This window comes from Lycorma delicatula, chromosome 2 (assembly GCF_047948215.1).
Source record: "Lycorma delicatula isolate Av1 chromosome 2, ASM4794821v1, whole genome shotgun sequence".
Lineage (NCBI taxonomy): Eukaryota > Metazoa > Arthropoda > Insecta > Hemiptera > Fulgoridae > Lycorma > Lycorma delicatula.
In genome coordinates, this window is record NC_134456.1 from 3191745 (window position 1) to 3443277 (window position 251533).

The 251533-nt window shown below is 30.3% G+C and overlaps 4 protein-coding genes across 6 annotated transcripts; 2 read left to right on the plus strand and 2 right to left on the minus strand.

Moving 5' to 3' along the window:
- The first annotated feature begins 11076 nt into the window (after positions 1-11076).
- On the plus strand, positions 11077-66018 carry Nup50 (nuclear pore complex protein Nup50). 2 transcript variants are annotated; one of them, XM_075358168.1, is made up of 7 exons: positions 11077-11237; positions 22429-22489; positions 31123-31286; positions 34447-34814; positions 39400-39846; positions 45597-45770; positions 50440-66018. In XM_075358168.1, exons 3-7 carry the CDS (start codon positions 31128-31130, stop codon positions 50762-50764), a joined length of 1473 nt encoding a protein of 490 aa, XP_075214283.1. In that variant the 5' UTR covers positions 11077-11237; positions 22429-22489; positions 31123-31127; the 3' UTR covers positions 50765-66018. The 2 variants fall into 2 exon arrangements, with proteins under 2 accessions (XP_075214283.1, XP_075214282.1); XM_075358167.1 differs by lacking the exon at positions 22429-22489.
- A 6366-nt stretch (positions 66019-72384) lies between these two features.
- SAK (polo like kinase SAK) lies at positions 72385-124324 on the minus strand. Its single transcript, XM_075357497.1, has 14 exons — positions 124170-124324; positions 122695-122790; positions 119292-119502; positions 117576-117688; positions 111519-111611; positions 109215-109358; positions 108295-108438; positions 105198-105322; positions 100701-101700; positions 95611-95869; positions 82633-82823; positions 76279-76458; positions 74795-74923; positions 72385-72621 (listed from the first exon to the last, which is right to left on the minus strand). Exons 1-14 carry the CDS (start codon positions 124212-124214, stop codon positions 72385-72387), a joined length of 2967 nt encoding a protein of 988 aa, XP_075213612.1. The 5' UTR covers positions 124215-124324.
- Positions 124325-134889: 10565 nt separating this feature from the next.
- LOC142320425 (tetratricopeptide repeat protein 17) lies at positions 134890-190455 on the minus strand. Of its 2 annotated transcripts, XM_075358169.1 has the most exons (17): positions 190245-190455; positions 189721-189992; positions 185606-185720; positions 182539-182753; positions 182273-182440; positions 176711-176830; positions 175977-176134; positions 171322-171467; positions 164398-164775; positions 163295-163343; positions 159648-159688; positions 156651-156717; positions 152952-153015; positions 146244-146442; positions 142644-142801; positions 136467-136572; positions 134890-135149 (listed from the first exon to the last, which is right to left on the minus strand). In XM_075358169.1, the coding sequence occupies exons 1-17, from the start codon at positions 190344-190346 to the stop codon at positions 135072-135074; spliced, it is 2436 nt and encodes an 811-aa protein (XP_075214284.1). In that variant the 5' UTR covers positions 190347-190455; the 3' UTR covers positions 134890-135071. The 2 variants fall into 2 exon arrangements, with proteins under 2 accessions (XP_075214284.1, XP_075214285.1); XM_075358170.1 differs by lacking the exon at positions 163295-163343 and having other exon boundaries at positions 164394-164775.
- A 277-nt stretch (positions 190456-190732) lies between these two features.
- Positions 190733-212165, plus strand: LOC142320426 (soma ferritin-like). The gene is made up of 3 exons (XM_075358171.1): positions 190733-190975; positions 192863-193087; positions 211665-212165. The coding sequence occupies exons 1-3, from the start codon at positions 190871-190873 to the stop codon at positions 211848-211850; spliced, it is 516 nt and encodes a 171-aa protein (XP_075214286.1). The 5' UTR covers positions 190733-190870; the 3' UTR covers positions 211851-212165.
- Positions 212166-251533: the final 39368 nt, after the last annotated feature.

Below are 251533 nucleotides of genomic sequence, written 5' to 3' on the forward strand. Positions count from 1 at the left end.
TAATTCCATAAATGAAGATGACTGGAATCCCTATTGTGAAAAAGTAAAAAATATTGAAAAAGAGTATGAAAAACTGAAACTACTAATGGATGAAATGACAGAATGTTATATTATACGTGTAGACTCTGATAGTGAAAGTGACAGTGACAATGATTCGTTTAGCAAGGACGGTGAAGTTGCTAGAAGTATGAATTAGATGCATGAACAAAATTCAAGTAAGCTTTTGTTTATTATTAAAAATTGAAAATTTAGTACAAATAAAGGTTCTAAAAGAATTGATTACGTATTGTTTATAATTAGTAAATTTAAATATGATAGTTATTACTGCATACAATATGATAATACAATACAATATGATAAGTAATACTTCGATTTGATTCATGTTTTCAGGCCGAGTAGTAATACGCAATCTGCTCATGACGTCACAAGCTCGTACATTGGCTGGAACTAGTATAGGTAAAGAAATTTTATATCTAAACTTATTACTACTTTGTTCTTTGTTGGCATTGTTCTGACTTTGAGAGAGAAGTACTGCATTTAATCCAAATGTTTTCCAACTCCGTAGTAATATGAGGTAGAATATCCAAAAACAGTTGAGAGAAATTTCCAGCAGGTTAAGGTGAGACAAACATTTCCTAAAGTGAAAAGTATTACTTGTCAAAGTTTAATTTACTTTGAGACACTTAATATGTCTCAGCTATCATGTAGTGTGAGGGTGGACTGCTGAACTGGCTTCTTGCTGCATCAACTTCTGTTCATGGTACGCTATCCATCCACTGTACTATTAGCAGTGCTAACACTACTACAGGTAGAACTTTTGTGAATCTATGTGTTTACACTTTCTAAATTTTGACAAGTAACACAAAAATTCAAGGACAAATAAGAATGTTTTATAATCATTTGACCACAAATAATTGTTCAACCAGTGTCAGAAGAGACTGACAATTAAAAACAATGTTAAGTGCACTTTCTTAGAATTGAAAACAATCCCTCTTAGTGGTTTCAGTATTATAAATACTGTACAACATGCTACAAAGGTTTGCACACATAGTTGTAAATAATACTTGTACTTGCATACTGGTCGATATGATACTGTCTATATATAAAATTATGTATCCAATTTCAGCAGATGATTTCCAGTTTTAACTATGGAAATTATGTTACAATATAATTACTTGAATCTTGCTGTTTCAAACAAACCAAAGATAGTTAGAGAATCAGAAGTGGAGTTTGATACCAAAAAGAACCACTCAGTGGGACTTAATGCTCTACAAACTTATTAAGCCAAACTTGTTTTCTAAACATACCATTAAAAGTACTGTATATCTAGATATGCAACTATTATTTATGAAGTATCATTTGAAAATTATCAGGAAAGAATAATTTTTAAACATGATTGTACTACTCTACTTGTAATCAGCTATCAGATAGGTTAGCCCAACTTTAGTTCAACACCATAACTGCCACACTCATCTGAACAACTGAATCTCTTTGACTGGATTTCATCAAAGATACTGTGCACATATCCTTAATGATAGCTATTGAGACATTAAATGTATAGATTACTGTTAGTATTCCAACTATTCATGCTACAAGAAGTGCCCACATGGACATTTATTAACATTTTCATAGAAACTTTGTAGTTTAGTTATAAAATACTACACCGCTTTGCTTTATTTACAATGTTCATTACATCTAATAAATATATTTTATATTCCCTATTATTTTTTATTTATTTTTGCAATCAGAAAATCTTAAAAATTCTGTATATTTATAATCATTATTTGGTTTGTAATCAGTTATCTCAAAAAATAGAAAAAAACATTTATCCAGATTTGCTATCATTGTTTGATTCTCTTACTGCCAATTTTTTTTGCAAACTTTGATTAGCATATTTATCTTCTACCTGCTTTGAGAATGGTTAAATGAATATATAAATAATTTACTTTCACAACCATTGTGATTTTTTTTTAAGAATGATGTCTGTTCTAGATAGATGTTTATGTTTATCATGTTACAAACTTATTTTATGACAGATAACAAATTATATAAAAAGTGCAAAGCTAAAGAAAAGAGAGTTTGTCATGCTAATGATTTTCAGAATATTAAAAATAATTATGCTCTTAGATTTGCAAGAAGATTACTGGTAGAGTCCATTATTTTATTTTTTTAGGGTAAAAATCTAACAACCAACTAGTTCCCTGAAGCAATAGATAGGTCATATGTTACTAAATGTATTAAAATACATATACACTATTAAGATTGATTTTTATTTACTACTTCTTATGTTATTTTGTTAATACTGTCCCAATTTTTCTCTTTTTTTGTAATCTTTATCCATCCTGAACTAAATCAGTTGTTTGATTGCCAGTGGTTTGCCATCCATTATATGTTTGTCATTGTAATAATACTAAATTGCCATCTTTTTATTATTTTTTTTTACCATGTCACTCAAATTTGTTTTTAACTCTAGATAATAGTAAATGAAAAAAAAAAATAGTAACAACCTTCATAGTTTTTATTGAATGCGTGATTGTTATTATTTTATCATTTTTATTTACTTCAGAGGTTGGGTTCATTTTCGTATATTTTGTTTAAATGTGAATGTACATTAATTATGAAATAATATTTAAAACTTAAATGTGTAATTAAAATTAGTCTTAGCTTACTGTAGAGATGTAAAAAATTGAAGGACAATTTAATTTAGTTGGCTTTTATATCATTGATACTTTTTAAAATGTGAATACATGAACGAAACATATATTGTTCATAAAAATACATCAAATCTATTTTTTCCATCTTTCATGTTCATGGAGGATCATTTTAGCCAGCCCATTATCAAAGTCTCTTTGAAGGGATTCTTTAAGCTTTGCAATCCTCCCAGTACTTTTTCTTATGTTCCAATCTCTGTGCCTGTTCTAGTGTTGAAAATGTTCATGTTGTGAATATTAAGAAGTATATGTACTTTAAATTTTCAAATATAAAAAGTATGTAAATTTTAAATAGAAAAAAATATATAGTTAATCCACCAAACTATTTATTCATACAATGCATGACATGCGAATATTATGACATTATTTTCAAACAACATTATGATATAAAGTAGCATATTATAATTCCAATTGGATCATGGACTGCAGCCAATGTGAATTTGTATTTGTGGTGAAATTCTTTTAAAAAAGTGGCAAAAGTTTTGTAATTGTTCAGCCGTTGTATTCATGACGATAGTTTTTTGCATCAGTTCTTGTAATAAAACCTTAGATTCATAATTTTGCAACTATTTGCTACAAATTAAAAAAGAAAGGTTGTAGCATAAAAACAGTATGTATGAGAGATGGCTGACATGTAATGCACTGCTGCTCATAACTTACAAATAAAAAGAGGTAGTCAAATGAAACAAGTTATGGCATAGATGTACATATTATTTGTTACAAAAACATATTTATTTTTTCATGTAATCACCATTTATAGCTAAAAATTTCTCCCAACAATTTTCTCATTCCGTTTATAAAGAATGCTGGTGGTCCTTCCTTGGACATATATTCACACATTACTGCGTCCTTCATTTCATCATCCATGGTGAAATGACCCTTAACATCCCTTTTTTAATTGAGGAAAAGTAAAAATCACAGGGCTAATGAGTACAGAAGGTGTAAATTAGGTTCAAATTACAACTTCATAAGAGTGTCAATGGTCACACATGATGTGTGTGGCCAAGCATTATCATATTTTAAAATTATCAGCTCCCTGATCATGATTATTGTGGGTTGTTAAATACAATGTACACATCTCCTATGGTGTTTTAGTAGCTCCAAAATGTAGTGAAAACTTCACCAAAAAAACTTCAAAAACTGGTCGACCATTTCAAGTTTCATCATTAATATTCACTTTACCAGCTTCTGATGAACAAGAAAATGATATTGCTCAACTATTAATAGTACTTCGATCAACATTTGATTATTATAAATGGCTTTTAGATGAAAATGTATGTCACTGGCATTCATTTTTTCTGCTGTTAAAAATTCAATCACTACACATTGTTTTAGGTACTCTGACGTATTAGACCATTGATTCCCAAAGTGGTCCAGGTGGACCCCAGGGGTCCACGGGAGACTCGACGGGGGTCTACGTTGGCGTGACAAAAAAATGGGGGTTCACAATTCGTAAGCGGGGGTCCACGAAAATTCATCTGGTTTCGATAGTGAAGAACTAAAATGTTGGCTTGACTTTGCGTAAACCCACCGGTTGGTCTAGTGGTGAGCGCGTCTTCCCAAATCAGCTGATTTGGAAGTCGAGAGTTCCAGCGTTCAAATCCTAGTAAAGCCAGTTATTTTTACACGGATTTGAATACTAGATCGTGGATACCGGTGTTCTTTGGTGGTTGGGTTTCAATTAACTGCACATTTCAGGAATGGTCGAACTGAGAATGTACAAGACTACACTTAATTTACACTCATACATGTCATCCTCGTTAATCCTCTGAAGTATTATCTGAACGGTAGTTACCGGAGGCTAAACAGGTAAGAAAAAAGGTTTGACTTTGCGTATCAATCTAGGCAGATAATGTTTTGAGAAGCTTAGCGACTGTTACTTGTAAAAACTTGCATATGCCATATTCACTACAACGAACGTGTCGAGACTAGCAAACCGCCGCCGTCCGCAACGCTTGTTCAGACGTGCAAAGGGACGAAATACGACTTGTGGTGTGTGTGCTAGCAACCTTGCATGAACTTGTTTGATTCTTCACTAATATAAATACGATTGCCAAGGATAAACGTTACTCATTTGTTTCTGGAATTTCAAAAAGAAAAGTAAAGTGAATAGATGTTAGCGTTTACCAGTGTCGGAAAAAGTAGTAAGTACTTACCTGCTTTTTTGTTATACTTACTTTTATTTTATTTATTTGACAATTTACTGTACACGTCAGTAAACAAAAAATGCACAAATTACAAAAAATACGTAGGTACAAAAGGCGAGGCCTATTCCTAAAAGAAATCTCTTCCGTTTAAGGATTTATTAATTTTTGGTCTAAATTTTTTTTCAGATATATAAAAAACTATTGGAATCGACTTAAAAACTGATCCTGAACATACCATTTTTCCCGGTTGTAACCCTTATTCTGTAACACGTTGTATATTTTCATAAATTGTACCTGTCTTTACATACTCGTAACGTGCATCAAAGTAATCATCAAAATCAAGTGCATCAAAATCGCAGAGTGGCGATACAAAATATTGGTTATTTAAAAGTATTTTCTATAGAATTTACAGAAATATATCAAAATATAATTAATGAAAAAATGTTTTACATCACTTAAAATCGGTTCAGCCATTTTCATAAAACTTTATTATGGATCTTACCGATTTATTGCTTTTAATAATTAGAATCAGTTTGCCGCTGGTACTTTATTTCATTGCAATAATTAATTAATCCTATTCTGTTAAAATAGTCATATCCTGTTAAGTAAGACCGCCTTGAGATTACTAAAACAAAGTTTTTTTTTATTTACCGGTAGGTAACCGATACGAAACATGTTTGAATCTAAGAAGAAATGTCGACTGTACAGTGTTGATTATTTAAAATTTGGATTTCTTCCATCAAAGGCAGACAAGCGATTGCCTATATGCCTTTTGTGCAGCCAAATTTTAGCAATGACTCTATGTATCCATCGAAGCTCGAAGATCATCTAAGAAGGTGTCATCCTGATAAAATAGGTAAAGATTTGAAATATTTTCAAACATTGAAAGAAAAATATGAAAAGAGACCTACCGTTCACAGTATGTTCGCTTCAACGTCTGAAAGTAACGATGATGGCTTGCGGGCATCGTACAATATTTCATTACTTATAGCGAAATCTGGAAAACCGCACTCCATTGGAGAACAGTTAATTTTACCCGCTGTTGAAGAGGTTTTAAAACCTGTTCTGCACAAATCTCCATTTGACATACTCAAAAGAATTCCTTTGAGTAACAACACTGTACAAAGACGTATTGATGAAATGAGCTCTGATATTGAAAGTTTCTTGTGTAATTATCTGCAAACAACTGATTTTCTATTCAACTGGACGAGTCAACTTTACCTGGTAATGAAGCATTATTATTGGCATATGTTCGATTTGTTATGGACGAAGAAATTCATGAAGAGCTATTATTCGCGAAAACTTTGGAGACGGACACTAAAGGTGAATCAGTATTTAATGTCCTGAGTGATTTTTTTAACGAAAAATCGATTCCATTCACAAACGTCATTTCAGTGGCAACAGATGGAGCTCCTGCCATGGTCGGGCGATATCGTGGGTTTATAAGCCATCTTAAAAGAATTATACCAGAGGTAACTGCAATTCACTGTATCATCCACCGACAACACCTAGTAGCGAAAAATCTGAGTGATAGATTGCACCAATCGCTTCAACTTGTAATTAATGCTGTAACAAGATAAGAATGCATTGAATACGCGTTTATTTGCCCAATTGTGCGATGAAAATGATGAAGACTTCTAACGATTGCTCTTACATACTTTAGTACGCTGGTTGTCGAAAGGTGCATGTTTAACAAGATTTTACTCACTTTTTGAATCAGTTTTAGAGTTTCTGGAAGGTAAAGATTCAGATTTAAAAGAAAACCTGATCACTTTGAAAGCTGACATCGCGTATTTGACAGATTTGTTCAAAAAATTTAATGACATTAACTTACAATTACAAGGGGAAAGTCTCAATTTAATAAAAACAAAGGGTGTAGTTTCAGCTTTTCTTGGAAAATTGAAATTTATGAAGCAAAATATTAGTCGGCGCGTATTTTCCCAGTTTTCAAACTTGTCACAGGTAGAATGCCTTGATGAGGATATTCAGACATACGTTCAACATTTAATTGCCCTGCATGATGACTTCAAAATCAGATTTGAAGATATTCTGACGATGGAAATACCACCACGGATCATAAATCCATTTGGTGAAACGGAAGTGGAGAATGTGATATTACAAGAGGAGCTACTCGAGCTTAGCACTAATGAGGAGCTGAAGGTGAAATTTAAAAGAGGGAATCAAACATTTTGGCTGCAGGCAGAAATACCAGACAAATATCCTGGACCGTGGGGAATTGCGAGAAAGCTTTTGATAGCGTTTCCCTCGTCATATCTTGTCGAAAAAAGTTTTAGTATCGTTACAAACCTTTTATCAAAAAAAAGGAGCAGATTCAATATCACAGAACGGGGAGATGTGCGCTTATTCCAAACAAAACTGAAGCCAAATATTGATAATTTGCTGTCAATTGATCAAGTACATTCCTCCCATTAAAATTGTAACTATTTTGTGATTGTCATTGTGGAAGTTACATTACGTTATTAATGTTTAATTTTAATTATATTACAACAATTTTATTATATTACATTGCAATATGATAACAATAATAATTAATAGTGTAATGATTACATATTTGAATAAATGCAACACAAAAAAATATACTATTTTTCTTTTGCTTTTTACCACTCTGAATGGGAAGTTTTCTAAATAAAATAAGTGAGAATCGTTTACTTTCTTGTGCTGTGAGTAGATGTCAAAAATGTAAAGTTGGATGGAAGCATTTTTTTTGATTGGCTAATTTTACTTTTTTGACATCCACTCACAGCACAGTCAATCATAAATTAACCGATCGATTCTCACTTTTTTTTCAGAAGCTGTTAGTTCGTGGAACTCAGCCGTAATGCAAATTTTCATAGCTAGATCTAATCTTCACATTTTCCGTCGACTGGAAATATGGTAGAAGTGTAGTTGCAGGGGGTCCACCAGAACCAGCAAAATTTTGAAAGTGGTGTATGAGAAAAATAAGTTTGGAAACCTCTGTATTAGACACACTCAACTCCATAATAATGACAACTGATAGAAAATGAGATGTTATGGGTCAATGTGTTTTGAAATGTTCATAGTAGGGGAATGAAAGTACAAAATGACAGCACCTGTTGCTTTCTGCAATATTTTGTACTCTGTTAAGTTTTAGTGTTCATTACATTTCAGCCACCCTTTATACATCCAAAATGTAATATCAATGAGAAAGGCCACTAAATACAGTCAAAACCAATCTATGCATGGTTTTGTCATATAAGCTATCTGAAGCTAGAATTAAGATTTTAGATAAAGATCTACAAAATTCAAGTTACTAATGTAACTTCAACTATGCGGACAACTACAAAAAAATTTACTGAATGTTTTTACAGTTGATTTGTGGAAACCATGAATTGATAAATATTACATTTATATGTTAAGATACCTTTTAATTCTTAAGCTTGCTTTTAAATAAAGACATTTTTTCAACCAACAGAGCTGCATGTCATATCACATGACTTTTAATGGCAATTTTTCATAATTTCTTTCCCTACCACATTATCTCCTGGTAAGGAAGATTTTGTCTGAAGTTCTGAGAACATCAAATAGGAATTAGGTCACCTAACCTTTCCATTTTATATTTAGTATTGCAGTTTTTCTTTTTATATAAATTTAAAAAATATATATATTTTTATTATTTCTTCTTGATTTTTGTTTACAATTTAAGTTTGTTTTCTTGTTTCTTTTCATTTAAAATAATCTGTGATAATAATTTCTTTTAAGTAATTTTCTTTGAGATATAATTTTTCATAAATTCTTTTTTCTTTTTAAACAATTATCTTTATTTACTTTTACAACACTAGTTTAACAAAGGCAAACTTGCTTATAACAAATTTATCTAATTTTAACTTTGGCTGTTTATTTATTTTTTTGATAGCTTAAATATTTACTTTTTTATTATGTAATAGTATTGTAGAAATGTCAGTTCTATTGTTTTTAACAGTGCTTTTTGAGAATTAAAATTTTTTGTGAATTTGTTACTATCAGTGTTTGTTTACTGCATTGAATTGAAATAATAAATAGACTATGAATAGTTTTTAGAAGTATCATTTGCAATAAATTTTGCAGTAAGTTTTTTGTAATAATATATGAACCAAACGTGTTGTTAAAATGTAATTGTTTCAAATTAGTTAGAATATTAATGGAGAACAACTTGGACAACCATAACGTAGATGATAATGGCTACATTGTAAAAGTACATGCTGTTGTTACAGAAAATATTTTGTCAGTTGTACATGAATATCAGAAAAAGTGGTAATTGTAAAACTTTATGTCATTTGATTTTGAGAAAAAATTAAAATGAACCACATTATGGACAAGTTTGTGCCACAGCTGTTAACAAAGAAACAAAAATATGTTATTACCTACTGAGAATTTTTGGAGTAGTGTAATGACAATAAAATGTTTTTAAAAATGTTATAGCAGATAAACAGATATGGCTGTACTTTTATGATATATAAACCAACACACAATTATCACACAGATCAAAGAAATGTATCTTAATGAAAAAAAAACAAAAAAAAAACAATGCAACATAGTCACTCAAATCTAAAGTTCATGATGTTGACTATCTTCATATTATTAGGCGTTTCTCTTGCAAGATCAACAAAAAAATAAGAAAGAATCTTATTTGAGTCATACAGATTATGAGAGTGGCAGTAAGAAACAAGCACCCACAGTCACAAAACAGTAATTCATGGGTGTTCTACCTGCTCACACCATTCTTTATAAATGAATTATTTGTAAAACATGCCTCATTGGCTATTCTTTAACCCTCTTATTTTCCAAAATGTTCTCCTGCAAACTTCTTCTATTGCAAAAAACTAAAACCAGCCTTGAAAGTGTGCAGTTTTAAAAGCAAGTGAAAAGATTAAAGAAGATTTGTTGTATGATCAATCCTTATTGCATAAACAGAATTCCAAGAATCTTACCATCAGTGAAAAGAATTCTGGGAGCAGGACATTCAAAATTAAGTAAAGTAGTTAGAAGGAGATGAGCCAAAAATATATGTAAATTACCAACTAAATAATTAAAAAAAAAAGTATGGTTTCTTTATAGAAAGCCACTGTTGTAGAGGATAAAAATCATAAAAGTGGATTAAAACTTTATTATGTTTAAAATAGTTAACTGAGGACCATTTTAGTACATATAAACATTAAAATATTAAATTTTGTTAAATGATAGATGATGTAAAAAAAAGTAAAAAATAATAATGAAGGTTAGAAAGTTCTCATAGGATGGATAATGAAACAAAAACAAAATTAGATATACTTAACTATTATTATAGCAGACGACAGCATATCTTAAGCTACAATAGATAACAAACGGTTCAAATGAATGCAAGTGTAAAAAGTCTGGCAAGATAAATATATGGCAATATCAAAATGCTACAAGTGGACACTTGTATAATGTTTTGATTAGCTTAATGTTTAAGCATAAGTAAAAACAGTAACTTCCTAATAGTCTTCCTTTATAGAGAGAGTGCTGTTCTACCGTTTTGTCGAGATAATGTTACAGAATACCAATCTTTTTTTGCCTTTGGTTATACTTTTCAGTATCCAGTTTTGGAATTTTTGAGACTGGTGTTTTTTTTGTTTAATACTTTTTTTGGTGTTAATATTTAATGTGTTTTGTTCTAATGTGGCATAAATTTTATAAACGTTTGGTGGTATACTAATGTTGCAATTATTAATATATAATTTAATATTGTATTATTTATTACTATATGTCTACATCTCAACTTACTGAATAATTTAAAAAAAATTATTTTGAGCTCTTTTCGCGCTTACAGCTTTATAGATCACAAAAGTCAAAGTCCGTATACTGATATCTGTACCGAAAACAACTTACGTAACGATTTTCTATTTTTAACAGATATTACAATTTAATTTATGTATCTTGAGTTGAATAATTTATTTATATTATTTTTTTTATTTTTGCGAACATTATGTATAACAAATGTTAAACATAATGTTACTTTGTAAATTTTGCACATACATGTTTGTTATTAACCCAGTTTCAAACGTATTATTTGTGTTTATAATCTTCACTCTGTAATTATTTGTAGTAAAATAACTATTTTATTTTCGGAAAGAAGCGAGTTGGAAACAACTTTGAAGAAGTTTATATGAAACTTAAAATTTAAAGTAACTGGTGGTTTAATATTCCGGACGTCGTTTTCATCACTTTCCGGTGCAGATGTTGGTTGCGGTAACTGTGAGAAATCCAGTTTTGTGATTAAAAGCGTTGTTTAGTTCCTGAATGGAAAATAGATTTTTTTCAGAGTGGTCTGATAGCTTACAAATTAAATTTACAGTTGTTAAAATTCTTATTGAGTAGTGGTGTAAAAATCATTATTTAGGTAAGCATCCTTAACTGTTCAATGTTTTGCTGTGTTTTTGGTTAAGTTCATTATTACCAATAGTTAAGTTAAGTAATCTTTTATTTTTTACTTAATTGTAAAACCTTAGTAGATTCTTATGTGCATTTGAACCAAATTTGCTTTGTTATTATTATTTTATCATGCCAGATTTTTCTTAGCTTAGCTTGAATGTTGGTTAACCTAATAACTTTACAAACCCAACATTTTAATGAAAACTAAAGTGTAATGCCAAATTGCTATTATGTTGATGGAGACAATTTACACAATTGTTGATTTACTTTGTATTTGACTGTTAAGTTAATAGTATGTAAAGTATGCTAAAAAGGGTCTAGTAAAATTGATATTGTAATACCCTGAATATTTATAGAGCTTGTGTTAAACGATACGAAATTTAAGTATTATAAAATTTGTATTCATTTTTTTTTTGTTCATGAAAGTTTATTAAAGTTGGTAAAAATTACACTTAATGGTGTTGATTAATTAATATGTTTAATGAAAATAATTAATAAATTCTGTTATTTTGAAACACCATGATTTTAAAATAACGTTGACATAAACACAGTGGGTAGTTTTAGTAGTTCAATTCTTAATCAGACCATTCCCACATTTATGTTGACATTATACCTTTCTTTTTAACTTGGGTGAATTAACATTAGGGTGTCTGGACTTAAGAAATGTACTGTTAAATAGAAGCTGTACTGTACTACAAATTAATTTTAAATCAAGAGTTCCTTTGATGTAACATATCACTCTTTTTACATTGTTAACACAACTTCGGTATCTGCAGAGACTATTAATACTTGCACACAAATTGATCTGCTGCCTAACATTGCATACCTAATACAACCTATTGATCTTTTACATTTATTTTCTATCTCAGTATTTTCTGTTTTTTTCTCGTAGCAAATAATTATAATCAAAATTATTATTCATTCTTAAAAACATTAATGTCTTGGTTATTTGACTCCTTGATAATTATGTCATCAATATAAATTTTGCATAAATTTTTAAAACTTTAGAAAATTTTTAGATATTAATTCATGAAACTTATCGTACCAGCATTTGGAAGAATTTTTTAAACTATAAATTGCTTTCTTAAGTTTACACACTTTATCATTTGTAAAATTGCAATCTCAGGTAAACACATGAATACATTTTCTTTCAGTTTGCCATGCAAAAAGGCGCTACAGAGATCCATTTGCATAACAGGCCAGTCAAAATTTACATTAACAGCTAACAAAATCTAAATGAATTTAATCTGGTGACAAGAGAATAAACATCATATATTGACCCTTTCTGCATGAACGCGTTGGCATGTCAGTCACACTAACAAAAAATGTCTCATCATCTTTATATTTAACTGGAGGCTGCAGCTGATCCCCAGGATGAAGCTGCCTTCTATCAGTTGGACCATGTTTGTTTTTGTTCGGGGAACTTTTTTCTAAACTTTTATCCGCACTCAGATCCTTAGTTATGTTTTCAGCATGGTTCAACTTCAGGTGTAGGTTCGTCTTAATTCATGTTGACATCATAATAAAAAAAAGAGAAATTATTAGGTTTAGATGGAACAAAAGTAATATCTCTTTCTAACACTACTAAGTAAGTAGTCTGCCTGCGGATGTAAATTTTTGAAGGAGACCAGAACTTACCTCAAAGCCTTCGTGTACCCATTTTAAAGATCAACCTGCAGTCCCGCTGGAAGGTGGCTTCATCCAAATCAGTTTCTGCTCCGTAATGAGGGACAAGACATCTTCATCGTTCAAGTTACAGTCAATATCATAGACTATAATACAGGGCCTATGCGTTCTTGTTGGGTCTGTTTTTTTCACATTCAATTGCTTAACTGCTGTGGAATCTCTAATTGCCTGAATGGTCTCTGTGTCATCCGCTACCACAACTAATCCTTTGCTGGTCTCTTTAATGTTCCTGATTTTGAGGCCTTTCCTGTCATCCCGAAGGGCAACCTGGAAGTCTTTTTTCAGCTGACTGCTGGGCACAGTCGAGCCCTCCGCTCTATTAACAAATGCAACCTCAGGTTTCTTAGAGGACTGGCTGGTTTCATGTCTGCCACTGACCACCTCAACATACCTACATGGTTGCATCGGGGCTGGGACTGGTTTCTGAGCTATGGTTATTTCTTTAGGCTTCGAGGCAAGATTTTTGAAAACCTCAACAAGAGCTGTGAAAGCCACTCGAAAGAATTCGAGCCAAAGCAATAATTTCTTCTTGGTAGCTGCAATAATACATTTAGGGTTAGCTAAATAGGAAGACAAGCCACCCAGTTTCACCAAATCATCATGGGCCAATAGAGCAGAACTGCCAGGCCTGCCCCTGACTTGCAAAAACTCTTCAGTAAGTGGGTTCATGCCCTTCTGGATGGTCATCCCTATATCTACTTTTGAACTGTCATCACAACCGGTGTTCGAGGAGGTCGAAGGAAAAAGCTCCAGCCCCTTCTCTGGCTAGGCTTCTTAACTACCTAACTAACATCTTTCATGGTTGGAGATGACTTGACCTAACAGTATATGAACAAAATGCTCGCTGTATTCCTTCTATTACAGATATTGGGCACAAGCCCACAAGCGTGACGACTACCTGCAGTGAGCCACGGATAACTGGAGACTTTTTGTTTTCTCCTGTCACTATTTGCACCTCTTGGCCGCTACTGGATCAAATGTGTGAAATCAAAGATCAGCACACAGTTACAGATTATGGTCCTCGCTCTAAAAAAGCGTGAGCAGGATTGTAAAGGCCCCTTTGCTCGTAACAGGAACTTGCAACTAGGAGTCATTGCCTCTCTTTTTACTGTGATGAGGTGGGTGCTCGAACAAATCCTGGACCAAAATCTCAGAATCCCTGTGAAAAGGTGTATGAATCGTCTAACAATAAGAACTTAACAGTTCTCAGACAGCAAATCGTGAAACTTGAGAAGGTTCATTCCCAATTCGACCAGCAGCTCAAAAATAGCACTGAAAAATACTTTATACAACGCAATCTCTGCTCATGAAAAGAGACCAGAGATATCTGGAAAATAAACTCTGTCTTTTTGTGCTTTTACCATAACTTACAAAGACTTCCTTTCTACTTTTAAGATGAAGTTCCTTTCTCTTCTATTTTGGTAAATGCATCCACACTTTTGTATTAAATGGTGGCTTTATTTTTTCAAAATTAAAATTTTGCTTATTCCATAATTTATAAAGTATTTTACCTTTCATTGTACTTGTCCCAGATCTATTCAACCATACACACAGCTGAATTTTCTGCTTCACTCCAAAATGACTTGCTTAGAAGTTTTGCTGCTATCATTTTCTAACTGCTTCAATGATCGTACACATTTCTCATTTAGCATGAACAGTTTGTTTTAGATTATAAGAAATAGTAGTTTGATATTCTATGCCTTGCTGATTCAGATGTTTTCTCAGATTGTGATTAACAAACTCCTTTTCATTATGTGTTTTTAAGATTGTAATATTGTGACCCATTTGATTTTTCACAGAGTTTTACAAAAGGTTCAAGCTTACCATAAACTTAAAGCTTAAGTTTTAAAAAATACCCCTGTCTATAATGCGAACAGCCATCTTTCAATAAAAACATGTGTCGAGCCACCTTTTGAGTCAATTTCTGCAGGACCACAGACATCAGCACGGATTATGTTTCCAATGTCAGTTGACTGTGAATTTTTTCCTTTGAATGAATCTCAGTGTTGTTTTCCCTGCACACAGACTTCATAGAACAAGGTTTCATTTTTACCTATACTCACTACCATTTAGGTTCAAAAAACATTTTGTATGATTAATTTTGATGTACCAAACTTTCATGCCATCAGATTAAAGATTTTTTATTTGAGTTCGCTATGACATCATTAGCCATACAACAATCATATTGGTCTACAAAATTTTGGTTATCCAAGCAAAACATAATGCAAAAAAGTTTATTTGATTTCCTACCCTTAACTGTACAGGAATATAAATGTGCTATATCTATCCTTAAATCGGGTAGATATAGCACATTTTTCATGTTGTTTTTATTAAATTGTAGGATGGATGATTTATTAAAATGTCCATCATACAATTTAATAAAAACAGTACTAATACAGTGGTTACTGAACCATTACCTGTTTCTTACTTGTTTCGGTTCATTAAAATGTACATAATTTCCAAAGATCTTTAGATCATGACACATATGCTCAGATGCTCCACTATCAAGATACCATTCTGTATCCAAATTCACCGCAGAAATTCCAATTAAGGCCAATCTTTCATTTGAATCATTTAAATTTTGTTTGTTTCTGACAATTTCTTCTGATGAAACCAACAATCTTTTAATAGATGGCCTTTCATGTGACACAATATCATTATTTTCCATAGAACTTGAATAATTCTTATACTGATTCTTTTTATGTCCAACTTTTCCACAAGAAAAAGTTTGAGACTAAACTTATTTACATGTTTAGCAGTTAACAGCACAGTATCTTCACTAGATTTCAAACTCTTCTTCAGTCAGTAATCTAGCTGTTAAATTGCTTAGAATTTGTTGATTTCAGCTTCCACTTCCAAATAGACATAAAATGTTTATACTGATCTGGCAAAGACGTAATTATTTTCGTAATAACATTTTTTCAAGGTATTTTTTACTTCTGCTGCTTAATAGTAGCAGTTAAACTTTGAATTTTTGATTAAAAGTCCATAGCACTATTTTCAAACTTCAAATTAAAAAAATTACTGCTGTAATAGATGAATACTCACACTTGATTGATGCTGATATATTGTTTTCAAGTTAGTCTACATTTCATTTGCAGTCATGTACATTAAAACATGTGACAAAGGCCCAGATTCCATGTGTGTTACTAACACTTTCAGTATACGTGCTTCATAAATTTCAAACTTTTACAATTCCACAGCTTTTGAAGCACCTGGTTTCTGTATATTTCCATTGGTAATGTCAAAGAGATCTTTAGCTATGAATACTATTCTCATCTGGAATTTTCAAGTGTTCCAGTTATTTTCGTTTAACTTCCCAAACTGCTGTTATCCACATGTTCACAACTCAAAAATTTTCATGGCCACCATTTGCAATTATATGTGTGGGCCCATAACCCTTCAGAGTGCTTTTAATAAATACAATTGACAACCATCAGTTTATTTATATGTTATTTAATAAATTAAATAAGAACTCTCATATGCAGCATGTATTCTCTGTCTTCATTGTCTTTCCTATATAATTATTCCTATCGTTACTCGCTTGCTATTGATTGATATAAACCAAAACAATATAAGTTTAGTAACCAACACCTCAGTTGTATCATAACAGAATTTCAGAAAAATTAATGATAAATTTATTAAACTGTGAAATTTCATCTGATATGTGGCCAGATTAAAATGGTATTTCAGTGAAAGTTAACCAGAAAAGAGTATTCACCTGTTACAACAGAGAATTTCTGAATTATAAATATGAAGGTGAAGATATAGCTTATGTTACATTGTTTAGTAAAGGTGAAGAAATGGTTAATCAATTTAACCAATTTGGTGAAACAGTTATCAGATGTCATAGTTATCTTGATGTCATTGCCTGAGAATTTTAAACGTTTTATATCCGAATGGAAATCAGTTGCAGTTGAAAAACAGAAGCTTTTGTTGAGATTAGTAATTAAAGAAGAACATTTGAATAATAGAGTCGGTGCAGAACAATCAGTCACTTTGGCAGGTAATGTAGTAAGTAAAAGGAAAGGTTTTAATTGCAAAAAAATATGGACATCTTAAAAAAGGATTATAGAATGATAAGATTTTATATAAACAAGATCAGTGGACATGCTATTTGTGTAAGAAAACAAGGACTTTTGATTAATAAATGTCATTTTAGATTAGAAAAGGAAAAGAAAAATAAGAGTACTGCATTTATTGTAACTACAATGTTTGTTGACTTGTCTGGAGAATAGTGGAGTGTCAATAGCCGTGCGAGCGTGTACATTTTGTTGTACATGAGAACTGTTGGAAGATTATACAGAGATTGAAACTGAAATATTTAATAATAGAGATGGGTCAAAGATAAAAGCCACAGTATGGGAAAAATAAATTTAGACAGTGGTTGTGAATGGGTTTCAACATCATTAAATAATGTTCTGTTTCACTAGATTTAAAAGTAAATTTATTTAAGTGAGTTGTGTTTTATTTAAATTTATTTTCATGAGTCAAGTGTGGGGTACAGTATGATTTTAGATAAACAGACAGAAATTTACAAAGAATAATAATGTTAGTGCTATGACCAAACATCAAAATAAAATGTTTGTCATGTATTTTTATTATATCTCTTCTGAATATTTGATAGCTAATATTACTGCAAAACCAAATTTTGAACAAAGCTTGGGGGATTTGGCATGAATGTTTAGGACATCAAAACTTTAAACACATAAAAATATTTTGAAAAGATGCTTATATTGTTTGTATAAAGGGCAAACGACATAGGTCTTCATTTAGTCCAAGCAACATGATCACCAGTTGTATGTGTAAGCGCATACATGTTCATTTATTTGGCCCTATAGAGGTTAAATACCTCAGAGGTTCTAGATATTTCATCTTGATCAAAGTTGATTATTCTCATTATAGAGTATTGTATTAACTAAAAGAAAAGAATAAAGTATATGAAAATTAAACTATATTTAAAAATATCAAAGAGAACTACGGAAAATGAGATTAAAGTTTTAGATCAGACAACGGTAAAGAATTTGTAAATGAATATTAATGAAAGAAGAAATAGTTCATCAAAAGAGTATAACATATACTCCTGAACAAAATGGTAAAGTAAAGATGGAGATGAGAACCATACTAGAGGCAGCTAAAACTATGCTACAAGCAAAATCAACAGAAGCAGTAAATGTTGTTGTTTATATTTTAAATAGAACCAGTACCAATACAGTAGAAGGAAGAACACTGTTTGAATTGTGGTCTAACAAAAGTGTTGATATAAACTAGCTACGCATACTTGGTTTAGTAGGAGTGTGTGTTTATGTTTTACCTAAGCAAAAGAGATTGAAATGATTGGATGCTAAAGCTAAATGTGAGTATTTATGAGGTATGATGAAGAAAGAAAGGGATGCAAAATTTATGTACATAAAACCAAGAACATAGAAATAGGAAAAGATGTGTTTGTTTACATAAAAACTAAAAATGAAGGAAACAAATTTGAAAATGTAGTTGAAATGCCAGAAGTAATCAATGAAATTCAGTATGACAAGAATGAGGGAAACATAGATGGAGTTGAAGAGATAACAGAACAAGAAAGACAAGATATTGTAATTGAGGAATGAGATAGCAACCCAAAGGAAAATGAAGAAGGTTTGCGCCCTTGAAAGAATTGTTTGGGGGGGAGAACGATTTGAAAGCAATGAAGACATCAAGGAACACGTATGCAACGACTGAGTCGTCAACAACAACATAGTTGATGACTCGTCCTCAGACTTTTTATAAACAAGGGATATTGTAGCTTCCAAATCGATGGCAAAAGTGTGTAGATTGTGCAGAGAATATATAGAGAAATGATGAAGGTATAAAATGTGTATATTATTAATCAATAAATTTATAAAAAAATTACCATTTATGTTTGATTCATCCTTGTAGATGAAAAATACACTTGCTGCACAAAAGGGAATTTGAGGGGAGAGTAGGATGTCTCACTGTAAGTACTCTTACAGGACATGCAGTCGGTACCTCAGCCAATATGTTAAGTGCTTGGTGAGCTCAAAGATGGATAACTTTATGATAGCAGTCAGACAAATAATGATTGTCTAGGTCTGCTAGACCTTATGTAACATTTCTCTCTGAACTTTCGTACTAGTAAACATTGGGAAATCAAATGTAGAAGGAAAGATGCTGTATGAAACTTGCTTAAATTAGTATTCATTTTGCGAATAAAAAAGTAGCAGTATTTTTTGAGACATGCATTTTATGATTTAGCTACAGGGTCAATTCATTTGAGGTGATCCAAGGGTGGTTGCTTGACAAATTCAAAAAAATTGAAACTTGCCCACTTGTTTCCTACATTCCTCAGGACCTTAAACTGTTTTTTTTAAGCAGTTTACCTGTGGTGGCCATTTTTTTTACAGTGCGCACATCTAATTTCACGTTTGGTAATTTTTTTCAACAGGCAGGGATGGCATATACAGTTTGAATTATTTTTTTATATGTAGGTGTATGTTAGTAGTTTTACCATAAATAATATTAATGGTGATACTTACCCCTAAATTTTTATGAACTTTTGAAAACTAATTTTTTAAAAAACATCAAATTTTGGCTTCAAATAACTAGACTAATGTCAGACTGATCAGTCTGTAACTGCAAAGCTATATGATTCATAAATGAGCATATTGCAGCATGAATTTTCCTGATTCCTAAAAATAACTTCAAGCGCCTGCTATAACATGAACACTGCAGTTGAATGGTTCAAACACGTCTATTTCAACTATAATAATAAGTATAAAAATATTAAAGTGCAAAGAAGACAAGAAACCCCCTTGGAGCACTTATTTAATATTTAGTATGGTATCGCTTTTAACAGGTTTTTCATGATTTTTCAGAAATTTAACTTTTTTATTAGTACAGTACACTAGAAACCTTTTTATTTGCTATAAAAATCTACAAAAACACTAAGTTGTGCAAATTTGAGATTTTTATCACTAGCCCAATTAGAGTTATTTGAAGCCAAAATTTGAATTTTTAAAAATTCATAAAAATTTAGGGGTAAGTATATAACCATTAATATTATTTATAGTAAAACTAATAACATATACCTAGATATAAAAAAGTAATTCAAACTGTGTATGCCATCCCTGTCTCTTGAAAAAACGACCAAAAGTGAAATTTCACTGTTTTTCATGTTCAGCATTATTGATAATTTTGTCATAGAAAAAAATAGGCAAATAAACCACTGGACCAGTCTTTTACCTTGAGAAAATATGATTAAATTGCTTTATTTCATCCTTCCAGTACCAATAGTTTTTTAGTTATGATTTTTTACATAAATCTTTAGTCACAAAAGTAGGTGTGCACACCGTAACAAAAATTGCCATCACAGGTAAACTGCTTAAATAAAAATTAAAAAAAAATAGTTTTAAGCTCCTGAAACATACAGGAAACAAGTGGGTAAGTTTCAATTTTTTTGAATTTGTCAAGCAACCAGCTTATGTTTTTTGGAACACTTCAAATGGATTGACCCTATAGCCTTCATTTTTCAACATTAGTCAGTTGAAGATTACTTTTACAGATTTGTAAAATAGTACAGAAATAAAAAAAAAAAATTAACTAGTAATTGAACCACTTAAAGTAGAACTGAACTAATTGGTGTGTGTAGAAGTGGTTGCAAAACTGTACATCATGGTTACAACTGTACTATCATGGAGTACTGTATCTGTGAAATTAATAATTAGCAGAAAATATTAACTAAGGAGACATTTGTGTTGATTTATTGTAAACATTCAAAATCATAATAATTTAAATAATTTTAATAAACAAAATAATGTAACCGGCATTCTTAAAGATTAATTTTACATTTATTTTAAATTATATTTACAATTTTATCTCACTTTTAGTATTATTTTTACAAAATTAATTTCTTTTCTGAATTTCATCTTAGTGTTGCTTATTTCCAATTTGTTCTTGAGGTCCCTAGTGATCTATTGATCAAACAGAAATAATTTAACCAGAGTACTTCATTTTACTAATGATCACTTGTGCAGTAATGCTACATTTTAAAGTTTTAGGCTAATCATTTTTTAGGACCTTATGGGCCTGTGCATGTATCATTTACTGATTGATGAATGCAATCTCCTGGACTTCCATCTTTCATCAGATATGGTAGAGACAAATCATATACAATGCTTAGTTAGTAGCAGTGTTTTGGCATTCGTATTTTCAGTGACCAGTAAAAAAAAATGTCTACTTTTTCTACAATAATCTTAAATCCCATTTGCTGTAGCAGTGGATGTACAAAGTTTCTATTGTCAAGTCACTGGGAGTTTAGTAGTTTCAGTGGTAAAACCTCTTTACAGATATTTTTTTTTAGAATATTGTTAGTACTAAAGCATGTAATTTCCCGAGTTAATGCTTATTTTTTCTGAATTTATGATCTGAACACATTTTTGTAGAGACAACTTTGGACTAGTAAAAGCACTTTTTCCAGTGCTTTTCGAAAACATACTTTTTGCAGTTTTGATTTGACTAAAACTTAGGTCAGTTCACTTTTTTACTCAGAGAAGGGGGTGAGGATGGTCATTTCTTTGCTATTTGACTAAATAAAATTATTTTAAATAAGATTGTACAATCTTTTCCTTTTTTGAAAATAAAGTATGTTAAATTTTATTGTTTAATCAATTAATGTTAATGATTTACAATGTTACATTTATTTTGAACTTTAAACAATACTAACAGCTGTTAAGTGATCTTTAAGGTTATTGTTAGTGATTCTCATTTTGATAAAATCAGTAGTTATATAAATGAGTTAGTGCTACTATTGTGATTTGTTTTTTTTTCTCTATAATACGATTAATCATTATTGAATGAAGTTTCAGTGCATTATTTGTTGAACAGAATCAGTGTTTTGAGGTCTTTTCTATGTAATTGTCAATTATAGCTTAAAATTAGTTTATTCATTTAAATGTACATTACTTAATATTTCTTAACCCCCTTTAGGCTGAATGTAACATTTTTTTTTTAATTTAAAAAAAAAAAATAATTTCCAGTCTATGGTAATGTGTTAAAAAAAAACAACTATATTTCTCTATATTTTGTTTATGGCTTTTATCATAATGAAACAGACTTTGTTCAATATTGTTTTTTGGTCTCTTGTTATTTTACTTGGGACTCTTTAAGATTTCAAAAATATCACTTGCTGAATCAGTTCAATAAAATTCAGAGAAAGAGCTTATTGCTATTTAGATGTAGAGTGTGTTAATATTACTCTTTTAGTTTAATTTTTTTATTTATTTTCAGTTTTTGTTGGCTATATAAAATATTAAGATTGTCAAAATTTAGTTGAAAGAAAATGTATACTTTATTGATATCTGAATTATGTTAATATGACATATTAAGATATTTATATAAAATATCATTTTATAAATATAATTATTACACACTTAATATACTTTAATATGTATGTAATAACACATTATTTGATTATACAGAGTGATATTAAAGTATGGGAACCGCTTCGTTTTCAAAACTAAGGAATACTAGGAGATAAAGGTGTGAATATCTACATTATTAAAAAATTATTACTTTATGGTGTTTGAAATTTTTTCTGCCATCTTGGATTCACCACATTGAATCAAACTTTTTTTTAAAATAGGAAGGTAGACATGTCATAATGATTTTAATGTAAAGTTTTATGAGAAAAACTGTGATTAAAACCATTTCTTGATAAATGACTGTTTTCGAGTTATAAGCAATCAAAATTGTAAAAATGGAAAAATTTCAATGATGATAATAAAAAGAGGTAAAACACCCCATAGTAACCATTTTGTTTTTTATTACCTTTAGAATTTAATCTAATAACAAACTTTCAACAGTTAATGTTTGAATTAATGGTCCAAACACTAACAGCTTTCACAACAAAAAATAAAGCTAATAATTACAACAAAACAACTAATAATTTGCAACACTGCAAACTAAATTGTTAGGTCAGTTGATATAATTTACTATAGCATATTCAACTTTAAAATTTAGTGAAATGTTTTTTGTTCTAAATTACTTAATACAATAAATTTTGAAACAAATTTACGGTCATAAATCTGCTGTTACTTTATAGCAATGGAATCTGTATTTAAGTTACAACTGTGCTAGTTAAATTCTCATTTTGGTTTCTTACTTCAACATACAAGTACAGTATTTGATTTTCTTTACATTAATTACATACTGGAGAATTAAGTTGCAGGGGTTGAAATATTTGTTCTGCTGTCACAGATTTTATTATAATTATCTTCATTTATTCATTTAGCTTTATCATATGACAAAATACATCCTTTTAACTGAAACTGAAATAACTCTGTTGATGATGTACCGGTACAGTGATAGAATATGGCTTTACAAAATATATGTGATTTATTTAATAATAAAATTTCAAAACAGAACCAAAAAATAAATCAGCTGCGGCCAGGTCAGTACGACGATTTGCAGAAACCAGTACTGTAAGAAATTGTCCTTGCACCAGGAAATCAAAAAACTGCCACTAATGATGCAAAATCAGATGTGTAGATGTTTGTTGCAAATAACATTTTTTTTTGTAATGAGTCTTTTGACTTAAAGCAGATCTCTCGGGTGTGGTTCCTTGTAAATAAAACGTAGAAGTTAACTTTCCGAGGTTCTCTTTCTTTGTTGTTATTGGTCTGCAGATTGGTTTGCAATAAGTTTTCCAGAGCCTTTTCTCTTGAGCCATTTTCTGTAATTCTTTCCAGCTTGAGCAATTTTTATCATCCATGATATATTTTATCTTCTTCAGCCTACCCGTATCTGATTTTTTCTTCAGTTTTTCCTTCAATAATTGTTTTCAATAAAAAATTGAATGATATAATGCAAGAGTTGTAAACTCATGGTTCGCAGACTGAAAAAAATTATAAAAATTTATTTTATTTTATTTTATTCTTGTATATTTAAAAATTCAGAATAATTAAATTATACGAATAGTTGGATAACAATCATATTTAATTTTATTCAATGTTTGTTGAATTTGTATTAAATGAACTACAGTAGTAAATGTCATAGAACTGAATTTAATGAGTACATTAACAGTGGAAGAATTTCTTTAACCAAATTGATCTTAGTTTCTTCTCATACAAAACTTTTAACCACCTAACTTTTAGCGATAAATAGTGTAAATTCTTTCTTGTGCAATAATTTATTAATTAACAGTTACACAAGAAAGAATTGAGATACAATTATAACTGTTGAAAAGAATTCAGAAAATTTACTGTAATGTATTTAAAAGTAGTATGTTTTATTAAGGTTCAACTTTTTCATAATGCCATCCAAACGAAAAAACAAATATTTTTATGCACTATTAAAATATTGTTTGCACTGAATTGCTTCCCTCAATCCAGTACAGGTTAAAATTATTGGCCCAAAATTGAAAAAAGATTAAAGACCACCCCCTATGTAATAACTTGTAATAATATAATAACAATGTAAGCTAGGTTTCAACATTTTTGTAATTTGTTTATACATCAGTGGGTAAAATTAACACAAAAAATAAATAAATAAATTTTGTGACTATTCAATCTAAATATCTTTATAATACATTTGTTTGTATGTTACAAAAATCTCAAGAACCGTTATACTAATTTCTGCCCAAGTTTAATAGTAGCTTCGTTTTGTAATCCAGAATGTCATAGGCTATATTAAGATGAAAAATATGAAGAGGAAACTTTTGTTTATATGTTAGAAAAAATGTCAAGAACCATTAAACTAATTGCTAGTAGCTTCATTATGTAATCTGGAATATCATAGGCAATAAAAAATTATTTATTAAAATGTGTAAAAGTAATTTACGGTGCTGCTACACTTCTCATTCAGGCTGCTAGGTGGGAAATGCTAAATTCTCATGTTCTTTCTTATGGTGAGCCATTCCCAAGATATTTTTCAATAGAGATATTTTCAATAACAGGTCTTATTGAAATTGAAAAAAAAAGTTAAGTCTGTGAAAAGTATTTGTGATTCTGGTTTACAAACACCCAATTCATGATGAACAAGGTAATGAAAATCACTTTGATACAATGTTCTGAAATTCTTTTAATATCAATGAACTTCAAGAATACGTAAATATTAACCTTTTTAAATTAGTACCAGATCATTGTCAAGGATATTGATTCCATTACTCACAATATCTATAGTGACAGAAAAAAGTATTTTTTTTAGATGCTCCTGGAGGTACTGGGTAAACTTTTTTGATTCAATCTACTTCTAGCATTTGTTCGATCAACAAGTAGCATTGTCAGGGATTGCTGCAATGCTCCTCACTGTTAGGACTGCTCATTCAACTTTTAAATTGAATGTTTCAATTAAATGTATCATGTAGATAAGGGTCAGTTTGGTTTTAATTGATAATCTCCTCCTTTTTGTTATTTATTAAAATGATAGAAATTTTGCATATTACATGTTGAATGTATAATATTGCTGCAATTGGTGTATCTTGAGAAGCTGCCACATACGTGAAAAACCACCAAATGATGTCAACAATTGTGATTGTCTTTTACACACAGTAAAGATAGCTAAGGGGTCATGAGTAATGTGCCATAAGATATGCCAATGAGGGTCTTTTAAATGGACCTATAGGTACAGTCAAGAAATTTAAATGGTCAACTCTTAGCAGAGATCAGTTAGAAAATGGAGGGTGCAGTTTTAGTGTGTTTTAATTCAATTTGATGGCAAAACCGTGGGTAATCATGTGAAAAATACAGATAGCTACAATTGTGCCTTTCAGTATAACTTTTCAGAAAATAGAATTTGTGTGATTAAAGTTCTAAATAAACCACATAACAAATCATTAGCTGAGATGTAGAGATGCAGAAATTACAAGCCTGCCTATTGCTGAATTCCTAAAGTTCTAAACTTATTTTGATCAAATGTGCATGGAAGAAATATCTTTCCTTGGTATACCAGGGAAAGGTTCCCCTTCAGACAAAAAAAAAACACTGTTCAAGTATATTTAGTCATTATAAAATTATATGTGATAATCGCTGAAAAATATTAACACAGATATGGGTTGAATTGAGAGGCTCTTCCTTTTTTGATGAATAGACAGTGTGTATTTGTTCTTTAATAATGTGTTTTTTCCCCAAAATACAGGTATATTATTTTGTTAACTTATATTTTCCACCTTAACCTTTCTTAATGTTCTTTATAATACATCAAAGGCGACAAACTCGCTTTCTTTTAAGAGTAGTGGTTCTCAAACATTTTTTACATTCACTCATGTGAATTTCAAGATAACTAGAGTACCACTGAACTATTAAATGTATAATATTTCATTAGGATAGCGATAGCTAGATCGCAAATTATAAAGTGATAAAAAATTATAATTTAAAAAAAAAAGAATTTTTGCAAATTTGGAAAAGAATGCAGGTTTTTATTTGAAACACTTATTATTCATCATTTGATATTATTTTATTGTCTTCATTTTGTCTCTGCTCATATCGGTTTGTTTCACCTTGCAAAATTTAAGTCATTGAGGCGATTGCAAATATCTGATAAGTAGGCTAGTGATGTTGTTCCATATCTCTTGTAACACTCTATTGCACAGTTCAAAATCTGTATGGATTAGGCACATATGCATCTCTAAATATAGGGCAAGTAACCTGTTTAACATTTTTCCTTTCGAACCCCATTGTGTGTAGCAGTAACTAAATCCTGGCCACTACTCATTTCAGTACAATTTCAAAAATAAGTGAGAGTTTTAAAGCTCAAGGTTTAAAAAATTGACCACCTTTATGGCTTCCTTGAGAACATGATTAAATTGTTCTGGCATCCTTTTTACTATTAAAGCTTCTCTGTGGTGGCTACAGTGAATGAGGGTATGTAACGATTTTTCTTTGGTGGCAACATCTCCATATTTTCCTGTTGTAGTTTGAACACAATCAAATAAGAAACCAATGCTTTGCTTTCAGTTAAGTCCATTTTCTGCAAAGAAGTTATCAAGCTTTTTGAATACTTCATCGGGGTTTAATTCATATTGATAGCTCATCAAAGTAAATACTCTTTAATTGTACTTTGAAATACATACTGGATGTAAACGATAAGTCTTAGCATCAGAACTTGTTGCTATAGAATAAATGATTAAGAAACAGAGATTATTACAGCTTTTGGAGAAGGAGAATCAGAGAATTTGATGTATTTATGGAGCTAGGGATGAAGCATAGGATAAGATTGTCCGCCAGGGTGTTGAAGGGGAAAATAGACAATCCAGATTTTTTTATAATGATGAATGGTATCTTCCTTTGTTTTAAAAGTCATGTCAAAGTGGTAGATTTAAAAAGAGAATTTCACAATTTTGGTACTCTAGCAGCCAGCCCTAAGAATGTCTAGATTTTGTAGATAAGGGGAGAAATTGTGTCAGGTACACGGGGTATAAAAAAAAGTGTTAGGAGGACAAATTTGATAAAAATAATCTTATTATAATTAGTATTTCTTACTTTCAATATATTTTAAAGGGGTAGAATGATGAATTATGGATTTTGAAAATATGTTTTGAAAGGATGTAGCGACTTAAAACGTGTTATTTTAGTCAGGGATGTAAGTGGAAGAACCATGAATCTTGATGCATTGCATGAAGAGCTTGCACTTGACAGTTCTGTGAATGTGGAGGTTCGTTTTAAGGACGCACTATCTAATAGGAAAGGTCATAAAATAATAAATTTATAAGAAACTAATTTAATTTTAAATGGGTGAGAGATTGGGAACAAGGAGGAGCTAACTATGCATTACCTCTCCTGCTGAAGTTAAAATGGACGTCTAATGAGTATAGCATTTTTAAACATTTAGGTGAGTGTACAGTTCATTGGGGGTCGGGGTATGAAGAACAGTCCTTAATTATTTTAAGCACATATTAATTGAGACGTCTCTGAAAATGTTAAATAAAATAAACTGGAAAAGTATGAGAAAGCGACCATGATTGTCAGAAATGGTAGAAAAACTAGAATTTAAGTTTTCTAAACTTTTAAATATTCTTAGCAGGTATTGCTTTAACCGAGGTGGAGTCCTTTCAGCGCAGATTATTTGGCGCAGGTGGAAGAGGACGCCCCACTAGAAATAGATCAAGTCACTGAAGCTGAGGTTTCCGCAGCAATCAAAGCCACAAGCCCCAACAAGTCTCCGGGTGTTGACGGGATCGGTGCACGCGCATTTTGGAATGTTCCACTCGCTCTTATAGCCACCATAACCACAATATTCACGTTAATTTTGTACGTTGGATATTCTCCGAATTGCTGGTACACTGCAAAGGTGGTATGCCTACCCAAACCTGGGAAAAGTCTGCTCTTTCCCCAGAATTACAGCCCGATCTTATTATCAGGGTTGTCAAAGCTATTTGAAAGGATTTTCCTGGAGAGACTTAGGCGATATTTGTGAAAAGAAGTACGGCCTGAGCAATTTGAGTTCAGGGAGGGCCAATCGATGACTCTCCCAACTGGTTAAAATAATCTATAGTCTTGTCGGAGGCCTAAATAAAAAGCGGTAGCTGCAACCGTTTTTCTAGATGTGGCCAAAGCGTTTGACAAAGTTTGGCATACCGGCTTGCTATATAAACTCGTGCATACGATGATTCCCTGTCGCTATGTCAAATTGATACGGTCTTATTTACTAGACCGACAATTTGTTGGACGGGTAGGGGGAACAATCTCCTCCACCAGAGACATTGCCGCTGGAGTTCCCCTAAGGAGCAGTGCTTTCGCTGTTCTTGTACACGGCCTACGTCAACTATATGTCGCTGTTGGAAGGAGTCATAAGCTCTATACGCAGATGAAACTGCATATTGTGAATCCAGAAGTGTAGATTACGCGATCAAGACATTCCAAAGGATCTCAAATTGGATCTAGTAGAGCCGTGGCTCGATATGTGGAGAATCAAGGTTAACTGTGAAAAATCTGTGGCAATGATGTTCACATACAAGACATGTGCTCCAGCCAGGCAGCTGGAAATCTCAGGAGAGAAAATTCACTTTGGGGAAACAGTCAAGTACCTGGGAGTAGTCCTGGATAAACGGCTTACCTTAGGAGAACATGTTAAATATGTGACCCAAAGGGCAAAGGCCGTCAGGGCCTCACTATACCCAGTACTGAACAGTGCCAGCCCATATCCACTGGCGATGAAACTACTCATTTTTCGGCTATACGTCTTGCCGATTCTAATATGCTTACCCGGCATGGGAAGCTTTGTTGAACTCCACGCTTCAAAAGAAATTAGAAGCCGTCCAAAACATATTCAAACAAGACTCCAAGACAATATTTGGAGCACCGTGGTTTGTCAAAAATGCCACGATGCGGAATGACACACTGTATCCGAGGTGGGGGTGGCGCAGGCACGCAGACTTTTTGGGAGAGTGGCAGTGTCTGAACACGGCCATCTCCGGGATATCTGCAGAGAGGACCCTACTCCACAGGGTATAAGAAAACGGCCTCATGCTGTATTAGACGAACTGCCATGAAGAGACGGTACGGGAGTCAAAAAATGACAAACCTAGGCACAAAAGCTTAGTCTCCCATGGTCAGATCCAGTAAATAAATTTCACGCTGGTCCATACGTACAGGAACGCAAATGACCAAATCTGTCAATAAATAAAAACTTAAAATTTATAACCGCCACTAAATAACCCATGACACCCGCCCGATAATAGAAAGATACAGCAGCAAAGGATATTATCCAGGCTCTGCGATCTGTAGGGAGAAATATTGAAACTCTCTCCATTCTGTTCCATTAGAGGGAGAAAAATAAAATTTATATAAAATTTTTCAGCAGAAATTTGAGATATTTTTTGGTTTAATGAAAGTTTAAAAATTGCCAAATTTGTTTGGGAATTAGATAGTTTAAAGATTGTTTATTTAAATATGTTAGTCGATATAGTCCATACTTCCTCATTTTCTAAATTATTGAACGATGTGCTTATGCAAAGATTGGAAAAGCTGGCTTTAAAATGTAATATACTGAATAGTATATTACATTAATATACCAATATATATATATAATATTAATATGATATAATGTATATATAATGTATATATATGATGTATATATAATGTATGTATGATGTATATATAATGTATATATGATATATGATATGTCATATTTATATGTAATATATCATATTACAGGACCAGCTTTTGTAGCAAATACTACTCTGCTATTGATAATGTTTTAATTTGTATAATTTGTCTTAAATTAATGAATTTAAGATAAGTGAAAAAATTTTTTTCCTTCTTATTGACTTGAGAACTATTTTGGATTATATGGTCAGAAGTATCTTATTTTATAAGTTCTGTATTGTATATTTAAGGTAAAATGTATTAAAAGAATAATGGTTAGAACAGTTACAGTTCTGATGCTACGGGAGGATGGCCTCCATGTTGAGTTAAAACCCAAGGATGGCAATTGTTAAGTTCAACATTGAATAGGATATAGAGAAATTCTATGAAAAAGTATGGGATTCCATTCTCTGCTAAACAGAAGTTTTTAACATGGTGTGTAAAAACATTGTATTGTATGATGTGGAATTCTGTGGATTTAGAACTGCAGAAGATTTAAACAAATTTCCAAAGTTTAATTTAAAGCAATTTTGGCACCGCCTATAAACACCAAACTATATTCTCTACTTGGAAATATGTTGGAATTCATATTTGTGTAGTCTTTAAGAAAATTTTAATGACTGGTACATTTTATTGCCTGGCCGGCCATAGGTTACTTAATCAAGTTAAATAAAAAAGTAATGAATGGGCAGATAGGCTGGGTAAAGGACTGGAAGGAACTATTTGAAAGTTTAACATCAATTTTGATTGCACTTATGAAAATCAGAGAAGGTGGGTTTAAGAAGTAATGGATGAAGTAAGGTAATTATAAAAATCAAAGAAGAGACAAAACAAAATAATTCACAGAACTCTCACTTTATTATTAAATTTTATATATTTATTACTTACATAACAAATTATATATATAACTATATATGTAATGTATTTATTACTTATATATGCATTAACTCATGAGAATCGTTAATCTGCTGTGTAAACACGTTTTTTCCTGTACATTTACAATAGTTACTGTTAAGATAGTATGCAAATGGTTTTTTTTTTTTGTTCATTTGTCACAGTATTTTATTTTTTGTTTTATTTTTTTACTTGTAGTTTTAATGGCCAAACGTGGAGCTACCAGTGAGTTAAATCATGAAAACTGGGATAGAGAAGATGAACCTGAAGTAGCAGGAACATTTCAAAAAGCTTCAAATGATACAATGCAGAAAAGAATCTTTAAAGTTGCTAAAAGGAGATCGACAGGACAAGTAGACCAGGTAATGATTTTTTTATGGTTTGAAATTTATTTGTTTTTTGAATAACCATTTATTTGATTTTTAACATATGTTATAATGTAATGTCATAAAAAAAACATCAGTATGATAGTTGAGGTTGTCAAGCATTAAAAAATATTTCTTTACACATAAAACATACATTAATAAAAAGATCTGACAACTGAATTACTTGGCGTACTGGTTTGTTATTCTCATGCAGTGGAAAAATAATTATACATAGAAGTTACTTAAGATTTCTTTTGCGGGGGAGTTAGTTTATGAAGTTTTATTGTAAAATTATCATTGTATGTTTAAATGAATCAAAAAAAGTTTTTAAAATTCAAAAAAATGCTCTCCCACCTTCAAAAACACCTTCCAAGAAATTGTTTGATTTTTCTATATTTACTGTGTTAATTAGAAGAAACTACAAAAAATTCCACAAAAAAATGTACAGCCAATAAAAAGTTGCCCAAAATTTCTTTTTTGGGGGTGGGGATGAATTATGATGAAGTTTTGTTGTAATAAAGGGTCTGGTAGAATGATCTGACTATTTTCTAGTCATAACATTGTTATGTTTGCATAATTATCAGTGAGACCACTCTCTCGCTGATAGTTATGCCAATATGCCATTGTCTCACTGGTAGTCACTAGGTGGGACATTGGTCTCTCGTAGCTGTAGTCATACCATTTTAGTTGCCGCTATGAGTTGGTCAGGTGAACACTGTGCGTTTGTGATTGAAGCCTATTTTAAAAATAACAATTCCCTTACCATTACATATCCTTTCTTTTGCATACTTTTAATTTAAATCAAAACCCAACCACAATAAAACACCGGTATCTACTATGTAGTATCCAAATCCATATAAAAGTCTTTGTTATGATATAATAAGGATGATTTAAACCTTAGAACTTTTGACTTTGACAGCTGATTTGTGACAAGTTTACCACTAGATCAACCTGGTGGGTTATAGCTCTAGATCTATGTTTTCAGGAAAGTAAAATTAGATAGTACAATATATTTTATGTAAAATCTGCAGATTATTTTAAATTTCTATGGAATTAAATTCCATGACATGTAGGCTAATGAAAAATGAACCTAAAGTCTTTATTGTTTGGTTGTCAAGAACATCTGTAAACAGTTGTAATGTTTGCTGCTAAGCAGTTATTGACATCTGATTCAGATTACCTTATAAATATTTTATTTTTATAAATATTTTATTGTGATGAAGAATACATGCCTGCAGCTAGCTAGCTGGTTTGGTGACACATAATGCATATAATGGTAAGTTCATGTATTTTGTGCAGTAACTGCTTGTCACACATGTTCTTTTGTATTATTTTGTAAATATACACAGTGTATGTAGTGTATGTAATAAAAATATTACAGGTGACCTAACTTGAGAATGGTATATTCCATCTGAAATTGGTGTAGCCACTTTTAGAATGGTGTAGCCATTCCAGGTTTATGGATTTCCCATTCCTTTTTTTCACAGAGCCAAACTAACTGTTTGGTATTGTTATGCCAATCATTATTTCATGCATTACAGTAATTAAGTTTCTAAAACTAAATATTTTATACATAAATGTTTCTGCTGCTTCAATGAGTGTATTTTTTGGTTTGTGAAGTGCATATTATATTAATGAACTAATTTTTAGTAAATATTGTTTTTATTTGAATAATTAAGTTTTTATTTCTATTTTTTAGAATATTTTGTAAATAAATAACTGTATGAAATATTTTCCCTTTCTATTCTAAATATTAGACACACATGTGAATGCTATGTTGTAACAATAAAACTTACAAACATTCATAACTTACTTCCAATCTCCAGATGACATGACAAGAGATTTCCAGCACTACATTTGCAGACATAGGAATAAACATGTTGATAGAAAATTAAATTAAATTTAAATGTTAATTAGAATTTTATTTAATTATTTTTAAATAATTATTTAATATTTGTTAATATATTTTTAATTTAATTTCTATAAATTTGAAATTGTTTGTGTATCTGGGTGAGAACTTCAGACCAAATTTGTATTAAAAAAAGATTACAAACTTGTTTATTTTTATGAATAATATTTTTGTGGCAGTTATATTATGCATTGCATAATAGCGTTGTTTCATTGAGAAAATTAAAGAATTCAGGATTATATGATATTCTGTTTGTGTAATGGTAATTGTAATTTACTGGTAATTAAAATAATCATTTTAATATAGTAGAAGAGAGTGCAAATATATTGCAAGAAACAGGCCTAAAGTATTAGTTACATATATTGTCAAAATTTCAGCTAGAAAAAATTAAAGAGAAATCTGTGGCATAGTTTTTTTATTTCATTCTTTCCAGTTTTTTCTGTGTAAACAAAATTAATCTTTATCCAGATGGTCATATGTACTCTTGTGGTATTTTAATTCAGTTGAGCAGCTTAAGTAAACGAACTATAAGCATATATGTGTAAACTAATTTTATTGATATAGCTACTGCTCTACACCTGGAGGAAATTACTTAGCTTTGGTCTAGGTTCTTGTGAACCTTCCACATAATAATAATAATAATAATAATAATAATAATAGTCTTCCACAGACATTTTATAGCTAATGCCAGCATGAATCAGGTCTCTTGTAACATGAATGAATTTCATCAAATAACTGTTTTCAGGAGGCAGCTCAAATTCACCTGTCTCTGTCTAGTTTCTATGTAATTTATATTCAAAACTGTCTCTACCTATATTTTGGTAATCACATTATTTGTTGTTACCAATTTTATTGTTTCTCACCATTAACCGCTAACTGGGGAGGTGCTCTGAAGTCTGCAGGTGGGCTGTCAGTTTTAGGGTAGAGAAATGTGTATTGTTTGTAAACACATTTTGGAAGAGGCATCTACTCTTTTTCAGCATCCAGGTCCACAGCCCAGATTAGAAGAGCCATAGAAGAGAATAAAAAATTCATGGTAAATTTTGTGAATTTTAAACTGTAAGATAAGATTTGATGTTACAAAAAATTCCCACATGCTTATGGTTCTCAGATTCTTTAAATCGATGTACATAAATAATGTTTTTGTATTATAAGTAATTCACATAGATGGATACAAAGAATGCTTAATATATATGATTAATCAATTTTTATAAGAACGAAAAAATTGTTACATACATTTTATTTCAGGGATCATCAAAAAACGTCTTTTCTTCATTTTATGGATTTAACACTGATAAACCACCGATGACGTCCAGTGCTGATGTAAAGTCAACATTTAGTTTTCTTAATAATAGTGCGACATCACCTACCTCTAATGGTATTCAGGATCAGCCTCAATCTTCATTAAGTGCTTCAGTGTCATCAAGTAATGCTTTTATAAATACAACTACAGCTACTCAGATTTCCAGTGTAAATGATTCTGATGATTGTGCTAATAGTAAAAAGTATCCTGCTAAATTAATAAGACTGAATCAGTGTGTTGCTGACTGGATTAAGACACATGTTGATAAAGACCCTTCGTGTATACTGACACCGGTGTTCAGAGATTATGAAAGGTAGGACATTATATTGATGTTAAAAAGTTTAAATTCCTTAGATAACAACCTTCGTAGTTGAATGCATTAAATAGTAATTGTTCAAACCTGTTCATAAGGTCTGTTGAAAAATAAAATTGAACTTTTTCTAAAAAAAAAAAAATTGAATATTTACATAATTATATAATTTCCTTCAAACTACTATTATGCCTGTTGTACACAATTTTCCTTCATCCTTTCCACTTTAAGAAGACCCTGAAATTTTTTTTTGTCCAATCATTTGACTGGTTTGATGTAGCTCTCCAAGATTCTCTACTTAGTGCTAGTCATTTAATTTCATTATACCTCCTACATCCTACATCTCTTAACAATTTGTTTTACATATTCCAAACGTTGCCTGTCTGCACAATTTTTCCCTCTACCTGTCCCTCCAATATTAAAGCGACCATTCCAGGATGCCTTAATATGTGACCTATAAGTCTGTCTCTTCTTTTAACTATATTTTTCCAAATGCTTCTTTCTTCAACAGTTTTCCGCAACACCTCTTCATTTGTCACTATATCCACCCATCTAATTTTTAACATACTCCTGTAGCATCACATTTCAAAAGCTTTTTTTCTCATCATCGGTATTCCGATCGTCCAAGTTTCACTTCCATACAAAGCTACGCTCCAAACATATACTTTCAAAAATCATTTCCTGCCGTTTAAATTAATTTTTGATGTAAACAAATTACATTTCTGACTGAATGCTCGTTTTGCCTGTGCTGTTTGGCATTTTATATCGCTTCTGTTTCGTTCATCTTTAGTAATTCTACTTCCCAAATAAAATTCTACTACCTCCATAACCTTTTCTTTTCCTATCTTTATATTCAGTGGTCCATCTTCATTATTTCTACTGCATTTCATTACTTTTGTTTTTTTCTTGGTCATTTTCGTGTGGTAGTTCTTGCATAGGACTTATCCATGCCATTCATTGTTTCTTCTAAACCTTTTTTACTCTCTGTTACTATATCATCAGCAAATCATAGCATCTTTATCTTTTCACCTTGTACTATTACTCCGGATTTAAATTGTTCTTTAACATCATTAACTGCTAGTTCAATGTAATGATTAAAAAGGTGGGGATAGGGAACATCCTTGTCAAACTCCCTTTTTATTATGGCTTCTTTCTTATGTTACTGATGCTGTTTGGTTCCTGTAAATGTTAGCGAACATTCTTCTATCTCTGTATTTGAACCCTAATTTTTTTAACATGCTGAACATTTTATTCCAGTCTATGTTATCGAATGCCTTTTCTAGGTCTATAAATGCCAAGTATGTCGTTTTGTTTTTCTTTAATCTTCCTTCTACTATTAATGTGAGCGCTAAAATTGCTTCCCTTGTCACTATACTTTTCCTAAAACCAAATTGGTCTTCTCCTAACACTTCCTCCACAATTCACAGTTCTGTACAGAATTCTAGTTATGATTTTTTATGCATGACTAGTTAAGCTAATTGCTCTGTATTCTTCACCTTTATCTGCTCCTGCTTTCTTTGGTATCATGACTATACAATCTTTTTGAAGTCTGACAGAACTGATCCTTTTTCATACCAGTTTGTATAATCTATATTGCTTCCTCACCTGCACTGCGCAGTAATTCTGCTGGTATTCTGTCTATTTCAGGATCCTTTTTGCCATTCAAATCTTTTAATACTCTCTTAAATCCAGATCTCAGTATTGTTTCTCCTCTTTCATCCTCTTCACCTCTTCTTCTTTTATAACATCATTTTCTAATTTATTTCCTCGATATAACTCATCAATATATTCCACCCACCTATTGACTTTTCCTTTCGTACTATATATCAGTGTACCATCTTTGTTTAACTTTCCTGTATGCTCAGTCTATTTTGTCAGTGTTCATTTCTCTTTCCACTTCAGAAACTTTTCTTAATTCACTCTTCTTTCGCTAGTTTGCACTTCCTGTTTACAGTATTTCTTAATTGTCTTTAGTTCCTTTTACTTTCTTCATCACTAGCATTCTTATATTTTCTGTGTTCATCCATCAGCTGTAATATATCCTCTGAAATCCAAGGTTTTCTACCAGTTCCCTTTGTTCTGCTGAAGTTTGGTTCTGCTGATTTAAGAATTTCCTTTTTAACATTCTCCCATTCTTCTTCTACATTTTCTACCTTATCTTTTTTACTCGGATCTCGTGCGATGTCCTCCTCAAAAATCTTCTTTACCTCCTCTTCTTCAAGCTTCTCTATCTTCTTTCATCTGACACCTTTCTTCAGGATTTTATACCCCAATCTATATTTCATTATCACTAAATTGTGGTCGCTATCAATGTTTACTCCAGGGTAAGCTTTGCAGTTGACTAGTTGGTTTCTAAATCTTTGCTTAACCATGATATAATCTATCTGATACCTTGCAGTAACACCTAATTTTTTCCATGTGTATATTTTTCTATTATGATATTGAAACTGGGTGTTGGCAACTAAATTATACTTTGTGAAAAACTCAATAAGTCGGTCCCCTCTTTCATTCCTTTTGCCCAACCCATATTCAAGCACAATATTTTCTTCCTTGCCTTTTCCAACGCTTGCATTCCAATCTCCAACTATTATTAAATTTTCATCCCGTTTTATATTTTTAATTGCTTTGTCAATTTCTTCCTATACACACTCTACCTCATCATCATCATCATCATGGGTGCTTGTAGGCATATACATGTTGAGAATCGTTGTTGGTTTTGGTTTAGAATTTATCCTTATTACAATAATTCTGTCGCTATGCCTTTTGAAGTACTCTTTCCCATTATTTGAAGCTGAATTAATTATTCTAAATTCACCTGACCAAAAGTCATTTTCCTCTTCCCATGAACCTCGCCAATTCCTACTACATCTACATTTATCCTATCTATTTCCCTCTTTAAATTTAACCTACCAACGTTTTTTAGACTTCTAACATTCCACGCTCCGACTCGTAGAATGCTATTTTTTACTTTTCTGGTGACCCCTTCCTTAGTAGTAGATACCTCTCTGATATGGTTGCACCTTCGGTCCAGCTACTCTGTATCACTGAGCACTTAAGCCCCCTCATCATCGGCAAGGTCTCATGATTCATAGAGACAAATTGAGTAGAAAAAAAACTGTATTTTTACAAAATGAGATTTTTACTACTTTTCAAAATAATCCCCACCAATATTAATACACTTGTCCCAACAATGAACTAATTTTTTTTTATACCTGATGCAAAGAAGTCTTTGTCTTGTTGTTTGAGGCACTTTCCACATAATGCATGCCTCCTTGAGTTGACCAAACAAACAAAATTCCGAGGGAGCCAAATCTGGATTGTAGGGAGGGTGTGGTAGTAATCTCCTAACCCATTTTTCCAATGGTTTTTTGGATCAGCCGGGCAGTTTGAGGGTGAGCATTGTCATGTAATAATATCACGCCTTTTCTTTGAGATCCGCAGTGTTCTCTCATTGCTAGCCTTACTTTTTGTCTGAGTAGTAGACTGTTTATTGTACACTGATTTTCCAAATACTCACAAAAGACGACACCTTGGGCATGACTTTTCCCACTGATGCTTATGTTCTGAATTTCTGTCAGACAGTTGAGCCGTGTGCTTCCATTCTATGCTTTGTCTTTTGGACTCTGATTCAAAATGGTGAACCCAAGTTTCATCACATATATCTTGTTTAGAAAGTGTCACCTTCCCTTTCACATCATTCTTTCAAGTCTGTAGGCATTTTAGAGTCTTGTTTCCTTGTGTTGTGTTAACTCTTTCGGGACCCACCTTGCACTTGTTTTGCTGTCCTTGAGCTTGTTACTGATAATGTTTTGAACTGTTCCAACACTTACTGCAACTGTTTTTGCATGTATTCAAGTGTAATATGTCTGTTTTCACGAATAATGTCGTCAATGTGGGTTTCAAGCGAAGGAGTTGACACTTCAACTGGCGGGCCAGGACGTTGCTCGTCAGTCACTGAGGTTTGACCATTTTTGAACTATTCTACCCACTTACAAAAATTTCTGTGGTTTATAAAACTCTTAAAACATTCAAGAAAAGATTTTAGCTAGTTTTTCACCTTCAGAAAGCAAAATACGGTTCACTGAACATTGTTCAACTAATGTGGAAACTTCAAGCTGACACGCCATCATTAAATGCAATATTGAGGTTATAAACAAAACAATTTTTATCAGTCAGCTGTTCTCAGGTCATTCCAATGATGCCAACCTAAAGTCATGAAAGTACAAAACTCCTCTTACAAACTGTTTCATTTCTACATCAATTTGTCTTTTTAATTATTGAATCTCCCCCATATTAACATGTAGGAAGTTATTTTTTTATGTTTTTTAAAAATAATTGTAAACAAATTATAACCAAAAAATAAATTTAATAGGTATTAACAGCTTCTTGTATTGGATTTATATTACATACTTACTGGGGAAAAAAGTTCAGTTAACTTTCTCTAACCAGACTAAATTTTAAATAAATTTTTTTTTTGTACACTATTGGTGTACAGCTTAGTTTTATTGAGAATTTATTACTTAGTAAACTTAGGTATTGTTAAAATGTATTTTTTTGTGCGTTTTAATGTAATGTTTTATATTATTAGGTATTTAATGGAGATAGAAGAAGAAAGGAAAAACAGTACGACTAAAGACGAGAATTTAAAAGACAGTAATATTAATAGTGGTAGTAGTACAAAAAATAATCTAGTGTCAGCAATTAATGTAGCTGCTAGTAATTTTAAATTTAAAAGACCTAGTGGTAATAATTCTGGTAGTACCAGTAATTTGGATAACATCATTAAATCATCAGAATCAGGGTCAAATAATTCTTCTGCACATTCCTTGTTTAGTTCATTTAAAAATGATGCTGTTAATAAAGCAGGTGGAATATCATCATTGTTAGCCAAACCTGATCCGGCTTCTTTAATGATTAATCCGTTTGTTACAAAATTGAATCAAGATTCTACAGCAAAAAGTGAATCGGATAATACTGCAGGATCAGATAAATCACAGCAAGCAGTGCCTACCACTTCTGGATTTTCACTTGGAAGGTAATGCTATTTTTTGTGGTTAGTAATTTTATAAATTTGTTGGTTTGATAATCAAACTTTATAGTTTTATCAATAATTATAAATATAATCCCAATCTAATCCTATTTTATTCTGTTTTTTGACTAGTGTGAATGAAACATATGTTTCTCATTCTGTTTATATAATGGAATTCTAAACAAATTGTTGGGGATGTAGGATGTAGAGGGTATACTGAAATGAAACGACTAGCACTAGATAGGGAATCTTGGAGAGCTGCATCAAACCAGTCAAATGACTGAAGACAAAAAAAAAAAAATGGAATTCTACTATTACATAATTTCTTTTAATTAGATATACAGAAGCAGTAGGGGGCTGAGTTTTACCTGTTATCTTCACCCACTAGCTGAGCCAGTTTGGTAGCTGTTTCAGTTCACCCATGAGGTTTACCCACTGAAAAGTAATGTGGAATGAGTAGGTGAAGGGAGATGTGCAGAGGGATTATGCATTTCTTGGAATATTGGGATAGTTTACCCATTTTAAGTCATTGATTGATTGTCAATTAATTTATATATATATATATAAACTTAATTTATTATTTCTGAAATTTCTATATTTTTCAAGAAATCTAGTTTTAAAGGATCTACTTGTTTTTCTTATATATATACCACCACAATTATATATTTATTTTTATAAATTCCACACAAATTATTTTATTATTTAGTTCTGTATTTTTAAAAATATTATGTGGTTATTAGGTTTGTATATTTAAGTATTTCTTTATTGTAAATTTTAGTAATGTTTTCAATGATATATATATATATATATATATATAAAAATGAATGTTTGTTTGTCCTGTATGCATTCCTATACCAATTCATCTGATATATATATATATATAAACTTAATTTATTATTTCTGAAATTTCTATATTTTTCAAGAAATCTAGTTTTAAAGGATCTACTTGTTTTTCTTATATATATACCACCACAATTATATATTTATTTTTATAAATTCCACACAAATTATTTTATTATTTAGTTCTGTATTTTTAAAAATATTATGTGGTTATTAGGTTTGTATATTTAAGTATTTCTTTATTGTAAATTTTAGTAATGTTTTCAATGATATATATATATATATATATAAAAATGAATGTTTGTTTGTCCTGTATGCATTCCTATACCAATTCATCTGATTGCGATGAAACTTTTTTGAGTTGTGTGCATGCCTGTGAAGGTTTCTGAATTAGTTTGGACCCGCTAGGTGGCGTTGGGGTCAAGATAGTTTGGAAAATTGTGTTTATGATTTGATTTGGCTCATATGCTGTGTGTATGTGCATGTGTGTGTGTGTGTGTGTGTGTGCGTGCACGCATGTGTAATTATATGAAAATAAATATTTTTGAAAAATATGAACCCGGTATGAACCCCGGTGCTGGGGTCAAGATATTTTGAAAAATTTATTTATGGTCCGATGTGGCTCATATTCAGGATATATATTATGTGAAAAGTAATATTTTTTGAAAAATGGATATGGGGAAATAGGGAGAAAGGAAAAAAGAGAAGATGGGAAAAAGGGGAAGGTTGAATTTTTTGAAGTTCTGTAATGTTCAGTTTTTTAATGTTTATCCAACTTTTATTTGTATTCATTTAATCTATATGCATATATACTCAAATCTAGCAATGGCGAAGCATTGCTGGGTCAGCTAGTTATTATATATATATATATAGAGTGGATTTTTCCACTCTTGTGTTTTATTATGTATTGGCTGTGAGATAATTATTTTGTGTTATTATGTTTTGATAGTTGTTTTTTTATAAATATTATTAATTAGTAGTATCATAATATCCATTTTCAATGATGTTTATTTCATTATTTAACTTTTTTAATTTTGTATGGATTGTTATATTATTGATGTAGCTTTTCTATATACTGATGTATCAATTTGGTGGTTGTCCTTGTTTATTTTGGTATTGGCATCTAAATAATTTAACTTTATATATTATCTATTTCAAATGTGAATTTTTAATTTTCTTTTAAGAATTTAATTTGTTTAATATTATTAGATGTTCATTGTTTATTATGGGGTTATATATAATGAGAATATCATGACCATATTAAAACTTTATATATGAGTAATGGCACATAGTAATTTAATCTAAAAATCTTGTAAAATATTTCTGATATAATGCTGATAGTGGAAATCCCATAGGTAACATATTTTTTTATGTATAATATTTGTTATTAAATTCAAAGTAGTTTTGTTGACATTTATTTCTTATAATAGTGATGATACTTTTAATAAATTTTGTATCTTTTTGGTTATTTTTTAATTCATTTTTTATTATATTTATGGTATGGTCTATAGGTATGCTAGGAAACATATTAGTTATGTCATTCTAGTGTCTTTATTTACATTTTAATTATTTAATTTAATTACTAATTCATAACCATTTTTTATATTCAATATATTAGGTAAACTCATTTTATTCCTGAGAATTTTATCTATTATTTTGGAAATGATATTACAGGGGGCAGATTTAAAATTGATTGAAGTTCTCATTGCGATATTTAATTTATGAATTTTTACTAGTCCAGTTAATTTAGGGTCAATCAGTTCAAAATATATAATCTAGAATGGTATTTTAAATTATTACTATAATAAAAATTTGATCTGAATTTTTTTTATTCAAATTTTTCTTACAAGGAATTCGTTTGTTGGGTCATTAAGTTCCTCAAATTTATTATCAACAATGTATTAAGTTATATTTTTTAACTGTCATGATAACCAGCAAATTTGTTTTATCTAATTTTACTATTAAGAGATTGTTAATATTTAATTCTTTTCATAATTTGTAAATAATTTGTAAATAATTTGTTTACTGATAGATTGATGGTTTATTATTAAATTTTGTATTTTTAATTTTTTGAATATTGTAGCTGATAATATGCAATTTTTCCTTATATGTAGAATTCTTTCTGTTTGAATTTATTTCAGAATCTACAATCATGTTCTTAATGTTAATATTATTATCAATTAGTACGTAAATGCATTAGTGATGATTAATTTTTCATTATCGTTAAAATATTATTATTAAGTTTAAAAATTTATTACTTATGTTATCTGAATTTTCTGAGAATGTATAAAATTGTTTAAATTTATTTGAATTATTAACCTACTGTTTCTGATTAAATAATTCTACTTTTATTTTCATAAGTAATTCATAACTACATATATATATATTTTTTTGATTATTTTTGGTTATATTTATGTCTTTCTATATTAATTTCAATTAAATTTATTATACAGTGCGTGTGGAAAGTTTCTATATGCTAGAATTATGGAAGTGTAATGATGAAACTTTAATTATTACTTGGTATTTTTATTTCCTTATTTTATAGAAACAGATATTACAATAACTGGAACGGTTAAAAGGTGTTGCAAATGACCTCAAACATCAATACAAAAACGTTTCATACATATGCCATTATTACGGTGTGCGGTCTGTTGCAATATATTGTTTTGGTGTTCTTCATAGAAAGTAATCTGGTGGAGTCTGATGACTGTATAATCAAACAGTCATCAGATCATGAGAGAATATTCGAAATTGCAGAGTAGGTCGGAATAAGTTATGCGAGCTGTCAAGCGATCATCACAAACTGTGCTTACAGTTGGGTGTGTGCCAGATGGGTCCCTCACCTTTTGACCTCGGATCAGAAGTTGAGACGTTTGGAGGTCTGTCAGAGGCTTACAGCAAGGTTTACAAAAGAAGGTGTTGCATTTTTGAGTTGGATTGTCACCTACGACGAAACATGGGTCCGCCAATACACTCCCCACTTGGAACAAGCTAATATGGAGTGGCGGCGGGGAGGGGAGGCAACCCCAGTGAAAACCAAGACTCGACTGTCAGCTGGCAAGGTTCTTTTAACTGTTTTTTTTTTTTTACCAGTGAGGCATTTTGCTTATAGATTTTTTGACGCAAAGTCAGTGCTGTTTACTGTTGTGTTTTGTTGAATGAGGTGAGGGCTGCATATTGCCGCAAAAGACGAGACCAACTGATTTGAGAGGACATTCCAATGCTCTTAAGTCATGCTTGATAAGAATTACTTAGGATCATTACTATTTATTATTCCTTTATCTTCTTTCGTTAAGACTCAGTATACTCACCTTTGCATTTCTCATGAACAGCATTTTTTTATGTCCATATTTTAAGTAAAAATAAAATAATATTCTTTCATGATTTGAAGTTTTTGTCAAATAAGGAATAGTAAGTTGTTTGTTTTTAATTTAGGTTGTGATTTCACAACATCAAAATTACATTTTAGTTTTATTTCTTTTGGTATCTGCACCAGGTATGTCATTAATTGGAATTATATATTAATCCTTTCACTGGTTTATTTGACTCTTTCAAGTTGGTGATTTTAGTCCATGATCATTTGCTTCTTAGGTGCTTTATTTTACTATGGTTTTTAATTAATAAAATTAATACCATTCTTGGCACATGCTATAAATCTCTTGACATGTAGCTGCCATCTTTTGGCATTCAAGGTTTTCATTCAAATGAATTTGAATATAAAATTTAAATTGTAAAGTATTTTCTCATTCTAAAGAGAAACAGTGATTCTTGTAGAGGAAAAAACATAAATAATGGATTTTCTTTTGTCATGGATAAGATGATAAATGAAATTCCTTGCAGTCCGATCTGCTGGAATATCGTTAAGAATACAATTATAAAGTTGAAAGACATAAAGTAGGATATAATGCCAAAATACCAGTGGCTTAAGCTATGTTTTTAATAAATTGGTCCCTGTAGATCACAAAAGTTTAACTTTTGTTAATCTACTAACTTTTTGGTGGCAGTTTTACTACATTTTGTTGACATTTATTTGTAGCTAATTATCTTAGGTTGCTTATTTTCACTAAAGAAAAAAGTAAGAGCTAAATAGTTCATGCAGCAGATAATTAAAAACTCTTGAGATTGCTAATTTGGCATAATAATTTTCAAGATTTGTCCACTATTTACAAAAAGAGGTTAAGTTAGATATTAACTTTCGATTCTTACTTCATTTATCTATACTATCATATTCCTCTCAAGGTAATTTTCTCAGGAAGAATAGTTTGAAAAACTTTTTGATCCTTAATCTCAGACAGTGATAACAAAAGAAGTGAGAGAGAATGAGAAGGGTGGGGGGGGGGTCAGAAATTCTATGTGCAATTTGTGTTTAATGATACATTTCTTTTAAATTGGTTATAACATTGTGATAGTAAACAGGAGTTTTAAAATTATTTCAAGATATAATGCTAAGTGATACAGTATTTTTTCTTTATTTGTGACTGATGTTTCTGCGGGTTTTTTCTTTAATATAATATGTGTTTACTGATCTTTACTAGTATAAGAAGGTGCATATATTTTAGAGTAGTTATTCATATGTAACTTTCATTTAGCCGGTGTTGTTATAAAATATACTATATATTTATGTAGAGACAAAAAAAATATTTAGTTGATATACGATTGATGTAATTGAATTTTGATTGATAGTGTACTGCCTACAGCTGTGAATTTATATGTGGCAAAAGTATTATCTAGTTTATGCATTCATTTATTGTTAAATTTTACCCCCTCTTTTATTTCTCAGTGATCCTTATTTAAGGTTCTTTTTTATAGAACAGTAATTTTCCCTTATAACAATTATAATTAATTATTTATTAATTGGTTATGTTAGAATATGATTAAATTCTTTTTAACCTCTTTATTTTCTCTATTATTTATAGCGGCAGTGTAGTACCATTTAATAAAACTGATTCTCCTGGATCCTCAATGAATGATAAAAGTAAAGAAGGGGCAAATAATAATAATACTACTGATGGAGAGCCTAATGACTATGAAGAACCACCAAAAGCAGATTTTACACCTATTCAAGAAAAAGATTCTGTCTATAACAAAAGGTATAGTTTCTTTTTTTATTTATTAGTAATTTTTTGAAAACCTTTTTAATAAATGAAAGAGGGGGAGATGTTTATTTTGATAAAATTATACATATTTCTGATAAATTATACATTTATAATCAATTTTTTATACTTTTTCTTTAAATTTTTGTACTAATGAACATTTTTGAATGGTGTGTAGTGATTGTAGATTTATCAAATAAATGATTTTATGCCAGTCAAAAAATAATTATTTTGCGTTATAACTAATTAATATAATATAATTAATTGCGTTATAATTGGTTTTTAATTGATTTCTAAAAATACAATTCATATTTCTATTTCTTTTTCTTTTTTTAATTTTCATGGCTGAATTTTGGTAAATAACTTAAAAAAATAATTCATAAAAAATGTATTAAGCAGCAACATTTGCTACTAAGATATACATATATTTTCATTATTTCATTATTCATTAATTATATTCAGAATTAGTTTTAAATTTCTAACTGTAATATTTTTGTCCTAACTTTTCCCTTTTAAGTTTTATGTAATAGTTTTAATTTTTCATCTTGCTAAACGTACAATAATATTCCTTACCCTATGTTCTTGATACTGTGTTACTTCTCAGAATGTGGCATACCAATCACTACTTTCTCTCTATTGTTTGTAAGTTTTATCTTATCTAAGCTTGCATATAAAGTTTTGAGTTATCCTGATAATAATTAGTAGCTATTTGACAGAACTTGAAAGTTGATATGTCAAGACATGGAAAAACAAATTCAGCTTACTCACAAAACACTACTATTTTTTGTTCTGTTTCTGGAAAGAGAACAAAAGCTTCAAAAGTATTATGGAGATTGTGCTCTTTTGCATGGAATGGTTCAAAAGTGATTTAATGAATTTTTCTGTGGTCATGCAAGTGATTGTGAGTGTTCAGAATGTCCAAAAGAGGTGACTTACTTGAGAAATGATCAATAAAATCCATGACATTGTACAGTAAGATAGCCAAATGAAGGTACTACTTGAGATTATTGAGATCATAAACATTTCAATTGAATGTGTAAGGTGAATTTTACATAAGTAGATGGGTATGTGGAAGCTATCGGCAGGATGGGTACCATGATTGCTGACACCTTGCAATTGCTGATTAAAAGTGATGCCATGTGATGACTTCAAAGCTATATTTGACCATTTACCAGCACAATCCAAATGAATTTTACGGGGTTATATTACTGTCAATGAAATGTGGATTTATTATTATATGTTTGAAACAAAACTGCAGTAAAAAATGTGGATTGGCTGAAATGAACCTCTGAAAAAGGCAAAGATCCATCAGCTTTTAAGGTCATGGTGGTGATTTTCTGGGACACACATGTGTAATATTGATCGATTACCTCAGGAAAAACGATCATGGCAGAGTATTATGCCTCAATATTTGATGTGGTATTGAAGAAAAAGTGACCTCATTTAACAAGAAAAAAAAATTCCGCTTGTTACATTAGTCAAATTGCATTAAGAATTACTTCCTCATTCATCCTATTCTCCAGATTTAGCACCTTCTGACTTCTTTTTGTTTGCAAACCTAAAGAAGTGACGTGGTGGAAAGAAATTTTCATCAAATGAGCAAGTTATTACAGAAACTAATGAGTATTTTGGAGAGTTCTACAAATCATTCTTAATAGAAGGCATAAAAACTGTAGGAAATTGCTGTAATAAGTGTACCAAACTAAAAGGGCATTATGTTGAAAATAAATTGAATTTTTGTAAAAAAAAAAAAAAAGTTGATTTCACAAAAAGTTACATTTTAATACCAAATGAGAAAAAAATAATGAATGCATAACGCTTGACGAATTAAAATCTAGCAAAATAGAATGATGCAAATTCAGTAATCAATAACATCTTTTGAAGCCAACTTATTAATAACAAGAAGAAATGTTGGTACTCATGATGTATAAAAGAAATCATCTAGTTACAGCCATGCTGGCAGCTATATTGCAGTAGTGTTCTCATTATCTGGTCATATGAAATAGTACTCAGGTTTTGTATATTTAAATAATTATAAATTATTTTCAGAAAACCACTGTTGAAATCAGCCAATTTTGAATTTATTTGTTTAATGAAATTAATATTACTATTCCAAAAGTAATCTGGTAACAAAGAATGTAGTTTCAGGTCAATAAAATTAAACCTTTGATAGTGATAGTGATGTGAAAGGGGTCATTGAAATTAGCCTACAACTTTACATGTAAACTAGTAATGAAATCATTTCATGAGAAAAAAAAATTTATTATAAACATCTTACATTTATAAGTACATATGTAAAGAAAATAAATTAATGAGATGGTTGCATTTGTTTTTCATTTAAAAGTTTCTCCATATGTGGATCTATGTTAGAAACGCACAAAAGCAAATTGTTTTCAAGTAATAAGACGAAAATATTTTTTCACAAGGTAAGACATGACAAAAGGGGTTAATATTTTCAATGCTTCTGTGTCTAAATTTCCATATTCACTTCAACGAGCAAGCCAAAATGTACCTAAATCTTCAGATGTGAATTGTAGTCGTAATGTTTTATCAGCAGACATTTTGATGAGCTGGTTGTGAATCACAACTAGTAAATTAGCGCCTCAAACAAAGTTTTCACTAAATGGAATCGGTTCCAATCTCTTTAAGAAAATATTTTTATCTTCCAGAAAATACTCCACCCGCTGAATTTTTAGTTCACGCAAGTGCATCTTCACGCTATCCAACTTGTGGTGAATAATGTAGTGTCTTCATCCAGATTTTCCTCAATATAATTGGGAGGGAATGGAAACATATCAGAATTTTTGCTTTGAAGGGAATAGTTCAGATAACAAGTATTTTAATGAAAGCGTGAACTTTATCTGTCATTAATAAATTGTTTATCGTATCCTTGTAAATTCACATTGAAGTCGTGAAAATACATCAGCTAAGTAAGCAAACAGCAAAATATTTTCATTATACTATAAAAAGATTGAGATGTTGTTTGCTTATCACGGAAAAATATTAATTTATCTCATAATTCCAGTAACTGGTTGATGGATAACCATCTGACTTCTGTATGGAAAAGAAGAAACTTTTTCCTTTTTGCCTATTTCATCATGTAGTTTAACAAACAGCCTATTCTGTAATGGTTAACTTTTACAAAGTTAACCAGTTTTACACAGAATTTTAGTCTTTTCGGCATATTTTTTGTGGCAAGAGCATGTTTGTGAATGAAGCAGTTCATCCATTCCACCCTTAATATAAGACAATCTTAAAATTTTTTCAGCAATTCACTGTTTTATCACAGTTATCACTGTTGCATACTGAAATTTATTTTGTCCAGTCTATGACATAGTTTTAAGTAGCTTCATAAAAAACATCAAAAAGACATTGTCCTATTTGACCAAGGATTGATTTGCAAAATAACATTCATATCTCACAAAACAAAAACTGAGAAATGTTTGTCACATCTGTTGATTCATCTTATTGAATACTAAAAAATTCACTTGAACTCACTTGCTGAATTATCTGATCATGAATATCAATAGCCATGCTTTGATACTGTGTCGTTAAAACGGGGAATCTTTTTCATTTTTTTTGCTTCTTCCTCGCCTATTAAAACATTGACCATATCAGTTGCAGCAAGCAATGTGAGTTTGTTTGCAATTGTATGGCATTAGGCAAATTAGCTACATCTTAATGAGATAAGGTGCTTCAAGTGTACTTTTATCAGTATGGCTTTATTTACAAATAGAAGCTTGTTGATTTTTCAAATTATGCGATTTTCTTTTGAAAAGTTCCAAGGGTTTGCTTTTATAATGTAGTAGATGTTTAGTCCAAATATCATGCTTTCACCAGAGAGCACTTGAAAGCAAGCGATGCACTGTGGCTTTTCATCCAGTGAGCTAAAACTGTAATTTCAGTAACTGTCATTGTATACAATCTTCTTTTTACCGATCAACTCACTGGATGTTAGATTGTTCACATAATTTTTTCAAAAAAAATTTGTATTTTGCATAAGAATATAATTGAAAAAAAGAACTGTTTGACCATACACTAAAAAACCGAAACGTCAATTATTATTATTTTCAATGAAATTATGCTTTTACAAACTTAAATAAAGGCACTAGATGCACACTTCGCATTTGAAACTAAACTGATGTTCTGGAATTCCTTACATCTCTCTTATACAGGTGCATGCATGTGCACGTGCGTGCACAGATGCATACTAAACACCAACACATTTGCTCCTAGACTGAATTTATTTTGTTCTGCTATATAACAAAACCAGTAACAACCGATAATAACAAAAATGTCAATTTTTAAATTATTCTATTCAGTATATTTAGTATACATTTTATTTAAAAAAGTTATGCTGTAACTGTAATTAACCTAAAAAACCTTATCAAAACTATGATGTCTATTTTCTTCTTGTTAAAGCAAATACACCACTACAGTAATTTTGAGTACATAATAATGTTCATGAATTTTGAATTATTTTATAGCTCATGCATAAATTTCATCTAAAAAGAACTGTATGAAGAATTTCATGTAATTTTAAAGTGTGTTTTTATAATATTTAAACAAATTTTTTAGTTACTTTTTGACATATAAATATTTTTTTCTTAATTCAGCTTTATCAACTGTACAATATGTCATGTAATATTTTGATTTATTTTTACAGATGTAAAGTTTTCATAAAAAAGGAAGCAAATTATGCTGATTTAGGAGTTGGTACTTTATTTATAAAACCAGTAACAGGTGAAAGGCATCAATTAATCGTCAGAGCAGATACATCACTAGGTAATATTTTGGTAAATGTTATATTAAATAAAGCCATTCCGATGCAGAGGATGGGCAAAAATAATGTTATGGTGATTTGTGTCCCGACTCCACCTGCTGCTGGTTCAAAGTCACCTCAGACTCCATCTACTGTTCTTCTGAGAGTTAAAACGTCTGAAGAAGCAGATGAACTGCTGAAAATTCTTAAAAAATATAAGAAACTTTAAGTTAAATTCTTATATATAAGTAATTTCTGAATAACACAGACATTTGTTGGTTGGTTTATGTATGACACTTATTAAAATAGTTTGTTAATTTTAAATTCAACTGAATGAAACTATGAGTGAGTGTATGTATTAAACTGTATGAGTGTATGTATTGTGAACCGATTCTACTAGTAAATATTTTGTATGGTGGAATACAAAAAATATCATTAAACTGGAAAATAAAAATAATATAGTAACCTCATCTGTAAGGTCATCTTAATGAACCCATTTTGTCATACATGCTTAGAGCTTTTTTAAACATGTATTTTCTGTTGGGATATCTGTAAATTATCAATTAAAATCTGCAAATTTAGGTGGAGTTGAAACAATGTTAATGGCCGGTCCTCAGGGCACTATTCGGTCTGGTAGCACAGTGTTCCATGATATCGCAGAAATGTATAAGTAAACATTTAATCTAATAAACATATTAGTTAATAAACAATAAATAAATATTAGCTAATAAACAATTAATAAAAATATTCCTGATTGGTTTAATTTAATGCCTGAAGGGGTTTTCAAACTATGAATGTATTGATTGGATTGCAAGTTGTAATGTGTTTTTTACAGGAAATATTCTATTAGCAGGAGTGAAAAGGTCGGGTTTATTATATTGTTTTGTATTTGTATTGCTTATGAAAGCATTATTTCCATCAGCAGTTAATAAATTGTAACCTGTAAAAAAAATTCTGTCTTAAGACTGAAATCAAACCCAGAACCTTCAGTGTATGTCAGATGGGTTACTGAATTATAATATAAAAAGATGATGTAAAAATTGAAATAAAGAAGTGTTATACATAAAATAATTATATTTTCAATAGAAATGGAAATTCTTAGAAAAAAGTCAATTTAAACACAGTATGTACTTGTAATTTAAAACATTGATGTTTTTTGAGAGAATGCTTTGTAAACTTGAAATTTTAAGAAAGTGAGATTTTAATATGAGTGAATCCATTGTCACGGGTGTGACATTTTCACAAGGATCTGCTGCTCTCTTTAAAATTAAATAACACTACTTAACAATATTCATAGGATTGAAGAACATGAGATGTCAATAGTATAAATATATACTGCTATAAATTCATTTAATTTTTTTAAAGTTATTCCTTTTAAATTGTCCTACGTCCAAAATACAGTTTTGTCATCATGGGTGTGAAAAAATGGACAGCTCACTCAACTTGCATTCTTACTGTTGTAAAAATCTGTGAATTTAGTGGACTTTAATCTGTTAACTGGTAATAATGTGAAAAATCATTCTACAGTGATCATGTTCCACGGCAAGAATACTAACTGTCCCTTTTTGTAAATAAGAGACGTTCTTTTATGTTACGGATGTGACATTTTCTGATTTTTAACAACAGTGTGTGTTATTTTTGCTGAGAGTTAATTTATTATGTTTCATTAAATTAATAAAAACCACTAATTAGGTGTAATTATATTTATTTTTGTGAATTATAACATAGATCTAGTATAAACACTACAGAAACATCAATCTACATTATAATATGACAAATCCATACAGAATGTTACAGTGGAAGCAGCCATAATGTGCCACTTGCTAATGATGGCTCAGGTAGCTTTGACAATATCACTTGCAGACACAAGACTGCTGTCTTTCTGTTGTGGAAAGAAGAAAATCCAAGAATCTTTTTTCTTAAGTAAGAAATTTATTTAATAATCATCAGTTTCTTTTCCCTCAATACGGCCAACAAAGTATTTCTTTGACCTCTTACCTCGTAATTCAACCAGAACAAAGTCACTGAGTTCTAATTTGCATGTGTCAAATAGATTAGGCTCTCCATGATCTGAGCTTTCATTACAATTCAGTTCTGTTCCAGATTCAATATCTGAATCTTCAGGTCTAGTAACTGAATCTGTGTAGATGTCCACTTTGCTTTTGAAAACTTGGCATCTCTCAGGTTTTGAGCTACCAGTTCGCCCAGCAAGTAAATTGCCAGCATGCATTTTTCATTCAAATATCACAACACACAGCTCTTATTAATTCTCCACTGTTTGGAGGAAAGGTTGCAACAACTTTGTTTAGGGCTTCAATATGAAACTGAAATTAGAATGATGCTTACAAATGCATATATTGTGAGGCATCTGTGAACACAAAAGAATATATTTTGGATGAAGTTCATGAAACTTTGATAGTTTTATTTTGATTCCTGGAAACTCCATTTGAAACAAGCCGAATTCTTCTTTGGCTGTCATTATCATATGTCTCTTCTGGAAGGAAGAACATTCGCCTGGGTTAGGATCCTTTATTGATATGACACCTTTCATGCCAGGAGTCTGGTGGCTCAAATCATCATGACAATAAAACTATTACTGTTTGTTAAGTGGTTTCATTCAGGGAAATCCAGCTTTGTTGAGCACTTTTCTCCTCAAAGTTCTTTTTTCACCTCAGGTGTAACACATACCAGCTTTATTATTACTGTTAATGTTTTCCCAGGGCTGTGTGGTAATGATTGTATCACCTTTTTTTTACAGCCCTGCCTAGTGACTATGGACATCAATATAAACCTAATTTTGGTGCTTCATTTCTAGCCTTTTCATTTTTTCTTCTTCTTGCATACATCTTTGTCTTTCTGCATCCTTTAAACACTTTAGTTTTAACTTCATGGTACTACTAGAATTAATTTCCTTTATCTTCTCTCTTCTTTTCTTGTCCCTTTTCTAAATGCACATTTCTTCTTCTTCTTCCTTAAGCTTTTGCCTTAACTTCTTCATTCGAACTGCAGAACTCATTTTTCTTAAAAGTACATAAAAAGTTAATAACCTTTCAGAAGAGGCTGAAATGATTTACTTTGATATAAATCTTATATGGTAAGGTATATTGTGTCACCAAAAATTATGTACCTGGATTCAGATTTTTTTTCTATTAAAAGTCCTTATTAAATAAAGAAAAATCTTTAGTAAAATCAGGTTTAGGCTAGTGTAAAAATATTCTGTAAATGTATCAAATTGCTGGTATTAATTATTTTATTTTAATTGGGGTGATAAGAAATTTTTATGCAATGATAACATAGAAGCGTCATAGGTGTGACATAAACAATTTTCTTGTAAATATTGATTTTGTAACAATTAACTGATATTTGATATAATGCCCATTCGCATAACCTCATTTTCATAAAGGCATTTTTAACATTTATCCTACTTAAAGGATATATAATTTACTTATTGCCTTTTGCTGTCATAGGTGTGACACTGATACCTGCAATTCTATACATTATTTATTTTATTAAATACATACTCCAACTAGATGTTACTTCCAAATATCCAATATTACTAAAATATTAACTATATATTATTACTATAATATTTATATCCGATATAAGTTTCCAATATTATTAAACTTTCTGTTTCAACTAAGTAAAAAATCAGCTGTCTGAATTAAGCTGATAAAAAATGAAAAGTTGTTGCCAACTTAAAGTATCTGATACTACTCCTAAAATGATTCATACATTTGAACACCACAAAATAATATTTAAATTTAAAAAATATTACTTGTCATGACAATTAAATATAGCTCATAACAAGAATAAGGAGTGAGTACTCTTTTATCTTAGAACATTTTTATTTTTTGGTGGTCAAGCTCTCATTTACATGGATTCACCCATACATTTTAAAGTCGAATAAGCAGCATTTGGTTAGTAGCAACAGTTAATAATGGAAACTTCGGTTTTAGTAAAATCAACTTTGTACAATAAAAATGTGAAATTTACATTTACATAGACTAAAAACATTTCATTTTTCAGAATTGTTTCTTAGAATATTCAAAACTCTCAACATAATCTATTTGAATAAAAATATTAATGAAAATAATAAAGCGTTACATTACATAGTTTCTAAATTACAAAGATACTGTATTTCAGTTGCCTTTTTTTGAATTGTTTTGCATTAAACTACTCTATGCTTAAAAATGGTTCTTAAATAAAATATAAACTACATTCTATACTTAATAGATAGAATATTTAATAATAGAATATACTTAATGCCAACAGCATGTTTGCTTATATAAGCTCTGAGGAAAGAAAAATTAATGTAATGTGTACAGTTAATTTATATACAAAGTAGGGTTGGACATTTCATGTTAATATTATCAGAATATATTATAGATGTATTTTGGACATCTTGATTGAACAAAGATGATTGCATTATTTTTTCCTGTTAATATAGTGGTTTTACTACTATATTTTTTAAATATTTTACTTAACATGTGATACATGGAAAGTTGCTGAAATTTTGTTTTTTATGTCTTATATTAAATATGTTTATATTTTGGAAGGCGAGGTTAGGATATTTCTTAGAAATTAAGTAATCAACTTCCTGTAATTGTTAATCATTGTGCAATATGTGATCAAATTATCTAATTTGTAAGCTTATACTTCTTTTTGTGGGAAGTTTTTTTTACACTTTCATTTTCTGAACATGGTTTTATGTTTTACAACTATGTTATTACAGTAATCCCTCATATTCATAAAGGGGATTACATTTCACTAATTAGCCATGAGTAGTTACACAAAGAACAACAAGGCCTAAATATGTGATGGAAGGAAAGGATATTGCATTTTTGATAGTTGTAAGATAAAAATTGTTTATATTTGATCTAAGTATAATTGCTCGATTGATTTTGTGATTATGATGTAAATTAAGTGAATGAGATGTTTATTTCTTGCAAGAAGTATTGGATACTGCCTGATTTCTGGAACACTTTTATTCTCATTTGCACTAAATAATTCAATATATTTTAAAACAACCTGTGATATTTAAGAATGTATTGTGTGTACTTTTACAATAAATCAAATCTGTTTGTTCCTTTATTAGCAGATGTATGTACAATAGAGTAGAAGCGGAGCTACTAATAGCAGTCTTCTATACTCACAGTGTATATCTAAAATTTTACTGATTTTTTTTTTTCAGTAGACCATCTAAAGTTTTTGTCTTTATATTGAGCCACATGTTACCTCATTATTTGTTATCCTGTTGAATTTTTAGATTATTATAAAATACTGGTTGAAGTTTTATCTACAGTACTTTAAAACTAGAAAACCCTCAATTATTCATGACCGACATCCCTCAATCCTGGTGGCTGTAATTGTAAACAAATCCATATTCGTAGCTGCCATTGTTTTTATCTTATAAATTAATTCTAGTTATGCCTAAATAAAATACCAGTTTACTATTAATAAACATTTTGTTTTTTTCACTATAATTTTGAGCCGATAGAAAACATATAACTGTACTCAAAAGAAGAGCTAATGATAATAAAAGTTTTATTACTGAGACAAAAAAGGAGACCTTAAATGAAAAGAAATCCAAATATGAAGTTCACGTTAACATAAATAAAAAAATGTGTATATTACATAAAAAAAGATAAATATATAAAATATTTATAAATTATTTCACAAACATTTTCATCGGTATAATTAAAAAAAAAAATTAATACGTAGCCTCAAGATAAAAGTCTGCTGATAATAACTAATATTAAATGAAAAAAATTACTAGTATTAAATCGATAGTAACTTTATTTTAATTTTATTAGTCAAAGAAAATCATAATAAAAAAACATTTGATAAAAAAATATTAAATTATAACAAAAAGTAAAAAAAAAGACAAACTTTCAGAAAAAACTAAACAGAAAAAATCTAAACTTAGTTCATTTTATAATGATGTAATGGAAAAACTCTCATTAAGACTACCTAATCCCCCCCCCCCAAAAAAAAAATATTGTATATCATGAATGAAACAGAAATTAAATTAATAAAAATAGCCCTGACATAATATTGAAACATTTTGAGGTAAAATTTTGATAAAAAGCACCATCAGAATTTTATATTTTTTAATAGTAATCTGGTATTTTGGCCATTTAATTGCTGTATGTGATTTTATTGGAAGTGTTGTATTGCTTTTCTGTAGTTTAATAAGATGGCTTATATAATAAATATATATTTATTATATACTAATTTAAAAAAATGTTTACAATTAAGTGAATAAACAATGTACAGATTTTTTCCTCAAATAACTTCGACTAAAGCGATGCCAATTGTTGAGTGGGCTGAATAACCTTCATGTTGTTGTTGATGTCGTGGTTAAAAAATCTAATGTGATTACTCTTGAGTCTAATGTATTTAAAATTTATTAGACTGTACAAACAAAAGTATGGCAGCAACAATTGAATTTTTTTGATCAGAACACCTATCGGAAAAGAAATGTACTTGTTTGTCCAACTACTCTAACATATAATTTAAATAAACAAGTTACATTTTTTCATGACCTCTTTTACTAAGAATCTTCTTTTACTAATGACCTCTTTTTCTTAGACCCTCAAGCTATGTATAACAGTGACATTCTTTTGTTCATATGATATAAAGTGTAAAATTATATATTGACAGCCTTGACTTAGAAATTATTGCTGACATTGCTTTTCAGCAATATGTATTTGCCGCAGCTGTTTTACAATCATCATCAGGCATGTTCTTAATTTACTCTAAACTTTAAAAGCATGGATGGCTTTTTTTCATCCACATGTTTTTTTTTGTCTCGTGAAGTTCTGTTTTCTTATTCTCATTACTGTTGTAATAAAGTAAAGAACACAACACAAATTTTTTATTGGTCGATGAAAAGATAGAATCATATCATTAAATATTCTTATGTATGTCATAAGTTGGTTTAAGAAATGGATATATTTTTATTTTCATTCACAAATATCTGATATATTTTTTGTGTTGTCGGTTGTGAATGACATTTATGAGATGAATATTATCAATAGTACTGTGCAAGATCTATAATGCAAGTGATGACTTTTCAATTAATTTATCCCTTTAAGTTTGTTTTTTCTTTTACCTCATCTTTCTGTTTAAATGACACCAGTTGGTTGTCTTATTTGATGCTGTTCTTATCAAGTTTTCAGATAAGGATAATGTGTTCAAAAACATTTCCTTACAATTAATAAAAAGTAAGAAAAGGCCTTTGATAGTCTTGCGTTTTTCAGAGTTATTGCTTTTACATTACTTATTGTAAAAAACCTATTAATAAAACTAATAAAAAACGTATAAAACTAAAACCTGTAAAAAACTAATACCAATAGTTGACTTTTGCAGGATCCTGCAGCATCAGTTGGTGGTACATAATTCTACAATTATATCAGTAAAAACAAAAAGAAATAAAAACTTAAAAATTTAGAAAAGAAAGGTTTTTTAGGGTTTCCTCATACTGTGTTTGGTGGTTAAGTTGTTTTTTGAGTTTAATTGGTACAGTGGTAGGTTTGTTGATGAATTCTTTGAATTTTCTGAAATTTAAACGTGTTAATATATTGTCATTGTAATTGTAAGTTACCAATTGCATAAGGGTGTGTCAAAATTTGTTGCTGCTGCTCATATATAATTTCAGAACAGTGCCTATTCATTTATAGCTATCTTAATTGCAGTGAGGTTTTAGAAATGTTGAACAGTTTTCTTAGCATTCAAAAAACATATGAAAACCAAAATTTTGTTTCTTTAATGCTTAATGCTTAATTTTGCTTAATTTTCTTGCCTCTCCTGTACATCTCTTGGGATGATATTCCTCTTTTGTTTTACTACCTCAAAATTTTCCATTTGGAAAGTTACTTTTGTATTTCTTTAGGTCTTTGTTGTTTTCCTTCAGTCGGTCATTCTCGACAATGTTCTACGATTTGGTGTCTTGAAGTGGGACTAGTATGCCATTATTATTGTTATTAGTGTTTTCTAATCTTGAAACAGTTTTAATTTGAACAATGTTTTGCTCAGCCTCTATTTTGGTGTTAATATACCATTATCAATTATTTAGACACATCTTTTTGTTCTTTGATTAACTCTGCTGTTCTGTAAACCTTAACCTAGTGTTTGCTTTCTGCTTCGGGACTTTTAGTATCATAATCAGTCAATCAATTATTGATCATTTGATTGTAAAAATGGAGCAGTACTGCAATCTGAAAAACAGTTTCATTAAATTTGGATCATTATTTTTACAGTGAAAAATAATTTGTACATCATGAAAAACAATTATCTTTAATTTCTTTATATTATCAAGAGTATAAAGAAAAGAAAATGAATTTGTCTAAACAAACTTTTACTGTATCAGATGCTGTCAACTTTCACCATTACTTGTTCATAATCACAAAAGAAAAGTGTTGTAAGGAATTTTGGTTCAAAACTCAATTTAAGCTAGATTTTTGGAATACAAATGGGCTATGCAGTGTTATAATATAGAAAAATAATGGGGAATTAAACGGCAAGACCTAAAGGATATCAACCCGATCTGTAATCACGAAGATAGTGCCAGCATAGCTAAAAATTGGCAACCGCATAACGATTTTCTTTATGAAGCTGGCATTATGACCATATAAGTTACCTTTGGCAGAGAGATTTCAGAACTGGTTCAAAGATACGTTGTTCCAGATATTGAAACAAGATGCCCAAAGCAATCAATGATGAATTACATTTATTTTGTTGGCTGTCAGAGAACAACAATTAGAACAGAAAGATGAACTGATCAACAAAAAAATTGAAATGAATATATCTAAAGACTGTATAATTACAGAAGGCTAATGTGAAAGTCACATTTTAAGACTGTTGTAAAGAAAATCTCAGTGAATACAAAATATGTGTTGAATGAAATTTAGAACTAGCTATAAAAAGAATTAAAAGGAAATATTACATTACGACAAGATATAATATGTCAAATGCAATAATATATTAACCAAAGTTAAAGAGGAGCTGAAAAAATGAAATTCCATTTCAAAGTAGATACAATAAACTTTCATATTTAAAAAAATAAAAATTGATTTACATGAGAAATGGTATATAATAAAATGTATTGTACTGTGGTGCAGGTAAACACAAAACTTGTAATTTAATAATTTTTTTACTAACCAAAATACTTTTTTACTAATTTGTAGTTACACCCATTGCAATATTTATTATTAACTACGCATGTTGTGTACTGCTAGAGCAGCTACAATTATCGCCATAAAATGATTTAAAGAAATTTACGAATGTGATAAGATCACTGACAAGAAGTGACTAAAATAATCATCACTACTTATTTAGCATTTAAAAATACATGTGCTTTGTAATCATAATCTCAATTCCATTTTACTTGGTTTACAAGATGTATGGGGGTGGGCTAAGTTTCCAGTCGTGATGAAGAAAACATTTTTTTTGCTTTATTTTTCAATGACTTCCCATTTACATTATCAATGACTTCCTTGTTGCTCTTAAATCATTGTCCACCAAGCCATTTTTTTAAGATTAGGAAATAGGTGGTAGTTGCTGGGTGCTAAATCTGGCAAGTAATGCAGGTGGGTAAGCAATTTGAACTTTGAATGTTCATTGATTTTAGCCATTGTGATGAATGTCAAATATTATGGTGTAACAATTTTTTTTTTTGCTAGATGTGGTTTTTTTAAACTACACGTACTTTTGATATTTTTAGAGTCTGGACTATCTCACACACTTTCAATCTACAGTCTTCCAGCACAATTTTATGGATCTTTTCTATCGTTTTGGGAGTTGTCACCTCATTGAATATGGTGGAGAAGAGTCTTATAGTGTTGTCTGTTTCTTGTTTGATTTGAAACTGTGTTAAACCTTTCAAATGGAAGTATTTTATAATGCGCGTTTTTCCATTTTGTGAGAATAACAAAGGCAACTTGCTCCAAACGCTACCAAATGTATACTAACCAACCTATTGACCTGAAATTATATATAAGTTATTGGACGGTATTACAGACCTGCTGGTGCTGTCTTTGCCAGGCTGAAGACTTATCAGCCCACCCTCATGAACCCGTAAATGACATACAATGTTCACAAAAATAAAATTGAAACTGGCATACGTGAAAGTAAGCATTATAGTTTTTTTTTTTAACTTCAGCCTATTAAAAACACAAACTACTGTTCATACTGTTTCTGTATAATTCCTAATCACACTGATTTACTGTTTTAAAAATGTACGTAAATAAGATAGGCTAATGCAACAATACTTAGTGAATTAATTGTTTAGTAGTTGTGAAATTTATGAAAACAATTACTATTTTTGTTGAAGCACAATATTACTTTACACACAATATGTAGTAAAATCCTTTACAGTAAGGCATTTTACATTTACCTCGTTTTTCCATCCAACTGAGCCATTGTCCCAATTGAGCCACTTTTTCTACATAGGGGCAATCCACTTCTTGAGTATTTTCGAACATAAAGATTCACTTTATAAACTGGCAACATCCCCTGTTAATGTTGAATGAAAATGTATCAGTTTATTTATCATCTTTGGCTACATCAAATGTAGCACAATATTCATCCATAGTACTTCTTGATGTTTTCTTAAGTTCATTTTCTGAAAGCAGTTTTAATCCAGGAACTCTATTCCAACGTAAAGTTCCAAGAGCAATGATCCCACGTTCTTTCAAAGTTACAATTAAAGGAAGGCAGGGTTATATAGTAATTATCAAAATACAGTTTGAAATTACAATCATTTGATATAAAATGCAATAAATATGTGACCACATCAGCTGAAGCACCAAGATTTACTTAATTTAAAATGTCATTGTTTACTTACCCTGAATATATTTTGAAGTCGCAAGCAAATCCTGCTGTGCCACAAAGAAAAAATAGCTTGCAGCTCTATTTATAAGGTTTAATGGCACGTATTGCTTCATGTAGTGGCATAATTTGTTCATCTGCGGAATGCTTCCTCAAGAGGAATAATTTTAAACCTGGCTCTCAAAGAATCAATTACAGGGTGTAAACGGAATAATCTATCATGTCGGACTTGCCCATTTGGTACAAACATGTTTAGATCATTAAAATGGAGAAATTGTCTAATTTTTTCCAAAATATTCACTGGCATTGCTTCTTTAATGACTTGCTTAAAATACTTCAAGTATTTTTTTAATTTTATTCCTAGAAATCCTAAACGGCTTACTTGCATCTTTGCTGATACTGTTTCAGTATTTCCTCACAAATACAATCTGCTAGTTTGGTAAAAAAATAAGAAAAAATTATACTGGAGTCTCGCTCGAGCTCCATGTTATCCTCTGGTAGGGAAGTATTTATTACCAGTGAACATTTTTTCATCTGGGTTATGTTTAGGTGTTTCTTTCTCCAGATAATATTATATTTTAATGGTATTTTATGTTTGTTACTATTAGCCTTAGACGTAGAAAAGGCCATCTGTTTATGGTAACTGACATGTAGGTAGAGGATTACAAACCTCTGGACTAATTTCAACTTATCCAGGCTCCTCGGAGTTACTAACGGTCATTGTACAATCTATACTCTCAATTTCCTGTTCATCCACCAATTGAGGAGTAAAATTCATCTCTCATATCAGTAAGTATCAGATACTAACTCGTCTTCAATATATGAATAAATGGTTAAGTAGAAAAAATATCATTTTTAAGTGACTGCTGAGCTTCATATACTCTTCTGTTTACTTTTTCTTGAAGTCTACCTTTTTCCATTTTTAAAAATATAATTTACATTCAAATCAGAAGAAAAATAATTCTAACCCCAATTCAACACAACATAGTGTTACTGCATACTATAGCAGATATGCAACATGGTGAAATTTACAAATTATTTTAGCAAAATAATATAAAATCAGGAATTGCACAACTGTTAAAAAAATACAGCCACTTAGAAATCACTAACTTCAAACCATGAGACAATCTCATGTAAAATGAGTGAACAATAATGCTGGAGTTTAATGTACTAAAACAACAAAAATTATGTACATATGTGCTACACTGTGCAGTTAAGGGTATATTATAATCGCATAATATACCCAAAAGGAATGGAATAGTATATCAAATCGCTCAAGTGATTGAAGTAATTAAATTCAAAATGATTCTCAAATTCAGTTTGAACATTCTGAAATGAGAAATTGTTAGTTTTTCCTTTCATTAGGGAGTATAGGTTATTTGAAGGTGTTTGAGAACTTTAGATTTCAACATGTTAGAAGGTAGGAGGCATGTACCTTGGAGGGCTTCAGGTACAATTTTTATTTTGATGGGTTTTTTGTGGAGCCTTGGGTTAGGAATAATGAATCACATGAAAGGATTTGGCATACCATTAAGCCTCAATATTGAAAGCTGGGGGATGTGAAACATGAAGATATTTTGAAATTTTCTGGAAGTTGAATCATGGTACCTGTTACAATAGGTAGCTGTTTTATGAAATCTACCCAATATGTAAATGTAAAAATATATCGGGTTAAGGAATTTCAAAATTAACATTTCCCAACCTTTCAAGTTGGGAAATAAATAAATTTATTGTTCAGTTAAGAGTCATTGTATAAATTCTATTAGCCACTGCTTAAAGTGATTTATGTATTGATAAGTAAATTAACTGGTTCACAATTTACTGCAAAGTATAAAACTGTTATTACTTAGAAAGTTTAACATTGTACTTATAAAACAATTCTGATAAATAAAAGTTGCATAACAAACAAATATATATGTTAAGAATCAGTAACAGACTGTAAATAAAATTGAAAAAGAAAAATTAGTCATGAAAAAATACACATGATTTTTTTCTGTATTAAACATTTAGTAGTTAATAAATTTCAGAAAAATATAATGTACTTAACTTTTTACAGGTAAAAATCAAAATTTAAAATTACTACTCTGATATTAATTCCTAATTAATTAGTTCTGTTTTCATAGTGTAAAAATTGGTATACCTTTTTTCATTTGTTTTATGATTGACGAAACTTTATATAGTAGAAAGAAAAAAAAATCATGTTTTGAACTAGTGTTATAGTTTATCTGCCACACCCAAATTAGGTAATGGAATTTGGTATGGTGTAGAGTAGCATTTAAAAAATACTTTGATTTGAATCTAGAACTTTTTAAATACATGCAAATATTCCACTTCACACTGGAAGTCAGCAAAATTAGTCACTGTAAAAAATAAAACACATTTAGAATTATTTTTTTAATTATGCTAATTTAAGGTTAAATGTAATTATTGATTGATAAACTGTGTGTGTTTTTAACCTACATTGTTTTCAAGTGTTGGGAAAATGGAAAAAACATTTTAGCTAAAATGTTATTCAAAGTATTTAAGTTTAAAAATTATATAAAATGATTGAACGTAAGAAGTGATTTTCTTGAATTTATTCAGATTTTTACCATCTTTTCATATTGCCTTACATCTCAGTTGTGCAACTAATTCTTTTTATAAAATTTTGACCACCAAGATCAAAATTCTGTTATTTCATTTGTTTGTACCTTCCGAACAAGAATTTTCCAGGTTTCTTTGTAGATTGGGTAATCAATAAAGTCTATTTCATTCATGCCATAAAATCATTGTTTTATAAGGGCAAAATCCCGTATGCAAACAAGATAGGGGTAAGACTATATTCTGGAACCTTCCAGTGTCTGTAAGAGCTAATAAAAATTTGATCTTCTTATGGAACCTGAACAATTATTGCTAAAAAGGTATAGCTCTCTTAGCACCGTGTAATAATGTATCATTGATATATTACAGAAAAGAAGAAATCTCATCCCCTTTTTCTGCTGTTTCCTCATAGTACAAAAACAATCTGTTATTTTTTTAATTATGTACAGAAAAAAAATTGCAAAAAGTAGTAAATTTCCTGCACAGGAATAGTGGGCAAGGATATGTTTGCCATGTAATCAAAACTTAACATTGCAACATACTTGTATTCATTACCTTTGCAGTATTCCTTTTTTTATTTTTTATGCCGTATAAAACCGCTTGTTCAGTCTTTTATACACAGTCAATTTAGCAACAGCTACTCTTCTGGCAATAGGATTCAGTCATGGGTTTTATATTCATATGTTACAATGTTCGCAGGTGTATCCATTTGCGATCTCCAAAATCTGAAATTGAAATGTTGCTTAAAAACTTACTAATAGTATGGATAATTTATTTCAGTACCTAGATATTTAGCAACAAACAATTTATGCATTTGCTTTATGTTTAGAGTAGCACTCAAATATTGAACTTCTTTAGAAGAGTAATGACTTTTTATGAGGAAAAAGGATGTAATATGGTTCTTCACTTGTTTTACGGTTTTGTTGATGGCCTCTTAAATCTTTAGGCGACTTTCCCAACAATAAAAGATTTTATAACAGTCTTACCTGTTTTTCAAAAATTTACGAGAAGAAAGAAAAGCCTTTCTGCATACCTGCAATTTTCTGTCACGAATCTTAACAAAAAATTTGTGAAAGCTTGCATGACCTGCAGCTGGTTCATTAGTTTGAAATGCGTCATCAGCATCAATTTGTTTTCTTGATCTACACCGTTTTATTGGAAAGGCCTCAATTAAATTTTGAATAAAGATGTCTCTTGTATTATTATTATTAAAATCATTTTCGTAAGCAAGAATTTCACTAATTTCTTCTACAGATAAGTGAATTAAAAGACTTCATTGAGCAACTGAAACAAAGGAACAGGAACTGGTGGAAAAAGGGTAACAACAAAACCTTTGAACCTTTCCTTATTGAATGGAACATGTAGTCATGGAAGTTGCATGTTACTTTTAGGTTATCAATTATAGATTTAGAATTAGTTTTGTAATTATTGAATGGAACATTTTGTTTTAAATTATATATTCATTTATTAATGTAAATAGCTGTTCTAGTATATTTTTAAAATAAGATGATGGAAGAAAGTACTTGATTGTTTTACGTACAGTCTGCATGCACATGATTTTTTTAAAAAATACTGTCAGTGTGAATATATTGTTATTAGGATGTAATGTCAATACTTTAGAACTGTGAATAGATTAAGTGGTTGTATAAGAGGAAATTACATTTATGTGATATTTTAATCTGAAAATAATTTAGTTCAGTAGAATGTAAGTAAGTATCTAATCTACTTTGAAATATCCTAAATAAATGTTTTGTTTTTTATGTGATCATAGACATCAATGTGGTATTACATAAGTACACATGCATGCCAGTGTTACATCATTGAAAACAGATAATTGTAATCCTTTATCATCATTCTGTGTTAGTTGAAGTGTATTTAATACTTGCAGGAATATTTTTGACTTTTTATAAATTGATGTAATATAATTACATAATGTAGTTACATACGAGAAAAACAAATTAATAAAATTAAATGTGATGTTTTAGTTTTACATTATGAATACGTTCATTTGAAATATTTTCTTTATGTTTTAGTAATGTTTTTAATCTGTAATAAAATATGTTATTAAAAGTAGTCATTTTTTTTTATACTGGACCTATTATAAAATTAGCAATTGAGGGGCACATTTTATGCAGGTGCACCAAATGCATTTGCGAACTAAATTGTGAAGTTGCAAGTGACAAAATTGTGATACAATGTATCACCATATGCATCGATGCAAATGTACATCATTTTGCATGCACAAATGGATTTATGCATCAATGAGATTGAATGTGTATGTTAGGTGTTATAAGACTGTAGAGATGCAGATGAATTCTGAAAAACAGTTGTATTCTACAGATCAATAAACAGAATATTTTTGAAAGCATTATGTTAAGGTAAGTGTTCTTACTGTGTATGGTAGTTTATCAAGTGAATGAAAGTAGATTGTCTTAACATTAAAAAAAAAATAACCAATTAAACATTTTTTATATTCTTTTCTCAAGACATAGCATTGGCAAAAAAGTATTAGTGTATATAAATAAAAAAAACAGCAAGCAGTTAAAAATAAATATATAATATGCACAAATTTATTGCAACAGCATAACAATGGGAAAATTATTGAGATCTTGATATACATCAATTTAGATATAAGTAACAGACTCATTAAATGAAAATAATATTTTTAATAACTTTGAAAATTACTATTATAAAAGATCAATGAATAAAATGTTAAACTTTTTATTACAATCTATCACTACAGACTTATATTAAATAAAACTAATCAGAATATTAATAATAAAAAAAAAATTAAGGATACTTTTTTATTACAGTACAGTATCAGTAAGCTAAAATAAATAAAAAAGGCAAAAAATAAATAATAAATAAACAAAAGTTTTAATTTCTATTTTTTCTACAAAACACACATTCTTTCATCAGTAATACAATTATTAAAAAAATAATGAATTAAATATAATAATTAGTTCTCTTGAAAGTAATGAGTTTATTAAACTTTCTGATTGTAAACACTCCTGTGGGAATTTTTCAGTTTATTGGCATTGCTGTAGTCTATTCAGCTTGTGGTCTACATTCATGTTGTAAACTTAAAAAAAAAAACAATACAGATGGTAATAGCAATTGTTGCTGCCGAATGTGAAATTCAAGCAGCGACTTTTTTTGGCTTTGAAAACACAAACTGGCTGAAATTTAAAGGCAACCAATGTAGTAATGTGAAAAAAAAGAAATGTATGAAATGTTATGTTACTATAGAATGGTAGAATAAAAAGGTGGGTGACCCTTGTCATGACCATTAGAGTACTGAGTGTGTTGAAAATATTTAAAAGAATATTATCTTATTAAAATTGTGTATAGAATTTTGGGGATTTAAGTCATCCACTCTTAATAGTACCTGCTTAGTTCCAAGCAATTTATATTTATTAAAAAAAAAGGAACTTTGATGGTAAATTATTCATAAGTGATAACAAGCAGCTTGTTAAGCAGTGGTTAAATGGTTGGTGACAAAGCCGCATGATCGTGGTATTTTGAAAATTTAATTATTACACAAATTCCTTATGTTTGTGGCAAAAATGATGTAGAAATAGGCTAAGGTATCAAATTACACAGTATCAAATTAAAAATAACATTGCATTGCATTCTAATGCAACTGTTACATGTAAGGGATCTGAATGATTAGCTAAATTAAATAGCTAGTTCATATATCATGATTTAAGTAAAAATATAGAAACGTTTTTAAAGAAATGAAGACTAATAATTATGAATAAATTATTTAAGAATACTTAACAGTTAAAAATCATTACACTTATTGCTGCAGTCTCTATTCAGGTTAGTCATTTACATTTATGTTTAAACTTATACAGAATGTAATGGTAATTGTTGTTGCCTTAATCTTCAACATTGAGGATTTAATGTCATAATCGTAAAGTGTCTGTACATTATGCCTATCATGGCAAAGTCATAGTTCAGTCTTTCATCCATAGGTTCTGGGTTTGTGTACATCAGAAACGACATGTTTCACACACCACATCACTTTTGTAAATGCTTCACACAACAGTAATTAAGTTATTGTTTTTAGATGTGTCCACAGTAAACAGGTAACAAAGTGTTCTACAACATAACTGAATGTTTTTTTCTTTTTTAATAACCAAATTAAATTTGTTATGAGGCTAATTGTATAAAAAATCATAGAGTTCAGTAGTAGATCAAAATTCAGTGTAAAAATAACAAGGAAAAGTATTACTGTGCTATTGTGGTATAGCATGTGATGTCACAGTATAAGCGTTTAGGCTCATGGATCTTCGCTATAGACAGTATTCATCATCCATTTCTGATAAACACTCACTGTACAAGCCAGTAGGGAGGTATTGGACCGAGAATAATTATGGAAAAAAGTTAATATAGGTATAATAACACTCATATTACTAGAAGACAACTTAGTAAGTGTAGGATATCTTAAGGGCTAATCTGTTTGATGAGCAGATTTGTGAACTGATGAAAAAAGGGGGACTTATTGGATTTTATATAAATATATACATATTTTATATTTAGTAGTTTTATATTATTTTTCAAATGTTTTAATAGAAATCAATTTTCTAAGAACAAATACAATACTTTAATTAAATCGTTATTAGGTTGAAAAAGTGAAAAATCTGTCAATAGTGCCTGAGTTAAGCTGGAAGCCTAATCTTGCAAGAGGTGAGGAAAGGTGGAGAAGGAAGAGGTAACAGCTTCATAAAAAAACTGGGTCAATCTGGTTATGTGCAGTTAAAAGATTCTTTAACTTTGGGCCCTGTAATGATATTGATAAACTGTCTCATAAAAGGTAGAGTAAGAAATTCCTGACAGTAGAGCACAGAGCATAAAATAGACAATCCCAAAAGAAAACCTGTAAGTTTCAAGGCAGTATGATAGCAGCTCCACAATCAGGCTTAGACTACACAGTCATTGAAGATGACCAGGTGAATTCATAAATTACTGGGGCACTTCAAGAAAACAGCTGGATTGGGTAAATAAATGACAATAAACATTAATAGAAACAATTTTGAATAAAATTAACTGCTTTTTGTTTCAACTGGATTGTTACAAGAATATCCAACAAACAATAGAAATCCATCAAGGAGTTAAAAGAAAAAAGAACTGATATCATTATGATTTCAGAGACAAAGAAAAAGCTCAAAGAAGGTAAAGTAGGAAAGCATGTGATGATTTATGATGTGGTATCATTAAAAAAAAAAAAATGATTGCTGATGTAGTACTTACATAGTTTATATAAATGGAAACGGGGAATGTACAATTATACTTGGCATAGTGAAAGAATTTTGGAAGTAGAGTTAAGATATGTTGACAATGTATGACATTGATTTTTTTTTAACCAAGTATTTGTATATGCTTCAGAAGAGAGATGAGCAGAAGACAATGAGTTAGTTAATTTACAAGGGTTTGATGTTTTCACCGATTCCCTAAATTGACTACATTCTGGTAGAGCTTTTAATGCAAGAACTGGAAAAATTTCTGTTTCAATATTTATTTGATAATAATAAAAAAGGAAAATTTTAATGAGAATAGCAAACTTGTAAAAGGCTTTGTGTTAAATTTTATGGATTCAAATTACATGTTTTCAGGAACAAAAGTTTACTTTTATTAATTACTTTATTGCAAATTTGAAGTTAGCGGGCTAGAAGATGTATATATGTACATTCTTAAACCATGTTTAGGATGAAGATGTGTGTTCAGATCACTTTCTCCTCAAAGAAGTAGAAACTGGCGAGCACTGGGATTAATGGTAGATGATACAAAAAGAAAAGCACAAGTATGACATGTCAGAATTGTAGAAAACAAGATGAACCTGTCAGAGAATTATACCATTCAATCAAGGCTACAGCAATATATGGACTGTCATCCCATGTGTAATGTTATTAAGAAAAAAGGTTATCACTAAAAACCAAGAAGGCGGCAGATACTGAATCAATAGGGATAAGAAGGAAAACTAATAGAAAAAAGTTATATAAGTAGAACAACTTGAACAAAGCTATGGAGAAAAATAGGGAACACTGCCTTAAGTGGCTGGGAACAATAAATTTGTAATTTGTCTGTCATTTGTAAAAATGACTGCTGTCTAGGAAAACTAAGTCTGGAAAAAGAAGGTTGGGACAGATACAGCTCACATCTGAAGAATAACGTTCATGGTAGACTCACTGTAGCGTACAAAATTATGAAGCAACAAAGACAAGAGTACATCACGGAAATGCACAAATTGGATATGAGAGAATGGCCGCAATCTTTTAAAGCACAGCGATATACAAATGAAGCAGAGTTCTGCACTGCAAGGTAGTAATTTTGAGAGTGAATGGGAATAATCTACAGAAAATATTAGATGTAAGAGGTATCTCAAAACGTATAATAGATTATTAAAACCCATTTATGATGGGACAGAAAATTTTTGCTGAGACTGCAGAAATTTTACTAATGACAAATTTGGCAAGGATAAGTTTATCTCTTATACTATGAGTATAGACAATGCCGTATGAAGTAGATACATTAAATCATGGTAAAAAAAAAAAAGAAGATAAATTGGAGGAACAAAATTTTATTGTAATATCGATATATTGTAATGACCAAGTCTTTGTAGTAGACAATGAATACACTTTGCAATGGACATTATATGAACTAAAGACGTTTATATTAGAATAATTTTTAAATATAAATGTCCACAACCAACTTAATGTGATCTGATAGCCCATATACTTACCTCTAAATTAGTGCTGAATGATGTGCAGACATATAAATAGATTGATGTTTTTGAGTTGCGTGATATACAATTCAGAATTGGATATAAATGCTAATATTTAATAGGATGTGCAGAACCATACAATGAAGAACACACAAATAAAATTTTACAAAGCATTCCTGTTCGATAGTATAAAAGCAAAACATGGACACTAACCTTAACAGGACAGAAGCCATGATAAGGTGGTAGAAATAAGGTTACTAAGATCATTGGTAAGAATTTTTAGAAGATGTAAGTCAACATTAAATAAAAGCTAAGTAAAAGATTGTTGAGAATAGAAGCAATTTTTTTTTTACATATTTTGCAATGAATGCAGGTCAACAGGGAAAAAAGTATTGGCCAACCGAAGAGACTATGAATAGATCAATAATCAAAGGATTGTGCAGCAGATAGAAAGGACATACTTAAAGACTAAAAATTAAAAGTGGTTAAACAACAAAATCAATGTTCAAACAAGTAATACAGAATGATTCCCCCAAAAAAGTTATTTTCCTAATTTAAGACATTTTTGGAGTCTGTAAAAGATCTGCTTTGATTAGCTAATGGAATTAATGATATACCATTATTTCCAAACATTGTTGGATTTATTGTACTGGATGTCTACCCAAATATTTCAATATCCGGGTAATATTACGCAGTATATAAATTGAATGATATCCAGAAGCTAATTTTGGAAAAGTTAGCTTATTTTCTTCCTGAAAAATGAAAATGGTAGCCGACACAACAGGAAGAAAATAACTTTAAAACAAAAAAAAGATTTTAAGTCTTAGAAATTATGGATTTTTAATACACAAAAATGTAGTTCTGATGTTAGTTAGCCATTCTCAGTTTTATGTAGTGGTAATGGAATTTGATTAAAAATAGGTGTAAAGGGTGAGAGAGAATATAAAAATATATACATCTTTATAGAGATTATGTAAAAATAGAATATTTTATTTAAATTGTTACTAATAAAAAAATAATAGCTGAAAATGATTAAGGAGTGAAGAAATTGATAAACAATTCACATTATATTAACAAAAATATTTTGTTTAATTTATCATTTGTAGATACCAAAACCACAAAGGGTGTAGGCAACCTGACAAGAATATTCACATCTGAAAATACATACAAGACATTCTCAAGAACATCAAACATGGTGAAAAGTGAGCTGCCTTACTCTTGAATTTTTCTTTTACTACCTGTAGTTTAAAATTTAATTAAACCATGAATTTGAACATTACAAAATTTAGTAAATTCTAAGAGTGTACCTCTAAAATATTATATTAAATTATTATCACTAAAAATCTGAACTACGTTTAGTATCATTGGTTTAGATTACTGATGTACAATACACAAATCTTAATTAAAACTGATAAGTTATAAATAAATTAATGATAATATGATTATAAGAAATGAAATTTTAAATGTTTGGCCAGTTCATCTTTTTCTATTAATGTAATAAAAGAAAGAAGATAGTGAACATTTTAAATATATTAAATAATATAAAAATAACAAGTATATAAAAATATTACAAATATCACTTTAAAGGCAATATGCAGTGTAATACAAAATATCTAACAAATTATTTTACAAAATAATTTTTTAATCTTAAAACCAATTGTAAAAAAAAAAATTATAATTTAACTTTTCTCTAAACTATAATAAACGTAATGTTATCTCAATGGTTTATTTCTATGTTCATGTTCAGACGTTTTATGATCAACAAAGTAACGCAATACAACAGGTATTTGAGTTAATCGTTCGCGTACTTTTTCTGGAAGTTTATCAGCATCAGATTGTTTATATCTAACAACTTTTCCACCTTCAGTAAACGTTATGTTGCCAGTAGAACTGTCGAAAGATAACTGTGAACCATCAGGATACAGAACTGTTACTTCACCAGATGAGAACTATAAAAATTAAAATGCAAGCATATAATTTTTGTTTAAAATATTAATGACAGATTAAGTTAGATGTTACATCTTAGTCATTTAAGATCGATACTATTGATTAGTTTTTTGAGAAGAAAACAAACGCAGAAGTAATTGTTTTAGGAAAAACACCATAAAAAATAAAGTAATCTTAAATGTTAACAATAAAAATTCCTTTCATGTGGTAATTTTTAATAATAAATTATCGTGATAAATAATTATATTTTTTTTCAGGAAAAATTGAGAATTAAAAAAAAAGGTTTACGATAAGTACTTTATTTTTTATTGCTTGATAAATGTTATTTGTTAGGTTAAATGAATCATTGAAATTGAAAAATTATTAAAAATATCTTTACAATAGAGTTTTCTTAAAAATAAGCATCCAAATTACGAGCAATAAGAGTATATTTGTTTTAAATTGTTAATTGTAAATTCACCAGTAAAAAGGGTAAATAACATGCCAAAGATAACCTTTTGGTGGCAAAGGTGATTAATATATATTTTTTGTTTTGTGATTTATATATAGCCCTTCAAAAATAGAAGAAAAACTAACTGCTTCTAATTTTTAAATTAAAGCCTTCTTTTATTATAATTCAAATGAAGTATTAAGTTAAAAAATATATTATTTCTTAAATATATTTTTTAAGTTGTTAAAATATAAAGGTTACAGATATACCCTACATAGTAACAGGTGTTTCAAAAAGAATTAAGAAGGCAGAAATAGTCGTTTCATGAACAACCATTACACGCATGTAAAATTGGTGTTTGGTGTGCAATCTCCTCGCGTTGTGTAAAGGGCCTTTATTTTTTGACAAGTCTGTAAGTGATGCAACTTACTCATTGCCATGTTAGATTTACACGAATGAGAATGTTGGTTCCAGCAGGATAACACAATGTATCATACTGCTAATGAAACCCTGGATATATTACAGGAATTTTTTGGCCATCGTTTGAAATCAAAAGGATTATGGCTTTCAAGATCCCCAGATCTTACATCAGCAGAATTTTTCTTTTGGAGGTATTTAAAAAGTGTAGTTTTTAAAAACAAAACCTCATGCACTTGATTAATTGAAGGCTAACATTGAAAGTGAGATTTCAAACATTACTGAACAAACGTTATGAAACGTGTATGAACCTGCATCGGGGTCACGCAAAATAATTTTGAACATTTACTGTAAAGTTATTGAAGGTAATTTGAATATTGATTTATAAGTATTTTATTAACATTAATATTTTTGTAATAAATTCACACTGTCAAACAAAGGGGTTGTGTCCTTTTTGAAACACCCGTTTGTTAAAACAAAATTATGTCAACACTTCTATTAAAAGAGTTAATACAGTTTTAATAGCAACACTGTACATTGTTCTTACGAAAATAATAAACAAACACAACACTTTATTTATTAGTTTACCACAATTAATCTAATCTATCAGCCACTATAAGCACAATTGTCTTTTACTCAAGTGTATGATGCTGTAAAAAACTGTTGCCAACAGTTTTTCACTAGATTTTGGGCTATTTCTCTGGGTTTTTGTTTTTTTAAAGGTAAGAAATTTTTGTATTATCTTCATTTTCATTCTTATTTTTGTAGAAGTGACTCAATGATTGTACTATTACATCAGTTTATATGTAGAAGTTATTTTATAATGTTGATTTTCTATATGGTTTTCAGATTTTTTCAGCACATGGGTGCTGAGTATTTTGAAAGAATTGGATAGGGAGATAAACAAATAGATTTTCTGCATAATTAAGTTACTGTGGTGCACAATTATTGAAACATGTAATAAATACATAATTATGACAAACAACGTGTAAAAAATATTATACAAAATATATATGCATTAAATAATAAAATTATTATTATTAGCTATCTACTAAACCTGTCAAATTAAAAATCAAAAAGTAAATCTTTTAATTTACTTAATGTTGAAGATAAGGTAAGTTTTGAGATGGAATTTAAATGAAATATTTTACAGAATTTTAATATAAAGGCAAATTGATAGCAAAAATCAATAATTTGAAAAGAATGAAAAATTAAAGAAATTATTATTCAATGATCTTGTTTACCATTTATATCAGTGTACATAAAAAAATTTCTGATATGTATTTGTTCCAATTAAAATGAAATTAAATAGATATGTATTCACTTACCTGAGTAGCGATACCAAGATCAGGTATATGAAGAGTTTGTGATTTACCACTACTAAGTAATTTTCTTCTACCATTTTGATTACTTTGATGAGGTTCAAGTGTTGCAATACTTGAAATCAAAGAACGTGGCTGAAATATTAAAAGAAAATTATCAATACAACTTCACTTTTTAGCAGAAGTGAACAAAGTTCTTCATTTTTTAAAAACTATTTGCATAATGAAACAACCCAGATGAAGGCCAAAGTTAATAATGAATAGAAGTATAAAAACACTTTATAGTAAACAAACCAAAATGTGAAAAATAATGCTTTTCAATCCTTTTTTAACTTTTTATTTTTATCTTGACAGAAGAGATAAATCGTCCTTTTTCACCACCCATCTGCTTTCTCATCCTTGATCCCTTTTCCCTATTTTGAGGCTGCAGCTCTCATGTAGCTGGGTTTTCTATGCTGCTGACTAGTAGGATGTTAAGAACCAGTGGATATTTGGTATGCACTGCCTCAGGGACTCCTTTTTGTATTCTAGTCTGGTGGGATGGTCAGTAGGTCTAAATTACAGTGCCTATTGGAAAAGCTATGGCTCCCTTAAAAATAATGCTTGAAGATACAGAAAAATTCTGCCACAATAAGTGCTTGAGAAGAGGGGATTTCTGGTTTTAATTTAAAAAAAAGAAATACTGATGTAATGATTTTTGAAAATAATATTGCTTTCAGTGTTTTTTGTCCATGTTATGTTACAATCATGTGATTGATTTTTTGGATAGCAACCCCTTTCATTCGTACCAGATCACATTTTGGAATATTGCAAAACTAAAATACTACAGTGAAACTAGCTTTTTTTAAGTAATTGTGGTATTTTTTTTACCAACTTTTCGAAGAAATGTTTGATTACTTTCAGTCAGATGGTGATAGTGGTGAATAAAAATGATTTTTTTTTTTACGTTTCAAGGTATGAATAGTATGAAAATATCTTAGGTGTTTCCTTATGCTTATATATACATATATATAAAATTTTCTCGCTAAAAAAAACTCCAAAACTACAAGATCAATTTCATTGAAATTTATGTATACTGTAGTAGTGTATCTGAAGTTGTGAATGTGAAAATTTGATGAAGATTGGTCAAGTCATTCTTGAGGTAAGCTCAATTTAAGTTTGAAAAGTGGATTTTCTTCATTATCTACCATTGAATTAAATTATGCACTTAAACTAATGCTTTCATAAAATTACAGCTCCATTTAAACATAAATCCATACAGGTCAAATTATGAATCTCTTCAATTGTATGTGCAATTAAAGAAACATAAATTAAAATTATTTTTAGTTAATAGAGAGATATTATATTGAAAGATAGCATTCTGTCTCTCTCTCAAAAATCCAGAACTTTATCCACTGAAAATTGAACCCAGAATCTCAGTTTAGCAGAGTTTTATCTGTTTTATTAATACACAAAATATTTAACTTAAGAAAAAGTTATATAATACTAACAATATTAGATGTAGTAGGTGATAAATCATCATTCAAATTTTCTTTTCCTGACAATGGTAGAAGAGTAGAATTTGGTCGGCGACCAACTATAACAGGAAAACAACTGGTAGGGCAATTCAATGGTGAATCACTATATAATTTCTCTAATACAGATTCCAACTGCCTGCAATGTTCATAGCACTGTAAAATAAAATAAAATAAAAAATTTCACTTACAATTATTTTCTCCCACAATACAGTTTTGATAATCCAATAACACTGCATGATAACCCTCTTGAATTACCAAAAACATGAGTAAGCAAAATCACCAGTAACAGTATGGAAAAATAAAGAATATTTAGTGCCATATTTAATAAACGTGTCACATGTTTTAAGAACCAGTGCCTTAAACTTTGTTAAACATTATTCAAATTTATTGAGAAATGTTTAAATTCAAAAGAAAAAATTACGTTAGACAACTGCTTTTTTAATTTTTTGTACTTTATTTATTTATAGTAGATAAATGCAGTAACAGTGAAACAAACCAACACAATAAAGGCAATTAAGTAGTAAACATAATATTTTGCTAAAAACTCATCTTCATCAACCAAAACACTTACTTCTATGTTAGACAGCAGTAAAATTAATTACTGCTTCTGCAGATGAGAAAAGACCTTATTATCGTTTCAATTTTTTTTTTTAATAAATTATTGAAATACCTATTCTGACCAGTTTACTAACATTAAATAAGCTATTTTTACTTACTTGTACAAAGTAAAGGAAGTATTGTGATCATGAAAAATTTTGATTATCACATTTCAACAGAAATATCCATTTTGACTAGTTTTGGCATGACATCTGTATGTATCTCGTGTAACTCAAAAACGACTACCCATAGGATGTTGAAATTTTGGATTTTGGATGGTAGTAACATCTAGTTGTGCACCTCCCCTTTTGATTGTAATCGACTGAACCAAAAGTGTACATAAAAGCCCAAAATCCCACAAAATTTGGATTTTGGACTTCAGTAATAAGCCCTCACTTAGAGATTTTCAAAGATATAATATCATAAGTGCTACTTATTTTCATTGGTTTCAGAGTTATAGTCAAATGAAATTTTAATTAATGAAATATTTGGATCACACAAGGGGAAGGCACATTGGTTCAAATCAGACTTCATCTCCTTTTCTTTTTTTTAACTTAAATATATTGATTTATTAATAATTATTAACCTGTGATTATAAAAAAAAATTTACAATAATTAATATTCAATAAAAACAATAAATATGAAATATTCAGAAGTTATTAGTGAAATAAAATTTTATGTACTTTTAAAAATGTGTATATGTAATTTAATAGGCATTATTATTACATACGTGTATATGTAATAGAGTTTGTGAAACTTCTGTTTAATCTTCATTAAAGTTAACTATAGAGTGACTGAAAAATAGACCCTCACATGAACATATACACTAAGGCATAAATGCCCGATCTTTAATAAATTGCAAAAAATTTTTATCTTTTAGTTCTTTATGCCTCTTAAATTGTCAAGACAATATTCTCCCTAGGTCAGAGTTTATCATCATTTCGTTTATTTGTTTTTTGTTGCCAATCATTTACTTGCTCTTTGGTTTGAAATAATTCTTCTGATCTAAATTTGTGTACACGTTCTCTAGTTTTCAAATTTTCTTTCTTTGTATTCATCATCCTCTCTTAATATTTTTATTCTTTCCTTGGTCTTAATCTTTTCTTCATTTTTATATTTATCATCTTCTTATATTTTTATATTTATCATCTTCTTATATTTTTATATTTATCATCTTTTTATTCTTTCTTTGTTTGCAACATATTCTTCCTGTTTATTTTTTTGTTTTGTTTGTAACAATTTCTTCGTTTTTATTCTTTCTTTGGTTTTAACATTTTCTTCCTCTTTTTGAGATATATTTCTTCATGTTATTTTTCTTTTTCCAGTATGATTGTTTCTTTTTCATTTATTTGATATGACATATGATTATTCACCAAATAATCCAATAATAAAAACTGAATATTTTACACTGTAAGGTCGGAATTAACATTTGTAACCGGTATACAGGAGTTAAATAAACGGAATAGTTAATATTATTAACTTTTATTTATATGACACACCAGAAATCTGAAACTTTTTTTAGTCAGAAACTCACATAGATAAGAATAATACTGATCTAGTAATATGAGTAATAAACGGACTTTTACTCTATCCTAATATGTCATGTAAAATTGTTGAATTAATAATTATTTAAATATTTGATGTTAAGAACTAATATTTCAGCAATTGTGTAACTGTCCACTTTATTAAAGAATTGGAGGATCATATCTCACTTTCAACTGTTACAGTCATTAGCCCTTTTCACAGAAAAAAAAGAAGTTTTTCCTCCTTGATAAAATAACTAGCAACCTAGTCATATGACTGGTCTTATCAGATCATTAAAGAAAAAACAAACATGTCATCATACATTAAAAACCCAAAATAGCACAAGATGGCAAGGCTGTATAGGGGCCTTACCACTTAAAACTCACATCCATTTTTTAAAGAAATGTCAAATCATCAAATCCGGTTCAAGGAACATAATTATTAAAACAATTACTTAAGTATTTAAAAATTACAGAATGTACAAAAGCATAAAAAAGTGTTGTCTTTGTAATAAACTTCAATCATTTTTTCTTTCTTTTCCCCGTTTTCTTGATGACCTCCACCTCTATTTCTAGGATGTATGAGGCCACAGAGATGGAATCTTCCAATCCTCAACAGTATTACATGGAGGATGGATATCTAGCTGCTGGCATCAGATGATACCGCCGTAGATGGTACGGTGAGATTGCATCAGAGTCTAAGCTTGAGGCATACACTAATAAAATGTTTGGGCAGGTAAAGAACTCTCCCTCTTACTTAAAGCCCTCCATGCTTTCAGGGACTCCATTCTTATTTGTAAAATATCCTCTTCTGCTAACATCTTTATCTATTGTTCCTCAGTTCCCTGAATTGGAATTTTTTCTTTCCCCAGGCTTCAGACTTCCTCTGTATTTTGGTTTCACTTTCCTTCTCCTTGGAACTGGTTAAAGATTTATTCCTCAATACGGAAGAACTCTTTTGTTTAATGATATTTGCTCTTTTCTTTATCAGTTTTGGGCTGTCTTCTCTAATTAGACGATTACTAAATTTCTTATTAACAATATGTTCAACCATACTCGCTAACACCAATGCTAACTCTGCATTACATCTTTCGGTTTGAAAGAAGTTGCAGGAGCTGCAGTAACCTGTGCATACAACATTAGCTTCAGCAATCTACTTTGGACAATCTTCCTTACTTCAAAGTGGCTCACATTTTGAATGCTCTTCATCTTTTGAATTGCTACTTCTTCCTTGTACATTGGGCAGAATGTTCTCAAGTCGAATGAAACGTTCCCAATCTTGTAAAATGATTCACATGAAAGTTGACAGACAGTTAGATCTTTGTACAAGTCATCAGGATGCAATGGCTCACCACAAACACGGATCTGTTTCCTTGTACTACATACTGCCATTGCCAAAATCTTTGACATCGAAAGTACTGCAATGCAATGGAATTCAGGTTGAATGGATGAACATCTAATCTGTGGAAGCTGGCCATTATTTTTTCTGGACACTTTGGATCATTGGACATGCCATGTGGATGTTACAACTTCACTGTTGTCATGTGTTCAATCGGTGACATGCTACAACTCCCCGTTCATTCAATTACTCAACGATTTTCTCTGTGCAGTTCAACAAGTCCTTGCACATGATCATCCCCTTTGAAGTATTTAGAGTACCATGCAGTGTAACCTCAATGTCTAACAGTCCTCAATTTTCTTCACCTTCAGTAACCGTGACAATTGTAAATCGTAGACAGTTTCAATAAACAATCCTACAGCAGTCATTGTAACCTCCTTTACCAGCCCTCCTGCAGTTTGTGGTGTCACGATCTACCACAAAAGGATATTCTGCCCAAAATAACCTTCTTTACAAGTAAATATTTCAGTATCACTACACTGTTTTTAGGTTGAAAGTTGGTTTGAGCCATCTTTTCCGTATTTGTAGACGCAACACTTTACCTTTGTTTTGCTTATGAAGACAAATGCTCTCCAAGACAATGGTTTTTATGTGTTTCCACTGCCGCAGAAACTGTGGAAGTACAGGGTGATTCAAAGAAATGGAAAATTTAAAAAATTAAATAACTTAATGAAAAATGTTTTTTTAGAAAATGAATTTTATTTCATGTAATTGTACAAATGTTGCCATTTTAGGATACATACATTTTAGTTTATTTTTTAAAGATGACATGTTGCAGGTGACCTCCTCTTCTACGTAAACACTCACGAAGTCTCTTCGATAATTGTTCACGGTTTGACGTAACATCTCAACTGGAATTTCCGCAATTGCTTCTCGGATCTTTGCCTTCAGTTCTTCTGTTGTAGCAGGTCTACTATGGAACACTTTGCTTTTAAGGTGACCCCACAAAAAGTAATCGCAAGCTGAGAGATCAGGCGATCTGGGAGGCCATCTAATGTCACCATTTTGTGAAATGACATGTTGTCCAAACAATCGGCGTACAGTTGCCATCGATATTCGTGCAGTACGTGACGTTGCTCCGTCTTGTTGAAACCAGGCTGTGTTAAGAATTGGTGGAAATCTCTTTTGTTGTTCCACAACAAAGTTTCCAGCATGACTACGTAATGAGCCGACATCACTGTAATCGCAAGACCGTTGTCATCCTCAAAAAAATAAGGGCCTATAACACCGTAAGATGACATAGCACACCACACGGGTCACTTTCTGGCTGTGCAACGGATACTGGTGTAGCTGCATAGGATTTTCTTGTGCCCAGTATCTGAAATTTTGCTCGTTAACAAATCCACTGAGGTGGAAATGCGCTTCGTCTGACAACCACAGTTCGTGAACAAACTCTTCGTTATTATTTATCTTCTGAAGCATTACATTACATAATTGTGCTCGCACAACTGCATCATTCGGTTTCAGTTCCTGGACGATCTGCAACTTGTACGGATGGAATTAATATTCACTAATATTTTTCGAACACTTGAACTATGCAATTGTAAAGATGCTGAGGGACGACGGATTGACCGATGTGGACTTCATGTGACAGCATCTTGTAAAGCTTGCACATTCTGAGGTGTATGGATGGTTCGCTCATGGCCTGGAGGTTTCTTTTTCATTGCCGAACCAGTTTCCTCAAAATTAGATATCCATGTTTTAATGGAACACGATCGTGCCGTCCCAGATTAAAATGATGCCGAAATTCTCTACGTGCTCCCTCCACACTGTCATTGTTTTTGTAAAACGCTTTGATAGCAAATGCACGTTGCACACCACTCCAAGGATCCATAACAACTAAATGGCAGGTTAGGTTAGAGAGGCTGTTGCCACATCAAGTGGTACCAATCGCCCACAGCTACCAATACAACTTTCAAATTTTCCTGTTTCTTTGAATCATCCTGTAGATATCTCCATAAAAAAGTTTGCCAGTCAATTTGTCACAAGGTGTGGCTGGAGAGATTGGCATATCTCAAATCACTGATCACAACTGGGAGGAGGGATAAGCACTTCCCATCTGAACCCTTCCACACGTTTGGTAAAAACAAATCACATGCATGCCTCCTGACCCCGCTGCAAATAGCAAAACTGAGATGCAACCGTGACCAGCTCAGGACTACTAATCCTGTACTCAGGGGAGCTCCTGAGCAATGCCATTGCCCCACTGGCCAACATAATTGAAAGTACAGAAGTTCCATATTGTTCCCCATCCCGGTGCGTAGATATTACTGCATGAACATAGGGTTAAATTTTGTCCAGGGCCATAAAAATATTAACTAACATAATTATGTGTAATTTATCCCGCAGTTTACAGTAAAATAAACCTTTTTAAAAAAGTTAAAGCATACAGTATTTCAATATAGCTGTATTTCATGAGGTACTTTCATTTGTATTATAAAAATAATGAAGTAAAATTGTAGCTATGATAAAGCTAAATGATGTTCACATATATCTGTTATGAAATGAATAATTTTTTTTACCTCGCACCATACCAAAATCTGAATTATCAGAGCTTTATTTAGGTTAAACTTCTATACAATTACTCCAATTTTCATATACACTAGAATTTATTTATTCATTATTAGCTCTGATTAAAGTAACTTTTTGTTTCTACAGTTATGATGAAAACTTTGCTTGACTTCTGAACCATGGACCAGGTTGAAGTGAAGCCAATGTTCTAACCTCTGAATATACAATAGCCTAATCATGATCTTGGTGAAAAAACATCAATAAGTTATGAGATAAAGTGTCATATTAATTTCTTACCTGATGAAAATGTTCCCACAAATGTTCTACATGTGTTGGTAACTCATTTGATAATAAAACAGGAAGTTTAAAATCACTTTCTTGCTGATGAACAGTGTCACTGAATGTTTTAGGTGTTAACTGAACAGAAATGGGTTTTCCATCAGTATCAATTAATTTAACTTCATTGCCACTCCATGTTATTTTACCACCTATAATATTTTGAATTAATCAATTAATTACATTAATTAAGTAGCACAATAAATCATAAAAACATTAACTAAATAGTCATAGATAATTAATAAGGTAAGAGGTAATGAAAGGATATTACTGAAAAGTTTTTGCTTAGCAAATAAAGCTTGAGATACCCAAGGGCTTTGTTATTAATAACTGAAAGTTAATATTACATGGCAAGTGAAATCATGCTTGGGAAAACTGGTGACTGCATAGAAGCTGAGTAGAAAAAGTAAGAAGCACAATATTCTTTCTTCTTAATTATATGTTTAGGCACTCCTATCTGTTTCAGAAATTATCTTTATTGCGAACAACCAAAATCTCTGTAAAACTCTATTCATTATCTTCTCCAAGTGTAGGATCAATTTTTTTAATTTTATTCTTTTCTCTAAAAAAATATTCAAACCTTTCAGATATCATAATTTCTTAACTGACTTTCTAATGTGCAACCACTAACATCTTGCAGAAAACTTACTTCTACTACATTCTCTTTTAGAAAGAATCCAAGGCTTATTGTCGTATATTAACACAGGCACGAGGATCATTTTATAAAATTTTAATCTTGTTTTATTTTTTAGGAGTCTACAGATTGTTCAGCAAATGTGTAAGAATTTGCTTAGTTCAACTGTAATATCATTATCAGAATTTAAAAGATATATCACAGTCCAGATATATAAAATGTGATGCTTCCTCTACGATTTTTCTGTCAAATTCTACATTTGATCTTTTTGGAATACTTGCCTTTCAAAGCCTTTAATTTTTTACGAATACTTTGGAGCTTGTATATTTCCTACTGTACCTGGTCTTAATTTTCTTGGATGTGCATTATCTGCCCATAAAATAATATTAAGATTCTTGGCAGAAATAAACTGCATTCCCGAGTCAAAATTTAATCTCCATCTATATACTTTGTTGTAAAAATATGAGAACAGTTCAGAAAATAACTGAACATTTTTAATTATGCGCCAATGGATATATTTAGTGACATGTGGTTGGCAGCATTTTGTTCCGCATAATTTCCTCTGTAACCGCATGTTCTTGGATTGTTAATATCTTGATTATTTTTCGTGTTATTGTTATTTGAGTGCAATGTGTTAGTAACAATTTTTGTTATGTGCGATTTTCAGGAGCAACAATATAACGTAAAATTTTGCGTTATAGCAAAATATAAATTGTACAATTTTTTGAACAACCTCATATATGTTTAAACAGATTAATGACATGCAGCAAGCCTGCCTTAATTTTTCAAGTTGTGTCAACCTATTGCTTAAGTCCAATTCTATTGTCTATTCTTAAGTCTATTGCTTAAGTGTTTTGATACAAGCTTTCAATTTTTGTTCTATCTTCAATCATTTGACTGGTTTGATGCAGCTCTCCAAGATTCCGTACCTAGAGCCAGTCATTTCATTTCGGTACACCCCCTACATCCTACATCCCTAATAATTTGTTTTACATATTCCAAACATTGCCTGCCTGCACAATTTTTCCTTTCTACTTGACCCTCCAATACTAAAGCGACTATTCCAAGATGCCTTAATATGTGCCATATAAGGCTGTCTATTTTTTTAACTATATTTTTCCAAATGCTTCTTTCTTCATTGATTGGCCGCAACACCTCTTCATTTCATTTTATCCACCCATCTGATTTTTAACATAATTCCATAGCACCACGTTTCAAAATCTTCTAATCTTTTCTTCTCAGGGACTCCGATCGTCCAAGTTTCAATTCCATATAATGCTACCTCCAAACATATACTTTCAAAAGTATTTTCATGACGTTTAAATTAATTTTTGATGTAAAGAAATTATATTTCTGACTGAAGCCTCGTTTTGCCTGTGCTTTCGTCAGTTTATATCGCTTCTGTTTCGTCCATCTTTAGTAATTCTACTTCCCAAATAACAAAATTCTTCTACCGCCATATTCTTTTCTCTTTATTTTTATATTCAGTGGTCCATCTACATTATTTCTACTACATTTCATTACTTTCATTTTGTTCTTTATTTTCATGCGTCAGTTCTTGCATAGGATTCCATCCATGCCGTTCATTGTTTCTTCTAATTCTTTTTTACTCTTAGCTAGGATTACTATATCATCAGCAAATCGTAGCATTTTTATCTTTTCACCTTGTACTGTTACTCTGGATCTAAATTGTTCTTTAATATCATTAACTGCTTATTCTATGTAAAGATTAAAACGGGGATAGGAAACATGCTTGTCAGACTCCCTTTTTTATTATGGCTTGTTTCTAATGTTCTTCAATTATTATTTCTGTTGCTGTTTGGTGCCTGTGAATGTTATGTTAGCATTAGTTCTTCTATCTCTGTACTTGAACCTTAATTTTTTTAAAATGCTGAACATCAGATTCCAGCCTACGTTATGAAATGCCTTTACTAGGTCTATAAATGCCAAGTATGTTGGTTTGGTTTTCTTTAATCTTACTTCTACTATTAATCTGAGCACGAAAATTACTTCCCTTGACCCTATCCTTTTCCTGAAACCAAATTGGTTTTCTCCTAACAATTCTTCCACTTTCCTCTCAATTCTTCTATACAGAATTCTAGTTAATATTATTAATGTATGACTAGTTAAACTAATTTTTCTCTGTATTCTTCACATTTATCTTCCTGCTTTCTTTGGTATCATGACTATAACACTCTTTTTGAAGTCTGATGGAACTTCCCCTTTTTTTGTAAATATTACACACCAGTTTGTGTAATCTATCTATCACTTTCTCACCTGCATTGCACAGTAATTCTGCAGGTATTCCATCTATTCCAGGAGCCTTTCTGCCATTAAAATCTTTTAATGCTCTCTTAAATTCATATTTCAGTGTTGTTTCTCCCCTTTCATTCCCTGTAACACCATTTTCTAATTCATTTCCTCTGTATAACTCTTCAATATATTCCACCCACCTATCGACCTTTCCTTTCGAAATATAAATCGGTGTACCATCTTTGTTTAACAGATTGTTAGATTTTTATTTATGTACCACAAAATTTTCCTTAACTTTCCTGTATGCTCCGTCTATTTTACCAAAGATCATTTCTCTTTTCACTGCTGAACACTTTTCTTTAATCCACTCTTGTTTCACTAGTTTGCAGTTCCTATTTATAGTATTTCTTAATTGTCAATAGTTCCTTTTACTTTCTTCATCACTAGCATTCTTATATTTTCTACGTTCATACATCAGCAACAATATATCCACTGATATCCAAGAATTTCTACCAGTTCTCTTTGTTCCACCTAAGTTCGCTTCTGCAGATTTAAGAATTTCCTTTTTAACATTCTCTGATTCTTCTTCTACATTTTCTACCTTATCTTTTTTACTCAGACCTCTTGCGATGTCCTCCTCAAAAAACTTCTTTACCTCCTCTTCCTCAAGCTTCTTTAAATTCCACTGATTCATTTGATACCTTTTCTTTTAAACCCAAATCTACAATTCATTATCACTAAATTACGGTAACTATCAATGTCTGCTCCAGGGTAAGCTTTGCAGTCGACAAGTTGATTTCTAAGTCTTTACTTAACCATGATATAATCTATCTGATATCTTGCAGTATCACCTGGCTGTATATTCTTCTATTATGATTTTAGTAGAAGAATTATATTTTTTCTTTCAATCTTTTTCCCCAGCCCGTATTCACCCACTATATTACCTTCCTTGCCTTTTCCAATGCTTGCAGTCCAATCTCCAACTACTATTAAATTTTCATCACGTTTTATGTGTTCAATTGCTTTGTCAAGTTCTTCGTATACACACTCTACCTCATCCTCATCATCATGTGCACTTACAGGCATATAGACATTAACAATCATTATTGACTAAGGTTTTGATTTTATCATTATTACAATTATTTATACTCTACTCTCTTCACTCTCTTCTTGTTCACTATGAAACCCACTCCTGCCTGCCCTTTATTTGAAGCTGAGTTAATTATTCTAAAATCACCTGACCAAAAATCGTTTAACTCTTCCCACCGAACCTCGCTAATTACTACTACATTTACATTTAATCTATCCATTTTCCTCTTTAAATATTTATAACCTACTAACCATTTTTAGACTTCTAACATTCCACGCTCTGACTCGTAGAATGTTATTTTTTACTTTTCTGGTGACCCCTTCCTTAGTAGTCCCCCACCTGTAGATCCGAACAGTGGACTAGTTTACCTCCAGAATATTTTACCAAGGTAGGCATCTTCATCTTTGTTATATAAAAATTCAGAGAACTATTGAGTGATGTTGATATGGCCATTTAAGTCGTCCTGACCTATGCCCTTAACAACTACTGAAAGAGCTTCTGTCCTCTCTAGGAATCATTCCTTAGTTTGGCTCATAACAGATACCTCTCTGATATGGTTGCACCTTCGATCCAGCTACTCTGTATCACTGAGCTCTCAAGCTCCCTCACCGTCAGCAAGGTCTCATGATTCATAGAGGGAGAAGATTTTAATAGGCTTTACTAAAGACAAAGAAAAGCATCTATTTATTATAAACAACTAGTTTTTGTCTATCCATACTCTTGAAAGCTTTTTCCAAAATCAATGAACTTTTTAGTATGTTCCAAATTAAATTGTCTTCATTTTTTAATAACTTTTTTTATTGTGAAAATAACATCCACTACTAAGCAATCATTTCTAAATACTGTCTGTTCATTTCTTCTTAAACTTTTAGTAATATTTTGTTATCTACTATTATTAGTACGGGAATAAATATTATAAAATTTATCCAATAAATTAACACCTCTGAAAGTTTTATAATTTTCTTTTTTGAAAAAATTCCACTTTAGCCGTAAGCCAGTTTCTTGGAACACTATTTTGTTACAAGAATCATAATAGCTATGGAGAAAAAAGCTTTTGAAAAGTTTAAAGGACTGCTGACAGCTAAAAAGATCCCAATTAAACCAAGGAAGAGGTTTGCTAATTGCCTTATACACACAGTGGTATTATATGAAACTGAATTTAGGATAGAAGAGAAAGACTTTGAATATTTCTATACGTGATTGTAGATAAAAATAGCAAAAGTGAAATAAATGGAGAAAAAAGAAAAGAGGAAAACATCTTGGAAAATATCTGTAAGATATTTTCCTTACAGCCAAGAATCAAAGAGATAAAAGGGGACACAGTCAATGAACAGATTTACAAAAAAACACTGCACTGTGTGAATAGAAACCACCTAACTAGGCTGTTTTGTGGTCTCACAATGGTTGCAAAAAATTACATCAAATTTTGCATGAAGCCCAGTTATACAGAATATTTGATGAAGACCAACTTTTAGGCCTAGCAATGTTTTAGCGGTTAAATTGCTGATATAATGAGCCCTCATGATTACTATAACACTTAAGAAAAATTCATATTATTTACTAATTGTTTGTTACAACTCTCATTTTCAATAAACTCATCAGTTATAGCACTTATGATTAGACTGTTCGCTAAAATTAGAGCGGACTAGCTTAATATTTCACAATAAAAAATATTAATTATTAACTTTTTCTTTAGAATTATCACATTTCAAACTTTTTCTGTAAACAATGGAAACCACACAAATGAAATCGGAATGAAGAAAAAAGGAATGTAGTAACATGATAGGTTGAATTTTACCTTTGAAAAAATGATCACACTCCTGTTAACCTGATATATGAGCTCTGATATGAACTATTACGTTAGATTGTTTGATATATCTATTGATCATTTGATTTGACTGACTAACATATAATACAGTGGTAAAAACATTGCATGCTTGTTAGCAAATTGTTATTTACAGAAACTAATATCAAAACACATGGTTTCTTCTATATTCATTTTACACTGTGATTAATTAAACAGTTTTTAGATTCAATTTTTGAAAAGCAGCATAGTGTTAAATTATAAAAACAAAAAACTAAAACAAAAATTAAAAAAATAAATTAAAATCTTTTCAAGTTTTGATTTTTTCTTTAAGTTTTTAATTTATAAAACAGAAGCAAGTTTTGTTATATCAGTTGCTACATGCGGATATATGTGCAAGGATGTATTTTCAGTCAATTTAAGTAAATATTTAATTAATAACAACACTATGAAAAAAATGAATAAAAATGCAAGATATATAATAAAAAAATATGAATACTAACCACTTGTTATCCAGAATAAATGCTAGCATTAAAAATAAATGTTTTTATTATATATTTTGTTTAATAAAATATATCAAAAGTATATTTTTAATAAACTTAAAATAACCTGCTGTATATAATAAAAAATCAAATATATAAGAATTAAATATCTATTAAAAAAAGGTTTATATTAGCTACTCAGATCCCGTGAGTTTAATATCAAAAATTATTGATGTGCTAGTTAAAAGAATAAAAACTTCTATAACTAAATCTTATAATATTCTCAAATGTCTGACTTCTTTTTTCTTTGTTGTCAACATACATACATCACTCTACCAATACTGTATTATCATTGAGTACCTTTATTTTCACATTCTTAACTTCAGCACTAATTTAAAATAAGAATTAATACACAACTATACTGCGATTCGCACAATGAGAATCACAATTTTTTTTTATGCATCCTTACTATTAATAGCAGCTGTTTCATCACCATACTCTTTTACTATCACAACTTATCTTATCACTTTGTTTCTTATCGGTTTTTTATTAAAATTATTTTTCATTACTACTTGGAAGGCACTTATTTTTGCTGGTCATTTACCATCATAAAATCTAATGATTAATATATTAAACAAAGACTATTCTTAATTTTAATTTTTTTTTCAGAGCAACTCTTTTTTTACTAGAGTAAAAATCAATTCAATTGCTGCAATTCTTGCAGTCGCTGCGACTGCATCAGCACCGATACAGGTAGAATGAACTGCCTCATGCCATGTAATATATTAAGATATTTTTGAATCGAGTGGTAATTGGTGTTTATGACAACTGAGAGCTTTTCCAATAAATTTAGACACTGATGATTTTTAAACTAATCTATAAAAAGGACTATTCATTTTTGATTGGTATTCAACTGTGACACATTGCTTAAAAATGATGCACTGATGACAGTGACTGTAAAAACCCATGTTTTTGAAACCTGAATGTAGCATTACCACCTTTTTTAAAATAATTTTATACATCTAGAGCCAAATATATTTTGTTAAATTGTTATTAGACATTCAAACAAAAAATCAATTACTGTAATTTTATGTTTTAAATAGATTCATTTTTCTGAAAGGTGATATTTGAGCAAGCACAATGTTTTATTGTTCAGGTATAAATTTTAGACTGTCATTCATTTACTAAAAATAAAAACCTGTATTTGCCAAACTGACCTATTACTACTATCAGTAAATAAAATATATCTTTTCATTTCTAACTGAATTTTATTCACAGTTGGAAATACTCCTGTATCTTAATGCCTGTGTAAACATCAAATTTAGGCAAAGGCATAGGTATAGACCAAGGGTGAACTACATACAACTGAAGAAAAAAGAAAAATGCAGGCAACCACTACAATCAATCATAACAGGATTACTGTTGAAGAATTTTGAGAACAATGATATAGACATTTTTCCAATATGTTCATACTTAATATAAAATGTCAGTGAAATGAAGTTTTGGATTACTTTTTTCCTAAAGATATAACAAACTAAACTATGATCAGTCATTGACATCATGGATAGAAATTTTTTCCTAGATGCTTATACTGCCATCAAGAAGTATGCAAAACTTGTATTGATTAGTATAGTGCAATGGCCGGTAAACTGTGGCCACATGCAGCTGTTTACCCACTTGAGTGTGGCTCTGCCATGAATTGATTTAGATTACATGTGGACGACTGGGGGTGTCAGTCAGGTTGATGTAGCACACGTAGCTACAGAGGAGGCACAAGCGACTAATGCAGGAACTAAGCGAGAGCAAGTTAGTCACAATTTGTGTGTACAGTGGCCAGTGCCGGGTGTGCCGTAGTCTCACATGAGCAACAAGAGTACCTACTTAGCACTTTAAGCTACTTGAATCTTTCAACCAGCCGCAGGTCTCATAGTTATTTTTGGCATCAATTTAATAAGTTATTATAAATTTGCGTTGCTGTTTTTATTGTTATAAAACAAAACATGTTTTTAGGTTCCATCTATTTGACATGGTTACAAAGAAGAAGCAAAGAAAAACGGAAGATGAAAACTGTGAATTTAAAGTTGAATGGACTGAATCATTACTATTATACAAAACTCAAATGGCCTTCCAACCTGGCTTATTTATCAAGAAAAATTGGCACACAACAAGAAATCAAATTTGGAGAGACTTCTAAATAATCTTACATTGTAAACTAAAGGGGTAAGGAAACACAATCTTTTCGATGTTGGAAGAAGTCATTTCATTCGAAAATAAGATATCCCTTCATTTTTGCTCAAGACTTTGAAAGAGAAATATTAATTCAGTTTTCAAGCCTGCTGAAGCATTGCCAAGAAAATAACTCGGTAATTGACATTTACTATTTCAAAACAACAATTTTAAATATGAGGAAAGTTTTTCTAGAGGTTTAAGGAATTCAGAAATAGCATAGCGATGTTAAAAACCTCTTGATGCTGACGTAACAGAAATGAATTCTTTAATATTGACATTGGCACTCTTGAAATGCAATTACTGGAATTAAAAACCAAAGAATTATGGAGTCCCAAATCTGAATACCTTACCTTAATGCTGATATAGAAAAATTGGAGAAAAATTTATGCGATATAGTTCACAGCAAATGAGATCGGCTTTGAAGGACCTGGAGAAGGAAGACATGAACATTTTCAACACCTAGAATAGTATTCCTGACTCATATGATAAGTTAAAAAACTAGCATTTGCTGTTTTTTCACTCTTTAGCTCTACATATTCATGGGAACAATCTTTTTCTAAGTATAAACCTTATCAGAAGTAAATTGAGAAATCATCTTACCGATGAGAATCTAGAATCCTGCCTAAATTAAAAACAATGACATACAAATCTGACTTATCCAAACTTTCCAAGGAAATGCAAGGTCATTGTTCATAATAAATGTGTTGTAATATTTTTATTTTAATGTAAAAATCTTTTTTTATCTATAAATAAGATTATTATTACTATATCTGGTTTTATTTAATGTTAGTAGCGAGTTTAAACCAGCTCCTAAAAACATGGTTCTTAAAAAGAAATTTGGCTCTCAAAATATATCTTAATTGTTATATTGCTGATCTTTGGCTCTTTTGACTAATGAGTTTCCCGACCACTGGTAGAGTGTGATTGTGATTACAATTATATATATTAAATTTATTTATAGTCAAGTAAGTCAAAATGCTATGAACTAAAAACAAAATATATATTATTTTTTTTTTACATATAAATTGTAAGTAACTTTGTTACTTGAAACAAGGAATAAATTACCTCATTTACAGAAATTCAATTGTATGCCTCTCTTGCACTATACTGCTTTTGTCTTTTCTCTATGACACATGGTATTCAGAAAATTTCCAGAAGTCAGTAAAGAGCAACTGTTCAGTGTAGAAAATGTTGTAAAAGTAAATAAAATTCTAATCAACCTTACTAGTGAAGTTACAGGAATCAATTTTCAAAATCAAAAAGAGTTGAGAATGTGTGCACACAATTCATTTTGACCATGCAAAATAGTTGCAGTGTTCTATATTTAACTTCTGGTTCACTTTTCACCAATTGCAGATCTGAACCTGGTTCTTATGACTTAATAATTCATGTTTACTTGGGCAGTAGCTAGAGAACATACACAATTCTGAATGAATCTTATACTATTGTTTATAATATAAAATATTTTACTTATATAATTATTATTTGTAAACATGTTTGAAGGGGCTTTCCTTTGAACATGGGTAATTAATTTAAATGAAGATTCTATCAATTTCGTTATGAATTTGTTTATCTGTTCTGAATGTTATTTATTAATTTTTTTATTTATTTCATTAACATCAATGTACGTGCTTTTTTCTAATCAGCTACCATTGCACTGATTTTTATGATGAAGTAGTAGTGACTCTCCCTTTCATCCACAGGTTTTGGATTGAAGTCTTAGTCAGCATGGTATTTTTCATGCATCATTCCATTATCATTATTGAACATAATTCTGTTTTTGCTGTGATTGTGATTACAATTATATATATTAAATTTATTTATAGTCAAGTAAGTCAAAATGCTATGAACTAAAAACAAAATATATATTATTTTTTTTTTACATATAAATTGTAAGTAACTTTGTTACTTGAAACAAGGAATAAATTACCTCATTTACAGAAATTCAATTGTATGCCTCTCTTGCACTATACTGCTTTTGTCTTTTCTCTATGACAATAAATTTTTATTTTTGAATAATTAAGTTTAAAAGCCTCTAAGAATCTGAAATTCAGTTTAGTTGCTATAAATGTTATACATATCTTGTACTTTGGTTTTGTTTTTTTTAAACACTAGGAATACGCGATGCAGAAAATAGAAAATTAGGATGTAAGAAGAACCACTTCACATAACTGTCAACTAGTAATTTATGTACTCGTAATTAAAAATTTTGTATGAATTATTTTTATCACATTAAAAATTAGTTTAAACTAAACAAATGTAAATTTAGAGAATTTACTAGAACATTTCTCTTGCACTTAATTATTTTTTGGTAATTAACTTAAAATAAAGAAAGCATAAAGTTCACACAGAATACCATTAAAAAGTTTTAATTTTTTCCTACAACTCATTAAATATATATACAATTTTTTTTTTTTACTTCAATCAAATACATTTTATTTTTAAAAAGAAGTTTATCATAAACATTTCTCATCTGCCTTTTTGTTTTCTTACTTTTATTAATTGAAATGATACATGTAACAATACCGATTTACATATCATGCATGAAAATCAAATAACACTAAAAAAAGGTAACTAACATAAATATACCAGCTATCAGGAAAAAAATAATGTATTACAATACAAACATCAAATAACTGTAAATGTACACTGATGTAAATATAAGACTAAAAAGGAACATAGAAGTATGTCGTGAATGAAATCTATAAGGCATAATAGATTATTCAATTAAAAAGGAATGCTAATTACATTTGGGAGAATTGTTAAAACAGAAAAACTAGATCTAAGGTGAACATAATTTGTTTGATAGAATTTGTTTTTATAGAACATTAATAAACTGTTCATATAAAAAAAAATGCCAGAATAATATCTAGCAATTATAATTTGGCAAAATTAATAATGACATAAAAATAATACATTAGCCCTATTATATAAATCTTTTGGAAATCATATCTTTTGGAATATGAAAGATAAAAACATTTTTTTTATTTTTCCCTTAAGTGAGGTACAGTTCAAACTTAAGGGCCAATCAGTAACAAAATGAGAACAGTTGAAAAGTGAAAAATTTATAGATGGTTTCAAATACTTATATATTTACTTATTTTTCTACATAATCACAATTTTGTTCCAAACACTTTTGATATTGTGAAACAAGCTTCTTCAAACCCACTGCATAAAATTCCGCTGCCTGCGATGTAGCCACTTTTGCACCAAGATTTTCAACTCTTCACTTTTCTCAAATCATTGAGATGCAAGCCAGTTTTTGAGGTGCAGGAAGAGATGGTAGTCACTGGGTGTTACATCAAGATATAAGGGGATGATCAAAAAATCCTATCTGAATTTTTGAATTGTTTCTGTTATCCCATGCAGCCATGTGTGGATATGAGTTATCGTGAAGAAGAGCAATTCCGGATCCCAGCATTCCACGTTGTTGGTTTTGAATGGCATGGCACAATTTAGAAAGTTTTTCACAATAGACTTGTGATGCGATGGTGTTCGAGGTACCATGAATGAAATCAATTAAAAGCACACCCTTTTGGTCCAAAACAGTTGCCATGATTTTTTTTCAAAACCGGATCAGTTTGAATTTTTTTGATTTGGGAACTGGAATGACACCACCGCACGAATTGTTGTTTTGTCTCAGCAATGACATACAAAATCCATGTTTTTTATAACTAACGATATGGGAAAAAAATTGTCTCTCTCCTGGTTGAAGTGATCAAGGAAAGCAGTGCAAATATCATCCTGTGATCTTTGTAAGCACTTGTCAACATTTTCGGCATCCATCATTCACACAATTTACGATAGTCTAGAGTCAATTACGATTCTCAAAAATGTTGTCTTTGAAGTTTGTGGAAATACTAGAGAAATATTGCTAACGGTAAAGCAACAATTTTCTCTCACTTTGCATTCACACATTCAAAGAGATTGTCAGACCAGATACTAGGCTTGCCACTTCTCTGTTCATTAACATTTGAATAGCCTTCCTTAAAATCAAGACACTACTGCCTCATTTTTCCTTTACTTACAGAGGTACGTCTGTATGTTTCACACAATTTATGGTGAATTTCAGCAGCTTTATATCCTATTGCGTTTAGAAATCTAATCACTAATCAAACTTCACAACTAGCAGCATTTGTCATTACCACACTCATTTTAACACAAAAAAGATACAAAAATACAAAATACAATGAACTGTCAGTAATTTGGTGGTTACATCCCCAACAGACCACTTAAAGCTACTGTGCATGCACGAACCAATCAGTGTTACCAATTGCTATTTACTTTTGAACCACACCTTCTAATTAAAATAAAAAAGCAAACATGACATTGAAAAAATAAAAAATGAGCAGTTCTTATTTTCATATCATCGATTACAAAACTGAACCAAAACAAGTTTATATAATATGGTGATTGAATAATTTTTTTTATAAATTTCATTTCTTACCTTGATAAAATATGACTTCAAAATCAGGATTGGGTTTATTTTCCATTAAAAGACATTTAGCTTGTTGGCTATAATATGTAATTTTAGGAGTTTTAGCTTTTACTAAATTAACAAATCTTGCAGCATAAATATATTTCTTCCAGTGATTTTCTGGTAAAGATTCATAGCTATGTATTGCATCAGCCCCTCGTAATGGAACAGACGGTGGTTCATCACCCAACAAAACACCTTTACCAGCATTTGGCTGATATAACACTACCTAGAACGCATTGTTTTCAAATAACACAATATTAGATTTAGATGTAATCACAAAAAACATTCAGATTGAAAAATATTTAATCCTGAGGAAATACAACAATTTGTTTAATCTAAAAGTTAGTTTTCAACACAAAATATACATGATTTGCATTACTATTCTAAATCGTCATTATCTCACAGTTTCTGAATTAAGCTATAGATATGGCTTTTCACTTAATTATGTAATTTTACCATTCTTTCATGAAAACTTTCTCAACTTCTGTTCACTTTTTCATTCCTTTAGTCTTCCTTTACACAATATAACCATATTTTCTTGCTTTTTCTTTAAGTGTTATTATTAGAATTAAACATTTCTTTTACTACTTTTATACTTTCCATTCTCCGTAAGTTACCGACCAAACCATCTTTGCTTATTCAATTCTCTTCCGTATTACTCTATTTCTTACGTCTACTTTTTGTAGCACTTTTACCAGATTCCACAGCATCTTTCCTACCACATTTCTTAAAAATTTTATTTTAATCACTTGTATTTTGCTATATTTAATATTTGCAACCCTAAACAACTTATTAGAGCAGTATCACACATGCTCTTCAAAACTTATAGCATTACAATAATATAAGTCATGAAAATTATGACTACTACATTACAAAATATGAGGGAAGGTTAGAAATATATACATATACTTAAGAATAAGAGATAATGAAAAAAAGATAAACTTTCATTATAAATCCAAACACCTATTTTTCAACATAGTTAAAAATAGTACTACACTTATTTATGAAGTGACAGTTTTAACATACTATTAATGAAATGAAAAACTCAGGTGATCTATTCATGATTCATCATTGCACTGCATGTGTCACTTCATTATCTGTTGTGATGTAACTACTGATTACAGGAATTTACTGTAAACTAAGTCAGGGCTTTATAGCAGATGTGGAAGGAGGTTTAATATCAGCTTCAAATAACTAGCATTGCTTGTGTGGTAATAGTCTAGTAGAATTATTGTGATGTAATATATCTCAAATTTACCTACTGTTATGTTGTGCTATTGAATTCCACACTTGATAAAACACTTATGTAATTCCTACAAGGTTTTGTATATCAAGAAATATTCACAGTATGCTCTACCTGTAGATAAATAATTGGTCAAGTAGGCATGTTTTAATTTGAAAAACATTCAAATGTATTTTTTTAGCCGATACTACATTTTGAATTTTTTTCAGCTGAGAGGATCATGTAAAATTTAAATACAAAAAAAAACAAAGGGTTCAAAATAGATGAAAATCAACTTAAAACCATTTCCTGATATAGAATATTCATGCTCTGCCTTTTTCCTCAGGGTCATAATGTTGAACCAAATTCTCACCACTGATTTCTATTTGAAAAGGAATATATCTCCCCTACAATACTGATCAATTCAAGTGTTATTAACATTAAATCTATTCTTTCTGTTTTCCTTCGACACCATTTATAGTGCACACTGAGCACAAATTTTTTAGTAACTTCATTACTTTGATTTTCTAGCCCTATTTTGCAAAGCATTTTTAAATACTTGATAATGTTTAATCAGCCTACGTATTTGAATTTGTTCACTAAATGTAACAGAGATTGGTCTTCCAAATCAATCCAATACTAATCTATTACTAGAACAAATTTAGTTCTATTTACCAACAGTAAGATAAATAGAACAAAAGATTTTCACCAAATAAAAATCAATCACTGTATATTGTCTTAATATACAGTTGAAATTGCTGAAAGCAATGGAAAACTACAGCTGTTTTTTTACCAAGAAAATGTAGCTCTGCATTTTCATATAGCAATGATGGAGGCGCCTTCATTGGTAAAATATTCCGGAGGTAACCTAGTCCGGAACTCCAGGTGAGGACTACTAGGAAGGGGTCACCAGAAAATTAAAAAATAACAGTCTACGAGGTGGAGCGTGAAATGTTCGAAGTCTAAAAAAAGTTGGTAGGTTAGAAAATTTAAAGAGGGAAATGGATACAATAAACGTAGATGTAGTAGGAATTAGCGAGGTTTGGTAGGAAGAGGAAAATGACTTTTGGTCAGATGATTTTAGAATAATTAACTCAGCTTCAAATAATGGGGAAGCAGGAGTAGGTTTTGTAATGAACAAGAAGATAGGGAAGAGAGTAGAATATTTCCAAATGCATAGCGATAGAATCATTGTAATAAGGATAAAATCGAAACATAAACTGATAACAATTGTTAACATCTATATGCCTACAAGCGCCCATGATGATAAGGTAGACTGTGTATACGAAAAAATTAAAAATATAAAAGAAGATGAAAATTTAATAATAGTTGGAGATTGGACTGCAAGCATTGGAAAAGGCAAGGTAGGAAATATAGTGGGTGAATACGGGCTGGGCAAAAGGATTGAAAGAAGGGACTGACTTATATGCCAACACCCAGTTTAAAAATCATAATAGAAGAATATACAGCCAGGTGATACTGCAAGATATCAGATAGACTATATCATGGTTAAGCAAAGACTTAGAAATCAACTTGTCGACTGCAAAGCTTACCCTGGAGAAGACATTGATAGTGAGCATAATTTAGTGATAATGAATTGTAGATTTGGGTTTAAAAGAAAAGGTATCAAATGAATCAGTGGAATTTAAAGAAACTTGAGAAAGAGGAGGTAAAAAAGTTTTTTGAAGAGGACATCGCAAGAGGTCTGAATAAAAAAGATAAGGTAGAAAATGTAGAAGAAGAATGGGAGAATGTTAAAAAGGAAATTCTTAAATCAGCAGAAGCGAACTTAGGTGGAACAAAGAGAACTGGTAGAAAATCTTGGATATCAGAGGATATATTGCAGCAGATGTACGAACGTAGAAAATATAAGAATGCTAGTGATGAAGAAAGTAAAAGGAACTATCGACAATTAAGAAATACTATAAACAGGAAGTACAAAATAGCAAAAGAAGAGTGGATTAAAGAAACGTGTTCAGAAGTGGAAAGAGAAATGAACATTGGTAAAATAGACGGAGTATACAGGAAAGTTAAGGAAAATTTTATGGTACATAAATTAAAAACTAATAATCTGCTAAACAAAGACGGTACACCGATTTATAATACGAAAGGCAAAGTCGACAGGTAGGTGGAACATATTGAAGAGATATACGGAGGAAATGAATTAGAAAATGGGTGTTATTGAGGATAAAGAGGAAATCGAAGAGGATGAAAGGGGAGAAACAATACTTAGATTTGAATTTGAGAGAGCATTAAAAGATTTGAATGGCAGAAAGGCTCCTGGAATAGACAGTGTTCCTGCAGAATTACAGCGCAGTGCAGGTAAGGAGGCGATTGATTGATTATACAATCTGGTGTGTAATATTTATGAAAAAGGGGAAGTTCCATCAGACTTCAAAATGAGTGTTATAGTTATGACACCAAAGGAAGCAGGAGCAGATAAATGTGAAGAATACAGAACAATTAGCTTAACTAGTCGTTCATCAAAAATCTTAACTGGAATTCTGTACAGAAGAATTGAGAGGAAGAAGTGTTAGGAGAAGACCAATTTGGTTTCAGAAAAAGTATAGAGAGAAGGGAAGCAATTTTAGGCCTCAGATTAATAGTAGAAGGAAGATTAAAGAAAACCAAACCAACATACTTGGCATTTATAGACCTAGAAAAGGCATTCAATAACGTAGACTGGAATAAAATGTTCAGAATTTAAAAAAAAATAGGGTTCAAATACAGAGATAGAAGAACGATTGTTAACATTTACAGGAACCAAACAGCAACAGTAAGAACTGAAGAACATAAGAAAGAAGCTGTAATAAGGGAGTCTGACAAGGATGTTCCCGATCCCTGTTAATTTTTAATCTTTACATAGAACTAGCAGTTAATGATATTAAAGAACAATTTAGATCCGGAGTAACAGTACAAGGTGAAAAGATAAAGATGCTACGATTTGCTGATGATATAGTAATTCTAGCTGAGAGTAAAAAGGATTTAGAAGAAACAATGAACAGCATGGATTAAGTCCTACACAAGAACTACTGCATGAAAATAAACAAGAACAAAATGAAAGTAATGAAATGTAGTAGAAATAATGAAGATAGACCAATGAATGTGAAAACATTATGGAGATAGAAGAATTTTGTTATTTGGAAAGTAGAATTACTAAAGATGGACGAAGCAGGAGTGATATAAAATGCTGAATAGCACAGGCGAAACGAGCTTTCAGTCAGAAATATATTTGTTTACATCAAAAATTAATTTAAATGTCAGGAAAAGATTTTTGAGAAGATAGGACAGAATTGGTTGTTTTTATCGACTCTTGTTCTATGAGAAAATACAAAATTTAGTATTTTGATAAGATAAATGTCTTGGTAATCAAGAAAGCTGTGAAGAAAAGTAGTTTAAAGTATAGCTGATAATAAAAATTGTTTTTAAAAACTAATGTGTTTTTCTTTAAATAGCCCAATGGTATTTACTATCAGAATTTATCTTGCACATAGTATTTCTACCACAAATTTTTAATTTCATTTATAATAAATTGGTAATTTAACTTAAAATCAGTTACAAACTTAGGAAAAAAAATCAATATCACCAAATCTGCATGAATTTACAGCAAGTGAAGTATGATTATTTAAGTGTTTTAACATAAAAATTCTGGGTAGAAAAGTAAATAATGGTGAATTCCATGAATTGAATCAAGTGAACGAATATTCCTAGTAGAATGTAATGAATTTTATGCAGTTGATTATTAAAAAAATTTCATTTTGATTAATTAATAACCACTCTTAATTTTTAAATATAAACATACAAATTATTGTTAGTATACTAAAAAAATACTTACTCTAAGTCCATCATTTGATATTCGGCAAACATCAACTATACGCTCTTCCTTTAATGATCCTTTTTTTTTTATTAATTCAATACAGACTTCACCAGATTCAAGGATGCTCAACACTGCATTTTTAGTTCTATGTCTTGTCGGTTGAAGACGCAATGAACTTAATGGGGGTACACTAAGTTTTGTTTGTTTTTCAGAATTATCATTTTTTACAATATTATCAACACCGTTACAATTGTAACTGCTGTCAATTTTATTTGCTGAATTTATTTTTCGACACCAACTTAAACATTTTTCTTCTGTTCTTCTAGTAACCTCTCTTAGAGATGATTTACTTTTATTGCTATTTTCTCTATCAGAATTACAATGTTCTGAACTATGCGATGAACTACAGTGCCTACTTCTACAACTGTTATTAGATTCAACTGCTGTATTTGGTTTACTAAAAGGATGACTTAAAGTTTCACCAGAGTTCCCAAACATTCTTTTGTCATAATTATCATCACAAAAACATTTTGATCTTGACACGCAATTACTCACAGGACAACACCAATCGTTTGGTAGTCTTTCTGATTCCAATGCTTCAATTCTACGGCACTGCCAACATTGAGAATGATTTTCCTCATCGTTACATCGCATGTCACAAGTTCGACAATGAATTGATATCGGTTTATCATTGCTGCAACAAGATAACTGGTTTACATTATTGCAATTTCTGTTTGACACAACAACCTGATTATCGGAATTATTACAACATGAAATTTGATTGATTGAATGATTTGATTCATTATTGCTATGTCGAGAACACACTTTATTTTCTGATTTGCATCCAGCAGTAAAAACACCTGCTCCATCAGTTGAAGTATATTCAGTTGAACATGGAATATTCTGTCGGTTAGGTAAAAATGAGCCACTGATATCTGTATCATGAAAGCTAGATCCTTGAGTAAATTTTGATCGAAGTGTGTGTCTACTGTCAGACTTATGATGTCTTTCTTCAGATCTGAAAAAAAGCCAAAAAAAAATGAAATAAATTTATTAAAAAGTAAAATTACAATAGTGATAATTTTTAAATCACTATTTTAAGCATCAAAGTAATCACAAAATTTACATCTTTAAAAAACTAATAATAATTTTTTATGAAAACTTAGGGAAGATATAAACAATGTACGACTAAACTGTTTGTTCTTTATTTTTCTATCCTTTAAAATGATGTACTCTTGTTTCCAAAAGTCTTTTACTTTGTTTAATAAAGTAAAATACATCTTAGCAGGTCCTCTACTTTTTACACAGAATATCCATGAAAGAAAAGTAACAATTGATTTTGAACAAAACTGCAATTCTTCCAAGGATAGGTCTTCTAAAAAGTCTGTTTCAGTGCCCATTTCTAAAACACCCTTACTCAGCCTAAAAGCTTCTAGAAGTAAATGTCGATTATTCACCGCAATAAATGTTTATATCAGCTGTATATGTAAGCTCTATATGTAATAAACTTATCACTGACACAAAAAAATAACAAGATCTCATGGACTGTTAATATTTCTTAAAAGTACAATTTTCTGTTTAAAGAAAGCACCATTTTCAAGGATGGTATATTTATTTATTTCTTATCTCCACCAAAACTAGTCCAACTGATATCAAGCAGGTGCGACTAGTAAATGCGTAGCAACACTCTTAATTGTAGATTTATCTATTTACAAATCCTGGTTTTGTACAAGAAAGGAAAAACAGAATGAAAAAACAGCACCTTCAAAACTCAACTTTCTTAGCTAAAGTATGGGTAAAACTAACATAAAAGCTCAGATTGCTCAAGACAAAAAGTTGTGGGTAGGTTAACCCCTTACCAGTTTCTTTTTTTTTTTTTACAGAAATGAACATTATCTTGTTCTATTTTTTTGTTTAATGTATATATTTTGACTAATAATGACCTAATATTTAATTTAAAAACAATATTTTTGCATGCAATAGATATTTTATTACACACACACACAGATGCATGCACGCCTGCACCCACACACACACACACAGATATGCAATATTCGCAGAATTTCCATCACACCACACATATATACAAAATATTTATGCAATTAGCTTTATACAACTGCACACAAAATATTTACATAATTATACATTTATATACTGATATAGTCATAGAATTTCATGATATAAGAAATATGGTGCTCAGAGTTTGACTTCACAGAAAACCATAAATAAACAACTTCCTATTACAGCAGGTCAGCTGAATTTAAATCAAATAGACATGAAGATCCCTCACTTTATACTGTATTAAAACTAACAACTAGTGTTATATATAATTGCAGAATACTTCTAAAAAAAACTATGCAAAATGATGGAATATTGTGATACAAAATGAATTAAAACACGACAAAAGGTTGACAGAATATTCCAACAAAGGCCCTAATCATGCACATCACCATATTCTGTCAAAGACCGGTAAAGGAATAAACAATCTGAATATTTACCTTAAAAACAACTACAGCTGATATTTTTAAAATAATAATTTACATTAATCATTTATTATCTTTATATAGTTTCAGAGTGTATCTAAAGATATATCCATTTTACAAAACATAATACGACATTTCAAATATGTATGCTACACTTCCAAGCAATTCCTTTTCACAACTATACAATTTCCAATGTTTTTGAAAATATTCTTAGGATCCATTCTAGGAATAACAAAAAGGAAAAATTGTTTTGTTAATATTTGAAATAAGTATTTATTTTCTTTATACTTTTAACTTTTTATTAATTTAAAATATAGTAATTCAAGGGATAGGATTTTCATGTAATTAACTGAAAGAAATGTTTAATGATGCAATACCTTTAAAGACAATCCATAAGAAACATTAATAAAAAGAGGGCTGAAAAAGCTAGTTATTATAAAGAGAAACCCAAGGCTGAAAAGAATGACTATTGCTAAACATTTTAATAATTGCACTGGTAGTGCAACATAAAATTCTTAAGCTTTGACCCATAAAATCTAAAATTTGATTTAATACGAATATACACAATCATGGGATTTAATAGAAAATGTATTATTTTAAATTTTTTTGTACGTAGTTGATGATAATCTTTTTTAATGAAACAAAATGTAGAGCAACCCACTTAAACATTAGAAAAAGCATTTCTAACATGTAACTTATTATGAATGTATGAACTTATTATTTATAACATGAAAGTATTACGTTACATAAAAACTGTTTTCAGAATATTCTGAGAAAAAATTAGTTATTTAAGAAATTCTAAATAGATTTCATAATTTCTGTATATAAATTTATTTTCTGTAAAATAAACTTTTCTGTAAACTTTACAACCACAAAGTAGTATCTGCTTTATATTTTCATGACATCTTTGATTTTGTACAATATCACTCAATTTTGTGTCTTTTTCTATCCATGTTTAATCTCATGATGAACAAAATATGCTGATGTAGCAATTCACTTAAGTCAAATCTAGACTGTCTGATAAGTTTGTAACTTGAAATATTTATCAAAGGATGATCTTGACAAACAATAGATTTTTGGTATATGCCTACTTAAGTGCAACCAACTACAAAAAGAAACAGTAATAATTTAATAAATAATCTGTTTACTTTTTTCTTTCTTTTTTTTACAAATATATTAAACTACTTTCACTTCAAATTGAAATTTTAAATGGTGACCCCTTTCCCCACCTTTTAGAACAGGTTTTTGTGATTTATTTACTGGGAATGTATTTCAGTCTATAATAATTAAAATACAATAAAAAAATTGGGGAATTTCAACTTAGGGTTCCCTTTCAGGTAATTGACAAGATCTGATCCCCAATGAACACCAACTTCAACTAATTCAACTTGTCAATGCATATTTCCTTGTTCACCATTTCAAATTCTTTTCATTCATTCTTGAAGAAACAGAATTTCTGTATCTAAGGAAATTATATCAATTTGCATTACAAAAACTGAAACTTTATTTGAGATTTTACAAGCATAAAAGTACAATTGTTACCTGAGATTACAATTGTCAGAATAGGTTTTTCTTGATCGTTCATAGTGTATGTGATTTATCCTCAGTCAAGGTCATTTATTTCTATCTAGATCACCAAAAAGATTTACAGTGAAGCTTCAACTAACATAACGGATATGCTGTCATCAAGACAAAAAAAAAAAGTTTTGAAACGCATTTGATATTAAATAAATGCTTTAGTTTTTAAAAAATATAAATTACTCATAATTACCATATTAATAAACATAAAAATTAGTATGAACAAGTAATTTAAAATAAAATTAAATTACTGGAAATTCTTTAAAAAAGGAAATTTAAATATGGAGATTTTGTACAGTCTAGTTTTAAAATACTAATTGATAAAACAACTAATAAATCAATCTTTTAATAACATAATAATAATAATAATAATAATAATAAATCATATTTGTATTGCCAAATCAATTGTATAAACCAAAATATACTTAACAATTAGCAAATATGCTAACAATACCTTGATCGTATCTTAGCATGTGAATGCAAGTGATTATCAGCATAATTAGCACGGTTTGAAGATGTAGTGTTACCAGTAGTAGTCATTGTAAGTGACCCTAATGCACTATCATCTTCTCTTCTATTCTGAAACATCAAAGTGCACATTAGTATATGCTGACCTCTGCTCATCTGAAAACTGTTAGCAATAAACCTCAAAATATTCAAAAAATTATATAGGTATTATTTTTTATGAAAAAAAAGGTTTTGTCATCACACACATGAAATATAAATTCTTTATGCCACCTTATTTTTCACTGCTATTTAATCTAAAAATTATTCTAATATGGTAATTAAATTAGGGAGTTTCATCTGATATTATCATGTTTTTGATCTTTAACTTTTATTTTTCACTTGCTGTTATGTAGCTTATGCAATACGAAAATAGAGAATACTATTAAAGTGATGAAATTGTCTGAAAAAATGATCAAAAGAGGGAGATTAAATGGAATGGTCATGATACAAGAAGAGATGATATCAATTATCAAACTAATAGAATAATGGAAATGAAGATTGAGGAACTAGAAGAAATAAATGAAAACGTAGGCAGAAAGATTATTTGGAGTTTGGCTAATGTGCAAACTAAATGACTAGTGAAGAAATGAAGGATAGCAAGAATTGAAGACAACCAGAGAAGAATAGCAACTCCATATGAACACGGAAAAAAATTAGACAAAGAAGATTTAAAATTAAGGCAGAAGACATAAAGAAATATGATTTACAATAAAGAGTCCAAACACATATCATTATTAATGTTTGTTTATTCAATCGATCATATGCCAGTTAAAGACTGGTTTCATGTGCAATACAAATTAAAACATTCTGCAGTCATATAAAATTATTTCATAAAGTTTTCTCAAAGGAAAAGTAATTTCTAGTGTAACAAAAAGTAACTTAAGTTTATTTTTTTACTTTCAATTTTCTTTAATACCATATTGAACATGTATAATGAAATTTTTATTGTTATGTTTATATAATTTTTATTTTGTTATAGTGAAATAACTATTGCCAGAATAATAAATATGTATACATGTGTAGCCGACCAACATAACTGCGGAATTGAAAAACTTTTAGAAACATAAAGAGTAAAGGAAAAGAGGTAACCAATGGATTTCTGCTAACACTGGGCAGCAGGCTGCCCTATCCACACCTCTGACTAATACATATGCACTAGCCTACTTGTAAAACTTGTAGTACACGTAAGTCAGATAGACCAAAGTCTATCCTGTTACTTCATTTCTTATCAATGAAGAAACTAAGACAGAACTTCACATGTAACATAATGGAGTGGTGCAAAGAGGTAAGATCATTTTTTACAACAGTATAATAATAATTTGACATTCATATTCTAGTTATTGCATGGGTGCACCTACACAACTTTTATACAAAGTGTTCTATTATCATTTTAAAGTAATATGGGTTGAGGTAACATTCATAAGGAACAGCGACTCCATATGAAAATATATATAATTTCATTACATTACTTCTTTCATCATGAAAAATTAAAAACTAATAGAATTATAATTTCATGCTCTGCTGATCTCCATGGCAGAGTGGCAGTGTCTCGGCCTTTCATCCAGAGATTATGGGTTCGAATCCTGGTCAGGCATGGCATTTTTCATATACCACAAAATTTCCATTTCATATTCCTATGCACAAGCTCTGAGCTTATATGGTGAATTAATCATAAAAAATTAAAATTAAAAACTTATTAAAATAATTTCAACTAAATTAAAAAAAAAAAAAAAATATATATATATATAAGATGTTATATATATATCTTATATAAGACTTTATATGGACATATGGAAAATCTATGCTCTTCCCTTTATCCAGTCTATTACTTCGTACTTACTGCATTGAGTTCATTCATTATTAATATTACACAATTAAAACACAAGATAGTTTACCCAGACAACAGCAGAAATTGTTGTCAAACATCAAGTATTATAATAAAGAAAGTATTTATTTACAAAGTTTAGATTACATATGAGTAAACCCAATGGGTTTTGAATCCTTTTTTACCAAATGCCAATTATTATTTTAACATTAATTTCAAGCTCATTTTAGTGGTCAACATTGCAAGTAGATAGTGATGATTAGTGATCTGTGAACTTGGTCATGGTTAGTGAACTTGAAGTAGGAGGAAAATAAATCAATTTTTAAAAAAATGGATTATTCAATAAACATAAATAGAAGATAATTTTGTTTTCAACAACATAATATGCATAAATCTGTTTTCACAAGACCACAATGAAAAACAGGGGGCATGACCACAGTTCTATTTTCCACCGTAACTGTAGTTCATCCCAAGTGATTTACTAGATAATCTATATTGGAGCTATCATTTCCATTTTGCATCAAAACCTTTGTCATAGTAAAGAATTTATGTAGATACTGAATATGAAAGCACGCCCCATGCTTTTCATTGTGGTTGTGCGAAAATATACAACTTTATACATATTATTTTTTTGAAAATAAAATTATCTTCTATTTATTTTTACTGGGTAATCCATTTTTTAGATCTTTTAAAAGCATGTCTTTAAATTTTATTTTATACTTTTTATTAGTACGATGTTTAAATATTTATGGGAGAGTTTATGATATCTCGTTCAAGGGTATTCGAAGTGTTATGCTGGTTGATTGATTACATCAATGTTCATCCCAAAAATCTACTGCGCATGTGTACTACTCTCCACCTTCTTATGTGTACTATCCATTAACCGTGGAATGAAAGTGAGCTAAAGAAATCATGTAAAAAGCACTTGTTTTATTGTTGGCAATGTTTATTTGTGATAGGACAATATTAATCTTTCTTATTGTTATCCATAAGAAAAAGGAAAATTAATTTTAGTACATCACTATTCTAGATTTAAACACATTATGATATTGTTTCTGCAAAAGTTCTTTTCATATTTGTCATAGTTCAATAATATTTTTATAGTTTACTTTTTCACAGAACGTATGATGATACAAAATAAGATATCTGAAACTAGCATGCAATAGATTACAAAAAAAGATACGATAAATATAAGAATCATAATTAATTAAACACTTACCAAAAATTTATGAGGTTCATTTAGTTTAGATTGGGTAATAAAAGGATGAGTTAAGATAGCAGATAGTAGGATGCGTTCTCTTGGATTTTTTTTCAAAAGTTTTTCAATAAGATCTTTTGCTTCAGGTGAAAAATGTTTAGGCATCTATCAACAAATTACAAACATAACATGACATATTATAAATGAACATAAATATTAACATTAAAAATAGCAATCGCGCTCTTCTTCATTAACCAATTGAAAAAAATAATATCAAGAATTAAATTAAGTATTAAGTATTAGTGAAGTTTAAACATGAAGAAACTGTACCCGTATTTGTGTGAGATAAATAATACTATAAAAATGTTAATAGAGAATAAGTAACATGTCAAATGTGTTTCTGTCCTATCTCATTCAATCACTGAATACTAATCGATAGAATAGTGAGATGACAGTTTTGTGTATTTCTACTCCCACTACATTCTATTCTGAATTGTAAAAATAATATGTCTTCAATGTTATTTAAATAAAATAAATTCAATTTAGACTCTTACAGGGCAGAGTACAAAAATATGCATTCATCATTTTTGTTTCAGGAATCTCAATAACATTTTTACAAATTTAAACATTCTGATTATTTTCAAACATAGATAACACAGTTTATAAAAGTGTTTATGTTAAAATAAAAAATATTGAAAATGTTAGCAATTTTTATTTTAGCACCATCTCAATAAAACTTCATGCATGATTTAGAACGATAATTTGCCTACTGTATTTAGGTGTTTACTTTCTTCAACTCCAACTAATTCAGTAAAAAAAAAATATACTGAAAAACCACAATTTGAAAATTATCAGCATATAAAGAAGTAGTTAACATATGATAAAGATATGTTCCACATTTGTTTATTGCAGCTGAAAAAAAATATAATTATTTAGATTACCTGATAATCTGCCATGACCACTCTTGTCAATGTACTACGAACAGCTTCAGATTCAAATGGTGGTTTACCGGTTAGTAAAGTATATAGCATACATCCAAGGCCCCAAACATCAGCTTCCAGACCATGAGAACTGCGAGTAGCAACCTGTTAACCCAACAACTAATTACAAAAAAATTTATTAAGGACACAATAATAATAATACAATTTAAAAGTGTAGCTTATTAAAATATAATTTGTTAAGTTTAAATTTTACTTTGCACTGCGCCAAAGAAATAACCACATTTGTTTGCGTACTACCCCTGCATAAAAAACAAATCCAAAAATATTTGTTAAAACTGTAATAAATCTGAAGGATATATTAGCTGCTTTTAATATTTATCACTGCTTGAATCAGAAGGTGTTTGATTGTTTTCGTCGTTTCATGCAGCATAATCTTTATTTTCATCAAGGAAATTAGAAATGCAGCATTTCTTGAAGTTCTTCACAACCAGATCATTTGGAATAAAGTCCCATGTAACCACACATATAGAATACTCACATACATGTAATACTCACATATAGAAACTTAGCTTTGAAACAAGACTAAAGAAGTTCATGGAACCACTCCTATAGGGTGGTTCCATGGACTGTAGTCACTCTCAACTTTCAACAAAAATGTTTTTAAATAAGTTTTAATCTGGAATCAGGTTGATATTCCCATAAACATTATATTTATTCTAATATTAATACATTGTTCATCCACCCTTTTCTTGGGAACTAACAATTATCCCAACCGGTAATTCTCACCCTTTAGAATGGTTTTCCTTTTAAATAGACTGCATAAGTTTTTTGCAATGTATAAATAGTGTCAGCATGACTGTACATCGTTGTTTACACTGAAAGTGTATAACGAACAATTTTATCTACAACTGTGATAACTGTTGATGTTGTTGCTGGCATGTCAAAGTAAACATGGGTTTGATTGGTCTATCTGCCATATTAAAAAATTATTTTCTTCTTGTAACTGAGTTACCGTTCTGAAGGCCAATAAATTTTCCTCATCTGGCAAATAAATGTATATTTTGTAATGGATTACCATCCATAGACTATCGTCTATGCCTGTTTATTAAATGATATGGCCATCCTCGATCTGCTTTAAAATCTTCATTCATGTTATTTTAAATTCCTTCAACATTTCTATGGCCTTAATTATGCCATCTCTATTGATATAGCAATTCCTTGCAGCAAACTATATTGAATGTAAGAGAACAGCTACTCTTCCATTTGTATAAACTTCTGTATTCTGCAGTAAAATGCTCTTCTATCTTTATTACTACTCTTAAGCACCCCTCTTTTCTTTTCCATAGACATTTATAGCCTGCTGGCTCTAAATATAACATTCTGGCTGATTACCAATATACTCAGTTTGTTAAATAACTATTTTTCACTTGTAGTAAAGTAACACAAACATTTTACAGAGCTCACTTTTACTAACTTGTTAAAAGTGTAAACTGAACACTATATTCAAGCTTTACTCAACTAACAAAAATGATAAAATGAATACCGAGATAACAAAGGATTAATCATCAATAAAGGTTAACTACAGTTTTTCACAGGATGGCACAGTGAACAGACATTTACAGTATCACTAACAGATGCCCAATCATAAAAATACAGGCACAATTAAACAAGAGAAGATATACAATAATTATGTTATGGTCACTTCCATTTAGCTACTGTATCTCATTACTCACTTCATGTCTATGTTATAAGACTAAAAAGTAATTTAATCCAACACTACTAAACAAAGCTGAGGGACATACTAAGCCAAGAATTATGAAATAGCAAAATTATTTGTTTCTCCTTTGAAGTGAGCAAAAATCATTACTCAATTTTGTTCACTTCAAAGACAAAAAAAATAATTATATTATTTTATAATTCTTGGTTTAATACTTCACTTTTTTATTTAATAGTATTGGATTAAATCACCCTTTAGTCTGATACACATGAAGTGAAAATACAGTTTGTGTATATATATTTTTTATAATGAAAACACAAAAGAAAAATGTAGCACAGATGTATCTACAGAATGTTACTGTTATTTTTTTTTAAAGAATCTTCTATTTGCTATATAAAGGAGAGGCTTATTCAGCCTGTTCCAGAACCCACATTTTAATCAGTCTTCCTCAATCTCTCCTTCCACGAGAATTATATTCAAAAGCTTTGACTGGTAAATAAAAAGAATCAAAAAAATAAATTCAGTGGAAATCATACCAAAGAAAAATTCATTAACTGAAATGCTGATGAGTAATTTATAAGTACTACCTCAGGTGATATGTAATTCGGAGTACCACACATAGTTAGATGTTTCTCATCAGGCCTGGATAGCTGTGTAGCAAGACCAAAGTCAGCAATTTTCTGAAATGATGAAATAAAATAAAGATAATGGAGAAAAAATTATTAAGATAATACATAATTATGACTGAGAGTTTAATTCTACCTTAAATTTTTATTTTCTAAATAAATGTTACTTTTATAAAATATCAACTACAATTGAAATAATATTAAAATAGTGATTAATTACCTTACATCTAATCAACGATAAGAGGGATACTTAAAAGTGCTTTTCATAATAACTGATTTTAAATCTTAAGTTACAAAATAACAATTTTCATATTAAAATAAGTTTGTCATTAAACATTGTCAATTCTTTAAAAAATCATCTTTACAATGAAGATAAGGTGATTGGTTACAAAAATTATTATTTAAGAGTTGATTGTTAAACATAATAAATAAAATGTTCCTGTCTATATTTGATGGTTCAAAAGTACGCATCTTTATTATATTTATAAATATATTTTTCTATTTTTTCTAATTAAATATATATATATATATATATAATATATATATATAAAATATATTATGTCATTTTTATTATTAGCAAACTATTCTGTAATACTGGATGACTTTATAGTTTTACTTTTAAATATTCTGTAATGTTTTTTTTCAAATGTTTTACTTGACCATAACTTCAAGTAGTTCTGACATAACCTCATTACAATTATCTCTTACAATTATGTGATGTATGTACCATGTAGATTGTACTTAACATTCTCTTTATCCTCTTAGTGCTTTTATTTAAGTATAAATGCAAAGAGATAGAGCTGTTAGTGAAAAAGGAGCCAATTTCTGTATAAGCTATTTCTAATTATTTTTTATAGTAATATTTTATAATTTTTTATGTAAGTATTTGTATTGAAAAAACCATACACATACAATAATGAATGTAATAGCAGTTTACAAAATTATAACTTTTTGCACTTATAACTTTTGTTTTTTCTTTGATGTTCGGCACTTTTTCAGATATTGATGCTTCATCAGAATGCTTTTTTTAATGTGATTTAATTAAAAAACATAATTTATATCAGTGACTGAGATGACTTAATTAAAAATATAGTTTATATGTGACTGAAATAGTAAGCATACAGTACTTTCTATGATTTAATATTTTACATTACATTTTTAATTAAATCATACCAAAAAATATTGTGTTGAAGCAAAGAACTCTACAAAAAAAGGACAAAACATAAAATAAAAGAAACAAAAGCACCAAGTACAAAACAACAAATTCTATAAATAATTATATTATGCTGTTTGGATATTATTTACCAATTATTTAAGTAATAGTATATTTTTCATATATTGTAACTTTACTATTATTTTTTTTTATTGCAATAAATATCAGGATAAAGGTAGGAGAATTGAAATTATTGCATCATGAACTGTTAATTTCAAAGCAGCATAAATCCATTGTCATGAGTGACATTTTCACAAGGATTTGTTATCTTTAGAATTAAATAACACTACTAAACAATACTCAGAACCTTGATGATTTTTAACAACAATGTTTGTTATTTTCAAAGGTTGCTGAGAGTTATTTATTAATGTTTCATTAAATGAATAAAAACCACTAATTAGGTGTAATTATATTTATTTTTGTGAATTATAACATAGATCTAGTATAAAAACTACAGAAACATCAATCTACATTATCATATGACAAATCCATACAGAATGTTACAATGGAAGCAGCCATAATGTGCCACTTGCTAATGATGGCTCAGGTAAATATCACTTGCAGACACAAGACTGCTGTCTTTCTGTTGTGGAAAGAAGAAAATCCAAGAATCTATTTTCTTAAGTAAGAAATTTATTTAATAATCATCAGTTTCTTTTCCCTCAATACGGCCAACAAAGTATTTCTTTGACCTCTTACCTCGTAATTCAACCAGAACAAAGTCACTGAGTTCTAATTTGCATGTGTCAAATAGATTAGGCTCTCCATGATCTGAGCTTTCATTACAATTCAGGTCTAGTAACTGAATCTGTGTAGATGTCCAACTTGCTTTTGAAAACTTGGCATCTCTCAGGTTTTGAGCTACCAGTTCGCCCAGCAAGTAAACTGTCGGTTCATTCAAATATCACAACACACAGCTCTTATTAATTCTCCACTGTTTGGAGGAAAGGTTGCAACAACTTTGTTTAGGGCTTCAATATGAAACTGAAATTAGAATGATGCTTACAAATGCATATATTGTGAGGCATCTGTGAACACAAAAGAATATATTTTGGATGAAGTTCATGAAACTTTGATAGTTTTATTTTGATTCCTGGAAACTCCATTTGAAACAAGCTGAATTCTTCTTTGGCTGTCATTATCATATGTCTCTTCTGGAAGGAAGAACATTCGCCTGGGTTAGGATCCTTTATTGATATGACACCTTTGATGCCAGGAGTCTGGTGGCTCAAATCATCATGACAATAAAACTATTACTGTTTGTTAAGTGGTTTCATTCAGGGAAATCCAGCTTTGTTGAGCACTTTTCTCCTCAAAGTTCTTTTTTCACCTCAGGTGTATCACATACCAGCTTTCTTATTACTGTTAATGTTTTCCCAGGACTGTGTGGTAATGATTGTATCACCTTTTTTTACAGCCCTGCCTAGTGACTATGGACATCAATATAAACCTAATTTTGGTGCTTCATTTCTAGCCTTTTCATTTTTTCTTCTTCTTGCATACATCTTTGTCTTTCTGCATCCTTTAAACACTTTAGTTTTAACTTCATGGTACTACTAGAATTAATTTCCTTTATCTTCTCTCTTCTTTTCTTGTCCCTTTTCTAAATGCACATTTCTTCTTCTTCTTCCTTAAGCTTTTGCCTTAACTTTTTCATTCGAACTGTAGAACTCATTTTTCTTAAAAGTACATAAAAAGTTAATAACCTTTCAGAAGAGGCTGAAATGATTTACTTTGATATAATTCTTATATGGTAAGGTATATTGTGTCACCAAAAATTATGTACCTGGATTCAGATTTTTTTTTCTATTAAAATTCCTCATTAAATAAAGAAAAATCTTTACTAAAATCAGGTTTAGGCTAGTGTAAAAATATTCTGTAAATGTATCAAATTGCTGGTATTAATTATTTTATTTTAATTGGGGTGATAAGAAATTGTTATGCAATGATAACATAGAAGCGTCATAGGTGTGTGACGTAAACAATTTTCTTGTAAATATTGATTTTGTAACAATTAACTGATATTTGATATAATGCCCATTCGCATAAACTCATTTTCATAAAGGCATTTTTAACATTTATCCTACTTAAAGGATATATAATTTACTTATTCCCTTTTGCTGTCATAGGTGTGACACTGATACCTGCAATTCTATACATTATTTATTTTATTAAATACATACTCCAACTAGATGTTACTTCCAAATATCCAATATTACTAAAATATTAACTATATATTATTACTATAATATTAATATCCGATATAAGTTTCCAATATTATTAAACTTGCTGTTTCAACTAAGTAAAAAATCAGCTGTCTGAAGTAAGCTGATAAAAAATGAAAAGTTGTTGCCAACTTAAAGTATCTGATACTACTCCTAAAATGATTCATACATTTGAACACCACAAAATAATATTTAAATTTAAAAAATATTACTTGTCATGACAATTAAATATAGCTCATAAACAAGAATAAAGAGTACTCTTTTATCTTAGAACATTTTTATTTTTTGGTGGTCAAGCTCTCATTTACATGGATTCACCCATACATTTTAAAGTCGAATAAGCAGCATTTGGTTAGTAGCAACAGTTAATAAAGGAAACTTCGGTTTTAGTAAAATCAACTTTGTACAATAAAAATGTGAAATTTACATTTACATAGACTAAAAACACTTCATTTTTCAGAATTGTTTCTTAGAATATTCAAAACTCTCAACATAATCTTATTTGAATAAAAATATTAATGAAAATAATAAAGCGTTACATTACATAGTTTCTAAATTACAAAGATACTGTATTTCAGTTGACTTTTTATGAAATGTTTTGCATTAAACTACTCTATGCATAAAAATTGTTCTTAAATAAAATATAAACTACATTCTATACTTAATAGATAAAATATTTAATAATAGAATATACTTAATGCCAACAGCATGTTTGCTTATATAAGCTCTGAGGAAAGAAAAATTAATGTAATGTATACAGTTAATTTATATACAAAGTAGGGTTGGACATTTCATGTTAATATTATCAGAATATATTATAGATGTATTTTGGACATCTTGATTGAACAAAGATGATTGCATTATTTTTTCCTGTTAATATAGTGGTTTTACTACTACATTTTTAAAATTTTTTACTTAACATGTGATACATGGAAAGTTGCTGAAATTTTGTTTTTTATGTCTTAAAATATGTTTATATTTTGGAATGTGAGGTTAGTATATTTCTTAGAAATTAAGTAATCAACTTCCTGTAATCGTTAATCATAATAATAATCATAATTGTGCAATATGTGATTTGATTATCTAATTTATACTTCTTTTTGTGGGAAGTCTTTTTTACAATTATCATTTTCTGAACATGGTTTAATTTTTTTACAACTATGTTATTACAGTAATCCTTCATATTCATAAAGGGGATTAAATTTCACTAATTAACCATGAATAGTAAAACAAAGAACAACAAGGCCTAAATAGGTGATGCAAGGAAAGGATATTGCATTTTTGATAGTTGTAAGATAAAAATTGTTTATAGTTGTTAAAATATGATGCTGCCTGAATATGTTTAACAAAAAAAATGTTTATTATATATTTCTTTACTTTTAAATTTTGTTCTAAGTATAATTGCTTGATTTTGTGATTATGATGTAAATTAAGCGAATGAGATGTTTATTTCTTGCAAGAAGTATTGCATACTGCCTCAGATTTCTGGAATACCTTAATTCTCATTTGCACTAAATAATTCAATATATTTTAAAACAACCTGTGATATTTAAGAATGTATTGTGTGTAATTTTACAATAAATCAAATCTGTTTGTTCCTTTATTAGCTGTATGTACAACAGAGTAGAAGCGGTGCTATTAATAGTAGTCTTCTATACTCACAAAGTGTATATCTAAAATTTTACTGATTTTTTTCAGTAGAACATCTTAAGTTTTTGTCTTTATATTGAGCCACATATTCCCTCATTATTTGTTATCCTGTTGAAATTTTTAAATTATTATAAAATGCCGGTTTAAGTTTTATCTGCAGTACATTAAAATTTGATAGACTATTAGAAAACCCTCTTTTATTTTAATAAATAATTATTCATACCTGCAATTCTATATATTATTTATTTTATTAAATATTTACCCCAACTGGATGTTACTGAAGTTTCCAATATTACTAAACTTGCTGTTTCAACTAAGCAAAAAATCAGTTCTGAAGCTGATAAAAAATGAAAAGTTGTTGCCAACTTAACTATAAAATATGTAACACTACTCCTAAAATGATTCATACATTTGACCATCAGGAAAGAATATTAACATTTTTAAAATAATACTTGTCAGGACAATTAAATATAGTTCATAAACAAGAAAAAAGCGTACTCTAACATAGAACTTTTTTATTTTCTTGTGGTCAGGCTCACTTTTACATGGATTCCCCAGCAATGCAACTACACTTAAAAAAAAAAATACAAAAAAACAAATAAAAGACTGCACATGGAGAAATTTGGCAGATTAGTTTGAATAATGCTTTTGAGTTACTTATGCGCTGAGTTCAACTGAATAACTCCTCGAATAAGTAATTAAAACTTAGCCGTAGAACTATTATCCAGTTAAACATTATTGTAGTGAATTAATTTACAAAACATAGAAAATAATTATGTAACTTTAATTTCTTAACTAAATGGTAGATCACACAAACCTGAAACACACGTGAAAAAGTGAGAACTAACCTATACTGATATACCGATTATCAATGGCTGAAATATAAAAGGAGTTTTTAAACTAAATGAACTGATAAAATAATTGTCTTACCACTCTCATATTTCTTGTTAACAATAAATTAGCAAGACTCATATCTCTATGTAATATATTATGTGAATGAAGATATAATAATCCCTCTACAACCTGTCGTAATACATAACTTGCTGCAACAAAAATACAATTCAAATTTTTTTAAAACATTAAGCATTTTCTGTAAGACTGTTTTTTTATTTTTAACTAATAGCTATCTAGTGGGTATATTATGATTAAGAATAAAATAAAATTTTTATTTACTAGACCTACTTTTCCAAAATAATTAGAACCATTCCACAAAATACGGAATGGTTTCATTATGATTCCATATGGTTTATTAATAGTTACTAATGATTACGGTTTCTATATGAAACATGGAATCATTCAAATCATTAAATGACTTAATATTAGATCCATAAACATGAAAAATCATAATAAAACAACATAATCATAAAGATTACTAAAAAGTAAATTACACCTTTGCAAGAAGAATAATTAAAAAATTTAATAAAAGACTACACCGAATGATTTGATTTTTCTGAAAAGTTGAGCAATATTGAAACATATAAAAAGAGACTAATGTTATTGCTATAAACAATCTTTATAACTGAATTAATAAAGGTTTTCATATCGAGTGACATTCTTTTACATGCGCCTATAAAGACTTTTTCATTAATCATTAATTTTTCATAATCATTTTTCATAAATCATTAATACTTATTATAAATTAAAAAATTCATATATATTTTCAAATATATGATTGTTATATCCATAAAGTTTTAAATAAAATTTTAATTATTGCACTCTAGAGGCTGATGTCTACGAATTCTATTTTATAATAAATTCTAAACAACGAATAAAATTGTGCATATTTTTACATTAAGTATCATTTTGGCACTACAAAATGGAATGGCAATTCTATGGCCAGGCTTTTTAGAAATACTTTTCATATACTGTTGTATACATCAATGAATTGACCTAAGAAGTAACAATTTATGAGAGATACTCTTTCTTATCTTTGTGATACATTCTTATTTAGCATAGAATAATGTGGCTGGAGATTACCACTTGTCAGTTATAATATGTAATACTTCATAATATTTATTACCTCTTTAGAAATTAAACCAGTCAACATAATAAATAAATAAATTCTATTCACCTTGCTTAACTTTTTGAAAAATAATTCTTTTCAATTATTAAAACAAACAAATGCAGTATAAAAATTTATGTAGTGAAAAAATAATGTAAATACTTAAGTTATATTTCCAAAAGTTTACATGTAATTCATAACTTTTTTATTTTAATATGTTTTTCGAAAAAATTTATGAAGGTAAACCTCTGAAAAATATGTATGAACAATGTTACCATTAAAGTAAGAATATCTTCATAAAAATAAAATGTTTATTTTTTAGGGTGAATTCACTTTATATAATACTCGATTAAATATATAGTATCTAATATTTTATGTTTGTATAATAGCTTTCCTATTTTTGATACCAGAATAACTTATAAATATAAGTAACTTACTATAATAACTGACTTTTGATTACATTTAATTAAATACCCAGTATGAGTCAATATAACTACATTAGCAAAGATGACACTAGCTGATTTAAGTAGATACAATATTCAATAGTTGGCACAGACTAATTTAAATCACTTAGGTTAAGGTAAGGCTTGAATGCAAGGATATACTTCTAAAAAAAAAAACACGCTTAATTAAACAGAATTTACCTTCTTTTTCAGTTAATACAACTGAGTTATTTTTTATATATCGTTGCAATTCCCCATTGTGGGCTAACTCTAATACCAAGTAAACATAGTTTGAGTCTTCAAAAAATGTAAATAATTCAAGAATTGATGGATGTTTTAAACGAGAATGAATAGCAACTTCCTGACGTACCCTGTTTACCATGCCATTAGCAGTCATTTGTTTCTTGTCAATCTAAAAGTTATAGAAAAAATTATTATAAAATTATTCAACATGAAAATTAATAATTTTTAAGTTACATTAACCAAATTCATTAACCATTCTAATGGACGTCTGAAAATACATATGATTTATATGTAACATATAATACATATGTATATTTATGTACACATATTTATCAAAACATTTCCTCCACACTGCCCAACCGACTTTCCCTGGGTCTGCTTCTAGTTTTCTTATATGCTTCTGCCTCGATTATTATCCTAGCAATTTTTTCTTCTTCCATTTGGCACATGCAACTACACCACTGTAACTATCTCATTTCAATTGTTCTATTACAAAGTCCTGTTTTAAATCTTCTCCTAAATTCTTCTAAACTATTCTTTTCAAATATTTAGAACTCCTTTCCTTAATTCAACACATTTTATTTGTTTCTCTCAAAAAAATAATTTACTTTTGCAGCCATTACTTGGCATGCTATTTTAATTATTAGTGGCCATCTTTCTGACCCATACAGAAGCAAATACAGATTTCCAGTTTTAAATAAAATAATTAATCAAATAATAGCCTATTCAGGAATGTTGAATGATGAATATTATAATTGAAATAGCACATCTATTATAAGGGTACACACTTACACCTCATACTAAGTCATATTTACTTTTCTCATCAAATAAACTGACTTCAATCTAGTAGATGGAAATTGAAATTCAAGACTGAAACTGAAAAAGTCGTATTTGACACCTGCTTGTTAATTTTTGAATTTAACATAAAACATTTATTATATTTTCTTTAACATAATAAAATTACAGTTTAATAAAACAAAACTTGCGGGTTTAAATCCTGGAAAGGCAAAGTTTAAAATATTAAGTACAAAACCTCAAAAACAGAGGACTAAACTGGTTATTTAAAAATATGGTACTTACGTATTAACGCCACCGCAGCTACAGCTTTATTTAAAAACAAAGTAGTCAGTCGGATTTCGGTGGAAAATGAACAGTCTCTTTATTAATTTTAATAAATGGTTATTTATTTTATAAATATAATTTAACTAAACTTAACCTACGCTCGCTAACTTTGACTAATTAACACCGTAATTTTTTGAGTATTTATTTAATGAATTCAGTAATTATTACAATTATTTATTATTTAAATAATCAAAACACTCCTGTTAATTAGTCAAGGTTAGCGAGCAAAGCGAGCGTAGGTTAAGTTTGGTTATATATTTATAAAATAAATAAATATAAATAACCATTTATTAAAATTAATAAAGAGACTGTTTTGAATCTATGTTAAACTCTATATCGGTCCATTTTCCACCGGAAACCGATTGACTACTTTGTAAATAAAGCTGAAGCTGCGGTGGCATTAATACGTAAGTACCAAAAATATTCTTCGTTGATTTACCAATCAGATTTAAATTATATACATAAAACTATCCCTGGCTTTTTTATACACATAATTTAATTTACATGTGTACAAAAAAAAAAACACAGTTGATGCAGTACATCTGTAGTTAATTTCAGCAGTCACACAATATCAGCATCCAACACTCACAGATGAAATTCCTTTAATTTGCAGTTTGTTAATAAGATTGTTTTTTCCACAAGTAGCAGTATAATGTATCTACACCATAAACAGTAAACCATGTGCTGTGATAACTACACAAATGCTGTGATAACCGCCAACAGCCTGTATTTAAATGACACACGTACAAAGCAATTTGTTACAGAAGCACCCTCTACCTTTTAGGCTTTACATATATAGATAATTTAAACTACCTATTTGAATTGTCAGTTACTTCCCTACTTAACTTAATCTTTAAAAACTTTAAATAAGTAAAATACAATTGTTGAATTTACTAATTTCATCTGTTTTAGGAATACTGTTTTTGCAGTCTTTAAAATGCAAAAAAATGTCATACTGTTGTCTTGTCCACTTGTATGTATGCATGCACATATACACCTACACCTTGCATGTGGTCAAGCAACATTAATTAAAGGCTAATAAATATATAAAAATTGGAAATTAAAAAGAAGAAAAACAGAAAACACTAAAAAGTCACTGAAAAATAACCTATGTTAATCCTCATCTAGACAACAAAGTAGTTTTAAAAACTATATGGGAATAACCATATATAAAAAGAATTTTATAAAGACTATAAATGGCCATCCACCTTCAGCACATGTTTTTGGAACTTTTGTGCAAAAGTTCCACTGACTTTATCAGTGTCACACAAACTAGCATTATTACTAATGGCATTTAATCTTAAACAGTTAGGAAACCTGTTTAGTATCTGATAAAACAGTATAGCTGAAGAGTTTGTTTATTTGTCTAGTATGTTAGTTCTGTCAGTTTTGTGGACATCAAATATATAATCTAACACCATGGTGAGAACAAAAATAATCACTAAGATGTGTACAAAATTGGCCAAAAATATAATAACATTAAGTTTTGAATATGTTATTTTATTAAATTCAATTCAATTGTGAAAAGTTAGTTATAAATAATTTTAATAGATGATTGTCATAAACAGAAATGGAAAAATTATTTTTATGTTTTAGTACAGTATTTTTCCTATATTTATTAGACAATATTCTTGTTTGTGGCATTTACAAAAAAGAAACTTCATTTTAATATTACACAGAATTATAAAGAATTTTATAGACCAATTTGGGAGAATGGTATTAACACTATGTTAAGAAACAAAGTATGCCCAGAAAGTCACAAAAAACATATTAAACAAATTCATAAATTAAAAAACATTGTAGATATTAAGAAAAATTTATTGATATTAAATAAATAAAAAAAGTAAATATGAGACCCATTGTAACCATAGTTAAGAGTCTGTTGTAGAGTGCTTTAAATAAATACAAAATTGATGACCAGTAATTTACTTTAAATATAATTTAATAAATCAAATAAGAACTCTCACATACAGCATGTATTCTCGCTCTTCACTGTCTTTTCTACACTAAGCTTTCTATCGATGCTTGCTCGCTATCAATACTTATACTTCCTTTGACTGCTTATACTTTGATACAAACCAAAATTATATAAGTTTAGTAACCAACATTTTGATGTACCATAACAGAGTTTACCTTAAACATTCACATTTTTTTTTCTTAGAAGCACTTTGTAACACACAACTGTACATATAATTTCACCTAAACAAAACAGATTATGCTACAAATAAAATAATATTACCATCTTGATGGCAACTTCCATGCCTGTTTTGAGGCATCTAGCTCTGTAAACACTGGCAAAACCTCCTTTCCCAACAAGATTGAGTACTTCATAGTCCTGTAAAATATCATAAATATTCAAATATACATCCTAGCAGTTAAATAAAGAAAAATTCTATTTCACCTTCAGCATCCATTTTTTATGAGAAGGAATTCAAAAGGCATTGTATATTAAAATAAAATAATTTAAGTTAATACAGCTAAAAATAATATGTCACTTTAATATTCAAATGATATGTTTACATTATGAATTTTACATTACTTAATCAGAACATTATAATAACAATTGATATCATTAATATATAATATTAATGTTATCAATTCATTCACTCAAGAATAAAAAAATTTTAATAGATTCACACTACCAAGAATGCAACAGCATGTTTCCATTAAGGCTTATGGCCTAGTGAATTATTAGTTGATAAACTTTGTTTTATAATGTGAACAAAAAAAAATCTAATGTAATCCATTGGGTTGGACTAATGGAGAATTCATTGTTGTAAATCAGCTGATCTCTAAGTCAAGAGTTCTCAGGCTCAAATCCTAATAAAGGTAGTTGCTTTTATTCAAATTTAAATACAAGATCACGGATACCAGTGTTCTTTGGAGGTTGAGTTTCAATTAACCCTGTCTCAGAAATGGTTAACCTTTCTTTTTTTCTGTTTAGCCTCTGGTAATTACCGTTCAGATAATACTTCGGAGGATGAATGAAGATGATATATATGAGTGTAAATGAAGTGTAGTCTTGTAGGAATGGTCAACCTGAGTTAGTTCAAGACTACACAGTTACCAGTACAGTTACATTACACTGATAAGTTGCAAATAACTTTAATTATCAATGTGACTATAAATAAAAATATAAATAACTTATGTTACTTATTCCCTTTAATATCACTGTAATCATCTAAATATTTTATTATTAGGTTAGTTATAGTATTTGCAACCATCACTAATTGATTTCAGAAAGAATCAACATTTTGTTAGGGGAATGTAATGATTATTCAGTTACATCAAAAAGGATATAACTGAAGAACGTGTAAATACAATACTATAACATTGCATTTCAAACAATAAAGAAAATATTTTTATTTAAATGTATTACTCTATCCACTAACCTCAAATTACAATGTTTTGAAAATTCAACAATTTTGTTGTAATAAGATTCTCTTAGCCAACAAGAAACCTTTACTAACTGAAACATTACTATTTATGCAATTATAAAAGAAAATAATAACTAACCATACATTATTCAAAACTGTCACAAACGTTTATATTTTGCTCAGTCCAGTCCTCTAACAAACTCGTTTGATGAACGTTTACAGATAACGACAGCATTATTCAGAACTGAATATACTAATTTAAAACAAATTTCTGAATTAATTTGTGACGCTAAAAATTTATAATTTCTAAAAATAATAAAATATACAAAATTCTAACCTCAATGTGTTCACCAAAACTTGATGGAGCATCATTCATAGGCATTCTTCAATAAAAAAAATCATCTGAACTAAGAACAAATATTTAGTAATAATTTAATGATTAAAAAATATATAAAAACATATTAAAACAGTAAAGACATGAATAAAATCCACCTGTCACCCATCCGTAAACACAAACAACCAATTCCCGCTTAAAAAATTAAGTCGGTTAAAGTTCAAATTAGTGATGCGATCTCTCGAATGAAAAAGTAGTAACAATTCGATTATTGAAATATCTCGAGATATTTCGATTTAGTAACTGAATTATTCGAATGATATTCTCGATTGAAATACATTACTACTAATTACTAAAGTAGACGATTACTAATGTTATGAATGGTTAGTAAGTTTTACTACTACTTTTAATTCGTCACTTGCTCAGATTTTGAAGATGAATAGCCGTATACTAACTACTAATAGGAATACGATTGATGAGAGAATCTCAACTACTACTTTTCATTTTCGGTAGGACATATTTATTTTCTGGCGTCATTTCTCGCTACTTTGTTCACAGTGCTATCATCTCATTCTGACTATTAATTTGAAATATATATATATATATATATATTTATTTAAATTCGTTTCCTTGAGTTTCAAGTTTTTAATACTGGCAGGCATGTGGGAAAAAAGGATCCTAATCACAGCTATGTTTTTTTTTATTCTAGAATCGTTAAATGCTTCGTTGGACTGACAAACTGCGATAACCTCTGCACTGTCAAAGTAGTTTACTACACCTTTGAAGGCCTCAAAAGTTTATTGTAAAACAGTACAGCTGCAATCCACGTTCCCCATCGTGTTATCACTGGGTCTGGAGGTAAAGTCACATTGGCAATTTTTCTTTATATGCCTTATTGCAAGCAGGTGCCTTAAGAAACACTTTCTTTGTTGTGAAATCAGTTTATTTACATTCCCAAACGTGGATCGTACTTCTTGAGGAAATCGATGTACTCTGTGAGCAAAGCACGTCAGATGAATCAAATTGGGATAAAGTACTTGGAGGGCTTTGGCTGCCTTGATCATATAGGGAGCAACATCTGAGAGAAATATAAACACCCATTCATCTGCAGAAGATTCAGGAAATATTTTTTTAATACACTCATTCACAAATCTGGTGATCGTAGAACGATTTGTCTTTTCAATGTTTCTGTAGGCCACCAGAAGGAAGAAAAAGGCTCTAGTTTTAATGTACCGACAATTAAATTCGCAATGCAACGATCACAACTGTCGGTAGTTTCGTCATAAAATCCAAATAATGCTATCCTTGAGTTCATTGCGTATTTCTTCCAGAACATGTAGGTAAATTGTTGGTGTGTAATCTTTACGCAATGTTGATCCATCTGACATATTTTGATTCAAGCAGTATTTTTGAAGAAAATCTTTGAAGGTAGGATTTGTAAGTTTGTGAAGAGGAATATTACATGTAATCAATGCTTCACATAAATCCACGCTAAAGTAGTATTTTGTTTACCTTTGGAAGTGAAATCACTGTTACTTGCTACTTTTATAAGTCGTTCTCGTGGGCCTTTCTGATCAAAAATGTGTAGACGAATGAGTCAGTTCACACACGAAAACAACATAAACACATTGCCCCTGTTGAGTTGCCAAATGACAGAGTAAAAAATTCTGGCAAGACCAGTAGCCACGCTTCCGTCAAAATCGACGTCAGTACTTGCTCCAAGTTCAGCTGAGAGCTGGACGGCCGTAAGAGAATGTTTAAAAACGCGTTGTCGTGTCGAACATATAGGTCTAATATTAAAAAATATCCTTGCCAGTCATAAAATTCTCAAACCCCAGATATTTTTGCAACCCCAGACAGCACTAAAAAACTGGGAGGGGTGTATGGTCTAATCCCAATGTATGGTAGGCCTAATTATACATTGTAACTACATTATGCAATATATATCATTTTACTATAGTAATATAACATTAGGCCTATACAATTATTATATAGATTACAGTAATATCAGTTACAGTAAATTTCTGTATTTATTATATAACTATTTTAGTAAGACAAAAAATAAAAGTACTAAAAAGTTAAATTTATTTTTATTTATTAACTAAGTAAAAGTATTCACAACAAATAACTATTTTTGAAGTCGGTGCCGGTCAACACTAATTAAACATAAAGTTAGTATCTTAACCGACCGCTAGGCAACAAAATGGGATCTCAAGTGCAAATAAGATAGAGCGTCTCACGATTATACCTCATGTTGAGTTCGCTAAGGTATATATACCTGGTGATAATATATGAACCTTTTTTTTAAAGAGGTGGAGGAACCCCATTTACGGAGGCCTGAGCACTGTAGGTCTTGTTAACAGGTTCCGCCAGTTATAACCAAGGGCGTATGTATGTATACCTGTGCACTATCGACTAAACCTCCACCCCTGGCTTCACACTTACTGGGACTGCTTATAAAAACATTTCATCAGAAGGGGGAATCGCCCACACACACAGTCATAACAATCCAACAATGTCACATACCACACAAACAACAATACTGGAAGCAACACATACAACGCGTCAAATACATACCCCGACAACAATAACACACAAGAACCTGCAGAAAACAGGACAAGCTACTAACATCCACAACACCCACACAGCCGTCAAGACAGAAATCTTAAATAGTCGCACCACTTACTAGTAGCCACCATCAGACGCACGAGCAGAGTGTACCCAGCCTCATCGCACCCAGGCGACTCCCACACATATGGGGGGCCTCCTAGGCACTCAGCCGAGGACCTGTCCGCCCCCGCGCCCTCTGGCGCCATTCTCCTCTGCGGAACTTCTCATATAACTTGAGCTTCCTCATGACCGTCCTGACGAATCTTTCCACAGTCTTTCTCTGTGCTTCACCTTGTAATAGGACTCGTAGGATATCTTCAGAGCGAAACATGTGCTCACGTCTTAGGTTGTCGAGCATCTATCTCTCTACGCTCTGCGATGAATCGCGGACACAAAAAGAAAAAACATGTTGGGGAAGTGTTCCACCTCGCACACCGGACAGTTTTCAGACTGATCGAGCCCGAATCTATACAAATAAGACCTGAATCCCTCATGACCTGCCAGGAATTGCGTTGACTCAAAACTCAGCGTGTCATGGGTCCTCCGGCACCACCCCCTGATGTCCCCAATAAGGTGATGGGTCCATCTATCCTTCGTGGCCCGATCCCACCGCTCGTGCCATGTTTGTGCGATCTCTTCTTCTAGTTCTTCAGCAGAATGCTTCCTTTCCTCTAATGGGAGTGTTCTCAGTTCCCTAGTCCTGCTACGCTGGATTATCATCAAGTCTACAGGCGGGAATCCAGCAATCACCTTAACCGCCTCACTGGACACCGTCCTATAGGCGGCCGCTACTCTGATGCAACACCTCTTACGGATGGATACCAATCTACCCCTGTACTTGGCAAATCTAACAACGCCCGCCCACAACTCGGCGCCATATAGCAGGGTTGAATAGACCACACCAGTAAGCAATTGGCTCATATGTTGGGAGGGCCCTCTTGTATTCGGGAGTAGGCTAGCAATAAGCCTCCTCGTTTTCTCCGCTTTCTCACAAGCCCGGAGTACATGAGTACTAAATCTTAGTATGGAGTCGACCCAGATTCCCAAATATTTTATGGCCACCTAAGACACAATTTCTCTGCTATCAAGGATCAGACGTAAAGTTGGCCTCCTCCTGGCGGCAAAGATCACCACCATCTCTGTTTTTTCAGGAGCCAACTCCAGCCATCCACTCACTAATCCTTGTATACGACTCAGTTATTTTTCCAACAGCCTCATACCTTATTTCCGCCTCCATTAGCATTATCTCCCAGTTTGAGAACGAATGGTCTAGAGAATCGTGTCAATTTAATACACAAACGTTTGGCAAACAGCAACGTTCTCACCGCCTCGGCTTGATGTACCAGGAAGGAGAGTTACCGCAAGCTGTAATCGAAATTTGATGACGAAACTAATAATCTTTTTCCTAATATTATCATCGGATTTGATTAAAATTTATATGGGACCATTCCGAAAGTATAGTCTTTGCATTAAAAAAAATTATCAAAATCGGTTTACTAACAACGGAGATATTGCGTAACATATATTTAAAAAAATACAGTCGAATTGATAACCTCCTCCTTTTTTGACGTCAGTTAAAAATTATTAGGCTTAACTCAAAATCAATAACAAATATTATTTTTATAAAACGAAAATTTTATTAATTTTTATTTCAGAAAATTAACATTATCATTTTAAATTAAATTAAATTAAATGTTAAACCTTTAATTAAAAGCATTGCAACGTTTAAATACACTTTATTCTACGTTTATTATACTTGATTGTTTGTTAAAGATGTTTTGCACCAAAACAGTTTATTTGTTAGCAGTGGCGGCTCGCGTATAAGTACTGAGGAATGCAGCTCCCCTATTTCCACTTGATATTATCGATTTTTTTTTGTTGTCTTCAGTCATTTGACTGGTTTGATGCAGCTCTCCAAGATTCCCTATCTAGTGCTAGTCGTTTCATTTCAGTATACCCCCTACATCCTACATCACTAAAAATTTGTTTTACATGTTCCAAACGTGGCCTGCCTACACAATTTTTTCCTTCTACCTGTCCTTCCAATATTAAAGCGACTATTCCAGGATGCCTTAGTATGTTGCCTATAAGTCTGTCTCTTCTTTTAACTATATTTTTCCAAATGCTTGTTTCTTCATCTATTTGCCGCAATACCTCTTCATTTGTCACTTTATCCATCCGTCTGATTTTTAACATTCTCCTATAGCACCGCATTTCAAAAGCTTCTGATCTTTTCTTCTCAGATACTCCCATTGTCCAAGCTTCACTTCCATATGAAGCGACACTCCAAACATACACTTTCAAAAATCTTTTCCTGACATTTAAATTAATTTTTGATGTAAACAAATTATATTTCTTACTGAAGGCTCGTTTCGCTTGTGCTATTCGGCATATTATAGATAACATTCAATATAATGAGTCCTTTTTTCTTTAATTCTTTCTTTATAATTGAACAATATATATTCCTTAAGCTTAATGTCAGTGGTTAGTTTATGAAAAAGATACAAAAATCTTTGTATGGAACTGTGCGCTTCACAGTTCCAGCGCGTGGTGTTTGGTTGTTGTGCGCATAGGAAGCTGCACACGAGAGAACACTGTCGCTTCCACAGTGCCGACCCTGGCATACTGGTGGAAGGTAGTTTTTTTTTTTTACTCCGCGTATGTTTGGAACATTCCGTGTTCCTTCCCTTTTCCAGTTTAGTCGGTGGAAGGAATATGAAAGTGGTTTAGTTGTTTTTTCAGTAGTGATCAGAAGATAATGGAAAGCAAGGGCTCTTTGATTACGAAATCGATGCAAAAACACGCTGGAAGGGCGAAAGAGAAGTCAATTAGTAAAAACTAATTATGTATTTGCTTCTGTGTACAGATAAATTTAAATTAAGCACCATTGGATTATGTGTTTTAAGCAGACATTTTACTAAGTTCTTATCTAATAATACCGAAAAATATTTTATTATTTATAAAGTTAAACCGAATACCTTAATTTAAGGACTTGTGCTTAAAAACCGTATACCGCATTCTTGAATGTGATAAAGTGTAAAATTAGATTATTATCCTGCTTCCAGCTATTCTATTTGATTTATTTTTTCAGTTCTTTTATTTTACTGAAAACTTTATTCTTGGCCTTGAAAATGCCCAGACAAAAATTTTCTGGAGCAGCACCCCTGCTAATTTTAGCTACAAGCTGCCACTGTTTGTTAGTGTTTTATTACTTTTTTGCACATCTGAACAGGATTCAAAATTGTTAATTTGAATAACTAAAGTAGCCTTTACACATTCGTTCCTCACTGATGACTGATTGAGCCCCCAAATTGATTAATTACTGAAAATGCCCTCTCAACAGAAGCATTTGTCTCCAGAAGTGACACATTTTTTTAAAGTTTGAAACAGTTATCTTGCATTTATTCAGGTCCTTAAGAACTAATAACCATCTCTGTTCAGTTGTTACTCTTAGGTTTTGTTTTGCCCACTGTGCCAAGAAATCATCACATAGGTAAGAGTTAAACACACTCAACTCCTTACAAATGATAAAGTATTCTGAAATAGTTTCCAACTCTGTGCTAAATTTTACCATTTGAAATGTTTTTTTTTAATCCAGTGATTCTCAACTTTTTAGCTCTATGACTCCCAAAAAGTAAAAAAAAAAATATATATAATGAATATTTTGCAACCCCGCTCACAACCATAACACAATGAAACCTAGTTAAAACTATTCAGTTGGGTTGATAGCGACGAGCATGAACATGCATGTATGAAATGTACAAACATGAACAATTTCAGGTTCCAACTTTATGTATACATGCTCCTTATGATTTGGTCTGCTTGCATAATATTCAGTGCGACAGCCTCATGCTTCTTGAAAATGCATAGATATGTTTGAACACATTGTGCTCTCAGCAGTATAAAAGAAGTGTAAGAGATTGCAGAATGTCAGTTTAGTTTCAAATGCGAAGTGTGCGTCTGGTGCATTTATTTAAGTTTTTAAAGTGTAGTTTCATTGAAATAATAATTGAGGTTTCAGTTTTTTAGTGTGCGGTCAAATGGTGTAACTTTTTTTTTAGTTAGATTCTTATGTAAACTGGATAAATTTGTGAAAAAATGAAATGAGCCATCTATATCCAGGGAATTGATGGTAAAAAAACAAGTTTGTACATACAATAACAGTTATTTAAATTACGTTTTACCATCAAAGTCACAGTATGCTGTTTGTTTTCAAGTACTCTCTAATGAAAGCAAAAAGTCATCAAAATTAATTTGACACTTGTAAACTAAACATCCGGATCATAAAAGCAAACCTTTGGAAATTTCAAAAGAAAATGACACAGTTTGAGAAATCAACAAGCTTCTATTTGTAAATCAAGCCAAACTGATAAAAGTACACTTGAAGCATCTTATCTCAGCCATTAAATATATGTATTTAGCTAAGATGTCCAAACCCCATGCAATCACAGAAAACCTCATAGTGCCTAATGCGATTGATATGGTCAGTGTTTTAGTAAATGTGGAAGAAGCAAAAAAAACTGTAAAAAATTCCACATTCTAATGACACACCACTATCAAGGCATGGCTACCGAAGTTTGTGATCAGTTAATTCAACAAGTGAGTTCAAGTGAATTTTTTAGTATTCAATAAGATGAATCAACATTTCTCAGTTCTTATGTTTTGTGAGATATGAATGCAATAGGAACAGATCAATCAAAGAAAATATGTTGTTTTGCATATCAATACTCGATCATGCAAAAGAACAATCTCTTTTTGATGTTTTTTATGAAGCTATTTTGTATGTGTTACACACTTATACAAAAAAAAAAAAAAAAATGGAATGGACCAACTGCTTCCTTCACAGGTGCTCTTGCCACAAAAAAATATGCTGGAAAATCTCAAACAAATTCTTTGTAAAACTGTAAAAATGGTTAATTTTACATTATATTTTAGAACCATTTCACTGATAATTTGCTACCATATACAATGAAGGTCGTCCCACGCTTATTTTTGATATAAAATGTAAAGTAAATTTGTTAATAAATCATTGAATATGCATTATTATAATAAAATGTAGCTGAGAAATGTACAATAAATATTCATATAAAAGTACATTCACTACCGTGAATATACTTTGAATAGAGAAACACATATGTCAATCATTATTATCAATATAAAATGTTATTTGAATTTAATCAAAGAGTTTATTATAAACATTTATTCTTGATTTAATATGAAAGTGAAATTATTTTTCTTTTTTAGGGCTGCTTTAAATAAATTTATATTGGAAAATTTTTTGAAACAATTTATACTTAAATTCAATAATTTCCAAATTGTGAAATTTCGGTACTCTTTTTGTAATTTTTTTCATTAGTTAAATAAAAGCATATTTAACAATTTTTACTTTTCATTTTATTAGCAGCTATAGCTATATTAAAGGGAAAGTATGGTGATTGGTCAAAATTGGACATACTCGGTTTTCACCAAATCTTGATGAACTGACTCCAAGTACCCCAGAAAAACCAAAAAATGGCATCAAAATTTCCGTAAAAAAATGTTCATATGTATGTTGGTGTGTAAATCACCTTATATCTCCAGAACTACTTGACCAAATTTCACCCAACTTCGCTATAATATTTATATAGTAGGGGCATTGATACTACTAAATTTTCAATTCAAAAGGTCAGGGGGATGGGGGTACAGGGGGAAAACGAAATCGTTTCCAGATTTTGCACAATTAAGGTTATTATTTTTTTGATAATTTTGTGAATAAATAACTTTTGTAAAAAATAATTTTTGCCAAATTTCACCCAATCTCTAAAGATGGTTTTTAATTTTGAATTTACATAAGGTAGTACAAGGGATGATTTTTGTTGCATTTTTTTTATACTTTTGTGAACATCTTTTGTGTAAAAAGTTTTTGCTAAGTTGCACCCTCACTCCAAAAAATAGTAATTATTTTGAAATGTTATAGAACGTAGACAGTGGGTCTTTTTGTTGCAGTTTTTTTTCTGTTAGCATCTCGTTGGATCCACAAATTTGTTCCCCATCAAAGTGGGGTCTTAACCCAGCCACTCCCCCCTGACACACCCCACATACTCACGGTTGAGCCTTCTAGAAATAAAGACATTTCTTTCCAAGAAGTTGGAGCAATCAGAATCAGAAAAGCAACACCATGAAGTACCGGTCTCTTAGCTGAATGAACATTTGGGTATGCGATACTGCTTTTATTGTTTGAACTGAGACCAGTAACATTTGTTAAGCAAAAATAGCAGTCATCATAATGGTTAGTAGGCTCTTGCCAAATCATAGGTACGCCAAAAGGCAAATCCTTTTTTTTCTTTTAACCACTGGGTTAGTTTAACGTAACACTTGATGCATGGTACATGTGGAGCCCAGGATTTATCTTGGTCTCCCACGGGACATTCAAAATAATGTTTGTAAGCAGTTTTTAGCAGATTTGATACTGGCTTTCGTTGACTTTTCATGGTGAATTCTCTGCAAATGTAACAAAAAATATTTGGAGAATTTTTACAAGCCTAATTTTTAACTTCCTTAAAAATATTACTGTTTGAGTTCATTTTATCTAAACAAGTATAGTCTACAGTTTTAGGGAATTTATACTGTTGACAGTATAAATAACCAGTAAATACAACTGGTACAACCAGAGACTATCAATCTCCTGCATAGGAAGGCTTGTGTTAACCATCTATGCCTCTGATGCACTCTCTATTACATCTATGTCATTCTACCTCAGCACATTAAGTAAATCAGGAATGTTTGTAAATATTTAGATCTGGATAAAGATATCATAGTGGAGCATTGGATATCTTTAATTATTTGATTTTGTCTGATAGATGTAAGCTAGTTTGATACGTGATTTTTAATCATTTGGAACACTATCTAAATCTTGACAATCACACAAATTTATACTCTATTTACCAAATAAACTAAGAAATAAAGATTAGTCGGCTGTGAACACCATGCTGCTGATACTTCTCAAAACAGATTTAGGTAACAGATAAAATGAAAATTATAACCTTTTTATTTCATTCAATCAGATCCTACATGGTAAAGAAATGCATGCTATTATAACACAAAAAATGTTATTAGTTTCCTTCTTTCTTTTATATTTTTTTTTTAGGTGTTAATTTTAAGCCTACATGACAAAGCTTACCTTACCTACTAATTGGTTCAAATTATATTTAAACCAATATTTGATGGATATTTCATTAAATCAAATTTCTATAGACTGTACTGATCCAAAGTTTTATTATTAATTTTTAGTTGTTTAGTATTTCTTATTTTAATCTAATATTTTATTGTGATTTCAGTCAGTTCTAAATGCTCTGGTACACTATGATAGAGCTTTGTTATGCTATGCTAATTTTGGATTTATGTAACAAACAAATATAGACACAAATGGATTTTGCCTTCTCACTGCTAGATTTCATTAATCTCTTTATTAATATATACACAGTTTATAAAAAATTCTTACATTTTGCTTTTGTGTTCAACCATGTTTAAAATTTTATGACAATCATATGTGTATGGTTTATGGCAGAATTTAAACTCAAAATTAAAAATAGAAAATCCTGATCCCAAACATATTAAAATTGCGGGTGGATGGGTATTCTGCAACATAATATTTAGTGCAATCACTGCAGTTTGAATACTCAAATTGCTATATTGTTTGGTCAGTTCGCTGTATGATCAGTGAACCTTAAATTTGTTGTATCCATGAATTTCTAAGCCACAGGTATGTTGTTAATTAGAACCCAACAACAGAATAGTGGTGACTGGTGACAGTATCAATGAGCCATGAGTAAATGTAACAGGTTCAGCCAGGAATTGTCAACCTCCTGCATAGGAGGGCTTGTGTTAACCATCTTTGCCTCTGACAGATTCTCTAATACATCCATGTCACTATCTCAGCACATTAAATAAATCAGGACATGTTTTTAAACATTTTAGGTATGGAAAAAGATGTCATAGTGGAGATTGGATATCTTTAATTATTTGATTTAGTCAATTAAATTAGATGTAAGCTGTTTGGTGAGTGATGACTGTGCACTACTTAAATAAATATTTCAGCAAAGATAAATGATAGATGAGAAAAGGAAATGCTGAAAATAGTTAATAATTTTTAATAAGTAAAAATATAAATACAAAACAAAAAAAATAGAAAAAAGAAAATAAATTATGTTTCTCATTACATATTAACGTTTTTAACAGAGATTAAAAAAAAAAGAGGGAAACAACAGAAGCATCCTTGTTTTGTTCACACGATTTAATTTTTCATTTGTCATTATATCACGGCTTTGCAATATTATTTAAGGTCTGTAGAGCTATTGATGCACGTCCAAATATGACTGCTTTCTCATTGTTACCCTAGAAAAATAACAAAAAACTTCATAATAAATAATGCATTTACACTAAGGATTTTGATCTAATTGATACAGCTTTAATGACAAATTGTGAGGTTTTTAATGTAGCATTGCAGTTTTTGGATTTTGTGCTGAGATATTGAAATCTTTAACGACAGAGACTGTAACATGATCTTGGGTTAAGCTGAGAGCGGGTGATACATGTTGCAGTCTCAATATTGTTACAAAATGAAAAGCCAAAAACTGCAACACTATTATTAAAGACCTCACAATTTGTCAATAAAGCTCAAAACTCTTTAATTTCCATATTTATTTGTATCAATATGTTACCTAGATCAAGAAATATGCAGTATTTAAGACAAAAGTGGCCTTTTCTCTTTAAAGTGGAATATTTTGTTTCAGAAAAAAAAAATCATAGAGACATACAAAAAAAGAAATTAAGACTAAAATCTTAAGCTTTTAAAAGATTTTAATGCAGTTTACTGAAAAAGCTTTTTTCCTCCATGCGTTCGATCAAACACAAAGAAAAACTACCAAATTTTTAAAACTTTTCTTCTCACTGATTTTTTTAATTAGATGATTTTTGAAATCTTAGTATACTGTCAAAAAGTTGGGTATTCAAACTTTAATTATTTTTTTATTCGTCTCTCTTTCCCCCTTGGTTGCAAAATTAAAGTAGTTTGAATACAATCAATTTTCATCATAAAATATAAGTTTCTTTAATTTTTTGTACTTGCATAGTAGGTATTTAATTTTAGTTTGAAATATCAGGAAAAATTTTTTTTGCCTTTATTTTAATCAGTCATCACCTTCCTAGACTGCATGAATGCCCCCAATTTTCTGTGGGCCTTCTACAGGTTCCCCTGAAGGCCTTCAGCACCCACATAGGGGCATTAATGCCCACTTTGAGAATGAATGGGCTAAAGCAACATGAAATGACAAGCACTCTTAGTTTGTATTGGTGAATACAGATTTACTATTTAATTCACTGTAATATCTCAACAGAGATCATTTAATAATAATATATTTATTTTTGGATCCTGAATAAGACAGTAAATTATGTCCCTTACTACTTGATGTTTTCACAACGCTTAGATGTCTAACAACTTGGTAGGGTGTGAAATAAGATAAAATGAAGTGGTCAAACCCATGTTCAATGAATTGGTTATTCAGTGAAGTTAAGGAAGCTGAGTGCAGTTCTTACCTGTATTTGCATTCTCTAGTGGGCAACTAAGATGTACAATTAACATAAAATTACAAAAATTCTCAACAGAAATTAATTTTTTTAATAGTACATTTAAAAATAAATGTACAAACTTACCATCGCATTATAGAACGTGTATAATGAGAGATGTGCTAAGAATGAATGAGGGGCAACTTGTAATGCAAGAGAGCCCAAAAGTAATGCTTCTTTATGATGCCCCAATCTGTAAAAAAAAAAATTATTAAGTTTTCTATACTAACTTCTCTCTATTAGCTACTTTTTTTCATTTCATTTTATCTTAGTATAACCTTCACTTCAAGGGCATAAATGAAGACATGTGCATTACAGCATGTTAAAGATACTAACAATAAAAGGTCCGTATCAACTAAAGATAAAACATGATTAATTATGAATTAAGATGTGTATTTATTATTTTTAGTTATTCTAATTAGGTAGGATTGAAAATGAAAGTCACTGATTTTTTTTTAAAAGTGAACTTTAAACGTGTATAAAACAATATTTTCTCTCTCTCTGTCTCTTGTAGATCTGTCTTATTACTGGTTTCAATTGGATGCTCTTCACTTCTCTCGGTTCTGAGCGTCATCCTTGATTTCTCTACAACTTCTTCTGTTCTTGATATCCTCCAGCATTCCAATCTGTCTTCTTAACTGATATTATTTTTGCTGTTAACAGTCGCTTAACCTTTCAGATGCAGCTTTACCCATTGCTATCCTACTTTTAATCTCTTCTGTACAACTTCCATCACATTTCACCAAGCTTTTCAAGTATTTTTTGGACACTTTTGCTTCAGTTGATTGCAATTAAAAGGGGAGGTGTACAACTAGATGTTACAAGAGTCCTAAATCCAAAATTTCAACATACTACGGCAAACTGTTTTTGAGTTACGCGAGGTACGTACATACGTATGTACAGATGTCATGCTGAAACTAGTAAAGATGAATTCACGGATGGCCAAAATGAATATTTCCATTGAAATCTCAAATTTTTCTTGATCACAATACTTCCATTATTTTGCACAAGGAAGTAAAAAGTAATAAGGAACAAAGAAGAAACTGGATAGAATACTGGCCACTAAATTATACTAATGGAGGTTCAAGGCGTATAATGGAAGAAGTAGGGGTTTAGGTTTCATGATGAAGCATCATAGAATATAGAACATTTAAGAAAAATAGGAGTGAAATGTAGAGAAAGAAAAGTTATTTAATTTTTTTATAATAATCTGCTACCAATAATAACAGAAAACGCATTAAAGCGAGGTGGTGTGAGTAAAGCCAATTGCAATCAAGTGAGTCCTGATTCTTTGCTTTTTAGTTTTTATTTTAAAAAAACAATGAAGGATCTAAAAGAAAATTTTGATATTGGAGAACATCAAGGAAAAACATACACATCTAAAACTTTACGAATGATATTACTATTTTGAATGAAATGTAACACAAATAAGATAATCAGGAGTTAAATATTACGTTAGAGCAAAATAAACCAGAAAGTTGTAAAATTTTGTTATTAGGTAATAAAATTATAAGGGATAGAAGAAGTAATGAAGAAATTAAGAGCAGAATGTTGCAAGCCAGAAGAGCTCTCAGGAAGAAAAGAAATCTGCTAGATTCAAATATACTTGCAGATTAGAAAGAAATTCTTAAAAACATGTATTATTACTTTATGGCAGTAAAACATGGATAAAAGGAAAACTAGAAAAAATCCAGGCTTTAGAGGCAGGAAGGAAAATTTTGAAAATTACGGCTGATAATGAATGAAATGAAGAGCTTATAGTGAACTGGTGAGAAGAAATGTTTTTGGCAAATCTTGTAAAACGGTTAAGTTGTTGAATCATATAAGACATCCAAGGTTCATGAATTTAATTCGATTAGTACAAAAGAAAAGGAAGATTAAGATTATAATATAAAAATAGATAATTAACAATATACAATGCAAGAGGTATAAATGCGTAAGAGACAAAGAATATAAAGTAATGGAAAACTGAATCAACCCAGCCGAATAACTGAAGACAAAAAGAACAACAGCAGTAAAAATTAGTGAGAACATCTTATTATATTAAAAACATTTTTTTAAGTTTAATTGCTATACTCATTACAAAAAAATATTTGTCTTCAATTGGTGGTTAATACTGTTACTAATTACATTGATCTACAAATTGGAAAAAGTTTTAGAAACACCAATAAGTGAGTTGTATTCTTTTTTAAGTACTGAATATGAAAATGAAGTCAGTTTTTCTCTATCAACCATCAAATTTTTGTTTATACCCTTCAGAAATTGCTAAATAATATAAAATTTTGCAAGTGAAAATGTTTATAGGTACAATAAATTTTGTAATGTATATATATAAAAATATACTTTCAATACTTATATTTTATTTTGTTTATTAAATAAAAATCTTGTCAAATATAACAGATAAAAGGGTAATTTTTGATAAGGGAGTCGGGTAAACTAATAAATTTCATCTAAATTTTGGTGCGGAAGGGTCCTCTATTTAAAGGAACAAACACTAGTCACTCATCATTGATTTGTCCCACTTACCTTCATAATGCTGCTCCATTTGCAATACACCTGGTGGAAGCATTCTCCCTGCTCATTCACAGAATCCAAACTTGGTAGGAAAAAGTCAAGATGGGAATATAAAAAAATTAACTTTTAATGATATTCGGCATTCTAAATTTTTATATAGATCAACAGAAGAATTTGTAGTAAAAGATTATTTTATGCTTTGTTATTAACAAGAGAACATCATCAAATGACTTCCATACCACTAGGTCTAGGTTATTCAACTCTATGTCAAAATTTTCATCATTGAATAAGTTTCATAAGTTATTTGAAGCTAAATTAAAAAAAGGAATATTCATTAGACAGATCTCAAATTAGAAATTTATTCAATGATGAAAATTTTGACATAGAGTTGAATAACCTAGACCTAGTGGTATGGAAGTCATTTGATGATGTTCTCTTGTTAATAACAAAGCATAAAATAATCTTTTACTACAAATTCTTCTGTTGATCTATATAAAAATTTAGAATGCCGAATATCATTAAAAGTTAATTTTTTTTATATTCCCATCTTGACTTTTTCCTACCAAGTTTGGATTCTGTGAGTGAGCAGGAATTTTTTTATATTCCCATCCTGACTTTTTCCTACCAAGTTACGAAACACTTGTCGTAAATAATTAAATCCTATTTCCTTCTTTATTCATACTTACAACAAAATTCTTCATCAATTCCAATTTTATTATATAAAGATGGCAAAATGCCATCTAAAATAAAATGCTATCAAAATGCCATTATATAAAGATGGCATTGATGGTTGATTAAAGGAACGTAATAAACATTTCTTTATCAAGGAGTGAAAGCGTCTCCTTTTGATATAATATTTATATATTTACCACATAATATTTACTTGATGCATGAATGTCCCACAAACATAAGAAACAAATGTATTTTATAAAGTCACCTCTTGCAAACCAAGAAAAGAAAACCAACAATAACTTTGAGATCGCCACAAGTGAACATAATATGCCATAAGGGAACATAATTGACTGCATTTAAAATTATTTACATACTTTCATATCTCTCTTTCATTCAAACAGTATTCACTACAATATAGAAGGATTCTTATTTGAATCAGGCAGTCAGTTGCACCGTTTTTAAGCCTGTTTTAGATGACTCAATGAATAACTGCCAATCAATCATCAGCATTATAAACAATACCAAGATCAGACGTCAATATAACTTTTACATCACAACAGGAACACACCGTATCTTTCATAGTGAAATATTTCATCAATCTTGATGAAATTTCATCTCGCTTGAAAAAAACATATTTTTCCCTTCTAGTCGCTGCATGAGCTTAACATAACACCTAATACATGTTATTATATGTGGTGTCCATTGTTTACCTTGATTTCCCTGAGGATAACTGAAATGAAGCCCACAAGTAGTTTTCATCAATTTTGAAATTGGTCTACACTGATTCTTTATGTGTTCATATTTAATGAATTATTATTCTTAGAATAACTAGTTACACTGTGTTTGGGATGATGTCATATATTTGATACAGCTTTTATTTATTCTGTAATTACTTACAGTTTTAGTCATATCAGGCATGTTTATAACATAATGCACAAGACAGCAGATTGTTTCAATTATGTGTCAAAAATAAAATAATAGGGATTTTTAAGATAACTCAAAAACTTGATATGATAGACAATTTTTGATTATATTTTCTACTTTAGCATAAAAAATACTTTATAACATTCATTAATGTGCCAGTTCAAATAATCATGCAGACCAGTGTTATCAGTTCCAATGATTTGTATTTAAGTATGCAAAAAAATGAAACTGGTCTCATTTTTGTATAATGAAAAGTTTTGACTTTTTGAAGGGGACCCAAGATAATTATATTTCAGAAAGAAATATCAGGCATAATAAAAGTCTAATAATGATGACAATGACAGGTTTATAATTTTGTTAAGGGACTTCAAAGCATTATAGTATGGTTAGATTTTCTTGAAGAAGAAATCAATTTTACAAGGGCGTATCAAATATAAACAAGACTTTATTTTTTTTAAATTTTATTTGGTGTAAGTAAATAGCCATGCATACATCATTTTTTAACATAATCTTCTGCTTTAGAAATGAATTTTTCCCAGCGGATTGGGAGGTTTTTAATCCTGGCATCATAAAATGAAGAGGGTTGTGTCAGGAGCCAATTGCGCATAAAAGCCTCCTCCGCCGCATCATCTTGGAGTCATTTTCCTCCTAATGCTTCTTTAAGCAGTCCAAAGAGATAAAAATCACAAGGCAATACGTGAGGGCTATAGGGAGGATGGCTAAGGGAAGTCAATCTCATTTCCTCTAATTTTCTGCAAGTTAGAGCAATATGGGGCTGAGGATTATCATGGAGTAATGTCTCAAATTGCTTAGTCACATCTTTTGGAATGATAACAACCTTTACTTCATTCAAAAGTTCACAGTAATACGCAGCATTTATTATACAATGCTTGTGCAAGAAATCAATGTGCAAAATGCCTCACTGGTCAAAAAAACAAAACAGTTGGAAGCACCTTGCCAGCTGAGTCTTGGCTTTCACAGGGGCTGTCTCCTCCCCTTCTGCCACTACTCTATGCTGGCTTGTCTGGATTTGAGCATGTAATGATGGACCCACGTTTAGTCGCAGGTGATCAAAAATGCATTACCTTCTTCTGCAAACCGTGCTGAAAGCTTCTGACAGACCTGCAAATGTTTCACACTTGTGTTCTGCTACCAAAAGATGAGGGACCCACCTTTATTTTCTTTTTCTGTTTAGCCTCCAGTAATTACCTTTCAGATAATACTTCAGAGGATCAATGAGGATGATATGTATGATGTAAATGAAGTGTTGTCTTGTACAGTCTCAGTTTGACCATTCCTGAGATGTGTGGTTAATTGAAACCCAACCGCCAAAGAACACCACCGGTATCCACGATCTAGTATTCAAATCTGTGTAACGAGGGTCCCACCTGGCACACATTTTACCGAACCCTAGGTCTTTTATCATGATTGTTTAACAGCTTCCATAATTTATTCCAACCTGATGTAATTTCAGAAACTGTCAGATGTCAATTGCCTTCAGTAAGGTCACAAATCATGCAAATGTTCTCCTCCATAATGCTGGTCCGAGGACGGTGATCATGTTCCTCATTTTCAACCCGTGACATCCTTCCTTGAATTCCTTATACCAGACAAACATGGGAGCCCTTGACAGTGTTTGATCCCTGAACTGTGCAGTCAATCTTTGCAGAATTTCCTCTGGTTTTCCACCTTTATGAAAGACAAATTTAATGATAATGTGTTGCACAATGAAAGGATGCACCTGTTGCTCTGACACTGCAAGCACTACTGCTAAATTGGTCTGAACCAGAAACCGCCTGGCCTCACTACCCCTGACATCCCCACCAATGTACTCTAGAAGCAACCACCTGCTCCCTTCAAACTTATGCGCTCAGAATGAAAAGTCTCATTTATATTTGATTTACCCTTGTATCATCACAAGAGAACTTAATAATAATGGAACCTATAAATTTCACACTTGGATATGAGAAATGCTTTTATTACCACTAATGGGAATACTATCTGTGAAATTAGAAATTTATGTCTAACAGAAGCATGTTGCAATTTTATCTATACTTAATATAAGATAATTTAGTAATAAAAAAAGAATAGCACAGCAGATTATGCGTACTCCTTTATCTCTTAATGTAAGAAAAAACATTGTAGATTAATTACCTGAACATCAATAATGCAATATTATGTAAGGGACTGTCCTTACTATTTGTTGGAGCCATATTGACAGCTAATTGAACACAGGCAACAGTCTGTGTTGCATTCCCCAAAAGCCTCCAATATAGAGCAGCTACAGTGGCTATTGTCCATGATGGAACTTCCTATATCAAAATATACAATTATTGTTATTTATAATAGCAAAAATAAAAAATGAATAAAATTAATTGTTATAAAAATAATGGTAATGAGTATCTTGATGATGGTAGGTTTTAGCATATAGCTAAGCTTGAGGTAAACTTTTGTTTGACTGTACCTTAGTATCCCTTTCACTTTACAACGATCAAGATAAAAGATGAATGAAACTGCTTCTTCAATCCATTAAACATTCTACAGCCTCCATTAGTATATTTTCTTCTTTGCCAGTACACAAATCAATTTCTTTCTTTGTTTCATAATATTTTTCTCAGTTTTGTACTTTTTCATTAATTACTTATCTATTGCTTTTATTCTCTCCATCCACACCTATCATTTTCAGTCTTTTTTTCATCCTCTAATAAATAGTGTTGGAGACAAATGTACAATCTTATTAACATGGTATCCAGTAGTCAAAACTGATTTGAGTAAAAATACACTTAAGAGAATTATAGAAATCTTGGTAAAGACAATTACAAATTTCCAGTTCACATATTGCTGTATTGATAAAATGTTAAAATTTTGCCAGAAATCTTATGCAAGACAAAAATTTACCAGTTATAAAGATAAATTAACATTTTTTATGGCTAGAGCTACACCACCTACTGTGAAGTTAAATATCTTAATAATGATACATTTTTAGAATATTTACAAACAAATCAACACCTACACAAAATAGTACAAGCAAGCATATGAATCAGTAAATATAAGGAAAAAAATGACTACTTAACATAAATCTTAAGTATTATTCTTCAGTATTGTAATTTATATAAAAGAAGTGGTAAAAATACTGACTGTAGATATGATTTAACATTAACACAATGAGGAGAAAATTCAAACTTGGCCAGCTACTGATAACTTTTCAAAGGTTTACGTAGATTATAGGTGCAGGTTGCAAATATTTCTATAATCTAAAGGAGAATGCACTCTTAAAAAAAAATATTCACTGATTTTTTTTTTATCTGTTTTCATTTTCATCGTGAAAACAAGCTGCTACAAAAAAGTAGATTTATCATGTACGCAAGTGATGTTTGTTCAAATAGTTGCACTATTACTGGCTTATGTGTTGTTGGTCGGACAAACACTTGTGTAAAATACTATAATGTTTAATGGCTTGATATTATATAGACAGTACTGAAATATTAATTTTTAATTACAATTACTTTTCTTAAATAATAAATACAATGATTATAATCTAATTTATATTTTAAATATAACTATAATAAAGAAATATATTCATTTTATTGACTATAAAACTGAAATTAGTAAGAATCAAACCTGGAATGAACAATGTTACAAAAATTTCAGACATTTTTAAGTTTTGCAATTGATTACCTATGAGGTTAATTTGATAGCTAAGCTAAATGACTTGTAAATGACAGTAATATTAATAACTTCTTTTCTAGCTGTTTTCTTTCATTGTTAAGTTACAGTATGTTATTTAGTTTGCGTTTGATATTTTGCCAAAGAAGATGCTCTCAGTAAATTTGGTAAAATGCCAAAAAAGGAAGTTATAGAGACAAAACAGCAATCCAAATAAAAAGAAAGCTAAATGCAGTTCTTCGGGAATACGTATAGTTATTTAAAATTGCCTATCGATGGGCTCGTGAGTTTAAGTGTGGTCGTAGAGTTGCTAGCAGAGACCCAAATAAGGTGATGACCAAATAATTATGGTAAGAAACGGTAAGACTGTTTCAGTAGACTAGACTGAAAGTCAAAGAAAAATCCATTTGCATGCACCTAGCTGAACCTTTGTGTAACATCATTCAGCAACATCTGGGTATAAAGAAGTTTTTTGTACTATGGGTGCAGTATTTACTCGCAAAAGAAGAAAATATTGCTTGAATGGATGTTAAATTTCACAGTTTAAAGCGTTTCAAGTAAAATCTAAGGAATTTTTGTATCAATTTATAACCGTCACCTGGGTCAAAGGAGCAGTCAAAACAATGAACATCAGGATGTCAATCGATCTCAAGGTAAAGTTAGTAACCTCTGCTTATGTCATGACCACTGTTTTTTGTGATGAAAAGGGCACACTTTTCATCAACTATCATTCAAAATGAAAAACAATCAATGGTAAGTATTATGTCAGTTCATCAACAACCGAGCGATGAAATTCAACAAAATCAAACTGCAAAGAAAAAAGACTTGTTTCATCAAGAAAATGCGCTGGTTTACATTTCAAAAATTGCAATGGCCAAACTGAGGTTTAGATTGCTACAGCAGTAGCAATCAGCTACTCTCTCTCAGATTAGCAGATTTCACTCCCTATGATTTACGTCAATTTTCAAACTGAAACAAATGGCTTTGTGAGAAAAGAAATTTCCTGATGCCAGTGAAGTTGAGTTAAAAAGAGGTTCTGTTGAAAAATGAATTTAATTCAACAAAAATAAATGATATTTTTTTCTTTTAATTTAACTTTACAACTACCCTTACAGAATATTTAATAAAATAATACAATCAGAGGTGAGACAACCCAGGATATTCAACTTTAATTTGATTAAATATATGAATGTACAGAAAATAAATTATGTATAAAAAATAAAACAAAGGCATGTGTAATACAGAACAAGAAATTACCTTATACAGTTCAAATGTTCTAGCTTATCACCTATGATTAATCAAATTTGAGATTAAAATTGCATATATATGTTATCTGGATTATCTGAGTATATATTGTTATGTATATATACATTTTCTTTACATATGAATAAATGAAAAACAACCTTACCAACAATTCATCTGCAGTCTCTTTTCTAGTATTTTCAGCCATTCGACCATCCTCAGGAAAATTCATTCATCAATTTATATCATTAAAATTAAATTATGTAAAAAGTAATTTTATTAAAACTTTATATTATGACAACCAATTGTGATTTTAATATTTTATAAATTTACTTTTTACATAATTTAATTTTAATGATATAAATTGAAGAATAACTTTTCCTGAGGATGGTTGAATACTGAAAGTACTAGAAAAGAGACTGTGGACGAATTGTTGGTAAGGTTGTTTTTCATTTATTCATATGTAAAGAAAATGTATATATACATACAATATATACTCAGATAATCCAGATAACAATTTAATTTTAATGATATAAATTGATGAATGAATTTTCCTGAGGATGGTCGAATGGCTGAAAATACTAGAAAAGAGACTGCAGATGAATTGTTGGTAAGGTTGTATATTTCATTTAGTTATATATAAATAATATTATATACCAACTGTGCCATGTTTAAAAAACTTATCATATGTACATTATGTGGTATCAAAGTGATCATGGATAATTAATTATCTCTCAATTCAGTTTAAATATTACAATAATCAATCTTACAATTATTTATTTAACTAGATTAACTAATTAAATAATTTAATTTTTTAATTAGTATTTATTTATTTTTAAAACTAGCCTGTAGTGCTCTTGCAATGTGAGAAGCAATATCTGGAAGTCTGCTCACTCTATCACTGAATAATTGTGACAGCAATGATTTAAGTCTGGGCTCAGGTGATAAATCACCACCAACTGTTTTTACTAGTAAATCGACAGTAAGTTGTGGTACAGTGACTGAACTGTAGTAATTTTTACACTGAAGCACATCATCATTTGAACTATAAAAAACAGTTACTTACATTAAATAATTTCAAAAATAACATGTCAAATAATATACAAAGAATAGCATATAATAAAAAAGCTGATTTTCAAAAAGAGTTAATACTCAAAATAAAATTAATATATTCTAAATAATATTTAAATATATTTAACCTAAATAATGTCATTTACGATGCTATAAAAGATAAAAATACAATGCTTTTATGTGAGAGATAAGAGCATCTCAAGACGACAAAATACTATTTTATTAACCAATAATGAGAGAACGCAACTATACCAGAACACCAATAAAACACACAGAATGATTCAGAAAAAGTGAATATTTTACAATCAAGATTTATCATAAATTATGGATAAATATTCATCACAATTGATAGCCTAGAACAGTGATTCTCAACCTCTTTACCACCACAATTCCCAAAAAGTAAAAAAAAAAAAAATATAATGAGTATTTTGTGTCTCCCAACCACAACCAATGAACCTAGTTAAAATTATTTAGCTGCATTGATAGCAATGAGTATGAACACGCACATATGAATTGTACAAACATGAGCAATTTACAGATTCCAACTTGATATGTACATCCCTCCTTGAAATTTGGTCTGCTTGCATAATATTCGCTGTGAAAGTGACATGTTTGAACATGCATACGATGGTGTTTGAACACGTTATGCTCTCAGCAGTATAAAAGAGACGTAAGAGATTCCAGAACATCAGCTTAATTTTGAATACAAAGGGTGCATTCTGGTGCATTAATTTGTTTTTAAAAGCATAGTTTCATTGAAAATAATAATTAAGGTTTAGATTTTTTAGTGTGCAGCCAAATGGTGTAACTTTTTTATAATTAGATTCTTAGGCAAAATGGATAAATCTGTTAAAAAATTAAGTGAGCCATTTACATCTGGTGAATCTCTTGTAAAAAGACAAGATTGTACAATGACAGTTATTTAAATTATGGTTTTACCTCATTGGATGCAAAGCTTCACTGGACTGCATGCTTTCAAGTCCTCTCCAATGAAAGAAAGAAGCCTGTCAAAATTAATTTGACACTTGAAAACTAAACATCTGGATCATAAACGAAAAACTATGGAATTTTCAAAAGAAAATTACATACTTTGAGAAATCAACAGGCTTCTGTTTGTAGCCATTCTGAAAAAAGTACACTTGAAGCATCTTATCTCGTAGCATTAAAAGTAGCTAAGAAATCCAAACCTCATACTGCCTGCAGCAATTGATAAGGTCAGTGTTTTAATAGGTGTGAAAGAAGCAAAAAAACTTTAAAAAATTCTGCATTCTAATGAAACACCACTATCAAGGCATGGCTATCGATGTTTATGATCAGATAATTCACAAACTGAGTACAAGTGAATTTTGTAGTATTCAATAAGATGAATCAACAGATGTGGCAAACATTTCTCAGTTCTTATGTTTTGTCACATATGAATGCAATAGGGACAGATCAATCAAAGAAAATAGGTTGTTTTGCAAACCAATCTCTTTTGCCACATTTTACAACTGTGAAAAGTGTTTTTCATCTATGGTTGCACTAAAAACTAAGCATAGGAAAATCATCTTTTATCACTTGAAAGTAATTTGTTTTTGTGTATTTCCAACGTAGATCCACATATGAAGAAAAATTTTAATGAAAAACAAACGCAACTATTTTATTAATTTATTTTCTTTACATGTGTACTTAAAAATGTAAGTAAAATGTTAACAATAAATGATTTTTTTCCTCATAAAATGATTTCATTATTGTTTACATATAAAGTTGTAGATTAATTTCATAACCCTACTTTCATATCATCATGACCCTCTTGGGAGCTATAACCTCCAGGTTGAGAAACACTGGTCTAGAGAATATATAAAAACACAATGATAAATGCTACTGAAGATTTAAAAACTAATATTTAACTTTAGCAATTTCTTCTCTCATGTGTAAAGTAGATCAACTAATTGGCTTCGAAGATTCTCCCAAAAAACAAATCCATACACACTCAGGTTAGGTGATTTAGGAGACCATGAAATGATCAACATATCAATACACATTATAATAGTCATATAATCACCATAATTCTCAAAAAACTTTAGGCCTGCAATACAATTACATATTTATTTATTTATTATAACTAGTTACATTATGCTGAACATTTTTTTGTAGTTGTATGTTGATTTACTAACCTTAACACAGTTTAAAAATACAATTTCAATCTCTATGTTACTGAACAACCAATATCAATATAATTTATTTGTCCATCCATTAAATATTCTTCACAGAACATTGACAACTGCTTTCTTTAAGTAAATTTACTAAGGACTTTTTAATTTATTCACTGATGTTTCACCCTTGATAAATTGTTTACGTTATGTGTATTGTAATTCAGAGACTGTATTACAGTTATTGTTAAAAGAAAGAAAATTGATTTCTTATAAACAGTTTGATTCAAGAGGAAAGGGAAATAATGTAGAAATTGATTCGAGATTGAAATACGGTAAAAAGTTTGTACAAAAATGTCTGAAAACACTTTGTTAACAAGTTACAGTTAGCAAAAAACTTTGCCAGGATTATAAGGTGTCTATAAGGTGATTAACTTGATGGGTTTTTATATTTTTGTCTTGAGCAATTGGATAACAGAGTTCCCTAGAACTGAATTTCCTGTAGTTTTCATGATATCCAATGTTAAACAGCAAAATTTATGATGAAAAACCACATTTTTTAGGTTTGAAATACAATAACTTTGTTAAATAATTAATAAATAAAGTTGTAAATTTTATTACAACTTTTATTCAATAATTCTGAGAAAATTATGTAATAAAAAGTCTATGAAAAACAAAAAAAGTAATAAATTTTTAATATTAAAAACAAAACAGAACAATGCTATGAATTAGTAAAAATTAAATATTGCTGTTTTTAGTACAATAAATTTAGACCTTTGAAAAATTAGGTTGATACATTAACTATATGCTTTGACATTAATTTGTATATTACTGACTGTTGTTATAAAATTGTGGTTACATGTTAATATAAACATAAAGTGGTTAAGTTATTTTTGATGTAATTTAGACTGTTCAGTTACTTCTGGGAATCAAGATATGTACCGTTTTTGTGTTCTAAAACTGTACCTACATTTTTCCAATTGAACTAAATTTAAAAAAGTGAAATTCTGTTTTGAAAAATGCCATGTTTTCACTCGAGCAGATCATACTATGATTTTTGTGTGTAGCTTATGCGATGGAAGTGCTCGGGTGAAAGAAAACTGACAAAGGTATGCTGAATGATTAGCAAACCATAGGTTATTTTGTAGAATTTTTAACAATCTTTGTGAGAATGGTACATTTTCCAGTGCTCATGTTTCATCTGACTGTCAACTGGTACAATGTGATAAAGCGGGAAAACATTCTTCAAGTGGTACGGCTTAGTCCTACAACAAGGATGTGAAGAATTTCTACACAACTCAACATTTCACAAAGTACTATATGGAGGACATTATATACTCACAGACTGCATCACTAGTAATCAGGTGTAAAGATATTGCATGGTGGTTATACGTGTAAATAGAATTAACGATAAATCAGAAAACATTACTGAGGATGGGCTTATGCCTGAAAGCGCTATAATGTAAAGGAAATAAAGGTTAGAATGCTTCTTTATTTCTGTATCTGAAGGATTGGCTGAAATTCAATATATATATGGGTAAAAAAAATATACACACACGAGGTTTTAAAATAGATCTGTTTTAAATTTCCCATTCACATATGCAATGAAAACAGATGTAGCTTGCGTACCTCAGTTATTTCAATCAATAGTCAGCTATCAATAACTATAGTTTAGTCATTTTGTTGTTAATTGCTTATATTTATCCATTTATAATGAGTGCTAGAATTACTATACATAAAATACTATACATAAAATAACTAGAATTATATACAGAAGAATTGAGAGGAGAGTGGAGGAAGTGTTAGGAGAAGACCAATTTGGTTTCAGGAAAAGTATAGGGACAAGGGAAGCAATTTTAGGCCTCAGATTAATAGTAGAAGGAAGATTAAAGAAAAACAAACCAACATACTTGGCGTTTATAGACCTAGAAAAGGCATTCGATAACGTAGACTGGAATAAAATGTTCAGCATTTTAAAAAAATTAGGGTTCAAATACAGAGATAGAAGAACAATTGCTAACATGTACAGAAACCAAACCAGTAATAGTAGCAATTGAAGAACATAAGAAAGAAGCCATAATAAGAAAGGGAGTCCGACAAGGATGTTCTCTATCTCCGTTACTTTTTAATCTTTACATGGAACTAGCAGTTAATGATGTTAAAGAACAATTTAGATTCGGAGTAACAGCACAAGGTGAAAAGATAAAGATGCTACGATTTGCTGATGATATAGTAATTCTAGCCGAGAGTAAAAAGGATTTAGAAGAAACAATGAACGGCATAGATGAAGTCCTACGCAAGAACTATCGCATGAAAATAAACAAGAACAAAACAAAAGTAATGAAATGTAGTAGAAATAACAAAGATGGACCACTGAATGTGAAAATAGGAGGAGAAAAGATTATGGAGGTAGAAGAATTTTGTTATTTGGGAAGTAGAATTACTAAAGATGGACGAAGCAGGAGCGATATAAAATGCCGAATAGCACAAGCTAAACGAGCCTTCAGTAAGAAATATAAGTTGTTTACATCAAAAATTAATTTAAATGTCAGGAAAAGATTTTTGAAAGTGTATGTTTGGAGTGTCGCTTTATATGGAAGTGAAACTTGGACAATCGGAGTGTCTGAGAAGAAAAGGTTAGAAGCTTTTGAAATGTGGTGCTATAGGAGAATGTTAAAAATCAGATGGGTGGATAAAGTGACAAATGAGGAGGTATTGCGGCAAATAGATGAAGAAAGAAGCATTTGGAAAAATATAGTTAAAAGAAGAGACAGACTTATAGGCCACATACTAAGGCATCCTGGAATAGTCGCTTTAATTTTGGAAGGACAGGTAGAAGGGAAAAATTGTGTAGGCAGGCCACATTTGGAATATGTAAAACAAATTGTTAGGGATGTAGGATGTAGAGGGTATACTGAAATGAAACGACTAGCACTAGACAGGGAATCTTGGAGAGCTGCATCAAACCAGTCAAATGACTGAAAACAAAAAAAAAAAAAAAAAATGAGTGCTACAATTTGTTATCCTACTGAGTGTGAAGTATGATGAGTGATCTGATTTTTGATGATAAAAAACAATTCTGCAGCTGAAATTTACAGGCAATGGCATTTTTGGGCCAAATACTATGACTGATGCTAAATAAGATGATGGTAAAATTCACTTTGAGATTTACATCAAGTGAATGAATGTTCATGATGAAGAATATAGCAGCTGGCTGTTGGTGACAATGGATGATATGACTGAAAGAGTTGAAAAACATTCAAGAAATCTAGCATTTCACTGCGCCTCAGTTTTCTTTCATGTTTCCTGATTTTTGACTTATGAAGTTTTGATTGAAAAAAAATGTTATGCTAGATAGATGGTAAGATGTTAATCAACATATCTAAGGAAAAATGTCTTTCTGCATCACATGGAATTTTGCAGGATACAAAAATGACGCTGATGAATTGTTTGGTTGCATTATTACTGCAGATGATTCGAATGTTGAGACAAAGCAGTGGCTGATGTAATGGTGGCATTCATCATTTCCTAGATTGAAGAATTTCAAAGAAGAGTGTAATGGTAATGAAAAAATCAATGAAAAAGTAATGTTAAAAATTCTTAGAAGAACTACAATAAAACAAATGTGGGTTGGTATGACAAGGGATTTTCGTTCTTGCATGATAATGTAATGTGCTACACATGTCAAATCACAGTGAGGCAATTGGAAAATCTTAATCATCCACCTTACAGCCCTGACCAAGCTCCCAGTGCTTAATTTCTTTCTTTTCACCTTAAACAGTGGGATGATGTTGAATTAAAAAATGGTGTTAAGTCATAGATTAACTTTTCATATGTTTTAGTTTTGTTTTTATTTCAAAATGTATCTTACTTTAAAAACACACATTATATACACAGGTATACAAGTGAAAGGGAGGAAACATGGTAGTTTGAAAGATATTCTTCAGTGATTTGGACTATAATTTAAGATTTGATAGATATTTCAGAATTTTTTATTTGATGACCCATAAATGTGGTAGTTGTTGACAGATTAAGGAAAGGATAAAAAAAAGTAATTTGCTTTTTCATTTTTGAATAATTAGAATGAAATAAAATATGTAGATCTGTTTTAAATTCAAAACATTTAAAAATGTTTAATTCTTTAATTAAAATCTTTTAACTTTTAATTCTTTAATTAAAAATTAAATTTTTAAAAAATTTAAAAATATCAAAGTACTCTAGATAATAAGATAAGTACAAAATTAATTAGGTAACCAATATGAGGAGTTTCAATCAACAATAACAACTGAAGAAAATAACAGTAAGAAAAACCTTAATGAAGCATTTTTTTAACATGATAATAGAAAATTACCCTGTTTGAGGCGGAGTGTCATTTGTGTACTGTCCAAGCTGCATCCATGCAGATACAAGTGATGCTAATAAAAAAAAAAAATAAAAAATGAACATAAATACAGAAGAAATAAAATTAAATGCGCCATAAAACTATAAACCAGTAAAATTTTACATTAAAAAAAAATATGTAAAAAAATTTTACAAAAAATAATACTACATATTCTATTTAAACATTGTATATTATATAACTGAGTAAATATCTAAAAAGATTATACTCAAAATACAGGCTATATTTAAAAGAATATTTTACAAAAATCACCAGAGCATAACTATTAATTTTACTGGTTTATGGTAACTTAGTGAATTGTAAACATAAGTGGTCTGATACAGGTAACATTTTCCTTTCTTTTTTCCTGTTCAGCCTCCAGTAATCACCATTCAGATAATACTTCAGAGGATGAAATGTATGAGTGTAGTCTTTTACAGTCTCAGTTCGACCGTTCCTGAGATGTGTGATTAATTGAAACCCAACCACCAAAGAACACCGGTATCCACGATCTAGTATTCAAATCCGTGTAAAAATAACTGACTTTACTAGGACTTGAACACTGGAACTCTCGACTTCCAAATCAGCTGATTTGGGAAGCTGCATTCACCGCTAGACCACCCCGGTGGGTTAAATGATTTGCCAATGGAATGATTTACCACACAGAATACACTGGTTCTCGTCTGATACAGGTCACCTGTAAGTTGGTGACTGGCTCTGGGACAAAATTAGGGCTGCATTTAGAAGGGCTGTTATATACAATTTTCAAAAACATTGTTTTAAAAACAAATTAATTAATTGCTATAAATTAATCATACAAACTGTTTCCCAGTGATGTCATTGGTGTATTATTTGTACATTAATTTAAAATTAGTTCTATAAAAGGTCGCTCATTCTGTCCTACATAGTAAATACTTATCTACATTCTAGAACAAAGCTATATGATTACGAATCATTTGTAAATTTACAGTTGTTAGTTTATTATTAATTAGATATATGGGAGAAGAAATGTAAGTAGATGGGAAGGTGCATAGGTGGCAGGAAGGCTTGGAAGCTTATTAAAGATTTGAGGAATGATGAAGATTTGAAAGCCAGTGTGATCAGTTTGAAGGAATGGGAGGAGTACAATAAGGCTTTATTGAATGAGGAGGGTATGTACCTAGTTAATTATAGAGAAGTAGTATCGGATGTACATGATATTACTAAAGATGAATTGGTGAAAGAATTGAGAAGGGTACAAAATGGGAAGGCAGCTGGGCAAGGAGACTTGCTATTGAATTGGTGAAGCATGGAACCACTGAATTATTAGAACAGATTTGTAAAATGTTTAGTAAGTGTTTAATGAAAGGGGATTACTTACTAAAAGAATGGAATATTGGTTATATTAGTTCAATATACAAGAAGATCTGTAATAATTATAGAGGCATTAACGTCACTAATTCTTTGGCAAGGTTGTATGACAGAATATTAAAAGAGAATTGAAAGGAATATTGTTGATCTGAAGGAGCAAAATGGTTTTAGGACAGGGCATTCATGTTTGGATAATATCTTTACTTTAAGACGGATGATTAAGAAAAGAAGAGAGAGGAACTTGGCAGGGCACATGCTTTTTATTGATTTAGAGAAGCCCTGACAATATCCTGCTATATAAATTATTTGAATTTCTTGGAAATGTAAACTTAAATGAGGTTTATGTCAGAGCAACATATAATTTATATAGAATTATGAATGTCTAGTGAAAATGGGGAATGATATTGCAAGATGTTTTAAGGTGACCGAGGGTTTGAAGCAAGGCTGCTGTTTGCTCCCCACACTGTATAAAATATATGTGTAAAAAGTGTTAAAGATACAAAGAAGAAAGTGCAGAGAGATGGGAATAGACATTGGAAACAATTGCCTGTATAATTCTTTGCAGACAATCACGTGGTGTTGGCTAAAGATGCTGAGGATATCTGTATATACTAAGGAAATTAAGAGAGGAATATCTTAAAATGGGGCATGAAAATCAATTTAAGGGAAACAGGATACATTGTAGCGAGTAAGAAAGGAGGATTTAGTTGTAGAGGTGAAGTAGATGCAAAATTGTGACAAGAAAAAGTACCTGGGAACACTTATTTCTAACGATGGAGGGTGTGAGATTGATATCAGAGCTAGGATTGGTCAGGGAAGAGCAGCGATTCAGAATTGAATAGTAATAAAATATTCTGGTTATCAAAGATGACAATCAGAACCTATCAAATGTTGTATAATGTGGTATCTGAACCTATTGACTTATGGCTCAGAGTGCTGGCAGATGAGCAAAAGGAATAGAGAGCGTTTGGAGGCTTTGGAAATTGAATTTTTCAGTAGAGTGTGGCGACTTTCAAAACAGGATCAAACAAGGAATGAGGAATTAGAGACATGGCAACTTCCATAATTAAAAAAATTGAAGAAAAACAATTAGTTTGGTATGGATATAATAAACAGATGAGTGAGGAGAAGTTGCCAAAAAGGGTGCTAGATTATTGTCCTGTTGCGAGAAGGAAGAGAGGTAGGCCAAGAAAGACGTGGAGAAAAGGAATGCAGAGGGCAATAAAAGAGAGAGAGAAATGGTGGAGGGTGATTGGATGGACAGGAAAATAGGGAGATGTGGGATGCAGAGCAATCTGTAAGAACCTCGCTTACAGTAAAGTAAGGTACCAGTTGATTCACAGTTCTGTTAGTTGTAAGCAGATATCAAGTCTATTAAAAAACCATTCGTGTGCTAATCTAAGTGATATCTTTAGGGGTTTTTCTATTGCTATAATAGTTATATTTTTTGGTACATTTTTGAAAAGTATTTTCTGTTGTTTCATGTACTTCCAATGATTAAAAATAAAATAAATAATTTCTTAGGGGGCAAAGAAATTAAGTGAGTGCAAAAAATTACGGTACTGAAACAACGCTTAATGGAAACAAGAAATCGGATGACAATTTCTTTATTTCATTTTAGTGAGTTCAGCTTTATTCCAGTAAAGCTACTAGCGAATCTGTCAGTGCAGTAACATACATAAAGAAGATACCTAAAGATATATTTACAGATAAAGGAGCAGTCAGGTTACAGTATTCCAGACAAAAATTGCAAGAGAAAAAAAATTTAATTTTTAATTCAAATTAAATAGTTTTATGAATTAAATTAACTATAATATCATTTCATGATGTAAACATGATTTATACATACTTGTGCTGGACTCTTTATTTGTGATACAAAACTTTTAAGATTTTATGAGAGAAAGGAATATTCTCAACAGTTGCAGGATCAACTTCAGGAATTATTAACATACAAGCAAATCTGGTTACACCACAGTTATTATATAATGGAAATGATACATTCTTCTTTAATCTATGATCAGTTTTCACAATCAACATACCAATATTGTAAAACACAAACAATGGTAAAAAGCAAGAGTAAGAGTTACTTCAAGGGGGTTGAACATGAGGTTTCAAACATGTAAAAGACTGCTAATGGCAGTTTAAAAACAAAATATTAATATCTTTAATATGTTGAATAAAATTTTTACTTAATTTGGCAATATTAAATAAAATAATCATTCAAAAATCACTTTAATTACAATACAGACATGACACCAATGGAAATACAGCAACAGATTCAGTAGAGTACTAATACACATTTTAAATTAGTTATATACATACTTAAAAGGTGTGGTGTAGTGGTCTCCAACCAGCTACCATCATCAGCAAGTCCAAGTGTTGTTAATAACTGAACATAGAAAAAAAATAAAATCAGTATTTGTTTATTATTAACATTACATAATACTATAATGTTAAATGGAAAAAGTTAGGTTAAAATTAACAAAAATGTAGCTAATAATGTAATCGCTAAATTAAAAAAAAAAGTATTCATGGCACATAATATTGCTAAAAACCTTTTTCTTTACATATATGACTGAAATTCAATTTATACCAATAAATATTTGCTTCCTTTAATATAAAATGAACTAAGTACTACTTAAGGAGACAACAGCTCCTCAACAAACTGTAAGAGAAAGTAGATACGTTTTAAAAAAATATTAATGTAGGCATTTTACTAAATCTGTCATCAGTGACACATTATACATACAATGCGCAATGATAGGTAAAAATAGTATGTATCTGGTGTGAAATTAAGATGTACACAAATAAAATGCATCATGTAACATCGGTAGGAATCAGTTTTAAAGTTTACTTTTTCCTGTAATATAAAGATTGATTATGAGTTAATTAAATACTCATATTATTTAAATATTTGAAGCTGATTACAGCAGATGATTGGTAACAGTGGCAGGTGATGGTGGTAATGATAATAATAAAATAAGTATTAAGAAAATATTAAACAGTTTTGCAACAGAAAGGTTTCTTTTATTTATTCTGAATAGGATAATGATAATGAATTATCTAAACGGTAGTTACCGGAGGCTAAACAGGAAAAAGAAAGAAAGAATAGGATAATGATAAATTTGCATATGTCATGAATAGCAATGGGAAAGAAGGGGATAAAAATTTAATAAATCAAAATGCACAATAGCGAAACAAACATGATTATTAAGTTATTTAATTAACCGCTTCACTGAAGGTGTTTTGAAAAAAAAACAAAACTAAAAATATGAACACTTTAATCCACATAAAAACTACTTTTCTTTATAGTGGCTTTCAATTTTAACACATTTTTCATTGCGTTTCATTAGCTTCTTCATTCATTCCTAAAAACACAGTAACGCCATTTTTTAAATCATCATCAAACCTTAGGCCATTGCCTTGGGTGAAGAAAAAGGAAATAATTGCCGAGAGCTGAGTCTGGGCCATAAGATGAATGATTGAAGATTTTCAATGTGTGGCCTGACATTGCCAAGAGAAAACAAAATTCTGCTTGATAGCGTCCCAAGTCGTTTGTTTTTTATAGCTTTTCTAAGATTTGTTAATGTTTTGGCATTCACAGTAGTTCCACAATCACTAAAAACTTGACAACCGGCAGCCATAAACTTCTTTACCGAACATTCTTGTTTGAACTTTTTCAGTCCGATGGTGAATGCTGCAAACGCGTTGACTGCCGCTTTGTCTCGATGTTTGAATAACAAATCCCAGTTTCATTTCTAGTAACGATGCGATCAAACAATTCATCACCTTCATTTTTGTAATATCGTAAAAATTCATGCACCGCAGCAAGATTTTTTTTCTTGCGTTTGTCAAGTAACATCTTCAGCACTGGCACATAATTTTTTACAGATTAATTTTTCAGTTTGAACTTCATAAATCAAAGATGCGAAACTTCAAAGACAACTGCGATACGGTGAAGAGTCAGTTTTATTGCATTTTTTCATCAACTTTTTCAGTCAAATCATCTATTATTAGACAGCCAGCTGCTACATTCTTCACTATGAACGTTCACCAAGGTACTGTAATAGGCGTGTTCAAAAAGCATCAGATACTTTTTTTTGAGAAGTATTTAAATACACGGGATAAAATTTGGTTGAATGCAGTACTTGCATGCATGCTGTGTATGCATGTTTTTTTTTTAATTTCACAGAGCATAACAGTTGTTGTCCAACAGCCACTGTACGTGCTAGTGTAACATTTTATTTTTATTTGGTTCATAATGATAGAAAATGTTGAACAATGTTACTGTATCAATGTTCTGCAACAAGCTTGGTGGTACCCAAAGAGAAATAATTTTTAAGATTTAAGAATGAATGAATGGAGTTTATAGGAATTAAAGAGCGACATAAACATTTTCAAAATGGCTGAAGTCGAGTTGAGTATGACCAGTGTACTAGTAGATCATCAAAAAGCCGCAACCCAAACATCATTAACAATATAAACAGTTTTTGATTATGGAAAGTTGTTTGGGTGACCATCCTGGGATTAGTGATGGTTCTGTAGACATGATTTAAACAGATCATTTGAGAAAGCGAGTACTATGCAATGCGTGTAAAAGATGCTTTTGCTTTAACTGAAAAATATTTGTTTTGATGTTATATAGTATATACTGGAGTGTGCACTAAATATCCAACTTCTCTAAGGCTTTGATAATCTTTGCTGAATCTTCTTTACCAGAAACTAAAACAGTGAAGGTCACCCCATCACATTTAAGACTGAAGAAAGGAAGATAAGTGTCAAGTGAATGATGCTAGATTTTCTTTTTATAGCAGAATTTTTTTATTATAACTGGAGGTTTTGTATCAACTTTTGATGCAGTTCAGTGTAACAGACCTAACCTACGGGAATCATGCAAATGGCTATTACATCTCAATAATACTGCTACTCGTTTGTCACACGTAATCCTATTTCTTGGTCAAGCACAGAATTCTTTACATACAAAAGGCTTCTTTATTCATCAGACAATGGTGCCTTGTATTATCTGGCTGCTTCCTAAGTTCAGGATGCTGCTGTAAGGTCCTGATTTTGTCAGTCGGAAGGACATAGAACATACTGACGAACATTACAGCACACCCGGTTGCTGTTTTTCACAAAAGTGATAAATAAAAACGTAATAATTTATATATAACACATTTCTGCAAAGTTACTGCAAGCTATTTTTATAAAACTCCCATAAACAAGAAAATTTCCCTATCTAACTCAATTAAGAACTAAATTAAGAGTCTGCTCATTCCTAATAAAAACAAAAACTTAACTAATTATAATGTATTTATTTACCTGCCTTTTATCTTCAAGCTCAATTCTTGGACAAGAATTAACTGAAAAAAAAAAATTGTAATTAAAAAACTTAAGTTGTTATTTAAGTGTATTTCTATTATGATACTTTTTGTTACTAGCATAAGCATGAATCATATCTTTAAGTACAAAAAGATATAAGAATTAGTAAAATTGAATTTTACATGAAAAATGGGTATGATGTTTCACCACAAATGGTGAAATGAACAGTTAATGTAGTTTCTTTAATTGTGTCATACAGTTAGTGAAACTTATGATCTTTACCCAATTTAAAACACATACACACACACACTTTATTTACTTCCTTTTTAATGTACAACCAGAAAAAAGTAGTTAATAGCAATGATAGGATTCTCAAAATGTTTCTATTATAATATTAGTAATACACAGACATGATTTTATATAAATAAAAATAAAAGAAATCTTTCTCTGCAGGAGTTGTTAAATAAAGTGGTTGATTTTGGGTTTTTGATGTTTAAGCTTCACTTAATAGGCATCTCATCCGCTAGTGTATGCATAAAAAAATGCAAATCATTGAAGAGTTATATTTTGTGAAACAGCTAATGTTAAGTTTTGAACTGTATTATAGTTTTTTCTGCATAATAATTTTGTTATGGAACATTGAAATTTTCCTAACTACTGGATAATATCTTTGTTAAAAAAAAAGTGTTAATACTTAATAAAAGAGATTTCGATAACTGTTCAAGCAACTTTTAATATTTTACTGAACATAATTTGCAAGTGGCCATCTTAAGAAAAATTACTACTTTAGCTATCAGTGAAGACAGGAAATTTTATTTTTGCAAACCGAGCATTTTAACCAATAATGTAGTAAATTTGTAGTTTTGTAGAGTTAATAATAAGATGGAAAAAGGGTTGTGAAGAAAAAAAGAATTTCCAGTAAAACTGGTAAGAATCTCAACAGTTTGTCAAAAAGAGGAGTTTTTAAGTTACTTCATAGTGCTACGGACAGAAAAACTACAGAGGTTTAAGTCTCCAGTCTACTATGCTTATCTGAATAACTGTATTCATTAGTAACATAACTGCAGACATTTCTGCTAATTTTAATGAAAATACATTTCTTAACAACCCTTTTTCCAGCTTATTAGTTAAAATTGATTAAACTAAGCAATCCCCAGATAAGAAACAGAACCTATGTGGATTAACCTCCACAACAGAGTTGTCATAGACAGTTACAGGAAGAGTTGCCATACATGGAGCTAGGACACCAACTACCAAATTTCCATTAGACCTATCTAAAGAAAAAATGATGAAAAACTAATGGTGGAAGGGAATGATCAGTCTGCAGAAGGACTCTCTGATCAGGATAATTAACCATTCTGCCCAGAATTGAGTAAAGTGGTAACTAAAACATTACTATAAGAAACTTTATGTATGTAGAAAGAATAAAAAAGGAAGCTTAGAAGGTTTTGGTAAGGATTCAAACTCAATACTGAACATGGAAAACTCAGAATGACATAAGCAAACTGTTGAAAGGAAAGGGATATCTAATGAAGATGTTTACCATAGAGAAATTTGATGTTTTGAAAAGCTGTAAATAGTTTTTGTTATAACTACACTGTAAATAAAAAAAAAATATATAATTTCTCATTCATAAGCCTATCTTGTACCATTCATTGGCAATTTAAATTATGTTTTTATGGTAAGTCAAATATATAAATTAATTGTTATACAGTATAATGTAATGAGGCATTCTATAGAAAATATGAGGTGAGATCAAGAAGTATTAGACCTTATTTTTTATTGCATTAACCAATTGGAGCATAACCAATTGTGAGAGGGATTGTGATCGAATGTGACCTTGATTCAAACTGGTTGCATATGTTTCACCGTTTTGCTGCCATTGCAGCCAATTGGTACTTAACAGCTGTGAAAGTAGTGCTCGTCATGTTTTCAAAAAGATTGAATAGGTTAAGCACAGATAATCTGCATTCAATTTTGTCAGAAATTTGATCACATACAAGCAAGAGACGACAATAATGCAGATTCAAACATTTTGCAGAACTTTCACCTGCAAAAAATCCTAAAAAACATCAAGTACGTTTGACAGATTGTGATAAATGATTGTTGAATAATTAAAGAGGTTGAAGATGAAGTAGGAATTTCAACTGGCTCAGTGTAATCAATTTTAATGGATGACATCAGGATGTATAGGTAAAATTTGTTCCAAAATTTTTCGCTCATGAACAAAATGAAAAGGAACAGATTGCACAAGACATGCTGGAATGTGGTAATAGTGATGCTGATTTTATGGAGGAAAAAACTGTTAATAAATTTAGATGCTATTACCCTGAGACACAAAATGAATTTATAGTCAGTAATTTACTAAATCAATTATTATTTTCACACAGGAATGTATAACATATTACAACTAGCAAACACATAAAAGCTACGTATAAAAGATAACATATATAAACTAAACAAATAAAAGCTACTTCTACTAGTAAATAACAACCAAAACTTATCATGAACCATGAACACAGTAATTATGATGATTATTCAGTTTCTTAAAAAGTTTATTTTTTTTGGGTGAACACTTTTTCTTATCATTACCCGAGCCAAAAAAGTAACAAAAATGCCCCTCCTCAAGAGATTAAAATATTAATAAAATAAGGTTAAAACTAAGATGAAAACTAATATAATAATAGGATTAAAACTAAAATAATGAAAGAAACGAAACCATTAAGATAAAATATACAACACGAACTTACAAAATAAAATCAAAATTTATGGCTGCTTAACAATAAATTTTATGAAGTAAATTGATTCTTCTTAGAAATAACAATACCCGGTCTAGTACATTCTTATTATTTCCTAGGATATGTCACATTTAAACCTAAATATATGGCAATAATCTAAATATATAAACCTAAATATATAACAATTTTATAACAAAATTTTGAAAAATTGATTAATATTTTGAAGCCTAACCATTAAGTAAATGTGCGAATGACTGATGCTGAAGTACAGCTGAGGCTGTGCTATTTAATTCTTTATAAAAATTTGTGGCTTATTATTTCAGTTCAAACTTTTCTTCCCTAGAAAAAAAAAATTAAAAAAAAGTGATTAACATCAAAAAATGGTTGTTATAACTTTTTTATATTGAGTTAAGAGTAAAGTTACATATAAGAAATGATGTTAATATATGCACAAAATCTATACTGTTCTAATGGTCAATTAGCAGGACAGGATATCATTAAAACCAGATTAACAGACACTAAATCTTACTATATATTTACTATTTCAATTCATTAAAAGGTATTTGTACATTTATAATGCATATTGAAAAAAATTTTTCTCAGCTGATAACACTGTGTTTACAACTAGTAACTTTTGCCAGAAGGCAAATTTTCCTAACCATTAAAAAAATATTTCTTCATAAAATTTATGAAAGTTGATTAAGAATTAAACAAATAAAAGAATGCTATAGCTGCACTAACAAGACTGAGGCAAAAACAGTAAAGTAACAAGTGTTTTTCTTGGACCGCTTGTCACATATGAGTTAATAAAAGGTAATTATAAATCAGATTAATAGCAATCATCAAATGATGTCTTGATGGTTCATAAAAGAGAGATAAATTTTTTATTAATGAAATAATGCTACGTACCATCATTGTGACAACTAGAATGACATTCTCCATTTATTACACTGGTGACCTAACAAACAAGTTTTAAATTATTAAATCAAGAAAAATCAACAAACCTAGCAAGAATTATAATTAATAACAATTAATATATTACAACAAACAGTTTAATTTAGTTGCTTTGCAATGCCTACGTCCTAGTTCTTATTTGCTACCACTTAGGATAAGTAGTTCAATGTTAATCAGTGGTAATGGTTAATAAGGCAGACATGTGATTTCTATCTTAAATCACCTTTGATCATAAAGAGAATTTGCTTTAAAATACAAAATAGAACAAACAGCATTTATGATATTCATATTTTGTTTCATTAAAATAATGATTGCTTTTTTAAAGTACATTTTTTAAAAGTATACATAATTTTTGGATATACCTGGGTTTCTCAATTTACTCAAAAAAGAAAAAAAAAATTATTTTTGAAAAAGAATTATAAAAATCCCCAAGCATTTAACATTTTTGCATTTGCTTCACAATTTTTCTGACAAATTTGGCTTAACAAAGACAAAAAAGAGGTGGATTAACCACAAATGAAGGTTTCAGTGAAAGTTAATTATAATTATACTTGATTAAATCATCGATTCAACTTTGGTTTTTGTTTCATAAAAACTGGAAGAATATCCGAGATAAATATGCACAATAAAACTTTACAGGTACTGCAAACAATTAATTTTGGAGATTTATAGTTCTGAAGATTATCTTAAATCATTTACAAGTATTTTTTATAAGCTAAAAATTAATATTTAACTCTGTGGTAGAGCTATAGCATCTCAGCCATTCATTCAGAATGTCCTGGGTTAAATCCCAGTAACGCACAGCATTTTTCATATGCTATAAAATTTTCATTCCATTCCCATACACAAGCATCAAGCTTATGTGGTGAATTAAAAAAAATAAATGTTTAAGCACAAATTACATTATTAAATGGGAAGGGGAGTAAATACTACAGAGGGGGAATTTAAGGAATACCATTTTGATTAACAAAAAATTTTGGCATTCAGCTTATGCAATAATTTATGAAGTACCACGTCAACCTGCAAATAAATTAATTTTGTAAATAATTCTTACCTACCTGTCGATATTCCTCAAGAAATGGTATATACTCTTGATTAATATAACTTCCAGTAATATCTTTTAATTTTGTTTCAATTTGTAAAATTTCTTTATCAAGATTCACTGTTGCTTCTTTGTCATTATTAGCTATCAGTTTTTTCCCTTGACTATCCAATTTATCATCTGCATGCTGCATATTAGTAAATAATTCAGTTTCTACATTAATAGTACTGCTATCACCAGTCCCAGCTGACTGAACAGAGTTGTCAATAAAAATTTCAAGACTGCTTTCTTCTTCATCTATTTCTTGTTGTTCAGATATAGGTGGTGGGACTTTTAATAAGCCCAGTCGTGTTTCTTTCAGTGGATGAGGTAAATGTTCGTTAATCATTTGTGCCTGAAAATAATTTAATATTTTTCTTATTTACGTATTTGTTATCTAATAAAAATAAATAATTAAGTAATTTTCAATGATAAACAATTTGTCAATTTATAGATTTCTCAAACTTTAAAAGTACCTTTATACATAACATTAAACAAACAACAAAACGATTTATAAAGCATTTATCAATCAAAGGTATCTTAGGGGAAAAGGTTTGCTCATGTATCTATGAATCACCTGCAACAACCACACACTTATAAACATATATATATATATATATAAATTTAAATCAGATACATATCAATAATACTCATTAATATGATCAAAAGTCATATGAGTTGCTCATAAGAACTCAATTTTGGGGATGTTTAGTCATGAAAGAATCTTGCATGAAAATTATTATGAGAAGCACAAACAGTGACTTGTAATACAAGGGCTCGCCTAAAACTGACTTCAAATAAGCGGGTTAAAAAAAGGAAGGAGAGACAGTGATTTGATTACATACAGTTATTACTTGTGAAAGTCTAGAGAGCATTAACATACAGATGAGTAGTAGTTTTACCTGGTGTCTGAAGTAGTGTTTGTACTGCTAACATTTAATCTAGGGGTTAATGAACCTCTACAGAATATTGTAGGTAGCAATAAGCCAATTAATGGTCTAGCAATCAATCTCCATCCTCTCCTACAAAATTTTAGAATAATACTTACGTATCTACTCTATTTTTCTAGCAACCTAACTTCTGTAGACCCTTATCAAACAATTTACTTGATTATTTCCAGCCAGTTATTAATTCTACCCATCATCCATGAGCTCCTCATTGATTTCAAAGTGCTGGTTAGACATTCAATCATCTTCTGGGCTGTAGCAGGATGGCTGAAAATTATCTGACTGGTCACAGCTTATTTGTGGAACCATACATTGGCGTGTAGAGTAACTCTTCTTTAGAGCATTTCAAGTCACCTGTTTAGGAATGTTGACCTAATTTTCTTCAGCATTTCAAAATAAACTCCTGAATTGTGTAGTTGCAGGTTTCATGAATTCTATAAGAAATATTTCTTTTCAGCCCCAAAACACTGCAACCATCTATCTTTATTCAGTTTCATAGCACCTGACTAACTTTTATTTGTTAGGTGAACATAAGTGTATCCATTCTTTGGACTGTTTCTTGGTCTCTACATTAATGCATTAGGCGCATGTTTTGTTCCTAGTAACAAATCTGCTAAATTTCTCTTTTTACTATGGATACACTACGTAAGAGAACTTCTCGTTTTACTATAGTGTTCAAAGAAAATTTATTTTTTGTGGACATTTTAGGTACCACCCATTCGGAATTTGCGCAACATCTAACCTATCCCTAAAAAATTTAGTAAATCAGCTTCAGGACAGACTGCACACAGCCATCATCAGCATTCTTATAGAATTTAACAGGAATTTTATCTGGCTTCAATGTATTACATTTAGCCTTACTTAAAGCCCATTTCAACTCCCAAATGTGATCAATTTGATCCAACTCCATATTTACAACATACAGCAACAGCATTCACGGAAACATTAAACTTCTTAATAAAGCATTAAAGTATTTATTCCAAATTTCAGGTTGATATTGATGAACCCTTAAATTTCCTTACAGTTTCCTAAAAGTCCTTTGAATTCTTAATATGCTAAAATTTACCAACTACACCATAATGTAAACTAACAGTTTCCAATGACATGACGATTTAAATAATTGATAGCATTGTTAATTTTTTTATATTTTTCAGACATTTCAATCATTTTTTTCAGTCATTTGACTGGTCTGATGCAGCTCTACAAGATTCCCTGTCTAGTGCCAGTAGTTTAATTTCGATACATTCCCTACATCCTACATCCCTAACAATTTGTTTTACATATTCCAAACGTTGCCTGCCTGCACAATTTTTCCCTTCTACCTGCCCCTCCAATATTAAAGCGACTATTCTAGGATGCCTTAATTGTGGCCTATAAGTCTGTCTCTTCTTTTAACTATATTTTTCCAAATGCTACTTTTTTCATAAATTTGCTGCAACACCTCTTCATTTGTCACTTTATCCACCCGTCTGATTTTTAACATTCTCCTATACCACCTCATTTCAAAAGCTTCTAATCTTTTCTTCTCAGGTACACCAATTGTCCAAGTTTGACTTCCATTTAAAGCTACGCTCCAAACATAAACTTTCAAAAATATTTTCCTGATGTTTAAATTAATTTTTGATGTATACAAATTATATTTCTGAATGAAGGCTCATTTCACCTGTGCTATTCGGCATGTTATATCGCTCCTGCTTCATCAATCTTCAGTAATTTGACTTCCCAAGTAACAAAATTCTTCTACCTCCGTAATCTTTTCTCTTCCTATTTTTATATTCAGTGGTTCATCTACATTTTATTTCTACTACATTTCATTACTTTCGTTTTGTTCTTGTTTATTTTTATGCGGTAGTTCTTGCGTAGGACTTCATCCATGCCTTTAATTGTTTCTTCTAAATCTTTTTTACTTTCAGCTAAACTTACTATATCATCAGCAAATCATAACATCTTCATCTTTTCACCTTGTACTGTTACCCTGGATCTAAACCGTTCTTTAACCCCATTAACTGCTAGTTTTATGTAAAGATTAAAAAGTAACGGGGATAGGGAACATGCTTGTCAGACTTGCTTTTTTATTGCGGCTTCTTTCTTATGTTCTTCAATTATTACTGTTGCTGTTTGGTTCCTGTAAATGTTAGCAATTGTTCTACTATCTCTGTACTTAACCCTAATTTTTTTAAAATGCTGAACAATTGATTTGAGACTACGTTATTGTAGACCTATTTTTAATGCCTTTTCTAGTTCTATAAATGCCAAATATGTTAGTTTGTTTTTCTTTAATCTTCCTTCTACTATTAATCAGTGCTAAAATTGCTTCCCTTGTCCCTATACTTTTCCTGAAACCAAATTGTTCTTCTCCTAACACTTCTTCCACTAACCTCTCAATTCTTCTGTTCAGAATTCTAGTTAAGATTTTTGATGAACGACTAGTTAATCTAATTGTTCTGTATTCTTCACAATTATCTGCTCCTGCTTTCTTTGGTATCATGAAAAACTCTTTTTGAAGTCTAATGGAACTTTCCCTTTTTTGTAAATATTACACAGTTTGTATAATCTATCTATCACTTCCTCACCAGCACTGCACAGTAATTCTGCAGGTATTCTGTCTATTCCAGGAGTCTTTCTGCCATTCAAATCTTTTAATGCTCTCTTAAATTCATCTCAGTATTGCTTCTCCCCTTTCATCCTCTTTACCTTCCTCTTCTCCCTCCATAACACCACTATTCATTTCCTCTGTACAACTCTTCAATACATTCCACCCACCTATCAACCTTTCCTTTCATATAATAAATCGGTGAACCATCTTTGTTTAACACGTTATTCGATTTTAATTTATGTACCCCAAAATTTTCCTTAAGTTTCCTGTATGCTCCATCTATTTTACCAATAATCATTTCTCTTTCCATTTCCGAACACTTTTCTTTAATCCACTCTTCTTTTGCTAGTTTGCACTTCCTGTTTATGGTATTTCTTAATCGTCAATAGTTCCTTTTACTTTCTTTATCGCTAGAGCATTCTATTTTCTACGTTCATCCATCAACTGCAATATATCCCTTGACATCCAAGGTTTTCTATCCATTCTCTTTGTTACATCTAAGTTCGCTTCTGCTAATTTAAGAATTTCCTTTTTAACATTCTCAAATTTTTTTTCTACATTTTCTATCTTATCTTTTTTACTCAGACCTCTTGCTATGTCCTCTTCAAAAATCTTCTTTACCTCCTCTTCCTCAAGCTTCTCTAAATTTCACCGATTCATCTGACACCTTTTCTTCAGGTTTTTAAATCCTAATCAACATTTCATTATCACTAAATAATGGTCGCTATCAACGTCTTCTCTGGGGTAAGTTTGTAGTCGACGAGTTGATTTCTAAATCTTTGCTTATCCATTAACTCTAAAATATATTCCACCCACCTATCGACCTTTCCTTTCGTATTATAAATCGGTGTATCACCTTTGTTTAACACAATATTAGATTTTAATTTATGTACCACAAAATTTTCCTTAACTTTTCTCTATACTCAGTCTATTTTACCAATGATTATTTCTCTTTCCACTTCTGAACACTTTTCTTTACTCCACTATTCTTTAGGCTAGTTTGCACTTCCTGTTTATGGTATTTCTTAATTGTCAATAGTTCCTTTTACTTTCTTCATCACTAGCATTCTTATATTTTCTACGTTCATCCATCAGCTGTAATATATACTCTGAGATCCAAGGTTTTCTACCAGTTCTCTTAATTTACCAGTTCCGCCTAATTTGCTTCTGCTGATTTAAGAATTTCCTTTTTAACCTTCTCCCATTCTTCTTCTACATCTTCTACCTTATCTTTTTTACTCAGACGTCTTGCAATGTCCTCCTCAAAAATCTTCTTTACCTCCTCTTCCTCAAGCTTCTCTAAATTCCACAAATTCATCTGATTTTCATTATAACTAAATTATGGTCACTATCAATCTCTGCTCCAGAGTAAGCTTTGCAGTCAATGAGTTGATTTCTAAATCTTTGTTTAACCGTGATATAATCTATCTGATATCTTACAGTACCACCTGGTTTTTTCCACGGGTATTTTCTTCTATTATGATTTTTGAACTGGATGTTGGCAATTACTAAATTATACTTAGTGCAAAACTCAATAAGTTGGTCCCCTCTTTCATGCCTTTTGCCCAGCCCAAATTCACTCAAATATTTCCTTCTTTGACTTTTTCAATGCTTGCATTCCAATCTCCGATTATTTATTAATTTTCATTCCCTTTTATGTGTTTAATTGCTTTGTCAATTTCTTTGTATACACACTCTATCTCATCATCATCATTCACACTTGTAGGCATATAGGCGTTAACAATCGTTGTCATCAACGATTGATTTCATCCTTATTACAATGATTCTATCTCTTTGCATTTTGAAATACTCTACTTTCTTCCTTATCTTCTTGTTAATTATGAAACCTACTCCTACCTACCCGTTATTTGAAGCAGTTACTTATTCTAAAATCACCTGACCAGAAGTTGTTGTCCTCTTCACACCAAACCTCGCTAATTCCTACTATATCTACATTTAATCAATCCATTTCCCTCTTTAAATTTTCTAACCTACCAACCTTTTTTAAACTTCTAGCATTCCATGCTTTGATTTGTAGAATGTTATTTTTTTATTTTCTGGTGACCCGTTCCTTAGTAGTCCCCACCTGAGATCCGAACGGGAGACTAGTTTACCTCCGAAATATTTTACCAAGGAATGTGCCTCTATCTTTGTAACTATAAAGAGTTACATTTTCTTGGAAAAAAGCAGCTGTAGTTTTCCATAGCTTTCAGCTGTGCAGTACTCAGAAGATGATTATATGGCTGTTTAAGTCCTCCTGACCTACGCCTTCAACAACTACTTTCAAGAATCATTCTTTACTCTGGCTCTCAACAGATATCTCTTCGATATGGCTGCACTGTGGAGCCATATGGCTCCAGCTACTCTGTTTCACTGAGCACTCAAGTCCCCTTACCATCAGCAAGGTTTTATGATTCATAGAGGGAGCATTGTTAAATAATGTTCTAAATACATTCAAATTGTTTTTCCTTAAAACGCTATAAAATTGAAATATCTTCTTCCTTGCCTTGACATATTCACCTTCAAACCAAGACTGCCTGTTCCACAATAAATGCCTTACGCTCACTTAGCATCTCCTGTACATTAAAACAACCTTACCTAAACTGTTTATAACATGCCACTTCCCTCCCCCGTGAGTTAAATAAATTCCCCTTGTTCCCTCACTTCTAATATTATCACACTAAATGTTTAACATAATTTTAAAACCTTCCATCCCTTAATATTCAACACATCTTTGGGGGTAAGTTGCTGACCAAAACAACCTCCAAGTAGTATATCAGAATAAATTGTTTGTAAATCATCAATCCTTCCATTTGCATTCCCTATTAAAATTAAGGATCTTCATCTGAGTGTAAATCTAAAACCTACCCGTAACCCATCTGGAAAAATTCTTACTAGACCTCTCAAAAATAGTAAAATGCTTGTCATACTTTTTTTAGCATAATTTTACTAGCGGAATGACTGACCGGTTTACCTATTGAATACGTAATTCAAATTTAGTAAATTTCATAAAAAACCATTTCCTATAAACTGCACATTTTGACTACTCATGGTAACTGAATAAATAAGTTTTAATTTTTCTAAACTTTAGTTTTATCATTAAAGAAAAAACAGTCATTTACCGATTTTATATGAACCATTCGTACACTTCGTGATCACAGTCATTCCTAAAAATAAAATATATATTTTATGTCAATCAGCATACGCATAGGTTTAAAAACTTCTACATTATTATTAAATTAAAATTATCAACATATTTCATATTGTACTTTTGGTTTTAGTTGTCTTTAATGTAATGCTATACAGTTCAAAAAAATAATTTAGGATGAAAACTTCTAAGTCAGTTTAATATATTTACCTGTGATTCAACATTTTTTAGAAGTAACTGTAAAGATAGATTAATATCAATAACAAGATTATTTGACATTTGGCTAACATCAGTTCTGGCATCACAGGTCAATACAGTGCCTCCAGTATCTTGCAGCAATGGCATACATTTTCTACCTAATGCAACAAAAAGAAAAAATCTGTGTATATACAAAAATGTAATTCTATTAAATATACGCACTACGCTACTTCAAATCTAACATCACACATTTATCATGTTTTTGGATTTTAAAAATAAATTATATTAGAATCTCTAATATTTTAAACCTGTCAGGCTTAAGTGAAGGCGCTCAGATTTGGATCGCTTGTGAACAGGGGCCTTCAGACCTTCGCTCCTGCTAACGGGCATACAACATTGAATACAGCAGTTCTTGTCTGATCATCATAGTTAAGCAACATTGGGTATGGTTAGTACTTGGATGTGACCACTTGGGAACGTGTGCTGTTTTTTTTTATTTTATATATATAAATTTAATTGTAATTAATCTTTTCTATATTTTCAAGAAATTAACTTAGTCTGATACTTTTTAAATTAGAAATTTAATTATAATTTTATCTGGATTATTAGAGAGAATTAAGAAAACATTTTTTAATTTATTTTTAATGTATGGGTTATATGTAACTACCCTGGTTTAACAAAAGAAAATACTTGCGTTTGAGTTGTAAAAAGGAATTACTTTTTACAGTTTATTTTATATAATTAAAATATAACAAAAATAAAATAAAATATGCCTATTTCTACATCCCTTCTATTAATGCAAATAAAATACTGTGCATAATGATACTGATTTCTCTAACTATTTTTTCATATTTTTGTGAATCTGAAGAGTGTAATATTGATGTACTGTAATAGTATTATGTAAAGTCAATGTCACCAGATGTCAGGGCTCTTGGGCCCTTCATATCTGATCTTTAATATATAATGTATAAACATTTTTTTTACGCGATTTTTTATAGCTTTTCTCTTTTCCAGTTCATCTTAAAACTTCTTTATATGGATATTATCAACCTACTGAATAAACTTATATTAAAATCAGTTGTCAATAAAACATCAAACAAGAATTACAATATTTAGTAACGCTTTAAAATTATTAAATGATTTCAAAATCCTTGAACGTTTTCTTCCATAGGACCTTTCAAAGATAATTAACAGCAATTTTCTTCAACGGATTTACTAGAAGTGCTGTTGTTAATAATGTTCAACTTAAAAAAGCTATGAAAGCCCTTAACTATGCAATCAAATAATATTTGGCATACACTGTATTTGCTCATCTAATTTGTGTTTTTGTCAAACCTTTTGTTAGCAAATCCCATATTGTTCAAGAGCATTGAGATTTTAGTTTTTATGAGCTGCATGCATAATTTTCATGTTGTGGGTATTCCTTTGTATGGTCATATTTCTACGATTGGCAAAATTTAATTGTTATGTATATTACTTGTATATGCGCTTCATATCTATGATGAATATGTCCAGTTTAATCAGAGTAATGTGTAGAGGAATCACTACAATTTAATTGTAATCCTGGATTGCTGTATTATCAAATACAGCAATTATACAGTGTTTTAATTAGAATTCCATATGAATTCCATCTAAACCCTCTATTCCATTCCATTTTTTTAAACCCTCTAAAAATACAACTTGTCAAACTCTTCAAAATAGGCTTCTGTCTCAACAATCACCTTTTCATTTGAGCACAATGTTTTTCCTGCAAACCATGTTTTCATGTTGGGGAACAAAAAGAAGTCAAAGGGAGCCAGGTCAGGTGAGTATGGTAGATGTGACAGCAATTTGTAGTGAAATTCATGAAATTTGGCTGCAATGATTCCAGATGAGTGAGCTGGTGCATTTTCATGATTAAACAGCATTTTTTTATTTGCCAAGTGGGGTCGTGTCAGTTTCAATTTCTCGTTGAATTGGTCCAATAATTCACTGTAGTACATGATTGTGCTTCCTTTTTCCAGGAAGTCTATGAGGATTATTCCCTTCACTCTCAACAAATCATAGCCATGACCTTTCCTGTCTTGGACTTCTTTGGAGCAGATTCATCTGGAAAACCTATTGTTTTGATTGTCGTTTGGTCTGTGATGTACAGTAATGGATCCAGGTTTCATTAATGGTGACAACTTGACGTAAAAACTTCTACAGATTTCTCTTTAAAAGGTCCAAACGCTGCTTCGAAGTTGACAGCCATATCTGCTTGTTGTCCGAAGTGAGCAACCACAGCATCCATCATGCCAACAGCTTTCTCATTCTTAACTTATCATGTAGACTGTTTATTGCCATTCCATACAACACACCTACAGCCTCTGGTACTTCATACACTTTCTATCGGTGATCAGCAAGAATATATCATGGACCTTTTCAATGATATCCTTAGTAGCCACATATGCTGGGTGTCCTGGACACTCCTCATCAAAAACAGATGTACCCACATTTAAATTTGTTAAACCAATATCTCACAGTTGTCATAGATGGTGAAGAGTCCCTACAGACAGAATCCAACTTCACTTTTATTTCTACGCACGTTTTTCCATAAAAAAAAGAAGCAAATTACAGATCGATATTGTTCTTTCTCCTTTGTATCAAAACACCAATAAAAACTAACCCATGAATCTGTCTGAAATTTTATATAGCGTCATTTAATAAATGGTAGTATACTGTAATAATGCCTGTTAAATAAATAAAAATTTATTTAAACCTGCATACCAGACAAATAACCATTTAATAAAACATTTAAAAAATAATACACGTATTGCTACATGGATTTCTATTTTATTTTTATTATTGATTTTAATTTTGACTTTTAATTTAATTTTAATAATGAGTTCATATTTTATATATAAGCAATTTTCAATTTAAGATTTTTGAATTTAAAATAAAAAAAATTAGTTTTATTTCTGTTTTGATTTATTGGAAAATGATCTTTTAACAATTTTAAATCTCATGTATAGTAGGGTTTTTAATTTTAATGTGTAATTTGTAATGAACGATTTGAAAACTTATATAGAGCAACTGATGGTGTAAGGTAATCGCAAAAGCGCTCTTGCTTAGATTATGGAATAAGGTAGGTGTCATCCTATTTTGTTATTAATCTGTACTTGGATTGATCAGATTAATATAATTTATATAGTACACAGGAATATGATTCCTGAAAGGATCGATTTTATCAAAATAAATACTATATATATATATAAAATTATAAAAAAATCAATGATTTCATTATCATGCTGCAGCAAAAGTAATAATGAATCACACACACTGAATAAACAAATATTACAAAATATAGGATGGACAATAAAAAACTAGCTCTGTCAGAACATGGAATTATTGAACAGAACATTATCATCATAAGTTCATGTACACGAGACTGGAATGGAAAATTGGAAGAAAGGTAGATGTACATTCCTAAATAAGAACTCTCCTTCCATGAGTCACGTGATCATCCCTCTTCAATGTTCCATCAGTTGTCTGCTGAGATCGAGAAGGTGAGGTGTGTTATGTTCTGTGGGCATTAGCTATGTATTCAATACTAACGAGTGAATATTGTATTGTTGAACACAAGAAATAGTTCTTTGAAGGAAACACAGGTGTTATTCCATAAAAGATTTCCTAATTGTCCCGTTCCAGCTAAACACCGCATTCAGCCATCACTGAAGAAATGACGTCAAACAGATCTATTGTAAATACAATAAAGAACAGGGCACCATCTGTCTGCACTTCTGAACTTCGCGCACAATTTTTTGAAGTTATGCTTTGTAATCTTTGGAAGTCTACCTAAAAACTATTGCAACAGGTTGAGTAGAACAACCTACAGATGTGTCCTCAAGAATTTGAAGTTGAAACTATATCGCACCATAATTACGCAATAATTGAAGGAATTGGACAAAGAAAAACATGTGACTTTTTGTTGCAGATTGTTAAATACAGCTGCAGATGGTCGACTGGACCTGTTTATGTTTATCATGTCAGATGATCATGGTTAGAAAATCCACACCTAATACAAGAGGTACTCTTACATGACCAGAAGGTAGGTGTGTGTGGCATGCTGTACTTGCTATGTTTATTATTGGTCCAATATTTTTTGACACCGCAGTCAACACAGATGTTTACCTGACCATTTTGGATGACTTTGCTAGAAGAACCTGAGTAGTGATTTTTCTAGCAGAATGGGGCAACCTGTCACATAACTGTTTACTGCTGAGCAATCAGTGAGTAGAGCTAATGGCTGCCACAAGACTAACGACTAATGGCTAATGGTTGTCAAAAGACTTGACATCATGTGACTTTTATTTATGAAAATGTTGAAAGATAGAGTGCATCAAAACAATCCACGTGCAATCTATGAACTGAAGGAAAATATTAAGATGCGCATTAAAAGTATTACCGCAGAACTTACACAGGGTATGCCTGCACTTGTTAAACCATGCACAAAGTGTTTAGCTATAGGCAGAGTCAATTTTCAACATTGTTCTGAGGATTAGTACAGGCATGTTATTTTTTAATATCGACCTTACATAGGTTATACTGTAGATGTTGGTGGGATTATTTTTTCATGGCCCACCTGTATTGACATATACTACACATAATGTACATACTATTGACATAAACAAGGATGTGGATATTACCTCTATGTGAAAGTAATGTACTAAATGAAGCATGCTGTAATGAATGCAGTTTTACATGAAGTGGAGCCTGATGTAATGATAATTCTTCTTGCAATTTTAACCACTGCTTATGATAATTATAATAATCTCTTAGCTGTGTTAATATATCTTGTAATGATCTGAAACAATAAAAACATATTTATTTCACTTGTAAGGAAAAAATTCCTGAACAATAATTAAATGGTACTTCTTAATCCTACGAAAAATAACAATTACTAACGATGAATTTTCAAATAAATACGGTATATTATTGTATTAAAATCGCACAAGTTTTTTTTTTACCGTGAAACAAGTAATGAGAGTTTGTTTTTATACAGTTCTTCTTTGGGAAGACAGCAAATAGTATTCCTTACAATCTGATGATTCTGAAGCACTAGAATAACTCAGACAATAGAATCCTGAAAAAAGATGAATGTGAAGTAATAATATAAGTCAACAGAAAAAAACAATTCATTAAACTGTTTCCATTACATCAATGAAATTAATAATGTTGGGAGCAGTTTCACTACTTGCTGTTTGTTGGCATTTAGCAATAGGTAAATAATAAACAACCCACACCAGTTGATCGATCGGTACAGTTTAGAAAATAAACATTTTCATATAATTTAAATACAAATATACATAGGCTAAAAATCACAATTTATAAGTTTCATACATACTTTACTATTAACTAAAATACAACAGAGAGGAATTACCTTTGAAGCGAATACAATGCTGATTCTAGTTTGTGGTGACATAACACTGTAGACCTAATTTTCTGGGCAGTAGTCCAATCTGGACGCAACCGTAATGCATTATCATAACAGGCAACTGACCTTTGATTAAAAAAAAACAGAACATACTTTTATTTATATAAAAATAAAATGGCTAACTAAAAGAGATCAATCTTTGTTAACTAGCGATTCTGTATATAAAAAATGATCTGAAATAATATTTAAATTATAGATGCAATTGAAACTCTACACACCTTTATACATTTAATTACTTAAAATTATTCCTTCAGATTGTTAATAACATATAAATGAAAATTGCACCTCAATTGGCAAGTTTCTACCATGGGTATGGGTATTTTTTTTTAATACTTGTAATGTAAAATGAAGAATATTTAATAAAGAATAGTTCACAGAAGTGCGACAGTGGAAGAATATAAACTGACAGGCTACACTTCAATTTTAAAAAACAAAATTGATAGAACTAGTTCAAAAAATATGATTGAAGATTGAACTTTGAGTGTTTAGATGTTGGAAAATATGAAAGGGATTAAGAGAGGCAGTGCAAAGAATCTTACTCAAAGATTTAAAAAAAAAAAACTATACATCCATTTTGTTTCTTACTTTATATTAGAACAAAAACATCAACAGCTGCTTTATCCATTGAATTCATTAAAATGGTAGACAAAAAATTTTTTTTAAATTGGATGGTAATGAGTGATGAAAATTCCCAGTGAAAATTGTGCAAATTGCATTTTCTAATGTCAAATGTATCAATCATCATGGATTTATACTAGAAAATAAGACATAAAGAGTAAATTTTATTAAGAAATGAAGACAACGTACGCGATTGATCACACAAATTATGAGTTTGGGGAACTTGTGAATTTGAGCCTTTATTTTGGAAAAACTAGTTTCTGCTACATGATAACACACTATTCAATAATTGTTTTTTGTTTTATCAAAAAAATTATTATCCCATTCATCCTACTTACCAAATTTAGCACCAGTTGGCTAGTTATATTTTCTAAAATAAAAATGGTGATAAAAGGGAAAATATTCGAGGATGTCTCATAAATTTAGAATAGTTTCAAGCAAAACTATGTCTATAAAAGCTATTCCAGGGTAAATGTTTTCTCGGGCAATCAATTTGTTACACGAGAAATGTAAAAATAATGTAGAGAAGTATTTGGTGACTATATTGAATAGATAAGAAATATTCTGTCAATTCATTGTGGTTTTTATTGGCCTCAATTCTGGGACTAAATGGGTATACACTCTAGGTATACACATAAATAATTGTTTTACTGATAAAAAAGAAAATGAATGCATTTTTTTTTCATAACCTATATATAAATTTATTTCTCTGTTAATTTTTATTAACTTTTTTGTTTGAAGAACATAATTGAATGCTTTCATGCAGTTAGGAGTCTTCACAGAGAAATATTTTCCAGCAACCGGCAGTTTTTACAAATGATTTTAGTATTCTTTATTTAAAGTAATATATATTATTTCATTTTATTTACTTATAGCGTGTTTAATTATTATTGTTTCAGTAATACTGTATAACATGAAATTTTAGACTCCAGAACTACAGTTATCTGCAGATGGGAAAGCTAGTCTGTTCTTTTTCCTCAATGGAACAGAAACTAGTTGGTTACTTATTTATTTATTAGATAATTTTTAAGGAATAGTTATAAAAATATTGTATCCTAATTGCTAGATGAACTATTTAAGTCTACGTCAAAAGCCATTTTAAAAAGTAGACAATATATTCTTTCAATAAAAATATATTATGACAAAGATGAAAGAATATTAGTATCATATTTACTACCTAATGTGAATACTTTAAATTTGTTAGATTAAAGATTGTCTTTTACCTATGAAGTGGTTACCAGTTAAATTTCCTGAAGAGATACACAGAAGGAAATGATTAAATTAGTTAAACGACTTTATTATTCTACATGCCATTTTCAGTATCTTGCACCATGAAAAATGTTAAGCCTGTCGTAAAATAAAATTGTAGAAATTTTTTTTACCACAACAGTAAAAAAACTTTTTTTACTGTTTGTATATTTGCATACAAATATATAAAGTAAAAAGCATTTCAGACAGTGAACAAGTCAATACAAAAATTTCAATGAATGGCTTAAATAAGTAATGCTGAACCCAGTTTTGAGTTCCTAACTGGAGAAGAAATCTTTAACAAGACTACCAAAAATGAAAGTGCAGACTTGAGATTGAATGTTGTTCCAAAGACCAAAATGTGGCATGATTCAACATTGAACAACAGGCAATTTTTACCCATTACTTAGAGATCTGACAAGTTAGATACTAAATAATGTAAGTAGATCGTCTATTAACAACTTGCCTTATTAACTTGAATTAACTCAAAAACTTCTCAATGTCTAGATCATGAATCCAAGATATCTCATTGCTTATTCAATAACATACTACTGACATTTGTTAACATTGATTTTTTTTTATGACATTTGTTAACATTGATTTTTTTTTACAAAGTATATGTCACCTTGCTTCATTTTTATCACATGCCTAATTGTTTGGCCTAGTCACAGAGATTTAAGCTTTTCTATTTCTGTTGATGTTTTATTTTTATCAGTGTACTAAAATTTCAGCCGTGGAGCAACTTGTTGGTTGTGTAAACTGTATACATTAAGTAATGTCAATTATTAATAATCACTTCCTTTATTTACTCTCAAAATTTACACTTTCACATTTTAAATACTTATTAAATATGTCTAGCTAGAACAATAAAAATTTAGTGATGTTGCAAACACATTCTTAAAAAAAAGTAAATTCGTGTGATTAATTCTAACAATAATTAAGATCAGCTGCTGGTGCATTAACAAATAAAACGAAATAAGAAGATGACAGGAGATGTTTACATTAAGCATGAGGAAAAAGACGACAAATGAATCTGAACAAACTGCCCGTCAAAAAAAAGTTATTTTTTTATAATAACTTGAGAATATCAATATAATTAAGTTATAATATAGGGTACATAAATGTTATACTAATACAAATATAAATTATTATCATTAATATGATTCAGTAGTACAAGATAAACCAAGTGTATATTATATTAATATAATATATAACAGTGATCACAAATCAATGACAATGTATAGAAATAGTAATACAATAAGAATAATTATCATAGTGTTCATAGTTTCATTAATCTTGATATGAGAATCATAAATATATAAAAATAATAACAATGATAATCATAGTGCCCACAAAATTAATAAATTTGTAATAATATACATAAATACATATATTCTTGCCAATTTGTACTTATAATCTTATAGCGACCACAATTTCTTTAATATGTTGTTTGTGACACACCTATTGCAAAAAGATGTACCCAATAACCCGAATTACCATGGTACCATTGCCTAGAAAGTGTAATAATGATGACTTATTGCACATTTAGTGATGCATAAAATTTATCCGCAAATGTTCCAGTTCTTCTAATGGAAGCCTTAATCGATTTTCTTTATCTTAATAATTCTTCTTTATCCATAATTATTACAATAACTGATTGGCCAAAAAAACAAAGTAAAACTAAACACAAATAATATTACATAGATAATGGTGTTAGTAAATTACAAACCCAGTTTCAATGTAGTGAAGAAAACTCCAAAATAATATGTTTGTTCATTTATAAGTAAATTATTATTATTGAAGATCATCAATGAAGATTGTATTTGCCAAGCTGCAGTGTATATATCACAACATTAGAACTTCACATGCAGTTGATATTTCACATATTATTTAATTATCCAGTCTTATCCATTTTTTTAATAATCTTGCCCGGAGACCAAAGTAATGTACAACAATTTCAGCCACAGAACAATTCGTTGGTTATGTAAACTGTATATATTAAGTAATGCCGGATAACCAATTATTAATCAGCACTTCCTTTATTTACTCTTAAAATTTACACTTCATTAATTAAACGTTGCAATGAGTTATAATAATTTATGTTTTTAGTTAACTTCACATTTATTTATATTTTAAATATGTCTAGCTAGAACATCCCAACCCCGTGGGGGAAGATACCCGGCTTGTAATGCTTCTGGTTGCCAACCCCCCCCCCCCCCCCCCCAACGTGTAGCTACTCCTGATGGGTTGTCTAGCTAGACCAATAAAAAATTAGTGATGTTGCTAATACATCTTTAAAAAAAAGTAAATTCATATAATTAATTCTAACAATAATTAAGATCAGTTGGTTCATTAACACATAAAAAGAAATAAGATGACAGGAGATATTTATGTTAAGCAAGAGGACAAAGAAAATAAATGAATCTGAACAATTGGTAGAGTTCATTTAACCAGCCATATATTTAATACCTTGAAGTTATTTTGTGTAGATTATTCTATTGTTTGTAATCTGTATTGCATAACTTTACTTTGTTGTGAATATTAATTTTAGTTAGATTAAAAATATATAGAGTATCAGAGTATTACAGCAAGAACTGTAATGTGGCACTTTACATAGTATACCATCCTTCATGTGTACTTCTGTAAGTATATATTTCTCTTCAAGTATAAAATGTGTTCAAATTATAAGTCAAAACTGAATATTTTCTGGACCTTATATTTGGAATAAAAATAAAAATTATTGTACTGTAGTAAAATTTTGTTTGAATTATAATAATTATGTATAAAAATGTTTATACCGCTTCAATATTAATTACTCTGTGAAATACAAAGTAATATATTGCTTATTATTAATAGTTTTTTTTTATGTGTGTAATAATATACTTAATGTTGTATTTCAAAAGTTTAATATAAATGCATACTATATTTTATTTATTTTTTAAATACTCTAAGAATAAAGAACATTATGAAATTATTTCTATTTCCTGAAAATAATAGAATTTAGGCCAGGCAGGTTATTGTAGGGGATGAAGACAAGGCTCTTTTGTTGACTAAGCATAATAGACAAATAGTAGGTAAACATTTTGTGGTCATATGGGTAAGAAAGTACAAAACTAAAAATAACTCACTGAGAACAAAATTCTTAGATATAGAAAATAGAAAAGGTTTTATTGAGAAACTAACAAATCTTGATTAAATAAATAGGAATCATAAGACAGTTCATGATAGAAATTCTGCATTTAAAAGTACACAAACACAGGAAGAATAAATGTTATGAAAACATGAAATACCCTCATTTTAGTTACAACAAATTAAATTTAAATCTACAAAAGTTAAAATAGAGAAAATTAAAGTAATATATATGTTTCAATTATATTTGTAATTAATTATTATTATAAACTTTTGACAATTAAAAAAAGAAAAGAAAAATGCATCCAATAGTAATAAACAGGCAAAAAATTCATTAAATTACGTAATTTAATTTAATTTACTAATTAAAAATGTAATGGAAAAAAAACACCCATGTGTTCACAAATCCATGCAATCTCTTAACATGATTAAAAATCACTTCATTTATACTGACAATTAGAAATGAGTATTTATTACAAACATTATATTCAACTGTAAATTAAATTAACATACCTGTTATAATCACCAAGAACAGCATAAACTGTAGCAAGGGCATAATGAGATAGTGGGCGATGAGGGGCATGATCAACAGCTGCATGTAAAAGTATTGCAGCCTCTGCTGGACAGTGTGCTCGCTGTAGTAAACAGCCCAGATTCAATAATGGAACATCTCTGTACCTCCTGAAATAATAATTTAAAAAAAGGTTCTACTCATGAGGGAAACACAATTTAAACAATGCAATCTTCTAATAATTAAAATAAAGATGAATATACTTCACCTAGGAGAGAAATGCATAGCAAATTTTGCACAATTCACAGCATTTTGTGTGTGTCCTTGAACAGCCCAGTATAAAGTGGCCAAATTATACAAAAACCAAGATGTGTTATTTCTTTCTAGACCAGCAGCAATTTGTTTCCCACTGTATTTTGATAACGATTCTAATTCAACAGATAATTCAACCACACTCGATAAATTCCATGGCTGAGACAATACCTAGAAAACAAACAATATGTATCAATAATTGATGACAAAAATTACTTCTGTAATCCTTTGGAAATAATTTTTTATTATACAAATATTTAAGTAAATTAACTTTTACACCTCACCGTAAATAATCACACAACAGTAATGCTGGGATTTTTCAGAATAACTCAGGTACTGAATATTACCAAATATATAACCAAATTGTCATTTTAGTTTTTTGAAACATAATTAACAGTACAGCTTGGTCTCCAATTGCACAATATCAACTGTACCAACAGCAACAACCTTGATATGTGACATATGCAAAAGAGGACTCAACCAACATAAAACACGCATGAACATTATGAAATATACAAACGTAGAAAATATAGTCATATTAAATGAATAAACATAATTTAAATCCAGGGCACTTTTTGATCACTTTCTAAATGCATGTCTTCTTAATTAAAAACAAGTTATCAACAGATATCTGTGTGAGAACAGTAACAGTAGTCACTGAAGATCTCAGAGCTCTAATATAAATGAGGCAACTATACATACACATTAACCACAGAATGAAAATTTTACAATAGCATACACAAAAAACCAAAGATTTCTTCAACGTTCTCAAACAATATGAAATTTACTTTTGGAAGAAGCAAAGATGATAATTTATAACAAGAAATAAATAAACACACAACCCAAACATATTATTTGATCATTATATATACTTAAGCAGCTTCCTAACCATTTTTAGGACGAGTGCCATAAACAGCAGTGCTAACAGAACTCCACTGAGGAAGGTGACCTGAAACTATACTGTTAATCAATTTCTTGGCCTTCAGTAATTTGAAAACACATTTATAAGTTTTAATAATTTAAATGGTTATCTTGTTTTGTAATTCATTTATCATAAAAACATAAAATATTGAAAATTATCTATAATCAACAACTGAACTAACATAACTTTTTTCAGCTTCTGATAAAAAAAGAGTTTAAATTTGCAGAGTTGAAAAACCTTCTAAATAGTTACTCTACTGTCATTGCTGATGTTATTTGCTAGACAGCTTGCTCATATAGGGTAAAAATTATTTCTCTGATAATTATCTTCCTCACTGAACATAATTTAAAAAAATAAAAATAAAAACCGACTTCAAAAAATAATAGTAGTAAAATGTTACAAATAATTATATTTTTATTTATTAATTAAAGTAAAAGAATTTATAACAAATACCTATTTTTGAAGTTTGTGTCAATCAAACACAAACCTATGATCTACGGTATATAATACAAATTCTACATCAAACAACGCAAAATTGGTATTAGAAATTTCACTACAATAAAATACAACATACAAAAATATAATGTAACAATACTTTATAGATGCTTAGGTAGATCTATTCACCTAGTAAATATGCCTTAGCAAACTAAAGAAAATGTGTATGATCTCAAGAAATGAGATGCTCTCTCATACATGCTCTTGAGAACCCATTTTACATGTGGGAATCCTGTTTAGCCGCCTAGCAGTGGTTGAGGTACTAACTTTACAGAATCTTATGTTTAATTTGTGTTGGCTGCCATCGACTTCAAAAATAGGACTTTGTTCTAAATACTCTTACTTTAGTTAATAAATAAAAATATAACTATTTGTAACATTTTAGTACGGATATTTTTTTAAGTCAGATTTTATATATTTTTTTAAAATTATTTTATTTCACAATTTTTAGTGGTATCTAGTACCTATATATATATAATATTTAACGCCTTACCAGACTTTGATGGAATATTCCGACATAGCTGATGTGCACGATTAGGGCCTTTGTCAGAATATTCCAATGTCAAGTTTTTGTCTGGTTTTAATTCATTGTCATTTTTTTTTTAAGGGATTATAATTTATAATTGAAATATATAAAAGAATAAAACTCATATATTTATATTATATACATAACAATTGATTGTCATTTTGTAAAAGTTAATAAAATCGTAAGTCAAAGTAACTTACGTCCATTTTGTAGAAATATCACAATCGCTATCTTATCTATCAATATGATGTCTATCAATTATTATGTATATTGTTTAAATATGCGAGTTTTATATATGTCAATCATAAATTAAAATCTCTCCTGAGATGATAGAAGCACTTGAGAGAAATTATTAATATATAAGCAGTTTATATTATATATAATAATTATTAATTGTTTAATTTTGCAAAAATATTATTTGTAGTAAATATTTTTACTTTAATCAAAATAAAAATACTCAAAAAAAAACAAAGTAAAACAAACAAGGAAAGTTAAAACAAACTCAAAATCAAAGTAAAAATAAAAATATACTTATTTGTAACTTTTTAGTTCTGTTATTTGTTGGTTTTTAATATTAAAAAAAAAAATTATTTTATTACTCCTCCTCCTATGTACTGTGCAAGCAGTCAGCGGCTAAAGGTGTTGAGCCATTTAGTATTTTTCATAAGATTATCATTGGATTTGGATAAAATTTATAGAGGACCATTTCAAAACTATACTCTAAAACTATACTCTTTCAATTAAAAAAAATTATCAAAATTTGTTTACTAACATCGGAGATATTGCATAACATACATTGTAAGAAATATTATCGAATTGATAACCTCCTTTTTTGACGTCTGTTAAAAAAATATCACAAAGCAATCAATATAATTATTATGCATTTAAAAAAATTCTATTATCGTTTAAGGGAAAAAATAAACATGGTATTAATGATATTTTTTTAAACCCAAGAAAAATATTAAAAGTAGAAAATATAACTAAAATTACAAGAACTTTTTATTGAGCCTCTGTTAGGTATTAATGAAACATATGAAAATCCACACTTTCAAACATATTACACAATTGATTTATAACAACCTGAATATGCGGGAACATATGCATACTGAAGTTCACAGGAGCATAATGTAAACAATCCGGAGCATCAGGAACAGTCTCAGGAATGACTTCACTGCTTGGAATCAATTCATCTATGCTGAAGAATAAAGAATAACAATATCGTTAAACAATTGGACATATATTTCATTTGGTAAAATAATCTTATCATTACATTAAGAAAATTTAACCACAATTACCAGTAAGTGAAATGTAAGAATATTTTAAATTTACAAAAGTTTATAATTTAGAAGAAACTAAATGTATATTCCCGCCCCTGGAAAACCTAAAAAAAAATAATAAATAAATACATTTAGTTTCTTTTAAATTATAAACTTTCTTAAATTTAAAATATTTTTACATTTGTAAATTATTGATTAGAATGACAAAATGCTTGAACTATTAAAAAATATAATTTTTCAAGCTAACTTTGACATATGAAGTAAACTTAATTAGAATGTAAAGTGGTTTTCAGATAACTTAAAGCAGATACCATAAATACTACTAAAGATGTTGTAACATATCTCCAGAAAAACCTTCTAGGCAAACATTTCTATGTTTCAGATTTGTTTTTTTAAATTTAACATACAGTTAAATCATCATATAAGATCATTAACATGCATATTAAAAGATACTATAATGTAACTATAATTGTAGATTAGTGTCCTCCTCTATGTATGCATTCCACTAATCTGACATTAAGATTCCCTGTTATTCGCTGCAACATCTCAGGTGGGATGAATGAATTTCATCTTGAATTGCTTGTTTCAATTAACCCGGTGCCTTTGGCCACTCTTACAGATCAGACTCTTAAGGTATCCCAACATGAAAAAACCACAAACTGACAAATCCAGTGATCTTGGGGGCCAGGGAATGCGATTAAATCTTGAGATGACACGGTTACTGAATAACTCTTGCAAAGTTGCCACCGATCGCCTTGCAGTGTGAGATGTACCATCCTGTTGAAACTAGGCTTTATGCTGGTGTGGGAAAATTATAATTATATTAAAGGACAAGAGTGGATCTGTCTCTTATTTTCGCTAGTCTCAGTCGTAGACTGAGTTGCCATACTTATTGATGGTGTGGACCTGGCAGAGTTTAGATTTCCGTGCGGTTTCTGCCGCTGTTGTTACTCGACTAGTCTGCTGCTTCTCTAACCTGTGTTGGTGTTTGCGGGTACCTTGTCCATTTTAGGATCTAGGGTGGCTAGGGCTCCGCCCAGGTTGTTGAACTGGCCAGAGGAAGGTGTGCAAGGCACCAGCCTCAGTTAGATTTCTAGTTTCAATGTAGGTTGTGCCAGGGGAGTTTACTCCCTGGGCGTGATTTGCTCACTTTAGCATGGCGATTGCTTGAATTTGAGTGCACACTTATTAAGGGGGTAATAAGTTAAATGTTGGTTGCGATCAACATAGTGCTATTCCGAGCGGTCCTTAAAGTTGGAGCTGAAGTGGAAGACTAGAGGTTATACTTAGCTCCTGACGGACCAGACCTGAAGTCCTCTGGGACTTATTTTATGCTGGCTGCACTCCAGTTGCTTAATTACGATATGTTGTTGCGGTGATTTAGACTGAATTTGCTGTCGTGGCATACTTGTTGCATTAGTATGTACCGGGTACTTATAGTTAGGGCTTTAAAGTGGTGATAGGCACAGGGTCTTCGATCTACCTCATGTAGGCTTCTAGCTTAGTTGCTGAGGGCTACATGGTAGTATTAGGTGTCTGTTGTCTTCTTCGGAAGGCAAAATTACTGATGTAGATGTCCCTCGAGGCATCTCACGAGGCCGGACTGAGCACTGTATAAAGCCTATGGTGTAGGGTTTGTAAACAAGCAGCTCTGGTTGGGTTGTCCTGAAAGAGTGTTTGCTGAATTCTTCATTTCAGCTTAAAATTTCATCCTTACAATTTACAGATCATGCTAGAACTGAAGGAGAAAAATCACCAGTTCCACTTTGATTTCTGTAAAAAAATTATGGCAAACATTAATCAGAACAACAAATTTTTGGACAAGCTGTGACTGTCAGATGAGAGACATTTCCATTTCGCAGGTTATGTGAACAAGCAGAACTATTATTACTGGGCAGACAGCAACCCCAATGAAGTTCATGAATGCCCTTTACACAGCAGCAAGGCAACAACTGTATGGTGTGCAACTTTGTCACATGTGATCATCAGACCATACTTTTTTGAAAATGAAGAACGGTTCACAATGATTGTCACTTCGAATCTGTATGTTCACATGCTGCAATCTTTTGTTACACCTGCATTTTCCTGCACCATACTCAAAGCTTACTTATATTAAATTATAATTATAACCAATTATAATTTAATATAAGTAAACACCTCAGAAAACATTTGAACATTGAATAGAAAAACCTGTTCCCAGAAGAAAAATGTCAAGATATAATTACATTCAAGCCTTATGCTAATTTGGGTAAAATTCACAAGACTTATTAGGTTAAAGGGCCATGCTTTTAGAAATGTTAGTTACACTTCCTATTACAAAAAAAAAAGAGATAAGGAAGGGTTTTTTGAGAAATTTTTTTCTAGTTTAATAGACTAGTTTAATATAAATTTTGATCCTTCTGTGAAATCATTCTTCAAAATATAAAATTTTCCGCTAAAGCTTTATTATTTTTAAAGGACTTACCTGGATACCCCAATAAAGACCAATTTGTTATTGAAGATGGCTTTATTCAGGCAATAAATGATATTATATCCAAATTGTACAATGGGTTAACAGACAGTAACTCAAAACATGATTTAGGCAATACAATTTGACTATATAAAAAAAAATCTTATATTCAGTATAATATATCAGAATGATATAGTAAATTTTTTAAATGAGGCTTAACTTAAGTTTCTGATCTTGAAAATATATGTGAAGAAAAATAAATCTCAACATTATTATATCATCTTTCTTTTTCCTGTTTAGCCTCCGGTAACTACCGTTTAGATAATTCTTCAGAGGATGATATGTATGAGTGTAAATGAAGTGTAGTCTTGTACATTCTCAGTTCGACCATTCCTGAGATGTGTGGGTAATTGAAACCCAACCACCAAAGAACACCGGTATCCACGATCTAGTATTCAAATCCGTGTAAAAATAACTGGCTTTACTAGGACTTGAACGCTGTAACTCTCGACTTCCAAATCAGCTGATTTGGGAAGACGCGTTAACCACTAGACCAACCCAGTGGGTTTATTACATCATTTTGGGAAAATGTTGGCCACTTCATCCACATAATATAAAACCAAGACTGTTGAATTGAACTTGAATGAATTAAACTGCTGAATGACCATGAAACTGATGACTTCAAATAAATTCAGCTTTAGGGTTCATATAAAAAAAAAATTGATGATAATAATGGATTATTGAAAGAAAATATGAATAACTAGCTAACTGGAAGTTACAATGATATTTTAAATATGAGAGATAACAAACTTATCCAATTAACTGTGGAAAATAATGATCAGGTTTGTGATGAATGTATTAATAAAAATATAATAGTTGTCATGAAAAAATGGAGCAGAAACAAGAGATGATCATTTTTAGTTTTAAGTTTATAACTGTTTAAAAATTCTTAATGCAGTTAAAAAAAGGATATTTAGAAAAAAGTAAGTGCAATACAGACATGTAATGGTGTATTTAATCAAACGACTTCAAAAATGTATTATTTCATAGGTTATGTTTACAAGTGGCCTATAAGAATAACCTAATTCCATATTTAGTGCACAAAATAATATAATTTGAAATTAAAGGTTTTTTTTGGCAAAATGTTACTTCTTGTCTCCAATAATACAGCATTTTCCTTAATCTAGGAGTACTGTGACAGCATATCTGCCAGATTTCTTAGAATATACTGCAATTAGTTACCATTAATTTATAACTTAAATGTATTATTCTCCAGGTGCAGGGGACAAGTACCCAAGATACTTCAGTCATCCTGCTACAACACTTCAAAATGTAACACAACCTGTCCAATTGTCTCAACAGAGTACAAAATATCAATTAAAATACAATTTAAATCTAAATCCTATCAAACAAGAGTTATTTAAAAATTGACATAAACATGTTAAAAATCATAAAAATAACACACTCACTTAATTCCTTCCCTATCTATAGCGTCATCTCCAATGCTGACATATAAATCTACATCCGAAAGGGGAAGTCCAGCATTGAGGCAATCAAAATCTGACTTATAAACACGAGCTTTCAACATTGAAGTACTTTCTAAACTAGCCCATTCTGCTTCAATAACTGCTTTACGACGTAGCATTTCTCCATACAAAGATTCAATCTTTTCCAGTCGCTTTTCTTGTTCCAAAAATGAAAGAAGATCATACGGGTGACGCAAATGAAATACGGAATCCAACTGCAAAAAAATAAGAAAAATACAGAAATAATACCTTATAATAATTATTAATAAATGTTATTATTTATAAATGAACTAAATTGTAATATTACGAATTTAAATTACATTTCATATTAGCCAATCAAGAAAATATGAAAACTGCAACAAATAATCTTTTTGATGGAGATTTATCAACGATTTACACAAAGAATAATAATTAATCGTAAATTTAATTATTTAAAACTAAACTATCATTAAAAGTAACCTATGAACCTGCGATTGTATTCTTCCATTTTCAGTGACAACCCAGTGTGTTGAAGCAGATATTCCCAGAAAAATCTTAAATAAAACTGCAAATACTTTCCAGGATTTCATTTTCAACTTATTTGTATATTTCGCTAACAAGTAATGTTTCGTAGATTTTACTTCTATTATCAACAAGCTTAAACCGCCATTTTCTAGGTACACGCAACTGATTACTTTATCGCCGTCTTCATAGCAAACTAAATTAACGACTGTTTTTCTTAGATTCTTAATATATTTGTAATCATTATAAAAAAAGTTTTTCAGACATAGAAAATTAATAAGGGTTTTGTTATTATTTACTGGTAGTAAATTTCGATTTTTACAAATTGATTTATCGTGCTTTAATTTGAACGGTCTTATCTTTTTTTGGTAGTTTGCTAAACTGTTGGTTCGTTACCAGTGACGCAATTTTCGATTTGTAGAAGGAGAAGTTGGCTATATATATCTTGTGCGTAGTAAAGATGTAACAGTTCATGTTGTGTTGTTAGTAATTAAACGTAAATTTTAAATTGTCAGCTTCAGTGTAAGCTACAATTCTTAACTTAATAAAATAATTGTCAGCGCCCAGTGAGGTCTACAATTATTCTTTAAAAATGGCATTAAGTCAGATTCGTCAAAATTTCCATCTCGATTGTGAAAATGGCATCAACAAGCAAATCAATATGGAATTTTACGCAAGTTACGTCTACATTTCTATGGTATGTTTCTGTTTTGTTTTTTATCTTGTATAACTGCAAATTTTAATTTAAAAACTTGGGTTTTCCTTTTATTCCCATGGGAAACATGTATTCGTCTCTGGAGTGATACATTTCAATTCTGAACTTCCCTGTGCAAAAAAGTGAGTTTTTATTTTAAAAATAATCCAGTTTATTCAGACCAATAATTAATTTGATTAATAATAGACTTGCTTCAGTGGATTAATGAGTTAACCTCAAAAATCCTTTAATGTTTGATTAAAATTTTACTTAACCATAAAAGAAATAAAATGGCTGTAAAAAATGTGTTTCTTACTAAATATTTTGAGCTTAGAGGTAAGACAAATAACTTGTTTGCTCTACATAAATAGGAAGCAACATAACCTTTTGTTTTACACAACTATTCTATTAGTATGATGCAATTTTTCCAGTTTACTATTTACTTTTCATATTAATTCGTAGGTGACTTGTGGGTATGATAGTTAGGAATCAATGTAGTTGAAATTACAAAATAGGATTTGTGAATGCATTAACATGTTAGGGCCACCAGCTGCTAAATTAACTGATCAGTTTCTTCACAGCTAAGTTCAAGATATACCATAGCGTAATTCAAAAATTGTGAAAAGTAATTTTAGTTAAGTTTTTCACCTACTTAAACTATATTTTCATATAAACCTTTGAATAAAAAAAAACTTAGAAGCTCAATCTGCATGTTAACAATTTTATATGTAAAATTTAGGAAATCAGTTTCATGTTCAGTACCAGATTTACTCAAAATCAATTATGATTTGGAGCAAGATAAAAAAAATTATTCCTTAAAATAGAATAAAATTGAATTTTTCACCTCTGAAGTAACACTCATTCCTAGTTATCATTTGTTGGTAGGTTTACGTTGTCTGGTGAACATAAGTTGCAATAAATTAGTTGCAGAACAAAGGATGCAGCCCTTCAACAGGTCTAACAAAATGAAGCTGCATTAAATATCTTTGATTCTTTCAAATTATCTCGCTGCTTGGTTAATCTGAAAATTCATGTATATGAGTAAATATTAGTTTTCAACTGTAAAAATATTTTTGTGATTTTAATACATAATTTTTTAACACTTAAAATTTCTGTCAAGAGTTAAAAAATGTAAACTGTTACAAGAATGTTGTTACATTTACAGTGTGTTTTTATAACCTTAATAAATTTTATTATATTCAAAGATAGATGTCAGTTGCTGAATTTGTATTAGTGAAGTTATAATAGTAATAAATAATTTTTTTTAAATGATTGTTAATTACGAGGTTGTTAAATACATACTTTGATTTTTGATTTTTTTTTGTGTTTGGTTCGCTAAAAAAACTACAATACTGGTTATAAGTTGATAATTTTAAATACAGTTAAAATAAAAAAATTGAGAAAAATACAAAACGTTTATAATAGTTTATTGACCCAGCTAATTTAAAATTATTTTTTGAAAATGAACTTAAGCATTTAAGTGTTGAAAAGGTTAAAAGTGTGAATTGTAATTTTTTGTGTTAAATGCTTGTAGGTATTATGTTTAGAATGCATTAATTTTTCTAAATTAATCATGAAGAAAGTTTTACAAAGTGGAAGAGTTTATAGATTATGGTAACCCGCATATGTACCTTGAATTTTAAGACTCTTAAGTTAAAATGTTAGCTTTGACTTGTGTACTCCAAATTACCCATTTTTTATATTTGATGAAGCTTTTTGATAATTTGATCTTTACAAAGTTATATTAATAATTTTAGTTCATTTTAATCATTTAGACCTATTATGAATAAAAGTTATTTTAAAGAATTGCATTCATTCTATTGTATTAAATTAATTTTGAATTCCAAATACGGCTTCTTACTGATGTGATGTGTATGTATTATTTTTTAGGCATATCACTTTGACCGAGATGATATTGCATTAAAAGGGCTCAAAGAGTATTTCAAGAAACAGTCCGATGAGGAACGTGAACATGCTATAAAATTAATGGCTTACTTGAATAAACGAGGTGGCCGTATTGAATTGTATGAGATTAAACCTCCTCATCGTCAAGAATGGGGAACTGCTGAAGAAGCATTTGCTGCCGCTTTAGTACTTGAAAAAGATGTTAACCAGGTGGGATATGAGATTTTATTATTGGATAAATATTAGACATCATTATATTAATAATTTATTTTAACTAGTAAACTGTAATTTAACTTTTTTTTCTGTTCTTCCAAATCAAATTTTGATCAGTTTTCACCAATTTTTCATTGAAACATTAGTCAAATGTCTGTATCTGGTGACATGATTATAATCAATCATTATGGACATTAATAAATTGATAATTAGTAAAATTATAATGAAATAAATTTTAATATAGCCTCATTTAAAAAATAAAAATAAAAAAAACAGCCTCATTGGATTATGTGTTAATTAAAAAATATATGACATACTAATATAATTTTCTAAAATGCCAAAATAATAATATGATAATGTTTGTTGTGTGTGTATGTTTTAACTCATCATTACTAATGGCTTTAATGGTTGAACAAATATATCAACATAAAGAATCTCTGTACGTGTAAAATAAAATAAAAATATCAAATTATTTCTCACTATAGGTAAGAATGAGCAGTCAAACTTTTATTTTTAATTAGATTAAATCAAAATTATCTGATTGCTAAAAAAATTAAACTTAAATAATTATAAATAAAAAAAGTTTTTAAATGAATATATTTTATATTTATTATAGTCTCTTTTTTATTAGTATATTCATATTGGTTTAACATATTAAACTAAACCTTAAATAATGATTACTTTTAAAAAGACTTCATGTCTTTATAAAAAATAATTTTTATCTATGTCTGTGGGTTTGTTTGTCTGAATTTTAAATTATTTGTATAATGAAATTATATTATTTATTCATAAGCAATGTGTTAAATGGGTGTTAACAGATTAGTAAGCTTTTTGCTTTAGTGATTAGTAATGGATTATCTTTAAATAATTTATTTTTATTGAGTGTTAATTAATCGGTACAAGTTAATGTACTTTTTTTATGATAGATGTTGAATGGCTTATACTGACAGATTAAATAGACATAAATATTAGATAATACAGTAGTTTATTGTTATCTTACTATTTAAGCTAATGGTTTGTAACACATTATTTATCTCAATTGTATTTTAATGTACTACTTTTAATGGAGTATTTAAAAAAAAAACAGCGGCTGGTAATGTTCATATTCTTTTATTATACCAGTTTATCTGTATGCATAGGAATCTAACAATTGAAGTGTGTGTATGTTGCGGAGGGGAGCTGGGTGGGTTTACATACATGTCATTGTTTTATATCATATCATAGGGATTGCTTGTCTGAAGTTATGTTGTTAATTTTCCTGGTTTATCATTCATACTTAAAAAACACAAAATGGCTACTTAGTTCGGATTCCATGATAAATTGAATTGCCATATGTTTTTTTTTATAGCAACTTTGTTGTGATTATTTTGTAATTAATGTTGTTGTTGTAGTAGGTTTACTATCTTATCTCTTATTTGCTCTTGTCTTAGATTTAAAGGAAAATTATGCTTTTGCATGTTTTAATTATGTTTAAAATTTACATACTCTTTCTGTTGTTAACTTTGACTATATTACATTACAAAAAAGCCGTAAATAATTATACTTTCACTTAATTTGTAATGTTTTATCTTCTGTTTGTCAGTATTTATTCAAGTAACTTTATGTTAAAAGCAAAATTAATTTCTGTTTTCAGGTTAAATGTTTTATAGTTTTAATCTTTATTAATACTTAATATATAGCCTAGAGTGTAAAATAGGATATATATTCTAAGGAATTAGTTGGTATGATTTTACCAAGTAGGCACCTCAGCCCCGGATTTTACATTGCAGCCACTGGACAGGAAACTAGAATCGCTCTCTAGGTCTATTGATAGAGCTGCCCCCCTCATCAAATATGAAGCACTTAGTAACCCTGAAGTTCTTCATCTCCTCCTTAGAACAGATCTTTTATTTAGCTATATCTTGTGAAATATCAGCAGAGAAGTCGCCAAAAATAAGGAGGAGCATAAGAATAGAAGGATATGTATATTTTAACAATATTTTTTATTAGATATTTATTATCAGCAAGACAGTAATTGGCACTTGCTCAGGTAGTATGTCATTTTTATTCACAACATTACTTGTCTAACAGACTATTACTGTATGTGTAATTACAGTCACTGTTTACATTTTAAGATGTAAATTATAAAATTATTTATTTTTGAAGTACTATGCCAGATCTTATATACTCGTAGTTGAAAAAAAACTGTAATTAGAAGTAAAGGGAACAGTGATTTATGGGTGAAAGAATAATTTTTAAACATTTTATTACTGACAGATTATTTGTTCTGACAGATAGTTTAAAAGCAATCATAAAAGACTTTGTATCAGTTACATTTTTTCCTTGAGTGATGTAAGAAAACAAAAAAAAAAAGGCCACATCAAAGTTACTAGCTTGTCTTTAACAATGATTCTGTTAACAAAGGAATTTTGAAAAGTAGTGACTTCTCTAGATAAGTAGAACAGTGTATATAATTTATGTTCTGTGACTCGTGATTACATTTTAGCTTTTTCATAAAAAACACTGAAGAAAAAGTTATTTATTTTTATTTTACAGAGTATATAATACATCTATAAAAAAAATTATTCACTTGATTCATTTCAAGCTCTTTATCACTAATTATTTTTTTACACCGCCTTTGCAGCTTAATTGTTTGTTAAATATTCTATATCTTTATAAATATCTGTGCTCGATTTTTTAACCTACACAAATAAATCTTAATATACTTATAAATATTATATTTTATTTTGTTTACTTAAAACTATCTTTTTAAAAATATAAGGACTCCATAACAATCATTCATAAGAAAAAAGAAATCTTTAGTATTTTATTTGTAATCAGTGTAAGTTTTTAGTCAGAAATTCCTATTTTGCTTCATCACTTTTTAACAGTTACTTCATAATTTATTTTTACAGTTAGGGGATATTTCTATTACTTAAGTTTTTGCAATTCATTAGTAATGAAGATTATTTCAAAGCGTGTGAAGGATTTTCTTTTTAAAATATTTTAGTACAAATTAGTCAAAATTTACTTTTGATTATTAGAAATTGCTAGTCAAAAAATTATTAAAAAAAAAGTAGTTTTTTTTTTAGTGTAATTATAAATTCAGAAAAAGGAATTAGTTGTTTTACAGGTAATTTTGTTTAGATGAGTTTACTAAGATTGTTTATACATTCATTGAGAACTCTTGAAAAGCCAATAAGATTTTTGTGAAATTAATGAGCTAATTTAAACCGGTTACATTGAGAAACTTTTGGCTGGTTGGACAAATAATTAAGTAAAATAAATAAATGTGCATGGTGCTTATGTAACATTAGATTTAATGGATGAGCATAATAAAAAATGTTTAATTAATCTTATTATTCCCCTTTTCATAATTTTTAATTTGCTTTGTGGTAAGTATTCTGTTACTTGTTATTTAGTTTTATTTTTTTTTTATTTACTTATTAAAATTAAAGAATATATAAATTACATATACTTACTTCTTAGTTATTATTATTAAAGTGAAAGTTGGCTAAAACAGAACATATATAATAGTCAAGGTGATATTTTTGGAAGAGAAACAATTTGTTAGAACACAAGATAATCTTTCTTTAATCTCTGAACAAGTACCCTTTTCTCTTGTTAATTTAAATATAAAAGTAGAATCATTGAAATAAAAGAAGGTACCAAATATTTAAATAAGTTTTAGAAAATATCTATAATTTTGTTGTAATTGTGATAAAATTCACCGTCAAAAAACAAATTGTAAAACCATTATGTGCTGGAGAAATGTTTCAGTAATCAAATATTTGGAATGTGCTTTCAAATATTTTTATATTTCACATGAATGTTGTGAGAAATGCCTAGAAACAGAAAATTGTCATCTGTAGACGTTTATATCCGTTCAGGCATCTTTCTCCCCATTACTTTTAATAAACTGTGCAGCAGATTAATATTCTGGGTCTTTTCTGTTGTACGAGGGCTATTCGGAAAGTAACTTCTGATTCTTTATTAAAAAAAAACACCGATTGATAAAAGAACAATTTATTATTTACATCTTATAGCAACGTTTGCCGTCCAAATTAAGGCACTTGTCATATTTATAAAGAAGTTTTTGAATAGATTCGTCATAAAACTCTGCCGCCTGTGAATTAAGCCAGATAGTAACACCGTTTTTCAATTACTCGCAATACCGAGGACCGGAAGTTATCTCCAAATAGCCCTGATTTGAAATAAGGTTGAAACTTACTGCGAGACGTTGAAGAAATTGAGAAGGGCTTTACAAAACAAACGACGCGGCATGCCGAGTAAAGGCATCGGGTTTTTTTTCATCACAACGCTCGTGCGCATACTGCAGCGCGCACTCGACGCCAAGTCGACAGTTTAAAATGGTAGTTGTTTAACCGTCCTACATCATACAGACCTAATTCGACTCCCGGTGATTATTACCTTTTCCCGAAAATGAAGGAACGGTTAGCGATGCAGCGTTGTGAAAATGACGGGGAGTTCAAAAACTGCGTTGCCAGCTTAATTCGGCAGAGTTTTATGACAAAGGTATTCAAAAACTTGTTTACAGACATGACATCTCAATTTAAACGGCATTTTGTCGAAAAATAACTGCTGAAAGTTGTATATGATAAATTGTTTTTTTATCGATTGGTTTTTTTTTTTTTTAATAATGAATCTTGAGTTACTTAACGAATAGCTCTCTACTCCAGAAACCAAGATTTTTCTATTACATTAAAATAATGTAAATAATTTTTATTTACCAAAAATATCGCCTAGCAGCCTCATTTGTTTGTACATTTCAATGTTCGTTGGTGCTGAAAAAATAGTTTGCTTGTTGAATTACCTATGCTAATTTTAATGTTAGTCGATTGAATTTACCTCTTAGTTAACGTATATTTTTCAAAACGAAGCAAACCCGTTTTTGGTGAAATTGGGAGCCTTAGGGAATTCAGGACCTTTTCAGTTTACAATTAATAGATAATCATGTTGAAATTTGATCGACATATTTCTCGTTGGTAGTGACGTGATATATTTCATCACCGATAAGCCAATCGTAATTAAATTATTTATTTATCGTTTATCGGGTTGTGTTATATTAAATTTGAAAATTGTATCGCCTCAAGGTCATCTATTTATTGTTACTACTCTCCTTTGTCGGTTAAAATATGTAGTAGTTTAATAGATTTGATTCTAATAAACATTAACACTCGAACTTAATGCTAGTCGATCGTTTATAATCGTGCAAGTTATAGAGTGCGTTATAGGAAGCCATTGAAATGCGCGATGCGTTGGCGTTTAGTTTCTTTGGCGAGTTATTAAACAGGTTACATATTTGTGTAACCTTTCTAAGAACTCGGTCGGGGCCGTCCGGATTAAATTTTTTACGAACTCCGCAACATCTTTATTAAAGATTTAAAGATATTTATTATTTTAAGTGTATCCAACGTCTAAAATTATTTTTTAACATTATGTAATATTTGTTCACGTAATACGCATTTTTGTGTAGTATTTCAGTAGTTTGTGATCGCTTAATATAATCGTTAATGTATGCGATCAAGAGATCAATTTTATGTGTTTAGATCGTATAGGAAGGATAACTTGATAACTAACCTGACGTGATATAAGTATGAGACAAGACCGAAATTTTTTACCTCTTGTAATCTGTTAAAATTCATTTTTTTTTTTTTTGGTAGAAAAAACAGTAGGGTAGCTGTAATCAAGCGTAGGCCTTTAGTAATTGAAAGTAGACTAATAAATAAAAAAGAAGAAGTTTATTGAATTGTTTAACTGTACCTCGCCGAGTCGTATATTTCCTTTGATTTTTCTGCATTATTATGCTTTACGGCCTACCAAACGAAGTCTTAACAGATGCGATAGGTTTGTCATGAATAATACCCTTCGCTAAATAACTTAATAAAATTAAATTTATTTAAGATTGCTGCTAAAAAAAATGTATTATAAAAGCCTTTAAAAAGTCCAGTATTTCTTCCCTTTGCGCTCAGGATCTATTTTTGCAGTAATATGTACGATTAGAAATTTATGTTAACAGATCAATCAGTGTGTTATGACATTTCAGAATAAGTTGTAATTTATTATTCAGACTTTTTATATATAATACGTATTCCTCTTTTAAACGTTTTTTTCTGCATAATTAATTACATATGCAAGACATGAATTCGTTGTGTTCATGATCCGTGACACGGAGCCTTGTAGTGGCTTGCCGGCCGATGGATTTGTGTTGTGAATTAATATCTCGTAATTTGTGGACTGTAATTCTGAGAAAATAATGAACATGGTGTTATTAATTTCTAGTTAATTCGATTCTTAAAACTTTAAATCGTTTGATAACACATGTTGCTCGGCACGTAGAGATAACTCGACAGCGTTAAAGCAGAAGAACCTGGTTTTTAAATATCGATATAATTTTGTGAATTTATTATTATACAACGCAGATAGAGTTTTTATTTATTTATTATCATTTCCGATGCGTATTATTTTGCGTGTTTGTAATAGTTTAATTTAAATTTGATTAAATGGAGTCCCTTTTAATAGACGTAAAACTGTGTACTAGATTTGTAATAATTACAATTAAAGTTTCCTTTAATGTTTTTGCTAATTAAATACATTTATAACTTGTATCTGCGTATTTCGTACGTATGTAATTTTTTAATTAAAATTTGATTACAGTTAGTTCGTTATTAAGTTTTAAGAAATTTCATGCGATTTTGTAAATTTCTTATTTGAGGCTGCTTCTTTGATAACAAAATGTTTTTATGATGTTTTTTATCGATACGGATTTGTAGATGGCCTAAATTAAATATATTAAAACTATTTAATTTAGGCCATCTACAAATCCGTATCGATAAAAAAATAACAAATAATAACCTTAGCATAAATATTAGTTTAATTGATGAAATAATAAATTATCTATTTCGATTTCCATTGGCGGTATAACTTATAATATGTACATTATACTAGTAAGTTGTGCATTTATTTTTAACAGATTTCAAAACAGTTGTCTCTGTTAAGTGTGTGTGTGTGTGTGTGAGATATTTAATAATATAAATCTATTATATTGGCTGTTTGTAACCGTAACATGTCATGTGGTTTTTTTTTTACAGAAACGTTTTTATATAATTGAAAAAGTTTCATGTAGTTTACATTAATCAAATTACTAATGTTAAAAATTAATTTCTTTAGTCTTAGAAAATTATGCATACCTTTCAATGTACTTGAAAATCGAAAGAAATTGGTTATTTTTTTATATTACGAGGGGGTATTTAAATATAATTTTATGTAGAGTTCATTTTTACTTAAATCTTAGACATTAAAAGGATCCGTAGAGCATATATAATAATATGAAATGAGTATCGGTCGTTTCGTGAAATTGGCGTAAAACAGGATACTAGTTTGTCTATCGAAATTCAGTCGTGCAAAGAATTAATACATGTTGTCTTTTGTTAGAAATTGTGTCGCAGTATTCTTGTGCCGCCGCAGTTAATTCCGTTACTTACCCGATAGATGACGCGGAATAACCTTTAAGTACTCTGCGAATTATATATATATATATATATATATATATATATATATATATATATATAAACCGTTCTAAATGAATCTGCTTGCCGTTTAAAAATAGCTAGCCATAGCTAGAATTATACTTTTGTTTCCCATCGATAATATATATCTTCTTGGAATATGCTTACGTATAAGATTAGATTCGAAATAAGTTTGGTAAATGCGTTTATCGTTCGCAATATGCATGCAATGTACTACGTACAGAATATTGTATTATGACGTAATACAAATGTCATCTTTTAATTACCGATACTATTTTTCCCCTCCCAGTATTTTACAGTTGTAATAATCTATCATTTTTGTACGTAATGAAATTTGAATTAGGTTTTCATTTTATAAAAAAAAAATTAATGAATGCTAGCTATCATTCGCCTACAAAAAAGCCAGATTTTACGTTTATAACTTAACTGTGCTGATTATGATAAACGTGTTTTACCAGGTTTAAAAGCCACGATTTCTTTAAGTTTGTTTTTTAATTTATATATTGTTGTGAAGAAAAATTTGTTCAATTAAAAATTATATATACAGTCTGAGTAAAATTTATTTTTTGTTTAATGCTTTGGAACGGATAAGAAGCAATATTTGTTATTTATATAGAAAACTAACAAAATATTGTATAAAAAGGACGCTAATATAAGCCAAACGCGTGATAACCTTTGAAATGCAGAAAAGCGCTTTTCGAAAGAGGTTTTTTTGTAATAAAATAAATTTCTGAACGATAAGTAAAATAAAACCTTACTTATAAATTAAAACTGAAATTCCTTACTGCAGTTAAGGGTCGCTATATTGATCCAGTCGAACTGTCAGAGAATGAAATTCATCGGTTTGCGTTACTATTACCGTGCAAGTTATAACCGAAATATGTACTTGTATGTGGTGAAAGCCCTTTCACGACGAAAAATGTTAATTAGCCTTTTAATTGTAGTTTAGTTTGACGCCCTTAATACTAATCGCGTTAATGTAAACTGTTGTCTTAAAACGAGGAGTTTGAAGCTTTAAAACCCCGCTTGTAATTACGTAAAAACCGACACGGTTATCGGTCTTCATAATGATCAATAGCCGGAAACCGTTAGTCTGAAACCGCCTAAATTGAGCGAGGACATCGAGGCGAGATTAAACAAATAGTTTGAAAAGACAAATGTTTATACTTTTTGGGGATAATTAAAAAACAATTTAAAAACATTATAATTTAAAAAATATAATGCTATTATGAAGCGCTAAAAGATATAATATTAAAAATAGATGTAACTGAATTAAAGTTAGGCTCTGATAATCCTGAAGTTAAAAACCCGTTTAATTGCAAATTGTTCACTTTTACGCAGTCGAGTAGTCTATATTGATTACTGTTTTTACGCGACTCGCAATATGTGTTTTGCGAACACGTTTCAAGGTTATGGCCTCCAAGTTGTTGGAAACGATTATTTATTCTCAGAGTACATTGTTTTCTGGTACGATAAATGTTTCAGATAAGCTCTTAAAGTTTAATACGGTTTGTAATTACTAGATTTTACTGAAAAATACTAAACTATCTGTTAAATTTATTTTGCGGTCTACAACTTGAGTAATAATTTCGATTCGCGTATTCGTTCGGTTAAACTACTTAATGCCTTTTCTTTCTCCTCGTGTGTTGCGTTCCGTTTGTTCGGTTTATGGACTTTTTAAAAGGGTCGTTAAGTCATCGACGTCTGTTAACCTAGTGTCGGTGTGGAAAGTAATGTTTTGATGTGAAACTACGTTAAATGTTAAAAGCCTTCTCTTGAAACCTTATTATCTATTTCTGTGCGATATATGCTAATAATGTTTTACTTTTTGACATACCCTTAAAAAAATATAAGTTCTTAGAAATGGAGTGTGCGAGTTAACAATGGCCAGGGTGTTTCTTATCAATGTAATGACAATTCGCACAATCTAACGGCCTGGTAAGCCAAATCAGCAGCATCCTTCGTCCTTTGTTTTAGGTCTATTTACGGATTTCTTTTGTTTAAATATTGTATACTTCCGTAATAACCTACTTTTTTTTTTAATAAGACCTTATTTTCTACATACTTGAACGATAGAGGAAGGTCTCCCGTATCTGGATATGTACAAACCCGGTTTGTGTGAAATTAGCTCTTATCGTGTAATAAATTATGTCGGTTTTCTTTCGTTTTACGTTATCGCTTGATTCATGTCGAACGATCGATTAGGTATATGGTATGTCAGGAAACGGAAACGTTACTCAAAACGGTCAAACGGTCGAAGGTTAAGAAATCGTAAACGAAATTGAAATTTCTGCTAAACGTAATTCTGAAGGAAGTTATTTGTCGTTGTCCATCGTTGGATTTTGGAATTTTATCTTTTTTTATACTATTAAAGATCGACTATAAATGAAATTAAAAATTACATAATTATGGAAATATTATTAATGCAGACCCTTCATAAATTATTACGAGTTTATCCGATAGATTTTCTGAAGAAAGGACTAGTTTGGTCGTACTACGATCGACTGTGTTTTTAACAAGTCTAATTTACGCGTGCCAATATCGATATCGATTACTTTATAATTTCCTCGTCTTGTTTGTAGCTTCCAAAACTCAAACGCTTTTCAGAATACAATCTTACACTTAAAGTTACAGTATATCGCCTTAACGCATTATTTACTTTTGATCTGTTCCTTGTCATCACGCCTTAGAAATATTTTTCGTAATACCAGATTTTTAAGAATATTTGTTTCGTCGACACCTTTGTTTTTTTACTATTATACTGCGATGGAAAATCGCTACCGGTGAAGTTTTACATCTCGGGTAACGGTTAAGCTATCGTATAATTTTAATCGTTAGTCGTGTAATTCGACCGATAATTCGATTTAAACTTTATTAACTTAACGCGTATAAAAATGAATTATTGCGATTATCGTCATTCTACAGAGGCCGTTAAGGGGATTTATTTCTTTCGCTTAAGCGCTTAATAAATTTTAAAGTTTATTGTTACGCGTAATACTTACCGTTTTTCGTTTTAGGTTCTGCGGATTATTTTCTCCCGTGGAATAATTAATTCAAGGTCGAAAGATTATTAATTCTGCATCACGCGTTTACTTTCTTTTTGCATTTTTAAGGTTTTTGAAACCCGTTCACAAAATTTACGTCACTAACTCCTGTTATATAACTATTGTACCCTTTTCCTATCGGTCTTTGGTCGATGAAGAATGTTTCAAGCCCAGGGGTAAAGGTTTGCGTTAAAAATTCGCTCGCCGTATCGGGTTAACAAAATATATAGTTTCTGTCTGTTAGCGTCGTAGTCGTATAGTCGATTATTTTTACCGCCCTGCAACTTCAGAAGAAAAGTAACGCGTTTCGCAAAATAATTTTTGTTACATTCCTCGATTTTTAACGCTTATAATTCCGCTTTTCTTTAAGCGTTACCGGTAATTCTTGTTCGTTTCTTTATTCTTCGCTAAACTCTATTCTTCTTTAAACGTTCGCTAAACTCGCTTGCTTTCTTACGGTGTCGAAATAACTTATTTTTCTTGCCGACCGTTTAGTAAACCGGATTAATAGGTTTTCTATCTCGAAAATATTTGTGACCGATCTGTATCTTTTAAACTGTTATCGATCGATTTAAACATTTTCTAATCGTCATACGGAATTGTAACAAAAAAATATACCTAATATTTTTAACTATTTTACAGTGTCACTTTTTACAGTGTCGATATTTTTATTCGGTTTTATTTTGTGTGTTTTCCGATAAATATAGAGTTAAAAGAAGAATACGAGTAAATTTTCTGATTCGTTACAACTCTGAAACTGTTTTTGTATGCGTAATTTCCGTTATCGATTAACGTTAGTTTTCATAAAAATGCGTCATTAATATTGCACAATGTTGTGTCGATTCATATTTCGTTGTGTTTTCGCTGGCACCAATGTTTTTTGAACCTATTTTTGTAACATTACGAAATGTATGTGCGTGCGGGCACTTAAACGTAAATGGAAATTTGCAAACGTCACCTAACATACGATGCCCTGATATCTTAAGTATTAAATTTATACGCGCGATCAGAAAATGAATTTGCTGACGTGTTAGTTGCCACTTAACGACAAATGTTGTAAGATAAATAAGAGAAGGGATTTCTTTATCGTTGTTTATTTTTATATGTAGAAAGAACTATTTATATCACCACGTTGAAAACAGGGCGAGGCGGATACCAATTTCGCGGAATTTTGATAACAGCTAACTATCCACACTAAAAGAGAAGCTTAACATAACGTTTACAACCTTATTCCGTTCTTTGCGCTACTTTGCTGACGATGATGAATTAAAACAAAAAAACTATATTCTATATTTTTTTAAATATAGAAAAAACTGAATATAAAATATTAAAAAACCGTTTCAGTAATTTTCTTTTACCTTCAAGCCGCTTATTCTATCTTGTTCTACATTAGGATAAAAAAACAGTTGTTTTTATTTTTTTGTTTGATTTTTTTGATCGTATATAAATTGGTTGATAATCGTACGCGTTGCAACAGCATAACGCATATGTTCTGTTTGTTTATTCGTGTAACGAGAAAAAACAAATTATAGTACTGTAATATGATAGCCATAAAGACATTTTATTTTTATTGTAAGTTTGTAACCGTTGCTAATCTGTACTAATTCTGCGAAACCGGTTGATAAACAATAAATTTTAATACCTGTAAAAATGTTTGCCTTTCAGTCTCGCCATCGAACTTTAAAACTTTTAGATTCAGATATTAGTCGACGTTGAAAGTTATACGTTAAAGAATGAAGTTCTCTCCGTTCTTGCAACCGTGCCGAGAACGGATAAAAATAGCGTAATACGTGAAAACAAACCGATTCCAAGGTACCTTGCTAATAGACAACTGCCTCGACTAGATTTACGTATTTGGTTCTAAGGCTTTTAATTTAAATATGCGTCGTTTCGATTTTTGTTGCTGTATTCCGACAAAATATTCAGCGTTTTCAATTTAGTACGATTCATATACGTAATCTTGGTAATACAGATTGATATTTTCTTCGTTTGTCTAATGGACGGGCGTATATTTCGTTGTACACGGTGTAGCCGTTGTTATTTGATTACTACCGTCAAAACCGAACAGACGGCCTTCCTAATACATCTACAGGGCCGACTAGATTGTAGCCGATATTAAATTATCTAAACTAAATTTGAGCCGATCGGTGAATATTATTTTTTACTCGTGCGTAATCGTATAATACGTAAATGTGTATCGCGTGTGAACGCATTTATATAATGTGAAATTATATTTATATGTATTATATAAATGACATTTTGTTTGCAAATATATACTTGTGAAGCCAGCCGTACTGCAAATAAATATCTATCTCCTTAATATTTTGAATTGTGCTTTTTTTATCATTTTGCTAGATTAATCAGGAAATGACAGATTAAGAACCGGTTAAAACAGACTATATTATTTATTGAAGCTGAAATTTTAATCTTTTAGCCTAGTAATAGGAAGTTTTTTCGATGCCCTTATGAATTCATAATTAGCATATTGTCTAGGTTAACAGTTTGACTGCCACACTGAAAAATGCAACATTTCCAAGGATGGTATAATTATTTTGCTAAAAATATCCACCGGTGCTGCCATTTTTTTTTTTTCAATTTCAATAAAGGTTTGTTACCCTATTGCTAATGTTTGATACGAATTTCACTTTGCGATTTTACTTTTGGAAATATTCAAAAATAAAGTTGAAACATCAATTTGTGTCTCGGCAACCATTAATAATGAAACATTAATCGATGTCTCAGAATGTGTAACGTGTTTTAATTGAATTATAATATCTTTTACGTACTTGCAACCGATTGTATTTATTTTTAATCCTACAAGTCCAGAATTGTTTGAATACTATGCTTATTAATCGCTGTACTTTTTTTAACATAAATTACTAAAAGTCACAGTCTTCTGTATTAAAATCACATTTTTTTATTTTAATTATACTTTGAATTGAGATTTTTAAAGTAAAATTTGAATTTAGTATTTTTAAGAGTACTTTATATTAAAATCTAACTAAACTTTGTCGGTAAACGATTAAAATTAATTCACATTTTATTACAACAGTTTTCAATTATGTTTACTTTGCTTTTATTTAGTATTTTTCAAAAAACCATTCTTTAATTTCAAACTTAAAAAAATAATAAACGATAATATTGCATCTTAAGTTACAATATTACATTACACTGACATCATTTGATGTCTCATAGCAGTCAACCTGTTAAATTTTGAATGTGAAACCTATATTCTTGTGTTACATTCCTTTTCTAGTGAAACTTGTTCGATGAATAGAAGGCATACATGGTTTGTTGTCAGGCCATTACAGTTTACTTTACCTTCTGTTGTTATGAATTTTAATAGCTTATAATATTATTTATAAAAATAAATTAAATACACTAAATTATCAGCGTGCTTGTAATTGGCTGAAAGTAATATAGGCATGATTGAGGAGTACTAATTCGGCTTGTCAGTCTTCAAAATATGTAAAAAATTGTTTTCAAATGTTGACTATTTTTATTTTTCTGCAAGTCTGTTTTTATTTCACTATTTCAGCTTCTATGAGTTTTTTCTTTTTTTAAGTAATTCTATTCACCTCTTTCGGGTGCAATTCAATTATTGTCCCTCTGCGCTGTAGTTAACGTAACTTGAGACTTTGTACACTTAGTAAATAAAAGTTGTAACTAATTTTTATTTTAATAGTTTTTTTTTTTTTACCTCAATATAATCCTTATTTTAATATTTAAAATTCATACATATATTTCTCATTGTAATTTGTATCACATTTGTCATTATAGTTCCATTTTTCAAATTATCATAGTTTAAAAACAGCCATAAAGTGTGCAATTATAACTTTTTTCTGTCAGAATTGCTGGATAATTAATTCATCCAAAATATGTGAGCGCTTGCTTCATATGTCAGCTAATAGATGAAAAGAGAAGATATGAGTGATTAAATCATTCACATTTTATAACTCCTCTCTAAAGATAAAAAAGTATCCATATTTGCCCATTTTTAGAGGTAGAGAATTAGGACAACATGCTTTATCCAGCAAACACACTTATTTGTAGTGAACAGGAATTTCTCATGAGTGACCTCTCAGAAAGCATGAATTAATCCCCTGGCAAACCATACAAACAGATACAAAGGTTGCTCTGACATTCTCAGCCGGGAGAAAATCTTGTAGAATCTGCCCCCTCTTTTATTGAAGAAAGGAGATGAGATGAATAAAATAAACAACAAATGAGAATTGATAATAAATATTTGTTCATACATTTTATGAAATGTATACAAATATTGAGTTAGTTGCCATCAGTCAGTAAATGAGGGCTTTTCCCAAGCTGGTACATTTCCCTAGATTTTGTACTAGTTCATATTTTAAACGGAAAATTTTATAAAAATGTTAATGCTGTTCTTCCTAACAACAGGGAATCTTATTGTTGGATAGCTTATGCAAAATAAGTATGCTTATGTCTTATCTTGCTTATTACTTAAATGTTACTTAAATCACTTTTTCAATTCTTTTTCTTTGGATAGATTGTTTTTTCATACATTTTTTATTAATACCGTTACACTTTCTTGTGATATATCAGGTATATTTTAATTACATCATATAGCTATAATGTTGCTTTGGCATCTTCAGAGCAAATTAAATGTTTGTATTAATGATTGTTATTGTGCAGTAAGTCAAAGGAATGTTGTAGAATTTTAATGTTAAATAACTAAATTGAGTTACAAGCTAGCATACATTTATTAAACTGTTTTTACTGCATAAAAATTTATCGGTTATGAAACTTGGGGTTGTTTAAATTTTTTCAGCTGTTTGAGGTTGTTATTATGAGGTGTTACTTATCCTATCAACAGCCCAAAGTGGACATCTGTCTTTTTATACATTCCTTTAAACTTTACAAGATAAAGAATAATAAATCTAATTTGACAGTAATTTATTCTCCTTGCTAAAACGGTTACTGAAGATCATTATCTTCTTTCTTAAATCTGATTGATTGACCGTGGAAACTTATAAAATAAAACCAAGAAGTTGTCTAGTCAACCGATCTAAAGCAAAACTTATTAACTTAACTGGTAAAGTCATATAGAATCTTTCTTACAATATTTTTAAAAATAATTTTTACCTGTCAATTTAACTTTATGAAATAAGTTGTTTTTATTAGTCCATCATTTGTTCAACTTGTTCATCAAGGATTTTATCATTTGAATGGAATATTCCATTTAAAAAATCGATAAAGGTTTTGTTTTAATGGTAACAAGGAAGTGACTTATATTTCCTGTTTACAGTCTATGATGTGATTGCCTACTCTCTGAATATATTTACGATTTAAAAGCACAGACAATCTATAAGACATAATGAGTAAGGCTCATTATCATCAGTTTTGTTTTCAGTAATTTATTTTAATATGGTGTTCTTGTCATTTTTAAGTTTTAGTAGAACCGTGTTGTTGTCTATATTATCTATTTTTAAATGTAATTAATTTATTTTTTTTAAATATACTTTTGTGTATGTATTTATTAAAATACATCCTATTGCCCTACCTAGCCTTCTCTTAAATTTTGACTGTACTATAAACTGAACTTCTGTAGGGTAGGGTTCTTTGTACCTGACAAAATCCAGACCCACATGCACATGTGGGACTGTATTAATTATCCATTTTCACATGTTCATATCTAGTTTATAGAATTAAAAAAAAGTCCTTAACTGTTATTATTCATACTTTTAAAAAAATTAACTTTCTAATAATGTATAAAGAGACTTGACATCTTTTCTTTTTAGAAGTTTGAAAAATGAAAAATATCACCTATGTTTATAAAACATACATTTGTAAGTCTTTTCATTACATATCTGTATATTTGAAAATCATTTTGTGAAAGATTAAAAGCGCTTGTAGTGCAAGAGTTAAAAGAATCTATTGTAGTTGTGTTTTTTAATATACTCTTGTTTTTCTGCAGTACAGGTAAATTGAAAAATTGTACTTATCTATTTTTCAATAATGTGTAGGCTTTAAATTATTGTAATTGACATGCTATTGAAAAAATTTCAACTGTATATGTTCTAGTAATTAGAGTTATTGAGTACTTCAAAATTATTTGTTATCATTAACTGATAAGAAGTAATTGAAATATTTATATTATGAAATGTGTATATATAAAATTGATTAAGGTTCTATTGTGAACTTTGTCATTATTTTTGTTGGATTTTTAAGTGTTTATTTTTCTGTACTATCCACCCTTGAATTTTATCTGTAGAATTGGTTTTAAAAAGTGAGGTTCAAAGGTGAATAGTAACAAATATTTGTTTGCACACTGCACCTTTTGTATAAATATACTCTCTCTGTGTGTGTGTGTATGTATATTTTTTTTTTTTGAAAATTCAAATAATTCAACAACATATTGACCACTGTGGTAATTAGATTTAAAAAATAACAAATTAATCACAAAACACAGTAACAGAAAACAAAAAAAATACTAATACCAAAAGTCTACTTTCACGCAACATCAGTCTGTACACAATTCTAAAATTACATTAACTAATAACAAAAAATAAATAAAAATTTGTAGTTAAGAGTGGTTATGTTTTCTAAATTTTTAAGTTTTTATTTCTTTTTTGTTAGTTAATGTCATTTTAGAATTGTGTACCGACTGATGTTCCAGGATCCCACAAAAGTCGACTATTGATGTTGGTTTTATGTACGTTTTCTGTTATTGTGTTTTGGTGGTTAGGTTTTTGAATATATATATATATATAATTTTTTATTTCATTTTACTTATTTGTCTGACCTCCTTTCTGTAATACCATGTAACATAAGTACTTAGTGGTCGAGGAAAACCAGTATTTAATGCCTGACATATACATCACTGGCAGTGAAGTTATAAGATAAGGCTTTTAAATTATTATAAGAGCAGAATCAACTGATAAATAAAATTTATTAATAGTAAATTAAAAATATAAAAACATTGCTTGGTTAGCTCGAAGGTTGTTATTATAAACATATTGGAGCATCAACACATTATTTTTGTTGGTTTTTTTAAAGATGTATTAAAAAAAATGGGTAAGTTTTAAAGTAAAAGCTACAGTATCTAAGGAAATTAAAATAAAAAGAGCTTGAAATTTCACCAATGTCAAATAATATTCCTCTAAAAAATGTATGTAATTCTTGTTGATGAAATGATAGTGATATTTAGAAACCTTTCGCTTAAATCAATTTTAGAAATAATAATTAAAAGAATGAATATTTCTTGTGGGCAGTTGTTTGTGCAGATATATAGTGAATTACTTATAATTATTTAAATAAACCTTCTGACTTGTAAATAACTGTGAGATTTCAGTTGTTTTTAAACAAAATGCCCCGTTAAACTGTTTTGTAGATTTTGTCTGGAATCTAATAAAAATCTTCACAAAAAGATAATTTCTAATAGTGCAAGGAGTAACCAATTACACAAAAGACGACAAAGCTTCTTCAGACTAGTAATAAACAAAATGAATTTGCTTGTTTCCACTTGTTAAAAAAATATGATCAACAGTTGCAATGCTTGAATATGCATGATTAAGCAAAAGTGTAATTAATATAACAAATAAGAATTTGTACACAACTGTGTAAATAGCATTAAAGATAGGAAAATAAACATTATGGTGTTTGTTCATTACTCCTGACACTTAAACAGATTTAATATTTTATTAACTTATTTTTATAGTACTTTATTAACTTCCCAATTTTCAGTTACCATCTGTTGAACCAGATTTCAAATATATCTTTTTTACTTTTCTGAGTTTCCATATCTACGAATTACTACCCTCAGCTTGAATAAATGTTAATGTTTCAGATTACAAGGGTGATGGCAATTATAATTTTATGTATAAATTTTAAGTATAAAATTATAATTTTATTATTTTAATTAAGCTACGCTTCAGAGCATAGCTTTGGATTGCAGGTTCTGAAATTTGTGGACTTTCATTACGCGGTGAAGTATTTATATTTAATATTAATCGTATTTATTAATTACAGAGTTTACTGAATCTTCATCAAGTCGCAACTAACCATAATGATGCTAGTCTATGTGACTTCCTGGAATCGGAATACCTGCAAGAACAAGTTGAAGCCATCAAAGAAATTGGTGATCATTTGACTAATATTCGTCGTGTTGGAGAAGGTTTGGGTATCTTTATCTTCGACAAGGAATTAAAATCTTAAGTGTATATCGCATTTATTACTTATCATTCCAGGCCATGTCACTTATATTTAATCAGGCTAGTAGTTTTCATCGTCTTGGCCTTAGTTATGTGCTAGTTTATAAGTTTATCCAGAATAAAAATATGTTTTGTTTCCACATTGTACTCATTAATTGGTATCGGTTATCTTATTTTTTCCAAAGTAACTCCAAAAGATTGTAAAAGAAAGTCAACTAAGAAAAACTATTGTAATTTACTTGCTCTTTATGTGTAATTTTGTTGAAACATGTCATTAAAAGATAAAATTAAAAAAAAATGAGGAACTTTTAAAATATTATATTCTTCTTTTTTTTCTCCTTATTCTTTACCTCATCCTTTTTCTGTATTATTTATATTACTACTTATTGTATTAGCTATAAATTTTAGAATTACTGCTCAGGATATTTTTTAGAAAAGTTAGTAAATAGGTGACTAATGTAACTTGTTATGAAGTGAACTTTTTAGTATAATATTGTGCATATTTATCATTGAAAAACTTTATTTGGTGTATATATTGTTATTATTTGTCAATGTTAAAATTGTTACTTAAAATTATAAGGTTTACAAAAAATATAAAATTATTTAGAAACAATGTAAAATGTAATTTTTTACTTAAAAATATAATTTACGAGAATTTTGTTAATCGATAAATTAATCTCCATCAGACGCTTTAAAGCTTCCATGTGGCAAAATGGAAATAGAATTTTGTAATTTATCTATTTTTAATTCATATTTTATTCATACATTAAGATTTAATATATGTGTAATTAAGTCTTTGTATGAAAAAAAAAAAATTTTGTTTTTCAAGACTGTCATTTGTGTTTGCTGAATGCAGCAAACAAGTTGTTGAAATTACTTTATTATAAAAAATTTAGAAAGTTCCATTTTATATATAATTTAAAATAATGCGTAAACCATAATTGAAATACTTACTTGGCAATATAATCTCTTATCAAAGTCCTTAGAATATTTTACAATACTACTGCTTTATAATGGTACCAACTTCCATTTCCTATATCTAGTTCATACAATACTTTTCTTGCTTCTGTATACTGACATAAATTAAATTTTGACATAAGTAATCAAATGAGAGTAAAATAATGTACACATAAAGAACTCTTTTGTTATTGTCACATTAATTTCTGAAATCGGGTATCTCTTTTATTACAGCAGTTGCTCCATCAAACCAGTCGTTACTCTGATTTTGCACCACCACCACATAAACATAATTTTTGACATGCTGATGTGCTATAATTTGATGTTTTTTTTTTTATTATGCCATTTTGTAAACCCCCAATATCCTTTAAATAGTTTCACATGTGTTTATCTGTTTTAGGGTCCACAAAGTAGTATTTATGTTCATTGTCATGTGGGTGAAACCCAATTATTTGATATCGTCAGTGATATATACATGCCATTAATCCAAATATAATGTGTTGTGCCTTGTTAAATATTTTCATGGATGACATTCATTAAGTTGCCAAAAGATTGATCTGGTATCTTGATGAGAAAGTACTCTTCTGTTTTCTGACGCTCCAAAAAAACCCACTGATCCATTTTTTCTCTGACAAACTATACCCTCACTGTTCTCCAGGACCACTAATTTCTCTCTTAATTCTAATTTCTGTTACATTCATACATTCCTTCTGCATATAATTATCCCTGCCGCATGCTCTGTCATATTCGTACCATTTCAAAGATCTTTATTGATTTGACCATAAATACATGAATTGGGCGACACAAATGGTAGCCTTGAATTAGTAACACTTGTCGGTCTGTATACCGATTTTAATAAATGTGCATCTGTTGCAGTCATTCCTTCTGACATAAAACTTCTTATGGTATTTTCTGAAAATATATTTGTCAGGAAGGATGCCATGTCTCAGAAAGTTTTAACAGATGCTTCTTCACTGGCAGAAAGATATCAAATTCTTATTCTTAAAATATATCTTCACAGAATGACAAACGTTCAAAAATCATACTGTGTAAACAGGAAACCGGATTACTGTGGTGTATGAAGTAAGTCATAGAGTGGAGCTTGGATAAGCATAGAAATAAATAGTATACAGCAATTAACAATTGAAAAAAAATTAACTGATGTCACTTAACCTGCTTATTTTATTATTATTATTATTCAACTCTGTTTCTGTTATTGAATTTGTTGGAAGTTATTAAATTTCAAATTCTACTTGTTAGAAACGTAGATTTCTAACTGCAAAATTTAAGTGGTGCCATTATGAAATACACGTTCCCGTTTTGTTTTGAAAAATGAGATTTTTTTGAGCAGTTGTTTAAACAGGATGAATAATGGTAAGTTGCAATATAGATAATTTTACATAATATATAAATAATGTTCTTGTTTATCCGTTACCATTTTTCAAGAATCAAGATTGGAATTTATCATTGGAAAAATATTGTTTGCAAATAGTTTGATAAGGCAAATGAGAAACTATCTTCTTTGGTCGATAGATAGATTAAAAATGGGAGTGGGAGACTTGGCTATACAGATTAGATACCTCGGTCATTAGTTAGCATCTTATACAACTCCCTCCTTCAGTATAGGAAAAACCTGGGATAAATTCACCATCCCGCTAAGCTCCAATAAGGTAGCAGCTGCCCTGCAACTACTAGAAAAGATATTTAACTAGGATTATTGTATTGACCTAGCCCTTGTGCCACTTGCCGAAGAAATAAGTGGGAAGAGGAAGGTGACAGTCGTACTACAGGATTGACCTGGCTAGTTTTCCATCTTGCCTAGGACCAGTCCTTCCGCACTACATTCTATTGTTAGTCTTACAAGAGATGGGATATAAATTTTACTCTGTGATCCCATGAATGTTTCTTCAGCTCGTACAAGTTTAATTAAAATTTTAGTTTGTTGTATTACTTAAGTCCTACTTCAGTCTTCAAGTATTGATTTTAAACATTAATGTTACATTCTCCTATTATCTTACTTAGATGTTTTTTATTAATATGTAAACATGATTATTATGAAAGATAAGAATATAGCAAGTGCATTCTGATGTACTTGAAGGTCTGTTCAAAGACAAGGAAATCCCTAATAGCTGCTACTAATCTTTTATGCAAATATTTACCATTTGTGAAAAAATCATAAAATAACATTATTAAATGTGAAACCTTGGGAATGCATTATTGAGAGAATAGAAATTCTGAGAAGCTGCATAATAATCTAAATTTCAATTTTTAGATTTAATTTTGTTTAGGATCCATAATTCAAAAAGATTTTGAAAGATTTTCTGATCCAAATTGAGTAGGAATTTTTATCACGCATTTTTTAATTATGTAGGAATTGCTTTCATTCATTTTCTTCAATTGATGGCAATTTTGACATTTTCTAATAATTATTGCAAATGAAAAAAAATTTTACCACACTAACAAAATCAGGTTTTCATTGCACAGTTTATTCGTGCTTTGCATTTTTTTTTATAATTAGAAGGCTACGTGCCTTAGAAAGCCCACAGTCTTGTCCATTAGAAAAAAGTTTCTGAGCTTTGCTTGGTCTTATAGTAAATAAGAAATACTGTGTAAAAATTTTTTAAATATTTAATAATTGCTGAATTATGCTGCAGGAAAAAAAATTTAACATTACAAAAAATGTTATTTTTTGGGGTAATCATAACTTAACCCAATACAAAATACAACCCTAATTAAGTTGTTATGGAGGAAGTTGCATTAAAGATTGCTAAAATATCAGATAACCTGATTTAAATCAAAACTAAAAGCACCTTTGAGTTCAAGGTTAATTTAATGTTTCAGCAATTTTTGTATAAAAAAACTATTCATGTTATAAGAACGAATACATTTTTACATTTGTAATTGTGAACTATATTTCATCCAGTTGATATTACTCAGAATTTCATAAAAATGTCTCCTTGTATAAAATAGGAATAAGGAAATATTTTTGTTATTTGTGTTTGTGCATAACCACATGTGTGTGTACTTTTATTACAGAGCGTGGTTGACTGCTCATACATAAAAGTATTTTGGTTATTAATTTATATCTCAGCAGTAACTCAAATAAAACTCGAATTATTTTTAATTAATGTTTAAGTTATACATATCTCAAAGTTTCAATGTTAAATCTGTACAATCAGCTGGGTTGGGAAATCCAGAATGTTAACTTAAAATGGGCATATACATATTTATATTTTGTAAAGGTAAGACAAAAGTGTTTTAAGTTGTTAACTTATTTTCAGGCCCCTGATATTGGTGAGGGATGATAAATAATAAAACAAAGTATATTTAAGATTCAGTTATTTAATTTTCTAAATAAATTAACATATATATATATTTTATCTATTCCGGGTTCATGAATAACTGCTTATTAAAAGAAGCTGGTATGGTGTACTGCATGCAGTGATAGTGAATATTCTCAATATTTTATGGTGAATTTATAAATAAATTTTAAACCATTTTTGTTCACCGTACTCCTGTTTTTTGGCAATCTCGTGGATATTTTCTATTCTCATTTAAACATTCACGAGTGATTAATAAACCTATTTTTGCATTATGAGTAGCTCATGCACTTGTATATTCACATTCCCTATCGTACTGCAACTACACAAGATTAATGAGATTCAGACATTATGCACTTCATAGGTTTTTTCATGTTGATCACTGTAATGATTGAAAATACCAAAACTTAAATAATTGATTCTTTAGATCCAGGACTCATGCTCAGATAAAAACGAACAGATGAGAAAATAAAAAGTAGATGGCTACGTAAAATACTTTAGAGTTTTAATATAACTTTTTGTATCGGTTTGATAATTGGTTTAATATGAATTGACTCTTTTTGTTTAGCATACAAAAGATTATTTGCCTCCAAAAACACTTGTATGTTCAAATTCATACTTTTTGAGTCTGAACACCCTTTTGATGGTTGCCTGAAATAATAAGTTTGAGTAAACCAAATTATTCTTATTATAAAATAAATTAAAAATTAAGTAAGAAGATTGTGTGGATTCAAAAGCACTGGAAAAAATGCAAGTAAAATCTGGTTGGTTAAGTAAGAATCATAGTAATCTTATAACAGTAATAATGAATGATCCATTAAATGAATGACTTGTATTATTAATTCTGTTAGATTATCTTCAGTTATTTAAATGAAACATATTTGTATTTGAAATTAGTATAACTTGTGATTTATTTCAATTATCTTTATAAAAATATATTTAATAATGTATTTTTGTGTTTCTATGTTTGTCATTAAAATTACTAAATCTTTGTTACAAAAAAAACCTGTTATTCCAAATTTATACATTTCTGTTGAACAACAGGAAAAGATTTGAAAATTCCATTTGTATTATACTTTTCGGACATAAATAAAAACATTTCCCAGAACATGCTTTCTTCAGATTTATTTTATGCTGTTATCACTTCATAATTTTAACAGTAAATAAGTGATACTATGTGTGGTGGAATAGTACATATGGTTAAAATGCTAGTTAGTTGGTAAAAATACATATCAGCCAATTAAGAGACAGCTGCACTAGATATTTAGGTGATTACTTTAGAAAACTGTAAAACTTATTAAATGAGAGGGCAGTTCGATAATTTTTGTAATTTAACTCTATAAAACAATTATAGATGAAATAACGATCTCAAGGTGTAATATATTTATTTATGTTTTATTTTGCTTTCTTGTTTTATAATTGATACATACTGAACATTGTCAGCAAAATATATAGCTAATAAAATTTTTCACCCAAAACAATTATATATGAAATAACGGTCTCAAGGTGTAATATATTTATTTATGTTTTATTTTGCTTTCTTGTTTTATAATTGATACATACTGAACATTGTCAGCAAAATATATAGCAAAATTTTTCACCCTCTGCCATATATATTAAATGGTCATGTAAAACCAGAAATAATATTCATTTATAAGAACAGGAAAAAATACTTTACGATTAGCAGCATTTAACTTTTTTAAACATGAAATTTCCAATTATTTAAAATATTTCCCTGTTCAAGAAACACATAATGTTTTTGCCCCACATAATTTTTAAATTAATTAGAAATTCCTTTAAATGGAACTTATTATGATATAAGAGTTTGTATTTTATTAATAATACTTTTTGATAAAAAATGAATGTGTCTTATAATGCAATAAATATTTTTTTAATGGTACTATATTGCATCATAATATTTTTTTAATTCAATAAGAGATTTTCTGTAAAAGCTGGAAAATTTGCATTTGTCAATATGATAATTTTGTCGACGTTGTTGGTTATAGGTGTTGCTGTTGTTATGTATTTTGGCAGTCTTGGTTTTCTCTCTTTGTCTTTTATGTCGGTTTTTATTGTCTTGCCTTCTAATAGCAGCTTCCATGTTGCGACATTTATTTGGTAATTGATCCAGATGGTAACCACTGTTGCCCCTTTCTCTGGGTATTTCTTCAGGGTATGTTCTTCCCAACATGTTATCGATTATTAGTGATTTCCCGGCGTTTGTTTGAAATAATATATATTCGTCATATAGAAATAATCCATTAATTTTCTTATCTTTTTGTTTTAATAATTTCCATCCAAGCGAACAATTCTACCGGGTCAACGTCATTGCTGTTTAACATATATTTAACCCAATGTGCACGTTTGAAGTCTTCTTCTAATTCAAATTCATCTGTATATTCTTTATATGTGTTTACTATGATTTTGGTTAGGCTATGGTCTTTTATGTTGCTTTTTTTTCATGTTTATTATAACATATAATTCTTTGTATGTAACTATCTACATTTAGACCAAATTCTTTTATTAATTGTTTTTTATATCTTTCGGTATTTTTGATTCCCATTCTGTTACTGTTGTTATTTTATTCTCTTTTATAATTTTTAACTTATGTTTATCGTACTTTTCTTCTCTAAATTAAAAAAATATATTATTAACCGATAATAATTATGTTTTAAATAAAATATATTATGTACTTATTTAAAAACTATTGAGTAAAATTAAAAACTTGAAAATTATTTTATTGATTTGATAGTCTGTATGCATTGAATAATAAATCTATTTTAAAAATTATGTCTACTAATTAATGTTAACGGAAGATTTATCTTTATTTCAAGAAATATCCAATTAATTAAGTTTAAATATCTCTTTGAAATTAAATTTAAAAGAGGGTTATCGTCGTGGGTTATAGTAATGTTTTTAATCTAAATATGCAACTGGTTCATTGATAATATTTTTTGATGAATTAAATCAATTTTCAGGATGATTTGATTACACACACGGCAAAGGAAAATGAAAAAAATAAGAAAAAAAGATTGTTTTATGATATACTGAGAAAAAGGTTTTTATATTTATTTAATGTGATTTGTATTACACTGATTTATTTTCAAATTCTTTGTTTTTTTTATCTTACAATAATACACTTAGCAGATATCAGTGTTTCATACATGTTGCATGCTAAGTCCAATTAAAAATCATGAGCCTGAATTGCTCTTAAATTTTTCTCTCCAATGTAATCTCAAAAGTACTTTGGGCCACTCCAGTTTCAAAGTATATTGGTTCAGAATGACTGCTTTGTTTTTTACCCAGTCATACAACTTGCTGAATATTTTGTTATTTTATTAGACTTCTAAATAAGTTCTTATTTGTATAACTTAATTTTGGTACTTAATAATTTTATTTATAAGGATTTTACTGGGTATAAAAATTCTTTGTTAGTGTTAAAAATTAGCCTTTATTATATGATTAAAAATCATGTTATTCTTATATAGTTTATATTTTGTTATAATAAGAATAATATTATTGGAATACAAACATTTCATTTAAACTATTTTTTTATTTTGTTTTTTTTTATCCATAAAACTATTTTTTTTTTTGTTCTGAAGTTATGATACATGTTTATTTAATGATTTGCAGCAGTGTACTTAATATACTTACTGTTTAATAAATTTTTAAGTTGCAAGTATTTGAAATAAATTTAATATGATTGTTACATGTTTTAGTTATAAAAATGCTTATAATATTTTGTTACGTTGTATTTTGATTGCATAATTATTGAAAATAAATAATTATTTTAAATTATTAGTTAATCTTGTTTTTCAAACCTGTATGTCATCATACTTAAAAAAAATAAGTTCCTGTTACAACTTGTTTTTTCTGTGTGGAAGAGTAGAGTAGAGCAAGTAAGATATAGTCATTGATAGTGAATTAGACTAGCTAATACAAATGATACTGGTTGGTACCTTTCTTATACCTTCTGACTACTTATTGTTAAGCTCTAATTAAAAATATAAAGAGTTCAGTGTGGAACATCATCTCCCTCAACAACAAGAAATTTGAGACAGTTACAGGTACGTTGACAGTATTCTGGGATTAGATTCTGAGGCATAATTTACCCAGTAGTAACTAGTTTAGCTTTTTGTGCAACTCCTGAGTGTCCTTGAATAGTTACACATTCACAACAAAAGAGACTTACCACCTCCATGAAATCCAATAAAACACAGCGTCTGTGCCAACATTACTAAAGATGCCCGTATGGAACCAGGATGGTGATTGAACCAATTTCCTTGGGTTTTATCTGGGGAAGAAGGAATAATGGGAGAGAAAGATAAAATCAACCCAGAGAGGGACTATATCTGTTTGGTGTAATTTACTTTTTTGTCTAAGACTAATATTTTGAGTTATAGGAGGTGAAGGGAGTTTACTTTTAGTTCATATCACAACTAAAGGTGGAACAGTAATTGATAAGCTATTATGAGAAACTGAAACCTTAAATCAAGTCAGTGATGCTTCAAATGGAATAATTTATTTTTTATCAGGACACTTGTATGGTTTCTATTACCAGCCCTAGCTTTACTTGATAACTACTTCACCCCTAGTTATGTATTCTGTACTGCCATCAAATTAGAAACAGAACTTCCTCCGCTAAATCACAAATTATTAAGGATACAGAATTCTAAACCTGTGATATTTACCTGTGAACATCTAGCTGAAACTGAGGAAAAGGATTAAGATTTGGATAGTGAAAGGAAGTAAAAGAAAGACATTGAAAAAAGACAAGCCTCATCCAAAGGAGTATTACAAAACGTATTTGTGTAACTGCAAAATATTATAAAAGCTTCATAATTAATTGAACCAAGACATTTGTAATTACTAATTTAATGTTAACAAAGAAAAAAATAATGAAGATACACGAGTTTTATTAATTTTTATCTATTACGAGTAATCGTACTTTACTTAGGGTAGGGTGTTGTAACCCTCCTGGTTGGTGTAGTGGTGAACGCGTCTTCCCAAATCAGGTTACTTAAAAAATTTATTAAATTTTAACGTAGTGAAAACAGAACCATAAGAAACCCCAGTTTCACAGGATATTTTACAAATTGAACTCTTGACGATTTGCTACTACATTTCCAAAGATTTCAACCAAAGTTAATTTGTCTAAATGTTTTTGCCCTGCACGTTCTGTACATAGCAGATACAGTTTCTTGGAATTTTTTTACAATGTAAGAGTGCGAAATATTTTTATTTGGATGCTGTTCACTAAATGCTTGGGTACTTCTTCTAGCCCATTTATTTTGTTTTCCGTATGTAAAAATTAGTTCGCTTTTCAATCTGATTGCAAGTTGTATTACTGAAACAAATACTAAAGACAAGGTAATCAATTTTTCAACATGTTACCAGCAAGTAGGTAGTTTAGCTTATTATTGGTTTTTCGTATGTTTAACTGGTGTTATAATGCTGTGTTTACTGGTACGTTTTCTCAATGCTGGAGAAACCTAAAACCCATATTTTTAAGAACGATTTCATACCTAATGCGTTGAGTCAGTAACAGTGTATGCCAACGTAACCTAAAAAAAAAAGTAACATATTTTTAATCATAACTTCAATACCAGTGAACCAATTTTTATTTTATTTGTACCAAATTTCTTGTCATTCAAAGGGCCTTCCAATGAGGTGTCACAAGATGCATCGTCTCATTTTAAAAATAATAAGTTTTCAACCGTTGAAAATTTAGAAAACATTGGTGGATTATTTAGCTTCAACAAAACAACTATTCCTTTAAACGGGTAACCCTAGGGAAAAATTATTATAAAACACCATTTAAACATTTTATAAGGTGAGATAAAATTACAAATAGTGTAAATATCCTGAAATATTTCAACTTTGTTAACAGTATGCTGATGATGAAATATTATCTTAATTTGAGGCTGAATCATCTAAAAATTGGGGTAAGAATTCAAAGGAATCTATGTAAATATTTCTGAATATTCTGGAAATTCTAAGCAGAAGTGTCCTGAGTTCTACATACTATCATGTTGGTATGCCATTTCTATTTTTTGTATGTTATAACAGATTCAAATATTTTTAATCTATTACTTAAATCAGTCAAAAATAATTTTTCTTTACACGATTTCCATTTCTACACATATTGGAAATATCTTTCTACCTTCACAACTGAAAGTTTTTAAACTTTCAAGGAAAATATTTCAAAAAATCCCTAACGATACCATTTGGCAGCTTTACTAGAAGTAATTGTAAGAAAAACAGTTTTAGTAAATACTTTTATATGATAATTGTTTTGTTATTGCTAAATTTTAATTTTTAAGTATATTGTTATTTTTCTTTTTTTATATTAACATTCACTAAAAATCATGCTCATTAGTAATAAGTATTGTCTTTTATCAATAAGTGTTTGTTCTTAATTGAAACCTTAATAACTATTATAACTTTTTATTTTATTATAATTGTAAGTGGCTCTTTTATCAATAAGTCATTCATTGTATGCTCAATTAAATGTATGTTGTAATTTACAATATTTATTATAAAAAATTAATCAATTAAGATAAAAAACTAATCCTATTTGAAGTACAGATTAGATCATAAATGGAAAATTTTTACTAACATGACAAAATATGGTGAAGAAAAATTAAAACAACCACTTGTTTCTCCCGAGTTCAAATCCTGGTGCCAGGCATGGCGTTTTCACACACGCTACAAATCATTAATCTCATCCTCTGAAGCAATGTCTAATGGTAGATCCGGGGTAAAAAAAACTAAAAAAAACCATTTGTTATTTAAATTCATGAAAATGTGCTTTCGAAAGATCAAAGGCAAGTTGTTTAAAGCAATCTTGAAAATCTGAATAATTTTTTTCTATTGGGTACGTTAAACAAATTGTGTTTAATGTTGGTTAATTTCCGTCATTTATTTTATATGTAAAATATATATATATATTATCTATTTTTTTACTCATAGATATTATATATGAGTATTTTTGTTTTGTGTGTATTATTATTATTATTATTATAAACTAATACAATAATCTAAAATATACTAATTTTGTGTTTAATTATGCTCTGTAAAATAAGGCAAAATGAGTAATCCTAATAGTGACAGTGAATGTAGTTCAGTTTCTGTTAATAATAATGATAACGAGTTAGATTCTGACTACGTACTGTCATCAGACACAGACTGTTATCAAGAAATAACTGACAATTTGGAACAAAATGTAAATCCTATAGCCCAACTTTGTGTAACAAACTGGAACGGAACGCAATAGGCGGGAGTTTCATTTCTCCCTTCGAAAACGCAGAGCCTGGACAATGTCCCTTGCTGCTGTATCTATCTATTGTTCGGGCGTGTTTATGGGTTTATTTTAATGTCGGGTATGATTTTAATGGTTTCTTTTAGTTTTATGCACGGATTTTGTATAGCGTTCCGTGTCCGTTCATGTCCAGCTTTATCACACCCGATTCTGGGTCAGACCGCAGGAGACTAGGCTTTTAAAACCCGTGCTCCCGACGTGATTCCCCTTCAGTCCGACCACTGAAGTCCTTTCGGTGCTAACGCTTTATTCGGGCATTGGTTATTTGGAGGGAGCAATGCGTCCCCTTCTCCGGAGGAAGTCGCAGTTGCTGATTTAATAATTGTAAGTTATGTAGGAAAAGGTTAAGTAGAAGCTCTTCATCCACTTCTTTGATGGCTGCCCTTCAGGACGCATCTCTGCTGGGCTCTTTCCCAGACTCCCGTCCGGGACGTTGGGTCGCGTAGACGGTCTTCTATCTTCTTCTTCTTCTCCTTCCGATGACCTCTTCGTTCTTCTTTGGCCTGCACTTTCCGAGAATCGGCAGTAACCGAAGTTACATACCATTAACCTTGATATTCCCGTGGCCCCGAAGGGTTGAACGGGGAAAACTGCAGGTTTCTTCTTTCTTCGTTCTTCTGTTCACTCAGTGGCCGCTGGGCAGGTGGCTAATGGGCTGGTGACTGCTGGACTCGTTCCCTTTTCTTCTTTCTTGAAAGGAAAGGGAATAGGGAACTTTCAATTTTTGGTGGTGCCTATTCGCGATCGTGGTTTTGGGGCGGCGATCGCCTTTTGAGAAGAAGCAAATAGCAGGTTCTTTACACAACATAATTATTAATCTCCAGACACACGTGTGTCCGGGAAGGGTTTGGGGGACCACGTAGCCGCAGTAAAGAAACCATTTATGTTTGTTCTGGTGGCTGTTGTGAGTATCTGTAACAAAAGAAACAGAACACACACACGAAAAATGAAAAAAAGGAATTTATATTTTCTTTTTATTTTGGGATTGCGGGATTAAAAGGAAAGGCGTTTCCCTCTCTATTTCGGTGATCCAACGACCAAGACCAAGTGGGCATGAATCGCTCCACACACACACACACACGTCCCTCACGTATCTGTAACAAAAGAAACAGAACATACACACGCGAGAAAAAACGCCAAACGGCGTTTGCTCTTACCCTCAACACTGTCGGTCTTATGGCAAGGTTCCATGTTTGCAGAGTTTCATGGCGGAAGTTGTTAGTCTGGAAAAAAAAACTTACCGCATTCTGTTGCCTTTTAGCGAGACAGTATAACTTGTTGCCTTGTTTTACAATTAATACTTAAAACTTATTCACTCGCGACCCCGGAAACGCGTCTGACTCACTATTCCGTTTATGGCTCATGCGATATGGAGGCCCTTAAGCCTGGTTTGTCGATTCTCGGCTCCCGCACTGCACCATCACGGTGGTTCGTCCAGTACGGCGTGAGGCCGCTTCCTTACAACTGTCTTGGTTGGGTCCTCTCGGCAGATGTCCCGGAGTTGACTGTGTTCGGACACAGCCGCTCTCCCGAACAGTCTGCGCGCCTGCGCCACCCCCACCTCGGACACAGATTGCAATCTCGCGTCGGATCGGAGAGTGGAGTTCCTGACGAACCATGGAGCTCCAAATATCGTCCGCAACGCAATGTTTTGGACGGCCTCGATCTTCTTTTGAAGCGAGGAGCTCAACACTCCCCCCATGCCGGGTAAGCGTATGTCAGAATCGGCAGTACGTACAACCGAAAAATGAGTAACCTAGTTGCCAGTGGGTACGGGCTGGCACTGTTCAGCACCGGGTATAGTGAGACAATGGCAGCCTTAGCTCTCCGGGTCACATAATTAACATGTTTGCCGAAGGTAAGCCGGCCGTCCAAGACCTCCCCCAGGTACTTAACTGTTTTCTCAAAAGGAATTTTCTCCCCTGAGATTTCCAGCTGCCTGGCTGGTTTCCGTGTCTTGCATGTGAACATCACGGCCACCGATTTTTCACCGTTGACCCTGATTCTCCACATACCGAGCTACGGTTCCACTAGGTCCAGTTGCCTTTGGAACCTCCGGATCCACATTTGCGGATTCGTAGAAGTATGCCGTATCGTCTGCATAAAGGGCCGTTTTAACCCCTTCCGACAGCGGCATATCGTTGATGTACAAAGTGTACAAGAAAGGAGAAAGCACTGCTCCTTGGGGAACTCCAGCGGTTATTTCTCTGGTGGAGGAAATTGTTTCCCCCACGCGCACGACAAAACGTCGGTCTAGCAGATATGACCGCATCAGTCTGACATAGCGGTATGTGTTGGGTAAACTTAACTAAGAAAAAACACAGCTCGTATTTGCCAAAAGAAATTGAACTTTAATGAGAATGAACAAATGAACTTATGTTAAAAATCATAACCTTAAAACTAAAAAGAAAATTATGAAAATAACATAATTTGATGATACTTAAAATATCATCTGAATCAACATATGAACAATGATGTTAAATGCAAAAATACATGAATATACTTTTTTAAATACACATTTTTAACAAATCCTGCAAACAAGAGAACATGAAACACCTTAATTTTAATTATAAATTTAGAAAAATATAACATCAATAAACATAGTATGTCTGAAAAACTATTGCATTGCTGATAAATGCAGTAATATTGAAAATCAGGAATGAACAAATATCATTAACTAGAAAAATAAATTACAGTAAATCTTAATTGGCACTGGCCTTTTCCTGATTTATGACCAACAAACTTAGCATTAAATAATATAAAATTGTAATCTTAGTATAACGTAGAAAAAGGACACAATAATATTCTAGTACAAAAGGAGTTAATTACAATAATCCAATTGAAATTAATGAACATATAAATAGAGTTCCTTTGCTAGTAAGCTTTCTTGAAAAATATAAATTACAAAGTCCTAAAACATAATTGCTCATCAGGAACAAATTGTTTTAGGTTAATTTTTGAGCAGTGATGAACACAGTTCATGAATAGAAATGGATTAATCTCGGCGATTAACAAGATACAAGATTAAATTCCCTGGTGAGGAGCTTCTTCACAGAAGTCACCTCAAATCCAAGGGAGGTCAGTTCCTCCCGTACTTCCTCCGGGGTAGCCCCATAGGGGATTCCCCGTATGACTACTTTCAGCTCCCTGTCCTTCGGGAGCTGAAAGGAACGGAGGGCAACTCCCTTTGAGTGGAGAAAACTCTGCACCGCCCGGTAGTCTGTCTCGCTGCAGCCTAATGGACAACCCGGTGCTTTTGGCAACCAGGAGCCCCCCAATCCTTGACTTAATATCTCTGTATAGTGCTGGCCAGTCCAGCATTACCGGCGGGATTTTCTCCCGCCTGACGGTAGGAGGCTGTGATGGGCCACCATCATCAGCCTGCGGGGTGGCGGCTGCAGCCCGCTACGGACTCTGTTTCCATAGGAGGCGCGGAGTCCCTGCGTTTCTGGCGCTTCCTAGCGCCAGCCCCGCTTTCCTCTCCATCTTCGGAAAAATCCGGTGAGGGAGAACGGCGTGGAGGTGGCCTTATTTTTCCTTCCATTTTAGGGAAAATAAAGCTAGAATTATTATTTTTAAAAATTAAATTTAAAAAAAATGAAAATTAAACTTATATAATCACTTCTTAAAACTACACTTCCTGTAATAAAACACTACATAACGAAAAATAAAGTTAGAAAGGTAATCTTTCCTGTTGAAAAGAATAATTTAAAATTAAATTATTTTATATAAAGTCACAATAGACCTATAGAAAATTTGTATAGGCTATTAAAAATGTATTATTAAAGACTTAACAAAGTTCAATTTACATAATACAAGAACGAGTAAAATAAATATCTATTATAAGCTTATCTGATTGCAGACAATGGCCTGCTATGTAGGCAGGTACGGCCCGGCGGGTGTCCTAACTTGCCGTTAGGACATGTAACTGGCTGATGGTCGATTCGTAATTTCTGTAGACTATAGGAAGGCTGCATATAAATTATTTGTTAGTCTTAAAGATTAGTCACAGCAAAATTTTTACCTCGTGATTGTATAAAATTAAATAGTATAAAATGGGGTCGCCCAACTGAAGTCACAGCTCCTAGAAGTCACAGTTTTTCTTTTTTAATATGAGTGCCTAATCAGGATGTAAAAATATTTCCGAGAAACATTTCAAGTATCTGATGGTCGAATCTACAACTGTTGTGTAAAAGACGACGTTTCCTTTTGATTGATGGCAGGGGTCATTTTACTCCTGGTAATAAAGTAGATATAAGTAATGTTAAAATCATTTCCAGTTTATACGAATCATTACAAATTACTTCATAACCACGATAGGAAATATTTAAATGTTAATTCTGAGCAATTATTCCCCCAACCTCAATTTTTCCATACTGTAATATGTCATATTAGAGGTCAACATGAAGACGAAATAAGAGAAGAAATTTGCCGGAACGTTCGTAGATAACGTGAATGAGCAGTTGAAGATAACGAAAAGTGCAATGTCCATGTTCCGTTTTGAGATAACCAAATTTATATATATATATATATATATATATATATATATATATATATATATATATATACATATAATAAATAAATCTAAAAGTATAAATATAATCGAACCAAACTTAACCTACGCTCGCTTCGTTCGCTATTCAAAATTAGCGAGTGAATCGAGCGTAGGTTAAGTTTCGGTAGATTATATACATAATTATATTGCTAACATTACGGCAAATTTTTTCTGTTGTTTCGTCTTCATGTTGACCTCTAATATAACATATTACAGTATGGGAAAAATTAAGTTTGGGGGAATAATTGCGCAGAATTACCATTTAAATTGCAATTTGATGTATGTAATATGGTGCAGTGAAAATAATGATGTTGCTGTTAAAGTAAAAATGTATTACCATGTTTTTTAAACAAAATTTAATTTACATTTTAAACGACCATGCTTTTGTCAACTTTGTGATTGTTTATAGTCTAGACTTTTGCAAGCCGATTTAGATGAAAAGAAAATTATTAGATGCTATGAAGAACTGCCCTTAAAGAAGCTCAGAAATCTTGAGAGTCTATGGCTGAGATAAAAAAATTTCCTCCGATCATTATTATTTGTTTACTTTTGACTTATAAAAAGCAGTAGCACTCCCAAAATTATCTACTTCACTTACATATTATAAGAGAATTTTATATGTGTATTATTTTGGCCACCATGCATTTAAAAATGATGAAGCTTTTATATATGTTTGGTCTGAAACTGAATGCTCGAGAGGATTACAAGAAATTTTGGCTTGTTTAAAGCAACACATAATTCTTCATGCACAATATGCAAAACATATTGTTACTTATGCTGACTCCTGCACAGGACAGAATCACAATATTAATATCATACTAAGCATGATGAAGTTGATACGTGATGAAATTAAGGCTGAAATCATGGATTTAAAATTTTTGGTGTCTGGACACAGTTACCTTTTTACCTTTCCAACGACTCCGACTTTGCATTGATTGAAAAAAAGGCAAAAAAACTACAAACATTTTTGGACCTTCAGATTAGTATAACATAATTTTAGATTGCAAAAGAAATAAAAAAAATTGTGTCACCAAAATGAACCATAAAGATTTTCTTTCAACTAAAACATTGGAAGAAGCTGTGATGAACAGAAAAAAGACAGAAAACATAATTGGTAAACTGCCTGAAAATGAGATGGATCAGGCAGATAAAAAATGACCCATTCAAGATAAAATTTAAAATCACAATGTCAGAAGATATACCATTCCAGATCATTAATATAGAAAAAAAGCAAGTCGGACATCCAGTAAAGCTGGAAAACATTGCTCAAGACTTATTATATCCTAAAAGAAGACCTATAACCAAAGCTAAAATATGGGACGTGATGGATACTTAAATATATTCCTCCTCTAAACCATACATATTTCAAGGGGCTGACAACAATTGAAAGAGGTGAAACTCAAAATAATTGTGATTCTGATGATGATAGCTACAGTTACAGTGATTCTTAGAATATGCTTTAAAAAAAAAACATTCTTTATATATTATTTTTTTAATTAATAATGCTAACAACATAATAATGCTAAAATTATTTAACTTGATCAATTTTTTCTACTACTTTTATTAATAAAAACGTTTAATATAATTGATTCTTAATGATTTTTTAATATTATTTTTCAGTTGCTGGTTTAATTAACTCCACAAAATGTCACTTTTTATTATTTTTTTTCAGTTAGCACTATTAGTTTATTAGGTATTATCACACTGAGTAAATTTCAGCAGTTTTTTAATGTAAGTACACATTTAAAAAAAAACATTTTGAAGGTTATATGAATTTTTTGTGTGAACCCAAATTTAACCCTTAATTCCTCAGTTTTAATCACATTGGCTTCTGAAAAAAAATGCCACATATATATTTCAGTGACATCAATATTTTTATTTTGTGGAGCAAGTTCCTTTGATTGTCCAATTTTGAGTTTTTCCAGGATTGAAGTTGAACTCTTTTTAAATGACAAAATATAATATATCTTCAGATTTGAGAGTACTTTTATTTTTTTCTATCATTATTACTTAGTTTTGGATTTTTATAGTATAATTCCTTATAATAAAATACCTTGATATTATTCTGCAATGTATGTATTTTTGCATGATAATTTAAAAAAATATTTGTAAAATTTATTAAAAATTACATATTCTTATCCCTGGATTTTAGAGCCACATTCAGAGTAGGTAGTAGAGTTCATGGTTGGATTTTAAATTTACCAAAGTGAACTGTTACAATATGAAAAGAGCAAAAGTTTTCTGAAAGGGGGGAGAAAGACCTTTGCTAACCTCCATGGGGAGGAAAAGAAAAATTCACTGACCTCTACAGGTAGCATCTCTGTCTTTCATCAAGAAGATTCTAGTTAGGTTTGACATTTTTCACATGCTATCTATTTTCTCATCCTAAAAAAAGAGTAGATGGGAACAGCATTGAAACTAGATGTTAACATTTAGTTACTGAATTGTGAAATAAATAAACAAATCAACCCTTGACACTAATAAAATTCACCTAATAAAAAAATTAAATACTAAGGTAGTTAAATACTGCATATACATTTGTGTTTTGTAAGAAAGAATTAGACATGTGGATTACCACTAACTGATGAGCAAGGAATAGTTGATGGATAATTCTGTAATAGTAATTTAATTAATAAATTTAATATGATGCAATATATATATTTATTTATAATTAACAGTGTTGCTACTTGAGATGTTTTATTTTTTCAAAAATGATGTAGTCATTCAAAGATAATAAATACAAGGATAATGTGACCTATGATCATTGACTTTTTATCACAAAGCCTAATTTTTTTTTTACTAAATATTTTAATTGAAATGTCTGAATAGTTTATTATATCTGTTATTAAAACAATAGTAATTTTTCTTAGAAATAAATTGTTTTCTCAAGTATTTTTTTTTATTGTTATTTATTATTATTCCTCATGTCATAATTTTTTATGACACCTTTCTTTTGATAAAACAGTTTTTTAGACTATTATTTTGTTTGTCTTAAAACATGTAGAACACGGCCAAATATTAAAATCGGTTGGAATCTATAAAATTTTTACTAAATAAACTAAGTTATTAATATTATTCTCAGCATGAAATTTACGATTAGTTTAGAATTTACTGTTTTCAGACATTTGGACTTGAAATGAGTGTTTTTTCAGATAATATGAGAATGCGAAGAATCTTCTCTACAGTTTAATATATTTCATAAAATTAAAGGAAATTTTATGTATATATGATGTACAAAATTTAAATTTCCAGATTATAACAGTTATAGATGCAAAATTGGTTTACACCTATTAGAAGTTTTTCTAAAATCATTTTCTAGGAAAAAGAAAGACATGTATGTTTATTTGATCAAACATAATAATTTTTAAGAAATGAACTGCTATTAAACAATAATTTATATAGTTTTTACTTTTAATTTTCATTGACTGTGTTATTAACATTATTATTATTTTGTGATTAAACCTGTTTGATTGACGTCAGTAACCAAAATTATTTTTACCCATAAATAAATATTGTCTGTTTGTAAATAACTGAATGATGAAATTTGTCTATATCAATTCAAGATTAATTACATAACCACATAACCAACTTAAAAATAAAATACTGTACAAAACAATGACAATTGATTTTTAAGTAAATTATTTCACATTTAATGAAAATTATCTAAGAAATGTGTTATATTAATGAATGTACTAAATACTGCATATTACAACAAATATAGTATGTATGCATGTGAGTGTATTACGCATTAAGAAATATTAATGTAAACAAAAAATAATTAAATTAAAAACAACATTTATAATTAATTATATTTACTAATTTTTTTTACAGTTCATAATTGTTTCTTTATACAAAACAGGCATGCATACAGAATGAGTTTTTCTTATCAGAAAATTGTCTATCAATTAATTATTGCATTTTTTATTTCATTGCAGTATTATATTTTATTGGCCTTTGTTTTATTATGAGAATATTATGAAAAGAAATTTTTACAATAATAATGTGACTAAATAGATGATCCCCATTTATTTACGCTTAAATCTATCAGAGAATGTAATAATATATTTTTTTCATATGTTATTTTGTCTAGAGGTGGTAATACCATGTCTATAATTATATCAAGTTATTAATTTTTCAAATTTAAAGTATTGTTTAACTGTTAACTAGTTTTCCTCATAATTAACCTCATGACTTTTATTAAGAGTCAAATCTTAACCCTCTAGTTGAATTATTGCCTTTATGATCTTTATATCTGATGATTTGAAGATAATGTTAAATTTATTAAACTTAGCTTAATTCTACTAGTAAATTACTTTTGACTAATACTCACTTGCCATTCACTCAAAGTTATTAGCTTTGTTTTGTTAGAAGCCATTTTTCTCCATAATCTATTTAATTATATCTATATGTTTTTATTTTTTTATGGTATAATTTAATAAAATATACATAATACTTTGTCATAATTTAAAATAAAAAACAAACAGTAAATATCCTTATAACAATAGGACATAATGGATAAAGTGAATAAAAAGGAGTTGAAGCTATCACTAAGGTATTTTTAAGTTGTCACTACCTTCGGCGTGAGTAAACGTAAGTTACAACTACTCACTGTAGTTATAACTTCATTTTTCTGTAAAGATAGTTATAACTTCACTTTTGATATGAATAAAATGAAGAAACAATTTTATTTAAGTTTAATTACAACTTCATTATTTCAAAGTCTGAGGTAGAGCACAATATTTCATTCCACTTTGTCAGTAGTCTTTGACATGGAAATACTTCCGGACGCTTTAATGAAAACTGGATTTTCTTTTTCACCCAATATTAATAAAAACATTTTTTCCCAATCTTTAAGTTTGATCTTTTTGTTTCCTATTGATTTTTTTTATCTATTTTCTATTTTATTTTCGTCTTCAAGTTACGTACTAATAAAATAACTAATGAAGAATTGGAAGAATTTTTAGTTTTTTGTCCTGTTTAGGTAAAATAAAACATACTAAAAGCTTTTTCCTTTATCAAAAAAGTAAAAAAATAAAGAAAAAGAATTTAACCTGTTGGTGCATATGCACATACGAGTACACGTACATTGTAAAGTACATTCATTACACTGCACTTAAATGTACATTCATTGATTCACTGTATGTAAGTATATATATATATATATATATATATATATATACACACACACACACACACACACACAAAATTATGCCTACTTAGATATTATAATTAGCATATTATTTAAAAATTTTTTGTTATTTATTTTGATATATCTTTATTAAATTTTTAAAGGAATTTTGAGGGAAGGAAAAGGACATAAACTGAAAAGTATGAGTTTCCAAATACAAAAAAATACAATGATTGAAAAAATTAAGTTATGCGTTTAATAAAATTTTTGACATTTCTTGACGCTTTTATTCACCTCAAATTTTTGTTCCTTCATTTTCATTGATGTTTAGCAAAGTTGCTAACCATCAATGAAAATAACAATCATAATCAAAACAATGAATATCATATCAACCTATTAAACAGAATAAAATAAAATAAAACAAACCAAAATTTTATATACATATATATAACAAACAATTGATTGTCATTGTATTAAAAAATATAATAAGTTGTATGTTAAAGAAAAACATCTCAATTGTTAACAGTTGAGACTCCTTTACTGACAGGACATGTTTTTACTTTAATGTACAACTTACTATACGTTTAATACAATGACAATCAAATGTTATGGACCACCTTCGTGTCAAATTTTGTACCAGTACATGCAGTGGTCTCTGCACTGTACCACACAGAGACACACATGCATACACACACACACACACACACACACACACACACACACACACATGCAGAGAGAGAGAGATTGCTTTTTATATATATATATATAGACTACTGGAATAGTCCCTTGAAAGTTTTGTGGCCATTAATAGATAAAATTAGATTGTTTTATTGTTGTTTAGAATTTTTTTCAGAAAATGTTCTAATTAATTCAGAAACTCCATTGCGATTTTTTTATCATTTTGTTTTGGAAATTTTGTGCCCCTTGATTATTTTACTCGGTGCTAGGCCTTGGACTAACAGAGTTTTCATCTGGCCCTGATGGAGGTGGAAATTGGGGGCTTTTTCAACAAAAAAATATTGCTATAACTTTCTTATTAAGTAAAATATCGAATTCGTTTAAAGTTCCTACTATTCTTTAGATAAGGGCCTAACACTTATATAAGTAAAGTTTTTTGATATCACCAACCATTGGCCCAGGGAGTGGAAAAAATGGGGTTTCAACGACAAAAAAAAAATCATACTTCCCCTAATAGGCATTAAATCAGTTAAAAGTGGTTGTTAGTCCTCTAAACATTACCTAAAACCTTTGTCTGAAACAATTTTTGATATGACGAACCCTTATGGCAAGGGATGACCAAAAGTTTGTTGGAATTGTAAGAAGATGGGACTTGTATGCTAGAAATGTGAAATTTTTTTCACATGCAACCATTGTCATATTGAGTAAATTAAATTTTTTCTTAACTATAAGGTGGAAATCTTTTTTACCCCCTATTTAGCATTGGTGAAATCTACCTCTGCCTTTAGGCATGCCTAAAGAGATTCTTTTTATTTGTTTTTTCTTTTAAATTATTTACCATAAAAAAATAAAAACATATATCATTCTCCATAATCAAATGGATTATTGAGAAGTGCCTTCTAATAAAGCAAAGCTAATATCTTTGAGAGATTGGCAAATGGTCATTAGTCAAACATTTACATCTGCATCATTTCCGGGCGACCACCAATGAAGCCATGAGGATTCTTGATGAGTACGACCTCGAGGTTCTCTTGGTCCAGGAGCCGTACACGGCGGGGATAGGGTGGTCGGCTTCCACGGGGTTGATATTATTCATTCTCGTGGGGAACGGCCGCTCTCTGCGATCGTGGCCGGCTCGGTCTCGTTGGGTTTCTTCTAGATGCCTTGGTTTTCTGATGAGCAATTCACCGTCGTGCGAGTCACGAGGGGTACGCTCGATGTTGTACTGATGTCGGGATACTTCCAGCTTGGATGGAGTATCGATGACTTGTTGGCGAAGTTGGGGCGGATTCTGGACGGTCTCCCGGGCATCAGAGTGCTGGATGCTCTGGACGCCACCGCCAAGTCTTCCGCCTGGGTTTCACCACTCACTGACTCCAGAGGCGCTGGTCTCGCACAGTCCGTTGAAGCCAGGAACCTCTACTTGCTTAAGGAGGCAGAACAATCGAAAAATTATTTAATTCAGATATGATCAGTAATTGAGTTTAACTATAATATCCATTTGTATTTTTTTAAATTTTTTTTTTTTACTTTTGATGAATTAATTCATCATAAAAGCTCGAATTTTATACGTGAGAATATGGAAATGGAAATTTGTAACTTATGAAAAATGTCATCCCTGATCGGGATTCGAACCCGGAACCTCCAGATGAAAGGCCAAGACGCTACCAATTCGCCACGGAAATCGGAAATTGTGTGTTCTTCTTGCGGCACACATCCGACCGATTAGTTTGTTCCATATTTTGGCAGTATGTAATGGGAGCAACAGCTGCTTCAATCTTGTGCCTCAAATCTGGTAGATCTACATGTAGCGGAGACGCATACCCAAAATCCTTTACAAAATTGTTAATTTGCTAATTGATACATTTTTTCTTGTTCCTTCCAATATAATAAAAATTTTAATCCGCATGGAAAATTTTTTAAGTACTTGTAAATCCTAAAAATATCTGTAAAATTAAAAATTTTTTATTAATTACTTTAAAATTTTGTAAAATAGTATTTGTGTCTGTGATGAAATTAGAGTAGCTTTCCTTGTGCATTTGTGTCCGGCTGGTTGATATATAATGAATAATTGAATAAATAATACTACGATAGAAAATTGAGGATATACCATAATAATTTTGCTGACTTGTTGCTTATCCAGCAAAAAATTATTTCTTTCAAAAATAAGCGGTAGATAATTATTAAATAATTAAATATAATTTAAATTCACAATAAAAAATTCACCATAAATGATATTTTAATAATTTTATTTTTTTCTAATTCAATTTATTTGTCTTAATGTTAAATTTTATGATAATAGTTATTATTATTATTGTTATTACAACTCTTAACTCGTGTTATTTTATAAGTGTCATTAATTTTATTTAACTTCAACTATAAAACAAAAAGAAAAACCTCAAAATAAATAATTTTAATTTTACCGATAAGATAAGCTATAGAGTTCAAATTTAAAGTGAATCAAGAACGATTTAAATAATATCATACAAATAACATTTTCAGTTATACATTATAAGACAGCTTATTTATACTAATGTACAGGAGAACTCTTTAAAGCAAGATGTGAATTGAATAATGCCTAGAGCGCATACATCTACCCTGCCCTTCTGAAAATTATCTATTAATATACAGTACTGTTCGTATTTTCGTATAAATTCGTTTTAATACGGTAAATAAATTTTCGTATTTTACCTGTTAGAGTTTTAGATTTCAGATTTAAAATGCAATGCGATGTAGCCCACCAGACTGTTCTACTGGTTAACTCGTCATCGTAAATCAGTCGATTTCGAAGTCGAGAGTTCTAAGGTTAAAATTCTAAAAAAGGCGGTTACTTTTACGGATTTGAATACTAGATCGCGGATACCGGTGTCTTTCGGTGGTTGAGCTTAAATTAACTACACATTTCAGGAATAGTCGACCTGAGACTGTACAAGACTACACTATATTTACATCTACTTTCGGACGAAATAATATATGATTGTATATCATCCTCATTCATCCTCTGAAGTAATACGGTGGTTCCAGAGGCTAAACAGAAAAAGAGAGAGATTACAATTTTGAGTGTTCGAAAAAGTTGTTAACACTATTTGTTGTACAGAAAGGAATGTTGTTTTAAATGTATTGAGAGTAGGAACCTAACAATAATTTTTTTTCCTCTTAAAAAGAGTGCTGTAACGAATGTCAAATTACTATAACGTTTCGATAGTAACACTAAAATGTACACGAAAGGATATTCGATGTAATGAAAGTGGAACGACACCACCAAAAAAAAAAAACAAACAAAAACAGAAAACACTCTGAACATAAAAATGTTGTAACCGATAACTTTGATAGATCAGTAATAAAAAATTTTTATGTAATAGAGAAAACTGTTCCTACCTTCAAAAAGTTGTTCCGACATTGAAAATATGATCAATTTTAAATAGAAATACTGTACTCTTTGAAAAATCTTGAAAAAATGGGTTTTATGTTGATAACGTGCAAATCGAAAATAAATTTTTTGATTTAACGACAGGATGTTGTAAATTTCAGAACTAGATAATTAAAAAAATTAAATCATAAAAAACTACTAATATTTTCTAGAGACATAGGTAGAATAAAATTAATTTCAGAAAGTATTGGCAAAATGAAGATGTTATAGGAGTTATGTTCAACTGATCGTGGCTAATATCGAAGGACGAGAAGGATTCATAAATGGGAGATTATCACGAGCAAATGAATCATATAGATATTTTTAAAGGCAATTAACGGAAAAAGTAATACCAAATTTATTAATATCATCTGCGATAGCGATAGTCAATGTGTCAAGCAAATCGACAAACCTCAAATTGGAAACAAAAGTCATTTCTTGTGATACAAGTATGAAGTAGACTACAGTACATGATTTAGTTGAAAAATTAAAACCAAAAGAATATTTCTAACCGATAAAATTTTCCCCGATCAATATTATAAAGTAATACTTTTACCTCCAAACTTGAGTGTGGCTCAGTCCAAAAAATATTAGCATGGACTAAATCAAAACATTATATTCGATCGGCTAAAAATTCTTGAGATACGTCAAATTATAATAATTTCATTAAGAAGGAACAGAAAATATATCTAAAGAAGATAGGTTTGATTGTTCCAGTCACGTAATGAAAATATGGGAGTTAGGGGAATTTTATTAGTAAACTCCCACTAGTATCTTTATAACTGCATAACTCTTGTAATATAAATCAAATCTGTGTACACTTGAATGTTTTTGAAACGTGACATATCGCTTGGTATTTTTAGAACGATATGATTATTATATTTCTATTTATTTGACAGACATTGCGTCTTAAAAGTAAATGGAAAAAAAAGAATTCGATAAATTTTGAAGTTTTTTAAGTTTCGATGAATTGAATTTCCATCTGCAAATGGTTGCTAAAACAAAACGAAATCGAACAATTCTTGAAACGTCTCATATAAGCGATAAAAATAGATCTCATACGACAATTTAAAAAATCATGGTTGGAGCAAAGTGGAAGTTCCGAATAAAGTGTAAAACCAGGGTTGACGTCAAAATAAAAGTGATACTATGTGTGGGATGGCAGTATGAGAGATGAGATTGAGAAGAAATTCTTCGCTATGAACTGCTGCGCTTTTTTAAACGATTGTTTCTAATCTCTAGCGCCAACAACCGGAAAGATTACCTTAAGCAGTCGAGATCGAGCGACCAGAATTGATCGACAGGAAAAAATATTTCTTCCATTACAACCACACGTGTCTTCTTCCATCCAGGACCCAAACCTCTTTGGTGCCCCATCAAAAATTGAGAGTGATTGCCGGAGAAGTTTTTATGCATCCGCCTTTCAGCCCTAACTTTATACCGCCGGGTTATTATTACTTTCGGCCTCAGCAGAATTCTTTTAACCGCATAAAGTTGGTCATATATATAGGAGGTGTGTGAGAAAAGTAATGAGAATGACTTTTTACTTACCAAAGTTTTTATTTTTTTCAAACAACAATATTATCCCCTTCAAAGTAGTTCCCTTGGGCAGCTATACACCGCCGGAGTCGTTGTTCCCACTCCTGGTAGCAACACTGGAAGGTTTCAACTGGTAGGGCTTTTAACTTGTCGGTCACAATCTTTTGAATGTTCTCCAGAGTTCCAAAATGACGTTCTTTTAAGACACGTTTCAATTTCGGGAAAAGGAAAAAGTCACAAGGACTCAAATCAGGTGAATAGGGGGGGGGGTTGAGAAACCGTAGGAATGCGTTTTGAGGTCAAAAATTCCCTGAAGGAAATGGCCGTGTGATACGGGGAATTGTCATGATGAAGCTTCCACTTGTCTGCAATGTCTGGTCTCACGCGAATCACTCTTTTCCTGAGCCCCTTTCAAGGACAGCTTTGTAAAACACTTGGTTGACAGTTTGTCCTGGAGGAACTAATTCTTTATGCACGATACCCATACTGTCAAAAAATCAAATCAGCTCATTCAACATTTTTTTCGGTCTAGGAGATGACGGCGTGATGACTTCTCTTTGCCGCTTTGTTTCAGGATCGTAATCAAATATCTAGGATTCATCACCTGTGATCACACGATTGAAGAATTCTTGGTCGTTGTCAATCCTCTCAAGAAGATCAACGCACACGTTTCTTCCATTGTCCTTCTGTCCGTTGTGAGGTTTTTCGGCACCGATTTCGCACAAACCTTTCGCATGTCCAAATCGTCTGTCAAAATTTGATGTACGGTGAAAATGTTTAAATTTAACTGTTCGCTCATCATCCTTATTGTTAAACGACTGTCTGATCCCACAAGAACCCTCACACGCTCAACGTTTTCGTCAGATTTGAAATTGAAGGTCTCCCTGAGCAAGGTTGATCTTCAACGTGTACTCGGCCTTCCAAAAATGATTTGTGCCCACGGAAAACTTCATAAGCAAACTTCATAAGATTTGCTCTTCATAAGCAATGTTCCCCATAGGCCTGTTTCAAGTTTTCAAAGGTCAGACTCGCGGATTCCCCAAGTTAACACAAAACTTGATTGCACAACGTTGCTCTAAATTCCGATGCTCCATTTTCGAATAACACACAACTTCACTGATGGCGCTATAAAAAATAATGTATTGGCTGAACGGAGTTGAAACTCGTACTGAGCATGTGGAAGGGATGAACAAACCGGTCTAGCACAGACCGGTAGACACAGCGTTGCCAGATCGCTCGCAGTGTTATCAATCTCATTACCTTTCTCACACATCTCGTATATATGACCAATTATCGGTAAAAATTGCTTATCACAGTTTTCGTCCAAAAAACAAAGAACTTCTACAGTAACGGGATTTCCAATCTAATTTTCGTTCAAACTTTGAATGTAGAATATATTAGCTACTTTATGTTGAAAATGTGTTTTTTTAAGGATCGATTGAAAAAGTGAACAGTAATATTTGGTAATCTTGACGACCATATTTCTGTAGAATTGATACTGTACATAATAATTCCTGTTGCAATCAATAGTTATGCTTTTGCAATATGATGATGGATTTCTGAATTATCAATTTACTGGAATTTCTTTCACCGCATTCCAACTGAGTCATATATGACATAGAAATGTGGCGTTTATGCCTAATTATTTTAACTGATATAAAATAAATATATAGTTATAGATTAATAAAAAACTAAAATCTAAATGTAGTAAGTTAAATAAAAGTGTAAATACAAAGTAGATATGATTCATAAGATCCTAATCACGAACCCACTAAATCAAAAACTGCGCCTTATCCGCAATCTAGGAACCGGATTCACCAAAAGGCATGCGCAGCTCCGAGACAGGTATGGACACTTAACGGGAATGCATCGGACAGAGCGATCCTCCAGTCCCTTCAGCTTCAATGACACCAAAAGGTGACAGTTCCACGGAAGAGTGTTGCGGACGGCGGATCTGGTGTCCCAGGAGCGTCATTACCGCCATTCATCCGCGCTTATGGGGACAGACGATGGCTTCGCTGCCAGGCTGACCTCTTCCCCGGGTCAATCGGTCTCGCGTCACCGTTCCCGATACCCAGATCTTCAAGGCGTTTTCTTGCTAACCGGCGTCTTCGCTCTTGGCGACCAGTGCTGTGTTGAAAACCAAATCATGTAACGCACGCTTCTCGGTCCTTACATCGCAATATTTCGTGAACAAAATTTAAAAATGCTACTGAATGCCTCGTCTGACTTGCAGCATTATTTTGATAATAACGCTGGTGTTTAAGAGCCCAGTAGTTCTACACAAGTGCTGCCTTTGGGCTTCCCATTCTGGAACAGTGGAACGTAACATGTGCTGGCGAATCCATCAGTAACCAATAGAAACACGTCTCCTCCGATGCAGGTATGACCTGAAACAGCCATGGCTCGTAAGGAACTGGGAGAGCCAAGAGCTCAGCTCCCCAGTCTTCCTCCTGAATCGCGGCTTGATGTGCCTTATTAACTCGTAAGTCTACCTTCCAATGTCAGAAGTATCCCGTCTAGTTGTCATTCGGCCAGCATTCTACTCTATACGGTATCCTTATCTCAGCCTCCATAAATCGCTTTTCTCATCTCTACCAGCAATGATGCGGGAGGCATTCTAGTGATGATTTGTAATGCATCGGTCGAGACTGATCTATAGTACATCGCTATCCTCGCGCCAGCTTACGCTGTACATGTTCAAGCAATCGTCTACTTCTGGCTTCCGCACGCCGGTACAGCGAACAACAAACAACAAACAGAAGTTTGTTACATGACCATATAACTCTCTCTTCTTAGAGCAAGGCCCTCCGACATTACGAAGGAGTCGAGTCAGTTTGTTCACCAGTGTTTCAGTTTTATGGGAAATCTCCTTAACGTGACAGGTAAAGGCCCGTCTTCTATCCAACCAGACTCCGAGATATAAGGCCTGATTCTGTGTCTGCACCTCTGTATCCCCTATCTTAATGCTCACTGGCTGTATTCTTCTTCTTCCGGTCATTAGAATAGCCTGAGTTTTCCGTGATGAAAGTAGTAACCCGGTCTCGCCCAACTAGATCTCAATCCCAGTGATGACTTCTTCGGCTCTACTAACCACCTTCGCCTCCGACTTCGCCGAAACAACCGATGCCAAATCGTTGGCGAAGACGAACATATTGACACTATCTGGGAGATCCATTCTCAGAAGCCCCTCAAACGCGATATTTCATAATAGGGAACCTAATATAGATTCCTGAGGAACCACACAGGTCATCCTGAAACATAGGCTATCCGCACCTTGTTGGTATATTAATCATCTGTCACTTAAGTACGCCTGTATCGTGCGTCTCAAATATGGACAAATGTCCCAATCATCCATTGATTTAAGTATAAATTCCCATTTCAGGGAATTGAAAGCATTCGAGATATCTAAGAGGACCACCAATGTAATCTGTGTGGTCCTCCATGTTCCCTGGGCTGCGATATCTACTCTTCCCATCAAGGCTCTCATAATATCCACTGTGGATCACCCGGGTCGGAATCCGTATTTCTGGTCGCTAAATCCTCCTGTCTCTTTATCCTCTGCCAGCTACCTTGATGTGAGCGCCACTCAAAGCTCATGGTAAAGTTATTGACCAAACAAATTGGTCTAAGGGCCATAACATCCAAATTGTCTGCATTACCTAGCAGGACCAGGTAGGCCTCTTTCCAGTCATTTGGTATATACTCATTCTTCAAGATCAGTTGAAGAAACCTAAGATCTCAGTCAGTGTTTGTTATACTATAATTTTGGCTACTGGAACTGGAATATGTCCGGACCCGGGCTCTTCGTATTTTTAAGTCTTCCAGTCGCTGAAGCAACTCTACGTGGGTAAAATGGGTATCTCCTCAGCTGCCAGCCTTAATTTTCAATAACTGAACTGATTGAAGTTGTTTTGTAAAAACAAAAAAAACCATTACTGCTTGATTCTGAATTTTTTTAGCATAGTAATATATAACTAGCTACATCACCTTATATTTAAAGCACTTTTACGTAACAATTAATTGGTAAACTTAAGGCAGGAAACTAATACATATCGAATATGATATAATTCAGATTGCAGTAATTTATTTCAGATAGTCAAACATCCACTAAAAGCAGTTATTTTTATATGGAATTGAATACAAGATTGTGGATACCAGTGTTGTTTGGTGGTTGGGTTTCAATAAACCACACATCTCAGGAATGGTCGACCTGAGACTACAAGACTACACGTCACTTATATTCATACATATCATCCTTTGAAGTAATATCTTACGGTGGTTCTGAAGGCAAGATAGAAAAATATAAAAGATAGTCAAACATCATTCTCATGGGTAATCTGTTTATGTTGCTGTTCTGTACTTTTCTTGATTGTATTAAAAGCAGGTTTCTTATCACATTTCTTGAAATGACACTTTCAAATGGACAGCAATTTTTATAATGTATTCTTATTTAAATAAAAGTAAAACTAAAAAATAAGAAACTTTTCAAGAAAAGTAAAGCCAACTTAAAAAAATTTACTTTCAAAGGATTTTTAATTTCCTTTTTTTAAACTGTGACTAAAATTTTGAAATTTAAAGAAAGCTTTGTCTTTGTTCTAAACGTCTTTGATTTTAGTGCATATTTTTAACACATTTTTTTTTTTTTTATAAAAATGTTTTCATTTTAAATTTTCTACAGTTATTTAATAATAATTATCACCTGAATTAATAAATTGATAAGAAATAATTGATGTGATTTAGGTTAATGTTATTTGTTTACCTTTTAGTATAATGTTAAATGTTAAAATGTTTGTAATGAATCTTTAATTGCTTATCACAAATTAATATCTTTTAATTACTGTACATTATAATAAAATCAAATCTTTTCCATATTAATTGTTACATTCTTTATTATAATTATTATCGCTTTATGTTATCTTTTAATCTGTAAACAGATACATAGACATAGATTATTATACATTTATTGATAGAAAGGTAATTTTTTCCTTTTTTTGTCTTCAGTCATTTGACTGGTTTGATGCAGCTCTCCAAGATTCCCTATCTAGTGCTAGTCGTTTCATTTCAGTATACCTTCTACATCCTACATCCCCAACAATTTGTTTTACATACTCCAAACGTGGCCTGCCTACACAATTTTTCCCTTCTACCTGTCCTTCCAATATTAAAGCGACTATTCCAGGATGCCTTAGTATGTGGCCTATAAGTCTGTCTCTTCTTTTAACTATATATTTCCAAATATAATTTTTTCCTTATTGTTTGCAATTACAACTTTCGTCATCCATTTTCAGATAATTTTTTTTTTGAAGTAGAAAGATTTAATAATAATTAATGCAAGAAATACAAACATACAGAGAATTTCATTTGGTATAATACAAGAGTATTTAGAAATGTGCATGCTGACCACTATACCATAATATGATTGCCTATTCTACAGACGTGTTATTGGGTGTAAAATAAAATTCTAAATAAATCTTTAATTTCAGATGCAAAATATATTGAAAAGATGAAATAAAAATTTGAGTTTAGATGCATAACTTATCAATTTACTAAATGTTTTTAATTACATGCTACAGATACAGAATATTATAACCCTACAGTGGCTGTGGTGTTGTAATCTGTCTGGAGCTAATTTACATAATGTATGTGTACATAAACTATAAATAGGTACAAATAATAATAAAAATTAATTAGTAAAATTAAAAATTAAAAAAAGACTTTTGAAATTATATAAAAAAATAAATCCTTTTAAATTAAAAAAGTGGGAGGTTGCCTCCTTTAAATAAAAAGGAAACCCATCCTTTTTCTTAAATATTCTCTTCTTTCTTCTGATCTCTTTAAAAACAAAGGAAGGAGTGAGAGGAGAGAGGAAGAGAGATATTCCTTTTTTATTTTTTACAAATACACAACAGGGATATCTCGTTTTACCATGGTAATGATCATGCTCTACCATCACTCATAAATAGTGTAAAGTTCTCAAAAAACCTTTATAAAACCAAACAGGAGTAAAATATAATTTTTGTAACTTTTTTTGCACTGGAAGGATTATATGAAAATTTAGAAATTTGCGAATGTCCTCCCATAAATATTAAAAGATAGAATATTTTATTTTCAATCATGGGTTTATGGCTAACTTCTCATTTAAATTTGATTAAAACTGGTATGGCTGAACACCACCAGTTTGTTATAACACAACAATTGTTTGTTAAGAGATAACAAACAATTTAATAGAAACTGTACATAATGATGTACTACTAATGGGCTATAAACAGCTTTTCTTTTAAACATTAAGACTTGAAAATACTATATCGATGGGACATTTCAGTTTGATCTTCAACAACTTAACACCTATACTTGGGTGGGCAACATGGCTCAAATTTTCTATATTTTATATTTTTAATGGTCTCTGAGAAATGTGGAATTTTCAAAAGAAGCTCTAAAACATCTTAAAATCTCTATTTTAATTGAAAGGAAATTTGAATCGTTTAGAAGGTAATGAAAATTAATTTCTTTAACATTATGATTTAAAAATTTTTTTTTACAAAGTAGAACACATTTTAAAAATGGTTCCAATTTTGGAATATTAAAACGTTTAATTGAGTTGGTTTAGGAGAATATTAGCTCTTTGGAGGGAAAAAATTCTCCTCAAAGGGTAAACAAATTTTTTTCAAGGTATATTTGGTAAAGAATGATTCAAATATCTTAATACTCCTTTTTTTTAGTTAACTTCTGAGGTTGTGGGTTAAGATCTTTGGGAGGCAAGTGAGCCTGTAACTTACAGGCAACATTATGTATTTTAATTTTTTTTTTTTCGGAATACATTTTGAAAAAAAAATGACTTGCGTATGACTATATTACAAGTTTTATTGAAATCTCAAAATTATGGACGTTGATTAATGGATGATACCTGCTTATCATTTTGTATATTATTTTCAAAATATTAAAGATAGTATATATTTAAAAAAAAAGAAAAGTTAAAAAATCATACTACTTCTAACTATATTAAATTTGTGAATAGAGAAAATAGGCCCACTAATTAGAAAAAACCTGAACCTCTATATGATATTTTAATTTTTTTCTAAATATAGAATGCATTTTGAAAAATTAATTTTAAATACTGCAGTATTAAATTTTTATGGGGGTAAATCAAGAAATTGAAGAGGGTTAATCTTTTAAACCCCAGTGAAGGTAAAATTGCATTACTAGTTTTTGAGTACACTTCTTACACAATCACTTAAAATCTATTTCTTTTGGATTTTCTGCTGTGATTTGCTGTAGGTAGATCCCTCTTTAAATTCCTACAGCAGTTAGATAACATTTTTGGGTTTCATCTTCCCTGGTATCATGTTTCCATTGTAGATATCTCCTAGTGAAAGCTTTCTCCATGTTCATTACTGATAGTGCCGAGATTGTTAGGGAAAAAATCAAAATGTAAATGTAAGAAATGGATTTTGAGTGACATGTTACAACCAACTTCTTTTTAGTTTTGAAGGAGTTCACTCACAAGTTCTCTGTATTTCTGGCTTTACGGTTTCCCAGGAAATTGTTTACCACATTTTGAAATGGTTTCCATGCAGCAACCTCCAAGTCATTCAAATATTCTTCAAATGCTGAATTAATTTTCTTATTTGTGGTCCAAAAAATGTACCTTCCTATTTTAGCATCGCTTATATTAGGGAAGAAACTGATACCTTGCACCATTACAATCCAATGCTTTAACAAAATTTTTTATTTAATCTAGCTTTATGTGTAATGGTGGAAGAATAACTTTTTCTGGTTTTACTAATGCCTGACTAACAACATTCTTTTCTTGGACAGTCAGTACCTCTCTGGCCACTGCTCTTTGATGTAATTGTTTATCCTATTCCTGCTGTCACACTTGCACAAAAAGCAACAGAACAGTGCTTCCAAGTTGCATACTTTTACATCTCCACAAATATGCTATAAATATTTCTCATACTGAATCCTGCTTAATACAAGTTTCATATTTTCATAAGACTCCTTCAAGTGAACAGTGTATGCTAACAGCGTGTGCATGGGTATTTATTTCCAATGTGAAGTAGAACACCTTTCAAACTAAGCTTTGAAAAGTCAATAAAAAGTCATCATTGGATGGTGCATTATACACATCATTACAATCATTACATATGCAATCAGTACATATACTAAGTATGCAATTTACAATATACTAAGTTTTCATACTGAGAAGAAATGTTCAAATTCTGACTATCTGCTACGGAAAGTACTTATTTTAGTGTTTGGTTGTAAAAGATGCCATCCTTTCAGTCTTGATGCCAATATTTCTACTTGATTTTTTGATAAATTTAGATCATGAACCAGATCATCTAATGCTGACTGATTAATTAAATGGGGTTGAATACATGTATTTTCAAATTTTTGGATCTCTTTTTTCATCGCCTTATAAGTCAGCATAAGATTCAACAATTTCATCTTCATCTAAGTTCCATATTTCTGGTGGTACTAGAATTGAAAGTTCTTGGTTATGTGGCACTGGCCACATGACAGAGAGAATATCAGGATATTTAGCACTATGTCTACTTTAAGCTGTTATCCCAGATAACTTTATTACACAAAAATAACAGTCTTTGGTGTGATCCTTCGGTATTCTCCAAACCATTAAAATTGCAAATGGCATGTGACAAGATCCATTTAGCCAACCGGTTAACTATGTTACACAAGAAGCACAGCAAATATGAATAGTCCAAGATTTATCCTGATCAGCTAATTTACATTCAAAATGCAGTTCATATGACTTTTTTATCAGTCCAGTTATATTTCTTTTCTGAAACTTCAATGTTACCTCACCACAGATGTAGCAGAAATTATGCGGATGATTAATGCAACTGCGAGGCTTTGTTAATATATTACAATAACTAATATTGTTTAAAAAGAAACAATTTATAAAGACACTTTACTGAACAACTTATACCTTCAAATATGAAAGCCCGCTATTTAGCTCAATGTTGCACACACGAGAACTCGCACTTGAATGAGAATTAAAAATATTTCTCTAGTCTGCACTATAGTTTATAAGTAAATATAATAATGGCAAAAATAACTAATGAGTGGATGATATGTTTATAGTAAGATGAAAATAGGAAGAATGAATCACATTCTTGTTCATTTTAATTAGTGTGCAAATAATAAAAATGATGACTAATGTCTAACAAATCAATGTGACAACAATTAAGGGACTGTAATAAATAAACAAAAGCTATTTAGTTTATAAATAATATAATAAAATACGTTCATAAACTGCTATGCTTATGGCGTTCATGCATGATACTACTTGAAAATAAGAATGGTAGTTCCAAAAATCTAAGGCTGATAGAAGAATCCTGATTTCATATTTGAAATCAGCATGAAAACCACTAAGAATCAATTATTCACTCCCTTTTAAAAAAAAATATTGTTGATCAGTGTAGTTTAAACCTAACTGTATGCTTCAAAATTAATTTGAATACTGCTCACTGCTGATCGTTGTTATAAAATTGAGGTTATGGGTTAATAATAAACTTTAGATGGTGTAGTTGTTTTTGAAATAATTTTAATTATATTTAATTATTTTTTTGAAAATCAAGTTATGTAGGGTTTTTGTGTTTGTTGAATTCTAAACTGTATCTACATTTTTCCAATTGAATCTGATTATAATAAAGTGAAAATCCATTTTGAATTCTTTGTTTTTAAAAATGCTGTGTCTCCTCAGTCATGGAGAATATGCTGAGTACTATAACTAATCATTTTCTTTTTTATGGCTAAGAATACCGACTTAGGTATGCTGGATGAGTATATTCAAACTGTTAAGTATTTTGCAGAATTTTTAATAATCTTGTGAGAATGGTAAACTTCCCATCTCTTGTATTTCATCTGAACGTCAACCGGTACATGGTGATAAAAGGGAGTACACTAAATAGTACAACTTAGTCCTTCACTGAGCATACAAAGAATTTCTTCACAACTCAAAATTCCACAGAGTACAGTATGAAGGATATTACATGCTCATGGACTGCATCTTTATTATGTTCAGAATGATCAACACAACCAGCTTGGTGACCGTGCCAGACGACTGCAGTTTTATTTGTGGTTAACAATAATTTCATTCATACTATTTTTGGACAAAGCTACTATAACTGTAATGGCATAAACAACATACAGAATTTACATTGGTGGTTTGAAGAATCATTTTCTAGTTGAATCAAATCTCCAGCAACGATTTTTGATGAACCTTTAGTATGGTACAATTGTCAACCGATTAATAGAACAATGCGTCACGGAGAGAAATCTTCTGGAATTTTAAACAATGAATTTCTTACAGAGCTTGAAAATTTCTAATCGGCAAAACGAACTGAAATGTACTATAATTTGAAGGTGCACTAACATATTTTACGAATGATGTAAGAAAATTCTTAGATGGAAAATTTACTAGTAAATTGACTGATGTAGAGGGCCAGTAAATTAGCAAATCACCAAACATTACTCCCATTGATTACTGTTTACAGGGATGGAGATAATGTGAGGTATGCAAACAAAAAGTAGACACATGTGACGAAGTATGATTGCTCGCATTCTCAATGCTGCAGCCTTCATCCAAGTATACAAAGATATCATTAGGTTGGTGACAAAAAATATAAGGAACTGAGTTGAAAAGTTCACTATTGCATTGATGGGCAATAGTGAAATTTTATAACATTTATTGTATTTGTAAATTAATATAGTATAAACCACAATGATTTTTTTTTAATGTAAATTAAATGTATTTTAATTTTTCAAAGGCTTAAATTTATTGTACTAAAAAGAGCTGCTTTTATTTTAATTTTTAAAAATTCATAATATTTTGCTGTTAAGTTTTGTTTTAAATAGCCTATTGAACCGGTCTAGTGTTAACTTGTCTTCACAAATCTGTTGTTTAACACCTGATTATCGAAGTCAAAGGTTCTTGGATTCAAATCCTAATAAAAGTTAGTTGTTTTTGTATGGATTTGAATACTAGACAGTGGACACTTTGGCAGTTAAGGTTCATTTAACTACATGTCTCAGGGATGGTTAGCCGGACTCTGTACAAAACTACACCTCATTTATATGTCATACATATCATCCTCCTTTCATTGGACTGAGGAGGGATGCTTAATGTTCATTAGTTGAACAGATTACAATGTACATATTAGGAAAAAAAGAAAAAAGTTTTGTTTTAAATAATATAAGATGATTTTTTTTTGTTTCATAGACTTTATTACACAATCTTCTAAAAATTAAATTCTTTACAAGTTTTGATAATAAAATAACAAAAGAAACTAACTAGTTTACTCCTAATATAATGTCTTAAAAATTTCAGTATGATCTTATTTCACCGGGAGAACTGAATTCTGGACGAAATTTTTCATTAGCCGTAACTCAATAAGAAAGCGTTTTTGGACATATGTTTGTATGGACATTTTTCCTTATTTCAAGCTCTAGAATCAGTTCCCAAATTATTTCCCTTTCCTCCTGAATCACTCTGTATATATATATAATTTATCTGTATAAATTATACTTACCAACACTAAATAAAAAATTTAATAAGACGTTAATATATGCTGAAACTTTCTTCCTGTTTTGCATTAGTCTCAAGCTGAAATTTTATACTTAGACAGAAATATACATATGAAATAAATGTTTAATAATGATTCCCTTTTTAGTGAATGATTAAACACTTCAAGCCAAAAGAATGCAGTTTGATTTTGTTGCAAAACAGCTAGGTAATCCCATGAAAATTTATCATCAAATTATAAAATTGTAAACATTTTACACTATGAGAAAAAAATACTGCTGTTATTATTAATGGTAATATTATCCTTAATATAGTTTTTTATCTGCATTTGTGCCTATCAAACTTGTACATGTTGTAGTCAAGTATGACTGTAACAATTTTATTATAACTGATACAGTGATCCAATGCTAAAATGTATAAAACTACAAGGTAACTTAAAATATTTACATTTTTTTACATAAATGAATCTTACAAAGTTCATGAAATTTTATTTAAAAAAGATCATTTTTTAGTCCTATCATCAATATTGTATTTATTAATGGTAACCATCATGAAGCATGAAGACAGTAGCACTTCAACACTGGTTTATTAATAAACCAATGGTAACTCTGCTGATAAAGAAGATATATAATTAACTCTTAAAAAATTATCAGGAGGATAATTCCAAATATTTTGAAAGGTAGTTATTAAAAATAGTTATAATATTTAGTGTGTTCTACCATTGATATATATATATATATCAAAAAAAGTGTATTATATATATATATATATATATATATCAATATATATCAATAATATATATATATCACACAAATATATATATATATATATATATATTTGTGTGTGTGTATTAAAATTATATTAAATAATTTTATCATGTTTACTTTCCTGGCATCATAGTTCTAGTGCTATGCTGTAAGAAGGAAAGTATGGTAACAGTCAAAAAATGGGATATGGTTTTTTTTCATTTCTCAACATTTCGTGATCCAGGAACCCCAGAGAACAAAAAAAAGTGGGGAGTAATATTCATATGTTTGTATGTATGTGTGCTGGCGTGTTTAACTTAATATCCTTTGACTGGATAAACTGATTTTGATGAAATTTGCTACAGAGACTTATGTATGTGGGGAAATTTGTTGAAACAATTTGTGGACAATATCTCCAGGAAGTGGGGTAGATAGATCTTGGGGGTCAACTTTCTAAAAAATTTTGTAAACATTACCCCACTTTAT

What these genes read in the sequence shown, in the direction of transcription:
- SAK (XM_075357497.1), bottom strand. Translation starts at nt 124,214, where the DNA reads ATGCCTATGAATGATGCTCCATCAAGTTTTGGTGAACACATTGAG. An exon ending in TGTATTAACTGAAAAAGAAG is followed by an intron (nt 117,689 to 119,291) that starts GTAAATTCTGTT and finishes TTTTTGTTGCAG; the next exon opens with CAAGTTATGTATTACGACAG. An exon ending in TGGTCATGGCAGATTATCAG is followed by an intron (nt 108,439 to 109,214) that starts GTAATCTAAATA and finishes ATTTGTTGATAG; the next exon opens with ATGCCTAAACATTTTTCACC.
- Nup50 (XM_075358168.1), top strand. Translation starts at nt 31,128, where the DNA reads ATGGCCAAACGTGGAGCTACCAGTGAGTTAAATCATGAAAACTGGGAT. An exon ending in GTGTTCAGAGATTATGAAAG is followed by an intron (nt 34,815 to 39,399) that starts GTAGGACATTAT and finishes TTATATTATTAG; the next exon opens with GTATTTAATGGAGATAGAAG. An exon ending in TCTGGATTTTCACTTGGAAG is followed by an intron (nt 39,847 to 45,596) that starts GTAATGCTATTT and finishes TATTATTTATAG; the next exon opens with CGGCAGTGTAGTACCATTTA.
- LOC142320426 (XM_075358171.1), top strand. Translation starts at nt 190,871, where the DNA reads ATGGCATTAAGTCAGATTCGTCAAAATTTCCATCTCGATTGTGAAAAT. An exon ending in GTTACGTCTACATTTCTATG is followed by an intron (nt 190,976 to 192,862) that starts GTATGTTTCTGT and finishes ATTATTTTTTAG; the next exon opens with GCATATCACTTTGACCGAGA. An exon ending in TTGAAAAAGATGTTAACCAG is followed by an intron (nt 193,088 to 211,664) that starts GTGGGATATGAG and finishes TATTAATTACAG; the next exon opens with AGTTTACTGAATCTTCATCA.
- LOC142320425 (XM_075358169.1), bottom strand. Translation starts at nt 190,346, where the DNA reads ATGAAATCCTGGAAAGTATTTGCAGTTTTATTTAAGATTTTTCTGGGA. An exon ending in ATGGAAGAATACAATCGCAG is followed by an intron (nt 189,993 to 190,244) that starts GTTCATAGGTTA and finishes ATTTTTTTGCAG; the next exon opens with TTGGATTCCGTATTTCATTT. An exon ending in TTCTAGTTGTCACAATGATG is followed by an intron (nt 159,689 to 163,294) that starts GTACGTAGCATT and finishes TTTTTTTTTCAG; the next exon opens with TTAATTCTTGTCCAAGAATT.